The sequence below is a fragment of the Coregonus clupeaformis genome, chromosome 36 (assembly GCF_020615455.1).
Source record: "Coregonus clupeaformis isolate EN_2021a chromosome 36, ASM2061545v1, whole genome shotgun sequence".
Classification (NCBI taxonomy): Eukaryota; Metazoa; Chordata; class Actinopteri; order Salmoniformes; family Salmonidae; genus Coregonus; species Coregonus clupeaformis.
In genome coordinates, this window is record NC_059227.1 from 29,126,196 (window position 1) to 29,414,553 (window position 288,358).

Sequence of the window (288,358 nt, forward strand, 5' to 3'; positions counted from 1 at the left end):
TTTGAAATTATATGAGAAAAAAATATTCAATTTTATTTGGAACGGCAAGCCAGACAAAATTAAAAGGGCATATTTATATAATGAATATGAATTCGGAGGACAGAAATTATTAAATATTAAAGCATTAGACCTATCACTAAAAGCTTCAGTCATACAAAAGTTATACTTCAATCCGAACTGGTTCTCAAGCAAATTAGTAAGATTGTCTCACCCAATGTTCAAGAAAGGCCTTTTTCCCTTTATTCAGATTACAACCTCTCACTTTCAGTTATTTGAAAAGGAAATAATCTCCCAAATATCACTATTTCTAAAACAAGCCATAGAAAGTTGGTTGCAATTTCAATTTAATCCTCCAGAAACGACAGAACAAATAATGCAACGAATATTGTGGTTAAATTCAAATATACTAATTGACAAAAAAAACTTTATTTTTTGACAGAATGTTTAAAAAAGGTATAATCTTCGTAAATGATATCATCGGTAGGACTGGTGGAGTTATGTCGCACATGCAGCTAACAAAAACATATGGAAATGTCTGCTCTACCCAAAATTACAACCAAATAATTGCAGCCTTACCGCAAAAGTGGAAGAGGAAAGTGGAAGGGGGAGAAAGTAAGGAACTTGTCTGTCGGCCTTGCATTAAAGAACATAATTGGTTAAGGAAAACTGTGATAAATAAAAAAGTATATCCGTTTCACTTAAGGACCAAAGGATGGACAGCCGTCCCATATAGATTGCAAAATAGTTGGGAAGAGATCTTTGACGTACCGATCCCATGGCATAGTGTTTATGAACTGACACGCAAAACGACACCGGATTCAAAAATTAGAATCTTTCCATTTAAATTATTATATACAGTGGGGAAAAAAAGTATTTAGTCAGCCACCAATTGTGCAAGTTCTCCCACTTAAAAAGATGAGAGAGGCCTGTAATTTTCATCATAGGTACACGTCAACTATGACAGACAAATTGAGAAAAGAAATTCCAGAAAATCACATTGTAGGATTTTTAATGAATTTATTTGCAAATTATGGTGGAAAATAAGTATTTGGTCACCTACAAACAAGCAAGATTTCTGGCTCTCACAGACCTGTAACTTCTTCTTTAAGAGGCTCCTCTGTCCTCCACTCGTTACCTGTATTAATGGCACCTGTTTGAACTTGTTATCCGTATAAAAGACACCTGTCCACAACCTCAAACAGTCACACTCCAAACTTCACTATGGCCAAGACCAAAGAGCTGTCAAAGGACACCAGAAACAAAATTGTAGACCTGCACCAGGCTGGGAAGACTGAATCTGCAATAGGTAAGCAGCTTGGTTTGAAGAAATCAACTGTGGGAGCAATTATTAGGAAATGGAAGACATACAAGACCACTGATAATCTCCCTCGATCTGGGGCTCCACGCAAGAGCTCACCCCGTGGGGTCAAAATGATCACAAGAACGGTGAGCAAAAATCCCAGAACCACATGGGGGGACCTAGTGAATGACCTGCAGAGAGCTGGGACCAAAGTAACAAAGCCTACCATCAGTAACACACTACGCCGCCAGGGACTCAAATCCTGCAGTCCCCCTGCTTAAGCCAGTACATGTCCAGGCCCATCTGAAGTTTGCTAGAGTGCCTTTGGATGATCCAGAAGAGGATTGGGAGAATGTCATATGGTCAGATGAAACCAAAATAGAACCTTTTGGTAAAAACTCAACTCGTCGTGTTTGGAGGACAAAGAATGCTGAGTTGCATCCAAAGAACACCATACCTACTGTGAAGCATGGGGGTGGAAACATCATGCTTTGGGGCTGTTTTTTCTGCAAAGGGACCAGGACGACTGATCCGTGTAAAGGAAAGAATGAATGGGGCCATGTATCGTGAGATTTTGAGTGAAAACCTCCTTCCATCAGCAAGGGCATTGAAGATGAAACGTGGCTGGGTCTTTCAGCATGACAATGATCCCAAACACACCGCCCGGGCAACGAAGGAGTGGCTTCGTAAGAAGCATTTCAAGGTCCTGGAGTGGCCTAGCCAGTCTCCAGATCTCAACCCCATAGAAAATCTTTGGAGGGAGTTGAAAGTCTGTGTTGCCCAGCGACAGCCCCAAAACATCACTGCTCTAGAGGAGATCTGCATGGAGGAATGGGCCAAAATACCAGCAACAGTGTGTGAAAACCTTGTGAAGACTTACAGAAAACGTTTGACCTGTGTCATTGCCAACAAAGGGTATACAACAAAGTATTGAGAAACTTTTGTTATTGACCAAATACTTATTTTCCACCATAATTTGCAAATAAATTCATTAAAAATCCTACAATGTAATTTTCTGGATTTTTTTTCCTCATTTTGTCTGTCATAGTTGACGTGTACCTATGATGAAAATTACAGGCCTCTCTCATCTTTTTAAGTGGGAGAACTTGCACAATTGGTGGCTGACTAAATACTTTTTTTCCCCACTGTAAAATTCTTGCTACCAATAGAATGTTATTTATAAGGGGGATACAATCTTCCCAGCTCTGCAGATTTTGCTGTGAAGAGACAGAATCATTAGATCATTTGTTTTGGTTCTGTCCATTTGTAGCTTGTTTTTGGACACAGGTCCAGGAATGGAGCTAACCTTGCAGATAGCATTACTGGGTGATCTGAAAAGTCATAGTCAATCGATCAATAATATAATAATACTTTTAGCAAAAATGTTTATTTTTAATTCACAATCTGTAGAAGCAATGAGAATAGAAAGGTTCAGAACTTTTGTAAAACATCACAGTACGGTTGAAATATATATGGCAAATAGAAATCCTATATGGATGGTGTTAAGAGATAAGTGGGAGGTATTGAATATAGTTGAAGGATGGGACTTATAACAAATAACAACAAATAATAACAAAGATAGCTAATAATGTAAGCATACTGTGTCCATAATAAGTATATAGGTTGTATGTTGGGAGCTTTTGGGAAAGAGCACAGTTAGAAAGATATGGCATATAGAAGCAAACCGGATGGACATCATGAAAATGATCGGAGAGGTTGAGAGTAGAAGAAGTTCAGGAGCAAAAAAAATAAAAATAATAATATATATATATATATATATATATATATAATAGAATTATTGTAAAATTAACTCTGTCCATAAGGTGTAGATAGTAAGTATAGACCGGAAGTAGAGGCCTGGGCATTGTTGTTCACTAATTTACTCCAAGTAGGGAAAGGATGGTGGGGTTGAAAAGTAATAAAGGGGAGTATATATATATAAAAAAACATGGGGGATTGGAAGTGATGCAGACAATTACATTGATAGAAGATCCAATCTATCTGCAATATTAAGCTGATCCATTCCCCCCCCCAAAAAAACAAAAAACAAAAACAATAACACACAAAATACCAAATGAGAGACAGGGGTAAATATAGGGAATACAATCAAACATAATGGGGAACAGGTGTAAACAATAAAGACTAAACAAGACAAACACCGAAACATCGATCGGCAGCAGCTAGTACTCCGGGGACGACGAACGCCGAAGCCTGCCCGAGCAAGGAGGAGGAGCAGCCTCGGCTGAATCCGTGACACTGACATATGGAATTATTTTAAGATGGTCATACTATTGATCATTTAGCTATTTGATTTAGAATTTTAGGACCCCTTTAGGTATAAAAAATATATATACCAAAATGATTTGATAAAATATTGATTTTGGCCTTTACTACTAAAGCCCATAGAAACCCATTGAATAACAGATTAATAAATGGCAAAAAGGTAGGCACAAAACTACCTTCATACTTCCATTCGTTTTTTAAACCGGTACCGGTTACCTTCAGACTAGTCCCGTGACACTGGTGGGGGTCGTAAGGCAAAACGGAGAACACCATTGTGTTCGCGAGCATCTCCCCTTTCCACAGTGGGTCCCATTTGTTTGTAGCCCAAACAGTTTGGACGCTACCAAACAGAAGTTGGCACATAATAGTTTGTAGGTGGTCCTCTGTAGCTCAATTGGTAGAGCATGGCGCTTGTAACGCCAGGGTAGTGGGTTCGATCCCCGGGACCACCCATACGTAAAAATGTATGCACACATGACTGTAAGTCGCTTTGGATAAAAGCGTCTGCTAAATGGCATATTATTATTATTATTATTATTAGGTCAAACCGTTCGGACGCTACAGGCGTTTATGTGAGAAGACCGATTTTCGGGATGTCTCATGGTCTGACAAACAGCGCTCTAGCTCTGCCACCTTTCACTGCAGACGGAAGTGAGACACTGGCGGATGCAGTGGATTGAGAGGCATCCAATGCAAAAATATATAGCTTAAATTGACGGATTTTGATGGGGATTCTTTTGTTATGTAACTTAGATTGACACACCGTTCATCTTGTAGGTTCTCTCTCCAATCCCAGTTGTAACTAACCTGATTCAGCTTATCAACCAGCTAATTATTAGAATCAGGTGCGCTAGATTAGGGTTGGAGTGAACCTACAGGATGGTAGCTCTCAGCATGCCAATTGGACGCTCCATCTGTGGTATTGTGTTGTGTGACAAAACAGCACATTTTAGAGTGGCCTTTTATTGTCCCCAGCAGAAGGTGCACCTGTGTAATGATCATGCTGTTTAATCAGCTTCTTGATATGCCACACCTGTCAGGTGGATGGATTATCTTGGCAAAGGAGAAATACTCACTAACAGGGATGTAAACAAATTTGTGCACACAATTTGAGAGGAATAAGCTTTTTGTGCGTATGGAACATTTCTGGGATCTTTCATTTCAGCTCATGAAACATGGGACCAATACTTTACATGCTGCGTTTATATTTTTGTTCTGTGTAGTTTTTCTTCAGTGTATTTTTAACAAAGCTGAGATTGACTTTGAAGTGCAAAGTGTAGGAATAGGCCTACAGGTGAAATCACTCATTGATACAGACATGGTGGCGTAGCAGGAAGATCGGAATGAGTTCAATTCCCAGGTGAGGACATGTTAAATAATAATTACTGTATGCATAAACATACACAATGTAATCATGCATGTCCAATATGTAAGTTGAAAACACTGTATGTTAAAAGAACTGTTTGTGTGGGTGTCCCTAGCATTGCCAAAAGACAAAGAGCTGTGACTGGATCAGTGGTTCACCAATCAGGGCCTTGATGGGCTTGGCAACAGTAACAAGGGGGATGTGTAATGAAATTAGGGTGCGCGTGTCCTGTGCCCTGTGGGGGGGACGTTTATTTGCGACAATCAGGTGATCCCCGGGAACTACACAAAAACCTCCATGGGACCATGACACAACATCCCAAGACGTCCTAAAAATGTTCTTGGGGACGTCCCCAGGACCACCCGGGATCTACACAAAATCTTCAGGGGACCATGACACAATGTCCTGACGACTTTAGGTTTGCAGGGTCTATAATGGGCCTCAACTCATAGGCCTAGCGACAGCATGTCACACACCTGGTGAATCACATTAATTCAGGCAACTATTACGTCTTGTCTTTATCTCGTGCCCTCTTTTCCCATTCATATTCAATCAGCTCGACTTCTTCATCGCAGTACAGCGATTTTAATCTCAATACCAAACTACCTGCTTCTTCCTATTCCACAGCATATGCTCGCAGCCTTCAGACAAGGCGTTTTCCCTCTGCACTGACATTTTCGCAAGGTTGTCTTCTCACTGGTTTTCCATGGTTTCCTTCTAATGTTCACATCTCCTTTTCTAAACCATGTCCCTAGGGTACTATCATAATAGCTCGCACTTACACTCAATCCTATCTTATGCTTTATGCTAATATATATTCACAGTCGACCCCGCTCTGCTCCTCATCATTCTCTTCATCACTCCTCTTCAACCCTTGTCCAAATTCTGTTTCACCTTTCTCCTTTCTCAAGTAATATAAAGGTGTTATCTTTCACCTCAATGCCTGCAGCCTCACACAGGGCTACCTGCCATCACATCACAAGGATCTTCCCTTGGAGATGAAGCCATTCCCCAAACTATTTAATAAAATATCATATTATATTCCGTCTTTGTTTTTGTAGTGATGTCTGATAGATATCTCCGTAGCTGATTGGTTATGCGTGTCATCGTCATAACCGGATATGACTAACCTAGCAATGAGGACTAGCAGTTAGTAGCTCGGTGGACTGCATGTTAATTGTCTGATTTAAGAGTTATTAAACATAACTAAACCCGATAATTCACTGCCTGGTCTCCATCATGACATGGTGGCAGAAATAAAGAACTCACACGCTGAAAATTAGTGAGGAAAATGTCAAAATTCAACCCACCAGAACCGTTCGATTTCTCGCAGCTGTCGGCATGGCCGATCTGGAGACAATGTTTTTCCCATTTTCGATTGGCAGCGAAACTGGATAAGGAGACCGGTGTGGTGCAGGTGAATTCACTACTTTATGCAATGGGGAAAGAAGCAGAGATTGTCTACAATGCATTCTCCTTTGATGACTTTAATGATGTGGTAATTGAAAAACTGAATGAACATTGTGCCACAGCGCAACGTGATGTTTCCATAAATGGATTCAAAAAGGGGGGAGAGACAGTGGAATATTTTGTGAGGAATCTGTATGAGCTAGCTGAACACTGTGAGTTAGGAAATACAAAGGATGAACAAATAAGGGACAGGATTGTGATTGGCATTATGGACAGTGATGTTTCACAAAAGCTACAGCTCGAGCCAGACTTGACACTGGAGAAGGTGATCCAAATCGCGCGCCAGTCAGAGCAGATAAAGAAGCAGCACGCAGACATGCGTGCAGTAGCTGAGAACTACGTTGATGAGGTGAGAAGCAAACCACAGCGTTACAACAAACATTCTAAGCAGACTACAGGCGACCAGAACAAACAGTTTAAGCAAAGAAACAGTCAGTCAAAACAGGGAAATTGCTCACGTTGTAACCACAGCCATGATGACAGTGAAAATTGTCCAGCACGCAAGAAAAGAGGCAGGAAGTGTAGCAAAATGGGGCATTTTGAGATTGCATGCAAAACAAAAATGGTCAAAGAAGTTACAGCTGAGGATGAAGAGGAAGTGCAAGGGGCATTCTTTTTAGGATGAGTTACTAAGCAGTCTGATTCTGAAGATCAGTGGCATGTTGGGCTCCCAATGAATGGCACAAGTGTAAAGTTCAAGATTGACACTGGTGCTGATTTTACAGTGATCTCAGAGCACTTACCAGAGCTTGCCACAGCGCACCCTGCTGGTTAACATTGAAACTGATGTTCGCAGACCAGGTGGCAGGGTTGATTGAATGGGGAAATTCCTAGCCATAAGTGAAAGAAAGGAGAAAAGTACAAATTCTGGATCTTTGTGATTCGAGGACCATATGCTAATAACCTACTTAGCAGAACTGTTGCATGCAAGATGGGTTTGGTCCTCAGAGCAGATGAGATCAGCACAGATGTGTTTGGAGAGAACTGTGAACCGGTCAAGATTGAGCATAGGCCCGCGGCAGTCCCCTATTCTCTGACTTCACCACGCAGAATTCCTTTTTCACTCCTTCCAAAAGTGGAGGAAGAACTGGACAGAATGGAAAGAAATGGCATCATCGAGGGAGTAACCAAGCCTACAGACTGGTGTGCTCCCATGGTACTGGTGATGAAGAAAAATGGCAAAGTGAGAACATACATAGACTTAAAACGACTCAAACGGAAGAGGTTCATCTTACCCACCTTGGAGGATATAGCACCAAAGCTATCCGGGGCGAGAGTCTTCTCCACACTCGATGCATCTAGCGGTTTTTGGCAGATACCACTTGAACCCAGCTGCAGAAAACTGACAACTTTCGTCACTCCTGTGGGGAGATTCTGCTTCAAGCGCATTCCTTTTGGAATAACCAGTGCACCAGAGATCTTTCAGAGGGAGATGAGCAAGCTCCTGAGAGGACACAAGGGCACAGCCGTCGTGATGGATGACATACTGGTCTACGGTGCAAACAAGGAAGAACACGACACGAATCTGAGCAAAGTGCTATAGACCATCAAAGAGTCAGGACTGAACAAAGACAAGTGCCACTTTGCAAATTCGGAGATCCAGTACGTCGGTCATGTGATCGGAGCAGATGGGATAAAGCCGGATGACAGCAAAGTGAAAGCCGTCTCCGAGGTGCCCAGTTCAACAAACATCACTGAGATTCGCCAAATGCTGGGACTGGTGAACTACTTGGGCAAATTCTTGCCGGGCCTGTCATCAGTGCTACACCCCATCACTGAGCTGTTGAAAAAAGAGACAGTGTGGATGTGGGGAGACCCACAGGAGCAGGTCTTCCACAAGGTCAAGGCTATGTTAGTGTCAACACAGGTATTGGCATACTACGACGCCGGCAAACCAACTGTGCTCAGTGCGGACGCAAGCAGCTATGGCCTCTGAGCTACTCTCCTACAGGAACAAGAGGGTGGCGAGCTCCATCCTGTTGCATTTAGTTCATTCACACTAACAGAGACTGAGAGAAGGTACGCGCAACTCGAAAAAGAGTGCCTGGCAGGTGTATGGGCATGTGAACAATTTGCCCGCTACCTACAGGGCATGGGCAGATTTTTTTACAGACAGACCATAAGCCACTCGTTCCATTGGTCAACACGTACGACCTGGACAAAGCACCACTCAGGTGCTCATGCGCCTCATGCGTTTCAATGTGAAAGCAGTGCACATTCCTGGGAAGCAGTTAGTGGTGGCTGACACACTGACAATAAAACACATCGGACACAGAAGAAGAAGTCAAAGCATATGTGAAAGCTGTGGGGGAGAGCAGACCAGTGTCTGCACACAGGCTGGATGACATCAAAGAGGCGACACATTTACATTACATTTTAGTCATTTAGCAGACGCTCTTATCCAGAGCGATTTACAGGAGCAATTAGGGTTAAGTGCCTTGCTCAAGGGCACAGACAGATTTTTGACCTAGTCGGCTCAGGGATTAGAACCAGCAACCTTTCGGTTACTGGCACAACACTCTTAACCACTAAGCTACCTGCCGCAATGATGCAGACCTCCAAATGGTCATGGGCTACATCCAAAAAAGTCTGGCCTCAGAAAATGGCGCAGCTACCCTACTCGCTACAGGGATACCACACATCTATCGGAGCGGGATGGACTTGTGCTATATCAAGACAGGATTGTCATCCCAGCTTCACAGAGAGAAGAAGTTCTACAACAGATACACAAAGGTCACATGGGGCTGACAAAGTGCAGAGAAAGAGTCAAGATGTTGGTGTGGTGGCCGGGCATCAGCGCCCACATCGCGAGAAAGTTGATGTCATGCAGGTTCTGTACAGAGAACAAACCAACTCAAAAGATTACAACCACTTGTCATGACACCATTACCTAAGGGTCCGTGGCAGAAGATCGCAGCCGACCTGTGTGAGCTAGAGGGCAAGAAATACCTCATAGTGGTGGACTACTATTCTAGGGACATAGAAATAGCTTGCCTGCCCACAACCACTAGCCAGCAGGTCATCACCCGCCTCAAAGGTAAGTTTGTAAGATGGGGGATACCTACCGAGCTCATTAGCGACAACGCTACTCAGTTTGTTTGCACTGAGTTCAAGGAGTTCATGTCACGCCCTGGCTCTAGGGACTCTTTTAAGTTGAGCCAGGGTGTGTAGAGTTTATGTTTTGTGCTCGTTGTGTCTAGTCTAGTTTTTGTTTATCTATGTTGGCCAGAGTGGTTCTCAATCAGAGGCAACGAGTATCAGCTGTTGCTGGTTGTCTCTGATTGGGAACCATATTTAGTCAGGTGGTTTTCCCACAGTGTTTGTGGGATCTTGTTCCGTGTTGTTCCGTGTTTTGCACCTGTGGACGTCACGTATCGATTTGTTGTTTTGTTCGTGTATCATTTAATAAATAAGTATGTTCACCTTCCACGCTGCGCCATGGTCCTCCTCTGTATACGACGATCGTGACTGAAGATCCCACCAATACAGGACCAAGCAGCGTGCCCAGGCAGGAGAGGAGAAGCGGCGCCAACCGGGCAGTTGTCGGACAGGCGAGGGGCACCCCCAAGAAATTTTTAGGGGGGGGGGCACATGGCAGGGACGACGGGGCCACTGGAGGCAGATAAGGGGCGAGTTGGTGGACGAGGAGAGAAGGCCACCGGGTTACGGGAGCCATTGGTGTATAGAGGGAGGGAAAATGTAGAGGCACGGCGAGAGGTACTGAAGTGTGTTGCCAGTCCGGTCCGGCCCGTTCCTGATCCCCGTGTAAGGCCAGTGGTGTGTGTTCCCAGTACGGTCCGGCCTGTTCCTGTCCATCGCGCCAAGCCTATGGTGCGCGTCGCCAGCCCGGCCCGGCCTGTTCCTGCCCCTCGCACCAAGCCTATGGTGCGCGTCGCCAGCCCGGCCCGGCCTGTTCCTGCTCCCCGCACCAAGCCAATGGTGCGCATCGCCAGCCCGGCCCGGCCTGTTCCTGCTCCCCGCACCAAGCTAGTGGTGCGCGTCGCCAGCCCGGTCCGGCCTGTTCCTGCTCCCCGCACCAAGCCAATGGTGCGCGTCGCCAGCCTGGTCCGGCCTGTTCCTGCTCCCCGCACCAAACCTGTGGTGCGCATCGCCAGCCCGTGCCCGTTTCACCGGTGCCTGGTCAAGTACCGGTCAGCTGCTCCACACCGGAGCCTGAGCAATCCGCTCCACCGAAGTCCAGTCCAGCTCCAGCCAGTGGGGCTAGACCAGACCAGGGGCACTACGGGGGGGTTAGTAGAGGGTGGTGGTCAAGCCCGGAGCCGGAACCGCCTCCGAGGAGGAATGCCCACCCAGCCCTCCCCTGTTCGGTGATGTTTAGGCGCGGTCGCAGTCTGCGCCTTTAGGGGGGGGTACTGTCACGCCCTGGCTCTAGGGACTCTTTTAAGTTGAGCCAGGGTGTGTAGAGTTTATGTTTTGTGCTCGTTGTGTCTAGTCTAGTTTTTGTTTATCTATGTTGGCCAGAGTGGTTCTCAATCAGAGGCAACGAGTATCAGCTGTTGCTGGTTGTCTCTGATTGGGAACCATATTTAGTCAGGTGGTTTTCCCACAGTGTTTGTGGGATCTTGTTCCGTGTTTTGCACCTGTGGACGTCACGTATTGATTTGTTGTTTTGTTCGTGTATCATTTAATAAATAAGTATGTTCACCTTCCACGCTGCGCCTTGGTCCTCCTCTGTATACGACGATCGTGACAGTTCAGAAATAAGTATGGTACCACCTCCAGTCCCCATTACCCGCAGGCAAATGGAGCTGTGGAGAGAGTTGTACATACAGCTAAGCTAATTCTTAAACAACCAGACCCACACATGGCTCTGATGTGCTACCAAGCAACGCCCCAAAACGCAACAGGAGCAAGCTCAGCACAACTCATGACTGGATGTTAGGTCCGGACGACGGTCCCCGTGCTGGATGGGACCGTCCGAGATCCTACGTTGTGGAAACTGAACACGGCACCATTGCTCTGAGAAACAGGCGACACCTTCAGGCTTTTCCAGAGTCACCTACACCAGAGAGACAGCAGCAGAACAACAAAAGAGTCACCCAGTCTACCAGTGAGGACAGGCACCGCCTGTGAGCCAGCCAACTCCCATCCCCTCACTCAGCCCACCACCTCAGCCAGCCTCACCACAACTGGTGAGAATGACCTCCAGAGGTCGAGAGGTAAAACTACCACTGAGGTTCAGAGACACTTGAGAACAAAAAAAGAAAGAAAGAGGTATAGGAACAGCAACTGTTTCGGTTCAGAATAATCCTTATGTTGCTGTGGACAAAGGGCTGTCTACCCCGATGTCCTAGTTGACACAGTTATGTGTATTGTCCATGTTAAAGAAAAACAAAACTTATGTTACTAGAAAAATATGTTATTGAAAAACAAATAGTTTGTATTGAAACGGTCCACAGGATGAATATTTGTATTAGGTAGAGATGATGTTATAGTTTTGATTTCTCTCAGAAATGGGGAGATGTAGTGATGTCTGATAGATATCTCTGTACTTGATTGGTTATGCGTGTCATCGTCATAACCGGATATGACTAACCTAGCAATGAGGACTAGCAGATAGTAGCTCGGTGGACTGCATGTTAATTGTCTGATTTAAGAGTTATTAAACATAACTAAACCGATAATTCACCGCCTGGTCTCCATCATGACAGTTTTTCATTCAGTTAAGCCTGTACTCGATTGAAATGTAGGTTACGTAAATTCAATCAGGAAGGCTGATCTGAATGATTGTTTATCTTCACCCAGTAAGCATAACAGAATTCACTTTGTTTCCTATTCTACAGGGTTAGTGGGAATGAAGACAAACGTCTTGTTGATTCTCCTCTTTCCTGTTAGCCATGTGCGGAATGTCATTCACCTATTTACCTTATAGCCTATAAGCGCGGCACAATAATGCACATTCCTCATGCTTGCTGTTTAACCTATGGGCTCACTCTTGAAATGATCATCTTCCTCTCTCTCAACCAATGGGCATACATCTTGGGATGTATTTATATGTTAACTTGCCCCTCGTTCTCTCACTTGCTGTTTTTCAGAAAAGTTTTCGACAACCATCCACCTCCCCATCACCACCAGCTATAATAACCTTAAGGCTCATCATTGGAACTCCTTTCCCCCAGTGGGGAGGTTTGGATGTCAGCAGCCCTGCATAGGGCTACCTGCCATCACATCATCTGGCTCAGAGCATCTTCCCTCAGAGACAAGTCCATTCCCCAAACGATTTAATAAAATGTCATATTGCATTCCACCTTTGTTCATTCAGTTAAGCCTGTACTCAATTGAAGTGGGTCTAGGGTGTCGGGCAAGGTGGCGGTGATATGGTCCTTGACTAGCCTCTCAAAGCACTTCATGATGACAGAGGTGAGTGCTACGGGGCGATAGTCTTTTAGTTCAGTTACCTTGCGTACAGGAAGAATGGTGGACATCTTGAAGCAAGTGGGGACAACAGACTGGAATAGGGAGATGTCGAATATGTCTCCTAAAACTCCAGCCAGCTGGTCTGCACATGCACTGAGGACACGGCTTGGGTTGCCGTCCAGGGCCAGCAGCCTTGAGAGGGTTAACACGCTTAAAAGTTCTACTCACGTCAGCAACAGAGACCGGGAGCAGCGGGGGCCCAGACGGAGGCTCTGTGCTATTTTACTCGAAGCGGGGAAAGGTGTTAAGTCTGTTTAGGAGTGAAGCATTGATGCTTGCGTCATGACTGGTTTTCCCTTTATAGTCCATGATTGTTTGAAGTCCCTGCCACGTGTCTCGTGTCTGAGCTATGTTGGTTTATTCATGTGCATAAGCATTCATAATCTCGTAAGTCTGTGAGCTTATTATCTTAAATAAGTGGAAAAATAGATGCCAGCTTCAGCCTGACATTTCCAAAAGATGCCAACATCTGAAATGCTCTGGCTGCAGAGGTATTGGAGACAAGTGACTCACTGTTTTTCTATAGCTAGCTGCCTTTTTTAGGGTAATATTAAATATTCCCCTTAGCTAGTCATCTGAACCCAATCAGGAACCACATCTGTTGTAATGCGTATTCATATTTCCCGATGCTGTTGAAAACATCTTTATGCTTTGCAGTAAATAATACATTTTCCATCTGCAATCTTGTGTGAGACAAAACACATCAAAGACGATGATCCCCTAACAAAGATTTCATCTTAGATTTGTACTTTGAGGTGATTTAGAAGAATGGAACAGAGACACAATGATCAAACAACAGTTGATGATTTGTTAATGTAATAACAAATACTAGAAAATAAAAGATTGTGTTGAACCATGCAAAAAATTATAGTCTTTACTTTCACTGCATGAAAATAGAACAAGCAAATTATGTTTCCATTCTTAAGCTGATAAATCTGTCAAGTGATGTGAAAATTATTTGAAATTTGTCAAATGAATAAAATATGCATAATATTCTGGTGCTGAACACTTCAACAAATCCAAAGTGGGTTTAGTGTACACTGGAAGTACAACTTGAGACAGAGGTAACACCTGGGATACAATTAGACAAGGTGGCCTTAGTGTACTTCTCATTGAATTTATTTGTGAATCAATACAGGTGGAATAAAGGCTTCATCATTATTAAGCTGCAAAAATGGCAGGCTCTTTTCCCATTTACATTGCATTGCATAATTCTGTACACAGCTGTCTCACCGACTGGTGTGATAAGAAAGAAAAAGCATATTTAAATAAATAAAAGCAAAACATAAACCGAAATGTTGTTCTCTTTAGGCTTCGGTAAAGCACATTGAAAATAGAAATGGCATATTACAGTCAACTTTATTTTAAGGGCACGAAGTATGCTCTTTTAGATGACCAGCAATGTATCCATTCAATTATATTTAGCGATTGCTTTAAATGTACGTTCTCAGTAAATTGCAGTACATACAGTGCATTCGGAAAGTATTCAGACCCCTTGACTTTTTCCACATTTTGTTACGTTACGGCCTTATTCTAAAATTGATTAGATTGTTTTTTACCCCCTTATCAGTCTACACACAATACCCCATAATGACAAAGCAAAAACAGGTTTTTAGAAATGTTTGCTAATGTATCAAAAAAAATAGTGAAATATTACATTTACATAAGTATTCAGACCCTTTACTCAGTACTTTGTTAAAGCACCTTTGGCAGCGATTACAGCCTTGAGTCTTATTGGGTATGACGCTACAAGACTGGCACACCTGTATTTGGGGAGTTTCTCCCATTCCTCTCTGCAGATCCTCTCAAGCGCTGTCAGGTTGGATGGGGAGCGTCACTGCACAGCTATTTTCAGGTCTTTCCGGAGATTTTCGATCGGTTCAAGTCTGGGCTCTAGCTGAGCCACTCAAGGACATTCAGAGACTTGTCCCGAAGCCACTCCTGCGTTATCTTGGCTGTGTGCTTAGAGTCGTTGTCCTGTTGGAAGGTGAACCTTTGCCCCAATCTGAGGTCCTGATCGCTTTGGAGCAGGTTTTCATCAAGGATCTCTCTATACTTTTCTCCGTTAATCTTTCCCTTGATCCTGACTAGTCTCCCAGTGCCTGCCGCTGAAAAACATCCCCACAGTATGATGCTGCCACCACCATGTTTCACCGTAGGGATGGTGCCAGGTTTCCTCCAGATGTGACGCTTGGGATTCAGGCCAAAGAGTTCAATCTTGGTTTCATCAGACCAGAGAATCTTTTGGCAAACTCCAAGCAGGCTGTCATTTGCCTTTTACTGCGGAGTGGCTTCCGTCTGGCCACTCTACCATAAAGGCCTGATTGGTGGAGTGCTGCAGAGATGGTTGTCCTTCTGGAATGTTCTCCCATCTCCACAGAGGAACTCTGGAGCTCTGTCAAAGTGACCATCGGGTTCGTGGTCACCTCCCTGACCAAGGCACTTCTCCCCCGATTCTCTAGGAAGAGTCTTGGTGGTTCCAAACTTCTTCCATTTAAGAATGATGGAGACCACTGTGTTGTTGGGGACCTTCAATGCTGCATAAATGTTTTGGTAACCTTCCCCAGATCTGTGCCTCGACACAATCCTGTCTTGGAGCTCTACAGGCAATTTCTTCGACCTCATGGCTTGGTTTTTGCTCTGACATGCACTGTCAACTGTGGGACCTTATATAGACAGGTGTGTGCCTTTCCAAATCATGTCCAATCAATTGAATTTACCACAGGTGGACTCCAATCAAGTTGTAGAAACATCTCAAGGATGATCAATGGAAACAGGATGCACCTGAGCTCAATTTCGAGTCTCATAGCAAAGGGTCTGAATACTTACGTAAATAAGGTATTTCTGTTTTTTGTTTTTTATAAATTAGCAAAAAAATTAAGAAAACTGTTTTCACTTCGTCATTATGGGGTGTTGTGTGTAGATTGACGAGGAAAAACATTTATTTAATCAATTTTAGAATAAGGCTGTAATGTACCATAATGTGGAAAAAGTCAAGGGGTCTGAATACTACCTGAATGCACTGTAAATAGACAATAGTGAACAATAGTCCACGTAAAGAAATACCATTGTCCATATACATGTAGATGGACTTTTAGATTTGATTGATTCAACCAAACCCCTTCCCTGGGTTTAGTACCTTAAAGTAAACAGACACTTATCACTGCTTCATAGGGCCTGAACAGTACTGATGAGGAGATGACTGTACAGTACACAGGAGAGATGACCCACGTTGGTCTTTATACAGGTACTGTATATGGCTATCCATAAAGCATAATAGGTGGGTGCATTTACCAAGGGGAAATTAAATGCAGGGCCTGATGGCTTGTTTTACAGTATGGTGCCCATTGGTTTGGTGAATTTAAAAAAATCCCTCTCTCCAGGGATTTCTCTCAGTTGAAATATACAGCCTTGTCCTCCAGCACCACCACCCCAGCAGCCAGACCGAAGTGACAAGGATAAAAAAGCATGAGCACTTTCTCATTAATGTATTCCCAAGGTGCCACTCACCTGGGGAATCACTGAGCCTCCATTCTCAGTCAGAATCTCTCTGACCTGTATGACATCAGCATCCAAGAGGGGATTTTTACATGATGAAAATGTCAGAGTTGCTGATTGTGAAGCACAAAAGGAAATCTGAAGCATTTCCTCTACATTTCCAGTTTTAAGGTAGATCAAACAGCCTCGTGGCACCACCCCAACACTAATATAAAAAGAGCCTATACTGTACATTAATATTACACATAATATAGAGCTGATGATTGAAAATGACGTTTCTCCAATCACGAGTCAATCACATTGGAGATTTGCAGTATGCAATATGGCTGTCTTAAAAAAAAATACTTGTACAATTCACATGTGCATTCAGTTTGCATGAGATACATCCTCTGGGAAGAAGGATGGTTCTTTGTGCTTCACATCCTTATCTGTAGACCTCCTCCTCCTGGCTCTGCTCTTGGTAAAAATAGTGGCCTCCCGCCTTTGTTAAAGCTCATTACATGCCGATTCCTCCGCCGTCTTGAACATCAAGATGGAGTTGTAGATCTTGATGGCTGGACCCAGCTTGATGCTCATGATCCTCACTAGGTCAACCTGAGTCAACAGCAGGAATGCTTCGCCATCTATTTGCTGAACAAAAGCATATGAGGGAGGGAAGAGTTAGAGAAGTCTCATGTTTTAAAATGTCCACCATCAAAGCACTTTCCTAATGAACATTTTTGCCCAAGGAATATGTTTCACTTTCAACCTCCAATAACAGGCAACTTAGACATAGCAGTGCATAAAGAACTAACTTCAAAGCCAATAATTTTTAAGGATTCTCCACCATGAGGGTTATACAAATGACCATGGCTCATTAGAGGGGGTGTTATTCAGATTTTGAGTCATATTCTACCTTTAACAAACTGTCGTAATATCACCCGCTATTACCGCTGACAGAATGGCACAACGTGAACATCATTCTATGAGAACTGCCATTTCCTGTGTTTAATTACTTGGATAACCTGTAGAGAATACCTAAATAGGCCTAATTGAGTGGGCGATCAAAGCACACTTTTTTTGCTTTTAAAGGGGCAAACAGTAGTTGCTACATCCATCTTTTGACTTATACATTGAAGAATATAACTTATAAATGCCTCATGAGCTTAGTTTAAATGTTAATGAGCTTAGTTTAAATGTTATACCTCAGCAGAAGCCAAAATATAAGCTTGTTTTAGTCTAATATTTGTAAACAAAGTAAATGTAAACAAACACTGTATAGCCTCAAAACATGGTTCAAATTATAATTTTGAGGACCTCCCGAGTGGCGCAGCGGTCTAAGGCACTCGGGTTCGATCCCGGGCTGTATCACAACCGGCCGTGATCGGGAGTCCCATAGGGTGACGTACAATTGGCCAGACGTCGTCTGGGTTAGGGGAGGGTTTGGCCGGGGGCCTTGCTCTAGCAACTCCTTGTGGTGGGCCGGGCGCCTGCAGGCTGACCTCGGTCGTCAGTTGAACGGTGTTTCCTCCAACACATTGGTGTGGCTGGCTTCCGGGTTAACCGGGCGGGTGTTAAGAAGCGCGGTTAGGCGGGTCATGTTTCAGAGGACGCATGACTCGACCTTCGCCTCCCGAGCCCGTTGGGGAGTTGCAGCGATGAGACAAGATTGAAAAAAGGGGTAAAAAATATATATATAATTTTGATATCATGAATGGTCAGTCCTTGCATCCATAGCTCTGTCTATGAATTTGAGAGTGATTACATTTCTCCAGCCCCATTCCTCATCTTTTTACCGAAAAAGTGGTGGGGAAAACGCTTTGTTATTGTTTCAACTGCTGATTGGCCCTTTAAGACATTATCTGAAGAGGAATACAATACACCAATTTATAGTAAAGATGACTAAAGACTACCGATTCCCAACCCAAATCTTTGTTTCTGAAGTTGAATCACTGTGGTACAAAGGGAGAGGATGAAATGATGCGGGAAATATGAAGTATGGAAGAGTATTAGGGCCAAGTGAAGAGAAATGAAAAATGGTGAGTGGTGGTGGTACTTGGATTTTTGTTTTGCATGATAGTACTTTAAAAAAGTGGCAATATTTCGAGAATAAAATCGAAATATTTTTGGGGGAATAAAGTGGCACTATTTCGAGAATAAAGTGGCAATATTTCACTCACACACACATGGTATCCCCAAAGCAATACCATTCTAACGGCCATGGTGCGTTTTCAGACTATGAATAGACATGGAGTTGCGTGCAGACATGGTGCCCTTCGAATTCACTACAATGTTATCCTCAATCCCCTGCGTATGCCAACACCGTGCATAGTATATTTGAGAGTGTAACAGCTAGGCCAGCAGCCCATATGTCGAAACAAAAGGTTAACTTACAAATTTGTGCATAATGGCATGCTGTTTTATGTAGGCTACACTTCCAATGAAGTAGCCTCATTGGCCTATGCTTATTATCTTGTGAATGTAGGTTGCAAATTGCGTGGAGAAGGATTGTGCGTCCTGTCAGGCTCAAGGCCTGCCCCCAAACCCCTGTCATGGACCTTACCATGGAGCAGGGGGGCAGGGGTTTGGGTAAAGCCCCATCTGAGACAGTAATTTAACGTTCCATTGTTATAGCCTAAAAGCCACTAGCCTCTACAAGGTGAACAAGTGGTAGCCTAAGTTAGCGTTATAACTGAGACAAATAGCCTATAACGGAGACGATGCCCTTGTTTTGGGATAACCTATGCATCCTTCATTCCTCCCACCCTTACAGGGAGACCGATAGATGGATAGTGAAAGGAGATATTACGCTAGGCTACCAACCAAGTCATGTCAGATATTTATTTATAGCCTATATAGCCTATCATCATGTATCTAAGGTTGCAAAAGAAGCTCCTTAAACTTGACCCCAAAAAACATCTGGGTCAGATGGTTTAGGTCCTTTCTTCTTTAAGGTTGCAGCCCCTGTCATCGCCAAGCCAATCTCTGACCTTTTTAACCTGTCTCTCCTCTCTGGGGAGGTTCCCATTCCTTGGAAGGCAGCCACGGTGCGTCCTTTATTTAAAGGGAGAGATCAAGCTGATCCTAACTGTTATAGGCCAATTTCTATTTTGCACTGTTTATCAAAAGTGTTGGAAAAACTTGTCAATAATCAACTGACTGGCTTTCTTGATGTCTATAGTATACTCTCTGGCATGCAATCTGGTTTCCGCTCAGGTTATGGATTTGTCACTGCAACCTTAAAGGTCCTAAATGATGTCACCATTGCCCTTGATTCTAAGCAATGTTGTGCTGCTATTTTTATTGACTTGGCCAAAGCTTTTGATACGGTAGACCTTTCTATTATTGTGGGCCGGCTAAGGAGTATTGGTGTCTCTGAGGGGTCTTTGGCCTGGTTTGCTAACTACCTCTCTCAAAGAGTGCAGTGTATAAAGTCAGAACATCTGCTGTCTCAGCCACTGCCTGTCACCAAGGGAGTACCCCAAGGCTCGATCCTAGGCCCCACGCTCTTCTCAATTTACATCAACAACACAGCTCAGGCAGTAGGAAGCTCTCTCATCCATTTATATGCAGATGGTACAGTCTTATATACTCAGCTGGCCCCTCCCCGGATTTTGTGTTAAACGCTCTACAACAAAGCTTTCTTAGGGTCCAACAAGCTTTCTCTGCCCTTAACCTTGTTCTGAACACCTCCAAAACAAAGTGTGGTTTGGTAAGAAGAATGCCACTGGTGTGATTACTACCTCTGAGGGTTTAGAGCTTGAGGTAGTCACCTCATACAAGTACCTGGGAGTATGGCTAGATGGTACACTGTCCTTCTCTCAGCACATATCAAAGCTGCAGGTTAAGGTTAAATCTGGACTTTGCTTCCTCTATCATAATCGCTCCTCATTCACCCTAGCTGCCAAACTAACCCTGATTCAGATGACCATCCTACCCATGCTAGTTTACGGAGATGTAATTTATATATTGGCAGGTAAGGGTGCTCTCAAGCAGCTAGATGTTCTTTACCATTCGGCCATCAGATTTGCCACCAATGCTCCTAATAGGACACATCACTGCACTCTATACTCCTCTGTTAACTGGTCATCTCTGTATACCCGTCGCAAGACCCACTGGTTGATGCTTATTTATAAAACCCTCTTAGGCCTCACTCCCCCCTATCTGAGATAGCTACTGCAGCCCTCATCCTCCACATACAACACCCGTTCTGCCAGTCACATTCTGTTAAAGGTCCCCAAAGCACACACATCCCTGGGTCACTCCTCTTTTCAGTTCGTTGCAGCTAGCGACGAACAAGCTGCAAAAAACACTCAAACTGGACAGGTTTATCTCCATCTCTTCATTCAAAGACTCAATCATGGACACTTTTACTGGCACTTGTGGCTGCTTCGCGTGATGTATTGTTGTCTCTACCTTCTTGCCCTTTGTGCTGTTGTCTGTGCCAAATAATGTTTGTACCATGTTTTGTGCTGCTACCATGTTGTGCTGCTGCCATGTTGTGTTGCTACCGTGTTGTTGTCATGTGTTGCTACCATGCTGTGTTGTCAGATGGTAGCAACATGGGTTCTCAGTTCATCGCGCAGACAGGAATAAATATCTCTCCGGGAAGCAGAAGGGCGGAGGTGTGTGTTTCATGATTAACGACTCATGGTGTAATTGTAGTAACATACAGGAACTCGAGTCCTTCTGTTCACCCGACCTAGAATATCTCACAATCAAATGCCGACCATATTATCTCCCAAGATAATTTTCTTCGGTTATAGTCACGGCCGTGTATATCCCCCCTCAAGCCGATACCACGACGGCCCTCAAAGAACTTCACTGGACCTTATGCAAACTGGAAACTACATATCCTGAGGCTGCATTTATTGTAGCCGGGGATTTTAACAAAGCAAATTTGAGGACTAGGCTGCCGAAGTTCTATCAACATATCGACTGCTGTACTCGCGCTGCTAAAATCCTCGACCATTGCTATTCGAACTTCCGGGATGGTTATAAAGCCCTCCCCCGTCCTCCTTTCAGCAAATCTGACCATGACTCCATTTTGCTTCTGCCTTCCTATAGGCAGAAACTCAAACATGAAGTACCCGTGCTAAGGACTATTCAACGCTGGTCTGACCAATCGGAATCCACGCTTCAAGATTGTTTTGATCACATGGACTGGGATATGTTCCGGGTAGCTTTCGAAAATAATTTAGACGTATACACTGAAACGGTGACTGAGTTTATCAGGAAGTGTATAGGTGATGTTGTGCCCACTGTAAATATTAAAACCTAACTTAACCAGAAACCGTGGATAGATGGCAGCATTCGCGCAAATCTGAAAGCGCGAACCACCGCATTCAACCATGGCAAGGTGACTGGGAATATGGCAGAATACAAACAGTGTAGCTACTCACTCCGCAAGGCAATTAAACTGGCAAAACATCAGTATAGAGACAAAGTGGAGTCGCAATTCAACAGCTCAGACACATTTACATTTAAGTAATTTAGCAGACACTCTTATCCAGAACGACTTACAAACTAGTGCATTCAACTTAGGATAGCCAGTGGGACAACCACCACTGGGGGAGGGGGGGTGTAGAAGGATTACTGTTGGACTATTCCAGGTATTCATTAAAGAGGTAGGGTTTCAAGTGTCTCTGGAAGGTGGTCAGTGACTCCGCTGTCCTGGCGTCGTGGGGGGAGCTTGTTCCAGCATTGGGGTGCCAGAGCAGCGAATAGCTTTGACTGGGCTGAGCGGGAACTGTGCTTCCGTAGAGGTAGGGGGGCTAGCAGGTTTGGGTGTAGGGTCTGATCAGAGCCTGAAGGTAAGGAGGTGCCGTTCCCCTCACAGCTCCGTAGGCAAGCACCATGGATTTGTAGTAGATGCGAGCTTCAAGTGGAAGCCAGTGGAGTGTGCGGAGGAGCGGGGTGACATGAGAAAACTTGGGAAGGTTGAACACCAGACGGGCTGCAGCGTTCTGGATAAGTTGTAGGGGTTTAATGGCACAGGCAGGGAGCCCAGCCAACAGCGAGTTGCAGTAATCCAGACGGGAGATGACAAGTGCCTGGATTAGGACCTGTGCCGCTTTCTGTGTAAGGTAGGGTCGTACTCTGCGAATGTTGTAGAGCATGAACCTGCAGGATCGGGTCACCGCTTTGATGTTAGCGGAAAACGACAGGGTGTTGTCCAGGGTCACGCCAAGGTTCTTTGCACTCTGGGAGGAGGACACAATGGAGTTGTCAACCGTGATGGCGAGATCATGGAGTGGGCAGTCCTTCCCCGGGAGGAAGAGTAGCTCCGTCTTGCCGAGGTTCAGCTTGAGGTGGTGATCCGACATCCACACTGATATGTCTGCCAGACATGCAGAGATGCGATTTGCCACCTGGTTATTAGAAGGGGGAAAGGAGAACATTAATTGTGTGTCGTCTGCGTAGCAATGATAGGAGAGACCATGTGAGGATATGACAGAGCCAAGTGACTTGGTGTATAGAGAGAATAGGAGAAGGCCTAGAACTGAGCCCTGGGGGACACCAGTGGTGAGAGCACGTGGTGTGGAGACAGATTCTCGCCACACCACCTGGTAGGAGCGACCTGTCAGGTAGGACACAATCCAAGAGTGAGCATCGCCGGAGATGCCCAACTCGGAGAGGGTGGAGAGGAGGATCTGATGGTTCACAGTATCAAAGGCAGCAGATAGGTCTAGAAGGATAAGAGCAGAGGAGAGAGAGTTAGCTTTAGCAGTGCGGAGAGCCTCCGTGACACAGAAAAGAGCTCTCAGTTGAATGACCAGTCTTGAAACCTGACTAGTTTGGATCAAGAAGGTCATTCTGAGAGAGATAGCATGAGAGTTGGCTAGAGACGGCACCCTCAAGAGTTTTGGAGAGAAAAGAAAGAAGGGATACTGGTCTGTAGTTGTTGACATCGAAGGGATCGAGTGTAGGTTTTTTGAGGAGGGGTGCAACTCTCACTCTCTTGAAGACGGAAGGGATATAGCCAGCGGTCAAGGATGAGTTGATGAGCGAGGCGAGGTAAGGGAGAGGGTCTCCGGAAATGGTCTGGAGAAGAGAGGATGGGATAGGTTCAAGCGGGCAGGTTGATGGGCGGTCGGCCGTCACAAGTTGCAAGATTTAATCTGGAGAGAGAGGGGAGAAAGAAGTCAAAGCATAGGGTAGGGCAGTGTGAGCAGGACCAGCGGTGTCATTTGACTTAATAAATGGTTGACGAAGTCATCCACAGAGAGGGAGGAGGGAGGGGGAGGAGGACAAGGATTCAGCAGGGAGGAGAAGGTGGCAAAGAGCTTCCTAGGGTTAGAGGCAGAGGCTTGAAATTTAGAGTGGTAGAAAGTGGCTTTAGCAGCAGAAACAGAGGAAGAAAATGTAGAGAGGGAGTGAAAATATGTCTACAGACAATCATGGACTACAAAAGGAAAACCAGCCACGTCGCCGACACCGATATCTCACTTCCAGACAAGCTAAACACCTTCTTTGCCCGCTTTGAGGATAACACAGTGCCACTGACGAGGCCCACTACCAAGGACTGTGGCCTCTCCTTCTCCATGGCTGACGTGATTAAGACATTTAAGCATGTTAACCCCCGCAAGCCGTGTCCTCAGAGCATGCGCAGACCAGCTGGCTGGTGTGTTTATGGACATATTCAATCACTCCCTTTCCCAGTCTGCTGTTCCCACATGCTTCAAGATGGCCACCATTGTTCCTGTACCCAAGAAAGCAAAGGTAACTGAACTAAATGACTATCGCCCTGTAGCACTCAACTCTGTCATCATGAAGTGCTTTGAGATACTAGTCAAGGATCATATCACCTCTACCTTACCTCTCACCCTAGACCCACTTCAATTTGCTTACCGCCCCAATAGATCCACAGACGATGCAATCGCCATTACACTGCACACTGCCCTATCCCATCTGGACAATAGGAATAACTATGTAAGAATGCTGTTCATTGACTATAGCTCAGCATTCAACACCATAGTACCCTCAAAGCTCATCATTAAGCTCGAGGCCCTGGGTCTGAATCCCGCCCTGTGCAACTGGGTCCTGGACTTCCTGACGGGCCACCCCCAGGTGGTGAAGGTAGGAAAAAACATCTCCACTTCGCTGATCCTCAACACTGGGGCCCCACAAGGGTGCATGTTCAGCCCCCTCCTGTACTCCCTGTTCACCCATGACTGTGTGGCCAAGCACGCCTCCAACTCAATCATCAAGTTTGCAGATGACACAACAGTAGTAGACTTGATTACCAACAATGACGAGACCGCCTACAGGGAGGAGGTGAGGGCTGTATCACCGCCTGGTACGGCAACTGCACCGGCCACAACCGCAGGGCTCTCCAGAGGGTGGTGTGGTCTGCCGAATGCATTACCGGAGGAAAACTACCCACCCTCCAAGGCACATACAACACCCGATGTCACAGGAAGGCCAAAAAGATCATCAAGGACATCAACCACCCGAGCCACTGCCTGTTCACCCCAGAAGGTGAGTTCAGTACAGGTGCATCAAAGACGGGACCGAGAGAATGAAAAACAGCTTCTATCTCAAGGCCATCAGGCTGTTAAATAGCCATCACTAGCACATTAGAGGCTGCTGCTGCCTATTGAAATCACTGGCCACTTTAAGAAATGGAACACTAGTCACTTTTTAATAATGTTTACATATCTTGCACTACTCATCTCATATGTACAGTGAGGGAAAAAAGTATTTGATCCCCTGCTGATTTGGTACGTTTGCCCACTGACAAAGAAATGATCAGTCTATAATTTTAATGGTAGGTTTATTTGAACAGTGAGAGACAGAATAACAACAAAGAAATCCAGAAAAATGCATGTCAAAAATGTTATAAATTGATTTGCATTTTAATGAGGGAAATAAGTATTTGACCCCCTCTCAATCAGAAAGATTTCTGGCTCCCAGGTGTCTTTTATACAGGTAACGAGCTGAGATTAGGAGCACACTCTTAAAGGGAGTGCTCCTAATCTCAGCTTGTTACCTGTATAAAAGACACCTGTCCACAGAAGCAATCAATCAGATTCCAAACTCTCCACCATGGCCAAGACTAAAGAGCTCTCCAAGGATGTCAGGGACAAGATTGTAGACCTGCACAAGGCTGGAATGGGCTACAAGGCCATCGCCAAGCAGCTTGGTGAGAAGGTGACAACAGTTGGTGCGATTATTCGCAAATGGAAGAAACACAAAAGAACTGTCAATCTCCCTCGGCCTGGGGCTCCATGCAAGATCTCACCTCGTGTAGATGCAATGATCATGAGAACGGTGAGGAATCAGCCCAGAACTACACTTGTCAATGATCTCAAGGCAGCTGGGATCATAGTCACCAAGAAAACAATTGGTAACACACTACGTCGTGAAGGAGTGAAATCCTGCAGCGCCCGCAAGGTCCCCCTGCTCATGAAAGCACATATACAGGCCCGTCTGAAGTTTACCAATGAACATCTGAATGATTCAGAGGAGAACTGAGTAAAGTGTTGTGTTCAGATGAGACCAAAATGGAGCTCTTTGGCATCAACTCAACTCGCCGTGTTTGGAGGAGGAGGAATGCTGCCTATGACCCAAGAACACCATCCCCACCATCGAACATGGAGGTGGAAACATTATGCTTTGGGGGTGTTTTTCTGCTAAGGGGACAGGACAACTTCACCACATCAAAGGGATGATGGACGGGGCCATGTACCGTCAAATCTTGGGTGAGAACCTCCTTCCCTCAGCCAGGGCATTGAAAATGGGTCATGGATGGGTATTCCAGCATGACAATGACCCAAAACACACAGCCAAGGCAACAAAGGAGTGGCTCAAGAAGAGGCACATTAAGGTCCTGGAGTGGCCTAGCCAGTCTCCAGACCTTAATCCCATAGAACATATATGGGAGCTGAAGGTTCGAGTTGCCAAACGTCAGCCTCGAAACCTTAATGACTTGGAGAAGATCTGCAAAGAGGAGTGGGACAAAATCCCTCCTGAGATGTGTGCAAACCTGGTGGCCAACTACAAGAAATGTCTGACCTCTGTGATTGCCAACAAGGGTTTTGCCACCAAGTACTAAGTCATGTTTTGCAGAGGGGTGAAATACTTATTTCCCTCGTTAAAATGCAAATCAATTTATAACATTTCTGACATGCGTTTTTCTGGATTTTTGTTGTTGTTATTCTGTCTCTCATTGTTCAAAAAAAACCTACCATTAAAATTATAGACTGATCATTTCTTTGTCAGTGGGCAAACATACAAAATCAGCAGGGGATCAAATACTTTTTTCCCTCACTGTATATACGGCATTCTATTCTATAATATTCTACTGTATCTTAATCCATGCCACTCTGTTGTCCATATATGTATACATTCTTGTGTGTATTGGGTATATGTTGTGAAATTGTTATATATTCCTTGTTAGATATTACTGCACTGTCGGAGCTAGAAGCACAAGCATTTCGCTACATCCGCTATAACATCTGCTAAACACGTGTATGTGACAAATAAAATTTGATTTGATTTGTGTTGCTGCCATGCTATGTTGTAGTCTTAGGTCTCTCTTTATGTAGTGTTGTGGTGTCTCTCTTATCGTGATGTGTATTTTGTCCTATATTTTTAATCCCAGCCACCGTCCCAGCAGGAGGCCTTTTGCCTTTTGGTAGGCCGTCATTGTAAATAAGAATTTGTTCTTAACTGACTAGCCTAGTTAAATAAAGGTTCAATAAAAATTAATAAAAAAAAACATCTAATAGGCCTATATTTAGATCAATTATTATTTCAAGAAAAGGACAATGCATCTGTTATAGTGTGGACACTATATAAATAATTACATTGAATATGTATTGTACTTACCAGCAGTACAGTCTGATTACTATTCATATGTGCATGGTTATTATTGGCATTGTTTTTGACCTTCCCCCTTTGATGATGTCATCACCCAGAGTCGGATCTGTACAATGCGACTCTACCACATGTTGAGTGGGCTGTATCGTTTTGCTGTATTTGTACCGTTTGTACATGGCTGTACACCTTTTATTTCTTAGGTTGAAAGTAAAGGAAAGTAATATTGAAATGAGTGTGGGCATTCCTTGTCAAGTTACCAAATTTTTTTGGCGACGAGGATAAAACTTGATCAGCATGTACAGGGCGATGTGCTAGCTAGCTAAGAAACAGTGGAGGTAGTCAGTTAGCTAGCTAGCTTAATGAGCGATGGAGAGCAGCCACCGCTGGAGGGAAACGCTGACGGTGACAATCAGCAGCAAGTGAAAATCGCTAACGAGGATCAAGGACAAGTTGGCATTATAATGGCAATGTTTGGGACTATAACTGAGTTTGTGGAAGAGAACGAGGACTGGACGGAATACGTGGAAAGGTTGGGACACTTTTTCTTGGCAAATGGAATTACAAATGAGGCTAAACAGCGCTCTATTCTATTGAGTGTGTGTGGGGCTAAAACCTACAAGCTAATGAGGAATTTGGCTACACCACGGAGAACGGGAGAAATTCCTTTTGTGGATCTAGTTGCTCTCGTTCAGACTCACCACAATCCAAAGCCTTCAGTGATTGTCCAGAGGTTCAAGTTTAACTGCCATTTTCAGAAAACAGGTCAGTCTGTTGCTAACTTTGTTGCTGAATTACGTGAACTCTCTGAACATTGTGAGTTTGGGGCTATGTTAGAGGACATGCCCCGTGACAGATTAGTCTGTGGTACTAATGAGGACACCATACAGCACCGTTTGCTGGGGGAAGCCACACTGACTTTCAAGAAATCATTGGAACTATCTCAAGGGACGGAGATGGCCGCTAGTAAGGCTACAAATATTCAAAAGGCCAACAGTGGAAGTTGTGCAGTGCATCAGGTGACAAAAGAGGCATCAGGAAAAATGGGAAAAGCAGTGGAATGTTTCAGATGTGGGGGGAACTGTAAGTTCAAGGATACTCTGTCACAATTGGGCAGACTGGGCAGGGCAAGTTCACAGCAACGAAGCCGCAGTCAGCAGCGCACCACTTAGAACAAACAAATGTGGGGCTCAAAACAGGCTTCCGCCTACACACCGGCAGGGATCAGACCGCGTACGTACACCGGGGAGACCATACCATTGCTGGGAGTTCTAGAGGTGGACATTACATACAACAGCCAGGAGGCGAGAGCACGGCTCCTGGTGGTGAAAGAGAATGGGCCTAGTTTACTAGGGTGTGACTGGCTCACCAAAATACAACTGAACTGGGGTGAGATAAAACACACACGAGTGACTGAGGATGTCATTCAAAAGTACCCTGAGATTTTCAAAGATGAACTGGGCACACTGCAGGGCACTGCAGTTAAGCTGTTCGTGGATCCTCAGGCCGAGCCTCGCTTTTTCAAGCCCAGGACTGTGCCTTACACCATGAAAAAGAAAGTGGAGGATGAGTTGGAGCGGCTGCAGGAAACAAACATCATTACTCCCATTCAGTTCTCCCACTGGGCAGCTCCAAATGCACTTCCGTGTTGTCGTGCTGATGTGCTGTTTGTTGCAAACTTGTTCCAAATTTCTTTTTTTTTTACTTTTAATAACCGTTTAATCAAAACTCTGCATTTAACACATTTAGCAACATCTTAGTTTTCTCCTCACTCTACTTTTTTCATTCGACTTTTTCACCCCAGATGCTTTAGTACCTGGATACCAACAACCGAGCCAGGCTACGAAGATCTCAACTCATACAACGCTCTCTATAAAACTACTAAAGGAAAGTGCTAATTTCCAGCATACGAGTGTGACTGCTGTAATTGTATGTTTTGTATCCCCCACGACTACAGACACTGGGGACATGCCTGACACAGCTCTGAGAGGCTACACTGAACACAAACACGCCACAAACACGCAGCCGGGCCGGTGTGTAGAAAGGAACAGCCGGCTAACTGCCACTGATAACTGACCCAGACATCAACTGCCCCCCTGCGCTTCTCTCTCACTCTCACATTCAACGAGAGACAGACACCAACACAGTTGTGCAGGGGGCTGGTAGGGGCGTCCGAGGCCATGGAGGGAGCATCTAATGTTTGTTCCCTTGGACTGTCGGCGTGCAGCAGTGAAAACCCATTTAAAGTCTGCGGGGGACTCGCAAGATATTAAATGTATGATATGTGACATGTTCGCTGTTGTCACGGGAAAAGGCCCGATGGATACCTTCATTTGTGAAAAATGTATTGAACTTGATGCAGCTAAAGAAAGGATTATTACTCTTCATGAAGAAATAAAAAATTTGACCAAGCGCCTTGAACTGAATAAGGATTCTATGAGACTATCGGCATCTTTAAATGCTTCCTATCAAAACATCCAAGAGGCTCATAATGGGACCTTCCTGCACTATGATTAATTTCCGCCACTGCTCCCCTCTACTAGCTTGAAGCTTGAAAAATGGCTGCTCAATGTTCGACTCCAGGTGAGCGTAAATGGATGCGTGTCAGAACCAGAAAGAAGGAGAAGAATCGATCTCGGTGCGCCTGCCTTCTTCCCCCGCGTCCGGACTTAAGACTTTCAAATCGCTTTGAGCCCCTGTACCAGCTGTCCTCTGCCGGGGGCTTGGGTGTTCCCTCCATGGCTGTGGATGACCCTCCAGCTACCTCTCCCTGTCCTAGTCAATCAACTGCCTGGGCACAGCCTGGACCACCGCAGCCCCCCTCCGCTGGGCCGTGCTCTCTGGATCAGAGCTCTGTCCCTTTGGCGGTTGTGGCCTGCACGCAGCCGGCGTCTCAGCAGCCCTCTTCTCAGGTGAGTTATGTGGCTCTGGCCTCGCAATCTGCTTCGAGACACGGCAGAAGCCGGGTCATTCCAGCGATTGTGATAGGGAGTTCGATGGTGAGGCATATATCTGTACATGGGGCAAAGACTGTGTTTTCCTGGGGCAAAAGTTCTGGATATCAACAGGTTGATTCCCGAGGCTGTGAGTCAGTCAACAGAGGCTGATACTGTCATGGTTCATATGGGGTCAAATTACATTATTAAGGGCAGCTCAGAACAGCTGAAGATGGATTTTAAAGAACTGATATCTGCCCTCACTAAATCGTGGCATTGAACGGTTCAGCAGAATTTTAGCCCTCCATAACTGGCTACGAGACTATTGCAGCTCTGTGGGTGTAACATTTTTTGAGGATTTTGATACCTTCTGGAAACAAAGCTCGTATTATAAGGAGGATGGGATCCACCCAAATAATACGTGAACAAACGATACGTGAAGTCCTAGGTTAATACAAAACAAACCTTACGGAACAAGATCCCACACCGACTAGTGCAAAACAGGCTGCCTAAGTATGGTCCCCAATCAGAGACAACGAGCTACAGCTGCCTCTGATTGGGAACCACCCTGGCCAACATAGATCTAAACGATCTAGAACAAAACATAGAAAACTATAACATAGAAAATCCACACCCTGGCTCAACATTTAAGAGTCCCCAGAGCCAGGGCGTGACAATGACCCAAGTCCAGATAATTTAATCCCTACCAATTGTGTCACTGAGTTGTCATAATGATTCAGCAAATGTACACTACCAGTCAAAAGTTTTAGAACGCCTACTCATTCAAGGGTTTTTCTTTATTTTTACTATTTTCTACATTGTAGAATAATAGTGAAGACATCAAAACAATAAAATAACATATATGGAATCATGTAGTAACCAAAAAAGTGTTAAACAAATCAAAATATATTTGAGAAAATGGAAATTGTATTTTACAGTAAACAAATTGACAACAGACTTTCAGCACGCTTATAGGGAAGGACATTCAACAAGCACAGCACTGACACAAATGACTGATGATTGGCTGAGAGAAATTGATGATAACAAGATTGTGGGGGCTGTTTTGTTAGACTTCAGTGTGGCTTTTGACATTATCGATCATAGCCTGTTGCTGGAAAAACGTATGTGTTATGGATTTACACTCCCTGCTATATTGTGGATAAAGAGTTACCTGTCTAACAGAACACAGAGGAGAGGGTGCTCTATAATGGAAGCGGTCTCCAACAAAATCCAGGTAGAATCAGGAATTCCCCATGGCAGCTGTCTAGGCCCCTTATTTTTTTCAATCTTTACTAACGACATGCCACTGGCTTTGAGTAGGCAGTGTGTCTATGTATGCAGATGACTCAACACTATACACGTCAGCTACCACAGCGACTGAAATGACAGCAACACTTAACAAAGAGTTGCAGTTAGTTTCAGAATGGGTGGCAAGGAATAAGTTGGTCCTAAATATTCCAAAAACTAAAAGCATTGTATTTGGGATAAATCATTTACTAGACCCTAAACCTCAACTAAATCTTGTAATGAATAATGTGGAAATTGAGCAAGTTCAGGAGACTTGCTTGGAGTAACCCTGGATTGTAAACTGTCATGGTCAAAAACATATTGATACAACAGTAGCTAGGATGGGGAGAAGTCTGTCTATAATAAATCGCTGCTCTGCATTCTTTACAGCACTATCAACAAGGCAGGTCCTACAGTCCCTAGTTTTGTCGCACTTGGACTACTGTTCAGTCTGTTCAATTCAGAGCAATTGGCTCAGAACAGGGCAGCACGGCTAGCCCTTGGATGTACACAGAGAGCTAACATTAATAATATGCATGTCAATCTCTCCTGGCTCAAAGTGGAGGAGAGATTGACTTCATCACTACTTGTATTTGTGAGAGGTATTGACATGTTGAATGTACCAAGCTGTCTGTTTGAACTACTGGCACACAGTTTGGACACCCATGCATACCCCACAAGACATGCCACCGGAGGTCTCTTCACAGTCCCCAAGTCTAGAACAGACTATGGGAGGTGCACAGTACCACATAGAGCCATGACTACATGGAACTTATGCCAGCAGTAAAATTAGATTGAAAAAACAGATAAAAATACACCTTATGGATAAGCGTGAGACTGTGAAGCAACACAAACATAGACACATGCATACAAACACACGATAACATATGCACTATACACACATGTACACGTGGATTATGTGTTATAGATATGGGGTTGTATAGTAGAGGCCTAAGGGCACACACTTAATATGTTGTGAAATCTGTTATGAATGTTTTGTAATGTTTTTTAAATGGATACAGTGAGGGAAAAAAGTATTTGATCCCCTGCTGATTTTGTACGTTTGCCCACTGACAAAGACATGATCAGTCTATAATTTTAATGGTAGGTTTATTTGAACAGTGAGAGACAGAATAACAACAAAAAAATCCAGATAAACGCATGTCAAAAATGTTATAAATTGATTTGCATTTTAATGAGGGAAATAAGTATTTGAACCCTCTACAAAACATGACTTAGTACTTGGTGGCAAAACCCTTGTTGGCAATCACAGAGGTCAGACATTTCTTGTAGTTGGCCACCAGGTTTGCACACATCTCAGGAGGGATTTTGTCCCACTCCTCTTTGCAGATCTTCTCTAAGTCATTAAGGTTTCGAGGCTGACATTTGGCAACTCGAACCCTTAGCTCCCTCCACATATTCTCTATGGGATTAAGGTCTGGAGACTGGCTAGGCCACTCCAGGACCTTAATGTGCTTCTTCTTGAGCCACTCCTTTGTTGCCTTGGCCGTGTGTTTTGGGTCATTGTCATGCTGGAATACCCATCCACGACCCATTTTCAATGCCTTGGCTGAGGGAAGGAGGTTCTCACCCAAGATTTGACGGTACATGGCCCCGTCCATCATCCCTTTGATGCGGTGAAGTTGTCCTGTCCCCTTAGCAGAAAAACACCCCGAAAGCATAATGTTTCCACCTCCATGTTTGACGGTGGGGATGGTGTTCTTGGGGTCATAGGCAGCATTCCTCCTCCTCCAAACACGGTGAGTTGAGTTGATGCCAAAGAGCTCGATTTTGGTCTCATCTGACCACAACACTTTCACCCAGTTCTCCTCTGAATCATTCAGATGTTCATTGGCAAACTTCAGACGGGCCTGTATATGTGCTTTCTTGAGCAGGGGGACCTTGCGGGCGCTGCAGGATTTCAGTCCTTCACGGCGTAGTGTGTTACCAATTGCTTCCTTGGTGACTATGGTCCCAGCTGCCTTGAGATCATTGACAAGATCCTCCCGTGTAGTTCTGGGCTGATTCCTCACCGTTCTCATGATCATTGCAACTCCATGAGGTGAGATCTTGCATGGAGCCCCAGGCCGAGGGAGATTGACAGTTATTTTGTGTTTCTTCCAACTGTCGTCACCTTCTCACCAAGCTGCTTGGCGATGGTCTTGTAGGCCATTCCAGCCTTGTGTAGGTCTACAATCTTGTACCTGACATCCTTGGAGAGCTCTTTGGTCTTGGCCATGGTGGAGAGTTTGGAATCTCATTGATTGATTACTTCGTGTGCTCCTAATCTCAGCTCGTTACCTTTATAAAAAACACCTGGGAGCCAGAAATCTTTCTGATTGAGAGGGGGTCAAATACTTATTTCCCTCATTAAAATGCAAATCAATTTATAACATTTTTGGCATACGTTTTTCTGGATTTTGTTGTTGTTATTCTGTCTCTCATTGTTCAAATAAACCTACCATTAAAATTATAGACTGATCATTTCTTTGTCAGTGGGCAAACGTACAAAATCAGCAGGGGATCAAATACTTTTTTCCCTCACTGTAACTGCCTTAATTTTGCTGGAGCTAATGGGGATCCATAACAAATACAAATACAATTGTTCCCTTTCTGAAAAGTGATGGCACGGTGCGTATATATGGGGACTACAAACTCACCATCAACAGGGCCTCTAAGCTGGACGCTTACCCACTGCCGCGGGTGGAGGACCTGTTCCCGATGCTTGCAGGAGGCAAGACATTCTCAAAGCTTGACATGAGTCACGCCTACCAACAGCTCCTCCTGGACGAGGACTCAAAAGAGTATGTCACAGTCAACACGCACAAAGGCTTGTTCAGGTACAACCGCTTGGTTTTCGGAGTGGCGTCCAGTCCAGCCATTTTACAGAGGACAATGGACAATCTGCTGCAGGGGATCCCTCATGTAGCAGTGTACCTGGACGACATCCTGGTTACAGGGGAGACGGAGGAGGAGCACCTCCACCACCTGGATCAGGTGTTAAAGAGATTCTCAGAGGCAGGGCTGCGCCTGAAACATAGCAAGTGCACATTCCAAGCACAGAGTGTGACATACCTAGATCACAGCGCAGGGTCTGTGTCCTGTGGAGGACAAAGTCTGGGCAATCAAGGATGCTCCAAACCTCAAGAACGTGTCCAAGCTCAGGTCATTCCTGGGCATGGTGAACTACTATGGTAAGTTCCTCCCTGAGCTGTCAACAGTGTTGGCTACACTTTATTAGCTGCTCCAAAGACTGTAAATATAAGTGGGGGCCAGCACAAGAGAAAGCTTTCAAGGAAGTGAAAGCACTACTACAATCAGCACAACTGCTGGTTCATTTTGACCAAGACAAAGAGATCATCCTGTCATGTGACGCCTCGCCCTATGGCGTCGGGGTAGTATTCTCTCATCAGATGGAGTATGGGTCAGAGAAACCCATTGGATTGGCATCACGCACGCTGACGAGTGCTGAGAAGGGTTATTCACAGTTAGACAAGGAAGGTCTGGCCATAGTCTTTGCTGTGAAACGCTTTCATCTGTACCTATACGGTCGTCATTTCACCATATGCACTGACCACAAACCACTGATGAGCCTTTTCAGTGAATCAAGATGCATTCCTCCCATGGCTTCAGCAAGGACACAGCGCTGGGCCCTCACACTGTCAGCTTACCAGTACACTATAGTGTATAGAGCGGGGAAGAACAATGCAAACGCAGACGCGTTCAGTCGTCTCCCGCAACCAGAGATGCCCGCCACAACTGTGGTGCCTCCAGAGACAATTTTCCTAATGGAGAGATTGTCAAACTCACCTCTGAATGCCAAACAGATCAAACAGTGGACAGACCGGGATCCAGTCCTGGCCCAAGTGAAAAGATTCCTTATGTAGGGTTGACCTCCTGTCATAGAGGATGATGGACTGAGACCTTGTGCAAAACTGAGCTGATGGCTGCATCCTCTGGGGGTCCAGAGTGGTTGTTCCGCCCCCTGGCCGTGCACAAGTCATGGATGAGGTCCATGAGGCTCAGCCGGGTCAAAAACAGGGCAGGCTCCAGCTGAGATGTTGATGGGCAGAAAGCCAAAAGCTCACCTGGATCTACTGCGTCCGGACATTAAAGCACGAGTGGAACGGAAGCAGGAAAAACAAAAAGAGCGACATGACCACCACGCGAGGGAGAGTTAAAACCCAATGACACTGTCTACATCTGCAAATTCACAAGCAGCCAACGCTGGTTGCCAGGTATCTTTCTGAGTCAGAGTGGTCCAATCTCCTTTGTGGTCAAACTGACTGATGGTGGAGTCATGCGCAGACAACAGGATCACATCCGCCTGCACTATGACAAAGAAAATACCATGTTTTCAGACGGAACAACTGCGGGTGGTAGTATACAAGTTGAAACCCCACAGGAAACGGTATCTGAGAAACAGGGGCATTCAGTGGTTCCAGCAGATGGTGATGGACTTTCTCTCACAAACACCCAACACGCTCCTGTGCCCTCAGACCCAGCTCCACTGGGACACGCCTTACCGGTGTCTCGTGGCACACCAGGAGTACTGCGCAGATCACAGCGTAGTCACAAGCCTCCTGAAAGACTAACTCTGTAGTTGAGACAGAGACTCGTGGTGTTAGTGTTTGTTTGGAACAGCAGACCTAGTCGAAAATAAATAAGGACTGTAATTTTTTGTTTGTTTACATTTACAGTAACACTAGCAGAAGTTCTAAAGTGTTGTGAAGAAAATAAAATAAAACACTGATGTGGTTTACTTGTTAACCTTATGTTTTCCTTACAGGGTGTCACGGATGCCGCCGAGGCTGCTCCTCCTCCTTGCTCGGGCAGGCTTCGGCGTTCGTTGTCCCCGGAGTATTAGCTACTACCGCTTGATGTTTTCGATGTTTGTTTTGTCATGTCTAGTTGGTACACCTGTTTCGTATTCTGTATTGATTATGTCACGTATAAGTTCACCTGTTTTATGTTTTGCCTTTGTATGTTATTGTCCGCGTGTCTTGGATGTATGTGTCGGTATTTTGCTCATCGTGTCTATTACGCATATGGGGTTTTTCCCTCCAGTGTTGGAGACGTTTATTTGTGCGTATTTAGTTTGTTAGTAAAGTCGTCTTTACTTATCCTCTGTGTCCTGCGCCTGACTTCACCACCGCATACACATCAGCTTTTGACACAGGGGGGATGAAATTAAGGGGGAAGTGTTATAGTGTGGACACTTTATAAATAATTACATTGAATATGTATTGTACTTACCGGCAGTATAGTATGATTACTATTCATGTGTGCATGGTTATTATTGGCATTGACATTGACCGTGACCTTTCCCCTTTGATGATGTCATCACCCAGAGTAGGATCTGTACAATGCGACTCTACCACATGTTGAGTGGGCTGTATCGTTTTGCTGTATTTGTACCCTTTGGACATGGCTGTACACCTTTTATTTCTTAGGTTGAAAGTAAAGGAAAGTAATATTGAAATGCGTGTGGGCATTCCTTGTCAAGTTACCACAGCGTCCATTAATATATTCAAACAGTGCCTCAGCTGGTTTGCGCATGCAGGAGTGGTCCTTGTTTTGCCTCTACTCCCACAGACACTTGTGTAAAACCCCTGCTTCATTGTTCCTCCTGCAGCCGTTGGATAGGCATATAATTGACTTTCACTTGACCACTGTAACATACGATTAGCCTAGGGTACTTAATCTAGTGGGCCGCTATAGTTTTATAATGGGCTGCAAAATAGCGGTTTTGTAGCGAATTTGGAGAGCAGCTTGACATGGGACATACACATGCATAGCCCCCGGTCTCCAGGATCCTAAGATAATTTGTTTTATTGGGTATGCTCACGTAGCCTACTAGCCTATAGTCGTTAGAAGGATAGTTGCCATAAGGGGGAAATACTACTGTTAGTAAAGCACCATGGATAAGGTTGTTAATAGTTGCCATTATGCAAACATTTTGTGCAAGGTGTTCGCCTAGGGTACGCAGCAGAACGTTGTTGCGAATTCGGAGATCAGACTGACTCAACCAAGAAAGTTTTTTGTTTGTGATCATAACGCACCATAGTCGTTAGAAGAGTGTATGCCTATAGTCTGAAATTGAAAGGGGGAAACTTGGTGTGTGTGTGCGTGCTATTATATCATTAGATTGATAAGCGTGAGAGCGCAGTGACGCCTGTTTGATTGAGTGTATTAGATCATTAGATTGATAAGCGTGAGAGCGCAGTGACGCCTGTTTGATTGAGTGTATTAGATCATTAGATTGATAAGCGTGAGAGCGCAGTGACGCCGGTTTGAATGAGTGTATTAGATCATTAGATTGACGGCCATATGTTTGTTTTCCCCCTACTTTTTACCGCCCACACACACACACACACACACCTGCATACACATCTGCATACACACACAACCCGGCCGTCTCTGTATGTAATCCCGGTTCCTCCTTCTGAAAAGAATCTGTGGCACAACCATTTTCAGGTCCTAATACTTATAATAATATGGTTATTATGTGCTAAAAGAGAAAGGATTTCCTTCTTCCTAAATCCAATTCTAAAGTATAGTTTCACCAGGTCATCTAACTAAGGCATTTCAATTGTGGCGCGCACAGCATCAGGGAGCCAGGGAGACATGCACTTAATCAAATCCCCTACGTTAATCTTGAAATATAACTGAGACTTTATTCTAAACATGTTGACTTTATTCTCGAAATATTGGCACTTTGTTCACAAAATTTAATTTGGACTTCATTCTCAAAATATTGCCACTTTATTCTCGAAACATTGTCACTTTTTTAAAGCACTAGCATGCAAAAATAATAATCCAAGTACCACCACCGCCGCTGTTTATTACATTTTTTCTCTTCACTTGGCCCTAATACTCTTCCGAATATAAAGTATAATATTGGGATGCAAACTCCAAATTGAATATATTTCAACTCTATATTTGACATGGTACAGGTGTCTTCTTTTATTAAACCCATGACCATGTGTGTGAGGTGTATACTTTTGTTTCAAAGTAGATTTGTTTAAGACTACCAAGAATCACTCTGTGTGACGTTGATTTAGCCCACTGCAGTAAAAGGTTAAGCTCTGAGGCAGACACAGATGTGGAGACCACAGAGGGATAATGTGGAGGTAATGCATCCGATAAAACCAAAATGGGATCTTTATAATCCCACAAGCAGACAGTAAATGGGAAAACCTTTTCCCAGAAGTCTGTGTGTGTGTGTGTATCAGTGGTCAGTGAGTTAATAGCTCCATGTACTGTACTGAAACTGTACCTCATCTCTGAATGTGTGCACGTGTTCCTTACAGCCTGGAAGACCTTGGATGAACTCAATCACCTGTAACACATTGGACATCATGGTTAGTACAGTTATCCAAATTACCCGCACAGTTATCTAGACTGAAAGGAACACTGTAATGACAATGTAAGTTATCCAGTACCTCCTCCACTGTCCACACAGCCACTTTGCTTGAAGTGATGCCAGCCACGGTGGGTAGCAGCTTGCTGTGCTGGTCCCAGCAGAAAGGAGTGCTGCTAGGGGATGGCGAGGTGCATGGCATGAACACTGACTGGTGAAGGGCTTCCTGTAGTGTCAGCTCTACTGTATGGAAGAGAAGAAAATAAACATACTAAACCATGAATGAATTAACTTCATTTTAAACAGCAAGGGATCTGTTGCTGTGGCTACCTGTGCTTCTACACCTGCATTACTAGCTGTTTGGGGTTTTAGGCTGGGTTTCTGTACAGCACTTCGAGATATTAGCTGATGTACGAAGGGCTATATAAAATAAAATTGATAAAATTGATGAGCAGCTTGATATTAAATCAGCAAAAGTGATCTGATGGAAGTATCTAGAAAGGCTAGAAGAAACAGAACGCAGATGCTTGATGCTCACTCCTCCTAACCATATTAGGAACCAGGGGGAATCAGTCTAATCAGATAGTGAGTTAATGCTGTCTTTTACTTTGCTCCAGGCATAAACACAGCTTTGAGCATCTTCCAACGTTTATTTCCTAAAATTGATAATTGGTAGTGACAATTAAAGTGAAGCAAAATATTTCAGCCAATAGCAAAGGTCACAGTCACAAACTGATGGGTCATAATTCTTTGGTATAGATTTAATGACAGTTGTGACACAGCAACTTCATGTAACTTTACTTTGGTTGACAGAGAAACGAACAACAAAGCACCCCGAGGACATTATTATTCATGTTTCAGGGAAATGGGGAGTATTTTGTGGAAGTGTCTTCACTCGCCATTCTGCTGAGTAAATACCTGTGGGGCACTGGGTGTTATATATGAATATGCATGTTAGAGAATGACCACTACTCATTATATCTATAATATACAGTGGGGTCTGAAATGATTTACTCCCTTGATAAAGATAAGCAAAAATGCCTGTAAAAATAAATTATACAAATACTAAGGTGTATTGTATGCTCCAAAAAATTGGGAAATTATTTTATTTTATATTAATACAATTGCTCAGAGAAAGAGATTCTGTATAATAAGTAACACTTTAGTCTCAAAAGGTAGGGGTCAAAATTATTGACACCCGTTTTCAATACCTTGCGAGGATAACGGCACAGCCTTTTTCTCAAAATGTTTTATGAGTTGGAGAACATATTGGAAGGGATCTTATCAGTGGTGGCTCGCCCATTAGGGCGTTAGGGACGGCACCCCACTTGTGATAACATTTTAAAAACAGTTTACATATATTTTTGTAAACAAATATATTATATAATTCATGGATTATGTTTTAAATGCTCATAAAAGTGTAGTAAATGTTTACATTTTCCTGTTTAAAAAATATATTGTTTAAAACAAACTGTTCAGTTACTTACTACTCTGCCCCTCAGTAGTGCTGAGCGATTAGTGCTTTTTGAGGTCAGTTAGGTTTCAGTTCGATTATTCAAAAATAATCACAGTTTTTGATTTCGGTTGTGATTTTTAAAAAATAGATTAATGCATTATGAAATAGAGCTTGTTAATAGAAATTCCAAAGCCAAAAATAGTGAGAATTCAATTGCCAAAATATAGAAAATATTGCATTGTCTCTGTCAGGTGCACATTGGGTAGACATAAATAGAAAAATAGGAAATTACTATGAAATACTAAAATATTTCAGTTGTGTATATTACTTAGTTTTTTATTTCATTACTTTATCATTTTTCATTCCTTAAAGTCATCATCTCTGCTCAGGCCGTAGCAGTCTGCCAGCCAAACCTAACGTTATCTATATGCTCCCCATACTGTACTGTCTTTAGTCATCCTATTTAGCTAGCCTGCCTAAGTACTGTAGCCTACAGTATACTGCAGAGCTGTCTCATGAAATAATTTCACTAGTTCTTCAAAGTAGATAAGGCATACTTTCACGAACTGTCTCTGTCCCTCTCGTCGTTGTGTTGAGTACATTCCTCTCTCATGCGGTCTGTGTGGATATCTAACCTAACGTAGCAGGCGTAACAGTGTATCCATCCAGAGATCTATATATAATGACGAGATGCTCATGTCTCCGCCCTATCAATGGGAGTCGTTGTCCCAAAGGCGGGAAGGCAGGCGACAAGCTTAGGTCCAAAATAAACCCATAGAAACACATTTTTTTGGACAGATTTTGGCGAGAGTGAAACCTCTCTGATCCATCTCCGTACGAGACGGAAAAGAATGGCGCAATGGATTATGGGATTGTAGTTAATTACCACATTTCTGAGCTGAACTAGGTTGAATATTTGTGACCGACCGCCTTGATTCGGTCTTATGTAGCAAAATTTGAAATTTTGTTTTTTTACATCGGATAAAAGCAGACACACAGAGCTACAAAATTGTATATCATACACTGCATTTGAAGAACAATGGGAAAGTAATTCTGCTTTGAAAGTTGATCAACTTGTAATCTCACTTTTGAGAAAATGGCCTTTGAATGTTTTGGTACATACTGGAGAGCTCTTCTTTGTCTATACCCATTCAGCATTGTTCACACCCCCTTAAGCTTTAGCCCCAACCCATCTCGTTTCGCTCTCGGAGCGTTCAGAGCGCACACTGGATGCTCTGGCCGATGAGTAGGGTTGATCCGAGCGTTCTGACCTCACAACGGCAGTCAAGCACCCAAGCTAACTGGCTAACGTTGGTGACTCTAACCGTGCTGCTGGCAACAATTTAATTATGCTTTTTTGCCGACACCGGCCATATTCAAAGGGTGTTGAGCGTTCGTAAATTCATCAGTTATTCTATGCTCTGGCATACTCAGACTGAATTTACAAACGCACCCGAAATGGTTACTAGCTAGCTAGGTAAACAATTAACCATAATCCCAACTCATGACGTTACTACCCTGCATGAATCTGCAGGTAGCTAACCAACCAGGTTCAATGTTAGCTAGCTAACGTTAGGCTATAAGTAGCAAAGCAAATGGCTCTGATATACGAATAATAAGATCATACCCGTAACGTTAGCTAGAGAGCCAGCCAGCTAACGTTAGCTAGCTAGCTAACAGTACACTTTAACTTGAAATGAAAACGACTTTGTCAAAATTAGTAACGTGTAATAATTGAAAATGTAGATAGCTAGACTATTTTACCCGTGCTCTGAAATCGGAGTAGATAGCCAGAGCGAATTTACCAGCTAGTACGTCTTTCAACAGTTGTCGCAGTGACATTCTATTGAAATGGATACATGCATAGTGGAGTCTTTTGTTAAGACATGTAGCTAGCTAGCTAGCTAAACAATGAACCATACTGTCAAGCCCTGACCTGGAGAGACTGTTATTCTCTAGGTAGTTTGGTCAGGGTGTGAAACTCTATGTATTATATTTCTATGTTTGGCCGGGTGTGGTTCCCAATCAGAGGCAGCTGTCGCTCGTTGTCTCTGATTGGGGATCATACTTAGGCAGCCAGTTTTCCTGCCTGGGTTGTGGGATCTTGTTTGTGTTTCGGTGTGTTTGGCTTGTTTGTGTATAGCCTTCCGACATCATGTTTCGTTGCCTTTTGTTGTTTTGTTCAGTGTTTATTGTTTTAATAAACATGTATGCATTCCACGCTGCGCCTTGGTCTAATCCGTCTCTCAACGATCGTGACACCAACCAGGTTCAATGTTAGCTATTTTCTGTGGCTAATCCAACTAGGCTCGTAATTTAACAATTGTATTCATATTTACAGATGGCATACAAGTTTGTTATTGTGGTGTCGAGACAACGATGCTGATATGCTGTGATGACAAGAAATCCGCTGACACTGTCCTTGATTATAATGGTTTATTACATCAAAGATTACAGTATCAATTTACAGACTCCTGCAGAAGTCCGGAGAACAACTGACCCAATCTCTAATATGTTATTCTCTCCGTCCTTTGTTCAAAACATGGTATTTATATCCTATGTAACATAAGATGGGTGGTTTTTGATAGACCAATCCCTGGCCTCCCCATATCTCCAAATGTCCTCTATTCCAAGAAGCCTATGTAGTAATGCTTTCCAGATGTTTCAGCAAAGCAGAGTAAAGTTCATCTATCACACCATTTGCAAACGTCAGCAAAATCATAGACTTTCAGATACTACAGTTATTAAGGCACATGAAAGTTCACATGTTCCAGAAGGCATTTCTGCCAAAAAAACGTTAAAATGGCTCTCCTGTGAAGTAGTGACCCGCGACATACGCCTAGTTTCCTGAAACAAGTCACATTTGCTTAATGAAAACTACAACTCCCTTCAGCCCAGCATTCCATATAATTCTTGACTTGATTTCTGTTGTGAATGATTTGATTTCTCTAGAGAAACGCCGCATTGGGCTCACAAAAACCTCTGAACTAAATGGAATTCAAGAAATTGAACCGACGTCGGTCAATTAAGTTGTTTAAAACCGGAAAAAAAATAAATGTCGGTTAATCGCTCAGCACTACCCCTCAGTGACTCTGCCAGCAGCAGCAGCTATGCGGGCGCATATGCTGTGCGAACATCGCTTGGATTGTTTTGCCAGCTATTTGCTATGAGGGGGAACTGCCCCAATGAAATCACAGGATTTCATAGCATAAATTATAACAGCACAAAGTAAATGGACCGTCCTGGAGCACTCAAATGTGGACTCAGTCAGAACTTCTGGGTCTGCTCTAGTCTCCCTCGCAATGAGTCTCTCGCGCCAGATGGCTTGAGATTAGATATGCTCTATCAGGTACAGATGGCGCTAAAGCAAAACGAGAATTGTAATTCAATAAATAGTCATAACAGTCATCGGAGTGGGATACACTAGCTAGAACCTTCTCATCGCGGATCTGGTCGGACAAAAAAGCACGACAGTGGCTGGCCAATTCCCCCCATGTTGTTCATCAGGTTCTACTGTAGGTGACAGGGCGACATGTTTTGTGGACTAAAACAGCATAAAACTGGGTGTATCACAAAGCATGATCAAATTAATTAGCCAGCTACAGTACATTTTTGAAACATTGAGAAATAGTTTCAATAACCAGTTATCTACCTTTGATAAGCAGCTAGCTAGCTTTAGCTAGCTTGCTAGCTAGTTAGCTCTCATTCCAAATTCAAGTCTTTCTAAACTAATATCTGACTAACTCAGAAATATTAAGTTATTTCAGAATGAAAGTTAACTGTCTAGCGCAACATGTTAGCTAGCTATCCCCAGTTAGATAATGTGTTGTCACTTATTGCATCTGCATGCTTGTTGAGTTCTCCTTGGTGAACGTCGGAGGGGATGGCAGCCATTTTATGGACTCTTAACCAACCATGCTATTTTGTGTGTTGTTTTCGCATTGTTTGTAACTTATTTTGCACATAATGTTGCTGCTACCGTCTCTTATGACCGAAAAGAGCTTCTGGACATCAGAACAGCGATTACTCACCTTGAACTGGATAAATAATTTTTCTTTAATGAGTCGGACGAGAGGGATTTGCTCCAGACACCCGACAGGGCCCTCATCCCCGTCATTCGCAGTAGAAAGAAAAGGAGATATCGTGGAAGGAGATCGGGGTGCCTGGTAAGGAGCCGGCGACGAGTGGCTAATCTGCCTTTGCCATCGATACTATTGGCCAACATACAATCGCTTGATAATAAAGTGGACAAACTACAGGCACGTATATCCTACCAACGGGACATTAGAAACTATAATATCTTATGTTTCACCGAGTCGTGGCTGAACGAAGACATGAATAACATACAGCTGGCTGGTTATACACTGTATCGGCAGGATAGAACAGCAGCCTCTGGTAAGGCCAGGGGTGGCGGTTTATGTATATTTGTAAACAACAGCTGGTGCACGATATCTAAGGAGGTCTAGAGATTTTGCATCTCATGATAAGCTGTAGACCACACTATCTACCAACAGAGTTTTCATCTACTGTATATTCTTCGTAGCTGTCTATTTATCACCACAAACCGATGCTGGCACTAAGACCGCACTCAATGAACTGTATACGGCCATAAGCAAACAGGAAAACGCTCATCCAGAGGCGGCGCTCCTAGTGGCCACAGTGACTGTACGTACATACCCCAACCAGAAGCCATGGATTACAGGCAACATCCACACTGAGCTAAAGGGTAGAGCTGCCGCTTTCAAGGAGCGGGACTCTAACCCGGAAGCTTATAAGAAATCTCGCTATGCCCTCCGACGAACCATCAAACAGGCAAAGCGTCAATACAGGACTAAGATCGAATCGTACTACACCGGCTCTGACGCTCGTCGGATATGGCAGGGCTTGCAAACTATTACAGACTACAAAGGGAAGCACAGCCGCGAGCTGCCCAGTGACACGAGCCTACCAGACGAGCTAAATTACTTCTATGCTCGCTTCGAGGCAAGTAACACTGAAACATGCATGAGAGCATCAGCTGTTCCGGACGACTGTGTAATCACGCTCTCCGTAGCCGATGTGAGTAAGACCTTTAAACAGGTCAACATTCACAAGGCCGCAGGGCCAGACAGATTACCAGGACGTGTACTCCGAGCATGCGCTGACCAACTGGCAAGTGTCTTCACTTACATTTTCAAACTCTCCCTGTCAGAGTCTGTAATACCAACATGTTTCAATCAGACCACCATAGACCAAGAACACTAAGGTAACCTGCCTAAATGACTACCGACCCGTACCACTTACGTCTGTAGCCATGAAGTGCTTTGAAAGGCTAGTCATGGCTCACATCAACACCATTATGAGCTCCCGAGTGGCGCAGCTGTCTAAGGCACTGCATCTCAGTGCTTGAGGCGTCACTACAGACCCCCTGGTTCGATTCCAGGCTGTATCACAACCGGCCGTGATTGGGAGTCCCATAGGGCGGCGCACAATTGGCCCAGCGTCGTCCGGGTTTGGCCGGTGTAGGCCGTCATTGTAAATAAGAATTTGTTCTTAACTGACTTGCCTAGTTAAATAAAGGTAAAATAAATAAAATAAAATAAAATAATCCCAGAAACCCTAGACCCACTCCAATTTGCATACCGCCCCAACAGATCCACAGATGATGCAATCTCTATTGCACTGCACACTGCCCTTTCACACATGGACAAAAGGAACACCTATGTGAGAATGCTATTCATTGACTACAGCTCAGCGTTCAACACCATAGTGCCCTCAAAGCTCATCACTAAGCTAAGGACCCTGGGACTAAACACCTCCCTCTGCAACTGGATCTTGGACTTCCTGACGGGCCGCCCCCAGGTGGTATGGGTAGGTAACAACACATCCGCCACGCTGATCCTCAAAACGGGGGTCCCCTCCTGTACTCCCTGTTCACTCATGACTGCATGGCAAGGCACGACTCCAACACCATCATTAAGTTTGCAGATAACACAACAGTGGTAGGCCCGAGACAGCCTATTGGGAGGAGGTCAGAGACCTGTCCGTGTGGTGCCAGGACAACAACCTCTCCCTAAACGTGATCAAGACAAAGGAGATGATTGTGGACTACAGGAAAAAGAAGAGGACCAAGCACGCCCCCATTCTCATCGACAGGGCTGTAGTGGAGCAGGTTGAGAGCTTCAAGTTCCTTGGTGTCCACATCACCAACAAACTAACATGGTCCAAGGACACCAAGACAGTCGTGAAGAGGGCACGACAAAACCTATTCCCACTAAGGAGACTGAAAAGATTTGGCATGGGTCCTCAGATCCTCAAAAGGTTCTACAGCTGCACCATCGAGAGCATCCTGACTGGTTGCATCACTGCCTGGTATGGCAACTGCTCGGCCTCCGACCGCAAGGCACTACAGAGGGTAGTGCGTATGGCCCAGTACATCACTGGGGCCAAGCTTCCTGCCATCCAGGACCTCTATACCAGGCGGTGTCAGAGGAAGGCCCTAAAAATTGTCAAAGACTCCAGCCACACTAGTCATAGACTGTTCTCTCTGCTACCGCACGGCAAGCGGTACCGGAGCGCCAAGTCTAGGTCCAAGAGGCTTCTAAACAGCTTCTACCCCCAAGCCATAAGACTCCTGAACATCTAATACGCTGCTGCTACTCTCTCTATGCATAGTCACTTTAATAACTCTACCTACATATACATATTACCTCAATTACCTTGACTAACCGGTGCCCCCGCACATTGACTATTTTTACTGCTGCTCTTTAATTATTTTTTACTTTTATTTCGTATTATTTCATATTGTATTTTTTTGTGTGATTTTTCTTTCTTAAAACTGCATTGTTGGTTAAGGGCTTGTAAGTAAGCATTTCACTGTATTCGGCGCATGTGACAAATACAATTTGATTTGATTTGATAAAGTACCTTTGGTTTCTATTATGCATGGCACCTCACTCTTCATGTCCTCCGCCTCCACCAGCTCCTCTATCTTCCTCTGCTTGCAAGGCCGCCCAACCCTGGAAGAGAGGAGAAGGGGGTCAATAGTGACAGACAAACAGGGCAGTACTGCAGGAACTGGGATCAAACAATTTGGAACAACATTTTTCATGACATACTGAGTCACTACTTAATTCATTATCACAGTACATTCCAAGATGTTCTAATACTAGCCTTCACTACTCCTGGGGTCAAAATGTAATGTAGCTTGTAATCACTCCCAAATCCCAAGAATTGTTCCGTCATACTCAATCAACATACTGCTCTGATGAGTCTTGATAATTCATAAATAACAGCGTAATGACTGGAGTTTCTCTCTAAATTAAACTTAGTGAACGCCTTCGGTTCCCTCTCTTTTCCATGTCTTCAGAAATTGTTTTGTGCATTGGACTGAAAGGAGGTTCCAACTCCTGAATACAACACAGAGATAAAACTTAGTGCCAGTCCCTGGACAACCAATTTCTCTATACAAATAACATTACTCAATATTTTAAGAATAAAGTGAAGTTTTTGGTGAGTTTCATGTTAGCCTATACAAATCAAGCTGACCACATATTCCATCAGTTCTCTGAAATGTCAACATCTCTGGGGCCATGCTTGTGGAGTAGAAATACTGTACATTTATAGTGAAATGGGATTGAATGCATATTAGTGTAAATACCTGCTGGTAATGACATTAAAGTGTTTTTACAAGAGAAACACAGCATTATGTCTTCAATTATACATTACTTTAAACCTGATGAAAACAGTGCATTATGGATTTGGTAGTGTATGTTGAGGAGTAATTTCTACTACTAGGCCTTACATAAACACAATGAAAGTAGGACAACTGTAGGGCAGGCATTAGTCAGATGACAGTTTGACAAAGGTTGGGGAAGCTGATGTAGAGAGGCTTGGTAATTAGAGCAATCTTGAATTATACTACTGTGACTCTGCGGCTCTCTGTGTGGCTCTCTGTGTGGAATTAAATGGTTGCTGAACTTAGCCCATGAGCATTGAACGCTCAAGTCCAGAAAAAAGCACTTAAAGAAATAACCTTAATTGCGTATCGGTCACTTGAAGGAGGATGTATACACTCATCAGCCAGTTTATTAGGTATACCACCCCGTTCATGAAAATGGATCGCTCCTACAAACAGTGAGTCACGTGGCTGTAGCTTGCTATATAAAGCAGGCAGACAGGCATCGAGTCATTCAGTTACTGTTCGATTGAACATTATAATGGGCAAAACGAGAGACCTAAACGACTTTGAGTGTGGTATGATCGTCCAGTATCTCAGAAAGGGCTTTTCAAGCACAACAGTGTCTAGGGCTGTCCCCGAAAAAAAATAAAGAGTTATCTGTTCGATTGGTCGTAATTTTAAAACATGTATTTGTGTAACTGGTGTGAAATGGCTAGCTAGTTAGTGGTGCGCGCTAGTATAAGCACTGAACTTGTCTGATACTTTAAGCGCACTGTTTGATGAAATAATGAAGACACACAAATTACTTGAGGGAGCCTGATGGCCACGCGGTGTATTTTTTTTTTACTGCCATTTAGTTTCTTATTTGTTTCTCTGACTGAAAAGTTATGTTCCCGAAATCTCTCATTTGTTTAGGAAAGACATTCCCTATTCGCTCATCCCTTGCTCTCTTTATGTGAAACATGTATGCATCGCATGCACATGACCAATAGGGCCTGACCTACTGAATAGACTATCATAATCACATCAATAAATTGGTTATAACAAACTCTGAACACCGTAACACATGTGACAGCAAAATTGATGCAGAGGACGTGAAAAAGGAATGGGGGAATGTTTACTGGTTGCTCAGGAGGGAATGGGGAAGTCAGATGTATGGAAGACATTTGACTTAGTTGTGGAAAATACTGGAGATCATGCAAGCGCGCTGCGTCAGTATTATGTGTGCCAAACAGGTGCTGTTAGATTACAATATTATATATTTTTCTGACCATTTAGAACAGTGTAAACAACACTAAATAGTGTACCAGAGTGTCTGCTCTAACAAAAAATAAATAAATGTATAAAGCCTATGTTACAGCAAAGCCTAAAAACAGTTGCATGCATTTGGGAATTGCGGTTTATTTATTGTTTAGGCTAATTATTCAGCTCCCTTATTTTAAAAATAAAATGCTTGATTGCATTTCAAAGCATGAATGACTCGTATGCTATGTGATGACATGAACGAATGATTGATTGATTGATCCATTAGCCCAGCGGTTCCCAAACTAAGGGTTGCGACACAATGTGGGTTCGCCTGATTTAAAATGGGGCCGCGGAATAAAAAAATTAATATACAAAAAATACAATGTATTATAATATCGTCTTTGTATCTCAAAATCATTGTAATGTCGTTAACCTTAAAAATCCAAATGAAAATTACTCAAACCTAAAAGATCAAATTCAACCAGAGTGCCCGTTGATCCTCACTTGACCGTTGCACTTGAATCAGCTCAGTTGGTAGAGCATGGCGCTTGCAACGCCAGGGTTGTGGGTTCGATTCCCACGGGGGGCCAGTATGAAAAATGTATGCACTCACTAACTGGATAAGAGCGTCTGCTAAATGACAAAAACATTTATATATATATTTATATATATCATTCCCATGGTGAATGCCTAGGCCCGCTACGCTATGAAACCACACACTATTGCAGAGCATTTGATATTACCGGCCGCAATTGATATGGTGAAAACAATGTCTGGGGAGACAGAGGCACACAAACTCACATCAATACCTTTGTCAGATAACACTGTTAAACAAAGAATTTAGCAATCAAGATGAAACTCTGACTGAACGACTCAAAAACTCCCCAGCATTTGCTCTCCAAATGGATGTTAGCTGTGAGGGCCGAGATGCCCATGCATTGACTTTTGTTCGCTACACATGTCGGAGGATGCTATTCTTGAGGACATATTGTTCTGTCTCACGATTCCCGAGCATGAAACGGCACAGGGGATGTTCAGTGTGATGCGTAGCTATATTGATGAAAAACAGATGAATCATGTGACCGAATGCATTCACGGGTCACTACGGAGGAGTTTTGGTTCCTGACTCAAAGGGAATACCCTGCTGTCTCCCTCTGAGCATTAATGCCGCGTTCAAAACAACTGGGAACTTGGAAATCTTCAACTTCCAACTTCAGCGCGTTCAAAACAACTGGGAATGGTCATCCAACTCGGAATTCCAACTCGGGAACTAGGGCCTCTTTCTAGAGCCCTGACTTTCCGACCTGAAGATCACTGACATCATGATTTCACCTAGTATTTTTCCCAGTTGTCTTGAAAGCACCATAAAACTCACAGTACCCTTTGCCAGCTCATATCTGTGTGAAGCTGGATTTAGTGCTCTCGTCTGCATTAAAACCAAATATCGATCCAGGTTGGATGTGACAGCAGAGATGAGGTGTTCACTGTCGACCACGCCCCCTAACTTTGAGAAGCTCAAGCACTGTCACGAATTCAGCCGAGGCTGCCCCTCCTCCTTGCTCGGGCAGATTTCGGCGTTCGTCGTCACCGGCTTACTAGCCACTATCGCTCCATTTATCATCACTCCATTTGTCTTGTCTTGTCTTGTCTTGTCAAACACACACACCTGGTACTCATTCCCTCATTAGTCTGTGTATAAGTGTTCCCTCTGCCCCCTTGTCCTTTGCGAGTGATTGTTCATTGTGAGAGTGAGTAGCTCGGTTGAGCTACTCTTTCCATGTATGTAGCCATGGTGGATTTTTCCCTTGTGCTAGTTTCGTTTTGGACGCTTGCTGCGCTTTATTCATGTAAACTGAATAAACTCTGGATTTCGGTGTTTTACCTCCTGCGCCTGACTCCGTCATTCACACCTCATCACAAGCACACCCATCTCATTAGTGGTGGTGAGATAAGATACATTATGTCAGACTAATTTGCAATTTGCTGTCATATCCCCACATTAAAAGTATGTGATGGTGAGTTGAAAGGACAATCAGAAATACTGTTAGAATGTTGACTGGCATATCCTCAAATAAAAAAGTAAACATTGGCTGTTAATTATACAAAAAAATTCACATGGTTGGGGTTGCAAGAATTTTCAGATATCAAAATGGGGTTGTGGGCCAAAAAAGTTTGGGAGCCCCTGCAGTGGCCTATACATTGAAATATAGGCCTAAGAAGGTTACGGTATTTAGACTAAACAGGAAGTGCTCTTAGGCCTACAGCTTGATGGTGGTTATGCAAGGCTACTACTATATGAATGATAATGACCTTACTTATTATTATAATGATGATCATAATAATACTAGTAATAATAACAATAAGAAGGAGATCTAGAAAAAGGAGGGTGTATGAGCGAGAGCTGCGTGCATATTATGTGTGACAAACAGGTGCTGTTAGATTACAATGTTATTTTTCTGCCTGTTCGGAACAGTGTAAACAACACTAAATTAATTATAAGTAATACCAGTCTGTTCTAACGGGGGAAAAAAAGCCTTTATTACAGCAGAGCAAAGACTAAAAACAGCTGAATTTGTGAAATAGCTTTATCCAGCGGTTGCGTGAGGCTTGGTGTTCTCAACACCAATATGCTGGTTAACTTCGCTATTATGCACATAGCAACATATAGGGAAGGGCGCCAATTCAATGACAAACTGAAGATTATGTTTCAGAACCGCGGACAGTGACCGCTATCCAACGCGGAATAAAGCGCATTTGTTATAAAATATTATTATACAGTGCCTTCGGAAAGCCTTATTCTAAAATGGATTAAATATAATTTTTTTCTCAGCAATCTACACACAATACCCCATAATGACGAAGCGAAAACAGGTTTTTTGAAATGTTTGCAAATTTATAAAAAATAACAAACAGAAACACCTTATTTACATAAGTATTCATAAGTATATTTGCTATGAGACTCAACATTGAGCTCAGGTGCATCCTGTTTCCATTTATCATCCTTGAGATGTTTCTACAACTTGATTGGAGTCCACCTGTGGTAAATTCAATTGATTGGACATTATTTGGAAAGGCACACACCTGTCTATATAAGGTCCCACAGTTCACAGTGCCTGTCAGAGCAAAAACCAAGCCATGAGGTTGAAGGAATTGTCTGTAGCACTCCGAGACAGGATTGTGTCGAGGCACAGATCTGGGGAAGGGTACGAAAACATTTCTGCAACATTGAAGGTCCCCAAGAATACAGTGGCCGCCATCATTCTTAAATGGAAGAAGTTTGGAACCGCCAAGACTCTTCCTAGAGCTGGCCACCCGACCAAACTGAGCAATCGGGGGAGAAGGGCCTTGGTCAGGGAGGTGACCAAGAACCCGGTGGTCACTCTGACAGAGCTCTGGAGTTCCTCTGTGGAGATGGGAGAACCTTCCAGAAGGACAACCATCTCTGCAGCTCTCCACCAATCAGGACTTTTTGGTAGAGTGGCCAGACGGAAGCCACTCCTCAGTAATAGGCACATGACAGCCCACTTAGAGTTTGCCAAAAGGCACCTAAAGACTCTCGGACCATGAGAAACAAGATTCTCTGGTCTGATGAAACCTAGATTGAACTCTTTGGCGTGAATGCCAAGCGTCACGTCTGGAGGAAACCTGGCACCATCCCTACGGTGAAGCATGGTGGTGGCAGCATCATGCTGTGGGGATGTTTTTCAGCGGCAGGGACTGGGAGACTAGTCAGGATCGAGGCAAAGATGAACGGAGCAAAGTACAGAGAGATCCTTGATGAAAACCTGCTCCAGAGCACTCAGGACCTGGGGCAAAGGTTCACCTTCCAACAGGACAACGACTCTAAGCACACAGCCAAGACAACGCAGGAGTGGCTTCGGGACAAGTCTCTGAATGTCCTTGAGTGGCCCAGCCAGAGCCCGGACATGAACCCGAACGAACATCTCTGGAGAGACCTGAAAATAGCTGTGCAGCAACATTCCCCGTCCAACCTGACAGAGCTTGAGAGGATCTGCAGAGAGGAATGGGAGAAACTCCCCAAATACAGGTGTGCCAAGCTTGTAGCGTCATACCCAAGAAGACTTGAGGCTGTAATCGCTGCCAAAGGTGCTTCAACAAAGTACTGAGTAAAGGGTCTGAATACTTATGCAAATGTAATATTTCAGTTTTAAAACAAATAAAACATTTGCAAACATTTCTAAAAACCAGTTTTTGCTTTGTCATTATGGGGAATTGTGTGTAGATTGATGAGGGAAAAAACAATTTAATCAATTTTAGAATAATTTGTAACGTAACAAAATGTGGAAAAAGTCAAGGGGTCTGAATACTTTCCGAATGCACTGTATTTATTAGTGTTGCACCATTATTTTTACATAATATAACCATATACAATTTCAGTAGCACATGTCTTTGAGTGATGGACTGTGCCATCCCTGTAGCTTCCGCAATGGATTAGTCCACTGAGACATGCGCCAATCAGACGGGTGTCTTGTACACCATAAAAAATATATATATTTGCGATTGCGCGACTAAAGAAATCTCAGTCGACCAACAGCCTATCGACCAAACAATCGAGCAGTCGACTAAATGGGGTCAGCCCTACTAAGGTTAACCGAGAATGGTGTGACAAACAAAAAACATCCAGTCAGTGGCAGTCCTGTGGGCAAAAACATCTCGTTGATGAGAGAGGTTGAAAGAGAATGGCAAGAATCGTGCAAGTTAACAGGCGGGCCACAAACAGACAAATAACAGCACAGTACAACAGTGGTGTGCAGAACGGCATCTCGGAACGCACAACTCATCGGTCCTTGTCACAGATGGGCTATTGCAGCAGACGACCACAACGGGTTCCACTCCTATCAGCTAAAAACAAAAAGAAGCGTCTCCAGTGGGCACACGATCACCAACACTGGACAATTGAGGAGCGGAAAAACATCCCCTGGAACATGGCAGCAAGTTCAGTTTACTTGAGTGGCCTGTGCAGTCCCCAGACCTCAACCCAATAGAGCATCTTTGGGATGAAATGGAACGGGGTGTTCTCAGCATGAATGTACCGCCATCCAATCTGCAGCAACTGTGTGATGCCATCGTGTCAGCATGGCCCAGCATCCCTGTGGAACGTTTCCGGCAGATGGGGGACTTAATAAACTGTCCGTGAAGGGTCAGAGCAAGGTTACCAAAAAGTCAATACCTAATGCCAAAGTCAGACGAAGGCAGCAGATTTCACACAAAGATCAGAAATTCACAAGCTATTCACAAACTGTTACGTGACTAGCACATCAGGTCCTCACAGTCCTATCAGAGTCCAACACTGGGCCAGCAGGCAGGCAGGCAGTAATAACACAGTACAGTCACACCATCAGATTTAATGCTGGGTCTGGCAGCCATTCCGGAGAGTAGGGCTACTCACATGCATTGTAAGGGCCACTCACCTCCTCTTGGGCTCTGTGCCGGCGGGTTTCACCATGCCGCTGCCAGCCTTCTCTCCCCTGCCAGGCTTTTCCAGGTGATTTGTGTTGGCGCTTAAGTGCTTGCTAAGAAATTGTCAGAGAGAGAAATTGCTTTTAACTTGTGCAGAAAGAACATATTAAGAGCGCCATGGCTGGCAGGGAACTGTTAAGAATGTGAGTCACTTCAGACAGAAATAGATGAGGGCTGTTCACACTTTTATGGGTGTTAAGCCGCTAAAATGCTTGAAGGAATTTTGAAAGTAAGTTATATTGCAAAATATTAAGCTACACAATCATAGTTTCAGCCAAATGTCATCTGTCTCAGTCTGTCTGGGAATGTCTGAGAATGTTGATTAGTTAAGAGCTGATTGGTCCTTACTCTGCACTGAGAGCTGGTGAGTGGTTCTCTGGGTTGGGTTCTGCCCGTCGGGGTCGGCCCAGTCCTCCTGACCCTGGCATCTCACCACTCAGACGGTCTGGCAGCACTGAGTCCTTGTTGATGTTGATATCAGAGTATGGGCATCCCACCGCACTGCAAATCAGAACATGGACATTATTACAAATGACTGATTTAAGAAAAAGGACTTTGTGTAATAACAACTTCACAATAGGACTTAATTATAACTTAATAAGGTATTAATAACATATGTCACCGTCAGACAAGATATGATTTCACACATCAATGTTCTTGGGGACAGAATCAATAAAAGCAATTCAAAATCATGAGAATAAGGAAGCTGTCTCACACTGAGAGCGTGTCACAGACTCTCTTTCCTGTCTAATCAGGCAAACGTTGATGTTGTCGTAAAACACATGAGTTTACACAGTTCCTAGTACTTCTCAGTAGTCACTGCAGTAAACCAAATAATTTTGAGATTCTGGGGTTGACGTAATTAATTCCAGGGTGATGAATCTCAATTTGGAAACATTGAATTTGCTGCAGACACTGGCAGTGTGCAGACTGTGACAACTTCCTTACACTGCATTATCACCCCCCAACCTGTGTAATGTACTACTTTTCATTACCTTAGGGGGAAACAGACTTTAACTCCACTAAAATGGAAATATATAAACAACATATTTGCATATAAATGGGGGTATGGATGGTTGAGTAACTGCGACCACTTTGACTGACGAGAGGAGAGAGAAGAGAGATTGAATCGTTTCTCTCATTCTCCTCTAATCCCTCTCTCATTCCTCCCTCTTTCCCATTATTTCTGTCCATAGCTAGCTGTGGCGCTACCTGTTTAATATACCAGGTTTGCCAACAAACACTGATAAAGCACCCTTCATTCCATAAATACATTTTAATAAACTACATTATGTACTCAGACTCCAAGGTTAATCAGCTTACATTACAGATACTGAACCATGGTACAGTGTCCCCATTAAAAAGTGACTCTACAGCAGTATCTATGACCTCAGGTAACTATATCATATAAGACAGCAACGTCGAAGTTATTATGCCAGCTGATGCTAATGCATCATTGTGGGTGTATGGAGAGTGGAGATGTGGTTTCTTAGGAGAAAAGGGAAAGAATGGTGATGAATACTGATGGTAGGGAGTGACACTAATGCGCTTACACGGCTGTGCTTCTAGCTCCACACAGCCAATTTTACAGCCTCTATACAGCTTCACCTCAGGGCATACAGGTACGTGTGGATCATGTACAATACCGATACTGTTGACATCCAGACCTAACACAGCTGCTGTAGGCATATATTGGGTGTCTTTTGCATCACAGATCTCTATGCTACAGTATCCGCTAATTAATGTAACCGGTGGATCAATGAGCAATAAGCCCCAGTTTGACCGGCAACAAGTGACCATTCACCGGCCTGTAGTGATATGAAGCCTGTTGGTGTTATGTGTGAGTTTCCAGTGGATGGTCATTTTAATACTGGCCAGCCAGATTGAGTGATGTACTGTGAGAGAGAGTACCTGTGGTGTCCAGAGTAGCGGGCTCCTTTGATGTGGCCCACACCTTTACACCCTGGGGTGGGACATCCGCCCTGCCCTGACGACTCAAACAGCTCCTGTGGACCTGGGGATGAGGAGAGGGGGAGATATTACATTTTGATCTACCTAGTGAGACATTATTCACTACATGACTTCAGGCAAACCATCCTAGAATAATGTTACAAAATCTATTGGATTCATGTAATGCTAATGTAAGTACAGTGTCCATATTAGGATAGCCTCAGTCAAAGTGTCCATATTAGGATAGCCTCAGAGTCACAAGGAGTAGGTGTCAACCTCACAAGGAGTTGGTACTAATGAGAGCCATACGGGTAGAGAGAAAGCAGATCTTTCCCTGGATCTGTCCCCATGACACAAGTGAGCTGCCATGTGGAGCAGTAGCTCTCTCTCTGAGAACCCAGCTCTGTACTCTGAAACCTGACGGCAGCATTGACTTCTCCACTCCACGTTTCCATGGACACCATTACACAGGGAGAAATGATCAGGAAGGGGAAGAGGAGGCAGAGGGAAGTTCATTGTTCCCCTCCCAGCATCCTCTTGGTAAAACACAGGATATTGACCACAGAGAGAGCCAGGACACAGGAGCCATCAAACATCTTGAGTAATTTTGAGCAATTCTTTTCACAAACAAGGCTTCAACTACCCCTTAAATATAATGACGGCAGATCAGGGAAAGCATATTATGCCATTTATGATGGAATGGGATGAGAAATAGCAGCATCAATGGAGGTCTGCCTCTAAGTGTGTCTGCTAGGAACTGTATGTCTGGAACTGAGGGAGGGAGCTGGACATGAATAGATTAGGATGAGTCATAAAGCCACTCACTGATCGGGGGCTGGAGGGGGTGGCCAGTCTTAGCACACCAGCCCGCAGGGTGGATGTCCGGACTGTCTGTGTCCACCCAGTAGTCATAATCATCCGCCCAGCCATCAAAATGGATCTAGAGGAACACACAAACCAAGGACAAATAATAACAGTAAAATAGCTAAATATAGAAATGTGGGGAAAAGAGATTGTCAAAACCATGGTAGACATGATAAGAACATGTCTTGGAGGTAAGACGCTTAACTGCTAATTGCGCCAGTCTACCTGACAAGCATTGTCTCAGACTGAAGCCCCTGGCACTGCCTCTTACAGCTGGCTTGCCCTGCTGTCTGTGTGAGGAAGACACACAGCCTACTTGATCACTATCTCTCCCTCAGTTCTGATTCACACTCCTGACAATGAGAGTGTGCTTCACAGTGTGGGGCAAACAAGAGACAGGAGCACACCAGGGAGTTGTGGGAAGGCAGACCTTCCTAGTCTACAGCCTGCTTCCCTCCCTGGCTGAACACACCTATTATTATGTTACAGTTGAAGACACAACATGAAATATGAAGCAAGTGATGGTTTACAGAGGAACTGGAGACGGGGAAGCAGTAAGATAATGCATGTGATGGTTGAAGGGACAATGAGAGAACGAAATGCATGTAGTGTTGGTTTGTGTGTGAGTGGTGAGAGTGTTGGTGGTGGTGGTGGTGAGGATGGAAGGAGCTTTAGAGAACACTGCCTTGGAATGGAGTGGTGGGATGGAAGGAGCTTTAGAGAACACTGCCTTGGAATGGTGGTGGTGAGGATGGAAGGAGCTTTAGAGAACACTGCCTTGGAATGGTAGTGGTGGGATGGAAGGAGCTTTAGAGAACACTGCCTTGGAATGGAGTGGTGGGATGGAAGGAGCTTTAGAGAACACTGCCTTGGAATGGTGGTGGTGGGATGGAAGGAGCTTTAGAGAACACTGCCTTGGAATGGAGTGGTGGGATGGAAGGAGCTTTAGAGAACACTGCCTTGGAATGGAGTGGTGGGATGGAAGGAGCTTTAGAGAACACTGCCTTGGAATGGTGGTGGTGGGATGGAAGGAGCTTTAGAGAACACTGCCTTGGAATGGAGTGGTGGGATGGAAGGAGCTTTAGAGAACACTGCCTTGGAATGGTGGTGGGATGGAAGGAGCTTTAGAGAACACTGCCTTGGAATGGTGGTGGTGGGGGATGGAAGATAAAGGTTAGGACAGAGGTCCAGTTCACATCTAAAGGCTTGTATATAATTGGAGGAGTGAAAGTAGAGTACAGTTTAGGGGTTTGGATTTATTTCATATATTTGTTTTGTTTAGTTTTTTTTGTGTGTGGGGGGACGTAGATCAGCTTTAATGTTGTTGATAGGTTTTGGGTTCTATCAATTTAATTGTTTGCATCATTTCTAATTCCCCTTATTTATATATTTTCCCCAACCCTACCACACCTCTGCTGATTGGAGTAAACTAACTGACAACAATACTTCTACTGCTACTTACAGCTATTTTCATTCACATGTATGGTACATGTAGTTAAATAATTATACATATATTCCTAATTTTCCACCATTCATTCTGATCTTAACTCCAACCCTCCGATGTCCACAGATGAACCCATCTTTCCCAGTATAATGTCATTTTGTTATTTCCTTTTGCAACACATCCCTCCATTTTACTGTGATGTCTTGCGAGAGTCCTGAACCTCCCTATTTGTAACATTTCTACTGATATTGCCCTAAAAATAAATACTTTACAGAAGAGTGTAATGATATTTCACATTGACTGATCGTGTTTTTTTCAGATCCCCTAACAATACAGTTCGCAGGCCCATCTGAACCTTGATATTATGACATAACAACCATTCCTGGACCTGACTACAAAAGCGAGCCACCAATGGACACTACCAGAAAATATGTTCTATTGATTCTGTTTCCTCAAGGCAGTCTGCACAATGCTGACTGTTCAATGCCCCATATCTTGAGCATTCTTTTTGTAGCAAGGATTTTATATAATAGCTTAAATTGAAATGAACGGATTGATGTGTCAATTGTTATTTTATACACTGAGTATACAAAACATTATGAACACCTGGTCTTTACATGACATAGACTGACCAGGTGAATCCAGGGGAAAGCTATGACCTCTTATTGATGTCACTTGTTAAATCCACTTCATTCAGCATAGATGAAGGGGAGGAGACAGGTTAAATAAGGATTTTTAAGCCTTGAGACAATTGAGACATGGATTGTGTATGTGTGCCATTCAGAGGGTGAATGGGCAAGACAAAAGACTGAAGTGTCTTTGAATGGCTTATGGTAGTAGGTGCCAGGCGCACTGGTTTGTGTCAAGAACTGCAACACTGTTGGGTTTTTCACACTCAACAGTTTCCTGTGTGTATTAAGAATGGTCCACCACCCAAAGGACATCCAGCCAACTTGCATTAGAGTCAACATGGGCCAGCATCCCTGTGGAACGCTTTCGACACCTTGTAGTGTCCATGGCCCAACAAATTGAGGCTGTTCTGATGGTAAAAGCTAACTCTTTAAGTATCCTCCCTTTTAAATGAAGCCATAAACAGGGATCCATTGTCAATCTACCAAAAATGTATGGGTTTAATCTGCAAAAAGCCAAAGAGCCCACTCTTAAACATAGGATGGGCCTCTCTTATCAAATCAAATCAAATTGTATTGGCCACATGCGCCGAATACAACAGGTGCAGACATTACAGTGAAATGCTTACTTACAGCCCTTAACCAACAGTGCATTTATTTTTAATAAAAAAGTAAAATAAAACAACAACAAAAAAGTGTTGAGAAAAAAAGAGCAGAAGTAAAATAAAATAACAGTAGGGAGGCTATATATACAGGGGGGTACCGGTGCAGAGTCAATGTGCGGGGGCACCGGCTAGTTGAGGTAGTTGAAGTAATATGTAAATGTGGGTAGAGTTAAAGTGACTATGCATAAATAATTAACAGAGTAGCAGCAGTGTAAAAAGATGGGGTGGGGGGGCAGTGCAAATAGTCTGGGTAGCCATGATTAGCTGTTCAGGAGTCTTATGGCTTGGGGGTAGAAGCTGTTGAGAAGTCTTTTGGACCTAGACTTGGCACTCCGGTACCGCTTGCCGTGCGGTAGCAGAGAGAACAGTCTATGACTAGGGTGGCTGGAGTCTTTGACAATTTTGAGGGCCTTCCTCTGACACCGCCTGGTATAGAGGTCCTGGATGGCAGGAAGCTTGGCCCCAGTGATGTACTGGGCCGTACGCACTACCCTCTGTAGTGCCTTGCGGTCGGAGGCCAAGCAGTTGCCATACCAGGCGGTGATGCAACCAGTCAGGATGCTCTCGATGGTGCAGCTGTAGAATTTCTTGAGGATCTGAGGACCCATGCCGAATCTTTTCAGTCTCCTGAGGGGGAATAGGCTTTGTCGTGCCCTCTTCACGACTGTCTTGGTGTGTTTGGACCATGATAGTTCGTTGGTGATGTGGACACCAAGGAACTTGAAGCTCTCAACCTGTTCCACTACAGCCCCGTCGATGAGAATGGGGGCGTGCTCAGTCCTCTTTTTTTCCTGTAGTCCACAATCATCTCCTTTGTCTTGGTCACGTTGAGGGAGAGGTTGTTATCCTGGCACCATACGGCCAGGTAACCATTTTGGATTTAGATATAATTTTTGAATAATGGAGGCTTTAAGAGAGAGGTTTAATGCCTTAATATTTAATTGTTTTAAACCTCCAAACTCATGTTCGTTATATAAATATGTCTGTTTAACTTTATCTGGTTTGCCATTCCAAATAAAATGAAATATTTTTGTCTCGCATGATTTGAAAAAGGATTCTCCTGGAAGTCGGTAGAGCCATGCATAAATATGTAAACTGAGAATTAATCAGAAAATGAATCAGGGTAATCTTCCAGTAGGTGGACAGGTAGAGGTTAGGACTTGAGGGACTGTATAGAGTGGAGATATGCTATGAAGGGCTATTTTTGCTCCATGGACAGAAGGGTTTAGACTGAGATGACTGAACAGTATCGACATAAGTAAGGCTGAGGGAAAGACATTGACATACTGTAGGGCCAGACAGCAGGAGAAAGTAAGACTGCTCTATGGCCCATCAGCAGGAGCAGCAGGACACATGATAACAGCAGGTTATAGAAGAGGAGGAGAGGGATGACAGAAGAGGGGGAGACACTACTGCCCTCTGGGGATAGATACCTGTCCTGCATTAACGTCCCAGCATAATGCAATCCCCTCATGACTCCCTCCAGGCAGCCGGCTGGCCACTGACACTGACCTACTGTTCACTTCATAGTTCATGGAACATGAAGCTTATAGTTCTCCTCAAAATGATCTCAGGGAGAAAGTCAGGCAGATGTTAATTTGATGTACTGGGACAATGGGATGTGACAATGCTGAGGTCTTGAATAATTGTTATATTAATTCCCTGTGCAGTACATTAGTGCCTTTCCCTTATTTGTCATATACAGGACACTTTCATAAAGAGTACATTTCCCTCCAAGTTTCTATGTGGAGTTTTATTACATCAGTCAGAAATTTGGAAATATACAGTGGGGAAAAAAAGTATTTAGTCAGCCACCAATTGTGCAAGTTCTCCCACTTAAAAATATGAGAGAGGCCTGTAATTTTCATCATAGGTACACGTCAACTATGACAGACAAAATGAGAAAAAGAAATCCTGAAAATCACATTGTAGGATTTTTAATGAATTTATTTGCAAATTATGGTGGAAAATAAGTATTTGGTCAATAACAAAAGTTTCTCAATACTTTGTTATATACCCTTTGTTGGCAATGACACTGGTCAAACGTTTTCTGTAAGTCTTCACAAGGTTTTCACACACTGTTGCTGGTATTTTGGCCCATTCCTCCATGCAGATCTCCTCTAGAGCAGTGATGTTTTGGGGCTGTCGCTGGGCAACACAGACTTTCAACTCCCTCCAAAGATTTTCTATGGGGTTGAGATCTGGAGACTGGCTAGGCCACTCCAGGACCTTGAAATGCTTCTTACGAAGCCACTCCTTCGTTGCCCGGGCGGTGTGTTTGGGATCATTGTCATGCTGAAAGACCCAGCCACGTTTCATCTTCAATGCCCTTGCTGATGGAAGGAGGTTTTCACTCAAAATCTCACGATACATGGCCCCATTCATTCTTTCCTTTACACGGATCAGTCGTTCTGGTCCCTTTGCAGAAAAACAGCCCCAAAGCATGATGTTTCCACCCCCATGCTTCACAGTAGGTATGGTGTTCTTTGGATGCAACTCAGCATTCTTTGTCCTCCAAACACGACGAGTTGAGTTTTTACCAAAAAGTTATATTTTGGTTTCATCTGACCATATGACATTCTCCCAATCCTCTTCTGGATCATCCAAATGCACTCTAGCAAACTTCAGATGGGCCTGGACATGTACTGGCTTAAGCAGGGGGGACATGTCTGGCACTGCAGGATTTGAGTCCTTGGCGGCGTAGTGTGTTACTGATGGTAGGCTTTGTTACTTTGGTCCCAGCTCTCTGCAGGTCATTCACTAGGTCCCCCCGTGTGGTTCTGGGATTTTTGCTCACCGTTCTTGTGATCATTTTGACCCCACGGGGTGAGATCTTGCGTGGAGCCCCAGATCGAGGGAGATTATCAGTGGTCTTGTATGTCTTCCATTTCCTAATAATTGCTCCCACAGTTGATTTCTTCAAACCAAGCTGCTTACCTATTGCAGATTCATTCTTCCCAGCCTGGTGCAGGTCTACAATTTTGTTCCTGGTATCCTTTGACAGCTCTTTGGTCTTGGCCATAGTGGAGTTTGGAGTGTGACTGTTTGAGGTTGTGGACAGGTGTCTTTTATACTGATAACAAGTTCAAACAGGTGCCATTAATTAAGGTAACGAGTGGAGGACAGAGGAGCCTCTTAAAGAAGAAGTTACAGGTCTGTGAGAGCCAGAAATCTTGCTTGTTTGTAGGTAACCAAATACTTATTTTCCACCATAATTTGCAAATAAATTCATAAAAAATCCTACAATGTGATTTTCTGGAAAAAAATTCTCAATTTGTCTGTCATAGTTGACGTGTACCTATGATGAAAATTACAGGCCTCTCTCATCTTTTTAAGTGGGAGAACTTGCACAATTGGTGGCTGACTAAATACTTTTTTTCCCCCACTGTAGGCGCTATACAGGGCTCGGATTAGGCATATAATTCTGTAATCTAGGATTATACTCTTTCAGATTAAAAAAGTTACATACTGTAGTTCACAGTACAGATAAGTGATGTAATGGCTAATCCTACTGTACAGCTGAACTGAACCACACACAACACCTGGTAAAACTCATCTCCAGGTCTGAGCTACAAACTAGTGATAGGAGGAAGGGCGCATTCGTAGTTATTGACACAGATAGAAGTGTTGCTACAGCTGAGTGACACTGCCATGTTGAATGAATCCAGTGTGGAGTGCAGATACTGTAGATACCGGTAGACACAGGGGTCAGATAGACACAGATAGATAATGATAGACACAGTGACAGGGGTCAGATAGATCAGTTTCTCAAACCTCTCCTCGAGGACCCCAGACGTTTCAATATTTTGTTTTAGCCCTGAACTAGCTCTCCTGATTCACCTACTCATTGGCTTGATGATTAGTTAACAAGTCGAATCAGGTGTGCTAGCTCTGGAATAGATAAAAGACATGGAACGGCTGGGGGTCCCCGAGGAGAGGTTTAAAGTAGACAGAGAGTGATAGATATGTTCTCACTTTGATCCTGTGGTCGTCAGTGTCTACCACGGTGGCCACTCTGACAAGCATGGGGTTCCTCTTGTCCACCGTCTCCAGCTTCATGAGTGGCAGGAAGCTGTGGGGGGGTTTCTGTAGAGGGAGAGGGGGGTGTGAGGCAGCATGTCATTCTGCAGCAGGCAGACAGCCAGCTAGGCTACTCTAGTAAATGGTGTTGAGATGTGGATGTGGGGCTGCCACATCGTCTTACGGGCCGAGGACAGAGAGACAGCCTCACCCCTTTGAAAGCCCTGGCAGGGGCCGGTGATGAGTTGGTCTCCTCCAGATACTTTCCCCAGGAGAAATCCTTGACACTGGGGTAAACTAGAGGGAAGAGCAATGAAAAAGATTGATCCAGATTGAGCATGTTTTTACTATATGCTTTATGATGTAGTGTGTGTGTGGGCGGGTAAAGTCCCTTGTGCTTTCTGTCACTCGAAACCATCTGTCTACTCCACAGTGGAATAACATAATTTATAGATCAGATCATCTGTTTGGAAACTTTCCATGTGTTGTTTTACTCTAATAACTGTATGGTCAATCATCATTACACACTATATCCTGGTATCTACAGGACAAATAGTGACAATAATGATTGACAGGAGTTAGTATGTCACCTGGAGGGGTCGTGAGAATCCTGTTGTTGTCTTGACACCAGCCCACTGGGTGGATGTAGGGACTGGTTGCATCACACCTACAGAAGAGCAGGAGAAGGACAGTAGTAAAAATGCCATCTGCTCACCAATGTAACATTTCCCCATTTCATATTCCCTTGGTGGCAGGTTGCCTAGCCGTTAAGAGGGAAAGGGAATATCTAGTCAGTTGCACAACTGAATGCACTCAACCGAAATGTGTCTTCCACATTCAACCCAACCCGAGTGGGCTCCCGAGTGGCGCAGCGGTCTAAGGCACTGCATCTCAGTGCTCAATGCTTGAGTGCTTGAGGTGTCACTACAGACCCCCTGGTTCGATTCCAGGCTGTATCACAACCGGCCGTGATTGGGAGTCCCATAGGGCGGCGCACAATTGGCCCAGCGTCGTCCGGGTTTGGCCGGTGTAGGCCGTCATTGTAAATAAGAATTTGTTCTTAACTGACTTGCCTAGTTAAATAAAGGTAAAATAAAAAATATATAAAATAAACTCTGAATCAGAGAGCTGCAGGGGGCTGTGGCATCAGCCACCTTATTTCTGAGTGATTACCCGTACATTTAGCCATGATGGCATGTTATGCAACATACACTTTGATGTGTCGGGACAGTCAGGGCGAGAAAAGGACGCTTCTCTCACAGCTTCCCACAAATACCTCTCTGCACGACAAACATCAGTAGGACAACATTCATCTATCACTGAATGATGGAGGGCACATCATTGACCTGATGAGTAGCATTGTTTAGGTACAACTACAGGTATTAATACTGTTATGATGCCGTCATTGCATCGGCAATGCTGGATAAATTGCAAGGGGCTTGCTTCTCTGGTCAGTATATTGCAACTCTCCTTACTTGTCCAATAGGCTGTTACTGAAATATCTTTGGAGAGTAAAACTGTTTATTATTTCAGCATGTACTCAACATACTGTAAAACCAATCCCTATTGTGGTGTGCCAGTGTGGATAATCTCATTTGAGGGTTGTCATTGTTTCCACCTCAGTGGTCAGTGTTGTTACAGTAAGCTTGTTTAAAGGTGCAATGCAGACGTTTTTATCTCAATATCAAATCATTTCTGGGTAACAATTAAGTACCTTACTGCGACTGTTTTCAATTAAAATGGTAAAAAATAAACTAAAATAGCTTCTTAACAAGAGCAATTTCTCAAGCAAGAATTTTGCTAGGACTGTCTGAAAGTGGTCTGAGTGGGGAGGGGAAAACTGAAAAGTAGCTGTTATTGGCCAAAACTCCCTCTCACCAAAACAGGCAGAAATTTCAGGCGGTCTTTGCAACAGCTCTTACACTAAAATGGCATTATCATCATTTTCCCAGTATTATTCCAACCTCATAGTGTGGAAATACACTGAATGTACAAAACATTAGGAACACTTGCTCTTTCCATGACATAGACTTACCAGGTGAATCCAGGTGAAAGCTATGATCCCTTATTGATGTCACTTGCTAAATCCACTTCAATCAGTGTAGACAAAGTTAAAGAAAGATTTTTAAGCCTTGAGACATTTGAGACATGGATTGTGTATGTGTGACATTCAGAGGATGAATAGGCAAGACCAAAGATTTAAGAGCCCTTGAACGAGGTATGGTAGTCGGTGCCAGGCGTACCAGTTTGTATCAAGAACTGCAACGCTGCTGGGTTTTTCACACTCAACAGTTTCCCGTGTGTATCAAGAATGGTCCACCACCCAAAGGACATCCAGCCAACTTGACACAACTGTGGGAAGCATTGGAGTCAACATGGCCCACGAATTGAGGCTCTTCTGAGGGCAAAAGGGGGAGGGTGCAACTCAATATTAGGAAGGTGTCCTTAATGTTTTGTACACTCAATGTATATATAAAACACAGGAAAATCATGTTTTCGACTGCACTGGGCCTTTAAAGGAGTAGTTCACTATTTTACAACTTGATATTAGATGGTTCCTCACCCGGAAAGTAGTCTATGGGCCAAGAGAAACTGTAATCCAGGGTTCCGTTTTCTTTAAACAGCTACTAGGTGCTACAGAGGGTGGTGAGTACGGCCCAGTACATCACTGGGGCAGAGTTCCCTGCCATCTAGGACCTCTATACCAGGCGGTGTCAGAGGAAGGCTAAAAAAATCATCAAAGGCTCCAGCCACCCAAGCCACAGACTGTTCTCTCTGCTACTGCATGACAAGCGGTACCAGTGCACCAAGTCTGGAACCAACAGGACCCTGAACAGCTTCTACCCCCAAGCCATAAGACTGCTAAACAAGACTACTAAATAGCTAATAAAATGGCTACCAGCTGCTGCTACTGTCTATTATCTATCCTGTTGCCTAGTCACTTTAACCCTACCTACAGTATATGTAAGTAGCTACCTCAATTACCTCGTACACCTGCACATCGACTCGATACTGGTACTCCCTGTATATAGTCATGTTATTTTTACTCGTCATATATCAAGCATCTTTATATTACTTTATAATTGATCAGATTAAGTGTTTAGTACAGGTAATTATCAGACTCAAGTTACAAATGCTGGTAAACATTCAAATAAAAATACATTTTGTTAAACTTTATTCACAAAAGTAGTGCACTGGGCCTTTACTAATCCTGTATTAGCAGACCGATATATAGATGTCTTCAGCACAGGCAAAAAAACAAAATGTATATAAGAAGATTGGATTTGATGGGGGCATGTGAGCATGTTTTAAAAAATTATGTCCAAACCATCTGAAATCATTTCAAATCAACTCCATATTTTGTTTGATGTTACTTAAAGGTGATTTGGCCACACAAAAATTAACACGCTCTCATGCCCCTATCAATTCCATTGATTGCTTGTGGTGGCTAAAGTTATCTGAAGTGTGTAGTGGCTGTTTAAAGAGAACTGAACCATGGATTACAGTCTCTCCTGGCCCATAGACTATTTTCAGGGTGAGGAACCATCTAACATCAAATTGTAAAATAGTGAACTACTCCTTTAAGGGATGACAAAGTCCTAGTGTCCTACTCTCTGGCCAGGCCAGGGTGGAACAGAGCAGAGTGGAGTGGTTTAGCTGCTCTCTGGCCCGAGCTGTGATGTTGGAGAGGCCTGTGACTGGCTGTGACTGGCTGAGACTGGCTGTGACTGGCTGATGTGATACGTAATGACACCACGTGTGAGAGAGTCATCTCCCTCTGTGAGTCTGCTCCTATTTTAACCGCTCCGGGCTCTACTCTTTCCCTCTCCTCTCCTCCTTGACATTTATTGGTGATCATCCATAATTCAGCCAATACAAGCTCTTGTATCATGCAGATCAGGACTTCCTCCTGGCTGGCAGTCTAAATCCACAGCTGGGAGAGGTCAGAGTGGGCATGAAACCACAGTAACGACTGTAACCACACACGCAATTCTCAGTCAGAAAAAGCCAAACAATGGTGACAATCAACAAGGGTTGGAGTGATGAAAATTGATGGGGGAAACGGAGGCCTAAAGAATTGTGAGAAAAGAGAACTCTCACAACTCTCAATGTCTCAACAGACAGAGCCAAAGAAATGCAATAAGAAACAAATTAAATGGGAAAAACTTAAGACTAAATAATTGTGAGAAAAGTGATGTGCGTGCGAGTGTCAAAATAATAATTCATGGTACAGACATTTTTGTCTTCCAAATCTAAAAGCAATTATGCAGATTAAAGTGATGTAGCTTGTTTGCTTGTGTAAAATATGAATAACAAACACTTTTGTAAGAGGCAATGTTTTTTTCCTCCCAGACACAAACCTTCTGTTGTAATAATCTACCACCATCTAGTGCCCAATTCTGCAACACCAACACAAATTCCAAATATGACTATGATCTGGCATCAGTTAACACAAATCACTGCTGATGATGATACAGTGATTTGATTTTGAGTACTGAAGGAAATGTAATCACAAAGTTAGACATTACCAGAAGTCGTAGCTCTCATCCCAGTTATCAAAGTGCACCAGGAATCGACTGTCCACCATGTCTGTTACTGTGGCAACACAGATGAAGGAGGGGTTTTTCTTGTCAATGGCCTCCAGCTTCATCCCAATTCTAAATCCTAAAGGGGTGACAGTCTGGAAAATATAAATAGGACAGTTAATCAGAGACAAAAGTTACTTCATCCATAACCCTACTTTAAACCCTTTAAACTGCTCATGCATCTGCGTAATATCTATGTTGAATGTGCTGATGTCAAGTACTGTACTTCAATGAAGGATGTGTAAACCTGGGCGGAAAATCTAACTAAACTGAACAGTTCCACCTAGTGGTGGTAAAACACTAGTATCAAAGCAATATGAAAGTGGGGTGACAGTCTGGAAAATAAAAATAGGACAGTTACTCAGAGACAAAAGCTCACATTTGGTTCATCCATAACACTACAGATATAGGATCTTAATTTGATCACCCTGTTGCAGGTGAACTTTCCTGCAATGCAGGACATTTTAAACTTGTAGTGTATTTGAGGTTTAAAAGGCTTCTGAAGTTTGGAATTTTCCACTTAGAAATGTCAGACTTGATTTCCCCTTATGAAAAATGTATTTTAAAAAAGTCCATTAATTATAATCCACATAATAATTCACATTTCCTGTTGCTGCAGGATTATTTTCCTGCTGTAGCAAACTGGCTCAAATTAAGATCCTGCAACTGTACTTTAAACCCTTTAAACTGCTCATGCATCTGCATCATATCTATGTTGTATGGGCTGATGTCAAGTACTGTACTTCAGTGAAGGATGTGTAGTCTAACTAAACTAAACAGTTCCACCTAGTGGTGGTAAAACACTACTATTAAAGCAATATGAAAGTGGACACATTGGGATTTTGTGTCTGAGAATTTCAGATGGAGCCAATGCTTTTTGAATGGGAGTCATCTGTTGCCGGATGAATGGCAACGGAGATGACTGACAAAAAATTGATGCAACTCGTCCGAACTCGTCCAGAAATAGTTGACTTGAGTTGTACTTTTGACGGTCAAAAATGGACAATGATGTATGTCGATTTCATTTGTGTTCATGCATCGGAGTGTGTCCCCGGTCTAATCTAGGTCTGTAGGCTTCTCTTACCGTGTTCTGATTCTCAAACAGGGCCTTGGGAGCTGCCTGGGCTTTGCTCTGTTTGATGTACGACGACCAGCTGAACTCCTCATCCTTCATACCTGTCCATCCATAGAGAAATGACAAGGATTATTTCACGTTTCCATCAAGAACTGGGGGGGAATTATTTTACTCCTTATTAAATATCGCTGGTTCAATTTCAAGTATGTCGTATAAATAAAATATTTGTGTTCTTTGTGTTTTCAAAATAGTTGAGTACTGTTTTCCAGTTTTCCTGTTGCCATGGGTAACCTGCTTACACACCTGCTTGTCAAATTCATGCCCAAGTATGCCCACTGTAACCATCCCTACATGACTAGTCTCACATACAGATGTAGGATCTTAATTTGATCACCCTGTTGCAGGAGAACTTTCCTGCAATGCAGGACATTTAAATGTGTAGTGTATTTGAGGTAAAAAAAAAGAAAAGGCTTCTGAAGTTTGTAATATATACTTTGAAATGTCAGACTTGATTTTCCCTTATGAAAAATGTATCAACCCCTACAAAAATGGCCATTAATGATAATTATCAACATAATAATTCAAATTTCCTGTTGAAGCAAACTGGCTCAAATTAAGATCCTACATCTGTAGGAAAGAAAAATGGTGCGCAATAAAACAAATACAGCAGTAAGGAAATACAAATGAGCAGAAGATGAGGGAGTGCTACAGTAACAGTTTGAAAATATCCCATCCAAAATGTCAAGCAATACATATGTTATTATCTTTTCCAGGTGGTATCTGTCGAAGGTAGCATGTCTCTTACCTTTGGGGGGGTGAAGCTTGTGTCCCGTTTTCTCACACCATCCCACAGGGTGGATGTCTGCAGAGTTGGAATTCACCCAGAAGTCATAGCAGTCCGAGTTCTTGTCAAAGTGAAGCCGTATTCGGTGTCCTGAAACCTAAACATGGAAGAAGCATTAAGCATCTTCATACCTAACATGTTCATCCTGTGTTTGCTACACAGAGATTAAGTAGAGAGAAGTGGACATAATTCAAACCAAACAAGCATTTATGGTCTTATAAATACTGTCATTTACTAAATGCCATTGCATAGCAACACATACAGTACATGTTAGTGATCACAACTATTGCTATGCACTGGAACAAGAACAATGACAATGCAGACGTTGCTTCAGATCTTCCCAAAGCTGAAGATATCAATGACATGAGTTTAGACTCCTCTGAGAGGGCAGCGATGATGAGTCGAGGTGAGAGGTTACCTCAGCTACTGTGAGCACACAGTACATGGAGGGGTGCTCTGGGTCCACACCCTCCAGCCTCATACCCAACCGGAATCCATTCTTACTCAGGGGGAAGGCCTGGTGCTGAAAGGAAAACGTGACATAATTCCTTTAAAATACATATTCCCAGACTTATGGAGAATAAATAATGAACTTAACAGTGTTGCTGTAGGCAAAGAATAATATGGTTAATGAGTTGAATAAATGAACTCTAAACATGCAGGACACAATGTAGGCCTTGATGTGAAATTGCATCTTAACCCTGAATGACAAGCTGTAAAGGAGAAATAGAAGAAAGATTAGAATGACTCGAAGGAAACAGAGAATGATAATAGGTTAGACCTCAGTTAATAACCAATTCTAGACAGGCCTGAGGGGTATGATAGCTCACCTCTTTGAACAGTTTAGTGGGGGCAGCAATGGCTTTGTCCTGTTCCAGATAGGAGGCCCAACACCAAGACTTCTTCTTCCCTCCATATGGAACAGCTGCCATAAATAATGATTGGATTGTAACAAGCAATAAATTACATTACATACAGTTTGTGTGTGTGCAATGTCAGTGATTATATCAATTTAGTGATTGGGAAATAGTGAGAAGATTCTGTCCTAAGAGACAGTCCCAAATGGCACCCTATTCCCTATATAGTGCACTACCTTTGATAAGGCCCCATAGCGCACTACATAGGGAATAGGGTGCCATTTGGGACACAAACACCCCTCACAGGTGTCCCTTCCACTGCCTGTTTCTACTTACTGTGTCTCAGCAGGGCTGCATCCCCCCTCCGTTTCCTCCTGCCTCGCGGAGCTCCACGCGTCGTCTTCCTGCTGTCTTTCTCCTCCTGTTTGATTTACACAATAGAACACTAGAAAATTCAGGAACATTCTAATAAGACTAAGAATACTCACAAATACAGTATAGACTAGAGCAATGTGATATTTTGGTGCAGGCAATCAGGACAGTGTTTATGAGGTAGTATGGAAATCATTCTGAATTTGTGTATTAATTTACATGTTTCCATTTTGAAACATTAATGATAAATCAGAGACTATCAGAGAGTTTTCAGCACCAATCAGGTCACAGCATTTTGTGAGTCATTAATTTAGTATGAGTTATGACACCTCAGCAGTAAAAGGCATGCAAGGCTAATGTATCATCCCTCACAATCTTTTGCAATCTGGAGTGATGCAAAAAATGTACAGACAGAGCTCTGGAACTATTTGTCTATAACGTCTTTAAATCACATAAGCAATATCTACAAAATGTGATGAAATATCAAGAAATATCAGTACATTTCTTTAAATGTTGGGAGTGATTTAGTAGGTACACAATGTCTGTAAAAGTGTGTGGGGGGGAAAGCATAGATAAGAATTCCAGATAACAACATTATCTTCCTTGGAGTATAAAGTAATACTGACATAGTCCTCATCATGGTCCTCAGGCAGGACCTCTGTGGTATCCATCTTGTCTGCTAGGCTCTTCTTGTCCTGCTGCAGAGGCCTCTTACGGCTGACCCCCACCACCTCCCCATTGCTCTTAGACACCTCTTTCTTCAGCTTCAGCTCACTGCAGTGGAAAGAATATAGAGTACCAGCGATTTAGAAACTAGTAGTAAAAGGTTATGCAAAAAGTATTATAATTCTTAGAAACTATAGTTTCAGAAATATCTGAACTGGCAAATGTTTCTGCAAATTATCTAAAGTATGACCAGCACAAAACAGTGTTCATTCACTGCATATTCTTGTTATAAAAATGCACTAATGAGATGCAGGGCAGAAAATAATTGAATGAGACAGATTGTGTTACTACTGGTAGACTGAGTTAATACATGCATTTTCAAGTCGTAAATGTACAGGGGGACCACATGTATTTCATATTCATAACGCATTGCGCCTACATTGACTTATTCATGGGACCGGCTGCCTATGTATAATCGTATCATCATCATCAGCTATTAATGGTCTAAATCAAACTTTTGTTTTTTATTGTAATCTAACTCAAAATGTTTCTAATTAAGTGTAATTAATTGTTTATTATAGGATGTATAGGCAGTTTTTTCCCTTCTCTGTTGCCATGGCAGTAGTAAATCCACAGAGGGAATACCACTTTAAGATGTAACGTTCTGTTGGCAGCTTCTCCTCCTATAAGACAATGGATACATGGGGCCCACGGCAATGCAGCACTGGCTCTCACTCTCTCCAGCTCAGAGCATGCATTAGCATCACCGCCAATCTTTACATTAACTAACTGATCAATTATTCCTGACTTCCAATCTGCATAGGATGGCTGGCCCAAAGAAATTATAGGAGGGAGACTCATTGATTTTCTTAAGCATATGAAGGATGTTTATAGTTGTTCATATAAGCACATTGAGAAATAGAAAATACGATACCAGTAAAAAATGTTTTTATATATATTTGTGTTTCAAAATAGTTTGAACATGATCATTTGACATCAGTGTATGATATCAACATTGACTATGTGAGTCTGTCACTTCTATTATTTCAGTGCACTGTACATAAGGGAAAGTTATTACAAAAGGAATAACCTCATAAGCACAATAAACACAAGTTCAACTACCAGAAAGTAGCATCATATTTTCCCACTGCATCAGGCAGAAACTGAAGTTAGGACCAGACCAGACCCTCTGCACCCTAATCAATCTCTAGTCCTCCCCAGCCCACTCACTCCTGCTGGTCCTGCTGCAGACAGCGCTCGCTGCAGTGAAGGCAGTCAGACAGGAAGTCCACGGGGGAGCCCGTCCTCTGGCAGCGCACACACACACGGCCTCTCTGGACCCACTGCCCCTCCTGCCTCTCCTCTTTCACTGCCACAGACAAACTGTCTGAGAGGGCTGGGGAGGGAGTGAGAGAGAGAGAGAAAGGGAAGGAGAGAGAGAGAGAAAGGGAAGGAGAGAGAGGGAGAAAGGGAAGGAGAGAGAGAGAGAAAGGGAAGGAGAGAGAGAGAGAAAGGGAAGGAGAGAGAGAGAGAGAGAGAGAGAGAGAGAGAGAGAGAGAGAGAGAGAGAGAGAGAGAGAGAGTCGCAAAGTCATCCTCACCCATCTCCTGTGTGGCTAATGAAAAGTTTCTAAGCTCAGGGTCAATAAGAACAGAGTAATGGAATAATGTCAAAGGATCCCATGCATACTCTGTTTGATATTTTTTAACAACAATATAGCCACGAGCTAAACTAAGACATACATTGAAGGCCTAATCAGAAATGTTCAAATAGATAGCTGACAGCTGACCACTTTTAAAGATAATGATTCATCACTTTCTTAGCTTTGAGCTCAATTTGACTGATTCTCATACCTGATTCTGTACATTTGCCCACTGACAAAGAAATGATCAGTCTATAATTTTAATGGTAGGTTTATTTGAACAGTGAGAGACAGAATAACAACAACAAAACCCAGAAAAATGCATGTCAAAAATGTTATAAATTGATTTGCATTTTAATGAGGGAAATAAGTATTTGACCCCCTCTCAATCAGGAAGATTTCTGGCTCCCAGGTGTCTTTTACACAGGTAACGAGCTGAGATTAGGAGCACACTCTTAAAGGGAGTGCTCCTAATCTCAGCTTGTTACCTGTATAAAAGACACCTGTCCACAGAAGCAATCAATCAATCAGATTCCAAACACTCCACCATGGCCAAGACCAAAGAGCTCTCCAAGGATGTCAGGAACAACATTGTTGACCTACACAAGGCTGGAATGGGCTACAAGACCATCGCCAAGCAGCTTGGTGAGAAGGTGACAACAGTTGGTGCGATTATTCGCAAATGGAAGAAACACAAAATAACTGTCAATCTCCCTCGGCCAGGGGCTCCATGCAAGATCTCACCTCGTGGAGTTGCAATGATCATGAGAACGGTGAGGAATCAGCCCAGAACTACACGGGAGGATCTTGTCAATGATCTCAAGGCAGCTAGGACCATAGTCACCAATAAAAACAATTGGTAACACACTACGCCGTGAAGGACTGAAATCCTGTAGCGCCCGCAAGGTCCCCCTGCTCAAGAAAGCACATAACCAGGGCTGTCTGAAGTTTGCCAATGAACATCTGAATGATTCAGAGGAGAACTGGGTGAAAGTGTTGTGGTCAGATGAGACCAAAATCGAGCTCTTTGGCATCAACTCAACTCGCCGTGTTTGGAGGAGGAGGAATGCTGCCTATGACCCCAAGAACACCATCCCCACCGATGGACGGGGCCATGTACCGTCAAATCTTGCGTGAGAACCTCCTTCCCTCAGCCAGGGCATTGAAAATGGGTCGTGGATGGGTATTCCAGCATGACACTGACCCAAAACACACAGCCAAGGCAACAAAGGAGTGGCTCAAGAAGAAGCACATTAAGGTCCTGGAGTGGCCTAGCCAGTCTCCAGACCTTAATCCCATAGAAAATCTGTGGAGGGAGCTGAAGGTTCGAGTTGCCAAACGTCAGCCTCGAAATCTTAATGACTTGGAGAAGATCTGCAAAGAGGAGTGGAACAAAATCCCTCCTGAGATGTGTGCACACCTGGTGGCCAACTACAAGAAACGTCTGATGATTGCCAACAAGGGTTTTGCCACCAAGTACTAAGTCATGTTTTGCGGAGGGGTCAAATACTTATTTCCCTCATTAAAATGCAAATCAATTTATAACATTTTTGACATGCGTTTTTCTGGATTTATTTTTGTTTTGTTTTTGTTGTTGTTGTTATTCTGTCTCTCACTGTTCAAATAAACCTACCATTAAAATTATAGACTGATCATGTCTTTGTCAGTGGGCAAACGTACAAAATCAGCAGGGGATCAAATACTTTTTTCCCCTCACTGTATATCAGAGGTATCCTAAACTAAAAGATGAAAACATATTTCAGACAGCACAGTTACCTGATGTAATTATCTGGTGTTGTGACTAGTCATAAAAACAAAGCCACCACTACTGATGTCCAGTAGTTTCTTGAAGACTGCATGCATGGTATATGATAAGGTAGTGAAAACTGTCAGTTAAACATGCCTACTTGAAAGAGAAACATGAAAGAGAAAATATATGCACATCCCAGCAGGTCAGGTGCTAGAGAGACAGGTGCATATTATGTAAGATCCCAATGGGGATACAAACATTGTACATGTGTAGGCTTACATCTCACAAATATATCCCTGTTGGGAGCATATCAAAGTTGTATACACTGAACCATGCCATCTTACCCTCCTGAGCAGTGGGCACTATCCATGTAGTGGTGGCTTGAGCCTTCTTTACCCTCTCATCATCACCCTCCTCTGATAGGACCTCCAAGACTCCAAACTCATTCACCTTAAACTGATGAACATAACACACACACACGTGAGGAGTAATGGCATATTATATTTAGATGAATACTGTGATTAGGGCCATGAGACCTGGTCAGGAAAAACTAAAACTAATTACGATTTTTACAATTTATGATGTATACAATTATATATAACATTGCATTTGTCATTACAAAAATGGCTCATTCAATTTCATTATAATGTTTCCTTTTTCTGCTAGGTATAACACATGTAAAAAAAGATGTATATATATATATGACAACATTGAATCTTTTTGGCTATTGTGGTGATCTGTACCTTTAGCTCACTCCCAGGTAAGGTTCCAACACCATCATTCCAGTCCATGGCACCATACACATCAAAATCAGGGGCTACTGCATTTGTGGTGTCTGTAGACTCATCCATGTTAAAAAAGGGGATATCTGAAATAGACAATGATCGATGAAGCCAAGCCAGAAAATAAATAATGCACTGCAGAATAAATATGTCATAGGCCTACTAAATCGACATAAATTGACTTTAAAAAGGTTTTTTAAAACATTAGCTAACTAAATTCCAACTCAAATGAAAAGAAGAGAGACAAAGTAACGTTTCACAGAGCCACTTGGCAACAATGTTTCAATAACATTTCACAGAGCTGCTTCGCAACAATGTTTCACTACTGTCGAAATGTAACAGCGGAAGCCATGTGATTTTAACTCGATGACGTGCATCAACCACTAGAGGTCATTGCTGACAAGCTTTAGACGACTGCGTTTGAAACTTTCAGTCCCTATTCAACAATGAAATCACTGAACAAAACATGGAGACGAAAATGTCTAATGTATTTAACAGAAAATAAGAATTATTGGTAGTTTATGCAATATGATGCGTCAATATTGCTGTCTTTCAAATATAATTCCTGATATTGGGGTAGGGTTTAGGCTATAATTTATGGTTTATGTATGCGCCTATAAACTATAGGCATTCAGGCAGTTACAGTAGCCTATGTCAACAGCAAATCGTTGACATTCATTTATGAAATTGCAATATGAAAGTAACTTCAAATTGACGAGAACATATAATTTCATTTACAACCCAAACTATTTGAAGGATTACTCCTCTCTGCTAAATGTCAAAATTGCATCGTATGCGGGAATACTTTTTTGAAGGATAAAAAAATATTATTACAAAGGAAAATTCCGCGTGTTGACTGTGCACATATTATTCTCCATGTGTGTTAGATTTTATCATCAGATGCTCATTGTCGGTTATGAGCGGTATTCATATTTATTTCGAGCTCTTTGAGTCAAATAGTTTTTATTAAGAGTGGGATTAAATTATTCGGTTGGGCGCAACCAGTTCGCATTTCCTTTATATTCCAACTAGGAGTGTTACAGGTACGTAGTGATGTCCCGTAGCAAGACGCCCAACATGCATTGTATCAGATCTAAACACTTTTCTTTGCTCTGATAATATTAAATGTGTTTTAAAGGCAGTTCCCCAAAATGGCGGAGCTGGAATATACTCTATATAATTCTCACCGGCAGGCCTGCAGACTCGTTGCACTACAACAAAAAATATATTTAACTGCCTTGACAGCTTTTTGTAAGGAAATGGTGATATAAATATTTTAGTCCAGCTCGCTTGTCAAGCGCACGGTTCCTCCTTTCCACATCCATAAACGGGAATTACACAGAAGCGCATTATTCTTGAAAGAGTACACTATACCATTATTATATACGTCTCCAAGAGACAAGAAATGTAGCGCAACATATTTTCTATCGATTGCAGTAATTTTCGACGCAACTTTTGTTACAATTTTAGAACGCAATAGATTAACGCTCTACATTGAACCTCTTCCTGGCTGATATTATTGATGACACGTCCAGTCGTTTTGTACTTTATTGTTAAGTTTTGGTCAAATTCCGTCTCAATTAACCTCTAATGAAAGTATTAGACTACACAATAGATCACTAATTACTATAAGACATAATTTTCTGCATTAACTGTTTTATCCTAAAGTACATTTGTTTTAATTTGTCTGTTTCTTACCCAAAATTCTCCCACGAGTACTGACAAATTGCCCAGGCAGCCGTCAATGCGCATGAGCGTGGCTCTGAGCGAGTGCTTGCAGTGGGTGCTCCAGCTAGACTGTAGAACACATGATGGCAATATCGAAAGTTTTAGCTGGTTGAGTAACAAAATATTTATAGATTAAGCCATTATTTGTCGCATAACCTTGCCATCGAAATAAAACCATCAGCAAATGATTATTGATGCGTTGTGGATATTTGGAGACTGAAATAGGCGATGATTGGAATACAAGAGCACGAATACCATGTTACTAAAAATAAAACCTAGTTTGCTTGTCGACAGTGAAACCGGGTGACTTGCGAAATAGCACAAAGAACGTCCGAAAACGTTTCAATACCGACATTGTGTTGTATCCTAGTACGTAGTGCGCCATCAACCCATTTTTTCAATTTTGTGCTTAGGTTTACGCAGCAAGCTTGTTTGCGTTGCAGTTGATATAATACAATGAAGCTGTGCTTGTGAGTCCTGTGCAAGAAACTATGCAAATAAAATCAGATTGATGTACAACGTTTATTTATGCCATGTTATAGTTCCATTACTATAAACACATTGGCTCAACTTGATTTAATGACATCAAAATGTAAAACAGTAATAGGCTGTAGCCATGGCCTACTGTTTAATTCCACAACTCAAATACCTTTATTGGACTTCTAGTTAGCTTATCTAGAGTTGTCCAGTAAAAGTAATAGTACAGAATAGAATATAATATATTACGTTAGAGTAGAATACATAAAGTATGACTTTCATCAGTAATGGCTGTCTAGAGACAGACACAAATGTACAGTAACTATATGTGCAGATTTGTAGTCAATCAGCTTATTGTTACCAATGCCTGCAGTTATAAAACAAATGGTTATGATCATGAGTATGACTACTTTTTTTCTGTAAAATCTTTCATGCTTTGTCATCAGATTATTATGGGCTGCTCTGTGAGAGCATGTCTGGCTAACGCATACTGCATGGGGTGTTACTGCTGTTGCAGATCACCATACTGTACATTTCATTTGATACTTATGGAGATCAATTTCAATTCATGGAATGTGCATAGTGGAATGGCATGCGGGCAAAGATTTGATTGGGAGCACTTTCTTGCATAAGACTGAGCATTTAGCTGAAGACATGCTTTTTGTTGGTGATCTGTCTCTTCTCTAATGCATGATTGGCGTCACGGTACAATCCACTCACTGTATAGAACATTAGTGATTAGTGTCACTAATTCACTAAAAAGTAAAGAAGCTCAATCAGGGCATGGAGGGTGATTGTCAAAAGACATACTGAAGACTGGATTTATGACTGGGATAATGATTTAAGTGCTTAGGACTTGTTTGCTTTTCCTCAAAGTTCTGTCATGATTTTAACAACCGTGTAGCAGGAGCCTGTTCAATGTCTCAACTCTAAACATTCAAGAATATGTCCAGTTTCACAGAGAACATATGTAGTAGCACACACACACAGCAAAGTCTTCAGTGTTAAATCAACACTGTAGAGTGTTAAATTTAACACGGTTCCAGTGTCTATACGGTCCACACTTTACAGTGTTAAATTAACACTTTGCTTAGTGTAAAGTCTTATTTGCATATTTCCCAGTGTGCCTTGCCTTTTGAGTGAATTGTAGAGATACAACCCATGACTGTATTTGTTAGTGACAGTGACATGGTTGTTGCATTCATTCATTTTCAGTCCTGTGGACTTCACCAAGTGAGATCCTAAGCGAATATGTTATCATTAAAATGTAATTGTTTAAGACAATACAATATGTATTTCATAACGCCTTATTTTGAGGGCCTAGTTTTAACCTAATACAGTGACCTCAAACTCATGCTGGCTTGCAAAGTGATCTGTAATTCCTATTGGAATCCAGCCAGAGTGGGGATATCTAACATTTGGAATTTGTATTCACCTGCAACCTGTATTCAGAATGACTGCCTGGATTGGGGAGACTAAAATATGAAACTACCTAAAGCATCTGAACTGGAACAACCATTTCAGTAACCGGTGTAATAAGTCCAAGTAACAGATTGGATTAGTTTAGGAAAATGTTGTTTATACTTGAGTAGCATAAGATTAATAAATAAATCAATGTACATGAAAAAGCATAGATATTGAATCAAACTATTCTAAAAACCAACCTGCAATAGAGCATGCTGGGAAATATGATAATGATGGGCATGATTTTGGTTCAACTCTGGTTATTAATGCCAACACTCGGGTTCTTTTACACCAATGAGTGTTAAATTAACACTTACAGAGTTAACTTAACTCCTGAATCAACTTTAGAAAAGTTAGACTGAAAAATCTACTAGGTAACACTGGCCAATTTGCTGTGCAGTATACTGTAGATCAACTGTCCAGGGAAGCAGAGAATTCCACAGTTCTAAAGAAGTGTGTGACCTATTTACATTTAATTTACTCAGAGTCATGTCTGGCTGGCCTCCTGGTTCTCCAGCAGCTGTTACAGTATATACACCCCAACAGGCCAACACCACATTAATAGCTTAAAAAACAATACGGCTCAGTGAATATGTATGCAGTGACATCACAGGGATGTGAAGACAGGTTGGTTGTCACCCCACTCAGGTGTATTTCTAGCCACTGTGTGTGGGTGATGCTGTAGAAGTGGTCCGGGCCTTGGGGCGGGCTTTATCCAGCCTGGATTGAGACAGGAAGCTTTTTGCATGTGTGTAATCCCATTAACCATTAAGACCAGCCCTCATCCCCTGGTGTGTTTGCTCTACTGTAGGCTACCTTCTAGTGTCTCCACTGATAAAAGAAAAGGCGGCCATTCATGTTGTTGGACTACTGTTGCAGGTGTTGTGGGTATTGTGGGTCTACTCTGAAGCGCTATGGACCAACACCAGTCAAGATCAAGACCAACGTCAGTGAAACATGGGTAAAGACCTTGGACTTCAGTTTTGGATACAACAGGAAATGTAGTAGTAGAGAACGACAGTAGGTGTACATGTTTACCAGTGTCTACTTAATGTGGCACTGTGTACATAGGTCATGTGCTGCTGTAGTTGCTCACTATTCAATTTAGAGCATTTGGTATAGAATTCTAATACCTTCCATTGAAATGACTGAACCTATCTGAGTTCAGTTTATGCAAGCATTCAGTCTGAAAATGGCCAAAAAAACTTTTATGTAGTTTTGTGGAAACAGCAATGGTCGAAGGAATCCATATTATTGTGGATCATATTTTAGGTTTTATTAAGAATGAGTGACTTACATTTTAAGGGTCTTGTGTGATGGAGTCTTATGTGATGTTAACATGTATTACAGATTGTTCTCCAGAACTTGCTGATGTGCATGATATCCTTCTATGCTGTTTACTACATAGTGGTCAGTCTCTGCATTGGTATTCTGAGGTGAGTCTAAAATAATATATATTTTCCACAATATTCAAATGAAGTATATCCTGTCTTTCATATAGTTTCATTGTCATATGTTGTGGTACATGATTGACGTGTACTTCCTGTCTCGTGAACACAGAAACGACCCACTAAAGAATGCACAGTGTCTGCATGGAACCCTCATTTTGGTTTCTGTCAGAAAGCATCACAATATGTCTCCAGTGCTACCTCACACTGTAACTACAGTTAACGGCAAATGAACCATTTCTGACCCAAGTTTCTCATTATTCATAATCTCTGCAGGGTACATGAGGTTGACAGCCTTTTAGCACCCTTTGACTACACAACACAACCATCATGGCAAAGTCCAAAATACCTAGGTGAGTTGATCCAATACTTTATTCTTGTTATTCAGTAGTTAGCAACCTCACCCTTTTTTAGATAGACTACCTCTAATTCTGTGTGTTCATGTTGGTAAGCATGTTAGCTGAGGTGTGTAGTTTGTATTTCCTGCATAGTGACAGTGATCTCTATGGAGGTGACCTATCTTTTGGGAGGCCTGATATTTGCGTGGATTGTCGAGGAGTGGGTGTGGGACTACGCCATTACAGTCACACTAATACACATCGGTCTGACGGTAGCAGGTAAGCAGCAAGAGAGGGAGGCAAGGGGACAAGAATCTCATTGTCCAAGGTTTCATAAATGTACGCTTTTCTGAACAAACCTGACATCACTCAAACCATCAATGACTTGTATTTGGCATATTTACTCTTTAGGTAAATCGACAGATTAATACAATTATGTACATATGGTCTAATCACTGCCTGGTGTATATGCAGCTGTCCACTTTGTATTTACATCTGTGTCAAGCGCCTCTTTCTATTGGTTAACATCAATTAATGTCGCTACTGTATAGCAAGCAGCCCTATAGTGTGATGGCGTCTGGCTGTCTGGTGCTGCCAGTGCTCTACAATAAAGCCAGGTTTGATAATAGCAAACACATCAATGACTCCATATGAGTCTACTTCCCATCTGAGACACACTTTTCAGTGGATGTTTTAGTATCAGTTTCAGTATCTGCTAATGAATTGGATTAGAAGAACAAACGATGTCAATGTTAATCCTATCATTGAATTGATGGGATTTCAATCTACAGTAGGTTATGTTATGCAAGGTTGTAAGGCTGCTTTAGTATAAACAGGCTTGTCAGAAGAACATCATGATCATACAGTTTCACAAGCTGACAGAAAGCTTGATTTTATGTATTAGTTTATTTGTTATGGTTGAATATGTGTCATATTCAATTACTATCCTGTCTGTTTCTTTCATCCAGTTATGTCTGATTTCCCATCAACAGAACATTATTGGATTGCTCTTGGTAAGGAATCATACTTGATTTCAGACAATTTGGAGCCAATAAAAATATTATTTGTTGTTATGTACAGCGTATTTTGATCATTGCATGAATTAGTCGTTCTACATTTATTTAGCAAGTGATTCAATACCTGATGCATTCAAATAGGTCTATCCTTTAAATCCACTTGTTCACTCATCTTATCCATTCTGTGTGTCATAGGTTCTGGATTGGTGATGATGATTTTCGGAGGCCAACTTCTAGCATACAAGCTTTTCAGGAATAATTTTGTGTATCCGGATGAGCTCCAAAATTTCTAACAAAAACATTGAGCTTTTCTTCTATAAAATGATGTAGGGTCAATAATATGTTTTTATACTCTGTTTTTTTGTACTACACAACTTTGGTACTCTGTAAATCCACATATCATATTTTGCAATTCTAGGTTGTTTGGAAGGAATTGTTGAGAATATTAAACACTTCTTGCCAACAATGTTCTTGTTTTTGTGTATCTTGTTCATATCCTCCTCCATGCCATTGGAAATAATAAGGAATCACTTGCTCTTTTTAGAGGTGAAATAAACACAAGTGTTATTACTGTGTTATTACTGTAACAAAGTGTTATTACTGTGTTATTACTGTAACAAAGTGTTATTACTGTGTTATTACTGTAACAAAGAGTTATTACATTGACATTTTAGTAATTTAGCAGTCACTCTTATCCAGAGCGACTTACAGGAGCAATTAGGGTTAAAACAAAGTGGTATTAGTGTCTTATAACACATTACCTAATTAAAACACTGAGGAACTTTAGGGATCGCATAGTGGTGATTGTTATTAAGCCTGAGCATCTGTTGTCTGTTAAAGCCCTTTGGATTAAAAATGCTTAGAATTACTGAGGCAGTAGCGAGCAGTCAGTCCCTAGTCACAGTTGTAATCCAGTGACCCCACATTTACACAGACACACCCCAGACAGTGAAGTAAGTCAAAGACTGGAAGTCAACTAAAAGGTCAACTAAAAGGATTGAAAAGCTACAACAGGAAATATATCTACCCATAATATGGTTGATCTGCTAAATATTAGTGATTTAGCAAACACTCTTATTCAGAGAGACTTAGAGGAGAAATTAGGGTTAAATGCCTTGCTCAAGGGCACAGACCTTTCACCTAGTCAGCTTGGGGATTTGAACCAGCATCCCTTTGATTACTGGCCCAACGCTCTTAACCCCCAGGCTACCTGCCGCACCAACTTTCAGACCTACAGTTTGATTCTATCACCACCCCCTTCCATTCACTTTGACAACAACTATAGCAGCATGCTCTTTGTAGTGGATTTGTAGTAGGAATGAGAGCACTAACTAAGAAGGGCCTTAACTATTTGATAAGATTAGGCAAAGATGCAGAAGTGTGTATGGGAGGGGACGCAAGGGGAGCTCTTCAGGGGCTGATTGCGTACAGCATGTGTGCTCTGTGTGAGTGTGTACGTGTGTGTGTGTGTGACTGTGTGTGTGACTGTGTGTGTGTCAACACCACTCTGCAGCACATGGCGAGGTGAGCCACGGAGTCAGAGAGGTCCTCCCCTCCTCCCCACCCCAGGTTTTTAGAGCTTGTTTTACTGAACATGTCTCATACTGTATCTATTATGGGATGTGGGATTTTGTTGATGTAACTTGGACATGAGTGAATTATGTGTGTTGACTGTGTTACAAGATCACTGAAAACATTTACTACCCTTATTTTTTCTTTTTCTGATGAGGTTCTGTGTGTTGAGATAGGGCAGCTTGGTGATAGTCCTTTATCCAAGAGGGATATTTAAAGTTGGCAGAGCCGCAGAGGACAAAGCTGGCAGAAAAAAATAATAATAAACCTTTCAGGAATAACAAAATAGTATACCATGGATGATAAAATCATATGAAGGCTATTGTTCCGACAAAATAAATAGCCGAAACCTTGTCACCACAGAATATGACAAATATCATGTTGACATTCCTAACCTTGTGTAAGAAGCCAAGCAACACCACATCTGTCATGTGCAGATTCAGTTTCACTCCATTCTTGTACCTGATGGTGTAGATTTCACCTTGGTAAGAGCTTTGCTCAGATCATAGTGTCCACACCTTTCCAGAAGGATTAAGATAGGGCTTTATTCATCGAATATCAAATACATATATGGGTTAAAGTGTTAAGTAACATGCCAAGAATATAAATGTTTCTGTTTAGTGAATTGACACAAGGTTTTGTTATAGGCCTACTTGTATTTCAAACACTTGATCAGAGTAGTAGTAGTATTAGTAGTATTTATTAGGATCCCCAGTTAGCTGCTGCTGAGGCAGCGGCTACTCTTCCTGGGGTCCAAACAGGAATAAAAAAATAACAAATTAAATACATAATAAAACATAATACACAGTACATAGCACTACATATGCCAGGAGAGATTGACATGCATGTTATTGACATTCGCCCTCTGTGTACATCTGAGTGCAATGCGTGCTGCTCTGTCCTGGAACAACTGCAATTTGCCTATGTCCTTCATTGCCACACCTGACCACATAACTGGGCAGTAGTCCAGACGCGACAAAACTCAGGCCTGTAGGACCTGTCTGGTTGACTTAGATGTCAAGAAAGCAGAGTAACGCATTATAATGGACAGACCTCTGTGACAGCAGTAGATTTAGCAGTAGATTTACCAGCAGATCCATTTTCTAATCTGACTATGACTATGATGCCATGATAAGCACTAAATACATGGCATAATTCATAATTCGAAAGGTCAACTGCCTGACCAGTCCTAGCCAAACAGTCCATACATGATGACTGGTACCAGAGGTATACACAGAGGGAATTACCATGTAAAATTCAATACCAACAGTAACACTTCATTTAACCTACTGGGATATTATTTAAGTTTATTGCAGCTTAGTGGCTATTAAGTATTCAATTGTGATTAATACTGCCCACTTGTTGTTCTATTCACGCCCACTGATAGGCGTTATCGCAGCAATGAACCCAGATCCTTTTTGAGCATCATTACCAGTGATTCAAAAACAAAGGGATTTCCTCTGCTGCACCCAACAGACACAGAACATGTTGTAACTGAGCACCAGATGGCAGTATAGGGGTAGTCCACTAACTTACTGTAGTATGGGAGGCCTTTATTGTAATGGCCAATGCTGGTCAGAAGTCAAACCTATGAGGCGTGTTGGAGCTGGTCTGATAACTTTTCACACCAGGAGAAAGGTCTTCCCATTCAGCCTGCCAATTTACTAATTGATTGGAACAGAATGTAACAGTTTGTAAGTGTAACATAATGTTTTTTTCTTCTGGCATGCACAAGAGCCCCACATAGTTCCTCAACATATTCTAATTGGGGATATGGACATTTACATAAATCACACAAAATACACAAATTAAATAACTGTTGTACTGCAGTTATCACAGTTTTACTACACAGCTATAAGAGCAAGTTAATGCAGGCTTAAATGCCATGAATCCATAACACTAGGCAATAGTCACAGAGGACCTCAGATCAATATCGGGATCAGAATGGTGAATTATAATTCACAAAGTACAGGTGGAATGAAAGGGAATACTTCATTATATTGCATTATAATGCGTCATGCATCATGATTAATATCAATATAGGCCAAGGATGAGCTATAACATATCGTAACTTGGAATATTAGAGCAGTAAAACATGATTGTGCTGTTTTCAGGTCAGTGCCTTGAGATAGGATATTAGTAGTGCTGGGGCCAATGGCTGGGGGACCATATAAGTAAGTAGATAAGATAGATGGCTGGGACAAGAAAAAAAGTGATCTTTCATAGTCTTCTAGGAGTGACTCAGCCCAAATTACACGGCTCAACGGCATTCTGGGCGGTGCTTTCAGGCAGCTGTTGATTATCCATGTTAGGGGAGGCAGTGAGTGAGATCATTGAGAGACAGCCCCACTCGCACACACAGCTCTACTACTCCTAGAGCTGTGTACATTAAGTTACTTGCGAACTTCAACAATAATGCAGCATGAGTCGCGCAACATGAGTCGCCAGCAGGACGCCAAGAGAGTCATATTGACCGGGTATTTTAGCAATAGTGAAGTTTTACCGCCCGCCTCGCGTGTCGATAGTGCCGAAGAGATCGAGTCTTCATCGTTGAGGTGAGCGGATAGTCTGTTATTGAACATAGCGTACTGTATGTAACATTCTAACATTGCCGCCTCAATAGTGACGAGAGGTACAAAGGTCTTCCAGTTGCCTAGCATCTTCTCTTTTTAGACAGATATGGCTACCAGTTGCCCCGTTTGTAATCTAACCTCTAACAGAACACTCAGTAGCCTTCAAGCCACCGCTGACTTTTCCATGTGTTGATACATTGTTTCCTATGATGGATATTTGAAATCGAATGAGTTCATAGACTAAACAAGCAGTGACAATACACCCGTGCGTACGACAAGGCAAGCACTATAAATACCAGTTGTAGGCTAAACTAGGCTCTTTTTATTAGGCTACAGAAAACTTGAGCGCAAGCCCTTACAGAATATATACTGAACAAAAATATAAACGCAACAATTTCAACAATTGTACTGAGTTACAGTTCATATAGGGAAATCAGTCAATTGAAATAAATAAATTAGGCCCTAATCTATGGATTTCACATTACTGGGTAGGGGCACAGCCATGGGTGGGACTGAAGGGCATAGGCCCACCCACTTGGGAGCAAGGCCCACCCACTGGGGAGCCAGGCCCAGCCAATCAGAATGAGTTTTTCCTCACTAAAGGGCTTTATTACAGACATAAATACTCCGGGTGGCTGGTCTCAGATGATCCCGCAGGTGAAGAAGCCAGATGTGGAGGTCCTGGGCTGGCGTGGTTACACGTGGTCTGCGGTTGTGAGGTCAGTTGGACGTACTGCCAAATTCTCTAAAACGATGTTGGAGGCAGTTTATGGTAGAGAAATGAACATTACATTCTCTGGCAACAGCTCTGGTGGACATTTCTGCAGTCAGCATGCCAATTCCAAGCTCCCTCAGTGGCATTGTGTTGTGTGACAAAACTGCACATTTTAGAGTGGCCTTTTATTGTCCCCAGCACAAGGTTCACCTGTGTAATGATCATGCTGTTTAATCAGCTTCTTGTTATGCCACATCTGTCAGGTGGATGAATTATCTGGCAGACATATCAGTGTGGATGTCGGATCACCACCTCAAGCTGAACCTCGGCAAGACGGAGCTGCTCTTCCTCCCGGGGAAGGACTGCCCGCTCCATGATCTCGCCATCACGGTTGACAACTCCATTGTGTCCTCCTCCCAGAGTGCAAAGAACCTTGGCGTGACCCTGGACAACACCCTGTCATTCTCCGCTAACATCAAAGCGGTGACCTGATCCTGCAGGTTCATGCTCTACAACATTCGCAGAGTACGACCCTACCTTACACAGAAAGTGGCACAGGTCCTAATCTAGGCACTTGTCATCACCCGTCTGGATTACTGAAACTCACTGTTGGCTGGGCTCCCTGCCTGTGCCATTAAACCCCTACAACTTATCCAGAACGCTGCAGCCCGTCTGGTGTTCAACCTTCCCAAGTTCTCTCATGTCACCCAGCTCCTCCGCACACTCCACTGGCTTCCAGTTGAGGCTTGCATCTACTACAAGACCATGGTGCTTGCCTACAGAGCTGTGAGGGGAACGGCACCTCCTTACCTTCAGGCTCTGATCAGACCCTACACCCAAACGAGGGCACTACGTTGATCCACCTCTGGCCTGCTAGCTCCCCTACCTCTACGGAAGCACAGTTCCCGCTCAGCCCAGTCAAAGCTATTCGCTGCTCTGGCACCCCAATGGTGGAACAAGCTCCCCCACGACGCCAGGACAGCGGAATCACTGACCACCTTCTGGAGACACTTGAAACCCTACCTCTTTAAGGAATACCTGGAATAGTATAAAGTAATCCTTCTTTCAGCTCATGAAACATCGGACCAACACTTTACATGTTGCGTTTATATTTTTGTTCAGTATATATCATTTTTTGTTACACAAACATTGTTTGTTCTGCAAATGTATAAATAACAATAAACTCCACGCATAGACTACAGGGTGAGGACACACACCTAAACCTAACCCCCAAACCTAACCATAATTCTAACCCTAAACCTAACCCCAAAGCTTAAAATAGCCTCTGTCCTCGTGGGGACGTGGGAAATGTCCCCACAAGGGATAATTTTCCTTGTTTTACTATCCTTGTGGGGACTATTTTTCCCTCCCCATTCAAATGGCCATCTGTAAAAGCAGAGTTACTGTTATAGGCTGGAGCTGCGGTTCAAGTTCACGTTTTTTATTAGTCATATGTACAGGACGCACATGGTATACACCATCCAATGAAATGCATACTTGCAGGTTCCTTCTTGACAATGCAACAACAATAAGAAATAATAAAAGATAAGAATATGAACTTAAAGTAAATGGCTCAGTAGAATAGAATAACAATTTTAGCATAAGAATAATACAGGAAAGCGCAATTTATGGAACAATATTTACACATGTATCAGAAATGTGATTTCCTGGGTTTTATATATATTTCCACACTAAGAGGTTGGAATAATACTGTGAGATTATAAAAATGATGACAATGCGCTTTTAGTGTAAGAGCTGTTTGAAAAGACCGGCTGACATTTCTGCCTGTTTTGCTGGGATTGAGTTTTAGCCTGCCTGGTGACATCACCAATAAAAAAGAGTTTCAAACCTCTCTGCCTATAACAGCTAGTTTTCAGTTTCCTCTCCCCACTTACACCACTCCCAGACAGTCCTAGCAAAGTTATTGCTTGATAAATGTCTCTTTGCTATATATATTATTCTTTTTTTTATTTTTTATTATTATTATTATTATTATTATAAAAAAATCACAGTAAGGTACTTAATTGTTACCCATAAATGATTTGATATTGAGATAAAAAACAGCTGCATTGGACCTTTTAAATTGTGCTGTATTAGCAATAGTAAATAAGATTCTGGTAGCAGCAATTGTGACGTGAGTGTCTATGTGTGCTAAGGTGTGGAGAGTCAGTGCAGGGGGTCAGTCCAGTTCAAGTGTTCAGCAGTCTAATGGCTTGTTGATAGAAACGGTGTCTGAACCAGTTGGTATCAGACCTCAGTCAGTGTCTACCCAACGGTAAGTGTCTGCCCCACGGCAAGGGAGTGAACAGCTCATGGCTGGGGTGTGTGGGGTCCTTGATGATTCTGTGGGACTTCCTCAGGCACAGTTTCAAGTAGATGCTCTGGATGGGTGGCAACACGGCCCCAGTGATGTACTGGGCAGTCTTCACCACCCGCTGGAGGGCCTTGCGGTCGTGGACGGAGCAATTCCCGTACCAGTCCATGATGAAACCGGGCAGGACGCTCTCAATGGTGCAGCGGTAGTATTTTGAGAGGACCCGGGTTGGCATGCCTAATTTCTTCAGCCGCCTTAGGAAGTAGAGACACTGTTGCGCCCTCTTGACAAGAGTGGTGATGTAGTTGGTGCATGTCAAGTCCTCAGTGATGACAACGAGGAACTGAAAACTGCTCTCTACTGCAGTCCCATTGATGTGGATCGGCGTGTGTTCCCTCCTCTGCTTCCTGAAGTTATTTTGCTGACGTTGAGGGGGAGGTTGTTGTCCTGGCACCACAATGCCAGTTCACTTACCTCCTCCCTATAGGCTGACTCGTCATTGTTGGTTATCAGGCCTACAACCGTGATGTCATCAGCAAACTTCATTGAGTTGGTGTCGTGCAAAGCCATGCAGTAATGGGTGAACAGGGAGTACAGCAGAGGGCTGAGGACACACCCCTGGGGGGACCCATGTGTTAAGAGTCAGTATGGAGCCTCACAGCCTGTGGTCTGCCCGTCAGGAAGTCCAGGATCCAGTTGCAGAGGGTAGTGTCGTCCAGTAGTGATGCGCGGGTTGAATAAAGAGAAAACAATACGTTAAAAAATACATAAATTTATAATTCAATTTTATATCTATAGGCTACATTGAGGTTTTTCTTTCATTATTTTAGGCTATCTGGCATAGTGCGTAAGCCTTAGGGCCTAACTGTATGCGTGCCAAATAGCCTGCACGCCAATCGCCAAATACTTTTGGCAGTGGGCAGAAAATGGTCACGTCAATCTAAGCGACAATGTCGGAGTTTAATTCAATAAGAGAAAAGCTGCGAAATGGAAAGTTGAAAATAAAGAGAAGGGAGGGGCAGAGAAGTAATGTTTGGGAAAGATTTGGTGTTATTGCATTTTCTCCTCGGTCCCTAAACATCTTTGCGGCACGAAAGAAGCAGAGATGACAGAGAGAACTTTACAGATGTCAACTAGATTGAAGAATTCATTCTATCGATTTATGACATTATTCTGGTGAACAAGGGTTTATTTAGTCTTCTGGGGCAACATATAATGACAGAATAGAAGCTGCATATATCTAATTATAGAAAGGTTGACTAACAAATAGCCTACCAAAACGTCAAATTATAAGCAGAAACATATCTAAATCAGGCAAAAAGAATCACACACCTTCTATCAAAAAAATCTTTCAGCTGTCTCTGACTGTAGCCTACAGTGCATTTTCTAGATTAGCGGGTTAGGGTCAGGTTCGGGCCTCAGATTTTCACTTCATCACATATAGTTGGCCAGTTGCAGATTAGTTATTTGCAATTGCGGGTGGGTGCAGGTGAACAAACCGCTTTGATGTGGGTCATGACCAGCCTCTCCAAGCACTTCATGATGACAGGGGTGAGTACGATGGGGCCAGTGGTGGAAAAAGTACCCAATTGTCATTCTTGAGTAAAAGTAAAGATACCTTTAAAAGAAAATGACTCAAGTAAAAGTAAAAGCCACCCAGTAAAATACTACTTGAGTAGAAGTCTAAAAGTATTTGGTTTTAAAAATACTTAAGTATCAAAAGTAAAAGTATAAATCATTGCAAATTGCATATATTAAGCAAACCAGACGGCACACTTTTCTTTTTTTTAACTTACGGATAGCCAGGGGCACACTCCAACACTCAGACATAATTTACAAACAAAGCATTTCTGTTTCGTGAGTCCGCCAGATCAGAGGCAGTAGGGTAGACCAGGGATGGTCTCTTGACAAGTGCGTGAATTGGACCATTTTCCTGTCCTGCTAAGCATTCAAAATGTAACAAGTACTTTTGGGTGTCAGGGAAAATGTATGGAGTAAAATGTACATTATTTTCTTTAGGAATGTGTAGTAAAGTAAAAGTAGTCCAAAATATAAATAGTAAAGCAAAGTACAGATACCCCAAAAAACTACTTAAGTAGTACTTGAAAGTATTTTTACTTAAGTACTTTACACCACTGGATGGGCGATTAGTCATTTGGGCATGTCACCTTGGTTTTCTTGGGTACTGGGACGATGGTGGTCTTCTTGAACCAAGTGGGGACTACAGCCTGGGGACAGGTTGAAGATGTCAGAGCAGACACCCACCAGCTGGTCACCGCACACTCTGAGGATGTGGCCAGGGATGCCACCTGGGCCGGTGGCTTTGTGAGTATTCACTCTTTTGAGAGTTTTCCTCACGTCCGCCTCAAAGGGCGAAAGCACCTGGTCGTCCGGAGCAGTGAGAGCCTTTCTGGATGGCTCGGTATTATCTGCCTGGAAGCGAGCATAAAATGTGTTAAGCTCGTCTGGGAGGGATGCTTTGGTGGGCAGCACACAGCTGGATTTGCCTTTGTAGTCCGTAATAGCATGTAGTCCTCGCCACATGCGTTGTGAGTCTGAGTTGTCGAACATCGATTCAAGTTTGAGTTTGTATTGTCTTTTTGCATCCATAATAGTTTTTAGCCGAGCTTGTACCTGCTTGCCTTGTACGTGTCGCACGCCACCAAGTATTTAGGGTTCGTTCTGCTGACATTAAATGCCATAGTACGGGCTCTCAGGAATGTACGGATTTCTCTGTTTATCCAAGGTCTTTGGTTGGGGTACAGTATGTCCTAATTGTTATCAACACATTTCCTTATGAAGCCTGTGACTGACAGTGTACTGTATATTGTAGAGTCCTGGGTGGATGAATCTTTGAACATATTCCTATAATTATTCTCAAAACAGTCCTGCAGCATTGAGTCTGCTCTCTGTTCAGCACCTCACTATTCTCTGTGTTGGTGGCTCCCCATTGAGTTGCTGCTTGTAGGCAGGGAGTAGAAACAGAGATACAATGGGGAAAAAAAGTATTTAGTCAGCCACCAATTGTGCAAGTTCTCTCACTTAAAAAGATGAGAGAGGCCTGTAGTTTTCATCATAGGTACACGTCAACTATGACAGACAAATTGAGAAAAAGAAATCCAGAAAATCACATTGTAGGATTTTTAAGGAATTTATTTGCAAATTATGGTGGAAAATAAGTATTTGGTCACCTACAAACAAGCAAGATTTCTGGCTCTCACAGACCTGTAACTTCTTCTTTAAGAGGCTCCTCTGTCCTCCACTTGTTACCTGTATTAATGGCACCTGTTTGAACTTGTTATCAGTATAAAAGACACCTGTCCACAACCTCAAACAGTCACACTCCAAACTCCACTATGGCCAAGACCAAAGAGCTGTCAAAGGACACCAGAAACACAATTGTAGACCTGCACCAGGCTGGGAAGACTGAATCTGCAATAGGTAAGCAGCTTGGGATGAAGAAATCAACTGTGGGAGCAATTATTAGGAAATGGAAGACATACAAGACCACTGATAATCACCCTCGATCTGGGGCTCCACGCAAGATCTCACCCCGTGGGGTCAAAATGATCACAAGAACGGTGAGCAAAAATCCCAGAACCACACGGGGGGACCTAGTGAATGACCTGCAGAGAGCTGGGACCAAAGTAACAAAGCCTACCATCAGTAACACACTACGCCGCCAGGGACTCAAATCCTGCAGTGCCAGACGTGTCCCCCTGCTTAAGCCAGTACATGTCCAGGCCCGTCTGAAGTTTGCTAGAGTGCATTTGGATGATCCAGAAGAGGATTGGGAGAATGTCATATGGTCAGATGAAACCGAAATATAACTTTTTGGTACAAACTCAACTCGTCGTGTTTGGAGGACAAAGAATGCTGAGTTGCATCCAAAGAACACCATGCCTACTGTGAAGCATAGGGGGTGGACACATCATGCTTTGGGGCTGTTTTTCTACAAAGGGACCAGGACGACTGATCCGTGTAAAGGAAAGAATGAATGGGGCCATGTATCGTGAGATTTTGAGTGAAAACCTTCTTCCATCAGCAAGGGCATTGAAGATGAAACGTGGCTGGGTCTTTCAGCATGACAATGATCCCAAACACACTGCCCGGGCAACGAAGGAGTGGCTTCGTAAGAAGCATTTCAAGGTCCTGGAGTGGCCTAGCCAGTCTCCAGATCTCAACCCCATAGAAAATCTTTGGAGGGAGTTGAAAGTCCGTGTTGCCCAGCGACAGCCCCAAAACATCACTGCTCTAGAGGAGATCTGCATGGAGGAATGGGCCAAAATACCAGCAACAGTGTGTGAAAACCTTGTGAAGACTTACAGAAAACGTTTGACCTGTGTCATTGCCAACAAAGTGTATATAACAAAGTATTGAGAAACTTTTGTTGTTGACCAAATACCTATTTTCCACCATAATTTGCAAATACATTCATTAAAAATCCTACAATGTGTTTTCTGGATTTTTTTCCCTCATTTTGTCTGTCATAGTTGACGTGTACCTATGATGAAAATTACAGGCCTCTCTCATCTTTTTAAGTGGGAGAACTTGCACAATTGGTGGCTGACTAAATACTTTTTTCCCCCACTGTACATGATCTGATTGGCCAAAGTGGGGGCAGGGGATGGCTTTGTACACGTCACAGATGTTTGTGTACACATGGTCGAGCAAGTTTATCCCTCTCGTGGGGCAGGATACATGTTGGTGATGCTTTGGAAGAATTTGCTTTAAACTTGCTTGGTTAAAATCTCCCGCAACAAAAAAGACTGCTTCCGGGTGAGAGGATTCTTGCTGGCTAATGTTCTTATACAGTTCGCTGAGTGCCGCCTTGATGTTTGCTTGTGGCGGTATGTACACAGCTGTTAGTGAAGGTAGCGTTTGTACCTTCAAACACCCATGCAATAACACCAGTCCCACCCATATACAACCATCTGAATCACCTCCAGCTGGCAGCCAGACAGACCCCAACAGACAACGGAGGCCCTTGTCGCCCCATGCGACAGCCCTCCTCTAAGGGGCAGCGCCCCTCATGACAACAGCGCCACTCGCCGTAACGTGCAGCCACCTGTGGGTAGCTGTTAAGACATGTTTCTATAGATTACCACAGTATGACTCACACCCATAAATACCATAAATACCCATAAAACCTAGCGGTCAAACAGGGAAATGGTTCCAATAGTTTTTCCACCATTCATTTTTCCCATAGTTTATTTTGTGAAAAACGTACAATAAGGGCTGTGTTTCGTATAGGCTTACTCTGGCATGACGTTTTGATAACCGTGTAAATCTCTCTAGGACAAGGTGACTTTTATCAATATATTTACCTGTATTTACCCCCAAAAAAAAAAAAAAAAATGAAATGCTGTTACGAGAATTTCTATCTCTAATTCAACCTAAGCTTGAATCATTACCAGAGGTTGTAAGGCTCTGGTTTTAATCATAAATGATTCAAGGTCCACAACCAGCAAGAATGATCTGTATTTTTATTCATGGAGAGCTCTGGCGCCAAAACCCATACACTCCTGTTTTATACCCCTTGACACACAAAGGCACTTTGCTCCGCCCACCTTTAGGAGGCTTTCTTAAACAGTTTCCACCTTTCTCCTTCACCCTGGAATGTTTAGTCCCGCCCCCCTCTGTTAGTGGGTTGACACTACATTATAATTCTAACACAGTTTACACATTTATACTGTATTTGGGGTGAAATCCTTTAGTCATTATTCTTAAAATACAAATTAATCTAACAAATGCTAATTAGTTGCTAATGTGGCTATCATAAAGAACTACAAATGCCATGATGATCTGGACGAGACTGCTGAATCAAGGCAAAGGTAAGAATCTCTGGATTAACTCTCTAATGTTAGCTAAATGTAGTAATTAACAAATTGGCTTCATTTTTTAAATGGACAATTCAAATTTAAATTCAATTAGCATTTTCGAATCTGAGAGTAAATAGAGCCGAATATGTTGAAAAAAGTCAACTTGTCCGAGAGAGATTTACATGGTTATCAAAACGTCATGCCAGGGTAAGCCTACACGAATCACAGCCCTTATTGTAAGTGTTTCTAAAATCCCCAATGGGAAAAATGAATGGTGGAAAAACGATTGGAACCATTTCCCTGTTTGACCACTAGGTTTTATGGGTATTAGGACACCTCCACTGTGGGGCTCAATAGAGAATACCAGAACCCTGTGCTTTCCTGGAGTGAAGATCCATAACATTCTAGTGATGCTTCCCACAATCCAGAAGCAGCTACCTGAGGCTAACTCTCTGGTAATACATGTGGACCTGATAGGAGCTGCAAAGTATTTAGGCAGGCGGCTACTTATCTCAGGTCTGCTACCCTCAATAGGCCGTGGGTTTAACCACTTCAGCAGACTCCTCCAAATGCACAACTGGCTGAAAACATACTGTGCCACAGTGAAAGTGGCTTTCATTGACAATTTCGACCGGTTTTGGAAGTGAGTGGATTGTTTCAATGAAGACAGAATACACCCAAACGGCCACGGAGCACAACGGCTCTCATTGAACATAGCACAGTCGCTGACAGCCCAAGCCCCCAGGTAATTCCCGTTATTACTACTCAGTCCCTTGCATGTTCAGCTAGAAATTCTCTCAATTCAAGGGGTGCAAAAAATCAGTAATCTAAATCGTGTTGAGCTACTTTCCCTGATTAGTACTGTTTGCTCCACCAGTCTTCCCCCTCCTTAGACTGTGCACTCTCCGGCAGACTTTAAAACAAGGCTCGGGCTTGGGCTAATGCACATGAATGTGCAAAGTATTATCTCCAAGATGGACATGTTGGACATTTGGGTCCGGGATACAAATCGCAACATTTTAGTGTGCTCTGAAACATGGTTAAAAGCTCTGTTGATCCATTGCACATTATAATGTTTACAGATGTGATAGGCCAAAGAAGGGTGGCAGTGTAGCAATTAGGGGAAAAACAACATTAAGGCAACCCAATCTCTCAATGTCTCGCTTCCGAAGCAAATTTGAGCTACTATGTACATGTAGTTATAAATGTTGTTATTTGCCAGAATGTTAATTTCTATGTTGCAGGGATCCATGGCCCTCCCTCTGCCACAGCGGGAGCAATCAAAACTGTCGCTGAGCTACTAGCCCCATACATAGCCTCTGAAATAGTGATATTGGGGGATCTGAATCTCGATTGGCTTACTCCCTCGTCTGATTGTCTTAAATCAGCATGTATTGATCTGAACTTAGTCCAACTGATTTCAGAGCCCACTCATTTGAATATAAAAAATCCTGCTAAATCAACTCTGATTGATCTCATACTTACAAATAACCCTCATAAATAGTCAACTAGTGGTATTTTGCTATGGACCTCAGTGATCTCTGTCCCATAGTCTAGTCTATGTCAGAAACACAAAGTTGCCTAGAACTAAACCACGCCTTGTCACTAAAATAAACTTTAAACACTTCCATGAGCAAGGGTTCTTACATGACCTTTACCATTCAGGCTTACTTAGTGTTAATTACACTCCGAACGTGGAACTTGCCCTTTAACAATTCTCTAGTATGTTTATCTCTGTATCTGATAAACATGCTCCTATGAAGAGATTAAGAATTAAAGATAGAGCCAACCCATGGTCAACACCTGAACTTGCTGAGTTAATTCAGCTAAGAAAGAAAGCTTGGTCTGAAACCAAACACACTGGTAGCTCTGCTAACTGGCTCACCTTCAGACAACTTAGAAACAAATGTACGGCTTCCATAAAAAGGGCTAAATCAAACTATTTCATTAATTCCATTCTTGATTCTCGTGGCAATTTTAGTTTAGGAAGGTTTAGGAAGGCTATTAAATTGCTAAAAAGAAGCAGCCACACCTTTCTGCCCAATGAGGTTCTATTTAACTCCAATACTATAACAGACAAAACTGAAATAACTGACGTGGGTAACCAACATTTTATTGCAGCAGGCCATTTGTTTGAAAGGGGAAATGGCAGCAACAAGGACAACTCTGAAAAGACTGTTCATGATACAAGCTCATCTCTGATGCACCCCTGTTTAATCACAGACTTGCCTGCTACTGTAAATGGTAACCCACTGTTCTCTATTCGTCAGGTCACGACTAGGGTAGTTCTGGATGCTCTCTTAGTTATTGATGTAAAAAAATCCTCTGGGGCAGACATGCTTGACCCGTGTCTTCTACGGCTTGCTGCATCTCTGATTGTGGAGCCTTTGACACATTTTTTATCTATCCATTCTCTTGGATATTATTCCTAAGGTGTGGAAGGCGGCCCTTGTTTTCTCACTCCACAAAGGTGCTGGGCACTGTGATCTTAATAATTATCGCCAAATTTCAAAACGTTCATGTCAAGCGGAAATATTAGAACTCATGATACATTCTCAGCTGCAGTCCTTTTTAGATAGAAAATGTATTCTGAACGCTCACCAGTCAGGCTTTAGGCCAGGACATCAATGTCATAGTTATTCATAAATTACATAGTTAACACACTAGACAGGAAACAGCACTGTCGAAAGCATTCAATACAGTTGATCATGCACTCCTGCACGACAGAAGTCAATGTACAGTAAACTGCTGATGGCGTTCTCTTAAAGGTCCTGAACAGTCATTCTGATTACCATGTAAAATAGCATTTTGAGTGACTAAAATATCTCCCATAAGATTTTCTGGGGATAGAAATGCAAAAAGAATAATTTTTTTCTCATGGCTAACTACCAGGAAGTCTGAAAAGACTGGCTGAGTGGCCGGGGAGCTTATTCTTTTTATTTACTCTTTATTTAACTAGGCAAGTCAGTTAAGAACAAATTATTATTTACAATGACGGCCTACACCGGCCAAACCCGGACGACGCTGGGCCAATTGTGCACCGCCCTATGGGACTACCAATCACGGCCGGTTGTGATACAGCCTGGAATCGAACCAGGGGGTCTGTAGTGACGCCTCAAGCACTGAGATGCAGTGCCTTTAGACCGCTGCGTCACTCTTATATTCATTAGCTCGACTTGACTGACTACTCTTTGAAACGGCTATGTCAAAAACTTGGATGCAGTGTTGCAGTAAAATCCTTTCAAACAAATTTGGTAATACACAAAGCAACACAAACATTGAAATTGCATCAATTCTGGGTTTTTATACATCTCCCATTTGGCATGTCTCTTGTGATGCGGTTCACAGCAGCACTGACGGATGTGTTGGCTTGACAACTGCGTTAGAGTTTTGAACAACCCTTCCTCCACTTTTGTTCCATGCTGGCTGAAGACCTAGCTTTATACCCTGATGAAGACAGCTTGGCTGTCGAAACGTTGATATTCAATTATTTCATCTGAGCTCCTAGAGTGTGCGGCTCTCCTTTTCTTTTTCAAGTGTTCTACTCCGCTAGCCAGCACCTCGCCTAACCAGGTGTGTGTTTCTTCCACCTCATGAAGACCTAGCCAACCAGTAACTAGCTAACACCAGACACAGATGAAAATGGGAAACATATAAGTATCTTAGCCATAGATGAATAGGGTAAACTTTTAATTATATTTGCTGACACACTACAGTCAAATGTTGGCACCAGTAGAGTAGCCATCTAGCTATATAAACCACACCCTCCGCAAACACGCTTAATTAAATTAGGCAAGAGAATATCATGGTACCATTGGTGTATTAAAATGAGAGTTAGGGTGATGTCACACTATCCCCTTAATAATTAATCCAAGTGTTTGACATGGGGGAGGGGACCAATAACGTTATGATCAAACTTTATCAATGTAGACGCAACAGTCATTTTTCATACTTTGGTCATCATGTTTTGATTTGGTTTCATCCAAATATCATAACATTTCATAAAAAACATGATTTTGACTGTTTATGACCTTGAACATAACCAAAGGAGTCCCACAAGGCTCAATACTAGGTCCTTTACTGTCCACTATTTACATTAATAATGTTGGTCTCTTCCTGAATAATAATAACTGGGGCTTACAGTTCTCTACGGATGATACAGTTATTGATTCCCGTGCCCCCTCAGTGCAGCAGGCCATTCACAACCTTCAGCTTGGCTTTGATTCAGTTCAAGAATCGCTCACCGATCTTAAATTAGTGCTAAATGTTGATACAAGTTTATGTTTTTCTCCAGGTCTCGTAAAATGTATCCTAAAGACCTCTGTATCTGTACCTTGAGAGGAGCCCAAATTGAGCTAGTCCCCGATTATAAGTATCTAGGTATTTGGATTGATGATAAGCTGTCCTTTAAAACACATATTTATAAACTGACTAAAAAGTTGCGAGTAAAGATTGGTTTCCTGTATAGAAATAAATTCTGTCTCACTTTTGAAAATAGGAGGAAGATTGTTCAAGCAACACTCCTCCCAGTAATTGACTATGGCGACTCAATCTACATTACATGCACGTGGCAGCCTCTGTGTTAAAACCTCCAGATTCATCATTGTCTCTTATATAGTTTAGTTGGCTGGGAGTCTCTGACTACCAGAAGGTCCCAACACTGACTATTATTCGCATATAAAGCACTTCTCCAGAAACTCCCATACAACCTCACCTCACTTCTAAATTGGAAATCTAGTAACTATAAGACTCAAGACTGTTGGTACTAGAGGTTCCACGGGTCTCCTCTGAGTTAGGGAAGACTGCTTTCAGTTACTATGCCCCTCAGTCCTGGAATATCCGACAGGTCATTCTAAAACCTGATTCTTTGTTTCCAAAAGGTGAACTTTTATTTAACTTTTAAATCATCTTAAACAGGTGGAGGAGCCTTTGTGTGACTACAGGTGGATGAGGCATTAATTAATAATTGATCAAGTCTTTTGGAATTCTTTACATAATGTGGTGGGTCAGGTTATTATACCAAATCAAAACCAGTATTATGTTAGCTGTTAACTCCAATTGGAGTTTCTAATGTTCAAAACAGCAGGGTTAGCGGGTTCAAGTCAAGTGCCAATGAACAGCCTGTGTTATGATTATTTCCATCGAATCAGGTGAGCATCTGAGTTTATTGTGAGTGAGATATAATATTGACTGAGGGACCACCTATCTTAAAATACCTCCAGCAATGTAAACATGAGTAAGTGCACAGAATCAACATGGGTTATCATCATAGAGTTATTGCCGCTGTTTGTGGTTTTATAGTTTTTCCATTGACACAGCAGCACTCTCTTTACATTTCCTGTTGTTCCCTGGTGTTGGAGATTAGTAGAGATTATTCTTACATGTGTAAAGGGAAATCTGCAAAGCAATTGCTTTGATAAAAAATGTTTTTGCCACTCTAGACGGCCCTTTAAGTGCAACCACCAGAGATTATAAGGGGAGGGGAGGTTAGCTGCTCTCTGATGCCCATCAGGAGGCCTCTTCAGTGTTTCCCCAAGGATTTTTTCAGCAGCTGTGGCAAAGTAAGCATGAGAGGGGGTGCTAGTGGGCGTGGCCAATGGCGCGGTCTCCGACCAAACATCCGTCCTCTAGGCCGCAGAGCCAAAACATTTTCAGTTTTAAAACTAGTTGCCTACAATTATACACATTTTACCATGGGCTGAGAGTAAAGCTAATTTCCTGCAATTCTACACATTTTGCCATGGTTTATGTGGTGTTCTTATGCTATATGAGTGACTCAATCATTCTAACAAAACCAGCGTTCATCGTGTGGTCATTTGGAAAACGCCTGGGAGTTAAGAGGAATGGTTTTAGTATTAATGATTGTTAGTTTTCAAAGATGATCTTATTTTTTTAAATATATAGCTCCATTATCTTTTTGCATACTTTATCTGTTTTTAGTCGTTTAATTTTACAGTGAAAACATTTCCCCTATATGCATTTTTTAAAATCATATCTTTTGGCCCACCACCGCTAAATAGATATAGGGGAAACACTGCCTCTTCCTCTGAGTTTACTCCATAGAAATAGAATGAAGTTCATTCTATTTTTATGGTTTACTCACTCTCGGCATCTGGAGTCCTGGAGCAAGCTAAGCCTTCACCAAGCCCACACAAACAATCATGCAGTATCCTTAAAGATGGAATCCGCAGTAGTGCGAAACAGCGCCACTGTCTGCCCCACGGCTGTTGTTATTTAAAAAACTAAATAAACAAACAAAAACTACATACAGTATGCTGCTGTTTTGTTGCGTGTGCTATTTTTTTAAAACGGTGTTTGTTTGCAGTAACTTTGTTGTTTTAATATCGCAAACGGACGTGGCTGTTTCACCATTAAGGATTTCAGCTTTAAACTACTGACTTGGCATTCTGTATTAAGTTAATAAAGGGTCTGGTCCTGGGCCAGCTAACAGCAGCTAACAGCAGGGGTGCACAGAACTACGTGCTTCTAGTGTGACTCGGTCAGAGGAAAGCAGTTCTGCATTGAATGACTGAAATTAGTTAACCCTTCACGTTCATGCTAAACCAACTTCTATGTGGAAAATACAACCATATGTAACAACACAGCATTCATAGAGTTGCAATTCAAAAATATTTAACGTACAACCAGTTGGTTTTCTCATTAGAGTTCAGATTGGAAATTCAACACATTGTTGTATGGTATGGCTTGTAGTATTTAGAACTCACTTGAACCCTAATAAAATTCACACTGAGCTAGTCCTCATACTTTGTCCCTCTTTCTTCCCCAGTCGCAGGACAGGCCACTACAGTGTCCAGAGCCAGCCCAAAAATGCCTCAGGAAAGCCCCAATACCACCACTTTAACTCCCAGGACTCGCTGGACGAGCTGTTCATGGACGAATACTGGACAGAGGTGGAGAACATCAGCCTTAGCGGGGAGGGAAAGGAGGATGCAGAGCCACAGGAGGACGTGCAGCTGAAGGTGCCTGATGGTATGGAGCTCTACACTATAGCAGGAGTGTCAACTGAAGTAGAGATGAGATGAGGTTGTTCTAGTGGAAGGACCATATGTCCTGCTACTTCAGTGTAACATTTTAGACCAACCTGCTGAAACAAGACCGAATGAGAGTGATGAGCTGAGCAGGGGGTTCTCGAGCTGAGAAATAAATACAAAATATTTGTTCATTATGCCCAGCTCACGAGGCCACTTGACGTGAGGCCTGAGGCAATTGCCTCTTCTGCCTAATGGTAAGTCCGCCAGTGAGTATGCACTATGCACATTAGAAATAGAATGAATTCATTATATTTCTATGGTACAGTATATGACTTGTTGCTTACCTAGATCGCTATCTGAAAGGATTATTTTAGTAGAGCACATACAGTACATACTGGTCTGTTGTCCAGCACATTGTTTTGCAATACCACCACATAATGATAACTCATTTCTTTAATACACAAAATACAATAGCCTGGCTTGATCCTACAGGATCAGGAAATGCCTATAAAAAGCACTGCAGAAGTTTGTTTATAAAGTCGAAATGCATTGTTTTGTCTGAACACTAAATGTAGGAACTTCCTTCTGTTCTTTTCTATATCAAGAATGTTGGTGTATGACCGGTTAAGGCAGCGGTTCCCAAACTGGGGGTCACCTGATATGAAAATTGGGTCACGGGAGAATTCACAAAATCCTGAAAAAATACAACAACAATACGTGTATATATATATTATAATATCTTCTTTATCTCAAAATCATTGTAACGTGGTTAACCTTAAAAATCGAAATTAAAATGATAAAATTCAACCAGAGAGCTCCCTTAGATCAAGGGAAAAGGCCGCACTTGACCGTTGCACTTGATTCATTCCCATGGTGAATGGCTTGGCCCGCTACGCTATGAAACCACACACTATTGCAGAGACATTGATATTACCTCACGCAATTGATACGGTGAAAACAATGTGTGGGGAGGCAAAGGCAGAGAAACTCACATCAACACCTTAGTCAGATAACACTGGTAAAATAAGAATTGATGCTATTGCTAGCAATCAAGAGGAAACTGACTGAACGACTCAAAAACTCCCCAGTTTATGCTCGCCAAATGGACGTTAGCTGTGAGGGCCGAGATGCCCATGCCTTGACTTTTGTTCGCTATATATGTCGGGGGATTTTTTCATTGAGAGAGGACCTGTTGTCATTCACAATGGATGTAAAACAAATTTTAACAAAAAATAGAGACTGTCGACTTTCTGTGTAATGAAAATAAAATGACTCCTTGCCTATGTAACAGACATACAGTATTTGGGAAACTGAACGAACTGAACGCAAGCATGCAGGGGAAATACAAAAACATTCTACAGATGAGTGACCGAATCAGTGGATTCAGAGGAAATAATTATTATTGGAGAGAGCCTTTCAAAAGCGAATCATGCCCCCTTCCCTCGGCTGTGCATGTTTCTAACAAAAAACAGCATCAGTAAGTGTCCCATACGAGTGATGACTGCTCACCTCCAACGCTTGGAAAAGCACTTTGTGACTTACTTCCCAATCCGTTTGAATGGCTCAGTTGACATGCCGTTAAGTGAAATCGAACAGCTGATCGAGCTGTCATGTGACCGAATGCTGCAGACAACACATTCACGGTTCACTACGGAGGAGTTTTGGTTCCTGACTCAAAGGGAATACCCTGCTGTAACCCTTTTTAGCATTAAAAATCATGGTACCATTCGCCAGCTCATATCTGTGTGAAGCTGGATTCAGTGTTCTCGTCTGCGTTAAAACCAAATGTCGATCCAGGTTGGATGTGACCGCAGAGATGAGGTGCGTACTGTCGACCACGCCCCCTGACTTTGACAAGCTCCGACACAACAGGCATCAAGCACAACTATCTCATTAGTGGTCGTGAGATAAGAGACATTATGTCAGACTAATTTGCAATTGACTGTCATAGCCCCACATTAAAAGTATGTGATGGTGAGTTGAAGACAATCAGAAATACTGTTAGAATGCTTTTCAATTGACTGCCATAGCCCCAAATAAAAAAGTAAACATTGGCTGTTAATTACAGATTTTCTTTCACATGGGTTGCGAGAATTTTCTGATCAAAATGGGGTTGTGGGCCAAAAAAGTTTGGGAACCCCTGGGTTAAGGGGCTAAGGAGTGAGACAGCCTTCCCTGTTTCATGTCCTTGTTTGTTTCTATTCCCACACCTCGGTAGAGAGAAATTGCCTAATTATAATAGTTGAAAAATATGGGTTGTTTATGAATTCGAGGGACCAATAAAAAGGGATACAAAACGTAGGTGCTGGATTTTAGGCCGGTAGCAACCACCACAGGGTGTCCGTTCAGAACACGAGGAAGCAGTAGTTCCAGTTCAAGGTTTAATGAAGATCCACACACACATACAACACCACTCTCTCTGATACTAATTGTGGTTATTTAGCTGTACACACAATAAACATCAGAAAGAAAAGCAATTTCTTCTAAGGAGGTAGAATAAGCAGGAGAATAAGCAGGTTGGTCATCAGAATGGAAACTACAGACTGCCTGAGGCTAATAAAATTATGATGATTGGCGTGACCTTATTCCAATAGGAAAACCAAAAGAAAGTTGGGGTCTTGGAAAGGAGATGATCTGGCCATTTTGACATTAGTAATTACACAGTAATAATCTATGACTTACTTGTTTGTTTCTTTATTATTCATTGTTTAGACCTACACACTTTTCCATTAACATACTACAGCTCTTTTGGTGTATCATCAACTCATAAGACTCAACCTAACTCAACTACTGTCTGTCTGTAGAGGGGGAACAGGAGGAGGCATGGCTGAAGGAGGCAGGGCTGGCCACTCTGTTTGACGAGTCGGCGTCGGACCCCGAGGACATGATGGGGCTGTTGTTCACGCTAACGCGCACACAGGCCGCCGCCGTAGAGAAACGTTTTGAAACCATCAGGAAGAGGAACAAGCAGCACCACGTACCTGACGTCAGAGACATCTTCAAACTCCCGGGCACACCGGAGTCGAAGGTCAGCCTACCACAGGTCCCGTTAACACGCACAAACCTGGTTTTAGAACTCAGTCATGCCTGAGATGCTTCACTGCAGAAATAACCCATTGACTTGTTTACCACAGTCAGTTAACATCATTACTAATCACATGGAGATTGTCTGTTAATGAACACCAGAATGTGAGGTAATAGGTAACTGGATATCTTATCCTAATGAGAGTCTTGTCTTTAGTCTGTTCACAATTGGTAATAGAAACATATAGTCTTTCTACAATATCAGCTGTTAGATCATCTTGTTTGATTCATTAATTGTGCAAAATAAGCTATATTACATTCTGATGAGAGCCTGTTTTTGTTCTGTATTATGTTGCAGGATGATGAAGCAAAGTCACCAGAGAGAAGTGAAAACAGAAAAATGAATATTATGACAGATGGTATGTACCACAAGTTCTAGGAGGCACAAATGTCAATTTCATCATGAAAAACTGGCGCACTGGCATTTTCCACCCCTTATGCTAGGTTTGGCAATTTACCTGTCTAACATCAGCTCGCTTGCGCTGAGGTTGCAGGGGTGGCAATATTTGAGGTGTATCCTTAAAAACAATCGCAAAAGTGAACATTTCATGCAGCGCTAAAGGGAAGTTTTAAGAACCACAAAAAGCAGGTCTTAACGGTAATGCAGTTGATAATGGCATCGATTTTGAGAGCGGCAGCGCAGCCTATCCAGCCGTGACGCACAGTGCCCATGGAAAGAGAGGTGTGCCTTTTGTGCTGGTGAATCTCGTATTTTCGAGAAAAAAAAAAATGGTTCCCCCCATTTCGATTATGAGGCAATAAGGCCCTTTATCTACTTCCCCAGAGTCAGATGAACTCATGGATACAATTTATAGGTAGTTTCGCAAACCAATGCTAACTAGCGTTAGTGCAATGACTGGAAGTCTACCCATAGACTTCCAGTCATCTATGATTTCATCTGACTCTGGGGAAGTAGATAAAGGGCCTCATTGCCAAAATCCTAAAGTATCACTTTAATCAAGGCTGGTTTCGTATAGGTGCATATTTTTATCCTGTTTTATTGTCACATATACCGGATAGGTGCAGTGAACTGTGTTGTTTTACAGTATCAGCCATAGTAGTTTGGTGCCCCTGGAGCAAATAAGGTTAAATGCCTTGCTCAAGGAGACAGACAGATTTCTCACCTTGTTGGCTCCAGGTATTCGAACCAGCGACCTTTCTGTTACTGGCCCAACGGTCTAACTAGGCTACCTGCCGCCCCATTAGCTTAGTGCCTTGAAATATTTTGGAGGTTTTTGCCCTCATGCTTTTTCATGATTCACAATTCACATACCTGCATACATCATTTTGCTTGTTCAAGTAGGCTATCCATCCCCATTTTCAAAGAGCACCCCTCGTCCAATTACCAAAGTCGTGCTCCTCCAAACTATTCAGTCCTATAATGCCATATCAATGGCAGATTCTTTTGAGAATGTGCCTCACACATAGGAATACCTGGAATAGTATAACAGTAATCCTTCTTCCCCTTTTTATCATAATTTTAGCCAGCTCTCGTTATTAATTTGAATCTGCGCAAAAGCCTCCATAGTCTACCTTAATATTACAGTTGAAGTCGGAAGTTTACATACACCTTAGCAAAATACATTTAAACTCAGTTTTTCTTGAGATGTTGCTTCAATATATCCACATAATTTTCCTTCCTCATGATGCCATCTATTTTGTGAAGTGCACCAGTCCCTCCTGCAGCAAAGCACCCCCACAGCATGATGCTGCCACCCCCGTGCTTCACGGTTGGGATGGTGTTCTTCGGCTTGCAAGCCCCCCCTTTTCCTCCAAACATAACGATGGTCATTATGGGCAAACAGTTCTATTTTTGTTTCATCAGACCAGAGGACATTTATCCAAAAAGTATGGTCTTTGTCCCCATGTGCAGTTGCAAACCGTAGTCTGGCTTTTTTATGGCGGTTTTGGAGCAGTTTCTTCTTCCTTGCTGAGCGGCCTTTCAGGTTATGTTGATATAGGACTCGTTTTACTGTGGATATAGATACTTTTGTACCTGTTTCCTCCAGCATCTTCACAAGGTCCTTTCCTGTTGTTCTGGGATTGATTTGCACTTTTTGCACCAAAGTACGTTCATCTCTAGGAGACAGAACACGTCTCCTTCCTGAGTGGTATGACGGCTGCGTGGTCCCATGGTGTTTATACTTGCGTACTATTGTTTGTACACATTTTTCACATTTTAGTCATTTAGCAGACGCTCTTATCCAGAGCGACTTACATGAGCAATTAGAGTTAAGTGCCTTGCTTAAGGGCACATCGACAGATTTTTCACCTAGTCAGCTCAAGGATTAGAACCAGCGACCTTTCGGTTACTGGCACAACGCTCTTACCCACTACGCTACCTGCCGCCGCAGATGAACGTGGTACCTTCAGGCGTTTGGAAATTGCTCCCAATGATGAACCAGACTTGTGGAGGTCTACAATTTTTTTTCTGAGGTCTTGGCTGATTTCTTTTGATTTTCCCATGATGTCAAGTAAAGTGGCACTGAGTTTGAAGGTAGGCCTTGAAATACATCCACAGGTACACCTCCAATTGACTCAAATTATGTCAATTAGCCTATCAGAAGCTTCTAAAGCCATGACATCATTTTCTGGAATTTTCCAAGCTGTTTAAAGGCACAGTCAACTTAGTATATGTAAACTTCTGACCCACTGGAATTGTGATACAGTGAATAATAAGTGAAATAATCTGTCTGTAAACAATTGTTGGAAAAATTACTTGTGTCATGCACAAAGTAGATGTCCTAACCGACTTGCCAAAACTATAGTTTGTTAACAATACATTTGTGGAGTGGCTGAATAACTAGTTTTAATGACTCAAACCTAAGTGTATGTAAACTTCCGACTTCAACTGTATATGCCCACGGGGAGCAATTATGGTGCCTGTAATGGCCGATATTAAAACAAGTCGTTTAATTTTGATTAGAATTTGATTAGAATTATTCACTCTCTTTTTTAAGTCTTATCAATAGTGAATTCAATCTTGCTTATTGACAATGTTTGGCATATCCATGGCTCAGATTCACACTGGTGTGTGTGTGTGTGTGTGTGTGTGTGTGTACAGATCAGGTGGTGGGGCAGGGGAATGAGGCTGGCCCTGCTGAGCAGAGTGTGTCTGAACCTGAGACAGACATCAACCTAGAGCTGTCCTTCTCTGATCAGGCCCTCGGCTATAAGGAGGGCTCAAAGGCCAGCAGTGAGGCTCTGACAGACACAGACGATAAGCTACCTGTGAGTAAACATTAACACCACCACACAGATTGACTGAGCCTCTCAGCTGGAGCAAAGTTTACATGTTGTGATGGACGTTTTTAATGTTTGTGCTTGTCTAAAAACTAATTTCTGTGTTCTATTCATGTGCTTTTCTAATAATTGTTTTCTGTGCTCATGCAAGTGACTGACTGAACAAATCCTCACTATCAGTAGCTGCAATTTGGCAGTAGGCCCAGACCTTTGTTTTGAGAACGAAAGATATCTCAGTTTCAAGGTCTCAGCTTAGAGAGAAGAAGCCTCGTGAGGTATTGGTCTGTCACAGGTTATGAACCAGTATTGGTCGGTCACATGAATGAAACAAAATGCTAATGATGAATTAATTATGCAAAATCATGCAAATATAACTTGTCTGTATATAGCCGTATATAAGACAACTGCTGGGACTGCCCCAGCAGAGCTCCTGATTGACATGTGTACTATGGTGCATTGAGTTGGTTGGAACCTCTCCAGCTCGCTGATAATAAAGGATGATTCATTTAAGATTGACTTCGAGTGTCCCTGGTGGAAATTTCCACAACATGGTGGTGAATTTCCACGACAATATCAAAACGGGAAGTGTCACTCGTCAACATTGCGGGCTCCCATAGCCTGGTTGGGGACAAAGGATTTCAAATATTTATATGTTTTTTGTCAGCAGCAGGAACTGTGTTTACTTAGCCACCCGTGCGTCAATCTATACTGAACAAAAATATAAATACAACATGTAAAGTGTTGGTCCCATGTTTCATGAGTTGAAATATAAGATCCCAGAAATGTTCCATATGCACAAAAAGCGTATTTCTTGCATTTTTTTTGCACACATTTGTTTACATCCGTGTTAGTGAACATTTATCTTTTGCCAAGATAATCCATCCACCTGACAGGTGTGGCATATCAAGAAGCTGATTAAACAGCATGATCATTACACAGGTGCACCTTGTGGCATCGTGTGGGCGAGCGGTTTGTTGATGTCAACGTTGTGAACAGAGAGCCCCATGGTTGCAGTGGGGTTATGGTATGGGCATGCATAAGCTACGGACAATGAACACAATTACATTTTATCGAGTGGCAATTTGAATGTACAAAAATACTGTGACGAGTTCCTGAGGCCCATTATGTGGCCCATTTTTTTGAAGGTATCTGTGACCAACAGATGCATATCTGTATTCCGACTCATGTGAAATCCATAGATTACGGCCTAATTCATTAATTTCAATTTACTGATTTCCTCATATGAACTGTAACTCAGTAAAATCTTAGAAATTGTTGCATGTTGCGTTTATGTTTTTGTTCAGGATAATTAACATAATAAAACAATTCCCATTGAAATCTGTCTGTTTAAGCTAGAGATATCCGTTGTTTTGTATGGGCTGCGTCTCAATCACCGCATTTGGCTACAGTGCCATGAGAAAGTATTCATACCCCTTCACTTATTTCACATTTTGTTGTATTACAGCCTGAATTCAAAATTGATTAAATAGATTTTTTCTCAACCATCTACAAACAACACCCAATAATCACAAAGTGAAAACAAGTTTGTATACATTTTTTGACATTTATTGAAAATGAAATACATAAATATCTTATTTACAAAAGGATTCACACCCCTGAGTCAATACTTTGTAGAAACACCTTTGGCAGTGATTACAGCTGGGTCTTTCTGGGTAAGTCTCTAAGAGCTTTCCTCACCTGGATTGTGCAACATTTGCCCATTATTATTTTCAGAACTCTTCCAGCTCTGTCAAATTGGTTGTTGATCATTGCTAGACAACCACTTTCAGGTCTTGCCATAGATCTTTAAGTAGATTTAAGTAAAAACTCGGCCACTCAGGAACATTCTTAGTAAACAATTCGTGTAGATTTGGCCTTGTGTTTTAGGTTATTGTCCTGCTGAAAGATGAATTCATCTCCCAGTGTCTGGTGGAAAGCAGACTGAACCAGGTTTTCCTCTAGGATTTTGCCTGTGCTTAGCTCCATTCCGTTTCTTTTTTTATCCTGAAACTCCCCAGTCCTTAATGATTACAAGCATACCCATAACAGGATGCAGTCACTACTATGCTTGAAGATATGGAGAGTGGTACCCCATTAATGTGTTTTATTGGATTTTCCCCAAACATAACACTTGGATTTTCCCCAAACATAACACTTGGATTGATACACCAGCCAAAGTGTAATTAATAACTTCACCATGCTCAAAGGAATATTCAATGTCTGTTTTCTTTATCTACCAATAGGTTCCCTTCTTTGCGAGGCATTGGAAAACCTCCCTGGTCTTTGTGGTTGGATCTGTGTTTGAAATTCACTGCTCGACTGCGGGACCTTACAGATAATTGTATGTGTGGGGGACAGAGATGAGGTAGTCATTAAAAAACCATGTTAAACACTATTATTGCACACAGAGTAAGTATATTTAACGTATTATGTGACTTGTTAAGTGAAATTTTACTCCTGAACTTATTTAGGCTTGCCATAACAAAAGGGATGCATGTGTATTGAATCAAGACATTTATTTTAATTTTTTATTAATTTGTAAACATTTCTAAAATCATAATTCCACTTTGACATTATGGGATATTGTCTGTAGGCCAGTGATAAAAAAAATCTCTATTTAATCCATTTTAAATTCAGGCTTTAGCACAACAAAATGTGGAAAAAGTAAACCCTTCCGCATCTGCGGTAGAAAGTGGCAGAGCTACAGCACTGTTTGTCAGACCAGCAGACATCCCGAAAATCGGTCCTCTTATGAAAATGTCTGTAGCGTCCAAACTAGTATGACCACTGTATGGAAAGACGAGACTCTCACGAACACGATGGTGTTCTCCGTTTTGCTCTATGACTCCCACAAGCCCCACAGGACTCATCGGAAGTCGGTACCGCCGATGTGCCAACTTCTGTCTGTACCGTCTGAACTGTTTGGGCTACAAACGAATGAACTCTCAGGAACATGATGGTGTTCTCCGTTTGTTCTACTACCCTCACATGTGTCACAGGAATCGTCTGAACATAACCCGGTATTGGTTTTAAAAAATGAATGGAAGTATGAAAATAGTTTTTTTGCCCAGAGAAATATGTCAACAACAAAAAAATGAAAATCCTGAGCTTTCTTATATCTACATCAGAAATGATTGACAAAAATGTTTTTTATATAGGCCTATACATCATTTACACTGTAATATGTAGGACTACTGCTTGTGTACTAGTGTAAGTGTTATATGACATTGAATGCTGCCGTTTGCACAGATTATCAATCAAAACCTTTTTGTCTAATACGTTTCACAGTCCAAACTGTTCTAGCCTACTTGTGCATTTGAATCTCTGGCTCTAGGGACACCTGGTGGTGACATTAAGGTATAACCACAGATACTCAAAATGTCGGGTTTGCTAACTTGCCTATGTTAACCTCTGCTTCTCTCTTCTCTGTGTGACAGAACTTCAAGCTAAGCAGAGACAAGACAGGGCTGACCAAGATGGGGGACCTGTCCCCTCAGGATATGAAGAAGGTGCACCGTCTGGTACTGATAGAGATGACCGCTCTGTTTGACACGGCAGGCATCGACCTCAAGGCCCACAAAGCAGTCAAACCCAAGGTCAAAGGTGAGCCAGTATGCTACATCTGTTAGCATGGAACACTACTATATAACAGTATATCTAAGTGCCCTTATAACTATCCCATTGACTTAGGGCGTTTGAACACATAGTTTTGAGCTATAGTTCGAATCAGAGTTAGATTTATTTGTTACATTGTATTTTTTTCATTTGGTCCTGTTGGTTTCACGTTGTCAAATGTAAAACAACCTAAAATTCCTAAACAGAACCATGTGTTCATGCAGGTAATTTGTTTATTGGAGAAAAATGCTCACGTTAAATCCATCTATGATTATCAAGAGGCATATCTTGTATGTCCCAAACTTCACAGGCCTAGTACTTTTGCTTTGGTATTCCAACAACATGTGGGAGGAAACAGCACAATAGCCATTCTAACTGCAACGTGAATAGCCTATATCCCCTGTATAGCCCCCGTCTCCCCTAATCTGCATCAGATGTGCTCATAAATGCGCTGCTACTCACATAATGTTTCAGATATATTAAGTTATTTCATCAAATGCTCGCAGTCAAGCAACCAATAATACCTCTGGTTCTTTCTCTGTGGTCCGGACTGTGTTCTCACCTGCACCATGGTATGAATTGAATCGGACCGAGACCACCCTTTTTGAGCATTGGTGCATTGTTTAGTGCGCTCCCGAGTGCAGATAGTGTTCACACCAGTCCAAACGAACCGAACTAAGGGCGAAAACGCACCAGACTTTGGAAAAAACGCTCCAAACCAATTTGGTGTGAAAGCCCCCTTAGTCTCAGGAAGCTCTGATGAAATTATGTTGTTTGTGTTCTAGAGTCTGGCCTGTTTGGAGTTCCTCTGGCCACCCTATTGGAGCAGGACCAGAGGAGACAGGCAGGGACCAAGGTGCCAATCATACTGCAGAGGGTGAGCAGCACAACCTCTCATTAACACAGTCAGGGATCCTGGTTCCCTTTAATCTGATCCCGGTTCACTTTAATCATACAGTATGTCTAAATTTGTGGTCTGCAGTAGAAATCTCTGCAGTTTGCTGTAGTGGTGAATGGTATTCTCATATCTGCTGTTGATTTGATGGTTAAAGCTTATAAGAGTGTTCTATTGTTTCCAGCTAATCTCTCACATAGAGGAGGAGGGTCTGGACACAGAGGGGCTTCTACGGATACCCGGAGCAGCCACAAGAGTCAAGGTCATTGTTCATCATTTTTGATAGATGTACTCATGGTTTATCCGATGCCTATACAGTGTCTGGGCAAGGATTTGCATGCTGTAACAACAACATAATGTAGCTATAGGGAAATTAACATTTAGCTAATGGAAGGGCTAGTGTGGTGACAGAATATGTGGAATGTATGATGAGTGTTATACTGTAGGCCTATGTGATGAAGCCTACAATGTGTGTATGTGTGTATATTAACATATGTGTCCTGCTGGCAGGCGGTGCATGTGGAGCTGGAGGGGAAGTTCTATGAGGGCCTGTTCTCCTGGGAGAGTCTGAAGCAGCACGATGCAGCCAGCCTGCTCAAGCTCTTCATCAGGGAGCTTCCCCACCCGCTGCTCACTGTGGAGTACCTCAGTGCTTTCATGGCAGTGCTCAGTCAGTCCCATTATATACTGCACGACATTATGCATCAGACTTTCCTCATGCTACACACTTTCTCTCACAATGGTGCACTGTATGTATACTCCAAAGGAGGCTGCTGAGGGTCATAATAATGGCCGGAACGGCGCAAATAGAATGGCATCAAACACCTGCATGTTGGATGTATTTGATACCATTCCACTGATTCCGCTCCAGTCATTAGCACGAGCCCGTTCTCCCCAATTAAGCTGCCACCAACCTCCTGTGGTATACTCATTCAGAAATGTAGCTTGATTCTATTCTTGATTTGTCTCATGTTGACTTATGGGTTAGTAAACAATCCATTGTGGTTGTGATTCTTTTGCTTGCCTTACAGAACTACCCACTAAGAAGCAACAGCTGCAGGCTCTCAACTTGCTGGTTCTGCTACTTCCAGAGTCCAGCCGTGATGCCCTGAAGGTAGATATAACTGCTTTCTCTGTGTTAGTTCTCTAGCCAATACAGTATAGTCTCATGTTTTCTGTTGGACACATTGTAATGTATCTTATGGTGGTTTCAGGCGCTGATGGAGTTCTTTCAGAGGATCATAGACCACAAAGAGCAGAACAAGATGACCTTGAACAACATTGCCATGGTGATGGCTCCAAACATCTTCATGTTTAAAGGCTTCCGCAACAAGATCAGTAAGCAGCAGGAATTCTCCATGGCCACAGAGACCGCCATCATCGTCAGACTGCTCATCCGATACCAAAACCTGCTCTGGACGGTACACTCTAATCTATCTTTTTCACATAGTTACTTTATAGGCCTACTGTAGTTGAAATTGCACTTTGGTACCATATTTGTAATGTTATTATAGTTTTTCTACTTCAGATTCCTAAATTCATAATGAACCAAGTCAGGAAACAAAACACGGAGAACCAGAAGAAAATTAGCAAAGACCATGCCATGAGGAAACTCTTAAAGAAGATTGCCTATGACCGAGAGAAACCTGAAAAACAGGAGAAACCCCCCTCAGAGGTGAGAGCAGCAGCAGACAAAGGAGGACGTCTGTCTAGCACCTGTGTATGGTAACTGAAAAGCAGTTATGGCTGAGGGAACACCCATGCTCCTGAGTGAATCAAGAGGAGAATATGTGAATGACCCAACTCAAATGCCTTCTGGGCTTCCTGGTTCAACTGAGGCAAAAGGGAATGGCTCCCCCTGACACCTAGTGGATATATGTAGAACTGCAACTATGTTTTTAACGTTTGAAAAAATTACTTCATAATGAAGGAACTGCATAATGGGTAATATGGATTTATGACGAAATTGAATAATATAACATAGATTTTGAATACCTCCAAAGAATATTGTTATTGAAGTGCAGTTTTCGAGAAATGCTTGATATGTTGTATAATAATATAGCTTCTGTACAATTTTTATTGGTGTAGTATGGAATACAGTAGCGACACTATAGTGTGTACACTATTATGATGGTTAGATGAGACATGTCTGTTGTCTATCCCTAGGCGGACAGTAGTTCTCAGGGCTTCATCAGGGTCCAGGCCCCTCAGTTCTCTAAGGTCTCCATGGCTGTCCAGTTGACTGAAGAGCTGCAGGCGTCTGATGTCCTCAGCCGCTTCCTCAGCCAGAAGAGGTGAGACCAACACCCCTCCCTCTCCCTCTTCTGTCCCCCATCCTCCCTGGGGAACTACTGTCACCCCCGTCATACACTAAAGGCTTGCATTCTGAGTGCAGTTAAATTACAGTACAGAGACATTTACACAATGTGTGTGGTATAACTGAGCATCCTATGGAAATTGCGATTTCTGCTCCAACTCAGCTGAGTGACACTGCATGGCATGGCTCAGATTTCCCCACATCTGTTACATAAAACTCAAATGTCACTCAAATTGGAATGTCACTGTATATTTGTAACATGGGTTTTTGTTTATCCCTCACTATGTTGTCTGTGTGTTCTAGCTCTGTGTCTGTGAAGAGAGAAGATCTGTGCCTATATGAAATAGGAGGCAATATCAGTAAGTGTGCAAAGTCATTCAACACACAAACCATCTCATATACGCTGAGTGTACAGACTGACCAGGTGTAAGCTAGGATCCCTTATTGATGTCACTTGTTAAATCCACTTCAATCAGTGTAGATGAATGGGGAGGAGACAGGGTAAAGAAGGATGTTTAAGCCTTGAGACAATTGAGACATGGATTGGGTATGTGTGCCATTCAGAGGGTGAATGGGCAAGACAAAATATTTAAGTGCCTTTGAATGGGGTATGGTAGTAGGTGCCAGGCACACAGGTTTGTGTCAAGAACTGCAACGCTGCTGGATTTTTCACGCTCAACAGTTTCCCTTGTGTATCAAGAATGGTCCACCATCCAAAGGACATCCAGCCAATTTGACAGAACTGTGGGAAGCATTGGAGTCAACATGGGCCAGCATCCCTGTGGAACGATTAACACCTTGTAGAGTCCATGCCCCGACGAGTTGAGGCTGTTCTGAGTGCAAAAGGGGGTGCAACTCAATATTAGGAAGTCGTCCCTAATGCTTTGTACACTCAGTGTATTCTGTGGCATTTATATTTTTCTCAAGAACAATGTTTCTATTACATAGTATTATCTGTCAAAAATGGAGAAATGTCAACATCCTACAGTATACTTGATTCAGACCATATTCTGCTGTAAATTCAAAGTATTTCATTTGTTTTAAGGACATGGTTCAAATCCCAGCAGAGCATCACCTTCCCAATATGTCACAGTACCTGATTAGTTCTTTGCTGTGTGTTGTTCCTGAACAGAGGAGCGCTGTCTGGATGAGGAGACCTATATGAAAGACCTGTTGGAGCTGAATCCCAGTGCAGAGTGGGTCATCAAGTGGGTCATCCAGAGATAGGATATCTGACTGCTCACACCCTGCCAGCCATGTCGTAAAGGTCCAATGCAGCCGTTTTTATCTCAATATCAAATCATTTCTGGGTAACAATTAAAGTACCTTACTGTGATTGGTTTCCATTAAAAATGGTCAAAAAGAAACAAAAATAGCTTCTTAGCAAAGGGCAATTTCTCAAGCATGAATTTTGATAGGACTGTCAGGTCTGAGTGATGGGCCTGATTGCACGAGCGTAATGGGAGAGATATGTAACCTGAAAATTAGCTGTTATTGGCAGAGAGGTTTGAAACTGTCTTTGTTATTGGTTTATTAACTTATACCGCCTGGTGATGTCGCCAGGCAGGCCAAGACTCCATCCCACCAAAACATTTCAGACGGTCTTTTCAGGCGGTCTTTTCAAACAGCTCTTACACTAAATGGGCATAATCATAATTTTTATGATTTCACAGAATTATTCCAACCTCATAGTGTGGAAATATACATTCAGTGTCCAGTTTATTAGGTGCACCGATCTAGTACAGGGTCGGACCCCTTTGCCTCCAGAACAGCCTGAATTCTTCGGGCATGGTTTCTACAAGGTGTGGCGTTCAAACGTTGACCTAACATGTGCCAGGAAAACATTCCCTACACCTTTACACCACTGCCACCATCCTGTACCATTGACACCAGGCAGGATGGGGCCATGGACTCATGATGCTTATGCCAAATCTTGACTCTGCCATCACCATGATGCAACAGGAACCGGGATTCATCAGAGCAGGCAATGTTTTTCCACTCAATTGTCCAGTGTTGGTGATCGCGTACCCATTGGAGCCGCTTCATGTTTTTAGCTGATAGGAGTGGAACCCGCTGTGGTCGTCTGCAGCAATAGGTCATCCGTGACAAGGACCGACTAGTTGTGCTTTCCAAGATGCAGTTCTGCACACCACTGTTGTACTGCGCCGTTATTTGTCTGTTTGTGGCCCGCCTGCTTGCACGATTCTTGCCATTCTCCTTCGACCTCTCTCATCAACGAGCTGTTTTCACCTACAGGACTGCAGCTGACTGGATGTTTTTTGTTTGCCGCACCATTCTCGGTAAACCCTAGACACTGTCGTGTGTGAAAAGCCCAGGAGGCCAGCCATTTCTGGAATACTGGTGCAGCCTGTGATTCCCACCTCCAGTCTGTGCCACTCTGTTATGATGATTTGTGATACAAGATTAATTAATGTGTGTAAACTCCTAAACTGCATGAGTGACAAAGGACAAGGACACACCATTTGTTAGGGGTATCACAAGTGAGTAATAGAAGGTCAGTGTGCCAAGATAGATTGGGGGCCACTGGTGCTAATCTTAGGATGGGTACGTGATGGAATGGCCTGGCTAGGGTGCCACACGACACCAAGGAGGCACATGATATGGTGGTGGAGGAGTGACAATCAGTAATGGTTAGCAACTGTGTATGATAAAAGTAGATTGGAAGGGCATTATATAAGCTGAAAGATTTGGTAAGGAAGTCAGTCATATGATAAGAACGTTCGTCTAGTTATAGTGGGGGGAAAAAGTATTTAGTCAGCCACCAATTGTGCAAGTTCTCCCACTTAAAAAGATGAGAGAGGCCTGTAATTTTCATCATAGGTACACGTCAACTATGACAGACAAATTGAGAATTTTTTTCTCCAGAAAATCACATTGTAGGATTTTTAATGAATTTATTTGCAAATTATAGTGGAAAATAAGTATTTGGTCACCTACAAACAAGCAACTTCTTCTTTAAGAGGCTCCTCTGTCCTCCACTCGTTACCTGTATTAATGGCACCTGTTTGAACTTGTTATCAGTATAAAAGACACCTGTCCACAACCTCAAATAGTCACACTCCAAACTCCACTATGGCCAAGACCAAAGAGCTGTCAAAGGACACCAGAAACAAAATTGTAGACCTGCACCAGGCTGGGAAGACTGAATCTGCAATAGGTAAGCAGCTTGGTTTGAAGAAATCAACTGTGGGAGCAATTATTAGGAAATGGAAGACATACAAGACCACTGATAATCTCCCTCGATCTGGGGCTCCACGCAAGATCTCACCCCGTGGGGTCAAAATGATCACAAGAACGGTGAGCAAAAATCCCAGAACCACACGGGGGGCCTAGTGAATGACCTGCAGAGAGCTGGGACCAAAGTAACAAAGCCTACCATCAGTAACACACTACGCCGCCAGGGACTCAAATCCTGCAGTGCCAGACGTGTCCCCCTGCTTAAGCCAGTACATGTCCAGGCCCGTCTGAAGTTTGCTAGAGTGCATTTGGATGATCCAGAAGAGGATTGGGAGAATGTCATATGGTCAGATGAAACCAAAATATAACTTTTTGGTAAAAACTAAACTCGTCGTGTTTGGAGGACAAAGAATGCTGAGTTGCATCCAAAGAACACCATACCTACTGTGAAGCATGGGGGTGGACACATCATGCTTTGGGGCTGTTTTTCTGCAAAGGGACCAGGACGACTGATCCGTGTAAAGGAAAGAATGAATGGGGCCATGTATCGTGAGATTTTGAGTGAAAACCTCCTTCCATCAGCAAGGGCATTGAAGATGAAACATGGCTGGGTCTTTCAGCATGACAATGATCCCAAACACACCGCCCGGGCAACGAAGGAGTGGCTTCGTAAGAAGCATTTCAAGGTCCTGGAGTGGCCTAGCCAGTCTCCAGATCTCAACCCCATAGAAAATCTTTGGAGGGAGTTGAAAGTCTGTGTTGCCCAGCGACAGCCCCAAAACATCACTGCTCTAGAGGAGATCTGCATGGAGGAATGGGCCAAAATACCAGCAACAGTGTGTGAAAACCCTGTGACGACTTACAGAAAACGTTTGACCTGTGTCATTGCCAACAAAGGGTATATAACAAAGTATTGAGAAACTTTTGTTATTGACCAAATACTTATTTTCCACCATAATTTGCAAATAAATTCATCAAAAATCCTACAATGTGATTTTCTGGAGAAAAAAAATCTAATTTTGTCTGTCATAGTTGACGTGTACCTATGATGAAAATTACAGGCCTCTCTCATCTTTTTAAGTGGGAGAACTTGCACAATTGGTGGCTGACTAAATACTTTTTTTCCCCACTGTATATGATCCAGTACTTAAATAAATGTAAATCAAACTTCCAGCTGAGTGTTGACTGCTCTCTCTTACATCCTGAACTTCTCAATACCAGAAACTCATCATAACACACTCTGATGTTACTGACCCTGATGACACTCTCATGCTGAACCTGTCACATTATTCCAGATTTAGGTCTGCCACTTTGTCTGGGACATGGTGTTTTGTCATTGTTGTCTGCACCATCTTGTGAGGGATATACCACCTCAGTCACCGGCTTCATCAATAAGTGCATTGACGACGTCGTCCCCACAGTGACCGTACGTACATATCCCAACCAGAAGCCATGGATTACAAGCAAGATCTGCACCGAGCTAAAGGCTAGAGCTGCCGCTTTCAAGGAGCAGGACACTAATCCGGATGCTTTATAGAAATCCCGCTATGCCCACTGACGAACCATCAAACAGGCAAAGCGTCAATACAGAACAAAGATTGAATCCTACTACACCGGCTCTGACGCTCGTCGATTGCGGCAGGGCTTGCAAACTATTACAGACTACAAAGGGAAACCCAGCCGCGAGCTGCCCAGTGACACGAGCCTACCAGACGAACACAAATGCTTTTTATGCTCGCTTCGAGGCAAGCAACACTGAAGCATGCATGAGAGCACCAGCTGTTCCGGACGACTGTGTGTTCACGCTCTCCGTAGCCGATGTGAGTAAGACCTTTAAACAGGTTAACATTCACAAGGCCACAGGGCCAGAAGGATTACCAGGATGTGTACTCAGAGCATGCGCGGACCAACTGGCTAGTATCTTCACTGATATTTTCAACCTCTCCCTGACCGAGTCTGTAATAACTACATGTTTCAAGCAGACCACCATAGTCCCTGTGCCCTTAGAAAGCGAAGGTAACCTGCCTAAATGACTACTGCCCCGTTGCACTCACATCAGTAGCCATGAAGTGCTTTGAAAGGCTGGTCCTGGCTCACATCAACAACATCATCCCGGAAACCCTCATTTTTGTGAACGGTGTACCTAAACTGGCCACTGAGTGAATATACAACACAGGAAAATCATGTTTTTGAGTGCACTGGGCCTTTAAAGGAGAACGGACGGGGGTAACGTTAAGGCTGACCATTGGACCCAGGGGAACAGGTAGTGTTAATGTTGTTGTCCTTTGTGGTGCTGTAGTTTAGAATACAGTTTAAGTAGATGAGGGCTCTTCCTCTGAAATGAATGCCATGTGGTGTGTTAGGTCCACATGTGTACTGGGTACTTACTGTATGGGGTAAAGCACTCCCCTGATTGACATGTATGCTACTGGAAGTCCAACTGTCAACGCTTGAGGAGTTGGACAGTTGCGACTGAGGAGAGCCACTGAACAATAATCTGTGGTGGTAATGATCAATACAGTAAATGCCCCACACCAAGAAAACAACAGTTGAGAAAACAGTAGATTGTAATGGATTGCTCTAAAAATGACAACGACAATGTTTTTACATTAAATGATAGACATGTAAGACATAATTGAAACACTAATAGGATTTGCTTTACTCTGCAGTTTATTCTCCATTGTAAGATAATTCAAATGTAGCATGCGTACCTCCACAAACTACCAGGGTTGGGTCAATTCTATTTCAATTTCAGTCAATTCAGGAAGTACACTGAAATTCCAATTATTTTCTATGCTTTTCAATTGGGATGAATTTGAATTTGCTTTACTTTCTGAATTGACTGAAATTGAAATGGAATTGACCCCAACCCTGCTAGCTACAATTGTGTTGTGCTGTAGATATTTGTAATGGTTATATTCCATGACTCATTCCTAATTTTGTGATAATTCACAGTATTTCAAAAAAAGTATTCTTTAGATTAATTGCCAAATCATGAACTAGGCTGAGCTGAAGGGGTTGGCGGGTATATAACGCTCCTTAGTTCTCAGAGAGGGTACATTTATCCCAAGTTTGCTTTAATAATTTATCTGCGGGGTCCCTCTACAATCCCTCTCCACTGTGACTTCTGTCTGTTTCATGTTGATCATATATTGACAGAATATGACCAGTGTAAGAGACGGCCAACGAAAATCAAAGAGATGACATTAAGGACATTATTTAAACGTGTTTGGTAGAACCGGTTCTCAAGCTGTGGTCCTAATCTAGCATTCCAGGTCACTTCCTAATAACATTAAAATGTGTAGTTCTCAAAAGGTACTTTCAATAGAGGGAATAGTTTTAAATAATGCAATGTATATATACAAACATTTCAATTTAGAAAACATGAATAACATTATTTCAGATATGTACTGTATGAACTGTTAAACTGTGATTTTTATGCAATAGCTGCCCTTATGTTGTTCTTGATACTGTGAATATGACTTGAAAGATGTCCCATCTGATATTGTATACTGTATGTTCTACTGCTTCTGAAATGACCACTAAACTTTTTGTAAATAAATGTGTAATTGCTCCTATTTGGTGTGTAATGTGCTCGTTTATGCACAATAAAATACATGAAAAACAACAATACTAGAAAATCAAAAGGAACATATTTTTCCCAAAGGAGAATACTGTGTTCTGTTTTGCTTGCGCCTACATGAGTAGTACATGTTTCCTTTGATGAGCCTGTACTGTGGCATGGAGGGCTTGGCTGTATAGGTGGAAGGGGACTTGGACAAACTGAGGTGGCTGGAGCTGACCAGACTTCACTAGGGGACACACAGACAGACATGAAACCACATGGTCATATTTTGAAAGTCAAAAGAAAGTGTGTGCTTACCTTGACTGTTGTTTCTTTTCCACTGTGTCATCCAGAATATTTGTAATGTGTTCCTCGACTAACCTGTACCCCTGCACATTGACTCGGTACCGGTACCCCCTGTATATAGCTTCGTTATTGTTATTCTATTGTGTGTTTTTTTAAATTATAATTTTTTACTTTAGTTTATTTAGTTAATATTTTCTTAACTATTTCTTGAACTGCATTGTTGGTTGAGGGCTTGTAAGTAAGCGTTTCACGGTATACGAATACAATTTGATTTGATGTTTTAAAAATAAGAGATTTCTGTTCGAGAGCCAAAGAAAACAGAAATGTCAAGGATATACTGTAAGCAAGGTTACATATAGTAGGCTACAATTTACAGGGCAATTTGAGAATCATTTGAGATTATGTTGAACATGAAAACAAATGGGAACTCTGCCTGGGGGATGATGCACAAAAATCTGAGGGGACACAAAGTATATTGGAGAATTTTGAAATCAAACACCTGAAACACATTTTTCCTGCAATCTAGAGCCATAATAATAATTCAAAATTCTATGTCAAAAATGTTTATTTTTCTGCATATCTAAGCATACCTCTTGAGCTGGCTGTATCCTCCTGACTGCCTCTGTCCTCCATGTACCTTTTAAACAGAACCCCACCTACGGCCCAGTACATCACTGGAGCCAAGCTTCCTACCATCCAGGACCTCTATACCAGGCGGTATCAGAGGAAGGCCCTAAAAATGGTCAAAGACTCCAGCCACCCTAATCATAGACTGTTCTCTCTGCTACCGCACGGCAAGCGGTACCGGAGTGCCAAGTCTAGGTCCAAAAGGCATCTTAACAGCTTCTACCCCCAAGCCATAAGACTCCTGAACAGCTAATCAAATGGCTACCCAGACTATTTGCATTGTCGTCACCCCCCACCCCTCTTTCACGCTGCTGCTACTCTGTTTATTATCAATGCATAGTCACTTTAACTATACCTACATGTACATATTACTTCAATTGCCTCGACTAACCGGTGCCCCCGCACATTGACTCTGTACCGGTACCCCCTGTATATAGCCTCGCTTATGTTATTTTTACTGTTATTTTACTGCTTTTATTGTTTACTTATCTATTGTTTACTTAACACTTATTTTTCTTAGAATTGCACTGTTGGTTAAGGGCTTGTAAGTAAGCATTTCACTGTAAGGTCTACACCTGTTGTATTCGGCGCATGTGACAAATAACATTTGATTTGATTTAATAGACTGTGAGGCTGAATAATTTTCCCAATTTGTCTCTTCTCTGTTTTAGTGGTGCGCCTCAAAATAGTTAATGATTGTGAAACAGCTTGTAAAAATCGGAAAGTCTGATTGAATTAATACATCTCTTGATGCTCCCGGACACATCATCAGTGATGTAACCTGGGGTCATAGGGTGTTTCAGGTCTTACAATATCAGACACCCTCACCCAGGCGACCCAGCCGAGATTGATCAGACCCCGACTTGTGTCCAGGTGGCATTACGCTGCTCCCCATGGATCTCCTCTTCTCCTCTCTTGATTGCTGATGGCTTTCCTCCTCTTCGCTCCATTGATGCCGAGTGTGCTATAAACTCTGTAGTGGGATTGCCCAGCAAAACCCCTGCAGCCTACCTCAATAGGCATGCACCTAGTCTTCCAAACCCTGCTTCCAACAGTCAATGACCAGTCCCTCGTACTTTGGATTTTGGTTTGGATTTTGAGCCTGGCTGCTCTCCAGCTCGAACTAAAGTGATCTTCTGACAGTTGGGCCGAGCTCGCTTACACTTGCCGATTCCTGTGCAGATTGCTTTTGCGATGGTGTTGAGAACCTGGTCATGGCGCCAGCGATAACAGCCCCCTCCCAGAGCTTTAGGACAGCAGCTTAGGATGTGCTCCAGTGTCCCACTCTTGGAGAATAGTGGGCATGCAGGAGTTTCCACTTTGCGCCAGCAGAACAGGTTTGATGGGATGGGTAGGACATCACACACTGCCTGGATCAGGAACTTAATCCGGTGTGGTTCCGCCTGCCAGAGGTCAGTCCATGAGACATTCCTGTCCACCGCCTGCACCCACCTCGTCCAGGCTCCTTGCTGTCTCATTCCCACTGCTCTGCTGGACCTCTCCTCTTCCACAGCTGCTCTCACCACCTCCTGAACCAGCCTGCATCTCTCCTTCCCCTTGGCAGTGTCGTACGGGGGGTGGGGGGGTTAAGAAGGTTCCCAGACCAGCTTTTCCCCGGGTCACAGCTCGCACCAGGCCACTGTGGCGCAGCCAAGACTCAGCCTGCAGCACGGCCTCCTCTGCTCTCGATTTCCTCCCGGTCTTGACCACTATCCCCACTTGGGCCACTTTTGGGTCGCTTGACTCCCTGGATTGCATCACTTCCCTCGCCCAAGTGACCTTGAACTCCTCTTCCAGGGACTTCAGGGGCAACCCCAGCCACCTTCGGAGATGGCTGCTGACCTTCCTCTCCAAGTTCTCGACAGTGGAGATGTGGACTTCGTAGATGAGCAAAGGCCAGAGTATCCTTGGGAGGATGCCATGCTGATACATCCACGCCTTGAACTTGCCGGGCAGTCCTGACCGGTCAACCGCTCTCAGTCAGCTCTCCAGCTCCTGACAGGTGGCCTGGATTGATGCTGTGTCCTTCAGGCTGGTGTTAAACACCTTGCCAAGGCTCTTCACTGGCTTTTCCGAAGCCTGTGGGGATTGGTGTTCCTGCGATGATGAAGCAGAATCTGTCTACGACCTTGCCCTTCTTCAAAACCATGGCTTGAAGCTCATTCTCGCCCATCCAATCAGCTTCTCCAACCCCTGCAGAATTCACCTGCTTCCTGGCACTGACTCTGTGGTGACTCTCAGGTCGTCTATAAAGGCTCTGATTGGTGGTTGTCGCACACCAGATTTGGTTTGGGGGCCCCAACAATCAGCTTCAGTAGACTTCACGATCATGTTCATCGCCAAGGCAAACAGGATCACGAAGATGGTGCAGCCTGTGATGATTCCCACCTCCAGTCTCTACCACTCTGATGTTACTGACCCTGATGAGACTCTCATGCTGAACCTGTCACATTAGTCCAGGATGAGGTCTGGGACATGGTGTTTTGTCATTGTAGTCTGCACCAGCTTGTGAGGTAAATACCACCTCAGTCACCGGCTTCATCAATAAGTGCATCGACGACGTTGTCGTCCCCACAGTGACCATACGTACATATCCCAACCAGAAGCTATGGATTACAGGCAACATCTGCACCGAGCTACAGGCTAGAGCTGCCGCTTTCAAGGAGCAGGACACTAATCCGGACGCTTAATAGAAATCCAGCTATGCCCTCTGACGAACCATCAAACAGGCAAAGCGTCAAAACAGGACTAAGATTGAATCCTACTACACCGGCTCTGACGCTTGTCGATTGTGGCAGGGCTTGCAAACTATTACAGACTACAAAGGGAAACCCAGCCGCGAGCTGCCCAGTGACACGAGCCTACCAGATGAACACAAATGCTTTTTATGCTCACTTCGAGGCAAGCAACACTGAAGCATGCATGAGAGCACCAGCTGTTCCGGACTACTGTGTGATCACGCTCCCCATAGCCGATGTGAGTAAGACCTTTAAACAGGTTAACATTCAGAAGGATTACCAGGACGTGTACTCAGAGCATGCGTGGATCAACTGGCAAGTGTCTTCACTGATATTTTCAACCTCTCCTTGACCGAGTCTGTAATAACTACATGTTTCAAGCAGACCACCATATTCCCTGAGCCCAAGAAAGCGATGGTAACCTGCCTAAATGACTACTGCCCCGTTGTCTGTAGCCATGAAGTGCTTTGAAAGGCTGGTCATGGCTCACATCAACAACATCATCCCAGAAACCCTAGACCCACTCCAATTCGCATACCGCCCCAACAGATCCACAGATGACGCAATCTCACTCCACACTGCTCTTTCCCACCTGGACAAAAGGAACACCTATGTGAGAATGCTGTTCATTGACTACAGATCAGCGTTCAACACCATACTGCCCGCAAAGATCATCACTAAGCTAAGGACCCTGGGACTAAACACCTCCCTCTGCAACTGGATCCTGGACATCCTGATGGGCCGCCCCCAGGTGGTAAGGGTAGGCAACAACATATCTGCCACGCTGATCCTCAACACGGGGGCCCCTCAGGGGTGCATACTTTGTCCCCTACTGTACTCGCTGTTCACCCGACTGCGTGCACAACTCCAACACTATCATTAAGTTTGCTGACGACACAACAGTGGTAGGCCTGACAACGATGAGACAGCCTATAGGGAGGAGGTCAGAGACCTGGCAGTGAGGTGACAGGACAACAACCTCTCCCTCAACGTGAGCAAGACAAAGGAGATGATCGTGGACTACAGGAAAAGGAGGGCGAACATGCCCCCATTCACATCGACGGGGCTGTCGTGGAGTGGGTCGAGAATTTCAAGTTCCTTGGTGTCCACATCACCAACAAACTATCATGGTCCAAACACACCAAGACAGTTGTGAAGAGGGCACGACAACACCTTTTCCCCCTCAGGAGACTGAAAAGATTTGGCATGGGTCCCCAGATCCTCAAAAAGTTCTACAGCTGCCTGGTATAGCAACTGCTCGGCATCCGAACGTAAGGCGCTACAGAGGGTAGTGCATACGGCCCAGTACATCACTGTGGCCAAGCTTCCTGCCATCCAGGACCTACAGTTGAAGTCGGAAGTTTACATACACCTTAGCCAAATACATTTAAACTCTGTTTTTCACAATTCCTGACATTTAATCCAAGTAAAAATTCCCTGTCTTAGGTCAGTTAGGATCACCACTTTAAGAATGTGAAATGTCAGAATGATTTATTTCAGCTTTTATTTATTTCATCATATTCCCAGTGGGTCGGTCAGAAGTTTACATACACTCAATTAGTATTTGGTAGCATTGCCTTTAAATTGTTTAACTTGGGTCAAACGTTTCAGGTAGCCTTCCACAAGCTTCCCACAATAAGTTGGATTAATTTTAACTGAGTCAGGTTTGTAGACCTCTTTGCTCGCACACGCTTTTTCAGTTCTGCCTACAAATTGTTTATAGGATTGAGGTCAGGGCTTTGTGATGGCCACTCCAATACCTTGACTTTGTTGTCCTTAAGCCATTTTGCCACAACTTTGGAAGTATGCTTGGGGTCATTGTCCATCTGGAAGACCCATTTGCGACCAAGGTTTAACTTCCTGACTGATGTCTTGAGATATGTTGCTTCAATATATCCACAAAATGTTCCTTCCTCATGATACCATCTATTTTGTGAAGTGCACCAGTCCCTCTTGCAGCAAAGCACCCCCACAGCATGATGCTGCCACCCCCGTGCTTCACAGTTGGGATGGTGTTCTTTGGCTTGCAAGCAACCCCCTTTTTCCTCCAAACATAACGATGGTCATTATGGCCAAAGTTCTATTTCTGTTTCATCAGACCAGAGGACATTTCTACAAAAAGTATGATCTTTGTCCCCATGTGCAGTTGCAAACTGTAGTCTGGCTTTTTTATGGCGGTTTTGGAGCAGTGGCTTCTTCCTTGCTAAGCGGCCTTTCAGGTTATGTCAATATAGGACTTGTTTTACTGTGGATATAGATACTTTTTGTACCTGTTTCCTCCAGCATCTTCACAAGGTCCTTTGCTGTTGTTCTGGGATTGATTTGCACTTTTCGCACCAAAGTACGTTCATCTCTAGGAGACAGAACACGTCTCCTTCCTGAGCGGTATGACGGCTGCGTGGTCCCATACTTGCGTACTATTGTTTGTACAGATGAACGTTGTACCTTCAGGCGTTTGGAAATTGCTCCCAAGGATGAACCAGGCTTGTGGAGGTCTACAATTTCTTTTCTGAGGTCTTGGCTGATTTCTTTTGATTTTCCCATGATGTCAAGCAAAGAGGCACTGAGTTTAATGTCAATTAGCCTATCAGAAGCTTCTAAAGCCATGACATCATTTTCTGGAATTTTCCAAGCTGTTTAAAGGCACAATCAACTTAGTGTATGTAAACTTCTGACCCACTGGAATTGTGATCAAATAAAAATAAATAAATACATTTTGGCCAATAAAATAATATTTTATTGGCCACATGCGCCGAATACAACAGGTGCAGACATTACAGTGAAATGCTTACTTAAAGCCCTTAACCAACAGTGCATTTATTTTTAATAAAAAAGTAAAATAAAACAACAACAAAAAAGTGTTGAGAAAAAAGAGCAGAAGTAAAATAAAATAACGGAAGGGAGGCTATATATATATATATATATATATATATATATATATATATATATATATATATATATATATATATTATTGGGGGGTACCGTGCAGAGTCAATGTGCGGGGGCACCGGCTAGTTGAAGTAATATGTACATGTGGGTAGAGTTAACGTGACTATGCATAAATATTTTACAGAGTAGCAGCAGAGTAAAAAGATGGGGTGGGGGGTGGGGGTGGGGGGGCAGTGCAAATAGTCCAGGTAGCCATGATTAGCTGTTCAGGAGTCTTATGGCTTCGGGGTAGAAGCTGTTGAGAAGTCTTTTGGACCTAGACTTGGCACTCCGGTACCGCTTGCCGTGCGGTAGCAGAGAGAACAGTCTATGACTAAGGTGGCTGGAGTCTTTGACAATTTTGAGGGCCTTCCTCTGATACAGTGAATTATAAGTGAAATAATATGTCTGTAAACAATTGTTGGAAAAATTACTCGTGTCATGCACAATGTAGATGTCCTAACTGACTTGCCAAAACTGTAGTTTGTTAACAAGACATTTGTGGAGTGGTTGAAAAACGAGTTTTAATGACTCCAACCTAAGTGTATGTAAACTTCCGACTTCAACTGTATATACTAGGCGGTGTCAGAGGAAGGCCCCCAAAAAATGTCAAATACTCTAGTCTCCCAAGTCATAGACTGTTCTCTCGGCTACCGCACGGCAAGCGGTACCGGAGCGCCAAGTCTAGGTCCAAAATGCTCCTTAACAGCTTCTACCACCAAGCCATAAGACTGCTGAAAAGCTAATCAAATGGCCACCCGGACTATTTACATTGACCCCCCCCCCCCCCTTTGATTTTCCACTGCTGCTACTCGCTGTTCATTATCTATGCATAGTCACTTTACCCCTACCTACATGTACAAATTACCTCGACTAACCTGTACATTGACTCGGTGCCGGTACCCCCTGTGTATAGCCTCGGTATTGTTATTTTATTGTGTTACTTACATTTTTATTTGTATTTTATTTAGTAAATATTTTCTTAACTCTATTTCTTGAACTCTATTGTTGGTTAAGGGCTTGTAAGTAAGCATTTCACGGTAAGGTCTACACCTGTTGTGTTCAGCACATTTGACAAATCAAATTTGATTTGATCGATCCGTAGGCGTTGGCAAGGTCAAGCCAGAGCACTGCCAAGTCACCCTTGTTCTCTCTCGCTTCTCTGATGAGCTGGGTCACCACACCTGTGTGCTCCAGACACCCAGGTACATTTGGGATGCTTCCCTTTTGGACCGATGTATTGATGTAGCCATTCTTAGAGAGGAAGTCTGCCAGCCGCCTGGCTACAATGCTGATGATAATCTTCCCTTCGACACTTAGCAAGGAGATTATCCTGAATTGGTCGATTCTCTCTGAATCTTCTTCCTTCGGGATCCAAACTCCTTCGGATAATCTCCACTGCTGTGCAACTTTACCTCTCCTCCAGATGACCTTAAGGATCTTCCAGAGACGCTTGAGTAACAGAGGGCAGTACTTGTAGACCTTGTATGGGATTCCGCTTGGTTCAGGAGCTGAGCTAGACCTTGCTCTCTTCACAACATACTTCTTTCAGGAGTAGCTCCCTGTTGTCGAACTCTGTGACCGGTGCTGGTGGGTGTATCAAGATGTTACACTGCCACAACTCCTGCTCCTTGTTGGGGTCACTATATGTGCTCTGGATGTGCTGGTCAATCTCCTCTTTGAAACAAACCAGGTTCCCACTGCGCTTATGTCCTAGTAGTCTCTAGTTCATGGTGTACGGCAGGGTTCTTCAATTCCGGTCCTGGAGGGCCGAAACACTTCTGTTTTTTATTTCTACCTGGTAGTTAATTGCACTCACCTGGTGTCCCAGGTCTGAATTAGCCCCTGATTAGAAGGAGAGGATGAAAAACAGAGGTGTTAAGGCCCTCCAGGACCGGAATTGAAGAACCCTGGTGTACGGTGTTCTCGCAGGCCTCTGCTTCACTGCGCCAAACCTTTCCGCTGCTAGGCTGTCTAAGATTGTTGTTATAGTTTGTAGCCTCCTGTCTGAGTCTCCCTTTGCTGTTGCTTCCAGCACCTTGTCTGTATCCTCGTCAAACTGTTGCCACACTTGTCTTGCAGGCTTGCGGCCACTTGATGCAAACCTTCTCCGATGATCTTTCAGGAGGGACTTGTTGCAACGCTTGGAGGCTCTGGGCTCTGTGGGGTAACTCTGGGCCTGGCTCCTCCTGCATCTCATCAGGTTCGCTACCTGTGCATTGTGTAAGTCGCTCTGGATAAGAGCGTCTGCTAAATGACGTAAATGTAAATGTAAATGTGTTGCTACTTTCCCCTCCAAAAATGTAATCCGGAATTAATTAATCTTAAGGCCTCGGGTATTCTTGCAGACCTCTCCACACACACATTCCATGCTTGTAGTCGGTTCTCAGTTTCCATGCGTCGTTAGCCTTTGGTCCGTCAGATTGAGGACCTTACACCCCCCTCTCGGGCTCCCTGGGGGCATGTTTCCCAATACAGCTCATAAGAATTAAATGAATTAGAAAAGGTAGTTGTTATAGCACTGAAGACATTTGTAGAGCTGAATTAAGCATTCATACATCATGGTATTATTACAAGATTAAAATGCACTTCTCAATAAAATTACAAACAAATCTGTTGCTTAGCATTTTATTTTCTTCCCATATCAGTCCAGTTCACTGTTTACTGCATAGATATTAGACATAGCCTACTGTAGAATAGACATAAAATAAAGTGTGTGTACCAGTTTGACAGTAAGAGTGTTTCTGTGTTTCAGAAGGTTAGGAAGAGCAGCAAACTAAGGCACTTCCTTGTTGGAGGAAATGTTGCAAGATGAATCTATTGGATATGAAGCAGATGGCAATCCTCAAGATCCCGAGTGTAAGTTAAAGGTCACGGTTTGACATTGTAATTATTTGATTGCCTTCAAAGCATGTATTTCAAAATTCTGTTTGTTGTTACACAGTACAAATTCCAACCACAACATGCATACGGTATGCTAAATCACATGTAATTATGACGTTGTAAACAAAAGCACATTATAAGACATACACATGTCTTATATGGGCAGAAAGCTTAAATTATTGTTAATCTAACTGCAGTGTCCAATTTACAGTAAATATTCCAGCGAAAAAATACCATGCTATTGTTTGAAGATAGTGCACAACAACAAAACACTTTTATCAAGGCAACTGGTTTGATACATTCATCTCTGAAGATAAATAATGTACTTACATTCAGTAATCTTGCTCTGATTTGTCATCCTGAGGGTCCCAGAGAGAAAACGTAGCATTGTTTTGTTTGATAAAATCCATTTTTATATCCTAACATGGTCCATGTTTTATACAGCGTTTCGCCTGAATTCCGACTAGTTGAAATTGTAACAAAACATTTCAACATAATATAAACGCTACACCTTGTTTCACCCAGTCAAGATACTCTAGAAGGTGACCGAACTTGTTTCATGATTCTGCATGACGCATTGGCTAAACAAAAGGTATATTAGCCCACCAAGGATTGACATGATTACGCACCAATGAGACGGGCGGTGTTCACTTGATTGACTGTATCTTAGTCCAATGTCCACCTGTCGTTTTGAAACATAGCTAGCTAGATAGCCAATGAGCTGGGCTTTACAGGAGTATGTGATGGTCCTTTGTGTGAGTAAAACCCATTGTGCTGAGCTCGTGCGCAACAACATACATTGGGCAGATAAAATCGAGAGAACAAAGAGGGATTAAGCACGCACGCTTGATTAGTTCTACCAAGTTTGTTGCTATTTTAGAACGTAGAACATGGCTAATAAAACAGGAAAAGCTCAATCGAAGACCAAGTATACAGATCGAAATCGATCGGGAAAGTGGCATAGAAATTGATGAGGACTCAGTTAGTGATTACACTGTAGACTCACGCTGATTTCTTTTGGATGGGAAAGACGTAACTTTAGACTGGTAAGTAAAATACTTTCTTTCTTCTCATGCAGTTATTTAAATGGTTGCATATTATTCATTTGAGATATTTTTATTTGATTGCTATATACAGTGGGGAGAACAAGTATTTGATACACTGCCGATTTTGCAGGTTTTCCTACTTACAAAGCATGTAGAGGTCTGTAATTTTTATCATAGGTACACTTCAACTGTGAGAGACGGAATCTAAAACAAAAACCCAGAAAATCACATTGTATGATTTTTAAGTAATTCATTTGCATTTTATTGCATGACATAAGTATTTGATACATCAGAAAAACATAACTTAATATTTGGTACATAAACCTTTGTTTGCAATTACAGAGATCATACATTTCCTGTAGGTCTTGACCAGGTTTGCACACACTGCAGCAGGGATTTTGGCCCACTCCTCCATACAGACCTTCTCCAGATCCTTCAGGTTTCGGGGCTGTCGCTGGGCAATACAGACTTTCAGCACCCTCCAAAGATTTTCTATTGGGTTCAGGTCTGGAGACTGGCTAGCTCACTCCAGGACCTTGAGATGCTTCTTACGGAGCCACTCCTTAGTTGCCCCGGCTGTGTGTTTCAGGTCGTTGTCATGATGGAAGACCTAGCCACGACCCATCTTCAATGCTCTTACTGAGGGAAGGAGGTTGTTGGCCAAGATCTTGCGATACATGGCCCCATCCATCCTCCCCTCAATACGGTGCAGGTGTCCTGTCCCCTTTGCAGAAAAGCATCCCCAAAGAATGATGTTTCCACCTCCATGCTTCACGGTTGGGATGGTGTTCTTGGGGTTGTATTCATCCTTCTTCTTCCTCCAAACACGGCGAGTGGAGTTTAGACCAAAAAGCTCTATTTTTGTCTCATCAGACCAGGGGTGTCAAATGTACGGCCCGCGGGCCGGATCAGGCCCGCAAACGGGTTTAATCCGGCCCGCGAGATGATTTAAAAAAAATTTTTTTATTTTTTTTTGTAAAGTATAAAAATGCGCTGCAATTTTTCTATAAAATAAACTGCTGTTCCAATTGCGTCAACTGGATGGCGCAATAGCAATTGTGTTAAGCAAGCAAACTGTTTATACCGGGGCAGAGCAAGTAGGTCAAGCACGTGCAGCCAATGAGCTACTTTGTTTTGCCCGCGATATTTATTACGGCTTCTACTTTTAACATTATGTGCTTTGGCACCCTCAGTGCCCCAATATGTCTCTGTCAAAAAAGAGAAAAGTGGACGCAGAGTGCAGAGTGTTCCAAGAAAAATGGTCATCCTATTTAATCACGGAATTGAATGGGAAAGCTGTATGTTTGGTGTGTTCAGAGCATGTTGTAGTGCTGAAAGAATATAACCTTCGTCGCCACTATGTGAGTCTTCATGCCGACAAATATGACAACTTTCAAGGACAGCGGAGATGAGAGAAGGTGAATGAACTGTTGGCGGGTCTGAAGAAACAGCAGTCTGTGTTTACTCACAGCCGAGACATCAGTGACGCTGCAGTGAAAGCTAGCTACCTCATTGCTAATGAAATCGCAGTGGCTTCAAAACCATTTAGTGAGGGTGAATTTGTAAAAACATGCATGATGAAGGCAGCGGAGATTGTGTGCCCTGAAAAGCGGCAGGCTTTTGCAAATATCAGCCTGACAAGAAACACAGTTGCAGACAGGATTTCCGACCTTTCAGTGGATTTGGACAGCCAGTTGAAGCAAAAAGTAAAGTCATTTATTGTGTTTTCGGTTGCAATTGATGAAAGCACGGACATTACAGATGTTGCACAACTGGCCATTTTCATCCGCGGAGTTGATGACACATTGACCGTCACCGAGGAGTTCGTGGAGTTGGGGCCGATGACAGATACAACGACAGCAGCTGATATTTTTACCGCACTCGTCGGCGCGCTGGACAGGGTCGGAGTGGACTGGTCCTGCGCTGTCAGCCTGGCTACAGATGGTGCGCCCTCAATGGTATGGAAAAAAGCAGGCGTTGTGACAAAGTTCAGAGAGAAAGTGCAATCTGCAAAAGGAGGACGTGATTTTTTGACTTTTCACTGTATTTTGCACCAGGAGGCTTTGTGTTGCAAGTCATTAAAGATGGATAACGTCATGAAGGTGGTCATCCAAACTGTTAATTTCATCCGATCCAGAAGCCTGAATCACCGTCAGTTTGACAGCCTTCTCAGAGAGAAAGACCACATCTATGGCCTGCCATACCACACTGAGGTAAGATGGTTAAGCCGAGGTGCTGTGCTGAGGCGTTTCTTTGATTTACGAGAAGAAATTGAACAGTTCATGGAAGAAAAGGGCAAACCAGTGTTAGAATTTCATTCCGCAGAATGGATGCAGGACCTTGCATTTATGGTGGATGTTACAGAGCACCTGAATAACTTGAACAAACAGCTGCAAGGGCGCAACAAAGTTGTCACGCAGTATTATGACAGCATACGTTCTTTCAAGTTGAAGCTGTCATTGTGGGAGACGCAACTTGCCGGTGGTGATGAAGCTCACTTCCCCTGTCTGAAAAATGTGTGCGCGACCCAACATGTGGCAGACATGAAGCGGTTCAAAGATAAAATAACGGGACTGTTACGGGAGTTTGAGCAACGCTTTCAGATTTATGTTTATATGTTTTTATGTTGATGTGCTATTGTTTTTAATTGATTTTATTTTATTTGTATATTTAACCTATTCTTGACTCTGTGGTTCTTGCACTTGTTTGGGGAACAGGATTTCATAATTTTTATCTACATTTCTGCCTGAGAAATGACACCCTGATATAGTTCTGTGATCTGTGATATACTTCTGTGAATCACTGAGGCATTGTGTGTTTGTGTGTTCTTTGTCCTCAGAACTTTCAAATAACTTGAGGTGTTTTATGATTAATAGTGATGTTGTGCTTTTGGACACTGTCCTCAGGCTCCAGCTTTATGTTTATATGTTTTTATGTTGATGTGCTATTGTTTTTAATTGATTTTATTTTATTTGTATATTTAACCTATTCTTGACTCTGTGGTTCTTGCACTTGTTTGGGGAACAGGATTTCATTATTTTTATCTACATTTCTGCCTGAGAAATGACACCCTGATATAGTTCTGTGATCTGTGAAACAGTTCTGTTAATCACTGAGGCATTGTGTGTTTGTGTGTTCTTTTTCTTTAGAATTTTCAAATAAACTTGACGTGTTTTATGATTAATAGTGATGTTGTGCTTGTACTATTTTGGACACACTGTCCTCAGGCTCCAGCTTTATGTTGTATGTTGATCGTATTAAAACAAAGAAAACAATCTGAAGTTGTTGTTTTTAAGTTATATATACCATGATTTTTCCGGTCCGGCCCACTTGGGAATAGATTTTCCTCCATGTGGCCCCTGAGCTAAAATGAGTTTGACACCCCTGCATCAGACCACATGACCTTCCACCATTCCTCCTCTGGATCATCCAGATGGTCATTGGCAAACTTCAGATTGTCCTGGACATGCGCTGGCTTGAGCAGGGGGACCTTGCGTGCGCTGCAGGATTTTAATCCATGAAGGTGTAGTGTGTTACTAATGGTTTTCTTTGAGACTGTGGTCCCAGCTCTCTTCAGGTCATTGACCAGGTCCTGCCGTGTAGTTCTGGGCTGATCCCTCACCTTCCTCATGATCATTGATGCCTCACAAGGTGAGATCTTGCATGGAGCCCCAGACAGAGGGTGATTGACCGTCATCTTGAACTTCTTCCATTTTCTAATAATTGCGCCAACAGTTGTTGCCTTCTCACCAAGCTGCTTGCCTATTGTCCTGTAGCCCATCCCAGCCTTGTGCAGGTCTACAATTTTATCCCTGATGTCCTTACACAGCTCTCTGGTCTTGGCCATTGTGGAGAGGTTGGAGTCTGTTTGATTGAGTGTGTGGACAGGTGTCTTTTATACAGGTAACGAGTTCAAACAGGTGCAGTTAATACAGGTAATGAGTGGAGAACAGGAAGGCTTCTTAAAGAAAAACTAACAGGTCTGTGAGAGCCAGAATTCTTACTGGTTGGTAGGTGATCAAATACTTATGTCATGCAATAAAATGCAAATTAATTACTTAAAAATCATACAATGTGATTTTCTGGATTTTGTCTCTCACAGTTGAAGTGTACCTATGATAAAAGTTACAGACCTCTACATGCTTTGTAAGTAGGAAAACCTGCAAAATCGGCAGTGTATCAAATACTTGTTCTCCCCACTGTATATAATCACTATAATGAAATATGTTTACCAATAGTAAATAGGGCACTCGAAAACCACAGGCACAGCATGTGATAGTCAACATAAAATACACATTGGCTAGGGCTCACCCCTTGCTAAAATAATTGATGCAGGCTCACCCCCTGCTAAAATAAAGGTTCAATAAAATAAGTAATAGTAAACTTGAGTTCTTACAGATTTTTTTACAGACTCAGTCAACATAAAATACACAATGGCTATGCTAATACATTTTAGGTCTGTATAAATACATTGTAGGTCTGCCCTATTTACTATTGGTAAACATATTTCATCATAGTGATTGTGTTCCCCAAACTCTATATAATAAATGTTTATAGATATGTGTTGTTTATTTGATGTATTGATGCAGGGCTCATCCGCAAAGGTAATGATGCAGGGCTCACCCCTGCTAATATAAACGTTCAATAAAATAAGTAACAGTAAACTTGAGTTCTTACAGAATTTTTTACATCTTCTATAGTGCTAGAGACTCTGACTCAGATTACCTCTGGGAGCCAACACCAAAGAGACCACATTCAAGTCCTCCAGTAGAAACTGGTTCATTCAGTTGGACCCCTGCTGCTGTCTCTGGCTTCACACTCACCCCGTCCGGCCATCTAGATGTGTGAAGGTTAGTGTCTTATGTAGGGAAGCTAATGATCCATCATGTATGACATTCCTGGGAGTGTAAGCTTGTATTTTGTATTACCATAGCATTTGAGTATGTTCTCTATAGTTATGTACTTGAAAATGTATCAATTTACCAATTTGGCCACTTGGAGGCCACTTGGGTACATTTGGGCAAACTCGTGAGGGACACCTGGGTGACTTCATACTAAATGTTATGTAGCTCGTTCGTTCTTGAATGTATCAGTCTGAAACTTTGTACATACACTGTTGACCTCTTGTGGACAACATCTAAATTATCTCCAGCTTCCTATCTGAATCTATGGCTTTTATCTTTCATGTCAAAGATTATGCAACAAAAATACAAATAGAAAACATGTTTTTTTGTTTGTTTTTATCTTTTACCAGATCTATTATGTAATGTTCTCCTACATTAATTTCACATTTCCACAAACTTCAAAGTGTTTCCTTTCAACTAGTATCAAGAATATGCATATCCTTACTTCAGGTCCTGAGCTACAGGCAGTTAGATTTGGATATGTCATTTTAGGCGGGAAATTGAAAAGAAGGGTGTGATCCTTGAGAGGTTAAATGAACCATGATTTTATACTATGTCTTCCTAAAGGTTCCACTCACTTGTATTGTATTGTATACTTCACACTCTAAAAAGCTATCCAAACCCTGTGTATAAAGCTGGTTGGCCCGCTGATCCAGCGGTTTTGTTTCCATGTGTTTTGGTGCTGCTGCTGTGCCTCTAGCAGTGACAGGTTTTGGTAGTCTGTGTTTAGGCTGCATTGGCTGGGCAGGTGAGGGGTTGAACTCCCTTGAACTCCAGGCCCTTGTTGAATTGAACCTCCAACACTTTGGATGCCTTGGTTATCTTCAGGTTGCGCATGCAGCCCTTGAATGAAGTGCTGGTAGTCAGGCCAAACTGCTTGAGCCCCTCTGGAAAATACATAAAAGACAGCGGTTGATTTATGACTGTAATCCTCTGCCCCATTAAGCAAATTCATGATTCTGTTTCATAAATTAGGAAGCCGATGACTGCTGGAGGTTATAACTTTGATTATCTCCTGAGGTTTAGATAGGAAGTAAATCACAAACATCTTCAACATTGTAGTGAAGCATGGTTTGGCACACAACTTGAATGTCCCACACAGTATCCAGGGTCATGTTCAGGAGTTGGTATGTAACCTGATTCCAGAGGTATGTCTGTTCTACATGATACAGTTCTAAGTGAATGTTCAATGTTCCACAACGGTGCCTCTACTGAACATGTCCCAGGTGTGATATGCTTGGTGAGTGCTGTCGTATCATGTACCTGGGTATCCACCAACGTAGATGGGGTCGTTGGTGTCAGCGGTGTTGGACCTGGCGTTGGGGCTCTCTGCTTCCTCCTTCCTGCCGTCTACAATGATCTCCAGCCTATGGCGGAGCTTGTGGGCAGTGACTGAGTGCCACTGACCGTCACAGAGGCCTGCCTCTGCTTCAGGCTGGTACTCGGCTGTGATCCGGCCCACCCCGTTGTCCACGTGGAACAGCAGCTAGGGAGGGGAGAAGACATACTCAGAATACACCTAACTTGTCCAATAGGCAGTTTGTCACAAAACATGACTGTTATTTATGAACAACCATGATTCTCTTGAACCCCATTATTGAATTTATACAGTACAATAGCATTGCACACTCATGGTTGTTGTTAGGCTTACAGAAGAGAGTGTAGAGTCTGGTTAGAATTAAATGTATGTGGGACAACAAAGCTGTATTGTATTGCATTGTATTGTATTGCATTGTATTGCATGCTTGTGTGTACCTTTCTGCCGTGCAGTTCGATGCCCAGGCCCTCCATCTTGGTGTCCACCTGGCTGCTGACCGCTAGCAGAACCCCGTTGCTCTGGGACGTACGGAACTCCAGCTCCAGAGACACGTCCAGACCCACCCTGTAGGAACCCACTGGACCACAAAGGAGAGGAGATACAGGGAACAGTAAGAACTGATACAACAACTCTCATGAGATTGAATAATAAGTTCTCTATTTTTATTTAACCTTTATTTTGACAGGGAGTCATTATACTTTCATAAAAACGAGATCTGTGAAACTTTGGTGTACGAGGAGTTATTATATTATGTCATTGATGGGATGTATTGCATTATGGGGTCAGGAGTTTTTCCTGACCATGTGGCCTGACCAGGAAAACCCCAGGACCTTATAGTTATGTTACTACGGCCTGGAGTTTTTCTTATAGTTACATTTACATTACATTTTAGTCATTTAGCAGACGCTCTTATCCAGAGCGACTTACAGGAGCAATTAGGGTTAAGTGCCTTGCTCAAGGGCACATTAACGTCATTTAGCAGACGCTCTTAGCCAGAGCGACTCACAAATTGGTGCGTTCACCCTATAGCCAGTGGGATAACCACTTTACAATTTGGGGGGGGGGGGGTTAGAAGGAATACTTTATCCGTTCTATATAGTTCTAAGTTTTGAATGTCAGAATGTACCTGCTTTAACATATCCAGTGCCATCGAAGTAGGTTCCCTTCTCAGTGCTGATGAAACAGCTGCCCACTTGGTGGCTGGAGGTGGGCGTGTCCATGTCCAACACATTACCCAGCATCTTACATTTCCTGATGCAGCCATTGATACTATACAAGACCTAGAAGAACACAACACACCTTTAACTATGCTATTACATATGACTTTACACAGAGTAGTTTAATTTACTGTTGAATCTATCCCATAAATAGTAAATAATTACTTCTAATATCAACCCAAATGTAAATACATACAATTACAGTAATACAGTGTATAAGGCTTTGTGTTTTACTTCCTACAAATGAAATGCACCATCAAACCAAATGTGAGGAAGCGTGTATGAACGTACTGGTCCGATCCTCTTGGTGGTGTAGTTGACAGGTAGGCCACCTATGTACAGCATACCAACCACATCCAGGATGTCAGCCTTCTTGGGGCTGGTGGTGTGCTTGGAGTAGCGGTTGTCTATCACCAGTACACCTCTCTGTTTCTCTCTCATCACCTGGATCTGAGACAGCAGAAGGGGAAATATTCAGGGGTAAACAAGGACAATAACAATACATATCTTTAATACATGATGAAAATAAAGAATTGTAGTTCCTGATTACTTTGCTTGCTACCTGTGTTGGTCAATGAACTAGTCAAATAGAAAATGATGTGGTTTTGTAGTTGTGTCATTGTGACACAGTATTTAGCTGTCTGCTCTCACTATCTAAACTCACTCAGACAGTGAAGTAGAACTGATCGTAACTGCCAACAGACTTTGTACACCATGCTAGGGGTCATAAATTGTTATTATGATTGTTTTCCCGGCTGGCTCGAGAGGTACATCACGTAATCCCAGACCTTGTGCCAGTGTCCGTCGTTGATGATGCGTGGCACGCTGACGGAGGTGTTGCCGTGGCCCAGGTCGTAGCTGAGGTGGGCCACGCCCTCCTTCACCTGGATGGTGGCAAAGTCAGCGTGGTTGATCCTTGCCATATAGAACACCAGGCCTGACTCTGCTGTGGTCCGCAGCTCAAACTCTATGATTAGCCTGCAAGCAAACAGATTCACAACAGTCAGTCCAATATGATATTTGCAGATATTACCTATGTTTTTAAATTACATTAGAACCGACTAGTATGTATGATCTAGATAAGAAAGGTCTCATTTGGACTTTTCAAAGCAATTGAAACGCTACATACCTGTTCTTAACCTTTGTGTCATGAAATTCAAATGCAACATGGCTGTTTTTGGAGAGCCCAAACTGTTTGGCTTTCTCTAAGACCACTGGAGATGCCTCGGCAGCACAGGAAACCTGTGTGTGTGTGTGTGTGTGTGTGGGGGGGGTAGTAGCAGTCGTCTTAAAATGATAATATTAGCTAACATGATCTCATTCAAAGAGTGCATTAAAAACACAATGCAAACATTCATTTTAATATGAATATAGTTTACCTGCTTTCTGTTTCTATCTGAAGTGCTATTCTAACATGTGCCAGTAGATGGTGCTATTGAAAAAGACATGGATTTGCTATTGAGACAATCGGAAAATGTACATTTGTTTTTGCAAGGCCACCTTGCAAGGCCAACATCTGAATCACTTCTTTGGTTCTGTTCAGAACATGAAGACATCCCTATTCCTCTGACCTTGCATTATATCTTTTTTTCTATATTCTTGTTAAGCCACAAAGGCTCCAATTGCTTAAAAGGGCATTTATTTTACACTGCATACACTTATTTCACACTGCAAATGGTACAGCATATATCCTATATAGCCTGTTTATAAATCAGAACTACTACAACCATATTGATTTACTTAGAAATAAATGATCTTCTAAGAAAATCCCTATTGAAAGTCAAATGTCTTCTGGCAATACTACGAATATGGACATGGAAAGTTTGTGCATATATATTTCACATGAGCAACAAATCTTCACACAGGGGGCTTGGTGTTGAAGGTCTATGGCTGAAATCCATTAAGATGAAGGTTCCGCAGACACACATGCTAAGAAGGCTCAGGAGGGTAAGAATGTGGACACGCAGGGACAAGTGAGTGAGTAAAGTGGAGTGGTACCGGTGGGACTGTGACAGCGGTGTGGTCGGGTTCCTCTGTGGCGGGGCTGAGCTCTGGAGGTACGACAGAGGGCGCGTCCTAGAGCAGCAGCAGGGCAAGGGGGGAGTGAAAGGGTTAAGCTGGGTTACACACAGCCAATCGGATTTGCTACAGCATTCATGACACATGCGGCCCAACAATCAGGCTGGGGCACTGATGTCACGAATGGCGAAAAGTCAGCACAGCAGGTAGCTAGAGGAACAGTGCTAAAAAAAAGATTACAGTATGATTACCGAAATACACATAATTTCTACAAGAAAAGAGAGGTACTACCAGTGGCAATACTGTAGCAATCTATTAATTTGCCTACGATGATACATACCATGGAGATATATCAAGAGAATATATGAGGAAAATACAGGTGGTGTTGGCCAATGCAAGGCACCTTGGTTAGCAGAGAATGAATGAGTTTGGAAGGATGGATGAGAGAGAGAGAGAGAGAGGGGAGGACAGAGAGAGGAGAGAGGAGGACAGAGAGAGAGAGGGGAGGACAGAGAGAGAGGGGAGGACAGAGAGAGGAGAGAGGAGGACAGAGAGACACACAGAGAGAGGAGAGACAGAGAGAGAGAGAGCTGCTACAGTACCTCAGCTGTCAGCAAAAGAGGATATATGGAGCAGTGGAGCTATGAGAAAGAGCCCTGTCAACACTGCAGCTTTACCTATAAAGCAGACCTAATGGATTGGAAAACAGCCCATTCTTTATTCCAGCCACATCAACCTCTCTGATGGTGTATTTAGACTCGGGGCCAACTGGTCTGTCTGGCTGAGCTGTGCTGGGGATGGATGTCAGCTCTTTATGGGGATAATATATCACTCCATCATAGGGTGGGAACTTAGTCCTTTAATGTGACTTTATTGTATTTTACTCAGTTGGTAGAGCATGGCGCTTGCAACGCCAGGGTTGTGGGTTCATTGTGGGGCCAGTGTGAAATAAATTAATAATATGCTATCACTAACTGTAAGTCGCTCTGGATAAGAGCGTCTGCTAAATGACTCAAATGTAAATGTAAAATTATACCCATAGGAGGGGGACCTACAGTGGGAGGTGGAGGGGTCTGTCTGGGTGTCGGGGTGGGTGGTGGAGCCTTAGGTTGGACCGGCTGGGACACGTCTTCTCCCTTGGCCTTCTCCTCTTCCTCATCAGGCTCCTCCTCTGGGAGGGGCAGAGGGGGAGGGGGAGGGGCCAGGTTGGAACAATGGCCGATCTCTGCATTCTCAAAGGCCACAGACTGGGAGAAGTCTGTGAGGCTGTAGGGTATAAACGGGCATACAAACACACACATGGACGTGCGCACAGAAATACACACACACGAACACACAGAGAGAGGGAGAGAAATAAAGTGTGTTAATGGGTGATGATGTGTAATCAGTTGAATTATGAACATGGTTATCACAGAGGACAGCCCCATTAAAGCCAACTAAATATGGGTGAACTGTGTTTAGTCCACTGGGAAGAGCGAGAGAGCACTGAGCCTAATGATAGGAATTTATTATCATCCATAGAGAAAAACTGTCAAAACAGGTCAAGGAGTCAAATGACTGCATTTACAACCTGTTTAACTTGGAGAAACCAACGCACCATGAAACAGCTCACAACTACTTCACATGTACAACACGTCCCACATAGCCTTCCATTAATAATATCTACTAATAATGATCCAATATCTACGATCAGGATAATGAATAGTTATATGGAGATAATAGGAGACGTGAGCGACGTACATGGTATTGATCATGAGGTTCCAGATGCAGCCTTCGAAAGGGACGTTGGGTCTCTGGGAGCTGAGCTCTACGTCAGCGTGGATACCCCCGATGAACAGTCTCTTGATGCCCATTGGCTGGTTGTTGGGAAGGGTCAGCTCCCTCTTCAGCTCCTCATCCACCTGGACTGCAAATGACCTGGACAGAGACACACACAGGACAGTGATACACTTTGAGCCAGCTCTTTGTAGAGACAGCTAAAAATGAATGGCTTGAAACTAGTTCATTAAGACACAAGTTATTGTGCTATGTGAGGCTGTTCAGTGTATAGCAATGTGTGTGTGTGTGATCCTTACCTGACGCCCAGTCTCTCAATGCGCAGGGTGTGTTCTCTCCCATCGTGCAGGATGCCGTGGTCAGGCTTGCAGACCATCTTGCGTGGGCTGTGGCTACCTGTAAACACCAGCACCTCCAGGGCCCCCTTGTTCAGCAACACAGCCAGGAAGGGCTGCAGGGGGCAGGGGAGAAGAAAGGGGGCGTGAGGGGGGAGAACCATGGAGGCACAACACCACCCAATCTAAATGACCAACACCACCTCAGGACAGACTCAGGGACACAGGGTTATACAGAAAATCAATATTGCACATACACACACAGTGCATAAAGCCTTTGTTTAGTAGACACAATCTGGAGCAAGTCAGAACAGGCTTCATACAATATGGAGCCTTGAATGTTCAAAGATAATAAGAACATTATGCCATTGGCCAGAAACATTAAGACAATTCTGTTCAATAATGATGAAACCTCAGATACTTTGAGAAAGGAAGTCAACTTTACATAATTGCATACTGATATGCTTTTCAACCCTGAGGGCCTGTAAGGTTTATGTAAGTCCTCCGTTTCTCTACACGCCTTGATTGGATTCTGTTTGGACAGAGCTTCAAAGAAAGCGCAGCCCTCTCTGAAACATACTAGACGATAAGTAGATAGATTTAAGTGCCCCTTGTTATGATTAAATCCTCTGTAATCAGTCCAGCGAGATGGTGAGCACATCCCTCCACGGCGTTGGAATTGCAGACTAGCATGCACAGAGGGAGTTTGCCTGGGGAGAGTGAGGCAGAGTGAGGGGAAGTTAAGGAGTGCTACTGCTACAGTACCTCTGGTCTGATTCAGCACGCGTTCCTCCTGTCCCCTGCGCAAATTGATAGAATGAATGACGAGGACACAGAGACAGACGAGGCCAACTTGTACTCATTCGAAATGACATCCACTTAATTTACTAGGTCTAATGATTTTTAAAGGTGACGGTCTGGACCTTTACCAAGGGTTATCGCTAAATTGGACGTGATCCATCAGAGGGCTGTTGTATAATCTATTTATTACTAACGACACTTGCAGGGAGAATGTTAGAGGTTAAACCCACTATCATTTCCTGCAGCCACAGGCACTAATTGATGTGGTGGTCTGCAGATGAAGAGATGGGGAGATGAGAGAGAGATGAAGGGTGCCCTAACAGAGACGTAGAAAGTCATATTTTAATCAAAACTGTCATCTCAAATCTCCCAGCCTTTAGCACTCTGTGAAAGATGATCGATTTTTGTTTGCTGTCAGGTGAAAGTATAATCATTAAAGCTCACAGGCAATCCATCTCTTTTATAGTTCATTTAATAAGGAGCCTCGTACATAGCAGGAGTTGATTATCAATGTGCTGTTCGTTTTTCAAAGCAACTCAGCCAGACAGCACAGCACTCCTTATTCAATTACAGGAACATAGAAACACCTCCAACAGCCATTCCAGTTCTACTGGGTAATAGGATCCAATGACTTATAAAGAACAAGGAGGTGACATTATAGAGGACTAGGTGCTGGGTTAGAATGCTTTGATAGCTGTGTGTGTGTGTGTGTATGTATGTATGTATGTGTATGCGTGTGTGTGTGTGTGTGTGTGTATACGTGTGTGTTTCATCCTCCTCCTCTTACCTCCCCAGACTGCCTGCGTCTCCTCTTGGGGAGTTGGAACTGGGAGCTGGCCCCATTCGTTCCCCCACTGCCAAACAGGATGATGCCCTTGTCACTCTTGGTTGCGAAGGACAGGCTGATCTCTGTCTTAGCGTCAAAGGACATGGACTTCAGTTCCATGTGACCTGGCTTAGAGAAGCTCACTGTGTGGAGGTTCTGTTGGCGAGAGAGAGACCAGTCATGATGTTCATTCACAGCACAATCAATTGAGAGTCATCAGTAATTGGCAGTTATTTTTATAATCTGAATACTGTATAATAGTACAATATAGTACAACACACTGTGTTGTTTTGTTTATAATGTCCATATCAATTTCAGAGTTATATCGAACATAATAATAAACCTTGTTAATTAGAGTACCACTGGAGGCATTTTCAGATGCATCATCAGGCATTGACACAGGGTCCACAGCAAATGGAAGTAGGCGTACTGAAGTGAGTGTGAAATCTTGCAAACATCTTACAAACACAACTGAGACGTACAAACCAGCCGTTGCTAAATTAAAAATGACTTCTCCCACTCAATTCTTTGCTACACTCTTTTTACATTCTGTGTCTGTGGTGTGAATGTGTGTATAAATATTAAAATGTTTTTCCCATAACTAAAATAACTATTTCATAAGCAGCGATTTCTCTGTTATTTATATGCCTCACTCGTTTTGATTTCCTTATGTTTTTTCAAGGGATTATAGGCAAAATGTTTGGCCATATTTCATGAGCAGGCCTGTATCTATGAATAATTAAAGGGAGTGGTGAAAAGTAGATGAGGATGAAGGAGGAAGAGCGCTAATCAAACCTGTGGAGGATAAACTGACCTCTACAGAGCAGCCTTTGGTCAGACCGGTGTAGTCGGATCTGCTCAGCAGGTTATAGGGGGTTCTGGAAACCTCAATGTCTCTCATACAGCCAGCATACCTCTTCTTGGTAACCTCTGACCTGTAAAGAGAAGAGAGAGTTGTCTCAATTGCCATTCGGACTTCCATTCTGTTCATTGTGCAAGCGCTGTCCTAGTTTCAGGAGCCAATGACTATGTGAGATGAAGACCACATTGAGACTTCTGTTTTGAAGCTGTTTTAAGAACATTTATTTTGTATACCTTTAATTTGGGGTTTATTCAAAAGCTATGAACCTTTATCTGAACAATCAGACACCAGCTGCTGCGAAGCATATACAAAGCTTCAAATAGAGCCTCATCGTTAAATGTTCATTTGAAAATGTGCAGCAATTTGCCAGCTAATTCCACAGCATGTAAGAGAAGTGGTGGGGTGACAATACAGCAGTAGCTACTGACTGAAAAGGAGTGGAAGCTGTAGCCTATTGGTCCTCAGAATATGGTGCTAGAGTTCATTTGGACAAATATCTAAAACCTTCATTGAGAAATGGAGGGGTGTTTACTGACTCAATTCTGATAACCAGCTTATGTTGTATTAAAGCATCTACAATTTAAGCATACTTTTCTGAACTAAATGCATGGTAACTTGCATGGTAAAGCCAAGTTACCAGAGAGGCTTTAGAGAGTAATGGGCTATGCCAAGTACATGCAAAAGGTGATACAGTAAACTTTAACAGTACATATTTTACCTTGCTTTAATACTGTAGGAGCAAAATATATAAGTATATGCATATTAGGACAAGTATGACACACATGGGCTTTCGAGTGGCGCAGCGGTCTAAGGCACTGCATCTCAGTGCTTGAGGCGTCACTACAGATCCCCTGGTTCGATTCCAGGCTGTATCACAACCGGCTGTGATTGGGAGTCCCATAGGGCGGCACACAATTGGCCCAGCGTCGTCCGGGTTTGGCCGGTGTAGGCCGTCATTGTAAATAAGAATTTGTTCTTAACTGACTTGCCTAGTTAAATAAAGGTTTAAAAAAAATAAAAAAATAACATAGACAGAATATGTCACAATAAGAAGTTTAAAAAGTATATTCAGTTCTCCGTGTGTGTTGAAAGGGTTACCACTTCTATAAGGCCTATAGAATATACCTCTCATACTGCCGGAGACTGTGAAGGTCAGATCTACATAACCTATTGTTACTGTTTATGTGACAGTTCTATAAGAGTTAACACCAGAGAGGCCAGCGACAACGTGACACTGACTCAAGGTCCGGCAGCAGATAGAGGTGTTCTAATGGAAACTCAAGTCTTTGTCTGTCTGTCTGGCTACCTATATGCCTTGTCAACCCTCAACTTTCATGGCCAAACGTGACAATATGAGAAGAACAGGAACAAAGAGTAACTGTACAGTACTGAGTGTCTGAGCAAAGAACGGAGCAGACGTGAAAAGCTATCCGAGGTGTAGTTTAGTTGAAGAAAAGTTCAGAATGACCATACAGGGATTCCTTACAGACCTTTACACATGTTAACCGAAGTGAGATTGATGATCAAAGGTAGTGTTCAGTATGCAGACCCAGAGTGAAGTGTGTGTGTGTGCATAAAAACTGAAATAGTAGTATTAGGCCCTACTGTGGAGGTGATTGACCTCCTACAGAATACAGTACATACCTGTAGTTTCCAATGGTTGGCAAACCACCAAAGTAGATCCTCTCATCCTCCTTGAGGTTGAGCCCAGTGGCAGAGCCTTGAGATGACACCACCAGCTTCTCCTCTTCATTGGAGTCTATGTCCACGATGGCCACCGTAGCTGAGGTGGGAGGAAACCAACAAGGGTAAAGGTATTACTTGCCTGTTCAACAATATGCTCTGATGAAGCTACAAAGGCTCTAGAAACATAAACTTGAGGGAAATGTTCTTTAAACTACACAGGCTCTAGAAACATCAAGATGAGTGAAATGTTTTACTGTATGTATTATGATGAGTGTGAGTGTCACCTTGTTTCTTCATGCGGGCCACAGTGAAAGACTTCCACCTGCCGTCGTTGTGTCTCTTGATGCTGGAGACCGAGCCGGTGCCTGAGCCCAGGTCAAAACGAACCTTCACATGACCATCACTCAACTCAGCACTCATAAAGTCCTTCTGTCTCAGAGAGCGGGAGAGAGAGGGGGAGAGAAAGTGAGAGAGAGAGAGAGCGAGAGTATATTGAGTAATATTGATAAATGCTTTATATCTAACGCATATTTAATAGTTCAACAATTTGCCAGTCCTCGTTAAGATACAGGTATGTGTATGAGTGAGGTTACCATATCCTTGGTGGCAAAGTACATGAGCAGGGAGTCGGTGGAGAAGGAGCGGAACTTGAACATGACGGTGGAGACGTTGGGGTTCCATCTGGTGGGCCGGCTCACTGCAGCGTAGCCCTCCCCATCAAACTGTACTGTCCCCACTGTGTCTGACGGCTGGGGGCTGGAGCACACACACCCAAACACTCAGCAAGAAGCAAAATCAAATCAAACTTTATTTGTCACATGAGCTGAATACAACAGGTGTAGACTTTACCGTGAAATGCTTACTTACAAGCCCTTAACCAACAATGCAGTTCAAGAAATAGAGTTAAGAAAATATTTACTAAATAAACTAAAGTAAAAAATAAAATAAAAAGTAACACAATAAAATGACAATAACGAGGCTATATACAGGGGGTACCGGTACCGAGTCAATGTGCGGGGGTACAGGTTAGTCGAGGAAGTGAACTTTTAGTACATCAAAGATTGTATAGTGAACTTCAGAGTAAAAGGTTTATGAAAGTATATGAGATCTTCTTTTTAAAAGTTAGTCAAGTCCATACACTATAAGAGACATTCATACCAAGTATTCAATGTGATATGATCATGCAGACCAGACCTACCTAACCACACATACTTTGCAGTCTCCTTCTCTCTCTCTGTAGTTCCACAGGCCAATACGTTTGTTGTCCAGGTATGTCTCTCCCATACACCCGGAGAAAGTAGTGGTTTTGACCGCCTCCGCTTTCTACAGGACAAACAACGAAACACATAGTGAATACCAATGCATCTACCAAAATAGAAACGGGTACAAATGACAAAATGGCTCTGGGATAAATTACTGTCTGACAAAGTGATATCAGCTACCTTCACACTGCCCAATATGCCACCGACAAACAGGTAGGCATTCTGGTCCACATCCAGGATAGTATAGCCCTCAGGGGAGGTGCCACTCTTAGAGGTGGGCATGATGCCAGCTCTGGGACCCTCCAGTGCATGAACAGAAATGGTGCCATTGATGCCATTCCTGGGACCAAAACAGAAATGATCAGATGATAAGTTAATTAACTTTTGAATAAGAAGCCTACCTGGCACAATCAATGTTAAAATATTAATGAATTAATCAACTGATAGACAAATCTCTATATCTCTGTATAATCTTTGCTCTGAAAAATATATTGTATAGAATATGAATAACAATGGTATTCTACCGTGAGGCCTCAATGCGATGCCAGTTGCCGTCATTTATAGTCATGTCAGGGTACTCCACCTTACCCACTCCGGAGCCCACGTCCCACAGGAAGTTGACCTTTCCCTTACGCATCTCAATTGCCAGGAAGTCAATCTAGAGGCAGACAGATGATGAGCCAAGAAGATGCTGCGCTGCAATCTCCTATCTGATAACATTACAGGTCCATTACTATTCTTTCTCTCTCTATGGGTCTTGGTTGCTGCAGTGTAGTGTATGTAACACAGTGTAGAAGAACAGAGCAGGACACATTAGAATAAGATACTGAGGAAGAGTCACAGGCAAATCAAGAGATGAACAACAGGAGTGTGATTTCCCCAGGGAAATCAGTGATGAAGCCAGATTAAATAGTCCGGTTTGAACTGGCGGCTAATTGCTGTGGTTGCTGTTGCTGTACATAGAGGCAATATCACCCACTCTCTCCTGGGGATCACACAGGGAAACAAATAACCTTTTATTATTTTCTCTCCGACTTTAAGATAATTGGTATTTATCTAGCATGTTGAGAAGTAACCACTGGTGGAATGATTTCAAATTAATTGGCCAACAACACATTACACATCCCAGAATAGAGATGAGCCTAATCTAAACACTGATAAATGGCCCTAATATGTTACGTTTCACACACATTATTTGTTGCCCTGAGGTTTCCCTTATTATGGTTCAGTGATTTACTGGCGGATTGTATCCACACACACACACACACACACACACACACACACACACGGGTGACTAACATCCCAGTGTGGTGCTATGTCCTCCGACTCACGTATTTGGTACTGCCCAGGTAGAACAGTAGGTTATCAGGGGAGGTGGTTTTCACATTCACAATGATGGCGTTGTTGCGACCCTTCTTGATTTTTGGTCCATATGCGCGGATACAGTCTCCCTCGGAGGACACAGACACTTTAATCTGTGGAGAAAGACAGAGATCACCAGACAGAGAGCACTTAAAAAGCCCAAGGAACGCTCAAGGATCTTCCATTGGATGTGTCTATTTCCACTGAATCCGTGGATGCCCGCCATTAGTCTGTGAGGTGGACAGAAGCTGAGCTACAGCAGTGTTTGTAAAACAAGGGAGGATACTGGTTTTAAATTATTATATATTTTTCAAAAATGTCTGTAAAGCAATGATTGTACTGTATGCTGTAAAGTCTGAATGATTTGAGCTACAAACTATTATGACCCCATTCTGAAAAGGTTAGACTCTCAGGAAAGCCCAAGTGTTTTGCTCTACGATGCTCACAAGCTAAGAGCAATGAAAAAGCCCAAGGAACACTCAGGAAAACACAATTGTGTTGTAACAGAAGTGAAGTACAAGGTCCTTTAGAGGCAAGAGCAGCAATGTTATTTTAGTCTTTTGTCTAATTTTTTATTTTATTTTATTTTTAAAAAGCCTTGAGATTGAATTTTTCTTTTTTAAACCGAGCCTTCACTCAAACTGTGCCAATGCATGTGCACCACAGGGTAAAGCAGGGTGGAGGGATTCAGAGGGAGGTGACTAAATGTTCATCACTTTAGAAAGAACCAACTGTGTGAGACTGAACTCTCCTAGAACGAGTTGTGAATCGTGATGTCTGTGATGATGGCACAATTAGCAGAATGGCCATCTTAGAAGCCACTGATTAAAGCTGTGAAAACAGGGGGAGTTGAGAACGAGAGAGAGGGATGGAGAGGAGGAGTGTGACTCACAGAGTTGGCCTGCTTGCGCGCCAGGTTGATCAACTCTTTCATCTGGGAGATATTTTTCTTCAGGTTGTCCTGTAGCTCCTGGATGGGCTTCAGTTTCTCCAGCAGTCTGTCTGCCTCGTCTTCCAGGTCCTTCACCTTGGCCCTCGCTACATGGACTGATAGACACACACAGGCACATACACACAAACACACACACACACACACCACTCATGCATAAGCAGACACACACACAGGCAAGCACACACCCACACAGGCAGACAGAGACACACACACAGGCACAAAGAAACACACGCGCGCATGGACGCACACAGACACACAGACACGCACACACACACACACACACACACACACACACACACACACACACACACACACACACACACACACACACACACACACACACACACACACACACACACACACACACACACACACACACACACACACACACACACACACACACACACACACACACACACACAGGGGAGAGACATCAGTCTAAAAACATCAGTCTTCCTTATTAACTACTGTAGAACGTTCACAGCCACTGCTTTCTATTAGTCAGAGATCAGCGGAGAGATGGCGGCATCTTAATCACTTATTTAGAAGCATTAAAGGTAAAGAGCTGAAAGCTGTTATGAGAACAAAGGAGATGACATAGTAAATGGCTTGCTATGTATTCATAATTAGCCAATGGTAATCTTTCTAAGGCATACATACATTAGGATAACAGGCTTAGTGAAGCTCTAGAATACACGTTTTAATCCTGTTGGTGTGAAACAAAGAGATTGGATGCTGAGGAAGACAGAATGAAAGAAAGGAGGATTTTTATTGCTATTATTCTTCCTGCAGCTATGGTATAGCGTACAGCCCATGCAGCACTGATGTGTCATCATCTCTCTGTCATCATGCAGGAGCTTTGTTGCTCAGGAGGCTTTGAACGTTGCCAGAATAGAGATCAGGTAATATAAAAGGTATATATACTTATAGCTGTTGGGGTTCAAAAGAAAAATGGGACAGAAAATAAAAAATATGTGAGATACAGAATTATACAATGTCATTGTGTGAGACAAATGTGCCAGAGTAACAAAAGTTTGAACCCAAAAAAAGAGTGCATTTTGAGTCAATCAGCTCATGACATGGCACAGACAATCATTTCATATACAGTAGATACTGTAGCTAAGGCTTGACTACCCTTAAGAACTACAACACCCAGAAGATCTCTTACTGTTTTTCTCAGGGTCCTTGATTATGTTGTTGACCTTGTTGACGTCGTCCTCCAGCTTGCTGTTGTTCCTCTGCAGGCCCATCAGGTTCAGGTTCATGTCTCTCAGTCGGGCCAGCACGTCGTTGGCTGTGTCGTTGGCATCTCCTGCCTTGGACTTGGTAACCTGGAGTTTGGCTGCTGTATCTGGACAACACAGTTGGTATACAGTATGCAATAATCAAAGTCTTCCTGTAAATTGAAAAGAGAATGGTAATCCAACATGGTACGGACTATTGGAGGTAGTCAGTCATACATGACTTACAGAAACCTTTATGTGAACTCTGCTGCTCCCCTGTCAGATGTTTCTACTGCACCCTGTCTGTCAGTTTCCTCAGTGACTGATACCTTCCCATATTTAACCTGAACTGTGCTGCATTGACGTCTGTCATGTTGGATCTACAAGAGGATGTCCTCTAACCTCATAGCTACACCACTACACTACAATCCATCCATTCTGTTCCCACATCCTGGGCTCAGCCTGATAAATTGCTCCAGCAGCGACACACATCAATGAGAAGTGTTTCACTTGTTGTTCCTTTTAAACAAAAGTCATTTTATAGTGTTGTTTGTGTGCTTACCATTGGGGATTGCATTCAGCTTCCCTAATGTATTGTCGAGATCCTTCAGCAAGCCCTTGTTCTTCAAGCCACCAGCTTTCACCAGGGCCTGGAGACTGCCCACACTCTCACCGTTCTCTGAAACACAAAGACCGCACCCTCTGCTTGGTTCGCAAACACATATCCATGCCAACACTCCTCAGAAAACACAGCTCTTTGAAATATTTCTGCCGTTTATCATCACAGTTGGTGGGTGTTGTATGGGGGGGAGACTGGGTTTACCGTTCACATCGCTCCCTAATTTCTTGGCTTCGTTCCACAGTTGAACGCTCTTCTGAACAGAGTTCTTGGCGTTATCCTTCAAAGAGCCTTTGGGTCCTGAGGCCTGCATGTGTGTGTGCACCAATAATTTAAGTTTGAATATCAGAACAATGCATTCTACAGTGACGGAACAACGTAGTAGAACAACTATGTACATACAAACATACAGTGGTACTAGGTACTCCTAGGAACTGCACAATGTACGAACAGTACAAATGCTGATTAATATAAGTCTTAGAACACATTTTCCTCATAGAGAGAACCCCAGGTAAATACAGCTCTGTTTCTCAGAGTATTCATCATAACTGAATATATTAAAGTACATAAATTAATACAAAAATACCAACACAGTTTTGAAAACGACCGTAGTCTTTTTCAACATTGTATTAATAATGTGTGGAGAGAAAAAAGCAGTGTTTTTGAACAGAGGACACACGGGCTGAGGAGATTTTCCACAGAGGAGACCAATGTTCCCACTCAGCCTTCTGAGCCTCTCCCTCTCTCCTTTAGAGAGAAGAACAGAAGAAGAAAGAGAGGGGGAATAGGTTTCTCTTCACCTCCGCTGGCTCCTGCTGCAGGAGGGAGAGTCATGATAATAAGGACGACAGCGCTGAGACTTTGATCTCTCCAGCGTGACAAATGGAAACGAATAAGGAAATGCAAAAACTTTTGAATGCCAAATCTCTGCTGCTCAGCACATTAGAGAGATAGGTCCTCTTTGAGTCCTTACACGCATGCACGCACACACACACACAGGGTAAAGGGGTGATATGTGTGTAGGTGTGTGTGTGTGCGTACTCTCACCAGCTGAAGGGCCTCTGTCCCGTGTGCCCTGGCCTGCTTTGCCTCTTTGTCAGCCTCCTCGATGAAGTCCTTGATGTTTCTGTATGCGTTGAACGCTGCCGTGGCGTTAAAGGACAGATTCTTGGCTTCCGCCAGGATGCTGTGAGGAAGCAGCAAGAGACTTGGTTAGGACACCAGCCAATACATGAACAAAACATTCAATAACAACAATTACATTCAATCCACCATATCATTATAGCAGAGGTAGAGCAAACAAAACTACTACCAGTCTGATGTATGTGTGTCTGTTTGTCTGTCTGTCTGTCTGTCCCGTACCTGTCCAGGATGCCCGAGGACTTGAGCTGGGCAGCATGGTTCTTAGCATCCTGCAGCAGGTCAGTCAGGGTGTTGTCACTCAGGCTCTTGGTCAGACGGCTCACCTTGTAGTCCAGGTGCTCATGGAGAGGACCCAGCTCACGCTCCATCTCCTACACAGAAGAGAGAGAGAGAGAGTAAGAGAGAGAGACAGACAGAAAGCCAGATAGAGCAGGAGAGCAACACAGACAGACAAAAAAACAAACAGAAAGAGAGAGAAAGAGATGAAGCTGAACCTCTGGCTTGATGCAGGTGGGACATATGTAGAAATAAAAGCCTAGGCAGGAAAAGGTCAAGTCCAATAGTGCTCCAGGCAACATCTGTCTGACATCACAAAATCATTCCAACAGAGTAAAGGTGTTTGTCTTCCTCTCCCAATGATGGGGGCTTGACAGGCCTGACTGGAGTTTAAGATGTGTGTATGTGTGTGTGTGTGTGTGTTTGTGTGTGTGGTGTTTAGAGACAGAGCCTACCTCAATCTCCTTATTGATGTTGTCTGAGAGCCCGTTGGCTTCAGCCAGAATGCGCTCTCCGTCTTCCAGCACCTCTTCAGTTGCTTTCTTCACTGAGCTCAAAGCATCCCTCTTTCTCTGCAAGCAGACCAGACAACACAATCAGCCCAACTAACTTTACAGAAACTACAACACAGAACTGTGTATATACTGTAACTGTGAATAGACACCGCTACCCATTATCAAAAGGGCGAAATGGGAGGTGTATGGTTTTGTGTGTGTGTGAGTGTGTGTGTGTTTGTGTGTACAGGCTGCTGACCTCCAGGGCAGTGAGGTTGCGCTGGTTCTGTCCGGACAGGGCCCCAGCCTCCCTGCTCTTCCCCTGGGCGTCCTTCAACAGGGCCTGGGCGTCGTCCAGCTTGGCCCGGTGGTCACCCATCTTCTCTGTCACCTCGGCCTTCAGGTCCTCCGTGGCCTTGTGTGGGTCCCCAAAGAGACGCTTCACCTTCTGGTACAGGGCCTCTGCCAGTCTGGAGAGCGAGAGAGAGGGGGTGGAAGGAGAAGGAGGGGAGAGAGGGAGAGAGAGGGAAGAAGAGAGGGAAAGAGAAGGAGGTGGAGAAAAAGAGAGAGATAAAGAAAGAGAGCGATGGGGAAAGAGAAAGGCAGAGGGGAAGATCAGAGTACTGTATGGTGTGAGGAGGAGAGAAGATGTTCTTTCTCTCTAATTTCTTTCTTCTTCTCCTCCATCTGTGGATCAGACCAGCCACTAGATGTCCCTCTTTCTTTTTGCATGACTCATCCAGGCCTCAGTCAGAAGGAAACATGAGTAAACTGGTTTGATTAGAAGGAATATTATTCCTCTCACCCACCTCAGGCAACTTTTAATTAGTTCATTAAGATTTCACAAAAGAAAAGTAAACTTCCTTCATTCAGCTGAGATTTGCTTGGCCACAAAATTACTTGTAGAATATTTAAAAAAACAGTGAAACAATAAATATGCAAATGAAAATTCCTACAGTATACCAACATGTTTTTAAATGGATCACCTCTTTGTTTACTATATGAAAGCATTCATTTAGCTGCGATTATAGTGACCCAGGCATTCCTAAAAATATGAGTCATGTGGTGTGACCTGTGTGCTGCAGTGGAGGCTGCTGAGGGGAGGACGGCTCATAATAATGGCTGGAACGGAGCGAATGGAATGGCATCAAACACAGGGAAACCATGTTCGATACCATTACACTAATTCTGCTCAAGCCAATACCACGAGCCCGTTCTCCCCAATGAAGGTGCCACCAACCTCCTGTGGTGTGCTGCTATGCTTGGATACACTGTCCCATCCCTGTGTGAACCATAATAGACTGACATTATAGTTTGTGATCTGATGTTGACTAAAGGTTGGTATCTGGGGTTGACCAGTCAGGCCTTACCCCAGCTCCTCCTCTGAGATGTGTTTCTTGCCTCCCAGCTGGCGTTTACGGAGCTTGGCTAGCATGGTCTCAATCTCCTGGTGCATCTCATTCAGGCTCTTCTCTGGAGCTCCGTTCCTGATGCCCGGAGTCTCATTCAGCTCTTTAGCCTTGACTTTCAGAGCTTGAGGATAGAGGACATGGGGAAGTCATTGTAATTTTTACACGAAAGCATGAACACGCACACACACTGCCATAAAGCAGTATTCTCCATCTCCTGACACTCTGTCCTATACTGTCACCTCTAGCTGAAAGGCTGAGAACAGAATGTGTTATAAATCAAACAGTGTTTGTTACATGTCTCCTCTCATCAAAACACAGGGTTTTATCCTGCTGCTGCCATGATGACCATTAGAGAGAGAGAGAGAGCGAAAGAGAGAGAGCGAGAGGGAGGGGGGAGGGGGGGGTGAGAGGGCTGTGCGTCTGTTAGCTAGGCTGCTAACGTCAAAAAAACATGCCGAATCCACACTGGCCTCTAAACCGCCCAAGGGCCTGTTAGTACAGGAAGTGCGTACTACTACACTACACTAGACGCCACCATCAGCAAAGAACTCATCTTCGTGTGCATGTTATTTGCGTATAGCCAAGCCTTTGTGTGTGTGTTCGTAGAGTACAGAGGGACGAGCTACCGAAGCTAGCGCCCAGATTAGATGAGTTGCTCAAAGGCAAGGCAGAACAAAGTGCATCACAACAAAAGCACTTTTTTAGAGGCTTCTTTTAAGTTGATTCAAAGACATTCAAATTCTGCTTGACAGACCAATGTACTGTAATCAAATGAATGTGGTCTTTGAAATCTAAACCAAATCAGTTCAAAAGAAACCGAGAGATAAGTTGCTCCAATTGGGTTCTAATTTGAATATAAATCATCAAATTGAAAATGAGGCTTAATCGGATGTATTCCCTACATTCCTGAACAGTTCAAACGTAAACACTTAATGTGATTACAAAGACAAAATATATACCTATTAAAGGACTCCGGCGCGGAATAATTACATACCATGTTTCAAAGGCAATTAAACACTTAAATGTTTGGTGGATTGCATAATCCGAAATGTCTCCTTTCCGAATACATCAGCATGAAAAAATTGTCCAATCTCCTCCTGAATGCTTTTACAAGCTGCTCTATGTGATCATGAATATCTGTGAGGAAGTTAAGAGAGACATGCTCTGTGCATCCTACTTTGAGTGAGTTCTTTTTTGGAAATCTGTCAGAAAATACAATTTTTATGTAAATAAGGATGGCATCACTGAAGTGTGTCATTGCTCTCAGTAAATAGCCCATTTGAACCAATCCAATCCAATCCTCAAATGGGTTAGAGAAAGTTTGTGTGTGTGTGTGTGTGTGCATTCCTTTGAAAGTGTGTGTATGTGTGTCTGTGTATCTATGCATGCACGTGTCTGTGCCATATGGTTCTGGCAGTGCAAATCCCACCTGCTGTAGCATTTAGCAGGGCTGGTCCATGCTGGTGAGGCAAGGCGAGGCTGGGGGAGAAAGGTTCCCTGCTGACACTAATCATGTCGCCCATGGTGAAGAGCCACAACGTGCCAGCCCACTGATTATACCGCCTTCTCCAGACCCCATCCTCCATCCCTATTAATTAGGCCTTTACATGGCTACACTGCTCCAGCGCTCTACACCAACCAGGCCCTTTATTAACTGAATCATCTTCCAATTTCAATCCGGTAGAAAATGTTACAAAACAGTTGCGTCTAATCACCGAGCAGAGGACACAGCACTGAGCCCAGACACTGATTTCCACAACATCCTGAACCTCTGGCCTTTACGACACTGAATCAATGCTCTGCAGCATTATAGCAGGAATGTCATTTAGATGTAATAGTTTATGGGAGAATCTTATACGAATGTAGACAAATGTACTGTACCTTCTGCAGCCAGTAGGGTGTTCTTGACGAATAGTTCCAGTTCTTTGGCTCTTTCGTGGATTCTCTCAGCATCGTTGTCTGTTTGCTCGCCGTCTGCCGATACTTTGGTCACCTGGGAGAGAACACACACACTCAATCAGCTAGACCGACAAACCAATCCAGGATGGACCAATGTTCACCAATGCACCCTTCCCACTGGGCACACGCTGGTTGTTTCCATGTCATTGAACCAATGTGGAATAGACGTAAAATTGACGTCTGTGCCCAGTGGGTTAACTGCACGTTTCCAATCCAGAATCCTGTGGCCCCCAATCTTCTAAGGGACAGCCTCAGAGTGACTGGTCAAACAAATCCATTTCATAACCATCAGTCAGAGTTGATTTAGACCATTCAGAAATGCTCTATCGATGAAAACATTATGATTGAGAGAGTTTAAGCAGCTGAGCACAACAAGGTCAATCGCTAAGTACTGTTCCTGACTGTGTGTTTGAATCAAAAGAGACAACCCAGGACTTACACAAAGAACCAATGTCTCTGAAAATATATGGATTCCTTACAATAACCAAGGCCTAAAAATAAAATATAAATCTTTATTTTGCAACAAGGAACAAAACAACAAGGTCAGGACTATAGAATGAGTGAATCACAGAATGGACTAGCTGTGTTTACGTAACAGACTAGGACTACATTAAACAACATAACGGAGTGGTCTTCATGTCTATGGAATGCCAGTTGAGTTATGTGGACAAGAAAATGTCAATGTCAGAATGTGTTTTCCTGTCAGAGAAACGAGAAGTACAGATGTCTTATAGACTGTGGGTTGTGTTTTGGTAACAGAGGTCTATCCAAGGATCTTTCTGCAACAGAACATTCTATGTTCACAGACACAAAAGACAACCTTGCTAGAACCGATATCGCAAAGTTACAAACAAAAGCTTTCATCTGTTTCTACAGATGTAGGATCATAATTTGAGCCAGTTTGTTACAGTAGGAACATAATCCTGCAGTAACAGGAAATGTGAATTATTATGTGGATTATAATTTTTCATTAGGGCAAATCAAATCTGACATTTTAAAGTGTAAATTACTAACTTTAAAAGCTTTTTTAAACCTCGAATACACTACAAGTTTGCATTTCTTGCAGTGCAGGAAAATTCTCAGCAAAAAAATAGTGATCAAATGAAGATGGGGGAGCCAGGACAGCCATGTGGTGTCAACAGGGACAGTAGTGCCAGTCCCTGTGCCTCAGTAGTGGACAGTAGCAGCCTGGCCTAGCCTGGCCTGGGGCATGAGGAGTGTCCTACCTACCCGACTCAGCAGATCGTCCATCTCTGTCACCAGGCTGCGCAGGTTACTGTCGGCCAGCTGCAGGTGCCTCTCCAGCGAATTCTGTGGCGAGAAGATGTGCTGTGGGGGAGACACAAACACATACAGTGGGGAAAAAAAGTATTTAGTCAGCCACCAATTGTGCAAGTTCTCCCACTTAAAAAGATGAGAGAGGCCAGTAATTTTCATCATAGGTACACGTCAACTGTGACAGACAAATTGAGAAGAAAAAAATTCCAGAAAATCACATTGTAGGATTTTTAATGAATTTATTTGCAAATTATGGTGGAAAATAAGTATTTGGTCACCTACAAACAAGCAACATTTCTGGCTCTCACAGACCTGTAACTTCTTCTTTAAGAGGCTCCTCTGTCCTCCACTCGTTGCCTGTATTAATGGCACCTGTTTGAACTTGTTATCAGTATAAAAGACACCTGTCCACAACCTCAAACAGTCACACTCCAAACTCCACTATGGCCAAGACCAAAGAGCTGTCAAAGGACACCAGAAACAAAATTGTAGACCTGCACCAGGCTGGGAAGACTGAATCTGCAATAGGTAAGCAGCTTGGTTTGAAGAAATCAACTGTGGGAGCAATTATTAGGAAATGGAAGACATACAAGACCACTGATAATCACCCTCGATCTGGGGCTCCACGCAAGATCTCACCCCGTGGGGTCAAAATGATCACAAGAACGGTGAGCAAAAATCCCAGAACCACACGGGGGGACCTAGTGAATGACCTGCAGAGAGCTGGGACCAAAGTAACAAAGCCTACCATCAGTAACACACTACGCCGCCAGGGACTCAAATCCTGCAGTGCCAGACGTGTTTAAGCCAGTACATGTCCAGGCCCGTCTGAAGTTTGCTAGAGTGCATTTGGATGATCCAGAAGAGGATTGGGAGAATGTCATATGGTCAGATGAAACCGAAATATAACTTTTTGGTAAAAACTCAACTCGTCGTGTTTGGAGGACAAAGAATGCTGAGTTGCATCCAAAGAACACCATACCTACTGTGAAGCATGGGGGTGGAAACATCATGCTTCGGGGCTGTTTTTCTGCAAAGGGACCAGGACGACTGATCCGTGTAAAGGAAAGAATGAATGGGGCCATGTATCGTGAGATTTTGAGTGAAAACCTCCTTCCATCAGCAAGGGCATTGAAGATGAAACGTGGCTGGGTCTTTCAGCATGACAATGATCCCAAACACACCGCCCGGGCAACGAAGGAGTGGCTTCGTAAGAAGCATTTCAAGGTCCTGGAGTGGCCTAGCCAGTCTCCAGATCTCAACACCATAGAAAATCTTTGGAGGGAGTTGAAAGTCTGTGTTGCCCAGCGACAGCCCCAAAACATCACTGCTCTAGAGGAGATCTGCATGGAGGAATGGGCCAAAATACCAGCAACAGTGTGTGAAAACCTTGTGAAGACTTACTCATTGCCAACAAAGGGTATATAACAAAGTATTGAGAAACTTTTGTTATTGACCAAATACTTATTTTCCACCATAATTTGCAAATAAATTCATTAAAAATCCTACAATGTGATTTTCTGGGAAAAAAAATCTCATTTTGTCTGTCATAGTTGACGTGTACCTATGATGAAAATTACAGGCCTCTCTCATCTTTTTAAGTGGGAGAACATGCACAATTGGTGGCTGACTAAATACTTTTTTCCCCACTGTACACATGCAGAGGGGAGAGAGTCAGAGTGGGGCACTGTGCCGAAAGGTCATCTACCATTTAAATCACCACAGGTCTGGGGGGCGAGGTGTGTGTCTACTCTGTGTGTGTGAGCAGAGCCTCGATTCCCTGTATTTAACTCTGCACCCCAGCCCAATTCATCAGTGTTATGCCAGTAGGGCCCCTGCCATATATCTCCTCACAGACCTACAAGCAGCAGAGCACCAGCGGCTGCAAAAGGGCATCTAGCTCAGTGGACTCTAAAATCCCAGCCTGAGCCAATGATCTGGCTTTCCACATGAGGGGAGCAATAAAGTGATGTCTTCATTGGCCCCCCTCATGATGCCCTTTAGTAATAATCTGCATCTTTGTTGTGCCTTATTTCTCCAGCTCCATCTCCTCTGCTTTCCTAGGATTTATCAAACCACTTGTTATCAATACTTTTGAATGCTGCTGTGTGTGTAACATATCACTGCTACAGATTGTGGTGATTGTGTCTTTGTTCTTGTGTGAGAGGGAGAGGTGGCTAAACGGAGTGGAGTTATGGTATCGTCTGGAGGGGATTTGAGAAGTGTTTGAAGCCGCGGTTTGTGACGGGCTCTACGTTTCCCCCAGAGACACTAACAGCTGAGAGATATTTACACAGCACCTTTTCCAGATGGGCAACTTAATCACGACTGATTCTGTTCATCTTAGCAAAATCCAAGGCAATTTTTAAAATATCGCCTTACAGAGATCTTTAAACATCTTTAGAATCTAATAATCATAGATTTGTCTAATACAGAAATAATGTAGTACTCTCTTTGGAGAGAACACTAAGGGAAGTGTTTGGGTGCCTTTTATTCACCTTGAGTTCCTCTGTCATGTTCTCAAACCGGTAGAGGACTTTGTGTGGCAGTGGTAGAGGGGTGGTGAGGTTGATACTAGTGATGATACGATGTAATCTGTCCATATCACTGATGAGGAGCCCAGCACAGTCGTCATCGCAGGCTGTAACACACACACACACACACAACATGGCAGTTAGAAACCTCTAATGATGAGGGCTCTCTAATGACACCAATTAAAACCATTAGAGAGTGTTCAGTCTCATCCAGTGAAGTGAATGGTAATCCCAGCTAATGTGTGTGGTCAGGGTGACTCTGAGCTCTGGGCCTGTGTGTGTGTGTGACAGTGGGACAGTCTCTCATTGGGATGTCACCCTCCTGGGGGGAGGACACCACACCCCCAAGGGGCATGGGGGTGCTAATGGTAGCTTGTTGCCTGGCAACATCTCTACCAGGGGGGCATTACTGTATTTACAAGGGCGACTGTGTTGCCACCCGAGGAGGGGGCACAGCCTGAGAGAAGTGCTTTTCAATGTGAGGGACATGGGGGAACGGGTTGAGCCCCAGCTTCCTCCTCCTTCACCTCGTTTAGTTTAGTTTCATACCATTCCCCCCCACACACCAGAGCGCCCTCAAAAGACACAATCGCTCTTTGAAAACACTTCAAGATAGCCGTTCTTGGTCCTCTACTCTTTAGGCTTTGGCGAATCCTGGAGTTTCTTTGCTGGTTTGAGATTAAACAGGAGCGGCACTGGGTGAAGGGATCTCGAGCGTGAAATTTAACATAGAGTGTAAAACGGCTTTTGGCAGCCCATTATGAGTGTTCGACATGCCACAAGCAATAGGAAAGCAAAACACACACTTGCAGGCACAGTACACACACACACACACACACACACACACACACAACAAACCATGTGTAGACTTGTCATGTCCTTCCAGTTTCTCCTGAAGAAATTAATTTTTTTATGGACCCGCTGTTACAAAGGAAGGTCTGACAATCCACACAGTAAGAGGGCACACATATTGCGAGTGTGAGAGTTTGTGATAAAACACTCAAATGCACACGTTGCATGAAATACATGCACAACATCACATACAAGTCCAATTCCTGTTACCATCCTCAAAGGCAGGACAACGTGCAGCCAATCAATTTCACTTGAATCATCTGGCATACATCTGGCAACCACCATTGCTTCAAGTAACCTTCTAGGCAAGCCACCACTGGGAACAGTTAGACATAATTTCAGATATTAAAACAGCTTGCCATAGTAGGCTACAGAACTTTACCTAAGCATACTATCCATTATCTGAATTTTGAGAAAATGTAATCTCAAACAAATTACAGTAATTAAATAGCAAACCATGTTTCATGAAACAACACTGCTACTTCTTTCTTAGAAATGAAGCTTTGACAATGTTCATTACTTATTTTTATATTTTTTATATAGAGTGGCCGCCATCTTTGTTTACTTTGTGGATTGGAGCTTCTTCGCATGCACTTGGGCTATAATGTTTTGTCTGCCATGTTTTGGCCTTCTCCAGTGGCAAATGATCAGGGTAATTGCAAGGGCTTTCCACAGATGAAAGGAGGAGTTGGTTAAAAGTATATTTCGTATGGGGGGCGCTAGTGAGCAAGCAATGGAGTAGGTGATGTCATCCTGAAATTGCATTTATTTAATACTTTCTTTGCGCTTTGACCCAAACAGAACTAGGAAACACAGCCTTTGAATGATGTGCTTTACTTTGTTCAACTTTTTTTGTTTTAATGCTTAAATGGCGCATAACCAGCAAAAGTTTAAGTTCAGTGGAGTCACTGACAAAAGAGAAAACACTGGGCAAAAGACGAGGAGCTCGAGTTCTTCAACAAGTGGGAGCAGCGGCTCCTCCCCTCTGCGAAAAAATGAACACAGAGAATTGAAGGCCGAGATTCTTGCTGCCCTCAGAGCGGACATTTAATTCAAGTCGGAACTCAAGGAGGCGCTCAGAGGACTTACATTTTATTAAGTCGGAGTTACAAGCAGTCAAGAATGAACTCGCAAAACATACTGTAATGGTTCGTACTGAACTGGATACAGTTAAGAAAACAGTCTCCGACATGGAATAAGGCTTGTCAACATGCTCGGACGACACGACTACGCTGCAAACCACAGTTTAGAATCTCGAAACTGATGTGGCTAGCCTTAAGGAACAATGCATACATTTACAAGGTCGTATGCGAAGATTCAATATCAGGATCATGGGGGTGGCTGAGGACCCGGGCTCAAGTTCTACTTCATCGGTCTCAAAGTTATTGAAGGAAGCCCTCAAAATGGATAAAGATGTCCTTGTAGACCGCTCACGTTGGGGCTCTCAAACAAAAAAGCCTGCCGGAAAACCTTGCGTCATTGTGGCTAAACTACACTAACGTTACTATCAGGATTGTGTTGATGTTCTTCGGCATGCCAGAGAATTTGGCCCACTTCGATGCAATGGAGCACCCATCTCTATCTTCCCAGACTATGCCCCCAGCGTTGCTCATGACCGTGCCACTTTCAACGTTGTCAAGAGTCTGCTCCGTGGACGGATCGACGTTCGCTATGGTGTGGCTTTTCCTGCCCGGCTCTGTATAACATACAACGGCACCGAGACGGAGTTCCAAGACCCCCATAAGGTGATGGCCTTCGTAAAGGCGAACATTCTACCGAGGTCTGAAGAAGCAAATGGCTGAATGTTCACCTTTTTGGCGATTAGGGTAATGAAGACTGTGTCTACCACTGCAGACTCAGTCTCTCTTTTGTAGATACTGTATAGCATTGCCAGTGGCATCAGTTGATATTGTTATTATTAGGTGACATTAGTGAACGTTGCTGGTACCATCGGTTGATGTTGTTATTATTAGGTAACGTTAGTGCCTCCGTTCTGGTGAGTCAATTCTCCTTTTGTTTTAGGTTTAATTTTACTACCATGAAGCTGCTCATTTCTATTTCTCGATGGTACCTGTATCCAGGGTAGATAAAGCACAGTTCTATTATTAGGCTATGTCATTTCTTTAAAGACTTTACTGCTAGTGGTATTGCTGTAAGATGTGATTTATAAAATGTTTTATACTTTATTTTAAAACAGCCTAGTTTTGGGTTGTAAATAAGTATTTCTTATTTATTGATTATGCGCAACTTGTTTTAAATCCATCACTATTTCAGCAGGGCTCTCTACTCATTAGGTTTAGTGTTCCCCACTACAGCACATTATGTGTGGATATCTTTCAGCAGGGCTCTCTACTCATTAGGTTTAGTGTTCCCCACTACAGCACATTATGTGTGGATATCTTTCAGCAGGGCTCTCTACTCATTAGGTTTAGTGTTCCCCACTACAGCACATTATGTGTGGATATCTTTCAGCAGGGCTCTCTACTCATTAGGTTTAGTGTTCCCCACTACAGCACATTATGTGTGGATATCTTTCAGCAGGGCTCTCTACTCATTAGGTTTAGTGTTCCCCACTACAGCACATTATGTGTGGATATCTTTCAGCAGGGCTCTCTACTCATTAGGTTTAGTGTTCCCCACTACAGCACATTATGTGTGGATATCTTTCAGCAGGGCTCTCTACTCATTAGGTTTAGTGTTCCCCACTACAGCACATTATGTGTGGATATCTTTCAGCAGGGCTCTCTACTCATTAGGTTTAGTGTTCCCCACTACAAGCACATTATGTGTGGATATCTTTCAGCAGGGCTCTCTACTCATTAGGTTTAGTGTTCCCCACTACAGCACATTATGTGTGGATATCTTTCAGCAGGGCTCTCTACTCTTTAGGTTTAGTGTTCCCCACTACAGCACATTATGTGTGGATATCTTTCAGCAGGGCTCTCTACTCATTAGGTTTAGTGTTCCCCACTACAAGCACATTATGTGTGGATATCTTTCAGCAGGGCTCTCTACTCATTAGGTTTAGTGTTCCCCACTACAGCACATTATGTGTGGATATCTTTCAGCAGGGCTCTCTACTCTTTAGGTTTAGTGTTCCCCACTACAGCACATTATGTGTGGATATCTTTCAGCAGGGCTCTCTACTCATTAGGTTTAGTGTTCCCCCACTACAGCACATTATGTGTGGATATCTTTCAGCAGGGCTCTCTACTCATTAGGTTTAGTGTTCCCCACTACAGCACATTATGTGTGGATATCTTTCAGCAGGGCTCTCTACTCATTAGGTTTAGTGTTCCCCACTACAGCACATTATGTGTGGATATCTTTCAGCAGGGCTCTCTACTCATTAGGTTTAGTGTTCCCCACTACAGCACATTATGTGTGGATATTGTGATGTCACGAGAGGCTGTGTCCTGGAGGGACGTTACATCCCCCTGAGGTGGCTGCAAACCCAGACAGCTATGGCTCCATCTGCTGGTATGGTCGGGAACTCCACCCCTCTATGGCCAATCTTCCCACGCAGCTGAAACAAATGAGGAGCTGATGAGCTGAAGGTTTGGGAAGGGAAGAGACACAGTCTCCAACCTGGGCTCTCTGGAGGACAAGAGTGCTGCACGTCCACTTCCATGAGGAATATAAGGATTTGGAGATACTTACCTTTGGGAAATACTCACCTTTGAAAAGTTATCTGAGCGAGTGAGAATTATGATTTTGGATGTGGAAGAGACATCCCTGAACTGTTAACCCTTAAAGAGCCACAAGAGAACAGAATTTTGTTATATTTTCGTTAATTTCCCAAGACCTATAATAAAATCCTTGTTTGTTTGAACCTTGTCTCCTTGCACTACTTGAGCAATCCCGCTGAAAGCTGTGTAGCCTCTCGTGACGTCACAGATGGTGGAGAATACGGGCACGCTCAAGCGTTAATAGTGCATGTCAGAGGAGGATACCGAAGGTTTGATCACCCAGTTTTCCAAGTTGGCCGTAGGCTCCCCGCCGACTGAAATGGAGGACATATTGAAAGCCCTTGTTGCTGGCCAGCAAGCCCAGATGCAAGCAAACGTGGCTCTCTTGGAGGAGCAAAAGAAAGCCAACCTTCTGAAGGCAGAGGAATTGCAGTTGCAGAGACAGAGGGTTGTCCAAAATACCCGCCCAATAAAGGCAAGTGACTTTATATCTAAGATGGGAGCTACCGATGACATTGAGGCATACCTGCATGCATTTGAGGCCACGGCCACTAGGGAAGCCTGGCCCAAGCAACAGTGGGTTGGTCTGTTAGCCCCCTTTCTAACCGGGGAATCGCTGAATGCTGTCCGGGACCTGGGCCCTGACCAGGTTACTGACTATGATGCCCTGAAGTCTGAGATCCTCAGCAGATATGGACTCACAAAGTGTGGTATGGCCCAGCGCTTTCACGGCTGGACCTTCCAACCAGACCAACCTCCTCGGGCGCAGATGCATGAACTTGTCCGAATCGCAAGGGAAATGGCTGGATCCGCAGAGGAATACAGCAGCGGCGGTGGTGGAGGCCGTTGTGGTGGATCGTTACCTACGCGCCCTGCCTTATGAGGCAAAAACGGTTCATCAGTCAACAGGCCTTGACCACGGCTGATCTGACCGTGGAAGCTGTGGAAAAGTACCAGGCCACAGCGGAGATGCTGAATGCTTCCCGAAAAGACCCCAGGAGTGCGGCCCCACCACAAATGGGAAGAACCCGTCCAAAGGACCCCAAGGTCTCGAACCCAGCCACGTCAGGACTTATCCCGGCTCCAGGGGGAGCCAGAAACCAGGCGGGTCCAAGAAGAGTACACCAGGAGGGGGAAACTCGACAGTGTTACCGGTGTGGGGAGATGGGACATATCTCCTGGCAGTGTGGGAAACCAGCCGATGAACCTATGCCCACTGCGGAGTCCTCCAGCTCAGCACCCACACACCGTTTTGCCTCGCTCTTGGGAGTCGTAGATGGCGGCCCAGATCGACCCCCCACCTGCCCGGTAACTGTGAATCACCATGATGTGGAGGCCTTACTGGATTCTGGTAGCCGGGCCACCCTGGTGCGTAAGGATTTGGTGGGCCCAACGTGTCTGACCCCGGGGAAAGTCCTCCCAGTTTCCTGTGTCCATGGGGACACCAGAGAATACCCCATTACTGAACTTACAATGACCAGCACACGGGGAACCATACACACGACGGCGGGGGTGGTTGATTCCCTCCCCGTCCCTGTCCTAATTGGACGAGACTGCCCAGCCTTTTACCCACTCTGGAGAGAGTCTCAGGAGAGGATAACCCGAGTACCTCGGAAACGGAGAGGCAAGACTCATCCTGGGAAGGCTCCGGTGCAATCCTCCGAATTACTCACTCCCGCCCGGGCTCTGATAGGGATGGCAGGTGCCCAGACCGACACAGAGACGGAGCTACAGAATCTGGACAAAGAACTGTCTGGTCTGAAGGGGACCGCTGAGAGGTATCGTTTGTTAAAGCAACAGTTAGACATGAAGACAGAAGAGTTAGATATCCTCCAGGCTAAACTCCAACAGAGCTCCTTCCATAAGCAACAGGAGGAGCTGGAGAGGCTGCGCAGGACCATCGAGGAGTGTGAGGAGACCCTGCGCAGTAGTAAGGAGGTCCAGAAGAAGGCAGAGGAGAAGTACAAGGTGTTGGAGAACAAGATGAAGAATGCGGAGGCAGAGAGAGAGAAGGAACTGAAAGCTGCTCAACAGAAGCTAAACTCTGCTAAAACCAAGGCTGATGCGTTCAGTAAGAAACTCAAGGAGAGACAACAGGAGGCTGAGTCCCTGGTCCTAGAGGTGGAGGAGTTGAAGAGAGAGCAGGCTGGCAAGCACCACGGCAATGCGGACGCCCTCTCCCGGCGTGATGCCTTCTTCGCTGCCTTTACCCCGACGAGGACGTCGGTCCCGAGGAGGGGGATGTGTGATGTCACGAGAGGCTGTGTCCTGGAGGGACGTTACATCCCCCTGAGGTGGCTGCAAACCCAGACAGCTATGGCTCCATCTGCTGGTATGGTCGGGAACTCCACCCCTCTATGGCCAATCTTCCCACGCAGCTGAAACAAATGAGGAGCTGATGAGCTGAAGGTTTGGGAAGGGAAGAGACACAGTCTCCAACCTGGGCTCTCTGGAGGACAAGAGTGCTGCACGTCCACTTCCATGAGGAATATAAGGATTTGGAGATACTTACCTTTGGGAAATACTCACCTTTGAAAAGTTATCTGAGCGAGTGAGAATTATGATTTTGGATGTGGAAGAGACATCCCTGAACTGTTAACCCTTAAAGAGCCACAAGAGAACAGAATTTTGTTATATTTTCGTTAATTTCCCAAGACCTATAATAAAATCCTTGTTTGTTTGAACCTTGTCTCCTTGCACTACTTGAGCAATCCCGCTGAAAGCTGTGTAGCCTCTCGTGACGTCACAATATCTTTCAGCAGGGCTCTCTACTCATTAGGTTTAGTGTTCCCCACTACAGCACATTATGTGTGGATATCTTTCAGCAGGGCTCTCTACTCATTAGGTTTAGTGTTCCCCACTACAAGCACATTATGTGTGGATATCTTTCAGCAGGGCTCTCTACTCATTAGGTTTAGTGTTCCCCACTACAGCACATTATGTGTGGATATCTTTCAGCAGGGCTCTCTACTCTTTAGGTTTAGTATTCCCCACTACAGCACATTATGTGTGGATATCTTTCAGCAGGGCTCTCTACTCATTAGGTTTAGTGTTCCCCACTACAAGCACATTATGTGTGGATATCTTTCAGCAGGGCTCTCTACTCATTAGGTTTAGTGTTCCCCACTACAGCACATTATGTGTGGATATCTTTCAGCAGGGCTCTCTACTCTTTAGGTTTAGTGTTCCCCACTACAGCACATTATGTGTGGATATCTTTCAGCAGGGCTCTCTACTCATTAGGTTTAGTGTTCCCCACTACAGCACATTATGTGTGGATATCTTTCAGCAGGGCTCTCTACTCATTAGGTTTAGTGTTCCCCACTACAGCACATTATGTGTGGATATCTTTCAGCAGGGCTCTCTACTCATTAGGTTTAGTGTTCCCCACTACAGCACATTATGTGTGGATATCTTTCAGCAGGGCTCTCTACTCATTAGGTTTAGTGTTCCCCACTACAGCACATTATGTGTGGATATCTTTCAGCAGGGCTCTCTACTCTTTAGGTTTAGTGTTCCCCACTACAGCACATTATGTGTGGATATCTTTCAGCAGGGCTCTCTACTCGATAGGTTTAGTGTTCCCCACTACAGCACATTATGTGTGGATATCTTTCAGCAGGGCTCTCTACTCATTAGGTTTAGTGTTCCCCACTACAGCACATTATGTGTGGATATCTTTCAGCAGGGCTCTCTACTCATTAGGTTTAGTGTTCCCCACTACAGCACATTATGTGTGGATATCTTTCAGCAGGGCTCTCTACTCATTAGGTTTAGTGTTCCCCACTACAGCACATTATGTGTGGATATCTTTCAGCAGGGCTCTCTACTCATTAGGTTTAGTGTTCCCCACTACAGCACATTATGTGTGGATATCGCTGCGTGGGGATTAGCGGTTACTTTGTTCTATTAGGTGACCAGGGTGGGTTTTCTTTTTCATACCAGACTTCAGAGTATTGTTCGTTTATGTTTTTTATTCTTCTTCAACTTTTTGTTTTTTTACTTGCTATTTTTTGAAAAATGTTTAATGGATCAGTTCTTATTGTAAGCTGGCATCTATCCTTTTCCCACCTGACTTTACATGGCTAGGCCTAATATCATGAGAGGGGCAGGTGGTTTCTCGGTCACTTTTACTAGCTGGAATGTTAAATCTTTAAATCACCCAGTGATAGGGTTATTTCTCATTTAAATCACCTTAAAGTAGAGATCGCCTTTCTTCTGGAGACACATCTCCGCACTTTCGACCACTCTCGTTTATAAAGAGGGTGGATCGGTCAATCATATAATTCCAATTTTCATTCTAAAACTAGAGGAGCAGCCATTTTAATTAGTAAAAACATACCGTTCGCAATGTCAAGTGTAGAGGCAGACTCAGCAGGCCGTTTCATTATTGAGTAGGAAGACTGTATCTTAGCTAACATTTATGCACCAATAACAGTTAATTCTTCACAAATGTATTTTCTCGATTACCAAATATGGACACACACCACCTAATACTAGGTGGTGATATGAATTGTGTACTGTCGCCCAATCTGGATTGTAGCTCTCCTAAGATATCATCTTCATCAAAGACAGTGTCCGCAATTCAGCTATTTCTTAAGGCATATGGCATATCTGATGTGTGGTGTTTCCGTAATCCCACAGCTAGGGAGTATTATTTTTTCTTGCCAGTTCATAAGACCTTCTCACGTATAGACTACTTTTTCCAAGACAATAGATTTCTGCAACTTATCATGGAGTGTGATTACCAAGCTATAGTCATTTCGGATCATTCTCCTCTTACTATGAAACTACTTATACTAAATACACAGCCTAATTATTGCTCTTGGCAGCTTAACTCACTACTGCTATCAGAAGAAACCTTTGTTGCTTTTATATAATCTCAAATTGAGCTATTTCTCGAGCTTAATCAAACCCCTGGAATGTCTCCTACAACAGTATGGGAATCAATGAAGGCTTATCTAAGGGGCCAAATTATTTGACACTTCAGACTGAGTTTGATCTCCTTTCAACTCGACAAGCTGAAAATCAAATTAGTAAATCTCGATACAAAAATTATGAACATGGAGAGAAATCAGGGAAAATGCTAGCACACCAGCTTCGTCAGAGAACCGCAAATCAAACCATACCTGAGATAACTGACGAGCTGGGTAACAAATGTATTGATCATTTAGAGGTCAATTCATGCTTTCATAACTTTTACTCACAATTATACACTTCGGAATCCGCTGGTCATGCTACCTTACTCGACACCTTCTTTGAGAACATAGATATTCTTACAGTTGAACCTGAGATAGCTGCTGAATTAGAATAACAGTTCTCTGTAGAAGAGATTGCGTTGGCAATTAAATCTATGCAGTGTGGTAAATCCCCTGGACCCGGCGGATTTCCGAGCGAATTCTTAAAAAAAATCTCAGATCAGCTCTCTCCTCTCTTGCTTCCGTATTTGAGGAATCACTCTCCTCAATCCCTTCACCCTCAACAATGAGACAAGCATCTATTTCACTTATTCTGAAAAAGAAAAAAATACTTGAGTGTGGTTCATATAGGCCAATTTCTTTACTGAATTGTTAATTAAAGATACTTTCTAAGATGATTGCCTGCCGTTTTGAGTCACTCCTCCCGTCCATTATCTTATACAGATAAAACTGGTTTCATAAAAAATCTTTATAATATACTTCATAATCCCTCTTCATCTGACACTCCAGAGATATTGTTATCACTTGACGCTGAGAAGGCGTTTGATCGGGTGGAGTGGGATTATCTATTTTATACTCTCAAACAATTTGCATTCGGTCCTAATTTTTTGTCCTGGATCAAAGTCCTTTACTCCTCCCCTATGGCTGCAGTGTGCACAAATAATAACCTTTCATCCTATTTCCAACTTCAACATGGGACAAGACAGGGTTGTCCCCTATCCCCTCACCTGTTTTCCATCGCAATCGAGCCTTATGCCATAGCAATACGTAATAACACCACTATCAAAGGTATTTGAAGAGGGGGCTTAAGCATAAAGTCTTACTCTATGCAGATGACATGCTATTATATATGTCTGACCCTTTAACTGGTCTTCCAGAGATTCAGGTTCTACTAAAGACATTTGGTAAAATATCCGGGTATAAGGTTAATCTACAAAAAAGTGAACTGATGCCTATTAATCCTACTGCCATGCAAAATTATTTTAGTCATGTGCCCTTCAGAGTGACTACACAGAAATAAAAATATTTGGGTCACACACAATTTCAAAGATCTCTATAAAGCCAATTTCCCTCCCTTGATACTCCGCCTGAAACAGGATCTTGAACGCTGGGATTTACTTTCTCTTTCTTTGGGCGGAAGAATGAACACTGTTAAAATGAATGTGTTACCTAAGTTTTTATACTTATTTCAATGTATTCCTATCTTTCTGACAAAATCTTTTTTTATCTCCATAGATAAACTGATCTCTGCTTTTATCTGGAACAAGAAAAACCCTTGTAATACGTAAGAACGTATTGCAGAGCTCTCGCTCCCAGGGTGGTCTAGCACTTCCGAACTTTCAATATTATTACTGGGCAGCTAATATAAGAATAATTTTATATTGGATGACAGAAATCCCTGATGTTACAGGCCCGAATTGGTTGACCTTGGACATGTCATCCTGTGGCCCCACCTCCTTAACTGCCTTACTCTGCTCAAAACTTGCATTAGCTGAGCCTGTTTCCAAATACACTAAAATTCCTATTGTTAAACATTCTAAAAAAATCTGGAAACAGTTCAGGCGATCATTTGGTCTCAGTGAATTTTCAACCTCTGTCCCGTTATTAAAGAACTATACATTCTCCCCATCATTATTAGACCGGCAGTTTCATATCTTATCTGGAAAAGGGATCTCCTCACTGAACGACTTGTACATTGATATGGATTTTGCATCTTTTGATCAGTTAGTACAAAAGTTCAATATTCCTAGATCCCTTTTTTTTTTTGATACAAAACTACGCAATTGTAGGTATCTTAATACTCTAGTCACTTCCCATCACACCCACCTACCTCCCTTCTAGATTCAATTTTTTTAAGTGAACCCTTATATCAAAGGGGGCATAAGCTTGATCTATACGTTATTAAACTTGCACAATCTGGATTCCCTAAACTCTCTTAAGAACCAATGGGAAGAGGATTTAGATGAACAACTTTCAGACGAAACTTGGCAGCGTATGCTTCAGAGAATACATTCTTTATCTATATGTTGTAATTCAATTTAAAATAGTTAATCAGCTGCAATGGTCAAAGGCAGAATTATACAAGATTAGACCAAAAATAGATCCCACTTGTGACCGACGTAAGCAGGCTCCTGCTACTTTAATGCACATGTTTTGGACATGCCATTAATTGACAGATTTATGGATATCAAGATACTGGAGAGACCTATAGCACCTTCTGCCTTTATTGCATTATTCAGAGTGACACCACAGGAGGCCCCTCTAAACAGTTCTATGAGCAACATGCTGGCATTTACTGCTCTTTCAAAGATTTTACTGAATAAATTCATTAGGCCCTAATCTATGGATTTCACATGACTGGGAATACAAATATGCATCTGTTGGTCACAGATACCTTTAAAAAAAAATTGACCTCACAATGGGCCTCAGGATCTCGTCAAGGTATCTCTGTGCATTCAAATTGCCATCGATAAAATGCAATTGTGTACGCCCACACAACGCCATATACGTGGTCTGCGGTTGTGAGGCCGGTTGGACGTACTGCCAAATTCTCTAGCAACAGCTCTGGTGGACATTCCTGCAGTCAGCATGCCAATTGCACTCTCCCTCAAAACTTGAGACATCTGTGGCATTATGTTGTGTGACAAAACTGCACATTTTAGTGGCCGTTTATTGTCCCATTTACATTTACATTTTAGTCATTTAGCAGACGCTCTTATCCAGAGCGACTTACAGGAGCAATTAGGGTTAAGTGCCTTGCTCAAGGGCACATTTACGTCATTTAGCAGACGCTCTTATCCAGAGCGACTTACAAATTGGTGCATTCACCCTATAGCCAGTGGGATAACCACTTTCCACTTTTTTTTGGGGGGGTAGAAGGATTACTTTATCCTATCCCAGGTATTCTTTAAAGAGGTGGGGTTTCAAATGTCTCCGGAAGGTGGTGAGTGACTCCGCTGTCCTGGCGTCGTGAGGGAGCTTGTTCCACCATTGGGGTGCCAGAGCAGCGAACAGTTTTGACTGGGCTGAGCGGGAACTATGCTTCCGCAGAGGAAGGGAGCCAGCAGGCCAGAGGTGGATGAACGCAATGCCCTCGTTTGGGTGTAGGGACTGATCAGAGCCCGAAGGTACGGAGGTGCCGTTCCCCTCACTGCTCCATAGGCAAGCACCATGGTCTTGTAACGGATGCGAGCTTCAACTGGAAGCCAGTGGAGTGTGCGGAGGAGGGGGGTGACGTGAGAGAACTTGGGAAGGTTGAACACCAGACGGGCTGCGGCATTCTGGATGAGTTGTAGGGGTTTAATGGCACAGGCAGGGAGGCCAGCCAACAGCGAGTTGCAGTAATCCAGACGGGAGATGACAAGTGCCTGGATTAGGACCTGTGCCGCTTCCTGTGTAAGGCAGGGTCGTACTCTCCGAATGTTGTAGAGCATGAACCTGCAGGATCGGGTCACCGCCTTGATGTTAGCGGAGAACGACAGGGTGTTGTCCAGGGTCACGCCAAGGCTCTTCGCACTCTGGGAGGAGGACACAACGGAGTTGTCAACCGTGATGGCGAGATCATGGAATGGGCAGTCCTTCCCCGGGAGGAAGAGCAGCTCCGTCTTGCCAGGGTTCAGCTTGAGGTGGTGATCCGTCATCCATACTGATATGTCTGCCAGACATGCAGAGATGCGATTCGCCACCTGGTTATCAGAAGGGGGAAAGGAGAAGATTAGTTGTGTATCGTCAGCGTAGCAATGATAGGAGAGGCCATGTGAGGATATGACAGAGCCAAGTGACTTGGTGTATAGGGAGAATAGGAGAGGGCCTAGAACTGAGCCCTGGGGGACACCAGTGGTGAGAGCACATGGTGCGGAGACAGCTTCTCGCCACGCCACTTGGTAGGAGCGACCGGTCAGGTAGGACGCAATCCAGGAGTGAGCCGCGCCGGAGATGCCCAGCTCGGAGAGGGTGGAGAGGAGGATCTGATGGTTCACAGTATCAAAGGCAGCACAAGGTGCACCTGTGTAATGATCATGGTGTTTAATCAGCTTCTTGATATGCCACACCTGTCAGGTGGATGGATTATCTTGGCAAAGGAGACAATTGCTCACTAACAGAGATGTAAACACATTTGTGCACAACATTTGAGAGAAATAAGCTTTTTGTGAGTATAGAACATTTCTGGGAGCTTTTATTTCAACTCATGAAACATAGAACCAACACTTTACATGTTGCGTTTATATTTTTGTTCAGTGTGTATTTGCCTCTTGCACTTCGTGGACAAGAAATATATAGAGGAGCACCTGATTCCCGAAAGGTGGCTTGACTATGATGTAAAGAAAAGAAGGCGAACACTGGACATCAATAAAAACAGGTGTGTAACATGCTAGGTAGCTAGGCAAGTGGGGTATGGCGCTAACATGTCAACACCGAGCTAGCTAGCTAGCTAGCAGTCAAGTGAGATATGTAGGCTTATGAATATATAATACAGCATATAGTACCTTGTCTCCAATAGTAACCATGAAATCACTACAAAGTTGTTTGAATTCAATAAACCAAAATTCCCTCTAATGAACATGTCAAGAGCAAGGAAAGGGCAATTATGTTATTCCTCAAGTAGCTAGGCAGTTTTACAACTGTCCCCAAAGCAAATTTCTACCACTTAAGACTCATAAAAAAGGTGATCGAGGTCTAAAATCTAAAATAGGCTTAGTCTACAATATTGAACAAACATAAAAAACAACAAAGAAAGCTCTACTCAGAAACCTTGCTGATTTTCAAGTGATTTTGAAGTAGTTTTGTGTGTGTATTGAAAACAGTGCGTTAGTAAGTTATATTAGTGTACGTACACGATCCCAGAGGGTCCACACACATGCCTCTCCATGCACTGGCTGCAGGTGTGACCAGTGGCCCCGGGGTGGCAGCGGCACTGGCCCGAGCGGGGGTCACACGGTTGGGGCCACGCCCCGTACGGGTCACACTTACACTCCTCACACTTCCCGCCGGGGGCACGGGGGTCGCCGTGATAACCTGTGGCACATCTAGAGGAGCGAAAACCATGTTTAGAGTAGATAACTAACTGGAAGTGATGTTCTGTTAGCAATGTGGGATAGCAAAGTCACTGATGAGGTGAGTTCAGTTACAGTTCGATTCACAAAGACCCTTGTGGGTTTTATATGTTGAGTAGAGAGTTGTTACCTCTCACAGTACTTTCCCTCATAGCCCTCAGGGCAGGCAGTACAGTGGTAGTTATTTAATCCCTCTGTCACACAGGAAGGGCTGAAACTAAGAGAAAGAGAGTTACATATGAGAACAGCTTTTATTGTACAGTAGTAGAGCCATTCACCTATCTCTGTGACTTACTTGTTCTCATGGTTGGTGAGGGGGCAGGCACAGGACTTGCAGTCGCCGGGTCTGCCCCTCACTACACCATAGTATCCTGGGGCACAGCGTTCACACCTGTCCCCCTCTGTGTTGTGCTGGCAGTTCTGTAGAGAAGACACCCGTCCCATCACTAATGTCATATCCACATTCATAACCATTCAGTTCAAATACACCTTCAGAATCAAACTAAACTAAACCCAGTGGTTGTCGGGTGGAGGGTGGATGTGTGTTAGCTGTTGTTTTGAAGTGAGGGCCCTTCCAGAGCCTGAGCTTGGGGCCATCCCTGTCAGCCCAGGGCTGTTTTCCTTTCCTCTCCTCTCTCCACCGCTCTGCTCTGAGAAAAAGTGCCAAACTGCCAATTCAGAGCAGCAACACTAATCAGTCAGCAGAAGTTGCGGCCTACTGAGCCGGGGTATTCAAAAGACTTTCATTAACTTCCTGTGAACCTCAATTACCCAAATTACGCTGTACAATCCCATTTAACATTTTCAATTTGCTTGCTCCATAAAATGCAAATGTGTTGTTATTAGCACAAATGTAAATGAAAGCTGGGATTGCTATGACAACGTAGAGTTCCAGTTCCAGCCTAAAACATGAGGCAGGGCAGGCTTCTACAGTTGAAGTCGGAAGTTTACATACACCTTAGCCAAATACATTTCAACTCAGTTTTTCACCATTCCTGACATTTAATCCTAGTACAAATTCCCTGTCTTTGATCAGTTAGGATCACCACATTATTTTAAGAATGTGAAATGTCAGAGTAATAGCAGAGAGAATGATTAATTTCAGCTTTTATTTCTTTCATCACATTCCCAGTGGGTCAGAAGTTTACATACACTCAATTAGTATTTGGATTGTATTGCCTTTAAATTGTTTAACTTGGGTCAAACGTTTCGGGTAGCCTTCCACAAGCTTCCTACAATAAGTTGGGGGAATTTTGGCCCATTCCTCCTGACAGAGCTGGTGTAACTGAGTCAGGTTTGTAGGCCTCCTTGCTCGTACACGCTTTTTCAGTTCTGCCCACAAATTTTCTATAGAATTGAGGTCATGGCTTTGTGATGGCCACTCCAATACCTTGACTTTGTTGTCCTTAAGACATTTTGCCACAACTTTGGAAGTATGCTTGGGGTCATTGTCCATCAGGAAGACCCATTTGCGACCAAGCTTGAACTTCCTGACTGATGTCTTGAGATGTTGCTTCAATTCATCCACATAATTTTCCTTCCTCATGATGCCATCTATTTTGTGAAGTGCACCAGTCCCTCCTGCAGCAAAGCACCCCCACAGCATGATGCTGCCACCCCCGTGCTTCACGGTTGGGATGGTGTTCTTCGGCTTGCAAGCCATCCCCCATTTTCCTCCAAACATAATGATGGTCATTATGGCCAAACAGTTCTATTTTTGTTTCATCAGACCAGAGGACATTTCTCCAAAAAGTACGATCTTTGTCCCCATGTGCAGTTACAAACCATAGTCTGGCTTTTTTATGGCGGTTTTGGAGCAGTGGCTTCTTCCTTGCTGAGCGGCCTTTCAGGTTATGTCGACATAGGACTCGTTTTACTGTGGATATAGATACTTTTGTACCTGTTTCCTCCAGCATCTTCACAAGGTCCTTTGCTGTTGTTCTGGGATTGATTTGCACTTTTCGCACAAAAGTACGTTCATCTCTAGGAGACAGAACGCGTCTCGTTCCTGAGCGGTATGACGGTTGCGTGGTCCCATGGTGTTTATACTTGTGTACTATTGTTTGTACAGATGAACGTGGTACCTTCAGGCATTTGGAAATTGCTCCCAAGGATGAACCAGACTGGAGGTCTACAGTTTTTTTTCTGAGGTCTTGGCTGATTTCTTTAGATTTTCCCATGATGTCAAGCAAAGAGGCACTGAGTTTGAAGGTAGGCCTTGAAATACATCCACAGGTACACCTCCAATTGACTCAAATGATGTCAATTAGCCTATCAGAAGCTTCTATAGCCATGACATCATTTTCTGGAATTTTTCAAGCTGTTTAAAGGCAAAGTCAACTTCTGACCCACTGGAATTGTGATACAGTGAATTATAAGTGAAATCATCTGTCTGTAAACAATTGTTGGAAAAATGACTTGTGTCATGCACAAAGTAGATGTCCTAACCGACTTGCCAAAACTATAGTTTGTTAACATGAAATTTGTGGAGTGGTTGAAAAACGAGTTTTAATGACTCCAACCTAAGTGTATGTAAACTTCCGACTTCAAATGTATGTGCTCTAGGGGATAATTTGGGAAGCAGAGAATAAGAGCTCTGTTGGTTATTATCTTGACCAAAGGACCATAGGGGTCTGAGTTTTATATCTGAATGGCTCATTATGTTCTGTATTAAACGACATGGACTGCTCTCTACCGTTACATCCTTGTTAGTATGGAGGCTGAAGAAATTTGGCTTGGCACATAAAACCCTCAGAAACTTTTACAGATGCACAATTGAGAGCATCCTGTCGGGCTGTATCACCGCCTGGTACGGCAACTGCACCACCCGAAACCGCAAGGCTCTCCAGAGGGTGGTGCGGTCTGCCGAACGCATTACTGGGGGCAAACTACCCGCCCTCCAAGACACCTACAGCACCCGATGTCACAGGAAGGCCAAAAAGATAATCAAGGACATCAACCACCCGAGCCACTGCCTGTTCACCCCGCTATCATCCAGAAGGCGAGGTCAGTACAGGTGCATCAAAAGCTTGGACCGAGAGAATGAAAAACAGCTTCTATCTCAAGGCCATCAAACTGTTAAATAGCCATCACTAGCACATTAGAGGCTGCTGCTGCCTATTGAAATCACTGGCCACATTTTGTTATTGACCAAATACTTATTTTCCTCCATAATTTGAAAATAAATTCATAAAAAATCCTACAATGTGATTTTCTGGAGAAAAAAAAATCTCAATTTGTCTGTCATAGTTGACGTGTACCTATGATGAAAATTACAGGCCTCTCTCATCTTTTTAAGTGGGAGAACTTGCACAATTGGTGGCTGACTAAATACTTTTTTTCCCCACTGTATATACTGTATTCTATTCTATAATATTCTGCTGTATCTTAGTCCATGCCGCTCTGTTATTGCTTGTCCATATATGTATATATGATTATATTACTAGATTTGTGTGTATAGGGTATATGTTGTGAAATTGTTAGATATTACTTGTTAGATATTACTGCACTGTCGGAGCTAGAAGCACAAGCATTTCGCTACACCCGCAATAACATCTGCTAAACAAGTGTATGTGACAAATAACATTAGATTGGATTGGATTTGATTTGAGTTTTTACCAGTCAAATCTATTCCAGACACTTCTACTTCCTGGTGCCACTGGACCATGTAGCCTATCAACTGGCTTCTGAACAAATGTGCTGATCCTCTACACTTAAAGACAGCGTAACTTTTCAGACTCCCAGGTGAGCAGAGAACATAGAGATGAAAGGCAGAGCATTTTTTTATTTGCTAGATAAAGGTCTGGGCTGATGTAAACTGTGAAACGGTGCTATAAAGTAAAGGGCTAATTAGCCATCTATGGTAGAGAGAGAGTAGAGTAGAGCGGGCAGGTAAGGGTGCAGTCACAGGGCAGTCTGCCAACCATTGCCAATGGCACCGTCCTCATCAGGTCACAGGGACGTTGTAAAGAGCTTACCTGGCAGATGGATGTCTCCGGGTCACAGGCCTCACTGTGCCCGTTGCACTGGCACTGCACACAGCTTCCGATGCCCACTCTGGAGGCCGCGCCACCGCTGCGGGCAGACAGGCGGTAAAACCCGGCCCCACATTCCTGCCGATGGGCGAAATACAGACAGACGGTTACCGGTTAGGCTGTTACATCCCCCCACCCCACCCCAGCCCTCCCCGAGATGCTCATGGGAGTCCCGGGCTCCTATGGAGCTCCAACGAGACATACTCACTGAGAATTAATCGGGTCAATTTGAGGCGCCATCTGTTCCCGGCAAACACATTAAACGCCTGTTTAAAAATACTTTATTAACTATGTGGCAGCTTCAAATAATTGCCATCTGTCTGGTTTTCTTACAGCCACCTTTATGAGGAATCCAGTAGGAGACACATCAGTAACACTCAGGTCTGGATGGAGGTTGTCGTAGTAACACAACAAGAGTTAATTAGGAGTGGAGTAGAGACGCACTAAAGAGTGGGGGAGCATTCGAGGTGTCTGGGTGGATGTGTGAGAAAGAGGGAGTGAGCTAGCAGTTTTGATGAGAAGGATGTGAACTGTTTCTAACAGGTGTTTCAGCCTGACTCCACGGCTGTGGCTCTGATTGGACTGTGACTGACTCACAGGCACGCACACACCTGTCGCCATGGCTGATGGTCTGATGGGAGACACACACACACAGCCCTCTCTGATGGATTACGCTGTCGCCATGGCTGACGGTCTGATGGAAGACACAGAGACACAGCTGGTGGTGTGGCTAGCTAGCCTACCTCGCAGGACAGGCCGGAGTAGCCCAGCGGGCAGTTACACTTCTCTATCTGGTGAGCCCGCTCACTCTCCACGGACGGCCTTCCCTCCTCTGCCACCTCCATTGAAATCTCAGAGATCCTGGATTTAGTGGAGAGAGAGGGAGAGAGAAAGGGAGAGAGAGCGACAGCCATGTGAGCCAATGGCAACAATAAAACACTTTTCCATGGACATTCTGCGTTCTCTTCTCTATGCTTGAAATATGCTATTATGCTATTGCCCCTCGTTCATTAAATGGATTGAACAGGTCACTGTTAAATGCAGAGGGTGATCCATGTTAACATGACATGATTAAGCTGACAGTGATACTGAAATGAAGAGTGCAGAGTAAACAGTCAATGCATTAGCTCTCTAACAGCGGATATCTCAGTTTAGCCCATTGTGTGTTCAGACAGAGACAGAGAGGAGAGCTCACCTGCTGTGTCTCATCATGTTCCCATGGGAACCCTTAATGAGGACGTAGTCAACATAAAACAGCAGGTCCATGAAGTCCTTGCGTGTCATGGCCTTCTTGTCTTCGTACTTCCACTCGTGCTGAAAAACAAAACATGTTCATAACATCACTTCAAATTATAATTTCTGCATCTTTAGAGGTTAGAATCTAGCTTTGAAGAGCTATTGGGAAAAAGACAAGAGATGCATTGGCATGGCATCCATCACAAAGGCCCATAATGTGTTTTAACAACACAAGCGAGTTTCAGTGTCATATGGATAATAACTGCATTTTCAGAGGTTAGGAAACAGTAATGACAACGAGATCCACCATGTAAGCCCATGTCCTTACCTCTGTCATGTCGATCTCATGGCGGGTGAGTTGTCCAATCTGCAGTCCCTGCATGTGGTGGACCATCACCTTGTTTCTGTTGGCCCCTCCATTTATGATGACCTGTGGTTCGTAGGAGGTGCGGCATGTCTCGTCATGCCCCTCAAAGTAGATGGTGTACTTCAGCTTGCCGCCGTAGGCTGTGATCTAAAGAGGAGAAACCATCCTAGTAACTTGTTAGTACAATACCCATCTCCAGAGGTGTGGACTCGAGTCATGTGACTTGGACTCGAGTCAGACTCGAGTCATGAATTTGATGACTTCAGACTCGACTCGACAAAATGTACAAAGACTTGCAACTCGACTTGGACTTTAACATCAATGACTCGTGACTTGACTTGGACTTGCGCCTTATGACTCGAGAAGACTTGCTACGAGGACTTGTAATGACTTGCAAAGGCTTGCTAAGAGGACTTGAAATGACTCGAAACTAAAATGTAGGACTTTGGACTCGACTTGAGACTTGATGGCTTTGACTTTTGACTCGACTTGGGACTTGCCTCATCTTTGACTCGACTTGACTCGGGACTCGAGGGCAAAGACTTGAGACTTACTTGTGACTTGCATAACAATGACTTTGTCCCACCTCTGCCCATCTCTGAACAGAATATAGTCAACTCCTGATAAGTCCAAGTTGAATAGTGTTTTAAAGCAGCAATGTTCACCAGTTCTCAATTCAAATACATACATTTTCACCCCAGATACCTGCTTGTTTGGGTTTAATGCACACACAGGTTATACGTAAAGCAGTCTCAAGCAATTATACAGTATATGTCAGCGGTCGATTGTACACTTCTTATCAACTTGTTAAATAACTTTGAGATGAGGGTGCCCTCACCATGGACGCCTGGAACTGCTCAGGCAGTCTCCAGTAGTAGGGTTCGGTCAGCTTCTGGGTGACCAGGTCAGCGTTAACGATGATCTCTGGGTGCTGGAAGGTCACTCCATGTGTGGTCTCCTGCTGGTTGGCTTCGTCCACTACGGGCAGCTTGGTCTGCTCTGGCTTCAGGGACAACTGCAGCAGTACAGAGACAACAAACAAACAGCATCATTTATAAATGTCACACAAAATACACAGATAATGGGTTGTATTTGAGAAGGTATTTTCCAAGAGTTTGAAGTGCTTATGTTGCAAGTGGATTATGCAAGGGTATTTCAAAAGAAAAGCAGCCTTTGTGACATTGGACAACTCTATTCTCCAATTCCACACCAGGACTCAGCCTCTCATATAGTTGTAGATTAAAATGCATTTCACATCCTGAGGCCAGGCCAGAGACGTGTTTCATTGGGCAAATAGAACATGAATATCTTTAAGAAGCCACTCCTGTACAGTAGGCTATGCCTCTGAGGCCCCTGTTTTAAAGACGTCCTCCAGCGATTTGTGAACTTTTACTGTTGAAAAGCAATATCCCAAGTATAATTACAGTAAAGTACACACACAGAAGGGTAAAACATTTTCTGGGAGCAAAACAGTTTTTTTTTAGACACTCCTCTCCACTCCCATCTAAATATCCAGCGTAGGGCTCACTAAAGGCTTCAGGGGGGCCGGGCTGTGCCCCTCACCTCACCATGCAATCTCACGACTCACTGACTTAGAGAAAATCTCCTGCCTTCCAATAAATGAGGGAGAGGATTCTCAACTGGCCCCCTTTTTCCTCTTCGTCTTATAGCAAACAAACTTAGATTAACTTTGGGACGGCAACCTTTATTTCATTTGTTTGTCGTTTCCATTTATATGAAAGAAGGGTCCCTCTGCCAATGTCCTCAGCCACAGTCTCCATGGATACAGCGGGCGGAGGGTTATCAGGTCTGTGGCGCTCTGGGAGGAAATCCTTATTAAAACAAACATGGAAGCTGCAGCTCCCAGACTGCCTGCTTTCAAGCCCCCTATACCCCCCTTGTACCAGGCTAGCCTCCTGTTTGTGCCTGGTCCCCCTGGTTCTCTATGCGTCCCTTAAATTACAGCAAAATAAGATGGGGAATAAATACCTGGTCGGGAATGAAGCAATGGAGGAGAACCACTCACATGTTATAAATATCTTCTCCGTTGCCCATGAAATCATATAGCTGTGTTGTGGCATTTCCCTCTATGCTTTTTCAGTACTTTGGGTGCACATAAGTTTATATCCAACTAATTAATGTTGGTTAACTGTTGCTTGAAAACAAATGTTGTCATTACAATATCATTACATTTTAGTCATTTAGCAGACGCTCTTATCCAGAACGACTTACAGTAGTGAGTGCATAATAAACAATAAAACATGTTTTTATCAAACAGGCCCCCCGTGGGAATCAAACCCACAACCCTAGCGTTGCAAATGCCATGCTCTACCAACTGAGCCACACAGGACACATATTTCAAGATAGCATAGAACATTATTCATATTAGTGTTTGTCTGTGTGTGCGTGCATGTTGCGTGATGTATTTGAGTGCACACACAGTAACTGTATGTTTGTGTACGAATACCGTACCTCAGTCTGTTCCTGTGAGTGGGTGGACTTGCATGTGATAGGTGATGCATGTGCCCACACTGTACATGTGTGCGTATTTCTGTCACATTTCTTCATGACTTGACTTACCCACATGCGGATGAGGCCCTGTGCCTCAGTGCAGGTGCTGGACATACCGAAGCAGTAACACTGACTGCAGCCCAGTGGGTTCCTGGTGCTCAGGCCAAACGTCCCCAACTTACACTGGTCACACTTTAGACCCTGTATATTCGCCTAGGGACACAACACACAGACACTCAGCAATAACACTGCTATTTGCAGTCCAAAATGGCTGGTCAATATTGTAAAATTCATAGCAGGTACAGTATTATTGCAGTTTTCAGTAGAGTATACATACGACCTGAATACAAAACACATCTGAATAGTTTAGCAAATATATTACAGGCCTAGCGATATATCTGATTTGAGATAGAGCCAAGCTATAAATAACCATGACAGTAATCTCTTGTTCTCTTCACCTTACTCTGCTCTGTATTGATCAAAGAAGATGATATTCAGAAGAATCCCAAGGCAGCCATGTGAATAGGTACAGTAGGTGCATTTCAAAGGGGCAGACATGTCACTGAGGAGGAATGATAAAGGGCATACCCCCACACACAGCAGACATACACAGTGATAGCCCTGATAAGGGTGTATCACACAAAAAACACTATTTTATATGGAACGTTTCCCTTCGATCTTATCTGATGCTTTCCCCTAGTTAATATACTCCCAAAGCAGGGATAACTGAGAAGCCACATTCATAACAGACATTGGTTGTGCCATGAATTAGGGAGAACTGAGAAGCCACATTCATAACAGACATTGTTTGTGCCATGAACGTTTTGTTTACACACCAGTCTGTAAAGAGGATGCTAAGGCAGTTGTGTAGAAATCCGTTGATGGCAGGGCACTCAAATCATCATTAAATGTTTGTTTTTACACTGCTGCTACTCACTGTTTATTATCTATGCATAGTGACTTTACCCCTACCTACATGTACAGATTTCCTCGACTAACCTGTACCCACGCACATTGACTCAGTACCGGTACCCCCTGTATACAGCCTCATTACTGTCATTTTATTGTGTTATTTTATTTAATTTTTTACTTTAGTTTATTTAGTAAATATTTTTTAAACTCTATTTTCTTAAAACTGCATTGTTGGTTAAGGGCTTGTAAGTAAGCATTTCACAGTAAGGTCTACACTTGTGGTATTCGGCGCATATAATAAATACAATTTGATTTGATTTAAATCATCATAAAAGCATAGCCTACCCTATACCCTACTGTAATCGATCGCACACAACAAACCATCTAACATGTGATTTCGCATTACAGACCAAATAGTCTTGTAGGCCTACGTAAATCCATGACTCTTTAACATGCGACTCACATAAACCTATAATAATAATAATAATATAATTAATAGACTATGAGACTAGACCATAATGCCCTGATTAAACATTAATGATCACAATAGACAGCCATAGCCGATATAGACTATAACAGTGGTCACCAACCTTTTCTTAGTCGAGATCACTTTGAGTCAAAATGCAAGCCGAGTGCAATTCTCTGCTGGGCGCGGGAGATCAAGTCTGTCTACAATGTATTGTGATATCAATTAAATGATCAATAGCATATAGGGCAAAGTTATATTTCCAATTAAATTACATTCCTAAAAATGATAGGCTATTTACATTGACTGGAAATAAATATTGTTTCATGCATTTGCCTATAACTTAGCACATTTTCCAACATCCTCTTCTATACACAAAGAAAATAGTATATTCAAATAATTGAACATTGAGCTTTGTTTGGCCATTGTATTTGTTTTCGCTAGCCAAGTAGGCTAGTGAGTCTTAGCTAGCTAGCTAACGATGAGTAGCCTACATAGTGTAGCCTAGCCTACACAGCGATAGCTACTGTTTATTGCACATGGTATCAGTGCAAAGTGACATGTGCCAGAACCAGCCCATTATTTTGATATTGATAAGCTGTTTTTGTGTGTGTTTTTTTTTTTGGGGGGGGGGTTAATAATCAAGCATAATTCAAATTCATTACATAGGCCTAAATGAAATAGATTTTAAGAACAGCACTAGATTGTATGTATGATGTCCTTAAGTGTACTGAAAGGCATCTGCCAAATAAAATGTATTATTATTATTATTATTATTATTATCATTATCATCATCACTGAGTGTACAAAACATTAACATGTGTACAAAACATGAGTTGCACCCCCCCAGCTCAAATAAGCAAAGAGAAACAACAGTACATCATTACTTTAAGACATGATGGTCAGTCAATACGGAAAATTCCAAGAACTTTTAAAGTTTCTTCAAGCGCAGTCGCAGAAACCATCAAGCGTGTCATGGGGTGCTGAAGGTGGGTGTGGTGCAGGAATCAAGCGCAGGACGCAGAAGCTAAGTCCAAAAGACTTTAGTGAGTTATTCACGTAGTACACGAGAACAATAAGCCCGGAGGCGAAATAACGGCGCACACAGGCGTCAAACAAACGGCGCACTAAAAAAAAAAACCTCTCCAAACACGGAGGGAAGAATACGTAGCTCCGAACACCAAACAGAGGAGCAATCACACACAACACCATACACACACAACGAGAACTAAATAGGACACTAACGAGGACTAACTAGACACAGGTGTACAACATCCAGACAAAACCAAACGAACATGAAACATAGATCGGTGGCAGCTAGTACTCCGGGGGACGACGACCGCCGAAACCTGCCCGAACAAGGAGGAGGAGCAGCCTCGGCCGAAACCGTGACAGTACCCCCCCTTGACGCGCGGCTCCAGCCGTGCGCCGACCCGGCCTCGGGGACGACCAGGAGGGCGCGGAGCAGGGCGCGCGGGATGGTCCCGGTGGAACTCCGACAGGAGAGATGGGTCTAGGATGTCCCTCCGCGGCACCCAGCACCGCTCCTCCGGGCCGTACCCCTCCCACTCCACGAGATACTGGAGACCCCCCATCCGGCGTCTTGAGTCCAAGATGGACCGAACGGTGTACGCCGGAGCTCCCTCGATGTCCAATGGGGGCGGAGGAGTCTCTCCTATCTCACCTTCCTGGAGTGGACCAGCTACCACCGGCCTGAGAAGAGACACATGGAACGAGGGGTTAATATTCTTATATTCAACAGGCAGATGTAACCTATAACACACCTCGTTCAATCTTCTCAGGACTTTAAAAGGCCCCACAAACCGCCGACCCAGCTTCCGGCAGGGCAGGCGGAGGGGTAGGTTTCTGGTAGAGAGCCAGACTCGATCTCCGGGTGCGTACACCGGCCTCACTGCGGTGGAGATTGGCGCTCGCCTTGTGACGACGGATGGCCCGCTGCAGGTGGACGTGTGCACCGTTCCACGTCTCCTCCGAGCGCCTCATCCAATCATCCACCGCAGGGGCCTCGATCTGGCTCTGCTGCCAAGGTGCCAGAACCGGCTGGTAACCTAACACACATTGGAAGGGGGTTAGGTTGGTAGAGGAGTGGCGGAGAGAGTTCTGGGCCATCTCGGCCCAGTGAATGTACCGAGCCCACTCCTCAGGCCGGTCCTGGCAATACAACCTCAGAAACCTACCCACATCCTGGTTGACTCGTTCTACCTGCCCGTTACTCTCCGGGTGGTACCCTGAGGTAAGGCTCACTGAGACCTCCAAACGTTCCATGAACGCTCTCCATACTCGGGAGGTAAACTGGGGGCCTCGATCAGACACTATATCCTCGGGTACCCCGTAATGCCGGAAGACGTGGGTAAATAGGGCCTCTGCGGTTTGTAGGGCAGTAGGAAGACCCGACATAGGGAGAAGACGACAGGCCTTAGAGAACCGGTCCACAACGACCAGGATGGTAGTATTCCCCTGAGAGAGGGGAAGGTCTGTCACAAAATCCACCGAGAGGTGGGACCATGGTCGTTGTGGAACGGGCAGGGGTTGTAACTTACCCCTGGGCAGGTGTCTGGGCGCCTTACACTGGGCGCACACCGAGCAGGAGGAGACATAAACCCTCACATCCCTGGCTAACGTGGGCCACCAGTATTTAGTGCTAAGACAATGCACTGTCCGGCCAATACCCGGATGTCCAGAGGAGGGTGACGTGTGAGCCCAGTAAATGAGTCGATCCCGAATCTCGAGCGGAACGTACTTCCGACCCTCAGGACACTCTGGAGGGCTGGGGTCGGTGCACAACGCTTCGCTCGATTTCGGCATCGACCTCCCACACCACCGGTGCCACAAGACAAGACTCCGGTAGTATGGGAGTAGGCTCAACGGACCTCTCCTCCGTGTCATACCGCCGGGACAGCGCATCTGCCTTACCATTCTGGGACCCAGGGATGTACGTGATTTTAAATACGAACCTGGCGAGAAACATACTCCATCGAGCCTGGAGAGGGTTCAGTCTCCTCGCTGCCCGGATGTACTCCAGGTTCCGATGGTCAGTCAAAATGAGGAAAGGGTGTTGAGCCCCCTCAAGCCAATGCCTCCACACCTTAAGGGCCTGAACTACAGCTAACAGCTCCCTGTCCCCGACGTCATAATTTCGCTCCGCCGGGCTGAGCTTTTTTGAGTAAAAAGCACAGGGGCGGAGTTTAGGTGGCGTGCTGGACCGTTGAGAGAGCACGGCCCCTATACCGGCTTCAGACGCGTCCACCTCTACCTGAAAGGGTAATGCGGGGTCCGGATGCGCCAGCACCGGAGCCGACGTAAACAGGTCCTTCAGTCTCTTAAAGGCCCTGTCCGCATCAGCTGACCACTGCAGGCGCACCGGACCCCCTTTCAGAAGGGACGTGATGGGAGCTGCCACCTGTCCAAAACCCAGGATAAACCTCCGGTAGTAATTCGCAAAGCCCAAGAACTGCTGCACCTCTTTGACAGTGGTTGGGGTTTGCCAATTACGCACAGCTGACACACGATCCACCTCCATTCTCACCCCTGACGCGGACAACCGATAACCCAAAAAGGAGACCGACTCCTGGAAAAACAGACATCTCTCTGCCTTGACATATAGGTCGTGCTCCAACAGCCCCCTCAATACACGACGCACCAGGGCTATATGCTCGGCTCGGGTAGACGAGTACACTAGAATGTCATCAATGGACTCGACCACCCCTTGCCCCTGCATATCCCGGAAAATGTCATCTACGAAGGATTGGAAGACTGATGGAGCATTCATCAACCCATTTGGCATGACAAGATACTCGAAATGACCTGACGTGGTACTAAACGCTGTTTTCCATTCGTCGCCCTCACTAATGCGCACCAAGTTATACGCGCTCCTGAGATCCAGTTTTGTGAAAAACCGCGCTCCATGCAATGACTCCGTCATGGTCGAAATCAGAGGGAGTGGATAACTGTATTTCACAGTAATCTGATTGAGACCACGGTAATCGATGCACGGGCGCAACCCTCCATCTTTTTTCTTCACAAAAAAGAAGCTCGAGGAGGCGGGAGAAGTGGAGGGCCGTATGTATCCTTGTCTCAAAGATTCGTCTATGTAAGTTTCCATAGCTTTTCTCTCCTCTTGAGACAAAGGATACACGTGGCTCCGTGGGAGCTCTGCTCCTGCCTGGAGATCAATCGCACAATCCCCCTGTCTATGAGGAGGCAACTGCGTCGCCCTAGCTTTACTAAACACGAGAGCTAAATATCCATATTCAGGCGGAATGTGCAGTGCGGGCACTTGGTTTGGACTTTCCACCGAAGTCGCCCCTACGGAAACACCCAGACATCGCCCCTCACACTGAGCAGACCACCCATCGAGAGCCCTCTGTTGCCACGAAATAGCAGGGTTATGGGTGCTTAACCAGGGAATTCCCAGCACCACCGGGTACGCAGGAGAGTCGATCAGATACAACTGTATAGTCTCCTCATGACCCCCCTGCGCACACATCCTAAGTGGCGCTGTGACTTCCCCTAATCAACCCCGACCCCAACGGGCGGCTATCTAAAGCATGAACGGGAAAAAGGCTTGTCAACAGGTAGGAGAGGGATCCCTAAATCTAAACAAAACTTCCGATCAACAAAATTCCCAGCTGCGCCTGAATCTACTAGCGCCTTATGCTGGGAATGAGGTGCAACCTGTGGAAAACAAACAGGTATACAAAAGTGCGCAACAGAGAGCTCTGGGTAAGTGGGGCGTCTACTCACCTGGGAAGCCTCCCCAGTGCGTGGCCTGTTGTCTCCTCCCTCGGGGAACCCTCCCCCAGCACCTGGCCGCAGTGTGCCCTCCACGACCGCACTTGGTGCAGGGGACAGGCCCCCTCGGGCTCCTCCTCCTCCTTCCTCTAGCGCCAGCACCCCCGAGCTCCATAGGGCTCGGCTTGGAGGTGCCGGAGGGTGGAATGGACGGACCCCACTCGGGACGTCCACGGGTGGCCAGCAGGGTGTCCAGACGGATGGACATATCGACCAACTGGTCGAAGGTGAAATTGGTGTCACTGCAGGCCAACTCACGTTGAACGTCCTCCCGTAGGCTACATCGAAAATGGTCGATGAGGGCCCGTTCATTCCACCCTGCGTAGGAGATGGTGGTGGCGTCCATCCTCCTCCACTCGGCGTTGGCCCATTCCAACGCCTTGCACGTGAGACAGGAGATGAGGGCGGAAACGCTCTCGTGTCCCGAGGGCACCGGGTGTACAGTGGCCAGGTAGAGCTCCACCTGCAGGAGGAACCCCTGACACCCGGCAGCTGTTCCGTCATACGCCCTCGGGAGCGAGAGCCGAATCCCACTGGGTTCCGGACCTGGGACTGGTGGACCGGCCGATGGGGTTGGTAGGGTAGGTGGAGGTGTGGGTACCCCTCTGGACTCCCATCGGTGCAGGGTGTTGATGACGTCCTGAAGAGCGGTCCCCAGTTGTCGTATCTGGTCATCCTGGCCGCGGACATGCTCCTCCAGCGACTCAGGCGTGACGGTTGCTCCTGCTGATTCCATTCAAGTGGTGTGTGATTCTGTCATGGGGTGCTGAAGGTGGGTGTGGTGCAGGAATCAAGCGCAGGACGCAGAAGCTAAGTCCAAAAGACTTTAATGAGTTATTCACGTAGTACACGAGAACAATAAGCCCGGAGGCGAAATAACGGCGCACACAGGCGTCAAACAAACGGCGCACTAACATGTGCGAAAACCTCTCCAAACACGAAGGGAAGAATACGTAGCTCCGAACACCAAACAGAGGAGCAATCACACACAACACCATACACACACAACGAGAACTAAATAGGACACTAACGAGGACTAACTAGACACAGGTGTACAACATCCAGACAAAACCAAACGAACATGAAACATAGATCGGTGGCAGCTAGTACTCCGGGGACGACGACCGCCGAAACCTGCCCGAACAAGGAGGAGGAGCAGCCTCGGCCGAAACCGTGACAAAGCGCTATGATGAAACTGGCTCTCATGAGGACCGCCACAGGAAAGGAAGACCCAGAGTTACCTCTGCTGCAGAGGATAAGTTCATTAGAGTTAACTGCACCTCCGATTGCAGCCCAAATAAATGCTTCACAGAGTTCAAGTAACTGACACATCTCAACATCAACTGTTCAGAGGAGACTGCGTGAATCAGGCCTTCATGGTCGAATTGCTGCAAAGAAACCACTACTAAAGGACACCAATAAGAAGAATAGATTTGCTTGGGCCAAGAAACACGAGCAATGGACATTAGACCGGTGGAAATCTGTCCTTTGGTCTGATGAGTCCAAATTTGAGATTTTTGGTTTCTACCGCCGTGTCTTTGTGAGACGCAGAGTAGGTGAACGGATGATCTCCGCATGTGTGGTCCCCACCGTGAAGTATGGAGGAGGAGGTGTAATGGTGTAGGGGTGCTTTGCTGGTGATACTGTCAGTGATTTATTTAGAATGTAATGATGTACTGTTGTTTCTCTTGCTTATTTGAGCTGTTCTTGCCATAATATGGACTTAGTCTTTTACCAAATAGAGCTATCTTCTGTATACCAACCCTACCTTGTCACAACACAACTGATTGGCTCAAACGCATTAAGAAGGAAAGACATTCCACACATTAACTTTTAACAAGGCACACCTGTTAGTTGAAATGCATTCCAGGTGACTACCTCATTAAGCTGGTTGAGAGAATGCCAAGAGTGTGTAAAGCTGTCATCAAGGCAGAGGGTGGCAATTTTGATTTGTTTAACACTTTTTGGGTTACTACATGATTCCATATGTGTTATTTCATAGTTTTGATGTCTTCACTATTATTCTACAATGTAGAAAATAGTAAAAATAAAGAAAAATCCTTGAATGGGTAGGTGTGTCCAAACTTTTGACTGGTACTGTATATATATATATATATATATATTATCTTTTTTGGCCTAAATCTGATTGGGTGGGCCTGGCTCCCCAGTGGGTGGGCCTGCGCCCACCCAGGCCCAACCGTGCCTATGCCCCTGTGCTAAAGATGCCAGCAATTCTATTGCTATGGCTTCATGTAACACACAGAGCCATGACACCCCTCCGGCCACAGTTGTCCGTCTATCCGTCCATCACAGTGACCTTCACTAACGTCCCCAGACCCCATCAACCTCTTCCCTCTATCCCTCCATCCCAGTAGTCTAAAATAAACAGTCAGCAAGGAAAGACATTACATTTACATTTTAGTCATTTAGCAGACGCTCTTATCCAGAGCGACTTACAGTTAGTGAATATTTTTTTTTTTTTTTATACTGGCCCCCCGTGGGAATCGAACCCACAACCCTGGCATTGCAAACACCATGCTCTATCAACTGAGCTACATCCCTGCCGGCCATTCCCTCCCCTACCCTGGGCCAATTGTGCGCCGCCCATGAGTCTCCCGGTCGCGGCCGGCTGCGACAGAGCCTGGATTCGAACCAGGATCTCTAGTGGCACAATTAGCACTGGTGCCTTAGACCACTGCGCCACTCAGGAGTACACACTGAGAGAAGTGACACACACACACTAAACAGCACAACAAGAGACCCAACAACACACATTCTCTTCAAATGTCACTTTTACTTCAGATTTGAAAGTATCTTTTTAATCTCTCTCTCTGTCTCTCTCTCTGTCTGTCTCTCCCTCTGTTAATGAGGGTCATCACCTCCCATCGCTGGCACTGTGTGACAGCCTGTCACTGCACTGTCACCCTGAGGCAGGGAGCTGGGGGTGGCAACGCCTGCCTGCCTGGCGCTAGCTGATCTGAATGTCTTCCCCCCCACGTCAGGTCTATTTCCATCTCACGCTCCCTCCCACACACAGACGCTACGCTGCCTGCCAAAAGCTGGCGACAGGCCCCGTGCTGAGCCCAGATAGGAAAGGTACTAGGTAGGTGCAGAGAGCTAGAGTGCTGCTGTTGAGATACAGGCTGTATGGAGCAATCTGCCGTAGTCACGCTAATGGGACATTAACAGGTAATTGCAGTTAGAGGCTTAAAAATACAGGCCTAGTGATGTTATATAACTCCAACTTCAAAAACTGATCATATTATTTCAGTGCTGGATATACATCAGGGAGATGCCAGGAGAGCTGGCTTTGGTTTCTTTTGGGAGAATTTCATTGTAGGTTCTTGCTGTTATTTTGAGAACTCTGATGCAATCACCTGGCACAGCATCCTGTGATTAATATTCTAAGTGATAGATAGATAGAGAGCTAGATAGATAGGGCGATAGAGAGATATATAATAGAGTAGACTACAATCAACTGATGGTTGTGGGTTACCTTGCAGCTGCATTGTCCAGTGCTGTCTGCACATGTGCACACATCCTGGTGTGCATCACAGGTCTGGCTGTCCGAACCAGCCACGTTGCAGTTGCAGGAAATGCATTGTGGGAAGTTCCGGTAGCCCAGCCTACACTCGCTGCACTTCTCTCCGTGAAACTGTTCCCGGCACATGCAGCAGCCTGTGTTGGGGTTACACTGCTGGGTCATTGAACCCACCTGGTTACAGCCACAGGCCTGTGGAGGAGAGTGTGAGGTATTCATAATCAAAATACCATTAGATGAATCAATACCCAGTCACAAAGGGTTAATCCATCAGCTTCATATGTTAAACATTCCACAAACTTTCCACAAAGCCAGACAAAACCAGCGTGGAGGCGGGCAGGTGAGATAAGGTGAGGTAAGTTTAGGGCTGTGGCGGTCATGACATTTTGTCAGCCGGTTATTGTCATGCAAAAGGCTGCCGGTCTCACGGTAATTTACCGTTAATTAACATAAACACGTTTAGCATCTCCAGGCCTCCACGCATACAAGCCGCTGATGCAAGCCTTTGGAACATCTACATTTCTAATACATTTCAGAAGAACAGAATATGAGTTGGCTGACAAGATATGCTTATAAGTCCTGTGCCATTATTTTATTTTATAGGATTTTATAGTAAGAAGAAAAGGATAGTTTTCCCATTACGGAGAGTGCTCATATGAACTGGCTATGTTGAGAGTAAAAGTGATCATTTGAAACAGGTCCTATATGCTAGATATAAAGTTATTTGGCAGCTTTAGCTGTGAATGATACAAACCTTCGAATGTCTTAGAAATCAAAACATATATGGGCTGCATGATGCGACTATAGGCTATTGATGATTTGAGAAAATAGCAAAGAAAGCTTGCGCTCTGTTCCTTGCCTCCGGCTGCATAGCTGTTCTCTCTTCAAGTGATCATATTTTCACTCATCAGACTATTCTCAATTTAATCTAGTCTTTACTAATATGTAAAATTAGTTTAGATTTATAATGGCCCATTAATCAAATGGGTAGGGGCAGGGGAAAAAATAAATGTCATCTGTATGCACTCGAATAGCAAATGGAGGCCCCACGCTTTCCCACCGGTCGGTTTTGTAGGCTATTTCGGTTTTATAGCGGAGCATGTGCTTAATATTAGAAGCTGAGAAATAAATATAAGAACACTTATTTCACTTCATGCATCAACCACTGTTTGAGAAGCAGGCTCTCGCTTCTTTTAAGGTGATATTCCACCCAAACTCTGTATGTCATCGGCTCTCCAACCTTGTTCCTGCAGCTACCCAGTGCTTAGTTTGGGAAAACAAGTGAAATCTGTTCGGGAACATCAATAGTAACATGTTTTCATTAACTGATGACAGCCCCTCTCTGTGCGCTCCAGAAAGGAATAAAGGAGCGAGAGGAGGAGATGGAAACACATGGTGATGAGATATTCTGTATAGCTAAAGGTAACAGGTCACCCAATTAATTATAAAAAAATATATATATATATATTACTAGGCTATTCAAAATCAAATACAAATTCACTAATTGTAGGCTGAGTTTAAGCCGCCCTGCACAATCAATGAACCAACAGCATCGCCAAGGGCTATATGTTTTCTCCAAGACTCAGGGATAGACATTTTGGAGCATAGCATAAGGTAACCAGTCCATCCAGTATGCATAATAATGCAGTCCACACTCAAAGGCGATTACTCAAATTTGTTAAATTTTGGAGTATAGGCTAGACCAATTATGTACCAAAGACCTCTTAAATCAGTTTTGTTTTGTGTTTTTCTGCCATGCCTAATATGCGGTAGGCTGTGTATTGCAGAGGTGTGGACTCGAGTCATGTGACTTGGACTCGAGTCAGACTCGAGTCATGAATTTGATGACTTCAGACTCGACTCGACAAAATGTACAAAGACTTGCAACTCGACTTGGACTTTAACATCAATGACTCGTGACTTGACTTGGACTTGCGCCTTATGACTCGAGAAGACTTGCTACGAGGACTTGTAATGACTTGCAAAGGCTTGCTAAGAGGACTTGAAATGACTCGAAACTAAAATGTAGGACTTTGGACTCGACTTGAGACTTGATGGCTTTGACTTTTGACTCGACTTGGGACTTGCCTCATCTTTGACTCGACTTGACTCGGGACTCGAGGGCAAAGACTTGAGACTTACTTGTGACTTGCATAACAATGACTTTGTCCCACCTCTGGTGTATTGTGTAGGCACAATCATCATTTTTATGATAGGCTCATAAGCCTATGCATATGCATAAGCTCTAATATGCGAATGGGTTGATTTGAATGAAAGCGCTGTCCATTTCGTTGTTAGGCTTTGAAACAAAATCCACAACAACCATGTTTTACACAGTTTCAACCCGCTGTTAAACTTCTTTCTTGAAATTGATCATCACAGTGAGGTGAGTTTTAAAAGTACTATAGGCCTACTGTTTTGAAGATATATGTTTGATGGGATTTGCATTGATGTCAGTGGTTAGAGGGACAATAGAGCCCTGAGTACCAGGTCATTAGGACCTGATGTTCGTTAGCAAGTTTGGTACTACCAAAGCATGTCCAGAGTGCATAAAAGGAGATTACCATGACTCACGGTCACGTAGAATTTTACTGCGGTCATGACTCATGACTGCCAATGTGGCAGGAATATGGTCACCGCAACAGCCCTAGGGAAGGTGTACCTTGCAGCCTGCCATGATGTCATGACCCCAGTGGTTGGGGGCACATTTGTTACAGCTCTCCCCCACAGTGTTTGGAGGGCAGATGCACTGTCCCGTGTTGCCATCGCAATTATTTCCCACATGGGCGCACTGGCATGCTGGGAAGGGGGCAGGAAAAACAGACTCCGCTCAAAACAGAAAAGGCTCAGCAGCACTACTGAAAAAAACGTTGTACAAAATGTTCCATTTAAACTGTACAAGAGAATACCCTTTTTGGTCTGAACTCATCCAGCATTTACCATCAAGGAAAGCAGTAATCAAACCCAAAGAAGATGTATTACTGTATTGTATTGGCTGTACTGTCTTTACTCTATGAGACAATTCTGAGAAGAAAGTTATTCACAGACATCAATCAGTTAGATGGCAGTCATTTCTTACGTGTGCAGCCACCCTCCTGGAAGTTGAAGTGTCCTGGAGCGCATCGGTCACACTTGGGCCCAGTGACACCAGGCTGGCACCGGCACTGGCCCGACTCGTCACAGTCAAAGGACTTGGACCCAAAGGAGTTACAGTGGCAGGGGACACAGCCTCCACAGGACTGAATGCCATAGGTCTGGGGCTGGGGACAGCACAGAGATACAGAGGTCATTCAGGGACTCCATAGAGCTGTCATAGACAAACATACAGATGTAGGATCTTAATTTGTCCCACAGAAACAGGAAATGTGAATTATGTGGATTATAATTAATGGACATTTTTGTAGGGGTTGATACATTTTTCATAAGGGAAAATCATTTCAAAGTGAAAATTACAAAATTCAGAAGCCTTTTCAAACCTCAAATACACTACAAGTTTTAAATTTCCTGCAATGATCCTTCATCTGTAGGGTGTTATTACCACAGCAAACAAGTACAGCGCACAGTGACACACCGCAAACACTGCAAAACAAATGTAATTAAAATATAAAAGTACAAAACATAATCTAATATAAACCCATTTTGCCGTGCAATGGGCAGAGGAAATGTCCATGTCTCACCATCAATGCAGCAACATGTGGTGAATAAGCATTTTAGCTATGCAGCCTTGTACAGCTAATGAGGAGCCAACAGCTCATAATTCTCTCTTCAACAGGAAAGAGTGGGGACAGTGGTAGGTAGCACACATCCCTGGACCCCTTCGGGGGGAGTCACATGGGAGCTCTCTCTGGGGGTGCTGGGAGTCCTGGCGGGATGTGTCCACCGCCCATGTGGATACAGGTCGTCTCAGAGACGGGAACGGACATGGACGGCTGACTGATTGACAGAGAGCGGTTAGCCCCTGAGCAGCAACCAGGCATTGTGTTGGGATGACCGATATGTGTGTCTGTGTGTGAGAAGTGTCTGCTTACTCTTGTCAGCGCAGCTAAATAATAGCCCTACTGTGTGTGTAGCGTGGTTGTGTGTAGTGTGGTTCCAGCAAGGTGTGTTAGCGTTGCACACAATCTCACCAATGTCACTCAACATGCAGGGATTATTTAAAACAGAGCCGCATCCATTGTAGCTTTTTACACCACCTCTAGATCAAAGAAGTTCAAAGTGATCTGTCATTGACTTTAATGGCATCTGTTTGAAAGCCCTTTCTCCACATGGCTAAAGCCGGAAGGTGATGCTCAAAAGGCATGGATGGCTTGTTACCAGCCATAGATATATTACATAGTATACATATTACCATCCGAATGCCCACAGGTTAAGATAAAAGCATATTTATTCAATCTCTTAATCACATTATAGTCTTAACTCCATGGAATAACACGCTGGATGAATATCTGAGAGACATAGACCTGCAATACCAGTCAAAAGTTTGGACACACCTACTCATTCAAGGGATTTTCTGTATTTTTACTATTATTTACATTGTAGAATAATAGTGAAGACATCAAAACTATGAAATAACACATATGGAATCATGTAGTAACCAAAAAAGTGTTAAACAAATCAAAATATATTTTATATTTGAGATTCTTCAAATAGCCACCCTTTGCCTTGATGACAGCTTTGCACACTCTTGGCATTCTCTCAACCAGCTTCATGAGGTGTGCCTTCTTAAAAGATAATTTGTGGAATTTATTTCCTTCTTAATGCGTTTGTGTCAAAGGCGACGTGTATGCGGTGAGCGAAGTCAAGCGCAGGACACAGAGCTACTGGCAGACGTACTTTACTAACCAGTAAAAGAACATACAAAACAAAACCTCCTAACAGGGAGGAAACAATGACACGCATACGACACAGCAATGCCGACCTTACGGGAAACAAAACAATAACACACAATTGACCAAACGAGAGACAGGGGTAAATATAGGGACTACAATCAAACATAATAGCGAACAGGTGTAAACACTCAAGACTGAACAAGACAAACACCGAAACACAGATCGGCAGCAGCTAGTACTCCGGGGACGATGAACGCCGAAGCCTTCCCGAGCAAGGAGGAGGAGCAGCCTCGGCAGAATCCGTGACAGTTTGAGCCAATTGGTTGTGTTGTGACAAGGTAGGGGTGGTATACAGAAGATAAAAGACCAAGTCCATATTATGACAAGAACAGCTCAAATAAGCAAAGACAAACGACAGTCCATCATTACTTTAAGACATGAAGGTCAGTCAATACGGAACATTTCAAGAACTTTAAAAGTTTATTCAAGTGCAGTCGCAAAAGACATCAAGCGCTATGATGAAACTGGCTCTCATGAAGACTGCCACAGGAATGGAAGACCCAGAGTTACCTCTGCTGCAGAGGATAAGTTCATTAGAGTTACCAGCCTCAGAAATTGCAGCCCAAATAAATGCTTCACAGAGTTCAAGTCCCAGACACATCTCAACATCAACTGTTCAGAGGGGACTGTGTGAATCAGGCCTTCATGGTCGAATTGCTGCAAAGAAACCACTACTAAAGGACACCAATAATAAGAAGAGACCTGTTTGGGCCAAGAAACACAAGCATTGGACTTTAGACCGGTGGAAATTTGTCCTTTGGTCTGGAGTCCAAATTTGAGATTTTTGGTTCCAACCGCCGTGTCTTTGTGAGACGCGGTGTGGGTGAACTGATGATCTCTGCATGTGTAGTTCCCACCCTAAAGCATGGAGGAGGAGGTGTTATGGTGTGGGGGTGCTTTGCTGTTGACACTGTCAGTGTTTTATTTAGAATAAAACACTGACACTTAACCAGCATGGCTACCGGATGACTATGTGATCACGCTCTCCGTAGCCGATGTGAGTAAGACTTTTAAGCAGGTCAACATTCACAAGGCCGCAGGGCCAGACGGATTACCAGGACGTGTACTCCGAGCATGTGCTGACCAACTGGCAAGTGTCTTCACTGACATTTTCAACATGTCCCTGACTGAGTCTGTAATACCAACATGTTTCAAGCAGGCCACCATAGTCCCCGTGCCCAAGGACTCTAAGATAACCTGCCTAAATGACTACCGACCCGTAGCACTGACGTCTGTAGCCATGAAGTGCTTTGAAAGGCTGGTCATGGCTCACATCAACAGCATTATCCCAGAAACCCTAGACCCACTCCAATTTGCATACCGCCCCAACAGATCCACAGATGATGCAATCTCTATCGCACTCCACACTGCCCTTTCCCACCTGGACAAGAGGAACACCTACGTGAGAATGCTATTCATTGACTACAGCTCAGCATTCAACACCATAGTGCCCTCTAAGCTCATCACTAAGCTAAGGATCCTGGGACTAAACACCTCCCTCTGCAACTGGATCCTGGACTTCCTGACGGGCCGCCCCCAGGTGGTAAGGGTAGGTAACAACACATCTGCCACACTGATCCTCAACACGGGGGCCCCTCAGGGGTGCGTGCTCAGTCCCCTCCTGTACTCTCTGTTCACCCATGACTGCATGGCCAGGCACGACTCCAACACCATCATTAAGTTTGCCGACGACACAACAGTGGTAGGCCTGATCACAGACAACGATGAGACAGCCTAAAGGGAGGAGGTCAGAGACCTGGCCGTGTGGTGCCAGGACAACAACCTCTCCCTCAACATGACCAAGACAAAGGAGATGATTGTGGACTACAGGAAAAAAAAGAGGACTGAGCACGCCCCCATTCTCATCGACGGGGCTGTAGTGGAACAGGTTGAGAGCTTCAAGTTCCTTGGTGTCCACATCACCAACGAACTATCATGGTCCAAACACACCAAGACAGTCGTGAAGAGGGCACGACAAAGCCTATTCCCCCTCAGGAGACTGAAAAGATTTGGCATGGGTCCTCAGATCCTCAAAAAATTCTACAGCTGCACCATCGAGAGCATCCTGAATGGTTGCATCACCGCCTGGTATGGCAACTGCTTGGCCTCCGACCGCAAGGCACTACAGAGGGTAGTGCATACGGCCCAGTACATCACTGGGGCCAAGCTTCCTGCCATCCAGGACCTCTATACCAGGCGGTGTCAGAGGAAGGCCCTCAAAATTGTAAAAGACTCCAGCCACTCTAGTCATAGACTGTTCTCTCTGCTACCGCACGGCAAGCGGTACCGGTGTGCCAAGTCTAGGTCCAAAAGACTTCTCAACAGCTTCTACCCCCAAGCCATAAGACTCCTGAACAGCTAATCATGGCTACCCGGACTATTTGCACTGCCCCCCCACCCCATCCTTTTTTACGCTGCTGCTACTCTGTTAATTATTTATGCATAGTCACTTTAACTCTACCCACATGTACATATTACCTCAACTAGCCGGGTGCCCCGTACATTGACTCTGCAACGGTACCCCCCCTGTATATATAGCCTCCCTACTGTTATTTTATTTTACTTCTGCTCTTTTTTTCTCAACACTTTTTTTTGTTGTTGTTTTATTTTTACTTTTTTGTTAAAAATAAATGCACTGTTGGTTAAGGGCTGTAAGTAAGCATTTCACTGTGATGTCTGCACCTGTTGTATTCGGCGCATGTGACCAATAAAATTTGATTTGATTTGATTTGATTTGATACCACAGCATTCTGCAGCGATATGCCATCACATCTGGTTTGGGCTTAGTGGGACTATCATTCGTTTTTCAACAGGACAATGACCCAACACACCTCCAGGCTGTGTAAGGGCTATTTTACCAAGAAGGAGAGGGATGGAGTGCTGCATCAAATCAAATCAAATGTTATTTGTCACATGAGTCGAATACAACAGGTGTAGACCTTACAGTGAAATGCTTACTTACAAGCCCTTAACCAACATTGCAGTTTTAAGAAAAATACCACAAAAAAATCAACAACCAAAAAATACAATATAAAATAATATGAAATAAAAGAGCAGCCGTAAAAATAACAATAGTGAGGCTATACACAGGGGGTAACGGTACCGAGTCAATGTGCGGGGGCCGGTTTGTCGAGGTAATTGAGGTAATATGTACATGTAGGTAGAGTTATTAAAGTGACTATGCATAGATAATAAACAGAGAGTAGCAGCAGTGTAAAAAAGAGGGGGGGCAATGCAAATAGTCTGGGTAGCCATTTGATTAGATGTTCAGGAGTGTTATGGCTTGGGGGTAGAAGCTGTTTAGAAGCCTCTTGGACCTAGACCTAGCAGAGAGAACAGTCTATGACTAGGCTGGCTGGAGTCTTTGACAATTTTTAGGGCCTTCCTCTGACACTGCCTGGTATAGAGGTCCTGGATGGCAGGAAGGTTAGCCCCAGTGATGTACTGGGCCGTGCGCACTACCCTCTTTAGTGCCTTGCGGTCGGAGGCCGAGCAGTTGCCATACTAGGCATTGATGCAACCAGTCAGGATGCTCTCGATGGTGCAGCTGTAGAACCTTTTGAGGATCTGAGGACCCCATGCCAAATATTTTCAGTCTCCTTAGTAGGTTTTGTTGTGCCGTCTTCACACCTGTCTTGGTGTGCTGGACCATGTTAGTTTGTTGGTGATGTGGACACCAAGGAACTTAAAGCTCTCAACCTGCTTCACTACAGCCCCATCAATGAGAATGGGGGCATGATCAGTCCTATTCTTTTTCCTGTAGTCCACAATTATCTCCTTTGTCTTGATCACGTTGTGGGAGAGGTTGTTGTCCTGGCACCACACGGCCAGGTCTCTGACCTCCTCCCTATAGGCTGTTTCGTCGTTGTCGGTGATCAGGCCTACCACTGTTGTGTCATCTGCAAACTTAATGATGGTGTTGGAGTCGTGCCTGGCCATGCAGTCATGAGTGAACAGGGAGTACAGGAGGAGACTGAGCACGCACCCCTGAGGGGCCCCCGTGTTGAGGATCAGATGACCTGACCTCCACAATCCCCCGACCTCAACCCAATTGAGATGGTTTGTGATGAGTCAGACGGCAGAGTGAAGGAAAAGCAGCCAACAAGTGCTCAGCATATGTGGGAACTCCTTCAAGACTGTTGGAAAAGCATTCCAGGTGAAGCTGGTTGAGAGAATGCCAAGGGTGTGCAAAGCTGTTATATATATATATATATATATATATATATATATATATATATATATATAGTCACGGATTCTGCCGAGGCTGCTCCTCCTCCTTGCTCGGGCAGGCTTCGGCGTTACGTCGTCCCCGAGTACTAGCTACTGCCGTTCGATGTTATCGGTGTTTGTTTAGTTTTGTCTGTATTGTTTACACCTGTTCGTCATTATGTTAATTGTTTCCCTTATAATTACCCCTGTCTCTCATCTGTACTTTGTGTGTGATTGTTTTCCCCTTCACGGTTGTCTATTTTGTGAGCGGGTTATTTCCTCCCTGCGTGGAGTTATTTTCTGTGTCCTTTTGGATCCTTTTCGTATTAAAAGTACGTATCCGAGAGTTCTGTGTCCTGTGTCTGACTTCGTTTACCGCATCTCACAGACAGTCGTGACAATATATCATGAGCATTCAACAGTACTTCAATTTACAGAGCTTTTTTAAAACACATTTTCACCTTGTAGGAAAGTTGTGCTATGTAGGTACATATGGACCACAGATTCAGGAACCAGACAGTTGAACCATGTCATTTATATGCAACACATATGGACAACAGATTCAGGAACCAGACAGTTGAACCATGTCATTTGTATGTGGCAGAAAGTGATTCAGAAGAATCAGAATCTAAAAGTGATTCAGCACCAGAGTGGTCATGGTTACAGGTGGTTTTTTATTTTCATTATTTATTCATTTTATTTGTCATTTAGCAGACGCTCTTATCCAGAGTGACTTACAGTTAGTGAGTGCATACATTTTCATTCTGCCCCCCCGTGGGAATCAAACCCACAACCCTGGCGTTGCAAGCGCAATGCTCTACCAACTGAGCTACACAGGACATTAAAAGGCAAAGGGTGGCTATTTGAATAATCTCAAATCTGAAATATATTTTGATTTGTTTAACACTTTTTTGGTTACTACATGATTCCATATGTGTTATGTCATATTTTTAATATCTTCACTATTATTCTACAATGTAGAAAATAGTAAAAATAAAGAAAAACCCTTGAATGAGTGTCCAAACTTTTGACTGGTACTGTACTTCATAACAGCGACCACAGACCATGGTGAAATAACTGAACTTTTAAAGAAAGAGTTCAATTAAGATGAAGGCCGTAACGTAGGCTGGATTATTAATTATCACAGCGTAAAGGGCAAGCCTTGATTAGAGGGCAATTAAACAATTGTTTTCATATGAAGAGCCAAATGCAATGCTAAGGTCTTATTTGTTGATTTCTCCTCAGGTTTTATTAATACAATCCAGGCCTCCACCTTGGCTCAGAGACTGATATACAATTTCTCATTAGATGAAGGCCTGGTGCTGTGGATCCTTGATTTCCTTAGCAATAGGACACAGCAGGTCAAAATGGGACAGTGGATGTCGGACAAGCGCACCACTATCGTGGGATCTACTCAAGCCTGTGTACTTTCTCCGCTGTTGTACATCTTGTACACTAATGACTGCAAAAGCTCCTACCCTGGTAAACACCTGCTAAAGTTTGCAGATGGCACAGCACTGGTCAGTCTCCAGGGTGACTAAGATGAGTACGGGCCAGTCTTCGAGGACTTTTTGACGTGGTGTGACAACTCTCACTTACAGTTGAAGTCGGAAGTTTACATACACTTAGGTTGGAGTCATTAAAACTCGATTTTCAACCACTCCACAAATTTCTTGTTAACAAACTATAGTTTTGGCAAGTCGGTTAGGACATCTACTATGTGCATGACACAAGTAATTTTTCCAACAATTGTTTACAGACATTATTTCACTTATAATTCACCGTATCACAATTCCAGTGGGTCAGAAGTTTACATACACTAAGTTGACTGTGCATTTAAACAGTCTGGAAAATTCCAGAAAATTATGTCATGGCTTTAGAAGCTTCTGATAGGCTAATTGACATAATTTCTGTCAATTGGAGGTGTACCTGTGGATGTATTTCAAGGCCTTCCTTCAAACTCAGTGCCTCTTTGCTTGACATCATGGGAAAATCAAAAGAAATCAGCCAAGACCTCAGAAAAATAATTGTAGACCTCCACAAGTCTGGTTCATCCTTGGGAGCAATTTCCAAATGCCTGAAGGTACCACGTTCATCTGTACAAAAAATTGTACGCAAGTTTAAACACCATGGGACCACGCAGCCATCATACCGCTCAGGAAGGAGACGTACTTTGGTGCGAAAAGTGCAAATCAATCCCAGAACAACAGCAAAGGACCTTGTGAAGATGCTGGAGGAAACAGGTACAAAAGTATCTATATCCACAGTAAAACGAGTCCTATATTGACATAACCTGAAAGGCTGCTCAGCAAGGAAGAAACCACTGCTCCAAAACCGCCATAAAAAAGCCAGACTTTTTGGAGAAATGTCCTCTGGTCTGATAAAACAAAAATATAACTGTTTGGCCATAATGACCATCTTTATATTTGGAGGAAAAAGGGGGGTCTTGCAAGCCGAAGAACGCCATCCCAACTGTGAAGCACGGGGGTGGCAGCATCATGCTGTGGGGGTACTTTGTTGCACTTCACAAAATAGATGGCATCATGAGGAAGGAAAATTATGTGGATATATTGAAGCAACATCTCAAGACATCAGTCAGGAAGTTAAAGCTTGGTCGCAAATGGGTCTTCCAAATGGACAATGACCCCAAGCATACTTCCAAAGTTGTGGCAAAATGGCTTAAGGACAACAAAGTCAAGGTATTGGAGTGGCCATCACAAAGCCCTGACCTCAATCCTATAGAATATTTGTGGGCAGAACAGTAAAAGCGTGTGTGAGCAAGGAGGCCTACAAACCTGACTCAGTTACACCAGCTCTGTCAGGAGGAATGGGCTAAAATTCACCCAACTTATTGTGGGAAGCTTGTGGAAGCCTGCCCAAAACGTTTGACCCAAGTTAAACAATTTAAAGGCAATGCTACCAAACACTAATTGAGTGTATGTAAACTTCTGACCCACTGGGAATGTGATGAAAGAAATAAAAACTGTTATAAATCATTCTCTCTACTATTATTCTGACATTTCACATTCTTAAAATAAAGTGGTGATCCTAACTGACCTAAGACAGGGAACGTTTACTAGGATTAAATGTCAGGAATTGTGAAAAACTGAGTTTAAATGTATTTGGCTAAGGTGTATGTAAACTTCCGACTTCATCTGTATATTGAAAGCAGCTGCTTTCACACAGGTGTGGTTCCTGAGTTAATTAAGCAATTAGCATCCCATCATGCTTAGAGTCATGTATAAAAATGCTGGGCAGGCCATTGTTTTGGCTAACATGGCTATGCCCCATAGGATGACAATGCCCCCATCCACAGGGCACGAGTGCTAACGCAGTGTTTTGATTAGCATGAAAATTATGTAACCCACATGCCATGGCCGTCTCAGTCACCAGATCTCAACCCAATTGATCTCTTATAGAAGATTCTGGAGCGGCACCTGAAACAGGTTTTTCCACCACCATCAATAAAACAACAAATTATGCTTCAGGGTTTTGGTAATGAAGCCCTTTATATACTTCCCCAGAGTCGGATTAACTTGTGGATACCATTTTTATGTCTCTGCGTGCAGTTTGAAGGAAGTTGCTAACTAGCGCAATTGCTAACTAGCGTTACCCATAGACTTCCAGTCATTGTGCTAATGCTAGTTAGCATTGGCTCACAAAACTACCTCTAACTTCCTTCATGCTGTACACAGAGACATAAAATGGTATCCACAAATGAATCTGACACTGGGGAAGAAGTTAAAGGGCCTCATTGCCAAAATCCGAAAGTATCCCCTTAAGAGCTTTGGGCCAGTAACCAAAAGGTTGCTGGTTCGAATCCCCAAGCCAACTAGGTGAAAAATCTGTCGATGTGACCTTGAGCAAAGTACTTAACCCTAACTGCTCCTGTAAGTCTGCTAAATTATGTAAATGTAAAATGTCGCTTCTTGAGTGGCGCCTGAGACAGCATTTTCCATCAACAAAACACCAAAAGATGGAATTTCTTGTTGAAGAATGGTGTTGCATCCCTCCAATAGAGTTCCAGACACTTGTAGAATCTATTCCAAGGTGCATTGAAGCTGTTCTGGCGGCTCGCAGTGGCCCAACGTCCTATTAAGACACTTTATGTTGGTGTTTCCTTTATTTTGGCAGTTACCTGTACATACTGTACATAATAGTTAATATACATTCATACAGTAGCCTTACAGCTAGCTCATTTATGTATATAGGACTAGCTCATTTCAAATATCTGTTATTATGTACAGTCTATCACATATGGCTATTCAGTAACAGGTGCAGGTAAAACCTAGTCTTGCTAACACCGGCCTCTCTACGTCCTTGACTTGAGACACAGCTCTTTGTAAAATCAGGCTAGGCAAAATCGGGGCAGAAAGCAGAGTCTAAGTCTATGGATATCTGCTAGCACTATCCCCAGCTGCTTCAAGATGTCCAGTATCATCATCCCAGGGCCCAAGAAAGGGAAAGTAATTGAACTGAATGACTACCGAGCCGTAGCACTCACCTCCGTCATCATGAAGTGCTTCGAGAGGCTTGTCAAAGATCACATCACCTCTCCCTCCCCGACACACTCGACCCTCTCCAATTCGCCTACCGCCCTGACAAATCCACTGATGACACAATTGCCATTGCAATGCACACTGCCCTCACCCATCTGGACAAAAGGAATGCATATGTGAGGATGCTGTTCATCGACTACAGCTCAGCCTTCAGTACCATAGTGCCCTCTAAGCTCACCACAAAGCTCACGGCCCTGGGTCTGAACTCCTCCCTATGCAATTGGGTCCTGGACTTCCTGTGCAAGGCCGACATGGGTCCCATTATGCCTGTCGAAAACCAAACACTGCATTCAACAGTAAGAACCTTAAACCAACGGTCAAGCATGGTGGTGGTAGTGTGATGGTTTGGGGATGCTTTGCTGCCTCGGGACCTGGACAACTTACCTTAATGGAAGGAACCATGAATTCTGCTTTGTATCAGAGAATTCTACAGGAGAATGTCAGGCCATCCATCTGTGAGCTGAAGCTGAAGCGCAGCTGGGTCATGCAGCAAGACAATGATCCAAAACACACAATCAAGTCCACATGAAAATGGTTAAAAAGCAACACATTTGAAGTTTTAGAATGGCCTAGTCAAAGTCCAGACCTAATCCTAATCCCAATTGAGATGTTGTGGCAAGACTTGAAAGAGCAGTTCATGCTTGAAAACCCACAAATGTCACTGAGTTAAAGCAGTTATGCATGCAAGAGTGTGCCAAAATTCCTCCACAACAACTTGAGAGACTGATCAACAACTACGCAAGCATTTTATTGCAGTCATTGCAGCTAAAGGTGTAAAGGTGGCACAACCAGTTATTGAGTGTAAGGGGGCAATTACTTTTCACACAGGGGAATTAGGTGTTGCATAACTTTGTTAATTAAATAAATACATTGTTATTTGTAAATGCAGGTTCCTTTTATCTAATATTAGGTTTTGGTTGAAGATCTGATAACATTCAGTATCAAAAACATGCAAAAATAGAGAAAATCAGAAAGGGGGCAAATACTTTTTCACAGCACTATATATGTGTACGGTCTCTATTAGATATTGGGGGCATCCTGGGATGTGCTTTGTATGTTATTGCTGTAAGAGTGAATTAGCTAGCATGCTTGAGATGTAATGGTCACATTAGCCCCCACATTAGCTAATTCACAGTTATTTCCATGCATCACGAATCTACAGCCATCAACATACTGTTGTCCTGCACATCTAATGTGCTTCCTTGTGTCTATCATCAGAATAAACACCAATCAACTGGGACTGCTGGTTGGGCATTCCTTTCTTTAAAAACACAACGCAAAAGAGTTACAAAGTACGATCATATCTGTTACACTGGTGCCGAGACCAGTCTTCTTGTCTTTGCTGGACATCTGTTACACAGGCTTGGGACACACTAAAACACTCCGTGCTGCGGATCATTACTGTCTTTACCGCTGAGGGGCGGTAGGCTCCCCGGGGACAGCGCCCAGAGTGGGACAAGCCCCAGCGTTGGATCTGCTGCAGTGGGACCCTCTCTACTGGCCTGCGCGTCTCCCGGCGCTCGTAACCCTGACTGCTCAGGTCACAGCGGTGGCCCACGAAGCCGGGCTTACAGATACAACGTCCCTCCAGGTCACAGCGCTGGGACATGGCCCCTGCATGGCTGCAGGAGCACAGCTTACACACCTGTTCTTCCGCGTCCCACCAACAGTTGGGCTTCATTCACCAGGAGCAGTGAAGGGCAGGAAGTTAGTTATCTGTGAATGTCTGAGATACTGAGTAGTATAAATGTAGTAGTCATCCTGAAACTTTGGGAGATATTTAGATGACAATATATCTGTGAAGCCAAACACTGGAAAGTGAAAAATGGGTTAAACATCAGACAACATTACTAATCAACAGTATCTGGCACAGTAACTGATTTGAAATGATTGATTGTCCACCTTTTTAGATAATTAATTGTCCACCATAGATTGTCCACCTTTTTATGGGTATTCCAATGATAGAATGTGACTGAATAAACATGACAGCTGATACTCTGGTGACCTACCATGCACTCGTCACACTGCCGTCCCACCACATGCTGCTTGCATTGACACTGCCCATTCTGCTTGTGGCACACATCCGACACGGAGCCATTGTTGTGACACTGGCACGCTGCACACAGATGAGAGGGGGAGGGGAGCAATGGAGGAGGGGCGGAATGGAGGAGATGGGTTGAATATTATCAGATCTAAAATGAAAAAGGATCAGTCTAAGTTCAGCCCCAGCCAGGCCCTCTCAGAGAAGGGTATGTGCAGTACAGTACAACCATGTCCTCTTCAGTCCTATTCCTGTGTTGTTCTACTGTCTACTATCATCAACATACAGAGCACGCAAATCCAACAGCTTGCAGATTGCTAGACACAAGAACACATTTGCATTGTATAACTGGCTCATTATTTACTTTAAAAAGTCCTAGTGATCTGCAGAGAAAACACAGGCACAGATGGTTTCCTATAGGACTGGTTGGCGGGGACATCACAGATGGTTTCCTATAGGACTGGTTGGAGGGGACATCTGCTTTCTTTCCCGTCTTTGTACTGCACTCAGTCGCCCTAGCCCACGAAAGGTTTAAAAATGCCTGCATTTATTCAATGTTTAACAGGTTGGAATTAGTATGAGTTGTACGATTCCCTTCTCCTCATTCTGACAGCATGGAGTCCAGATGGGATTTAGGATGGGTAATGTTTTTAATTTTGGCTGTCAGAGAGAGCGAGAGAGAACAGGTCAGGTTGATGGTTTCATCACACACTGAAATCAGCATCAAGATCACACTGTGCGTCAGCCACATTATGTCACAGCAATCTGTGACAATGATCATCAACTTGTTTTTAATGAAACACTACGAGCAGTTTCCCTGCCACCATTATAGTGTGGGCAATTTCCATCAACAGCGGCCCTGTTTCTGCATTCCTAATGTTGATTACTCCATCTCCGCCCCCATGCCCCACCACCCCCACTTTAATCAGTTAGGACTGCCAGACTATTTCAGAGAAAATGGACTTATTGTCACCAACCTCGATAGATTTTATTCAAATGGAAGTAGTGTGTCTTGCTGCAGAGCTTTTAACCATGCAGATGATGGCAGCCATTCCATTCTCTTGTAGAATTCCTTCAGGCATTAGGCCTAATTGCATGTTCAGCTATTGGGCTCTACCTAGTCTCTAGTTTTCATGTACTATCAATAACTCTATATTTTCTATATATGAATCATCTTATTGTATTGCATGTATATATATCAAGAGTTATAAATCAATAATCCATTTGGCTATCAGCTGTAATGTATTTTTTATTAACATTTTTTTTTACATTTCAGTCATTTACAGTGGGGAAAAAAAGTATTTAGTCAGCCACCAATTGTGCAAGTTCTCCCACTTAAAAAGATGAGAGAGGCCTGTAATTTTCATCATAGGTACACGTCAACTATGACAGACAAATTTAGAAAAAAAGTTCCAGAAAATCACATTGTAGGATTTTTTATGAATTTATTTGCAAATTATGGTGGAAAATAAGTATTTGGTCACCTACAAACAAGCAAGATTTCTGGCTCTCACAGACCTGTAACTTCTTCTTTAAGAGGCTCCTCTATCCTCCACTCGTTACCTGTATTAATGGCACCTGTTTGAACTTGTTATCAGTATAAAAGACACCTGTCCACAACCTCAAACAGTCACACTCCAAACTCCACTATGGCCAAGACCAAAGAGCTGTCAAAGGACACCAGAAACAAAATTGTAGACCTGCACCAGGCTGGGAAGACTGAATCTGCAATAGGTAAGCAGCTTGGTTTGAAGAAATCAACTGTGGGAGCAATTATTAGGAAATGGAAGACATACAAGACCACTGATAATCTCCCTCGATCTGGGGCTCCACGCAAGATCTCACGCCGTGGGGTCAAAATGATCACAAGAACGGTGAGCAAAAATCCCAGAACCACACGGGGGGACATAGTGAATGACCTGCAGAGAGCTGGGACCAAAGTAACAAAGCCTACCATCAGTAACACACTACGCCGCCAGGGACTCAAATCCTGCAGTGCCAGACGTGTCCCCCTGCTTAAGCCAGTACATGTCCAGGCCCGTCTGAAGTTTGCTAGAGTGCATTTGGATGATCCAGAAGAGGATTGGGAGAATGTCATATGGTCAGATGAAACCAAAATATAACTTTTTGGTAAAAACTCAATTCGTCGTGTTTGGAGGACAAAGAATGCTGAGTTGCATCCAAAGAACACCATACCTACTGTGAAGCATGGGGGTGGAAACATCATGCTTTGGGGCTGTTTTTCTGTAAAGGGACCAGGACGACTGATCCGTGTAAAGGAAAGAATGAATGGGGCCATGTATCGTGAGATTTTGAGTGAAAACCTCCTTCCATCAGCAAGGGCATTGAAGATGAAACGTGGCTGGGTCTTTCAGCATGACAATGATCCCAAACACACCGCCCGGGCAACGAAGGAGTGGCTTCTTAAGAAGCATTTCAAGGTCCTGGAGTGGCCTAGCCAGTCTCCAGATCTCAATCCCATAGAAAATCTTTGGAGGGAGTTGAAAGTCCGTGTTGCCCAGCGACAGCCCCAAAACATCACTGCTCTAGAGGAGATCTGCATGGAGGAATGGGCCAAAATACCAGCAACAGTGTGTGAAAACCTTGTGAAGACTTACAGAAAACGTTTGACCTGTGTCATTGCCAACAAAGGGTATATAACAAAGTATTGAGAAACTTTTGTTATTGACCAAATACTTATTTTCCACCATAATTTGCAAATAAATTCATAAAAAATCCTACAATGTGATTTTCTGGATTTTTTTTTCTCATTTTGTCTGTCATAGTTGACGTGTACCTATGATGAAAATTACAGGCCTCTCTCATCTTTTTAAGTGGGAGAACTTGCACAATTGGTGGCTGACTAAATACTTTTTTTCCCCACTGTAGCAGACGCTCTTATCCAGAGCGATTTACAGTTAGTGAGTGCATACATTTTTCATACTGGCCCCCCGTGGGAATCAAACCCACAACCCTGGCGTTGCAAGCGCCATGCTCTACCAACTGAGCTACACGGGACCTTAACTTGGCATTATCGTCAAATGGGTTGTTTTGGTAAACGGAGACTAATTAGTTATCTTCAGAAATCATCTACAGAGCAGACTACACTGCTGAGAACAGAGAGGCAGATGAATGATAAACTATTATGGGCCAGGCATTGAAGTTTGTGAGTCAACACAGGTTGTTTATGTGGATTTACACAGACTGTCACCACCTGCACATCTCAGTCTTCTCTCTCTCTCGCTCCATCATAATTTATCTTCTCAAAGCCAAACATTCTCAAATACACTGCTACATCTGGCATACAGGCAGCGTTCGCATACCATTAAAGCAACACCCCACTCTTCAAAGGAGACTCAGACAGTCAGACAGGGATAGGGGCTTAACGTACTGCAGGTTCTGATGCTCATGTACTGCATATACTCACGTTGGCAGTTTTTGGCCTCGATGGCGTCCCCGTAGCACCCCTCGGTGCAGGTGTCGCAGGTGGTTCCCCCGTAGCCATCCCTACACCTCAGACAGGAGCCGGTGATGGGGTCGCAGCTCCGTGGTGAGGCCAGGTCCAGGTTACCGTTACACTGGCAGGGTTGGCACAAGCCCCCCTTAACCCCCGGCTGACCAAAGTAGCCATTGGTGCATCTACAGTGACCAGAGAGGGAGCGGGAAATCAAGACTGGTGGCTAGGGCCCTGAGTGTTTCCTTACCATACTGTATGACATGACCAGGAGAAACTCTGGGCCCTAGTTCTAGGTAAGTTATTTTTTCCTGACCTTGTGTCCTGAAATGGAATAACCGCAGACCGTAGTTATAGTATAGCCTCATCATGAAGGAGTGACTGTACTGTACAGCAGTGGACTGAATGATCACTGCTCAGCTATGGGGAGAATGTGTTTCCCATGAGTAGAGCTACAGTATAATGACGGAAATCAACATATGACCACCATGCCTCTGCTCCTTTTCAAGTCTGTAGAAGGCTAAACATCTCAGTGAAACAACCACACCAAGCATGCACAGCTTTATATGTCTGCCGCTCAGTGTTTCACTTAGATGTCTAAAATTATGAAACAGTAGGCAGTTTCATTGGCAGCCAAAACACAGAGAAACAATCTGAAAAAGCAAACATGTGAAGCCACAGACAATATCAATATTCCCCCTACCAACTCTTATCGGCACTGTCCTGCTTTTCCCGCCATATAACTCCTCAGAAGCGAGTCGTGTTCTGCACTGATAAAGATATACATTCCATCTAGTGCCTTCTTGTTAAATGGTTTCTACAACTCTTATCTCCAAACCGCCATTCTATCTGCATGATACCAAATTGGAAAAGTAATCATTCCGTATCATGCAGAGCGGATTCCTTTAGTCGCCGAAGACTGAATATGTTATTGCTTCTGACTCTCTTACGTGAGAAGGAGCCATTAGCGTGGAACGGTGAGTACTTGTCTGTAATTTCATTTGAACCATCAAGCGGGTATCTTGGGGAGTAGACAGCACTAATGCAGATATCATGGCCAAACATGGTTCCGGATTAAATGGGATATCAGGCACTTTTAGTGTCCTGCTAACTGGGCAATGGACTGCTGTAAACTATACAGCACTACCTGTTGAATATGAAGAATACCTAGGTCAAAGCTGGGATAACTCTGTTCTCTGTATGGGGAAGCATACACTTAAAAGGAAACCTGTCCTCATACAGAGTGAGTCCTGATCAACATATTTCATGCATGCTAGTCTGGGTGCCGAGATTCTATGTATGCAAAATGTACACCACACATATTTTTACATTTACATTTTAGTCATTTAGCAGACGCTCTTATCCAGAGCAACTTACAGTTAGTGGATGCTGTGATGTCACGAGAGGCTGTGTCCTGGAGGGACGTTACATCCCCCTGAGGTGGCTGCAAACCCAGACAGCTATGGCTCCATCTGCTGGTATGGTCGGGAACTCCACCCCTCTATGGCCAATCTTCCCACGCAGCTGAAACAAATGAGGAGCTGATGAGCTGAAGGTTTGGGAAGGGAAGAGACACAGTCTCCAACCTGGGCTCTCTGGAGGACAAGAGTGCTGCACGTCCACTTCCATGAGGAATATAAGGATTTGGAGATACTTACCTTTGGGAAATACTCACCTTTGGATATATGCACCGGTGGAAATACGTGAGAGACATTTGGAAGGACTTTTTGCTGGGTTGGCCACTAGCTGCAACGTGGACTACAGTAAGGCTGGGGAAAAGTTATCTGAGCGAGTGAGAATTATGATTTTGGATGTGGAAGAGACATCCCTGAACTGTTAACCCTTAAAGAGCCACAAGAGAACAGAATTTTGTTATATTTTCGTTAATTTCCCAAGACCTATAATAAAATCCTTGTTTTGTTGGAACCTTGTCTCCTTGCCCTACTTGAGCAATCCCGCTGAAAGCTGTGTAGCCTCTCGTGACGTCACAGATGGTGGAGAATACGGGCACGCTCAGCGTTAATAGTGCATGTCAGAGGAGGATACCGAAGGTTTGATCACCCAGTTTTCCAAGTTGGCCGTAGGCTCCCCGCCGACTGAAATGGAGGACATATTGAAAGCCCTTGTTGCTGGCCAGCAAGCCCAGATGCAAGCAAACATGGCTCTCTTGGAGGAGCAAAAGAAAGCCAACCTTCTGAAGGCAGAGGAATTGCAGTTGCAGAGACAGAGGGTGGTCCAAAATACCCGCCCAATAAAGGCAAGTGACTTTATATCTAAGATGGGAGCTACCGATGACATTGAGGCATACCTGCATGCATTTGAGGCCACGGCCACTAGGGAAGCCTGGCCCAAGCAACAGTGGGTTGGTCTGTTAGCCCCCCTTTCTAACCGGGAATCGCTGAATGCTGTCCGGGACCTGGGCCCTGACCAGGTTACTGACTATGATGCCCTGAAGTCTGAGATCCTCAGCAGATATGGACTCACAAAGTTTGGTATGGCCCAGCGCTTTCACAGCTGGACCTTCCAACCAGACCAACCTCCTCGGCGCAGATGCATGAACTTGTCCGAATCGCAAGGAAATGGCTGGATCCGCAGAGGAATACAGCAGCGGCGGTGGTGGAGGCCGTTGTGGTGGATCGTTACCCTACGCGCCCTGCCTTATGAGGCAAAACGGTTCATCAGTCAACAGGCCTTGACCACGGCTGATCTGACCGTGGAAGCTGTGGAAAAGTACCAGGCCACAGCGGAGATGCTGAATGCTTCCCGAAAAGACCCCCAGGAGTGCGGCCCCACCACAAATGGGAAGAACCCGTCCAAAGGACCCCAAGGTCTCGAACCCAGCCACGTCAGGACTTATCCCGGCTCCAGGGGAGCCAGAAACCAGGCGGGTCCAAGAAGAGTACACCAGGAGGAAACTCGACAGTGTTACCGGTGTGGGGAGATGGGACATATCTCCTGGCAGTGTGGGAAACCAGCCGAGGAACCTATGCCCACTGCGGAGTCCTCCAGCTCAGCACCCACACACCGTTTTGCCTCGCTCTTGGGAGTCGTAGATGGCGGCCCAGATCGACCCCCCCACCTGGCCGGTAACTGTGAATCACCATGATGTGGAGGCCTTACTGGATTCTGGTAGCCGGGCCACCCTGGTGCGTAAGGATTTGGTGGGCCCAACGTGTCTGACCCCGGGGGAAAGTCCTCCCAGTTTCCTGTGTCCATGGGGACACCAGAGAATACCCCATTACTGAACTTACAATGACCAGCACACGGGGAACCATACACACGACGGTGGGGGTGGTTGATTCCCTCCCCGTCCCTGTCCTAATTGGGCGAGACTGCCCAGCCTTTTACCCACTCTGGAGAGAGTCTCAGGAGAGGATAACCCGAGTACCTCGGAAACGGAGAGGCAAGACTCATCCTGGGAAGGCTCCGGTGCAATCCTCCGAATTACTCACTCCCGCCCGGGCTCTGATAGGGATGGCAGGTGCCCAGACCGACACAGAGACGGGAGCTACAGAATCTGGACAAAGAACTGTCTGGTCTGAAGGGGACCGCTGAGAGGTATCGTTTGTTAAAGCAACAGTTAGACATGAAGACAGAAGAGTTAGATATCCTCCAGGCTAAACTCCAACAGAGCTCCTTCCCTAAGCAACAGGAGGAGCTGGAGAGGCTGCGCAGGACCATCGAGGAGTGTGAGGAGACCCTGCGCAGTAGTAAGGAGGTCCAGAAGAAGGCAGAGGAGAAGTACAAGGTGTTGGAGAACAAGATGAAGAATGCGGAGGCAGAGAGAGAGAAGGAACTGAAAGCTGCTCAACAGAAGCTAAACTCTGCTAAAACCAAGGCTGATGCGTTCAGTAAGAAACTCAAGGAGAGACAACAGGAGGCTGAGTCCCTGGTCCTAGAGTTGGAGGAGTTGAAGAGAGAGCAGTCTGGCAAGCACCACGGCAATGCGGACGCCCTCTCCCGGCGTGATGCCTTCTTCGCTGCCGTTACCCCGACGAGGACGTCGGTCCCGAGGAGGGGGATGTGTGATGTCACGAGAGGCTGTGTCCTGGAGGGACGTTACATCCCCCTGAGGTGGCTGCAAACCCAGACAGCTATGGCTCCATCTGCTGGTATGGTCGGGAACTCCACCCCTCTATGGCCAATCTTCCCACGCAGCTGAAACAAATGAGGAGCTGATGAGCTGAAGGTTTGGGAAGGAAGAGACACAGTCTCCAACCTGGGCTCTCTGGAGGACAAGAGTGCTGCACGTCCACTTCCATGAGGAATATAAGGATTTGGAGATACTTACCTTTGGGAAATACTCACCTTTGGATATATGCACCGGTGGAAATACGTGAGAGACATTTGGAAGGACTTTTTGCTGGGTTGGCCACTAGCTGCAACGTGGACTACAGTAAGGCTGGGGAAAAGTTATCTGAGCGAGTGAGAATTATGATTTTGGATGTGGAAGAGACATCCCTGAACTGTTAACCCTTAAAGAGCCACAAGAGAACAGAATTTTGTTATATTTTCGTTAATTTCCCAAGACCTATAATAAAATCCTTGTTTTGTTGGAACCTTGTCTCCTTGCCCTACTTGAGCAATCCCGCTGAAAGCTGTGTAGCCTCTCGTGACGTCACAATGCATACATGTATTTTTTATTGAAAATGTTTTCATACTGGCCCCCCGGGGGAAACAAACCCACATCCCTGCCGGCCAAACCCTCCCCTACCTTGGACAACGCTGGACCAATTGTGCACCGCCCATGGGTCTCCCGGTCGCGGCCAGCTGTGACAGAGCCTGGATTCAAACCAGGATCTCTAGTGGCACAGCTAGCACTGCGATGCAGTGCCTTAGACCACTGCGCCACTCGGGAGTGATCATACATCCCTGCATGCTTATAACGTCAGGCAAACATGGACCACGATGGCTGGGACGCTACACCACAGCCATATGTTATGGCTTGATAGGTACTTTGGATTGAGGAATGGCCTGTTTAGTTTCTGAGCAGTGAGTTATGGAGCCTTCTTGTTTATCGAAAGCTATGGAAATAAGAGTATAGGATCGAGGGTGAGGGGGCTATTCTTAACCACATGGCACCGTCTGACACACATTAACTCTCCCTGGCAGCCTGGCAGCCTTGCTCTCTCCGACAAACAAGAAGGGTCCGGCTTAAACACTGATGTCTCCCATCAGGTGTCTGCCTTCCCCATCTATAAATACCTCCTCAGCTCTTCCTCTTGGCCCTAAGCAGCCGCCTTTAAAACAGGAAACATTCTCACCCCAACCTGGCAACACACACCGCTCTATCTGACAGACCCTGGTGGATTAGGTGTCCATGCCCACCCGCAGACAAACTATACATAAACTCTACTACGTCTCAGAGAACTCAGAGACTCAGACAGAGAAGAGGCACAGGTTTGGAGGTCTGTGTCTATGTATCGAAAGCAGTGTCTATATATCTTTCCGACTGCCAAGATACTGTTGTGTATTCTCATCGACAGCTTTCCTGTGTTCTCCTGCCCACTAAGATCAGCTTCCCAAAAATTTGAAGTGAAACCTCTTTCCCTGCTCTCTGGATAGACTTTTCCTCCCAAATCAATAACCTTATTACTGGCAACTCTGCACTTGACTGGGAGAATGTACTGCTGGCCCCTGCAGTATGGCTTCCCAGGGAGGGAGAGACCTCTTCACACGGCTCTTTTAGCTCCGACTGCCAATTTGTTTTCAGGGATTGCAGTAGTTTGACAGCGCTGAGGTGAAAGCTATTATTACCAACTAACCCTCCTTGGTCCTGCAGCAGAGTGTCCCTTGTTTTCAGGCAGACAGTGCTCCACTTCCAGGGTTCAGTTCACTCTCACTATACTAGAGAAAGGTACTGTAGGTCCAGGTGTAGAGAGGGACATTATGAGAGCACGCCTCTGTAACGTCCTTCACTTCACCGTCTCTCTCAGAGAGCTTCTGGGAGAGAAGCCGGGCCCCAGGCCCCCTGTTTTAGGCAGCCATGATAGATGAGGCCCCATCCTGTCTGTCTGTAGCCTAAATGGGCTTGTGTCCCCACGTATGGCCCGCAGAACCCAAATCCCTCCTTGCCCCACCTAGACTCTCTCACTTTATAGATCAAGAGCAGAGCAGTGCGGTCATCTGCCAGGCAGCGCAGCACAGGGATGGCACGCATGCCCACAGCAGCCTGTCTCCATCTGTCAGAGAGCATGGGTCATAGAGAGGGGTGCCGCCTCACCCCCATCCCCTTGGCAGTTTTCTAACTCTACAGCAGCAAACCCACGCCCACCACACAGCAATTAGAAATACTGTACCAACCATCCATCCCTCTGTCCCCACAGAGCATGAGACAGAGGGAGAGAGAGGAAATGAGAGATAAAGAGAGAAAGAGAGACAGAAAAATTGATGTATTTATGATGCAAATGAAATTAAGGGACCTCAGAACAGATATGTGGGCAGCGACTGCAAAGTGATCAATCTTCCCGCTGCTCCAGAGAGGCTGGTCCTTTGTCTACTGACGCCTCTGGGAAAGATTCCAGTGCTCTGAAACATCAACTGAACCACTCTGTAGTCTCCACGCTTTTATGAGTGGCTTTCATAGCCACACAGTACCATATGGCAACTGAAATCAACAGACAAACCAGAAAAGACCACAGTGGCATATGGGTCTGCTATTGACATGCATGTGTAATGAATAACTATAAAATCCACTAGCCACCAGTGTGAGACCAATACATAATCTAAAACTGCCGATAGTCATGAGCATAATCAACTCAGATGTGATCCATTTATAATTACATTAAATACAAGAATAATTTAGGTCTATCTATAACCTATTGACACGGCTTCCTGTTTGGTTTTGATTTTGCAGAGCATCAAATAGGCCTACATACAGGTAACTGCCAAAATGAAGGAAACACTAACATAAAGCGTCTTAATAAGACATTGGGCCACCACGAGCCAGAACAGCTTTAATGCACCTTGGCATATACAGTGGGGAAAAAAAGTATTTAGTCAGCCACCAATTGTGCAAGTTCTCCCACTTAAAAAGATTTCAGAAGCCTGTAATTTTCATCATAGGTACACGTCAACTATGACAGACAAATTGAGATTTTTTTTCCTCCAGAAAATAAAATTGTAGATTTTTTATGAATTTATTTGCAAATTATGGTGGAAAATAAGTATTTGGTCAACTACAAACAAGCAAGATTTCTGGCTCTCACAGACCTGTAACTTCTTCTTTAAGAGGCTCCTCTGTCCTCCACTCGTTACCTGTATTAATGGCACCTGTTTGAACTTGTTATCAGTATAAAAGACACCTGTCCACAACCTCAAACAGTCACACTCCAAACTCCACTATGGCCAAGACCAAAGAGCTGTCAAAGGACACCAGAAACAAAATTGTAGACCTGCACCAGGCTGGGAAGACTGAATCTGCAATAGGTAAGCAGCTTGGTTTGAAGAAATCAACTGTGGGAGCAATTATTAGGAAATGGAAGACATACAAGACCACTGATAATCTACCTCGATCTGGGGCTCCACACAAGATCTCACCCCGTGGGGTCAAAATGATCACAAGAACGGTGAGCAAAAATCCCAGAACCACACGGGGGGACCTAGTGAATGACCTGCAGAGAGCTGGGACCAAAGTAACAAAGCCTACCATCAGTAACACACTACACCGCCAGGGACTCAAATCTTGCAGTGCCAGACGTGTCCCCCTGCTTAAGCCAGGCCCGTCTGAAGTTTGCTAGAGTGCATTTGGATGATCCAGAAGAGGATTGGGAGAATGTCATATGGTCAGATGAAACCAAAATATAACTTTTTGGTAAAAAATTAACTTGTCGTGTTTGGAGGACAAAGAATGCTGAGTTGCATCCAAAGAACACCATACCTACTGTGAAGCATGGGGGTGGAAACATCATGCTTCGGGGCTGTTTTTCTGCAAAGGGACCAGGACGACTGATCCGTGTAAAGGAAAGAATGAATGGGCCATGTAGCGTGAGATTATGAGTGAAAACCTCCGTCCATCAGCAAGGGCATTGAAGATGAAACGTGGCTGGGTCTTTCAGCATGACAATGATCCCAAACACACCGCCCGGGCAACGAAGGAGTGGCTTCTTAAGAAGCATTTCAAGGTCCTGGAGTGGCCTAGCCAGTCTCCAGATCTCAACCCCATAGAAAATCTTTGGAGGGAGTTGAAAGTCCGTGTTGCCCAGCGACAGCCCCAAAACATCACTGCTCTAGAGGAGATCTGCATGGAGGAATGGGCCAAAATACCAGCAACAGTGTGTGAAAACCTTGTGAAGACTTACAGAAAACGTTTGACCTGTGGCATTGCCAAAAAAGGGTATATAACAAATTATTGAGAAACTTTTGTTATTGACCAAATACTTATTTTCCACCATAATTTGCAAATAAATTCATAAAAAATCCTACAATGTGATTTTCTGGAAAAAAAATTCTCATTTTGTCTGTCATAGTTGACGTGTACATATGATGAAAATTACAGGCCTCTCTCATCTTTTTAAGTGGGAGAACTTGCACAATTGGTGGCTGACTAAATACTTTTTTTCCCCACTGTATTCTACAAGTGTCTGGAACTCTATTGGAGGGATGCGACACCATTCTTCTACGATAAATAAATTCCATCATTTGGTGTTTTGTAGATGGTATTGGAAAACGTGGCCTCAGGCACCGTTCCAGAATCTCCCATAAGTGATCAATTGGGTTGAGATGTGGTGACTGAGACGGCCATGACATATGGTTTACATCGTTTTCATGCTCATCAAACCATTCAGTGACCACTCGTGCCCTGTGGATGGGGGCTTTGTCATCCTATGGGGGCATAGCAATGGTAGCCAAAATAATGGCTTGCCCAGCATTTTTACACAGTACATGACCCTAAGCATGATGGGATGTTAATTGACTCAGGAACTTAATTAACTGAGGAACCAAACCTGTGTGGAAGCACATGCTTTAAATATACTTTGTATCCCTCATTTACTTGAGTGTTTCCTTTATTTTGGCAGTTACCTTTACATAGCCTATATACAAACATACATAAAGATGCTTAGACATTCCCATTTAAATTGTAAGCGAGAAACGGTTACAACCCATTGGAGAAGCAGGTTATCTACCAATACCAAACAGCAGCACAGAGGTAACAAAAGGACAAGTCAACTGGATTGAGGCTGTGTTATAACTGTGTCTACAAGGGTTAACTCCTCTTCCCTTTGTCTGTGGGTACAGAGGCCTAGGCCACTCACCTGTCACAGCGCGCTCCCGTGTACCCCGGCTGGCATCGGTCACATATTAGCTCCCCTCGCGGGTCCACATAGCAGGTGGGGCTAAAACTACAATGTTTTTCAGCAATAGAAACAGGAATTAGAAGAAAAATAAAAGAGGCTCGTATCAACAACCCCATGCTTCCATCCCCACAAACACAACAACATCACTGAGTTGAAAAAGAGGGAGAGTCCTGCTCCTGTCCCCCTCCTGATCCCAAAGATAGAGAGACAAGTTAACCTGGCTGGGCTGGCTGGCTGTTGGGTCAGGTTCCAGGTTCCTCACCGAGGTCTGATTGAATGACTGGCCGGTCTATTTCAGGACCAGGAACGGTGGGGTAGCACTGCCCTTTGAGAATGTCGGGGAGGAAGAAGCTTTCTTCAGCTGCTAGTTCTACCGCTATGGCCTAGTGTAGAGGAATGCTGAGCTGCTCCAGTCCTGGACCCGGGGCGTGCCGCCCCACTTTGACCACCAGGGGATTACCATCCATCACCAGTGCATGACTACAGCGATTGTTTCTGGCCCCGTTCGAAAGTCAGCGACCTCAACATTGTGGTAACAGAACAGAGCTAGGCGACAGCACCACCAGCCACAGTGGTGGATCCCCAAATAAAACATTAAAGTGACTAAGGATTAGAGTAGTGATGAGAAAATAGAAGCTATTATAAGACGATAATGGATTATAGATAGAGGTCAGTGTGGCTCGATGAGGGTTCTGATTAAGTGCCGTATTAACTTATTCCATATGACAAGTGATGACATACTTGTTGGATGGGATGTTGAGGGGGCAGTGGAATCCAGTGGTGTGGTCAGTACAGCCCTGGGAATATACAGTAGGTTAATTTAGGTTCATAGAGTTAACATACAGCAATTGAATGAAAACATTATTTAAAAGGGGCAATCCGCAGTTGCTACATTCATTTTGGGACTTTTAAATTAATGATACAGTGCATTCGGAAAGTATTTAGAACCCTTTACTTTTTCCACATTTTGTTACGTTAAGGCCTTATTCTGAAATTGATTAAATATATTTTTTCCCTCATATATCTACACACAATACCCCATAATGACAAAGCAAAAACAGGTTTTTGGAAATGTTTGCAAATGTATTAAAAATAAAAAACAGAAATACCTTATTTACATAAGTATTCAGACCCTTTGCTATGAGACTCGAAATTGAGATCAGGTGCATCCTATTTCCATTGATCATCTTTGAGATGTTTCCACAACTTGATTGGAGTCCACCTGGGGTAAATTCAATTAATTGGACATGATTTGGAAAGGCACATACCTTACTATATAAAGTCCCATAGTTGACAGTGCATGTCAGAGCAAAAACCAAGCCATGAGGTCGAAGGAATTGTCTGTAGAGCTCCGAGACAGGATTGTGTCGAGGCACAGATCTGGGGAAGGGTACCATTTTTTTCTGCCAGCATTGAAGGTTCCCAAGAACACAGTGGCCTCCATCATTCTTAAATGGAAGAAGTTTGGAACCACCAAGACTCTTCCTAGAGCTGGCCTCCCGGCCAAACTGAGCAATCGGGGGAGAAGGGCCTTGGGTCAGGGAGGTGACCAAGAACCTGATTGTCACTGATTTCCTCTGTGGAGATGGGAGACCTTTCCAGAAGTATATCCATCTCTGCAGCACTCCACCAATCAGGCCTTTATGGTAGAGTGGCCAGACAGAAGCCATTCCTCAGTAAAAGGCACATGACAGCCCGCTTGGAGTTTGCCAAAAGGCACCTAAAGACTCTCAGACCATGAGAAACAAGATTCTCTGGTCTGATGAAACCAAGATTGAACTCCTTGGCCTGAATGCCAAGCGTCACGTCTGGTGGAAACCTGGCATCATTCCTATGGTGAAGCATGGTGGTGGCAGCATCATGCTGTGGGGATGTTTTTCAGTGGGAGGGACTGGGAGACTAGTCAGGATTGAGGGAAAGATTAACGGAGCAAAGTACAGAGAGATCCTTGATGAAAACCTGTTCCAGAGCACCCAGGACCTCAGACTGGGGCGAAGGTTGACCTTCCAACAGGACAATGACCATAAGCACACAGCCAAGACAACGCAGGAGTGGATTCGGGACAAGTCTCTGAATGTCCTTGAGTGGCCCAGCCAGAGCCCGGACTTGAACCGATCGAAAATTTCTGGAGAGACCTGAAAATAGCTGTGCAGCGACGCTCCCCATCCAACCTGACAGTGCTTGAGAGGATCTGCAGAGAAGAATGGGAGAAACTCCCCAAATACAGGTGTGCCAGGCTTGTAGCATCATACCCAAGAAGACTCAAGGCTGTAATTGCTGCCAAAGGTGCTTCAAAGTACTGAGTAAAGGGTCTGAATACTTACGCAAATGTAATATTTAATTTTTTTTGTAAATGTGCAAACATTTCTAAAAACCTGTTTTTGCTTTGTCATTATGGGGTATCGTGTGCAGATTTATGATATATATATTTTTTTAATAAGGCTGTAGCATAACAAAATTTGGAAAAAGTCAAGGGGTCTGAATACTTTCCAAATGCACTGTATATACCCATTGGTTCTTGAGGTATTTATATTCTTCATGAGCTTAGTTCAACTGTTGTACCCCATCAGAACCCGAAATATAAACTTGTTTTATCCAATGTTTGTAAACAACATAAATGTGTGACAAACACTATATAGCCTCAAAAAAATAATTGTGATATCATGGATGGTCAGTCCTTGTTTCCATAGATCTGGGTAGGAATTGGAGAGTGGTTACATTTCTCCAACCCCATCACTCAGCTTTTTACCAAAACAGTGGTGGGGTACCCGCTTTGTTATTGTTTCAACTGTGGATTGGCCCTTTAATTCTAGAACAATACCAATACATAAATACATCCACTGTAAACTAGCTTTTCCAAGTACAAATCTGGTGTATTGTCATAATTACTTTGAGTAGCAGCTGTACTTGATTGGCAATGCAGCGAACCACGAGTCAGCGTGGATGAACACATTACAAAATGTAGAGTAAAATCTACAAAGAAACCCAACGTTTTGGCTGTGTCACGAACATTGAGAGACGCGTCGGACCAAGGTGCAGCGTGAAAAGCGTACATGTTTATTAACTAAATAAACATTCAACAAAACAAGAAACAACGTAACGTGAAGTCCAAAGGGCTATACACATACCAGCCTAACAGGAACAAGATCCCACAATACACAGTAGGCAATGGGCTACCTAAGTATGATCCCCAATCAGAGACAACGAGCGACAGCTGCCTCTGATTGGGAATCATACCCGGTCAGACATAGAAATAGAAAACTAGAACGTAAACATAGAATATCTAACATAGATTTCCACACCCTGACTCAACAAACTAGAGTTCTATAGGTCAGGGCATGACAGTACCCCCCCCCCCCAAAGGTGCGGACTCCGGCCGCACAAACCTGACATGACAGGGGAGGGTCCGGGTGGGCTTCCCGCTTCGGTGGTGGCTCCGGCTCCGGGCGTGATGACCTCTCCCTCTCTGCCTCCCCGTTGCGCCCCTGGTCTGGTCTGGACCTTGGCGCGATGCTTCCCCTCTCCTTCCTCCCACGATGCACCAAGCCCTGTCTGGACCCTGGTGTGGAAGACCCAGAACCTGGAGAGGGGCTGATGTCTGGGCCTGGATCGGCAATCCTCCCGCGATGCACCAAGCCCTGTCTGGACCCTGGTGTGGGAGGCCCCGACCCTGGAGAGGGGCTGACTTCTGGGTCTGAAGTGGAGCCGCTGACCGGAGCTGGACTTGGCACCGGTGGAGCGGACTGCTCTGGCTCCAGAGTGGAACCGCTGACCGGAGCTGGACTGGGCACCGGTGGAGCGGACTGCTCTGGCTCCGGAGTGGAGCCGCTGACCGGAGCTGGACTCCTCGCACCACTGGTCTGGTGCGAGGAGCAGGCACGGGCTGTGCCGGACTGGATACACGCACCACTGGTCTGGTGCGGGGTGCAGGTACGGGCCGTACTGGACTGGATACACACACCACAGGTCTGGTGCGAGGAGCAGGAACGGGCCGGACTGGAGACACACACCACAGGTCTGGTGCGAGGAGCAGGAACGGACCTTACCGGTCTGGGAGCACGCACCACTGGCTTGGTGCGAGAAGCAGGTACGGGCCGTACCGGACTGGGAACACGCACCACTGGCTTGGTGCGGGGAGCAGGTACGGGGCGTACCGGGCTAGCGACACGCACCACTGGTTTGGTGCGGGGAGCAGGTACGGGCCGTACCGGACTGGAAACACGCACCACAGGTTTGGTCTGAGGAGCAGGCACGGACCTTACCGGACTGGGAGCATGCATCACTGGCTTGGTGCGAGAAGCAGGCACGGACCTTATCGGACTGGGAACCGGTGCTGGAGGTCTACGACTGTACCAGTCCTTTACTCTCTGCGCCCAATCCTCCTCCAGTGAGGACTCCTCCGGAAGGGGCAGAGGGGTCAAATACTTATTTCCCTCATTAAAATGCAAATACATTTATAACATTTTTTACATGCATTTTTCTGGATTTTTTTGTTGTTATTCTGTCTCTCACTGTTCAAATAAACCTACCACTAAAATTATAGACTGATCATGTCTTTGTCAGTGGGCAAACGTACAAAATCAGCAGGGGATCAAACACTTTTTTCCTTCACTGTAAGTATGATCCCCAATCAGAGACAACGAGCGACAGCTGCCTCTGATTGGGAATCATACCCGGTCAGACATAGAAATAGAAAACTAGAACGTAAACATAGAATATCTAACATAGATTTCCACACCCTGACTCAACATACTAGAGTTCTATAGGTCAGGGCGTGATAGGCTGTCTCCTCTCCTCTCCATAGCGTCTGTCTGACAGGGATGGTCCGGTAAATAATTGGGAGAGACTTTGTGAGTCTGATGCCAAATTAAACGTAATGCTTTTCCCCAGAGATTGGCATTAACCCAAACTCCGGTAATGCACAGCTAATAAAATAACAGCTGTTTTTTAGCTCCACGCCTCGTCATCCCCAATAAAGACTAAACGCTCTTGAGTCAATTGCAGATGTCTACTCAGCATAATCACAAGCATAGAGAAGAATTCTTGATTACGGGTTTCGCCCATGTGTGTGTGTGTTTTAGTGTGTATATGTGTGAGTTTGTGTATTGGGTCTACCTATAAATCTCAGACTGGCTCTGTGCCACTGGCTTGGCCTCTATTTGCTTTTCAAATAATTTCCTATCTCCGTTAAAACGTCCATTCCCTTGTGGGATAAATCCTGACACTCTACCTAGCAGGAGGAGGGCACACTCTACCTAGCAGGAGGAGGGCACACTCTACCTAGCAGGAGGAGGGCACTATCTACCTAGCAGGAGGAGGGCACACTCTACCTAGCAGGAGGAGGGCACACTCTACCTAGCAGGAGGAGGGCACACTCTACCTAGCAGGAGGAGGGCACTATCTACCTAGCAGGAGGAGGGCACACTCTACCTAGCAGGAGGAGGGCACACTCTCCCTAGCAGGAGGAGGGCACACTCTGCCTAGCAGGAGGAGGGCACACTCTACCTAGCAGGAGGAGGGCACTCTACCTAGCAGGAGGAGGGCACACTCTTCCTAGCAGGAGGAGGGCACACTCTACCTAGCAGGAGGAGGGCACACTCTCCCTAGCAGGAGGAGGGCACACTCTACCTAGCAGGAGGAGGGCACACTCTACCTAGCAGGAGGAGGGCACACTCTACCTAGCAGGAGGAGGGCACACTCTACCTAGCAGGAGGAGGGCACACTCTACCTAGCAGGAGGAGGGCACACTCTACCTAGCAGGAGGAGGGCACACTCTACCTAGCAGGAGGAGGGCACACTCTACCTAGCAGGAGGAGGGCACACTCTACCTAGCAGGAGGAGGGCACACTCTACCTAGCAGGAGGAGGGCACACTCTACCTAGCAGGAGGAGGGCACTCTCTACCTAGCAGGAGGAGGGCACACTCTACCTAGCAGGAGGAGGGCACTCTCTACCTAGCAGGAGGAGGGCACACTCAACCAGGGTTTAACTCAACATCATGGCATCATTCACAAGCACTAACCTGCCTTGGAGGAGACAGCGCTAGGTCTCAGGGGAGTAGCCTATCGTAGACACCACACCAAAATACCTTACGCTGTCACAGGAATGGCCAACTCTTGAAATTCCTTTTGTCCCTACCGATGTAGGTAAAACAGCCTTTAGTTTTTATGCGCCGCATACTTGTAGTATATTTCTGAATATCCTACGCTTGGACGCACTAGTGCCTTTCGGGTATTTTAGGGTATTGGTGAATCTTCTCAGGCGAATGTGTTTTTTTTATCATTAGTATTTTTGTACTGTTGTATTTCTCATGTTCCTGCTTGTATTTGTGTAATTTGTATCACTGCTTCCTCATTATTTATTTATTTTGTATTTGCTGCATTTTTGTGAAAAACAGATTTTGGTCTCAATGGGATTTCCCTGCTTAAATAAAGGTTGAAATAAATAAATGCAAATAAATAAACATCCCATCAACATCTCCCTTCCAACTGCTCATAGCCCATATATAATAAAACATCCCATCACTGTTCTAGCAGTGTTGTCTGATGTCTGAAGGTAGCGGCCAGGCAGTGTGTCTGCCAGGGGAAGATGAGAGAGGTGAGGGTGTACAGAGGTCAGAGAGCGCTAGCTAGCTGTCAGGATGTGGACAGACAGACAGCTGAGGCTGGCCTCCGGCCCCGGGGACACAGCCCTCCACACAGCTCAAGTCTATCTGAACACAGAGTCATGACAAAACTCCACAGGCTACAGGCTGAGATCTGTCTCTAACTCTAAAGCCTTATCACAACACAGGCTGAGATCTGTCTCTACCTCTAAAACCCTGATCACAACACAGGCTGAGATCTGTCTCTACCTCTAAAACCCTGATCACAACACAAGCTGAGATCTGTCTCTACCTCTAAAACCCTGATCACAACACAGGCTGAGATCTGTCTCTACCTCTAAAACCCTGATCACAACACAGGCTGAGATCTGTCTCTACCTCTAAAACCCTGATCACAACACAGGCTGAGATCTGTCTCTACCTCTAAAACCCTGATCACAACACAGGCTGAGGATGAAAAGAGGGAGTAGAAAGTCAATACGATAGCAAAGTTGATCCTGGTTAGGGTACAACCAGCAAGTCTTTTCAGGTGGGGCTTAATCCTCACAAAAATCTCTGCTATTAGAATTTAACAGTGATCATAGTATATTTACCAAGGGTGGGATTAACAACACCTGGAGCATTACACGAAAGCAAATAACATAATCATTATACGTTGCCAAGTGGTGATGTCAGGAATAGTCCTATATGAACTATCAAACATGTCAATCCAACTTATTGTCGCGGTCATCTGGCAAAGTTTCAAGCTCACAAGGAACTATTTTTATTATCTCCTGTTAGAAAGTCAATGTAATATCAGAAAAAAACGTGTGCGTTATAATTATTCTAGCCAATTGAAATGTGAAAATACAGTGTAGAAGGTCAGATTTGGAACGCTTTAATGAGAAATGTGTTCATGTGAACTCTCAACATCTTTCCTCATTTCCTTTTCCAATACAACCCCTCCCATCTCCAACTTACCAAGCATTGTCCAGTGATGTCATCATATTGTGTGGCATGGCCGTGGCAGTCACAGGGTTCACATACTCCTTTGAACATGGTGCTATTAACCCTGCAATGCCCAGATGAACAAATCTGCAACACAAACAGTCACCAAGGCATATCATTATTAGACAATGAAAATAAGAGTACAGAATCTTGACAGTTTAAAGACACCGATTTGTAGATCAATAAAAAGCTAACGATGTAAAAACAAATTAACTGTCTCTCGACTGCTACAGGGGAAAAACAAAATAAATTAATGAAGATTTTTAGTCAGTGAAATTTGGAGTTTAATTGTCTCGCCTCATAAGTTGTTTACGGTTTGTAATTAGTCTTACAACAACGTAATTAATGCATCAATGTTGCTGAACTAAGTGCTTTGATTTCTGCAGTTGGAAAGAAAATTGTAACATCATTCTGTCAGTTTAGAAATGCATCAGGAATAGTAAGACAAAATTTGAATTTGAAATAATACATCTTCAGTACATTTTTTTATTAATAGCATTAATTGGGGTAAGCAACTTGAGGTAAAACAATGACTGTTTTTATCTGAGTAGGTACACACACTAATCCAAAAGCAAAACATGAGTTTGAATTTCAAGTAGGAGAATGAAGAGTAGAGAAATTTCTTTAGAAACACAAGCTTCACAATAGCATTGAAAATAAATGTGTTTCTTTAGAAACACAAGCTTTATCAGTCATTTTGTCAACTCTCCGTAGATACTGTGTTGTTCAATGCTCTCGTGGACACAGATCGGACACAACACACTGTCAGGCCTCGCTCCAAAAATGCTCTCATAAGGCTAAAAACAACAAGACAGAGAATGACAACAATAACAAACATGCCCTGTCTTGCTCTGCACTTTCCCTCTATACTGACTTTGTTGCTACCCTGTCATACCTCTGCAGAGAGGAAGGAAGGAAGGAAGGAAGGAAGGAAGGAAGGAAGGAAGGAAGGAAGGAAGGAAGGAAGGAAGGAAGGAAGGGCCAATGTAGGAAAAAGGCAAAAACAACACTCACAGTAAATAACAAATGACTTGTTTAGTTAAAGCAATGCCTAAATACATTTACATTACATTTTAGTCATTTAGCAGACGCTCTTACCCAGAGCGACTTACAGTTAGTGAGTGCATACATTTTATTTATTTTTTATTTATTTTTATACTGGCCCCCCGTGGGAATCAAACCCACAACCCTGGCATTGCAAACGCCATGCTCTACCAACTGAGCTACATCCCTGCCGGCCATTCCCTCCCCTACCCTGGACGACCCTGGGCCAATTGTGCGCCGCCCCATGGGTCTCCCGGTTGCGGCCGGCTACGACATACAGGAAGACTTGTTTAGTTAAAGCAATGCCTACATACAGGAAGACTTGTTTAGTTAAAGCAATGCCTACATACAGGAAGACTTGTTTAGTTAAAGCAATGCCTACATACAGGAAGAGCACAATGGTAAGCATAGAACAGCGAGGATGTTTTCCTCAAAGGATAAGGACAGAGACAAAGCACAAGAGAAAAGCATGAAGGACCTAAAAACCAACACATACTATACTGTATAAATAGATAGATATTAGACCCCTGGGCATTGGGTGAAGAGAGTGTAAAACAATCACCAATACACATACTATGAGGATTTACCTCCGCTTTTCCCTTTCTAGAAAGGTTATGCTGTTGGATTTGGGGATATGAAACCTCAGGCAGCATTTTTCTCAGTTCTCTGGGCGTTTAATGGTTTTGCTGAGGGAGAAAGGATTAGTACTGAGCCGGGAGCCCTGCACACTTCACAGAATGCCACCGCTGTTATTCATTGAGGTCACATCTAGCGCTCCCTCCCTCTCCTTCGCCTATAAAGACCTGATGATAACCGTACATTCTATTTCATTCCTCCCCCCCCCCCCCCACACACACACACTTGCTTGAGTCAGCACAAAATGCCACATGCAGAAATCAATACCCAACGCTTTTTTAAATAGAAAATACAGTTTTTAACCAAGAGTACAGATTGCTGCAATAGCAAAAACTTTTTTGTATTTGTACCTGTACGTCAGCTTCTCTTTACACAAGTCACCTACGCACACACTCGCGTAAGCATGCACACACACACACACACACACAAACCTACAAACCACACACACTTTACAATGAATGAATACTATTTTTTCTTTTTTACTGCCCTGAGGATAACATCAACCACAGAAAACCCCCAGCTGATTTTGCGAAAGAGCAGATGTAGGGTCAGATCAGTGTGGATCAGGACAGAGGAGGTTGCAGTGTGTGTGGTTACCTGTAGATGGCGACCCGCTCATTGCTGTGTGAGGCTTTGATGAGGAGGCTGGTCACATTAATTAGAGCCATCATGAAGTCCTTCATGCTGACAGGCAGGCCTGTCTCCTGATTCTCAAAGTGCTCAGGGTACAGCAGAGTTCTCTTTGTGCTCTCCGTGAAAGGGTACACTGGCAGACCGAACCGACTGTCAATCATTTTTATCCCGCTGCCCTGCAAGAGATGAAAATGTCAGTCTTCTTGCTCAAATATTTTTTATTGAACACACACAAAAATGGTGTATAGGTACCTGGTAGAAAAGACGAGTATGCAATTATTTTTATAAACATAAAAGAGCAGACCGATACAAAAAGACCCAGAGTTATAGGTACAAAATAAATAATACATGTCAGAGTCTTCTCTCTTTTTCCCCCCTCGTTTGAAAGACAGCATCCATGTTGGTGCATGTATTTATTCGCCACATGACAGAATGCAAAGTCTTGGCTCTGGCTGTCAATATTGGCCATAAACGGAGCAGGGCGCCACATATGAATAATACTCTATTCTGAGAAACCATGAATAGCTCAATTGTATAAAGAGTGACATTTCCTAATGTGAAACTTGTCTTTGTCCAGATTGTCCATCGACTCAATAAGTGTGTGAGTTATTATCAATGTATGCATAGTAATTTATGTGTAGGTGTGAGCTGGAAGGAAATAGAGAAATCTGTGTGAAAGCGTGTGAGAGTGTGTGTGTGAGTGAGTGAGTGAGTGAGTGAGTGAGTGAGTGAGTGAGTGAGTGAGTGAGTGAGTGAGTGAGTGAGTGAGATGGAAGCATTGCCAGGTAAACTTTAAGGGTAAGGTCGCTGGTGGGAATCATCAGAGAGGATTATCAGATGTTATTCATCCCGCTTGCTTATTTACTGTTCCAGTGGCTGTTGGGAAATTACAATTTATGGGTGCCGGCAACTTTATTTGCACTGAATTAATGGAGTCTACATGCAAAGCAGGGTTTAACTATCAATAAAGACCTGTCATACATCTCGGCTCCTCCCCCATCTCACATAGGACAAGTGCTCTCCTCTCTGCAATATATGAATAAAACCCAGTGACTGAGCTTAGGTGGCTGTCATCTGACACTAATGTGGCTGGCTCCCTCAAACTCATAATTCAAACAGTCATGTACGAACACCAGTATAACAAATACACACTGAAGCTGAAGAGGGATCTCTCTGACCAACCTCCACGGATATCATCCAACAATCAGTAAAAACAGCATATTTTGGATTGAAAAGGGTTGAAATTGTGTTGTTAGAAGAGCATTTGATCATTGATTGAACTAGAGAGCAGGCTCTCTTGCTGGTTGAGAGATAAACTCAAAGGATGTAATCATGATCTGAGTTCTCCAGCTTTTGTAAAGAGGCCAAGAGGACATACATATCAATGTCACATCGCATTTGCGTGACTGTGTCCGTGACTGTGTGTGTGTGTGTGTGTGTGTGTGTGTGTGTGTCAGTGACTGTGTGTGTGTGTCCATGAATGTGTGTGTGTCTGGGCATGCATGTGTGTGTGCGTGTGTATGAATCCCTTCATTCAGAGCACAGTGTTGAGGGAGAAAACCTCAACACATTCCTCATGGATCACACACACACAAATAAAAGACAGCAAATGAATCCTCTCATGGCACTCGGCTGACTGAAGATGAAAATGATGACAGATGAACCGCTGGTCCACGATAGAGAGTTAATAAAAGGACACCTTGCTAGCGTAATAGCCCAAGACGACGGCGAGAACGGACGATAGAGAAAAAGTGTGTGTTGCGCATCACTCCCAAGGTCACCGCCGGTCATCTACTCCATGTTAGGAATGATTAAACAACTCTATAATAAATCCTTTAATTGATTCGCACACCGCTTCGGCAAAGTTGTGTGAGCGACAATAGAACAATAGAACAGCTGACTTCAAAGCGGGGCCTTTTATTGACCGTTTCACGACTGAGGAGTAGATAATGAAGCAGGCCTTTATTCAGAGCAGCGTGCGATTGGGACCCCATACCTATATTAATCAAACGAAACAAATCATTTTTACGTGACAATCGGATAGGCCTCAGAGAGCCTTTGCTGTGAGATATACTATATATACCCAAAAGTATGTGGACAACCCTTCAAATTAGTGGATTCTGCTATTTCAGCCACACCCGTTGCTGACAGGTGTATAAAATTGAGCGCACAGCCATGCAATCTCCATAGACAAACATTGGCAGTAGAATGGCCTTACTGAAGAGCTCAGTGACTTTCAACGTGACACCGTCATAGGATGCTACCTTTCCAACAAGTCAGTTCATCAAATTTCTGGCCTGCTAGAGCTGCCCCGGTCAACTGTTAGTGCTGTTATTGTGAAGTGGAAACGTCTAGGAGCAACAACGACTTAGCCGTGAAGTGGTAGGCCATACAAGCACACAGAACGGGACCGCCGAGCGCTGACGCGCGTAGTGCGTAAAAATCGTCTGTAACACTCACTACCGAGTTCCAAACTGCACAATAACTGTTCGTCGGGAGCTTCATTTAATGGGTTTCCATGGCCGAACAGCCGCACACAAGCCTAAGATCACCATGTGCAATGCCAAGCGTTGGCTGGAGTGGTGTAAAGCTCGCCGCCATTGGACTCTGGAGCAGTGGAAACACATTCTCTGTAGTGATGAATCACGCTTCACCATCTGGCAGTCCGACGAACAAATCTGGGTTTGGCGGATGCTACCTGCCCCAATGCATAGTGCCAACTGTAAAGTTTGGGGGAGGAGGAATAATGGTCCCTTAGTTCCAGTGAAAGGAAATCTTAACGCAACAGCATACAATGACATTCTAGACGATTCTGTGCTTCCAACTTTGTGGAAACAGTTTAGGGAAGGCCCTTTCCTGTTTCAGCATGACAATGCACCCATGCACAAAGCGAGGTCCATATAGAAATGGTTTCTTGAGATCGGTGTAGAAGAACTTGACTGCCCTGCACAGAGCCCTGACCTCAACCCCATCGAACACCTTTGGGATGAATTGGAACGCCGACTGCAAGCCAAGCCTAATCGCCCAACATCAGTGCCCGACCTCACTAATGCTCGTGGCTGAATGGAAGCAAGTCCCAGCAGCAACGTTCCAATATCTAGTGGAAAGCCTTCCCAGAAGAGTGGAGGCTGTTATAGCAGCAAAGGGTGGAACAACCCCCTATTAATGCCCATGATTTTGGAACGAGATGTACTTTTGGTAATGTAGTGTATCTTCTGAGTGCTGCACAAACTAATGCAGAGGCATGGTTTAGTATAGAGTTAGACCAACTGAATAGATACAAACTTCTCTGGGGACTACTCTATGTTCATGTTAATGAACAGTGTTTGTTATATGGTTATAATATAAAAATATATACATTTCAGCCATTGCTCTCATGTTGGATGATACAGCTTTGTCAACAGAGCACTTGTAAAAAGCATTAAAGTCTACTCTGAGAAACAACCTCCATGCTTAATTTGATGAAGGATCCTCACTTCGAAGAACTCATTCTTGTCTTATTCGCAAGCTTGTATCGATTTCGGTAGACAACTCTGTAGATATCCAAACATGAATTTTGTCTCGCATTATTCCACACTAGCCTTCTTCTCTGAGTAACCTCTTCATTGAAGTTACCCTGTGTGAGAAAGATAGAGCACTGCCATGGGGACCAGCAGGAATTTGTAAGAAAACTGCATATGGGACACAAAAGACTGCAGCACTACTAAGCTGAGCTCATTTTTGGAGGATCAGCTAATGACAGCCAGATGCTGTCTAATACCTAGGAGCACACACAGACACAGAGATGTGCACACACACACCAACACGCATGCACACGCGGGCACGCGCACACACACACAACACATAGTTTTGCACCAAACCTTTTTTTAAATGAAAACAGACATATCATTCAGACATGTCTGGCGTGAAATTCAACAAAAGATAAAAGGATCTTTAGAACTGCAGAGGGACATGTCACATGATCAGTCTGGGCCAATCAGGTTGAACATGACTTTGACCAACATTCTCTATGTTAGCACTTGCTCTATGAATGAGTTCTTGTTGGCACCTAACCTAAAGTACACTGAACAAAAATATAAACGCAACATGTAAAGTGTTGGTCCAATGTTTCATGTGCTGAAATAAAATATCTCAGAAATGTTCCATACGCACAAAAAGCTTATTTCTCTCAAATGTTGTGCACAAATTTGTTTACATCCCTGTTAGTAAGCATATCTCCTTTGCCAAGACAATCCATCCACCTGACAGGAGTGGCATATCAAGAAGCTGATTAAACAGCATGATCATTACACAGGTGAACCTTGTGCTGGGGACAATAAAAAAAATTAAAGGCCACTCTAAATGAACAGTTTTGTCACACAACACAATGCCCCAGATGTCTCAAGCAATTGGCAAGCTGACTGCAGGAATGTCCACCAGTGATGTTGCCAGAGAATGTAATGATCATTTCTCTACCATAAGCAGCCTCCAACGTCGTTTTAGAGAATATGGCAGTACGTCCAACCGGCCTCACAACCGCAGACCACGTGTAACCATGCCAGCCCAGGACCTCCACATCCGGCATCTTCACCTGTGGGATCGTCTGAGACCAGCCACCCGGACAGCTGATGAAACTGTGGGTTTGCACAACCAAGAATTTCTGCACAAACTGTCAGAAACCATCTCAGGGAAGTTCATCTACGTGAATCCCGGTTTCAACTGTACCGGGCAGATGGCAGACAGCGTGTATGGTGTCGTATGGGTGAGCGGTTTGCTGATGTCAAAGTTGTGAACAGAGTGCCCCATGGTGGCGGTGGGGTTATGGTATGGGCAGGCATAAGCTACTGACAATTAACACAATTGCATTTTATCGATGGCAATTTGAATGCACAGAGATACCGTGACGAGATCCTGAGGCCCATTGTTGTGCCATTCATCCACTGCCATCACCTCATGTTTCAGCATGATAATGCACGGCCCCATGGATCTGTCCTGGAAGCTGAAAATGTCCCAGTTCTTCCATGGCCTTGTCGTGACGTGACTTTTAACATTAATCTGAAGACTGTTATTTCTCAAATTAAATTAATCATGTAAAAATTTACTCATTAGGATTTGGGGCACCACGAGAGCGGTTGTTTAAAGAGTTACCATCTCCCGAATTAAACTCTAGAAGGTCTATACCTATCACATCGATAAACAGTCAACTTGTTAATCATAACCTTGTATCATTGTAACGATCCCGGCTGTCTGAGTCGGGGTCTGGTCGTAAGCTCCAGTTTCCCGAGGGTTCGGGAACGCTCCGGGGAGCGCTCTGGTTTCCGCACCTGATTCCTGTTAGCAATCTGCACACCTGGGCCTAATCAGCACCTTTCTTAGGCTCTGGCCCAACATCCAGTTCCTGCCGGATCGTTAGCCATGAACAGTAGGTGTTCGTTGTATCAGTTGAGCGTTCTAGCGTGAGTTTTGTTATTTTGTACTTTGTTGAGTTTTTGTGTCCTTACCTCCGTTTTTGTTCCACCTGCAGTCACACGTCCGGAACCTTCACCCCACCTCTGCCTGATGGTCGGCGGCTGCCGAGCCATCACTGGACCCAGACTGCACCCCCAACTACTCAACCACGCCGCCCGCTCTGTCCCTGGATTATTCTGCACCTTTTTGTTATCTGAATAAACCCTCACTTTCGTTCAACTCTCCTTGTCCTGGTCTGCTTCTGGGTTCTGGCTGAGGGAACTGTGACAGAACGATCCGGCCAATTATGAACCCAGCGGACCTGGACTCAGTTCGCCATGCCATTACCCAGCAGGAGAAGATGTTGGGCCATCATAGCACGGTACTACAGGAGATCGCGTTGTCAGTTCGGAACCTTTCTACCGGCCTGATGGAGGTCCAGAACCAACGCCAGTGTCCGGTGGAGGACCCACTACCGGTTTCACCCATCTCGCCTGCCGCTTCTGAAGTTGTGTCCCTCCGTGAGCCCAAGGTTCCGGCGCCGGATAAATATGAGGGGGAGCTGGGAGGATGCCGTTCCTTCCTTATGCAGTGTGGATTAGTGTTCGATCTACAGCCCTACTCTTATGCCACAGACAAGGCTAGGATAGCCTTTGTGATTGAGTTGCTGCGTGGTCGAGCGCTGGAGTGGGCTTCAGCCGTTTGGGAACGACAGGATCCCTGCATGGCTTCATACCAGGGGTTCACGGCCGAGATGAGGAAGCTCTTCGACCATTCCGTCCGAGGGAGGGACGCAGCTAGGCGCCTGTTTTCTCTTCACCAAGGAACTCGCAGCGTGGCCGATTTCGTGATCGAGTTCAAGACGTTGGCTGTGGAGAGTGGGTGGAACGAGGGAGTCTTTGCAAGCGGCTTTTTACCAGGGTCTGTCGGAGCAGCTCAAGGATGAGTTGATCTCCTATCCGGAGCCTAGTGACCTGGACAGCTTGGTAGCCTTGTCTATTCGGGTGGATAATCGAGTCCGAGAGCGAAGGAGGGAGAAGCAATGGGGTCCGTCCAATCGATCAGCTTCTCAGTTCCCAGTCGGGTCGGGTGGTGGACCAGAACACGTCGATCATTCTCCACCACTAAGGATTAGTGGAGAGGACCTCTCTCCCGATTCTGAACCCATGCAAGGGGGCGGCACGGGTTAACCAAGGAGGAGCGTCAACATAGACGTAAGACCAACTGCTGCCTCTACTGTGGTCGCTCGGGACATTACATCTCCACCTGTTCCCGGCGGTCGTCAAACTGCCCGGCTCGCTAAAGTTGGGAGGACTTTTAGCGAGCCAGTTTCAACCTCTCAGTACCTCTGTCAGACCCCGCTTCCCGGCTACCCTTGTGAACAGGAATCAGAGCTTAGCGCTTAACGCTTTTATCGATTCAGGTGCCGATGGAAGCTTTCTTGATGCCGAGTTGGTGGAACAGCTGGGGCTTTCCAAGGAGCAATTGCCGGAAGCCATTGAAGCGACCACTCTGAACGGCAGTAGTCTGGCACGTATCACGATGAGGACTGGACCGGTTAAGATGCGGTTGTCAGGGAATCATTCTGAGATGATTTCATTTTTCATTCTGCCGTCTTCCCATGTTCCTCTGGTCCTTGGATACCCCTGGCTGAAGGAACACAATCCCACGTTCGATTGGGTGACGGGCAAGGTAACGAGTTGGAGCCTGGATTGTCATGCTAACTGTCTCAAGACTGCCTGCCCCCATTCGGTTCCCAGTCAGGTGATTGAGGCTAAACCTCCAGATTTGTCCCTGGTTCCCGAGACATATCACGATTTGGGGAAGTTTTCAGTAAGCAGAAGGCTCTGTCACTCCCTCCCCACCGACCATATGATTGTGCCATCAACCTGGTCCCTGGAGCTGTCTACCCCAAGGGAAGGTTATACAGTATCTCCCGACCTGAACGTGAGGCGTTGGAGACCTACATCAAGGAGTCCCTAGCTGCTGGTCTCGTTCGGTCCCTCGTCATCACCCCCTGGGGGCAGGATTCTTCTTTGTGGGTAAGAAGGATGGCTCTCTTCGACCATGTATTGACTATCGGGGGTTGAATGACATCACGGTCAAGAACAAGTATCCCCTGCCCTTGATGAGTTCTGCCTTCGACTCCTTACAGGGTGCTACGGTGTTCACCAAGTTAGACCTACGCAATGCGTATCACCTGGTCCGGATCAGAGAGGGGGACGAGTGGTTGACGGGTTTCAATACACCGATGGGGCACTTCGAGTATCAGGTGATGCCGTTTGGACTGACCAATGCTCCAGCGGTATTCCAGAGTATGGTGAACGACGTCCTGAGAGATATGATCGGTCTCTTCGTGTTTGTTTACCTGGATGACATTCTGATCTTCTCGAAGGAACCTTCCGACCACGTCCAGCATGTCCGGCAGGTTCTGCAGCGATTATTGGAGAATCGCCTGTTCGTGAAGGCCGAGAAGTGCGAGTTTCACGCCCACACGACATCCTTTCTCGGGTACATCATCTCCAGGGGTGAGATTAGGATGGACCAGGAGAAGGTTAGAGCGGTTCTGGAATGGGCCCAGCCCGGTACGAGATTGCAGCTCCAGAGATTTTTGGGGTTTGCGAATTTCTACCGCAGATTCATCCGGGATTACAGCCGTGTGGCCGCTCCATTAACTGCCTTGACTTCCAGCATCAGGACCTTCAAGTGGAATCCGGAGGCGGATCGAGCGTTTCTGGATTTGAAGAGGCGATTCACCAACGCACCGATTCTCTCTCAACCGGACACGGCCCGTCAGTTCGTCGTTGAAGTGGACGCGTCTGATGTGGGAGTTGGCGCCATCCTGTCGCAGCGATGCTCCACGGACAGTAAACTCCATCCCTGCGCCTACTACTCTCGTCGCCTTTCGCCTGCGGAGAGGAATTACGATGTGGGTAACCGGGAGCTTCTCGCGGTGAAACTTGCCTTGGAGGAGTGGCGCCACTGGTTGGAGGGGCGGAGCAACCGTTTATTGTCTGGACTGACCACAAGAATCTTGCTTACGTGCAATCGGCTAAACGTCTCAACTCCCGTCAGGCCAGGTGGGCGTTGTTTTTCGGACGATTCAAGTTTGCCCTGACGTTCCGACCTGGATCTAAGAACGGCAAGGCGGACGCCTTGTCCCGGATGTTCTCCAAGACGGAGGAGAGTGGGTCCAAGACCGAGACTATTCTCCCCGGAACTGCGTCGTGGGAGCAGTGATGTGGAAGATTGAGGAGGAGGTGCTGGCGGCCCTTCGGACTCAGCCCGGTCCCGGTAACGGTCCACCCGGTCGGTTGTTTGTGCCTGAGTCGGTTCGTCCTGCTGTCCTCAAATGGTCCCACGCCAGCAAGATGGCTTGTCACCCGGGCGTGGCTCGGACGATGGCGTTTCTTCGCAGACGTTTTTGGTGGCCTGCCATGGCCGAGGATACTCGGGGTTTTGTTGCTGCCTGTCCAGTGTGTGCGCAGAATAAGAGTACCAATCGGCCCAGCTCTGGACTACTTCATCCCCTTCCTATTCCCCGGCGTCCATGGTCGCATCTGGCCCTGGACTTCGTCACGGGGTTGCCCGCTTCTGAGGGGAACACGGTCGTTCTGACTATCGTGGACAGATTCAGCAAGTTCGCCCACTTTGTGCCTATTGCCAAGCTTCCCTCTGCCTCGGAGACGTCCGAGATCCTGGTTAGGGAGGTTTTCAGGGTCCACGGTTTGCCCAGTGATATCGTTTCCGACCGTGGCCCTCAGTTTACCTCTGCTGTCTGGAAGTCCTTCTGTTTGGCCATTGGAGCTACAGTCAGTCTCACATCTGGTTTTCACCCCCAATCCAATGGTCAGGCGGAAAGAGCCAACCAGAAGATGGAATCCACGCTACGCTGTCTGGTCTCTTCCAACCCCACCTCCTGGGCCTCTCAGTTGCCTTGGGTTGAGTATGCCCACAATACTCTCCCTACATCGGCCACTGGGATGTCTCCCTTCCAGTGCCTGTATGGCTACCAACCTCCCCTGTTCCCTTCTCAGGAGAAGGAGCTCTCAGTGCCTTCTGTTCAGGCCCATATTCGGCGTTGCCACCGGACCTGGCATCGGGCCAGAAAGGCACTCCTTAGAGGTTCGGACCGGTATCAGCTCCAGGCGAATCGTCGCCGGATCCCCGCTCCCACCTATACCATCGGAGATAGGGTTTGGTTGGCCACACGGGATCTTCCGTTACGGACTGAGTCTAGGAAGTTGTTACCGAAGTTTATTGGTCCGTTTGTGGTGGAGAAGGTGATCAATCCAGTGGCAGTGCGACTCAAACTACCGAGGACGCTCAGAGTCCATCCCACTTTTCATGTCTCCTGCCTCAAGCCTGTCTTCCTCAGTCCTCTGTTGCCTCCTCCGCCTCCTCCTCCTCCTCCTCGGATGATCGGAGGTGGTCCTGCCTACACGGTGCGTCGCATTATGGATGCCAGACGGCGGGGCCGGGGTTTCCAGTATCTCGTGGACTGGGAGGGGTATGGTCCGGAGGAGAGGAGTTGGATTCCGCGGCGACAGGTCCTAGATGCGGATCTCATCAGGGACTTTTACCGCCTCCATCCTGGCGCTCCGGGAGTCCGCCCGGTGGCGTTCGTCGGAGGGGGGGTACTGTAACGATCCCGGCTGTCTGAGTCGGGGTCTGGTCGTAAGCTCCAGTTTCCCGAGGGTTCGGGAACGCTCCGGGGAGCGCTCTGGTTTCCGCACCTGATTCCTGTTAGCAATCTGCACACCTGGGCCTAATCAGCACCTTTCTTAGGCTCTGGCCCAACATCCAGTTCCTGCCGGATCGTTAGCCATGAACAGTAGGTGTTCGTTGTATCAGTTGAGCGTTCTAGCGTGAGTTTTGTTATTTTGTACTTTGTTGAGTTTTTGTGTCCTTACCTCCGTTTTTGTTCCACCTGCAGTCACACGTCCGGAACCTTCACCCCACCTCTGCCTGATGGTCGGCGGCTGCCGAGCCATCACTGGACCCAGACTGCACCCCCAACTACTCAACCACGCCGCCCGCTCTGTCCCTGGATTATTCTGCACCTTTTTGTTATCTGAATAAACCCTCACTTTCGTTCAACTCTCCTTGTCCTGGTCTGCTTCTGGGTTCTGGCTGAGGGAACTGTGACAATCATGTAATTATTCTGAACATTGTAACCTCCTTGCATCTGCAAAAACCTGAGCCTTCCTTATGATTCAGCACTACACAAATTGGTTTAATTATTTATTTATTTACTAGCTAACTAAATGGAAATGCAGGATAACATACACACTTAATACATTAAAAACAAGTCCCTAGCGGACTGACAACATCACTGCTTGTTACAAAAAACATGGAGAGGTAGAGAGACAGGGACAGAGACACTGTGATGGGTGATTTGAAGGAGTCAGATGCAGGAGGGTAAATCACAGAATAACAGGATTTATTCCGGAATACAGAGTTAAGCAGCAATGCGTCAAAACAGTCCATTGCGCAAAACAGGCGCACTGGAACAAACAAGGCACACAGGGAAAAGAACCCGGCAATATAAAATACAAGGAGCTCAACCGAGCTTCACTCTCCACACAATAAACAATCACACACAAAGACAAGGGGGCAGAGGGAACACTTAAATAGGTACTGATGAGGGGATACGAACCAGATGTGTGTAATAAACAAGACAAAACAAATGGAATGATGAGATGAGGAGCGGCAGTGGCTAGAAGGCCGGTGACGATGAATGCCGAAGCCTGCCCGAACCAGGAGAGGAGGCAGCTTCGGAGGAAGTCGTGAAAGTACCCCCCCCCCCCTCCCCCCCTTGACGTGCAGCTCCAGCAGCGCGCCTAAACCGGCCTCGGGGACGGCCAGGAGGACGCGGAGCAGGGCGAGCCGGATGGCAACGGTGGAAATCCCGCAACAGGGAGGAGGGATCGAGGATATCCCTCAACGGGACCCAGCAGCATTCCTCCGGACCGTACCCCTCCCACTCCACGAGGTACTGAAGGCCTCCCACCCGACGCCTCGAATCCAGGATGGAACGGACGGAGTACGCCGGGGCCCCCTCGATGTCCAGAGGAGGCGGAGCGACCTCCCACACCTCAGACTCCTGGAGCGGACCAGCCACCACCTGCCTGAGGAGAGACACATAGAACGAGGTGTTAATACGATAATCCGGCGGGAGTAATAACCTATAGGTAACCTCGTTTATTCTCCTCAGGACTTTGAATGGCCCCAAAAACTGCGGGCTCAGCTTCCGGCAGGGCAGGCGGAGGGGCAGATTCCTGGTCGAGAGCCAGACCTGATCACCTGGTACAAAGACCGGGGCCTCACTGCGGAGGCAGTCAGCATTGGCCTTCTGACGACACACGGCGTGTTGGAGGTGGACGTGAGCAGCATTCCACGTCTCCTCCGCGCCACCGAAACCAGTCATCCACCGCAGGAGCCTCGGTCTGGCTCTGATGCCATGGTGCCAGAACCGGTTGATAACCTAAAACACATTGGAATGACATTAGGTAGCGGAGGAGTGACGGAGAGAGTTCTGGGCATATTCAGCCCATGGCAAGAGCACTGACCACTCCCCCGGCCGGTCCTGGCAGTAGGACCGCAGGAACCTACCCACTTCCTGATTCACACGTTCCACCTGCCCATTAGACTCGGGGTGAAAACCAGAGGTCAGGCTGACCGAGACCCCCAGACATTCCATGAATGACTTCCAGACCTTGGATGTGAACTGGGGACCCCGGTCAGACACTATGTCCTCTGGTACCCCGTAGTGCCGGAAGAAGTGTGTAAACAGGGCCTACACAGTCTGCAGGGCCGTGGGGAGACCGGGCAGAGAAAAGCGGTCCACAACGACCAGGATGGTGGTGTTACCTTGAGAGAGGGGAAGATTAGGAAGGAAATCAATACTCAAGTGGGACCATTGCCGTTGTGGAACTTGTAAAGGCTGTAACTTACCCGCTGGGAGGTGCCTAGGTGCCTTACTCATGGCGCACACCGAGCAGGAGGAGACATACACCCTCACGTCCTTAGCCAAGGTAGGCCACCAGTACTTTCCGGTCAGGCAGCGCACTGTACGAGCAATACCTGGGTGACCAGAGGAGGGGGACATGTGTGCCCAATAGATCAGACGGTCACAGAGAAGAGCAGGCATGTACTGCAGCCCAGCTGGACACTGAGGTGGAGATGGCTCTGTGCGTAATGCCTGCTCCATATCCGCGTTCATCGCCCATACTACCGGCGCCACAATAAAGGAGGCCGGGAGTATGGGGGTGTTGTCTCTGGGCCTCTCCTGTGTCGTACAGCCGTGACAGTGCGTATGCCTTTACGTTCTTTGCACCCGGGATGTATGATAGTGTAAAATCAAACCGGGTGAAGAATAGGGCCCACCTGGCCTGGCGAGGATTCAGCCTCCTCGCTGCCCGGATGTACTCCAGGTTACGGTGGTCCGTCCAGATGAGGAAAGGGTGTTTCGCCCCTTCGAGCTAGTGCCTCCACACGGTCAGGGCTCGGACAACAGCCAACAGCTCCCGATCACCAATGTCGTAGTTCTGCTCTGCCGGGCTGAGATTCTTGGAGAAGAAGGCACAGGGGCGGAGCTTGGGTGACATGCCCGAGCGTTGAGATAGGACCGCGCCTATCCCTACCTCGGACGCATCCACCTCCAGTACGAATGGTAGTGATGGATTGGGGTGGGCCAGTACCGGGGCTGAGGTGAACAGACCCCTCAGGTTACTGAAGGCCCTGTCAGCCTCAGCAGACCAGCGGAGCCGGGCCGGCCCACCCTTCAACAGAGATGTGATGGGCGCTGCGACCTTGCCAATGTGACGAGTACTGAGTATACGAAGAGGCAGGACGCAGACGCAGGAATTAACAAGGTCAAGGTTTACTTAAACAATTACAAAGAGAAATAACAACACGACACGAAGCTAAACAATCACACACAACATATTACAGAACAGTCCAGGGCTAAATAGGGGTGGTGATGAGATGATGAGGTGCAGGTGCGCTGGAGGTGATTAGGGTGCATTGGGTTTCCATTCCGGTGTTGCCGAGGTGGTGCGCTCAGACCGGTGGCTCAGTAGACCGGAGAATCAGAGTGCCGGAGGGGAACAACGGGAGGAGACGTGACAGTACCCCCCCCCCTCCGGAGGCGCGGCTCCAGCTCCCGAATTAGGTTGGGGTCCAGAACGTCCCCAGCCGTAACCCAGCTCCTCTCCTCAGGACCACACCCCTCCCAGTCCATCAGGTAATGTATCCGTCCCCCACGGAACCTGGAGTCCAGCAGATCCCTCACTGCATACGCCGGACTCCCGTCAATGTCCAGGGGCGGAGGAGGCGTACCCCGGGGGACGGCATCCGCCAGAGGACCAGGAACCACCGGCCTGAGGAGAGACACATGAAAAGTGGATGAGACACGGTAGTGAGGGGGAAGGAGCAGCTGGTATGATACCTAATTTATCCGCCGGAGGACCTTAAACGGCCCCACAAAATGGGAGCTCAGTTTCTTGCAGGGCAGATGGAGAGGGAGGTTTTTGGTGGACAGCCAGACGCGATCCCCAGGCTGGAATACAGGGGCCTCACTGGGTGGCGGTCGGCTTGGTCCTTCTGCCGACGAATGGCCCTCTAGAGATGGACATGGGCTGCGTCCCAGACCTGTCCGGCCCTGTGGACCCTCTCGTCGACAGCGGGCGCATCGGTCTGGCAGGGTGTCCAAGGGTCCAGGGCCGGCTGGTACCCCAGGACGCACAGAAAGGGAGTGAGCCCCGTGGAGGAGTGAATTCTGGGCATTTTCTGCCAGGAAAGAAAACTTGCCCACTCACCTTTCCGGTCCTGACAGTGGAAATGAAGAAACCTCCCCAGCTCCTGGTTCATGCGCTCCACCTGCCCATTTGACTGAGGCCTATACCTGGAAGTGAGGCTGGCCATGGCCCCGATCTTCTCCAGGAAAGCCTTCCACACTCGGGAGGTGAATTGGGGGCCATGGTCCGAGACGATGTCCTCCGGAAGTCCATAATTCCGGAAGACCTGTTGGAACAGGACCTCAGCGACCTGGAGAGCAGAAGGAAGACCAGTTAGTGGCAAAAAACGGCATGATTTGGAGAACCGATCTACGACCACCATGACTGTGGTGAAGCCGTCAGAACGTGGAAGATCGGTGACAAAGTCTATGGACAGGTGTGACCAAGGTCGCTGAGGCACTGTGAGAGGCACTAGTTTGCCTGCCGGGGTGTTCCGAGGTGTCTTCGTTTGGGCACATACGGAACAGGAGTTGACATAGCGGGAGACATCAGAAGCCAAGGTGTGCCACCAGTATTTTGGGGCTAGAGAATGCAGGGTGCGCGTAATACCAGAGTTCCCTGCCGTAAGGGTAGTGTGCGTCCAGATCAGCAGGCGGTCACGGACACTGGTGGGTACATACATGCGCCCCGGAGGGGCGTTGGCAGGCGCTGGGTCCTCCTGAGCCGCCAGGCAGATGTCTTCGTTCACATTCCAAACGACAGGTGCAATGATGAGAGACGAGGGCAGGATAGGACCCCCCAGATCCTTCCTTTCTCCGGTATGGTGCATCCTGGAGAGTGCGTCGGCCTTCCCATTCTGGGATCCTGGTCGGTAGGACAGAATAATTTGGAAGCGAGTGAGAAAAATGGGCCCACCTGGCTTGACGAGAGTTCATCCGTTTCACTGCCCATATGTGCTCCAAATTCCTGTGGTCAGTAAGAATCCGGAATGGATGGACTGCGCCCTCCAGCCAGTGTCTCCATTCCTCCAGAGCAAGGACCAACGCCAACAGCTCCCTGTCTCCAACTCCATAGTTCCTATCTGCAGGGGTAAGCTTTTTAGAGAAAAAGGCACAGGGATACGTTTTCTCTGGCTTACCGTGCCGATGGGAGAGGACCGCACCCACGCCCTCCTCCGATGCGTCCACCTCCAGGATGAAAGGACGAGATGGATCTGGTTGTTTTAGGATGGGCGCTGTGGTGAACCTCTCCTTCAGCCTCTTGAAGGCAGCGTCAGCCTCAGGGTTCCAGGCCAGCTTCTGAGGCCCACCCTTAAGGAGAGAGCTGAGTGGGGCGTCTATGGAGCTGAAGGACCTGATGAAACGCCGGTAGAAATTAGCGAAGCCCAGGAAGCTCTGTAGGCCCTTGATGGTGGTGGGAACTGGCCATCACCTGACGGCGTCCGTCTTCACTCTTTCCATGAACACCCCCTGAGGACTGATCCGGTATTCCAGGAAGGAGATGGCCTGTTGGTGGAATTCGCATTTTTCCCCTTCACCAACAGGCTGTGTTCCCGGAGGCGGAGTAGGACAGCTCGGACGTCCCTGACGTGCTCCTCGAACGTAGCCGAGTAGATCAGGATATCGTCGATGTACACCACCACCTGTCTACTCAGCATGTCCCGGAACACATCATTGACGAAGGACTGGAACACAGAAGGAGCGTTGGCGAGGCCGTAGGGCATGACGCAGTATTCATAGTGGCCTGAGGTAGTGCTGAATGCCGTCTTCCACTCATCTCCTTCCCAGATTCGGATCAGGTTGTAGGCACTCCTCAGGTCCAACTTGGTAAAGTACCGGGCCCTTCGTAGCTGCTCGATGGCCGACGGAACCAGACGGAGGGGGTACCAGTACTTGGTGGTGACTGCGTTCAGCCCCCTGTAGTCAATGCATGGTCTCAGTCCTCCGTCCTTTTTGGCCATGAAGTAGAAGCTGGCGGAGGCAGGAGAGGTAGAGCGTCTGATGAACCCCTGTTTCAGGGTCTCCACCACATACTTCTCCATGGCCTCAGTCTCCGGCATGGAAAGGGGGTAAATGCGACTCTTCGGGGGGTGTTGTCCCTCCAGCAGGTCAATGGCGCAGTCCCAGGGCCTGTGAGGAGGGAGACACGTAGCCTTTACTGAAGAGAAGACATCGGAGAGATCTGCATACTCACGTGGAATGTTGGGCTGGAGGGCGGACTCCGGACTCTCCACTGACGTGGAACAACAAACCACCGGCAGGCAGGTCTTCCGGCATGAGGCAGACCAGGCTGTGATCCTCTTGGTGCTCCAATTGATGGTGGGGTTGTGTAGTCTGAGCCAGGGCAATCCCAAGACGATCCGGGGAAGGGGTGACGTGATGATGTGGAATGACAGCTCCTCGTGGTGCGGGAATGGTGATGGTGATGGGGAGAGTGACGTGCGGAATAGTGCCTGATCCAAGGGGTTTATTGTCCAATGTGTTGACGTGTAGCGGAGATGGCAGTGGCACGGTGGGCAACCACCATTCAGAGACCAGCTCCCTATCTACAATGTTCCCCGCTGATCCGGAATCTATCATAGCAGTATAAATGGAAGAGAAGGAATAACCAGACACCGTTATGGGGACTAAAAACAATGGTTTTGTGATAGGAGCTGACATAACACTCACGGAGCGGCGACAGGAGTCATACCGCCAAGATAGGGAGCCGCCAGGAGATCTGTGGTCCGTGGTGGTGTAGGGGGTGCTGCCTACCTCCATTGGTGAGGACTCGGAAGCAGGGCTGCTTCCATAGCTCAGATGGGGTGAGCGTCGAGGCTCTGGGATGTGTTGGGAACGCCGTCTCTCTCTCAACATGTCGTCAAGACGGATGGACGTGGTGATGAGAGTATCAAGGTCCATCTTGTCGTCCCGACATGCGAGTTCCGTCTTGATGTCCTCCCGTAAGCCTTTCCTGAAGGCCGTGCGCAGAGCACGCTCATTCCAGCCGGATGACGCTGCCACCGTGCGAAAGCTCAGAGCGTACTCAGACGCGGGCCCCTCTCTCTGTTGTAGATGGAGGAGACGCTCACCCCCGTCCTTTCCCTCCGTGGAATGATCAAACACCGCCCTGAACCGAGAGAGGAAGGTGGGGTAGGGTAGTGCCACTGCCTCCTCTCCTTCCCAGACTGCCATGGCCCAATCCAGCACCTTTCCTTTAAGTAGAGAAATCACCAGCACTATCCTGGCTTGGTCAGATGGATATGCCCCAGGCTGACGCGCCAGATAAAGTGAAACCTGTAGCAGGAAGCCGCTATATTTAATAGTTTTACCGTCATAGCACTCCGGTAGGGCGAGGGTTCCCACAGAAGTAGGTGATAGCCCGGGAATAGGTGGATTGGGGGCACTCGCCGCTCCCTGACGTGGAACCGGAGCACTGGGCAGATTATGCAGAGTTTGGAGCACTTCCTGCATGGCGGCGTTCAACTGGGCAAGCTGCTGCTGGTGCTGGTCGAGGCACTGGGAAACTCCTGCTGCATCCATTTTCATTTGGTGTGTGATTCTGTGACGAGTACTGAGTATACGAAGAGGCAGGACGCAGACGCAGGAATTAACAAGGTCAAGGTTTACTTAAACAATGACAAAGAGAAATAACAAAGATAGAGTACACGACACGAAGCTAAACAATCACACACAACATATTACAGAACAGTCCAGGGCTAAATAGAGGTGGTGATGAGATGATGAGGTGCAGGTGCGCTGGAGGTGATTAGGGTGCGTTGGGTTTCCATTCCGGTGTTGCCGAGGTGGTGCGCTCAGACTGGTGGCTCAGTAGACTGGCGAATCAGAGCGCCGGAGGGGAGCAACGGGAGGAGACCTGACAGCCAAAGCCACAGATAAACCTCCGATAGTAGTTGGCAAAGCTAATAATGTGCTGCACCTCCTTTACCGTGGTTGGAGTCGGCCAATTACGCACGGCTGAAATGCAATCTCCCTCCATCTCCACACCTGAGGTGGTAATGTGGTTTCCGAGGAAGGAGACGGACTGTTGGAAAAACAGACACTTTTCTGCCTTGGCATAAAGGTAATGTTCCAACAGTCGGGCCAGCACTTTGCGAACCAGGGACACATGCTCGGCGCGCGTAGCGGAATACACCAGAATGTCATTGATGTAGACCACTACACCGTGACCAAGCATGTCCCGAAACACCTCGTTCACAAAGGAATGGAAGACGGATGGAGCATTCATCAAACCATAAGGCACCACCAGGTATTCGTAATGCCCCGTGGTTGTGCTGAATGCTGTCTTCCACTCGTCCCCCTCTCGGACACGCACCAGGTTGTACACACTCCGGAGATCTAATTTTGTGAAGAAGCACGCCCCATACATTGACTCGATCACAGATGGAATGAGGGGTAGAGTATAACTAAATCGTATCGTCCCCTTGTTCAGTGATCGGTAATCGAAGCAAGGGCGCAGACCTCCGTCTTTCTTATTCACAAAAAAGAAACTCGAGGAGGCGGGAGAAGTGGAGGGACCTATAAACCCCAGGCGCAGGGACTCTGAGACTTATGTCTCTATTTTGTATACATCTGGCCCTTCATTGGACACTGTGTTAACAAACCTCCAAACGAGCTTTAATGCCATACAACACTCCTTCCGGGGCCTCCAACTGCTCTTAAACGCTAGTAAAACTAAATGCATGCTCTTCAATCGAACGCTGCTTACACCCGCCTGCCCGACTAGAATCACTACTCTCGGCGGGTCTGACTTAGAATATGTGGACACCTACAAATACCTAGGTGTCTGGTTAGACTGTAAACTCTCCTTCCAGACTCACATTAAGCATCTCCAATCCAAAGTTAAATCGAGAATCGGCTTCCTATTGCGCAACAAAGCCTATCTATAAATCACTTCTAGGCAAATCCCTGCCTTATCTTAGCTCATTGGTCACCATAGCAACACACACCCGTAGTATGCGTTCCAGCAGGAATATCTCACTGGTCATCCCCAAAGCCAACACCTCCTTTGGTCGCCATTCCTTCCAGTTCTCTGCTGCAAATGACTGGAACGAACTGCAAAAATCTCTGAAGCTGGAGACACTTATCTCCCTCACTAACTTTAAGCATCAGTTGTCAGAGCAGATAACCGATCACTGCACCTGTACACAGCCCATCTGTAATTAGCCCACCCAACTACCTCATCCCCATATTGTTATTTACATTGTTATTTATTTTGCTCATTTGCACCCCAGTATCTCTATTTGCACATCATCTTCTGCACATCTATCACTCCATGTAACGATCCCGGCTGTCTGAGTCGGGTCCTGTCTGGTGACTAGTTTTTCCTGTTCGTAATCTCCAGTTTCCCGAGGGTTCGGGAACGCTCCGGGGAGCGCTCTTGTTTTCCGCACCTGCATCCCATCAGCAATCTGCACACCTGGTCCTGATCATCACCCTTCTTAGGCTCTGGCCGAACATCCAGTTCCTGCCGGATCGTTAGCCATGAACAGTAGGTTTTGTCAGAGTATCAGTCCTAGAGCGTCTAGCGTTAGTTTTGTTGTTTTGTACCTTGTTGGTTTTTGGTTTACTTACCTCCGTTTTTGTCCCATCTGCAGTCACTCGTCCGGAACCTTCACCCTACCTCTGCCTGATGGTCGGCGGCTGCCGAGCCATCACTGGACCAACAACTGCACCCTCAACAACTCATCCACGCCGCCCGCTCTGTCCCTGGATTATTCTGCACCTTTTTTGAATCTATAATAAACCCTCACCTTCGTTCAACTCTCCTTGTCCTGGTCTGCTTCTGGGTTCTGTCTGAGGGAACCGTGACAGAACGATCCGGCCAGTAATGAATCCAGCGGACCTGGACTCTGTTCGCCATGCCATTACCCAGCAGGAGAAGATGTTGGGCCATCATAGCACGGTACTACAGGAGATCGCGTTGTCAGTTCGGAACCTTTCCTCCGGTCTGACGGAGGTCCAGAACCAACGCCAGTGTCCGGTGGAGGACCCACTACCGGTTTCACCCATCTCGCCTGCCGCTTCTGAAGTTGTGTCCCTCCGTGAGCCCAAGGTTCCGACGCCGGATAAATATGAGGGGGAGCTGGGAAGATGCCGTTCCTTCCTTATGCAGTGTGGATTAGTGTTCGATCTACAGCCCTACTCTTATGCCACAGACAAGGCTAGGATAGCCTTTGTGATTGAGTTGCTGCGTGGTCGAGCGCTGGAGTGGGCTTCAGCCGTTTGGGAACGACAGGATCCCTGCATGGCTTCATACCAGGGGTTCACGGCCGAGATGAGGAAGCTCTTCGACCATTCCGTCCGAGGGAGGGACGCAGCTAGGCGCCTGTTTTCTCTTCACCAAGGAACTCGCAGCGTGGCCGACTTCGTGATCGAGTTCAAGACGTTGGCTGTGGAGAGTGGGTGGAACGAGGAGTCTTTGCAAGCGGCCTTTTACCAGGGTCTGTCGGAGCAGCTCAAGGATGAGTTGATCTCTTATCCGGAGCCTAGTGACCTGGACAGCTTGGTAGCCTTGTCTATTCGGGTGGATAATCGAGTCCGAGAGCGAAGGAGGGAGAAGCAATGGGTTCCGTCCAATCGATCAGCTTCTCAGTTCCCAGTCGGGTCGGGTGGTGGACCAGAACACGTCGATCATTCTCCACCACAAAGGATTAGTGGAGAGGACCTCTCTCCCGATTCTGAACCCATGCAAGTGGGGCGGCACGGGTTAACCAAGGAGGAGCGTCAACATAGACGTAAGACCAACTGCTGCCTCTACTGTGGTCGCTCGGGACATTACATCTCCACTTGTTCCCGGCGGTCGTCAAACTGCCCGGCTCGCTAAAGTTGGGAGGACTGTTAGCGAGCCAGTTTCAACCTCTCAGTACCTCTGTCAGACCCCGTTTCCCGGCTACCCTTGTGAACAGGAATCAGAGCTTAGCGCTTAACGCTTTTATCGATTCAGGTGCCGATGGAAGCTTTCTTGATGCCGAGTTGGTGGAACAGCTGGGGCTTTCCAAGGAGCAATTGCCGGAAGCCATTGAAGCGACCACTCTGAACGGCAGTAGTCTGGCACGTATCACGATGAGGACTGAACCGGTTAAGATGCGGTTGTCGGGGAATCATTCTGAGATGATTTCATTCTTCATTCTGCCGTCTTCCCATGTTCCTCTGGTCCTTGGATACCCCTGGCTGAAGGAACACAATCCCACGTTCGATTGGGTGACGGGCAAGGTAACGAGTTGGAGCCTTGATTGTCATGCTAACTGTCTCAAGACTGCCTGCCCCCATTCGGTTCCCAGTCAGGTGATTGAGGCTAAACCCCCAGATTTGTCCCTGGTTCCCGAGACATATCACGATTTGGGGGAAGTTTTCAGTAAGCAGAAGGCTCTGTCACTTCCTCCCCACCGACCATATGATTGTGCCATCAACCTGATCCCTGGAGCTGTCTACCCCAAGGGAAGGTTATACAGTATCTCCCGACCTGAACGTGAGGCGTTGGAGACCTACATCAAGGAGTCCCTAGCTGCTGGTCTCGTTCGTCCCTCGTCATCACCCCTGGGGGCAGGATTCTTCTTTGTGGGTAAGAAGGATGGCTCTCTTCGACCGTGTATTGATTATCGGGGGTTGAATGACATCACGGTCAAGAACAAGTATCCCCTGCCCTTGATGAGTTCTGCCTTCGACTCCTTACAGGGTGCTACGGTGTTCACCAAGCTAGACCTACGCAATGCGTATCACCTGGTCCGGATCAGAGAGGGGGACGAGTGGTTGACGGGTTTCAATACACCGATGGGTCACTTCGAGTATCAGGTGATGCCGTTTGGACTGACCAATGCTCCAGCGGTATTCCAGAGTATGGTGAACGACGTCCTGAGAGATATGATCGGTCTCTTTGTGTTTGTTTACCTGGATGACATTCTGATCTTCTCGAAGGAACCTTCCGACCACGTCCAGCATGTCCGGCAGGTTCTGCAGCGATTGTTGGAGAATCGCCTGTTCGTGAAGGCCGAGAAGTGCGAGTTTCACGCCCACACGACATCCTTTCTCGGGTACATCATCTCCAGGGGAGAGATTAGGATGGACCAGGAGAAGGTTAGAGCGGTTCTGGAATGGGCCCAGCCCGGTACGAGATTGCAGCTCCAGAGATTTTTGGGGTTTGCGAATTCCTACCGCAGATTCATCCGGGATTACAGCCGTGTGGCCGCTCCATTAACTGCCTTGACTTCCAGTATCAGGACCTTCAAGTGGAATCCGGAGGCGGATCGTGCGTTTCTGGATTTGAAGAGGCGATTCACCAACGCACCGATTCTCTCTCAACCGGACACGGCCCGTCAGTTCGTCGTTGAAGTGGACGCGTCTGATGTGGGAGTTGGCGCCATCCTGTCGCAGCGATGCTCCACGGACAGTAAACTCCACCCCTGCGCCTACTACTCTCGTCGCCTTTCGCCTGCGGAGAGGAATTACGATGTGGGTAACCGGGAGCTTCTCGCGGTGAAACTTGCCTTGGAGGAGTGGCGCCACTGGTTGGAGGGGCGGAGCAACCGTTTATTGTCTGGACTGACCACAAGAATCTTGCTTACGTGCAATCGGCTAAACGTCTCAACTCCCGTCAGGCCAGGTGGGCGTTGTTTTTCGGACGATTCAAGTTTTCCCTGACGTTCCGACCTGGATCTAAGAACGGCAAGGCGGACGCCTTGTCCCGGATGTTCTCCAAGACGGAGGAGAGTGGGTCCAAGACCGAGACAATTCTCCCCCGGAACTGCGTCGTGGGAGCAGTTATGTGGAAGATTGAGGAGGAGGTGCTGGCGGCCCTTCGGACTCAGCCCGGTCCCGGTAACGGTCCACCCGGTCGGTTGTTTGTGCCTGAGTCGGTTCGTCCGGCTGTCCTCAAATGGTCCCACGCCAGCAAGATGGCTTGTCACCCTGGCGTGGCTCGGACTATGGCGTTTCTTCGCAGACGTTTTTGGTGGCCTGCCATGGCCGAGGATACTCGGGGGTTTGTTGCTGCCTGTCCAGTGTGTGCGCAGAATAAGAGTACCAATCGGCCCAGCTCTGGACTACTTCACCCCCTTCCTATTCCCCGGCGACCATGGTCGCATCTGGCCCTGGACTTCGTCACTGGGTTGCCCGCTTCTGAGGGGAACACGGTCGTTCTGACTATCGTGGACAGATTCAGCAAGTTCGCCCACTTTGTGCCAATTGCCAAGCTTCCCTCTGCCTCGGAGATGTCCGAGATCCTGGTTAGGGAGGTTTTCAGGGTCCACGGTTTGCCCAGTGATATCGTTTCCGACCGTGGCCCTCAGTTTACCTCTGCTGTCTGGAAGTCCTTCTGTTTGGCCATTGGAGCTACAGTCAGTCTCACATCTGGTTTTCACCCCCAATCCAATGGTCAGGCGGAGAGAGCCAACCAGAAGATGGAATCCACGCTACGCTGTCTGGTCTCTTCCAACCCCACCTCCTGGGTCTCTCAGTTGCCTTGGGTTGAGTATGCCCACAATACTCTTCCTACATCGGCCACTGGGATGTCTCCCTTCCAGTGCCTGTATGGCTACCAACCTCCCCTGTTTCCTTCTCAGGAGAAGGAGCTCTCAGTGCCTTCTGTTCAGGCCCATATTCGTCGTTGCCACCGGACCTGGCATCGGGCCAGAAAGGCACTCCTTAGAGTTTCGGACCGGTATCAGCTCCAGGCGAATCGTCGCCGGATCCCCGCTCCCACCTATACCATCGGAGATAGGGTTTGGTTGGCCACACGGGATCTTCCGTTACGGACTGAGTCTAGGAAGTTGTTACCGAAGTTCATTGGTCCGTTTGTGGTGGAGAAGGTGATCAATCCAGTGGCAGTTCGACTCAAACTACCGAGGACGCTCAGAGTCCATCCCACCTTTCATGTCTCCTGCCTCAAGCCTGTCTTCCTCAGTCCTCTGTTGCCTCCTCCGCCTCCTCCTCCTCCTCCTCGGATGATCGGAGGTGGTCCTGCCTACACGGTGCGTCGCATCATGGATTCCAGACGGCGGGGCCGGGGTTTCCAGTATCTCGTGGACTGGGAGGGGTATGGCCCTGAGGAGAGGAGTTGGATTCCGCGGCGACAGGTCCTAGATGCGGACCTCATCAGTGACTTCTACCGCCTCCATCCTGGCGCTCCGGGGAGTCCGCCCGGTGGCGTTCGTCGGAGGGGGGGTACTGTAACGATCCCGGCTGTCTGAGTCGGGTCCTGTCTGGTGACTAGTTTTTCCTGTTCGTAATCTCCAGTTTCCCGAGGGTTCGGGAACGCTCCGGGGAGCGCTCTTGTTTTCCGCACCTGCATCCCATCAGCAATCTGCACACCTGGTCCTGATCATCACCCTTCTTAGGCTCTGGCCGAACATCCAGTTCCTGCCGGATCGTTAGCCATGAACAGTAGGTTTTGTCAGAGTATCAGTCCTAGAGCGTCTAGCGTTAGTTTTGTTGTTTTGTACCTTGTTGGTTTTTGGTTTACTTACCTCCGTTTTTGTCCCATCTGCAGTCACTCGTCCGGAACCTTCACCCTACCTCTGCCTGATGGTCGGCGGCTGCAGAGCCATCACTGGACCAACAACTGCACCCTCAACAACTCATCCACGCCGCCCGCTCTGTCCCTGGATTATTCTGCACCTTTTTTGAATCTATAATAAACCCTCACCTTCGTTCAACTCTCCTTGTCCTGGTCTGCTTCTGGGTTCTGTCTGAGGGAACCGTGACACTCCAGTGTTAATACTAAATTATAATTGTAATTATTTTGCACTATGGCCTATTTATTGCCTTACCTCCATAACTTACTACATTTGCACACACTGTATATAGATTTTATATTGTGTTTTTGACTGTACGTTTTGTTTATTCCATATGTAACTCTGTGTTGTTGTTTTTTTTACAGCACTGCTTTGCTTTATCTTGGCCAGGTCGCAGTTGCAATTGAGAACTTGTTCTCAACTGGCTTACCTGGTTAAATAAAGGTTAAATACAAAATAAAAATAGCCTCTGTTTCAGCCTGTTACAGGGGATATACATGACTCCTGGGAGGCACAGCATCTACCCGGAGGTTTATCGCGCAATCCCCCGCCCGATGAGTTGGTCATTTAATCGCCTGCGATTTGGAAATCGCGTGCGCCAAATCAAGGTATTCGGGGGGAATGCACACGGTGGAGGTACTGTCTGGACTTTCCACCATGGTTGCACCAACGGAAAAACCTAAACACCTACCCTGACACTCTCGCGACCACCCCGTCAGAACCCTCTGCGGGCATGAAAAGGTGGGGTTGTGGAGCGCTAACCAGGGAAGACCTAACACAACAGGGAAATCAGGACACTCAATAATAATAAAAAAGTGACTTTCTCTCGATGAGTCATGTGTGTAACCATAGTGACTGGTGCTGTAACCTCCCTAAGAACCCTGACCCTAATGGTCGACTGTCAAGTGCTCTGATGGTGAGTGGAATGGATTGGGGAACCAATGTAATGCCTAGACTATGTGAAAATGACCTGTCCATAAAGTTCCCAGCTGCGCCTAAATTGACCAGCGCCTTACACTGGGGAACTACAATGTAATAAGGAAAGTGGATGGGTAGGGTACAGTGCGAAGCAGAGGGCTCTGAACGAGTGCCCTGCCTGCCGCCTCCAGACCCAAAAGAACGATGAGGGCCCGCTCGTTCCACCCGGACCCAGCTGCTAGAGTTCGAAACTCCAGGGCGAAGTCCTGCGCGGTCCTCGTCCCCTGCCTCAGGTGGACCAGCCGCTCACCCGCCTCTCTACCCTCGGGCGGGTGATCGAAGACAGCCCGACAGAGGCGAGCAAACTCACTGTAGTTGTCCAACGCAGCTCCACCTTCATTCCAGACCGCGTTGGCCCATTCCAGGGCTTTCCCCGAGAGGCAGGAGACGAGGGCGGACACCTTCTACCGCTTCGATGGGGCCGGGCTGATGCTTGAATAGTAAAGCTCCATTTGGAGGAGGAAACCCTGGCAGAGAGCAGCTATCCCGTCGAAATCCCGTGGTCGGGATATATGGCTCCCTCTGGGTGCTGGGGTGTGGGTGGCTGGATCCGGTCACCCAGCTGGTCCCGACAGACCGGGTCCTCTCCTCTCCAGGCATTGGACGACCTGGAGAACCCGATCCATTGCTTCTCCCAAGCTGGCTAGCATCATCTGATGCTCCCAGACCCGTGCCACGACTCCAGGCATGTGCTCCTCTCCTGCTGACTCCATGTGTGATTCTGTGATGGGTGATTTGAAGGAGTCAGGCGCAGGAGGGTAAATCACAGAATAACAGGATTTATTCCGGAATACAGAGTTACTCAGTAATGCGTCAAAACAGTCCATTGCGCAAAACAGGCGCACTGGAACTAACAATGCACACAGGGAAAGAACCCGGCAATACAAAATACAAGGAGCTCAACCGAGCTTCACTCTCCACACAATAACAATCACACACAAAGACAAGGGGGCAGAGGGAACACTTATACAGGTACTGATGAGGGGATATGAACCAGGTGTGTGTAATAAACAAGACAAAACAAATGGAATGATGAGATGAGGAGCGGCAGTGGCTAGGAGGCCGGTGACGACGAACGCCGAAGCCTGCCCGAACCAGGAGAGGAGGCAGCTTCGGAGGAAGTCGTGACAGACACTTAACGTTGGTACATTTAGAAACTACTCTCACTTATAGTTCTCCTATACTTTGCACACAAACCGCCGCCCGCTTGGAGTAAGAAATCATGAATGTATTTACGTGAGGTACCGCCGTGTAGCTCTTGGAACTGGGCCACCCTGGAAAGAGAGTTGGTCCTTCTTGCGGCTCGCTCGTTAGGCTCTAATTGTCCGAAAGAGCTACAACAAGTCTTATACTGTTGTTCTCCTCTGTAGTTGTCCGATGTCCTGTGACTTGTCATGTAGTCCTGAACAGAACTACAGAATGGATTTTCCTTCCACTCGTTCTGGTTTATGTTTCGATGGTTCCCCAGTGGGGTGATGACAATAGCATAGTAGGATAGCATAATAGCATAGCTTGAATAGAGTAGTAGAATGGTCCCACTTAACTTCACTTTCCAAGATATTGTACTTAGGACAGCTAATCAGCTGTACCAGTGATTATCCGGGAGGGGAGTTTTCTTCTCCACCTCGTTTTGCAATTCAGAGTTCAAACCACTTTAAACGCGCAGCTGTAGCTAGGCGTCTTTCTGGTCTAAATGTTAATGTCTTTACCAATCCTTTTATGTACTTTGGTCGAAAGGGCCGGTTCCGTCAGGCTGACACACTCTCTGACCTCACTCGGAGCGTGGCTACTTACTGTGCAAAGTTTTATGTAAAACCATTATCTGCTAAAATCACATCCCTATTTTAACAAAAATACATTTTTCATATTTCATGCACAACGCATCGGATGGAAACTTCGTACATGCAGTGGGTATACTTAATAAGTTACAGTATTTCCTTTATAACATTTTTAATGACAGCACAAAATAACCAACCAAACGACATTAGTTTTCTTTAGATCGCCTCTGACCATTCCCCACGTTCTCTGTTAGGAATATTGTTCCAGTATTCGCTTTTGAACGTGTTAAAGTTTCAGCGGGAAAAGGTCTCTGGAACAAAGCACATTCCTTTGTAAATTTGGAGAGGGAGACCCTGGATCTCCTCACCTTTGACTTACAACAGGGCGTGAAGTGTCAAAACCCCACAGTTCCCTCCTCCCCCTCTCTGTTGGTGAGAGGGCGTCTGGTTGAAGTTATTCATTGCAAACCTGATCTGACCTATTTGGATCCTTTGCATACACACCAGACATGTCACCCATTGAGCATGTTTGAGATGCTCTGGATCGACATGTACGACCGCGTGTTCCAGTTCCTGCAAATATCCAGCCACTTCGCACAGCCATTGAAGAGGAGTGGGGCAACATTCCACAGACCACAATAAACAGCCTGATCAACTCTATGCGAAGGAGATGTGTCGTGCTGCTTGAGACAAATGGTTGTCACACCAGATACTGACTGGTTTTCTGATCCACTCCCCTACCTTTTTTTGAAGGTATCTGTGACCAACAGATGCATATATTTCCGTAGATTTCCATAGATTAGGGCCTAATGAATTTATTTCAATTGACTGATTTCCTTATATGAACTGTAAGTCAGTAAAATCTTTGAAATTGTTGCATGTTGCGTTTATATTTTTGTTCAGTGTAGTTGTATGTCCATGCTAATGAGGCTATATACACTTACCCCTATGATGACATTAGGAGCAGAGTTAACCCTGATATCCTGGTCTTTTTCCCCTTCATCATATGAAACTGTATAGACCAGACTTCCTCCATAGGCGGAGAGCTGTAAACAAACACAAGTCAACAATTTAAATAACCTGCCAAATGATACATTACAATATGCTAACTTGCACTGCATAGAATAAAAACGGTTACCACCATCAAAGGCACTTTTACAATGTAATAGCATGTAAAGACAAGGACTGAGATTAGACCTACACGTATAGTGAGGGTTATAGGAGTTATTGTATTAGTAAGCCGGGATATAAAGTTGAAAATGATCAAGAGTCCCCTTTAAATCCCAGTGGAGTATGAAATGACCCAACACCACCAACAAATCTCCACACCTCTTTGGTGACATTACGAGCGGTGTGTAATGAGCGTTAAGGGACAGGTTTTATAGTGGCACACTTCCATGCCTGGGAGTAATACTGAAAAGGCTGTACTAGCCAGATGCATTACAAACAGGTTTTAAGCAAAGATCCTTAAAGATGGACACAGTTTTACAGGCACTGGGCTCTTGAAGATTAGGATGTCTAGTTTTCCACAACTAGGACTGTGTGATTGTTCGAATGATGACTGTATTCCCAAAATGTCTGTCTGGTACAGTTGAGCACACATTCTCAGATCTAGGACAGCCTATCCTCCACTGCCTCCTTTGGATTTGTCGATCTGTCTTTTTTTCTCTCTCTATGATTCCTCTGCCCTCATCCAGCTCCCCAAACAAAGCAGACGTGTGTTGTGTTTTTCCTGCTAGAAAGGGGCCCTCTCATCTTGGTGCTATTGAGCTGCTCTATCTCCTGGCCCCCTGCTGAGGCTATAACAGGGAGCTCTGGGGGTGCTGCTGTGTTGAATGAAAAGGCCCTGTTATCTGACCATGGAGAACGTTTGACTGGACCTGGAGGGCTAATCACTTCTCACTCATCACTTATCAGAGGGGCCCTGAGTTTTCACTGACCATGTGACCTGCCTGGTCTGTAACAGTTTGTCCAGGTCAGATCATGTGACCTGCCTAGTCTAACAGTTTGTCCAAGTCAGATCATGTGACCTGTCTAGTATGTAACAGTTTGTCCAGGTCAGATCATGTGACCTCCCTAGTCTGTAACAGTTTGCCCAGGTCAGATCATGTGACCTACCTAGGCTGTAACTCTGTCCGTAACAGTTTGTCCAGGTCAGATCATGTGGTCAGGGAAAACTCAGGGCCTTACCAGCGCCATCATTACCCTGGTTAGAAGACCAGCCACAGCAGTGAGCCACATACACCAGAACCAGATCTCTTTTAATGTGTGTTGTCAAACCATTTGTTTTGGCATCGTTGATGTCTATCCATTTATTATTGCGATATGACTCACGCACAGCTATGCAGACAACCAACATAGATTAATAAAAATGTTCCCGTTGTAACCAATTACGGTTCACTGGCTAAATTAATGCGGAGAAGCGTTGAAATACAGCAGTATTTGTTTGTACACAGGAAGCGAGATAAACAAGGGCTAAAGTGAGTCATGTACAGACTGCAGGTCCTAATATAATGTCATGACAACCTCTTAATTAACAGAAATCCAATTCACACTGAGAACACCTCAACCTCTGTTAAACAAAGGGGCTGGTCTATGAAGGTAAAGTGCATTGTGGGTGGGAGGAGCAGGGAAAATCTAACATTTTGTTTAGGAGCAACAACAAGTGTCAGATACACCACTAAGGAGAAAGATCTAATCCTCTTGTTAGTAGCATCAAAAACACTCATATCAGGACACTCACATCAATAAACTATCTATGATCTCTTTGTCCAGGATACAATCATATATCTCACAATCCTACTGGAGCACCATGGCTGATTCTGAACAATCATAAAAACTTGAAATTTGCTACATGAGGACACATTGAACTACAGGACAAATAAAGAGAGGCCTGTGAAGAGAGGACTCTGGAGTTAGGATCCACATTTATAGATCACAGGGGAGGCCGTGTTAGAACAGAGACAGAAAGCCAGAGCGGCTAACCATCCCACACCAAATATGCCCAGCGAGACAGAGAGAGAGAGAGAGAGTGGCAGAGAGAGCGAGGAGGGGGTGATCAGGGCCCATATTTCAGAAAATAAACAACAGACAATCAAACCATCCACTGGGTTCTTAAAACAACACCGGGAACCCAGAGTGCCTCACATCTGCTCCACCATTACGAGCCCTGGGCCCTGGCTCTGTTGACTTTAATATCCAGGAAGCATCAATGTGTGTTTTCCCACCGGCCACCCACAGGACAGCTACAAAGAGGGGGCTCTGCTCAGAGCCTCTGACTGCCTCCAATATGGAGTCCTGTTTTGTTTGTGCATAGTGGGTGATGGTGCAGGTCCAAAACTAGGGCTTGGAAACACTCACATCTGGGAAACACTTTAATTGGCCCGAATGAGACGGTCCAAAGTTAACACATTTGGGACAAAGGCTATTGCTGCCTCAAAAGCTGTAAGAATTTCCCTGCTTGTTTGTCCATCTGTAACCATGTGTTTGTGTTGCAGTGCTTTATGGAAACATTTCCGCCATGTTTTTGGGAAGTATTTGGGATAAATCAGAAGAACTAGGAAATGTACTAAAACGGTTGGAGTATCATTCAAATAATTGGCAAGAACTGTATAAGCAAACACACAGCATCTGACATTTACATTTTTGTCATTTAGCAGACGCTCTTATCCAGAGCAACTTACAGTAGTGAATGCATACATTTTTGTACTGGTCCTCCATGGGAATCAAACCTACAACCCTGGCGTTGCAAGCGCCATGCTCTACCAACTGAGCCATACAGGACTAAGTTGTTTCTAAGCAACCAATATGTTTATAATAGAGCTCTATCAAAACTACAACTGCAATATTTGTATCAACAAAATAAGATCTACTCCAGTATTCGCTGAATGAGGAGGAAACTTTGGAGGCCTCCTTGTTGCAGTTCATTGGGCATTTAAGTGGCATAGCCTGGGAATGGGGCTGTGTGTGCCCTGCAGCCTCTGCCCCTGCAGTGGGAAGGGAATAGAGGGAATAGAGACATGATCACAGTGTGTTAACCACAGCATGCAGTCTGGAGCTGCAGTCTGGGACAGGCTGGGAGTGGCTGAATATCCTCCTCTCTACTGTCAAGTGGGACAGAGGAGCACAGTGTCTACTCAGAGCTCTGATAGCATCCTATAGGTGGCGCTCTCTCAGTCTCTAGTCTATAGGTCCCCAGAAAAGACTACCTCGTACAGGGGGCCCGGCCCACCAAGGAAACCACACAAACAGTAAATAAATACATTCATGTGGGTAAAACAATCACTGGCACCCACCCATGCATATTCTCCTGGGCGCTCATTCTCTCTGCGCTGGCTGCTCTGTCGGCCTTGTCAATCTGAAGACGAGTGGTAATGGCGCCGTTCCTCACTGGGAGAAAGCGCTGAAGTGTGTACTCAGGCAAGCGCTGCGGAGATGGGTTCATTTATCATCATAATAGTCTATTACCCGTGATAGGACACAACTCAGTGAAGAGGCAGCTGCAGTAATTGGTGCTATTTCTTTCACTTTGCTTGGCCAGGGAAGGCAAGGAGGCAGCCCTCGGCACTGGGGCAATAGTCAATCAACACGTGGAGATTTCTGAAGAGAAAAGTTCATCCGAGATTTGTATGCAGGTTTATGGGTTTTACTGTCTCCTGTAAATCTGTCACCATGTCCCCTGTTAAATTGAGAAGTAGAGTGGGCGTGGTCAGGAAGTACTTAAAGAATTAGGCAACAATTAAGATGCAACTTTCTTTCAGAAAAGTATCCATACCCTTTGATTTATTCCACATTTTGTTGTGTTATGGCCTGAATTCAAAATGGAATACATATATGTTTTTCTTACCCATCTACACACTATACCTCATAATGACAAAGTATACAGAAATACAGAATTATCTAATTTACAGAAGTATTCAAACCCCTGGGTCAAAACATGTTAGAATCACCTTTGGCAGTGATTACAGCTGTGAGTGTTTCTGGGTAAGTCTTTAAGAGCTTTGCACACCTGGATTGTAGAATATTCTTCAAGCTCTGTCAAGTTGGTTGTTGATCTTTGCTAGACAGCCATTTTCAAGTCTTGCCATGGATTTTTAAGCTGACTTAAGTCAAAACAGTAACTAAGCCACTCAGGAACATTCAATGTCATCTTGGTAAGCAACTCCAGTGTATATTTGGTCATGTGTTTTAGGTTATTGTCCTGCTGAAAGGTGAATTTGTCTCCCAGTGTCAGCAGACTGAACCAGGTTTTCCTCTAGGATTTTGCCTGTGCTTAGCTCTGTTCCGTTTCTTTTATCCTAAAAAACTCCCTAGACCTTGCCGATGACAAGCATACCCATAACATGATGCAGCCACCTCCATGCTTGAAAATATGAAGAGTGGTACTCAGTGATGTGTTGTGTTGGATTTTCCCCAAACATAACGCTTTGTATGAAAATGTATGCACTCACTAACTGTATGTCGCTCTGGATAAGAGTGTCTGCTAAATGACTAAAATGTAATGTAAATGTATTCAGGACATAAAGTTAATTTCTTTGCCACATTTTTTACAGTTTTACTTTAGTGCCTTATTGCAAACAGGTTGCATGTTTTGGAATATTTTTATTCTGTACAGGCTTCCATCTTTTCACTGTCTAATTTAGGTTAGTATTGTGGAGTAACTACAATGTTGTTGATCCATCCGTTTTCTCCTTTCACAGCCATTAAACGCTGTAACTGTTTTAAAGTCACCATTGGCCTCATGGTGAAATCCCTGAGCAGTTTCCTTCCTCTTTGGCAACTGAGTTAGGTAGGACGCCTGTATCTTTGTAATGACTGGGTCTATTGATACAAAATCCAAGTAATAACTTCACCATGCTCAAAGGGATATTCAGATAATTGTATGTGTGGGGTACAGAGATGAGGTAGTCGTTCAGAAATCATGTTAAGCACTATTATTGCATACAGAGAGAGTCCATGCAACTTATTATGTGACATGTTAAGCACATTTTACTCCTGAACGTATTCAGGCTTGTTATAACAAAGGGGTTGAATACTTATTGACAAGACATTTCAGCTTTTCATTTTTAATTAATTTATAAACAAATTCGAAAAACATACAGTGAGGGAAAAAAGTATTTGATCCCCTGCTGATTTTGTATGTTTGCCCACTGACAAAGACATGATCAGTCTATAATTTTAATGGTAGGTTTATTTGAACAGTGAGAGACAGAATAACAACAAAAAAATCCAGAAAAACGCATGTCAAAAATGTTATAAATTGATTAGCATTGTAATGAGGGAAATAAGTATTTGACCGCTCTGCAAAACATGACTTAGTACTTGGTGGCAAAACCCTTGTTGGCAATCACAGAGGTCAGACGTTTCATGTAGTTGGCCACCAGGTTTGCACACATCTCAGGAGGGATTTTGTCCCACTCCTCTTTGCAGATCTTCTCCAAGTCATTAAGGTTTCGAGGCTGACGTTTGGCAACTCGAACCTTCAGCTCCCTCCACAGCTTTTCTATGGGATTAAGGTCTGGAGACTGGCTAGGCCACTCCGGGTCCTTAATGTGCTTCTTCTTGAGCCACTCCTTTGTTGCCTTGGCCGAGGGAAGGAGGTTCTCACCCAAGATTTGACGGTACATGGCCCCGTCCATCGTCCCTTTGATGCGGTGAAGTTGTCTTGTCCCCTTAGCAGAAAAACACCCCCAAAGCATAATGTTTCCACCTCCATGTTTGATCGTGGGGATGGTGTTCTTGGGGTCATAGGCAGCATTCCTCCTCCAAACACGGCGAGTTGAGTTGATGCCAAAGAGCTCGATTTTGGTCTCATCTGACCGCAACACTTTCACCCAGTTCTCCTCTGAATCGTTCAGATATTCATTGGCAAACTTCAGATGGCCCTGTATATGTGCTTTCTTGAGCAGGGGGACCTTGCGGGCGCTGCAGGATTTCAGTCCTTCACGGCGTAGTGTGTTACCAATTGTTTTTTGGGTGACTATGGTCCAAACTGCCTTGAGATCATTGACAAGATCCTCCCGTGTAGTTCTGGGCTGATTCCTCACCGTTCTCATGATCATTGCAACTCCACGAGGTGAGATCTTGCATGGAGCCCCAGGCCGAGGGAGATTGACAGTCTTTTGTATTTCTTCTATTTGCGAATAATCGCACCAACTGTTGTCACCTTCTCACCAAGCTGCTTGGCGATGGTCTTGTAGCCCATTCCAGCCTTGTGTAGGTCTACAATCTTGCCCCTGACATCATTGGAGAGCTCTTTGGTCTTGGCCATGGTGGAGAGTTTGGAATCTGATTGATTGATTGCTTCTGTGGACAGGTGTCTTTTATACAGGTAACAAACTGAGATTAGGAGCACTCCCTTTAAGAGTGTGCTCCTAATCTCAGATCGTTACCTGTATAAAAGACACCTGGGAGCCAGAAATCTTTCTGATTGAGAGGGGGTCAAATACTTATTTCCCTCATTAAAATGCAAATCATTTTATAAAAATTTTTACATGCGTTTTTCTGGATTTTTTGGTTGTTATTCTGTCTCTCACTGTTCAAATAAACCTACCATTAAAATTGTAGACTGGTCATTTCTTTGTCAGTGGGCAAACTTACAAAATCAGCAGGGGATCAAATACTTTTTTCCCTCACTGTAATTCCACTTTGACATTATGGGGTATTGTGTGACTTTCTGAAGGCGATGTAGCTGTAAGGAAAATTGAGGGGGACATTTCATTCTAATCATTGTGTGGTGGTACTCTGATCTATGTTACCTCAATCTCCAGAACTCTAACTCAACAATGACACAAACTCTATTGGGAGAGGGAAGGACATAATAAATCGCAACAAGCATCCTCCACATATATAAACCAAACATAAATCCCAAAACTGTCAGTCATCCTTTGCCATGTCATACGGACTCATGAGCAGTCATAGACGCTGGTAGGAACTGGAGCGAAATGCAACAATTTATATTTTTCATTAGAAACAAGGCTGTCACTTTTAATGCATGTCACAATGGTGATAATTCATGGGATGAAACATGGCACCACGGATGTACAGGAGTAATTGTGTTGGGCTTTGAGCGCCACGCTAGCATGAGATAATTCTCTGCTTCAGTGTCTGATCCTTTTACTGAAATCCTGCTCGACTGCCACACACACACACACACACATTAGTTCGCTACTGTGGACCCCTATATAAAGCTCATAATGATGAGCCTTTTTGACATTAGAGAAAGCAGAGTAAACCCTGATGCCTAAAGACTTTTGTTAGAGAAAAATACATTATTACAGAGTTCATGGAGCAAAGCATTGTTTTCCCCCAGAATGCACTGTGGGGAAATTGAATGAGTTAGAGACAATGGGACGGGAAGACATGCAAAGCCTATGAGGAGAAAAGAAAATAAACTAATATACAAACAATATACATTTTGTTACATTACAGCCTTATTCAAACATTTATTAAATTGACTTTTTTCGTCATCAATCTACACACAATAATCCACAATGACAAAGCAAAAACAGTAGTTTTTCTGTGTGTGCAAATGTATTAAAGCCTCGAGTCTTCTTGGGTATGACGCTACAAGCTTGGCACACCTGTATTTGGGGGGTTTCTCCTTTTTTTCTCTGCAGTTCCTCTCAAGCTCTGTCAGGTTGGATGGGGAGCGTCACTGCACAGCTATTTTCAGGTCTCTCCAGAGATGTTAGATCGGGTTCAAGTCTGGGCTCTGGCTGGGCCACTCAAGGACATTCAGAGACTTGTCCCAAAGCCACTCCTGCGTTGTCTTGGCTGTGTGCTTAGGGTCGTTGTCCTGTTGGAAGGTGAACCTTCACCCCAGTCTGAGGTCCTGAGCACACTGGAGCAGGTTTTCATCAAGGATCTCTCTGTATTTTGCTCTGTTCATCTTTCCCTTCATCCTGACTAGTCTCTGAAAAACATCCCCACAGCATGATGCTGCCACCACCATGCTTCAACGTAGTGATGGTGCCAGGTTTCCTCCAGACGTGACGCTTGGCATTCAGGCCAAAGAGCTCAATCTTAGTTTCATCAGACAAAATAATCTTGTTTCTCATGGTCTGAGTCTTTAGGTGCCGTTTGGCAAACTCCAAGTGGGCTGTCATGTGCCTTTTACTGAGGAGTGGCTTCCGTCTGGCCACTCCACCATAAAGGCCTGATTGGTGGAGTGCTGCAGAGAAGGTTGTCCTTCTGGAAGGTTCTCCCATCTCCACAGAGGAACTCTGGAGCTCTGTCAGAGTGACCATCGGGTTCTTGGTCACCTCCCTGACCAAGGCCCTTCTCCACCGATTGCTCAGTTTGGCTGGGTGGCCAGCTCTAGGAAGAGTCTTGGTGGTTCCAAACTTCTTCCATTTAAGAATGATGGCCATTGTGTTCTTGGGGAACTTCAATGCTTCAGAAATTGTTTGGTACCCTTCCCCAGTTCTGTGCCTCGACACAATCCACAGGTGGACTCCAATCAAGTTGTAGAAACATCTCAAGAATGATCAATGGAAACAAGATGCACCTGAGCTCAATTTTGAGTCTCATAGCAAAGGGTCTGAATACTTATGTAAATAAGGTATTTCTGTTATTTTCTTTAAATATAAATGTGGAAAAATGTCTAAACACCTGTTTTCAATTTGTTATTATGGGGTATTGTGTGTAGATTGATGTGGATGTTTTATTTATTTCATCCATTTTAGGGGGGTCTGAATACTTTCCGAATGCACTGTATGTTATGTCCTTGTTATGACAGTGTTATGTAGCCCTTATTCTATTTAACCTTTATTTAACCAGAAAAAGCCCATTAAGACACATAGACTGTTTTGCATGGGAGATCTGGCCTCAAGGCAGCAGCATATGATGGAGGATGAGGTGTATCATAGTATCCCTCATAAGGTTACTGGATTGTCCCTTCAAATTCTGGTTTTACAATGCAGTAGGACTGTATTGTCTACAGATTGCCATCAACTGTTCTTAAAACTATGACAATCCCAAAACACTCATTGGCCATTTTTCCCCTCCAATGAACACAGAGACAACTCTTCCTGGGTCGAGATAAATATAGAAAAACAAATTCCACATTCAGATTTTGGTTGAGATATTTTTCTGTGATTTATATTCTGCATGTGCGGGGCAGAGGGAAATACATCATGGTTTGACACCCCTCATGTTCCCTCTTCCTTAAATCACCATGAACACTCCTGTCTGGCAGCCTGCGATTTATACATCAGACGTTTCCCCTTGCCAGGCTATGATCATGTTTTTTCTCTTCCCTCTCATTTTTTTTTCTAGATCTGCCAAGTGAATATCCTAAACCGTGGAATGAAGTACCTTTGTTGCCTTGTTTTCTAGATTAACCTTGTAATTGTTTAGAAAGTAAATGATGTGGTCCTACCGATTATCTCCCTGTGTGTGTGTGTGTGTGTGTGTGTGTGCGTGTGTGTGTGCGTGTGTGTGTGTGTGTGTGTGTGTGTGTGTGTGTGTGTAGTGTGTGTAGTGTGTGTATGGCAGGTTGAAAGAGCAGTTGGCCTGAGAGGCCTGTCATTAGGATGGAGAGGTACAGGTTCATTAGGATAAAGAGGTATATGTTCATTAGGATGGAGAGGTACATGTTCATTAGGATGGAGAGGTACATGTTCATTAGGATGGAGAGGTACATGTTCATTAGGATGGAGAGGTACATGTTCATTAGGATGGAGAGATACATGTTCATTAGGATGGAGAGGTACAGGTTCATTAAGGGCCCAGCCTGATTAACTGTTCCACTGATAATGAAGATGGCTGATTCCTTTGTGTCATTACAGGTTGAAAATGGTCTTCTCCACAAACAGATTAAACTTCCCCCTTATACACACCACCTCCACCCCACATCTACACACAGTGATTAAAGAAAATGGTGGATTGAAGGGAGAACTCAAGATCAGGTTAATTGCAGAGACAGATGCCTAGCTGTCTGTCACATGCAGTATCAACACAGTAAATCAGGCCCTGTAATCCAGTGACAGGCCTGTGTTTAATGCCCTCCCCCATCTTTTGACATTTTAGTCATTTAGCAGATGTTCTTATCCAGAGCGACTTACAGGAGCAATTAGGGTTAAATGCCTTTGCTCAAAGGAACATCAACATCTTTTTTTCACCTTGTTGGCTCGGGATTCAAACCAGCAACCTTTCGGTTCCTGTCCCAACACTCTAACTGCTAGGCTACCTGCCGCCCCCTCGCCTGTCTACATTTACGTCATTATGTCTACACCCATACACCCCACCCTGTTTATCCTGCAGATCATTAACCTCTGACCCTCGCCAACCTCATCCTGTCAACGTGTCAGAGTGTGTTGTGCGGTACAAATCAGCCTGTATTTATGGATGTGTGTGTGTGTGTGTGGCTCTGCCTCGTTCATCCATCTGCACTCCACCTTGTCATCAGCCCAGCCCTCAGCACCCAGTTTTAATAAGGCAGGCCAAGAGAGGCTTAACTCAGCAGGCAGCGCAACACCAGGCAAGAGGCACTAATGAGTTGTGTTAGTGGGGGAAATGAGAGAGTGAGGCCTGGCGTAGTCTTTTACATTACTGTAGATCCACTGGGAGTCGGAGCAGTCGCTAGCCACGCCGGAACAGTAGCACTTCTCGCAGCCGCAGAGATGGTAGAAACCCAGCTTGCAGTGGTCACAGTTTTCCCCCTCCACGTTTTCCTGGAAGATGTACACACACACACACACACACACACACACACAAGGACGATGTGCTATACAGGCACTCACACACTGTGACAGCCCACACACCCCCCAGGGACAGACGTTCCCTCTCTCCAAATATCACATAGTAGACAAAAGTAATTAAAATAATAACTAATGTGAAAAACATTGAGCTGATGCCGTTAACATTCTATAAAGTCTGACCACCACACATTGAGAGAAAGTCTCCTATCAAACATTATCTGTAACAACTGGTGGTGATTGCAGCCGAAACGCGTCGGATAAAAAAAAAAATCTTGTTTCTATTGAACATGCCATACTATTAAAGGCATTTTAATTAATTATATGAACAGTGCCTTGGACCTCCTTTCTTTTTGATGACCAATTCACCCCCTTGACCAAAGAGCACCTTCTGTCTACCAACATTTACTGTTGTGTACCTTAGTAGCGCTTCCCTTCCTCCTCTTTCTACTGGTGGTGATTGTTGTTTTCTGGTTGAATCTTAGATTATTAATCACCGCATGCACAGACAGATAAACACTTGGCAAAATCAACACTTTTATATGCCATCATCCCTGAGCTTCTGCTAACAAATCGCAATGGACATTCATTTTGTATGCCCACACAGCCAAAGCCAGGATTCTGTAGTTTTGAGTGGCTAGATACTTTATCTCGCCTGGGGAAAAGAAAGAGGACATGAAAGCATTACGCATTACAGGGCCAATTCAAATCCCCTGTTGGACTGCATTTTTTTCTCCCCATGTTTGTGTATTGTAAATAGTGTCTTCATGTATCATAGTCAGTCTTTTATGCCGCACTGGTTCCCAAACTGTGGGGCCGCGAGGGGTCGGCTTTAAACTTGGACTACAGGAGACAGCAGTCCGGCTTTAAACTTACTCTTGAAAGTTGTAATAGTAGAGTGCACAATGTGCAATTTCGAAATTGGGTAGTGCATCATCAGTTCCTCTTGTCATGTGAGTTATTGCATACCTTAGAGAGCTATTTATAACTTGTCAGAAATGTCCAGATAGCTATTGTTTTTTTGTCACTCAAATATCACATGAATACATATTAGACATGGCAAAATGTATAGAATTGCAGGAAATAAGCTTTAAACCTGCAAAATTCTCTCTACCAACAAGAGGGGTGTGAACAGTATGTGTCATGAACAATGCTTGTGCTCATAGAAATAGACGTGGTGCGTGCACACGTGCGCAGGGGGGGGGCGCGGGATGTTCCCCTATGCTGGAAGGGGGGCCCCGAGTGAAAAGGTTAGGGAACATCTGTTTTATGGCATTGCATTGCAATCCTGGAATGCCACTTGCTCTTGAAATATAATTTCCTTTCATTTCCAAATATTTTATTCCATTTGGTGACTGTTTAACACTCTGATGGCCTGGGAGATAGAAGCTGTTTATCAGTCTCTCGGTCCCAGGTTTACTGTCTCCTCCTTCTAGATGGTAGCGGGGTGAACAGGCTGTAGCTTGGGTGGCTGAGGTCCTTGATTATCTTCTTGGCCTTCCTGTGACACCGGGTGCTGTAGATGTCCTGAAGGGCAGGCAGTGTGCCCCCGATGATGGGCTGACTGCACCACCTACTGGAGAACCCTGCGGTTGCGGACAGTGCAATGGCCGTACCAGGCAGTGATACTGCCCGACAGGATGCTATCAATGGTGCATCTGTAGAAGTTTCTAAGGCGCTGTTGCTTCTTCTTCACCACACTATCTGTGTGAAAGGAACAACTTTTGATCTCTCCACTGCGGCCCTGTCGATGTGGATGGGGGCGTGCTCTCTCTGCTGTCTCCTATAGTCCATGATCAGCTCCTTCGTTTTATTGACGTTGAGCGAGAGATTATTTTCCTGGAACCACTCCGCCAACGCTCTCACCTCCTCCCTGTAGGCCGTCTCGTCATTGTTGGTAATCAAGCCTTCCACTTGATGATTGAGTTGGAGACGTGCGTGGCCACATAGTCATGGGTGAACAGGGAGTACAGGAGGGGGCTGAGCAGGCACCCCTGTGGGGCCCCTGTGTTGAGGATCAGTGTGGCGGAGGTGTTGTTGCCGTCCTTCACCACTTGGGGTCGGCCCATCAGGAAGTCCAGTACCCAGCTGCACAGGGAGGGGTTCAAACCCAGGGCCCTGAGCTTAGTGATGAGGGCACTATGTTGATGAAAGCTGCGCTGTAGTCGATAAACAGCATTCTTACATAGGTATTTCTCTTGTCCAGGTGGGATAGGGCTGTGTGCAGCGCAATGGCGATTGCGTCATCAATGGATCTGTTGCGGTGGTATGCGAATTCTAGTGGGTCTAGGTTATCGGTTAAGGTGGAGGTGATATGGTCCTTAACTAGCCTCTCAAAGCACTTAATGATAACAGAAGTGAGTGCTACGGGGCAATAGTCATTTAGTTCAGTTACCTTTGCTTTCTTGGGTACAAGGACAAGGTGGACATCTTGATGCAAGTGGGGACAACAGACTGGGATATGGAGAGATTGAATATGTCCGTAAACACTCCAGCCAGCTGGTCTGCAGATCTTCTGAAGACGAGGCTTGGGATGGAGTCTTGGCAGGCGGCCTAACGAGGGTTAACACACTTAAATTACTTAATCATGTCAGCCACAGAGAACGAGAGCACACAGACCTAGTGAGTGGAGGGGGCCCGCGTTGGCGCATCTTTGGCAACGAATACAGCCTTGAGTCTTCTTGGGTATGACGCTACAAGCTTGGCACACCTGTATTTGGGGAGTTCCTCCCATTCTTCTCTGCATATCCTCTCAAGCTCTGTCAGGTTGGATGGGGAGCGTCGCTGTACAGCTATTTTCAAGTCTGTTATGACGAGTTTATGCAGACTCTGTGGCACCAAGAATTACCTATCTAACTTTGTTCCCACAACACTATGACAATACATTATAACAAGGTCTCTCCAGAAATGTTAGATCAGGTTCAAGTCCGGGCTCTGGCTGGGCCACTCAAGGACATTCAGAGACTTGTCCCAAAGCCACTCCTGCGTTGTCTTGGCTGTGTGCTTAGGGTTGTTGTCCTGTTGGAAGGTGAACCTTCGCCCCAGTCTGAGGTCCTGAGTGCTCTGGAGCAGGTTTTCATCAAGGATCTCTCTGTACTTTGCTCTGTTCATCTTTCCCTCGATCCTGATTAGTCTCCCAGTACCTGCCGATGAAAAACATCCCCACAGCATGATGCTGCCCCACCATGCTTCACTGTAGGGATGGTGCCAGGTTTCCTCCAGACGTGACTCTTGGCATTCAGGCCAAAGAGTTCAATCTTGGTTTCATCAGACCAGAAAATCTTGTTTCTCATGGTCCCAGTCCTTTAGGTGCCTTTTGGTAAACTCCAAGCGGGCTGTCATGTGCCTTTTGCTGAGGAGTGGCTCCGTCTGGCCACTCCACCATAAAGGCCTGATTGGTGGAGAGCTACAGAGATGGTTGTCCTTCTGGAAGGTTCTCCCATCTCCACAGAGGAACTCTGGAGCTCTGTCGGAGTGACCATCGGGTTCTTGGTCAACTCCCTGACCAAGGCCCTTCTCCACCGATTGCTCAGTTTGGCTGGGCGGCCAGCTCTAGGAAGAGTCTTGGTGGTTCCAAACTTCTTCCATTTAAGAATGATGGCCATTGTGTTCTTGGGGAACTTCAATGCTTCAGAAATTGTTTGGTACCCTTCCCCAGATCTGTGCCTCGACACAATCCACAGGTGGACTCCAATCAAGTTGTAGAAACATCTCAAGGATGTTCACATTTCCTTTGACCTCATGGCTTGGTTTTTGTTCTGACTTGCACTGTCAACTGTGGGACCTTTATATAGACAGGTGTGTGCCTTTCCAAATCTTGTCCAATCGATTGAATTTACCACAGGTGGACTCCAATCAAGTTGTAGAAACATCTCAAGGATGATCAATGGAAACAGGATGCACCTGAGCTCAATTCTGAGTCTCATAGCAAAGGGTCTGAATACTTATGTAAATAAGGTATTTCTGTTTTTTATTTATAATAAATTAGCAAAAATGTCTAGAAACCTGTTTTTGCTTTGTCATTATGGGGTATTGTGTGTAGATTGATGAGGGGAAAATGTATTTAATAAATTTTTGAATAAGGCTGTAACGTAACAAAATGTGGAAAAGGGGAAGGGGTCTGAATACTTTCCGAATGCACTGTAGCTCAATTCTAGTGTATTTTATTTTATTCCTCTTGTTCCTATTTTATTTTTTAACTCTGCATTGATGGGAAGGGCTCCTAAGCATGCATTTCACAGTAAAGTCTACAGCAGTTGTATTCTGTGTATGTGACAAATACATTTAGATTTGATTTGATTTAAATCCTGTGCCATTATTTTATATTATATGATTTTATAGTAAGAAGACTACGATTGAACAATTGAATAAAATAGAAAGTATATTTTTCCCCATTCCGGAGTGAGTGCGCATATGAAGTGGCTATGTTGAGCGTAAAAGTGATCATTTAAACAGGTCCTGTATGCTAGATTTTGAGTTATTTGGCAACTTTAGTTGTGAATGATACAAATCTTAGAATGTCTTAGAAATGAAAACATATTTATTTGTTTATATTTAACTAGGCAAGTCAGTTAAGAACAAATTCTTATTTACAATGACGGCCTACCCCGGCCAAACCCGGACGACGCTGGGCCAATTGCGCGCCGCCCTATCCCAATCACGGCCAGATTGTGATACAGCCTGGAATCAAACCAGGGTCTGTAGTGATGCCTCTAGCACTGAGATGCAGTGCCTTAGACTGCTGCGCCACTCAGGAGCCCATATTTGGGCTGCATGATGCAATTATAGGCTATTGATGATTTGAGAAAGCTTGCACATTGTTTCTTGCATCAGGTTGTACACCCTGTTCTCTCATCAAGTGATCATATTTTCCTTCATCAGACTATTCTCAATTTAATCATGTCTTCACTAATATGTAAAATTAGTTGTGATTTAGAATGGCCCAATATCAAATGGACAGGAACAGGGGCAGGGAAAAAAAGACATGTAATATGTATGCACTCGAATAACAAATGGAGGCTGCTTTCCGCTGGTTCATTTTTCTATCATGCCAGGAAGGCTACTCCGGTTATTTCGCTTAATGCATAAACCACAGTTTGAGGAGCATGCAGCCTCTTGCTGTGCGACAGGTGATATTCTGACCAAACTCTGTATGCCATGGGCTCTCCAACCCTGTTCCTGCAGCTATCCAGTGCTTAATTTGGGAAACCAAGTGAAATCTGTTCGGGAACATCGATAGTAACGTTTTCACAACTAAACATATTTCATTAAACTGCTGACAGCCTTCTCTGTGTGCTCGAGAAAGGAATGAAGGAGAGAGAGGAGCCGATGGAAACACACAGTGGTGAGATATTCTGTAGCTAAAAGTAATGTGTCAGCCTATTAATTATGAAAATATTCAAAATCAAATACAAATTCACTATAATTGTAGGCTAACTCGGTAAGCCACCCTGCACAATCAATGAACTAGCAGCATCGCTTAGGCCTATACATTCTCTCCCAGACTCATGGATAGAAAGTTTGGAGCGTAGCTTAAGGTAACCAGTCCATCCAGTATGCATTATAATACAATCCACACTCAAAGGCGATTACTAGTGGTTTAATTATCGAGTATAAGCTAGACCAATTATGTACCAAAGACATCTTAAATCAGTTTTTTTTTTATGTTTTTCTGCTGTTCGTAATATGCAGTAGGCTATGTATCTTACAACGGCACAATCATTATTTAATTCAGGAGGGGGTTTCGGGCTTGGGCTCATATATAGACCTTTGTGTATGCATAAGCTCTAATATTCGTATGGGTGTTTTGAATTAATCATCACCTTAGAAAGCACTGTCCATTTCGTTGTGTTAGGCTTTGAAACAACATCCATAACAACCATGTTTTCCACTCAGTGTCAACCTGTTGTTGAACTTCTTTCTTCAAATTGATCAATCACAGTGAGGTGAGTTTTAAAAGCACGATACTGTTTTGATGATAAGTGTTTGATGTGATTTTCTAATGCATTTGCATTGATGTCAGAGTGGTTAGAGGGACAATAGATCCCTGAGTACCAAGCCATTAGCGACCTGATGGTTGTTAGTGACTTGGGTGCTACCAACACATGTCCAGAGTGCATAAGAGGAGATTACCGTGACTCACGGTCACGTGTAATTTTACTGCGGTCATGACTCATGATTGCCGATGTGGCGGTAATAAGGTCACCACAACAGCCCTAGGGAGGGCCTTGTAGCCGTCCCGGAAGGGAGAGTAGCAACGATCAAGAGTTTGTGATGCACGTGTAGCACAGGAGATGTGTTGATAGAATGTCGGTATCGTTTTCCTCAGATTTCCTTTATTAAAGTCCCCAGCTACAATAAATGCGGCCGCAGGATATGTGGTTTCCAGTTTGCACATAGTCCAGTGTAGTTCCTTGAGAGCCGTTGCAGTGTCAGCTTGGGGGGGCAAATACACTTGGGGGGTAATGCAGTCGGCATTTGATGCTGAGGTATTCCAGATCGGGAGAACAAAAGGACCTGAGTTCATATACATTACCACAATCACACCATGAATTGTTAATCATGAAACAAACCCCTCCGCCTTTCTTTTTCCCTGAGAGTTCTTTCTTCCTGTCCGCGCGATGGACAGAGAACCCCACTGGCTGAATGGATGGGGACAATATATCCGGAGAGAGACATGATTCCGTAAAACAGAGTATGTTACAGTCCCTGATGTCTTTCTGGAAGGAAATCCTCACCCTGAGCTCGTCTACTTTATTGTCCAGGGACTGAACGTTAGAGCGAAAATATGCTCGGAAGCGGTGGATGGTATGCACGCCTGACTAGGGCCCCACTTCTTCTCCGGCGTTGGCGTTTTGGTGCAGCCCCTGGGATGAATAGAGCTGCCTCGGGAAGTTCAAACAAAGCTAGAATTTCTGGTGAGTGACCGCTAATCTAATGTCCAAAAGTTATTTTGGGCTGTAGGTAATAATACAAGAAACATTCTGAGCTAATCTAAGAAATAATCCCCCCAAAATTATAATACTGCAAAGTTGCCAGTATTTGTCATACTGTCATATTACTGCTTGGGCACTTTGCAGACTGTCAAATGGGGACTGGCACACCCTAAATGACATGATTTCTGAGGTAAGGATTCCCAATAACTGAATTGGAAAAAACATGTTTGTGTGTTTACAGTATATTGTATGACTTAGAAAAAAAGGTAATAAGCAATATAATACTTTTTTGCAAGATGTTACCAAGGGAAACAAGATGTGGTACTTGAGAAATGATTAGCTCCAGTAAATGTTACATTAAACCAGCATTCTCCTGAGGCGAGTTCTCTAACTGGAGAAAGTGATGAAAAAGTGGGAAAAAAGTTTCAGTAGCATCTGACTCAGCTGGAGACACAACGAAATGCAATGTTTGACTGCACATCCTCCCCACAGCTCAATAATTAGACCAATAGAGAGCAAAGTTCACCGGTGCTCCTTGACATCCCTGCGGTGAGATGGTATAATTGGCTAGTGAAACAGTGAGCTTGCCCAGGGTATGACATGTGTAAGACATGAGTGCGCACAATAGCAGTGGAGGAAGTAGCCAGCTAATTTGAACAACAAATGATGAGTCAAATTCTATACTGGAGCAATTAGTGAGAAGAATTTGAGGGGACTCGGAGCTGTTGGCCCTACGAAGGCGTAAAGCATCGCGCTGATGTGTCCACCCCTGACATTGAATGGATTGGTTCTGGTGGTGTGGGCAGATAGGAAGAAGGGAGGATAGAGGCCTTTTCTCAATTGGATTTGCTTACCTCCTGCGTCCTCACCTCTTGCGTCCATACCTCAGCGTCCTCACCTCCTGCGTCCTTTCTCGTCTCCTTTAAAAAAAGTTCAAAGGTAATCGAGGAGAGGGAACGTGGATGAAAATGCAGTTGTATGAAATGAAACTCTCCTTCTCCACTCGCGTGTCATCAGGGAAAATATGTTTACAGGGGTGGATCCCAAAATAAATGTGTAAAGTGATAAAAACAAATGTAGTTAGTTGTGCAAGACATTTTATAGATACAATTATAAGTAGCATATTGCTTTTAAACGTGTGCATGCTTTTTCCTCAGACAAAACAAAAGCTGATTCAAAGAGGGTGTGGCAGATTTCTAAACTCTTCCGCGAGGGACTCAGGTAGGATACGCATGACTATCCTCGATGAAAGGTGGCTATCGAGGAGGGGAGGACACCGTTCCCTTCGCCTACTAACAAACTGACATTTCCTCGACCACTCATCGGTTTCCGGGTAACAGAGAAGTGAAGACAGAGGAGAGAGATTGGAGGACGGACTTTTGCCCTAATGAGAAAAGGCCAGAGAGATGGGGGCGGAGGAGGAGAGAGTGGCCTACCTTGCAGACACAGGGCAGCTGGCAGGGTCCTTGTTTAGCCTTCCATCTAGACTGCAGTTACAGCGGACACAGTTGGGGTAGCCGCTGTAGCCAATGGCACACCTGTCACACTGCTGTCGCCTGTAACCCTGCGTACATTGGCAGGATCCAGCCGTGAGGACTGTGGGACGAGACAGGGGAGATACAGGCTTCAGCAGTAAACATATGGCAGCTAGATCAGCATAGAGAGGAGAACTGTGGTGGCTAAGTAGTACCATACCTCCTTCAGCCTGGGACTGGTCTGGGACACACGCTGGGGACAGAGAGCCTGGTGGGTCACAGGAGCAGGGCTGACACGGGTCTGAGTCCTCTGGACTCACCTGGAGGGAACAGGGGAGCAGGAGACTCAGGCCAGGAAAAACTCTTAACCCTAGTCACAATACAAAGCTATAGATACAAAGTGAGATTGCTATTGAGTATTCACTAATATGCGTCTCAGTCATTGCTTGGATCCTAGTCAACTGGGATCAACAGTACATACCCCAGTGGGTCTGTAGTAGCCGTCAGCACAGGTCTGGCAGTTGACCCCGGCTGTGTTCCTGGTGCACCCCACACACACCCCTCCCCCAACATAGAGTTCAGGCTCTGTTTGTTGTCTCCAACTGTCTAGTTGAAGTAACACTCCTCAGATTTCTCAAGACAGTTACACTCTGTAGACGGCATCAAATACAATCAAAGGAACGCTTCAGTAAACAAATTGAATTTTTACAGTACCTCACGGAAAATAACTGTATGAAAACATTGTTTAGCACTGTTTACCAGGTGTCTCTTGAGTTGAGTTTGATACATTTTATGAAAATAGAAAATCTATCTCACTGTATGATTACAATGTAGAGAAGTGGCCATAGAGAATGTAGGTTGACTGACATACCTTGGTCTGGTTGTTCACGGGACAGGCTTTAGCATGGCCATAGCAGATACACATCCCTCCAACTGAAATGTCTTTGATAGAGTAGTAATACTGGAAATACATATGAAAAAGAAACAAGTTGAGGAAAATGGAGATCACTGTCATTAATTTTTCTATCATACACTGGCTACTTCTACAAAGCTACAGCACAGTCTAGTTCATTCAAAGACTCATTGGTATTCAGTGTTTATTTCTGAAAGAGTGAGAGATAATTTCATCCACAATTTCATAATTGATGTCCATTTGGTATGACTAAATTGAACAGTATTTTGTAAATGAAAAATTCCTCGCTCAAAATAAGCCCTGCAATCTGTCCGGTAATTATGTGTCACACAGGAGCTCACTGGGTGACTGATTGTGTAGGCCAAAGTCAACACATGATGAGGTGGATGTTGCTCAGAAAGAAACAGATTTCTTAATTATAGACATTTTTAATTAAGACCCATCTGTCTGGTGAGCGCAATGTAATCAACATGCCACCGTGGCCATTTCACCGATGGTGGTGGGTAGAAAGAAATACAGTAGTGGCACACAGATGGAATACATAATGCTATATGAAAGTGATTGTGGTGCGTGGTCAACAGCACGTTCCTTCATTCTTACCCGCCTGGTCACGATTGGGTCGACATCGCGGGCGTCATTTAAGGCCAGGGTCATGAGGTCGGCGTTGAGGGTTCTGATTCGCTGGAACTGTCGGCGGATGTAGCATGCAGAGGTGAGTTCAGTAAGGTCGGGGAGGGGTCATCGGCACTCAGCCTTCCATTGATCAGAGAGGTGTGGATCTATGCCCCAGGTGCAAATTGAGAGAGACAAAGCACCGAATGGATTCTTAGTAAGTTATACAGGAAAAGGGAGATCTTTAGTGACCTCTATTCAAGCTTTTCCTACACATATTTAACAAAGACTGAATTCAATCTCTACTCAGCAAATCCATAAAACAGCCGCATAACAACATTCACAGCACTCCACTGCTGTGGTAAGAAGAAAATACATTATTAATGGACCTGGTAGGAAAAAACTTGCGTGTGTTAATGGGTGTGTGTATGTTTGTGTATTCTTATTTGTGTGAGGTAGGATTTCCTTCCCCAAATCCTCAATGAAAACAAATATGGAAAATGCTGGATATGGATGACGCAACAGAAAATAGAGAGCATATCTTGACTGAATTAGCACACCAGGAAATAAAATGTGCCAAGTCTGTATGCCTAACTTGTAAACATGATGTCTAATGTTAAGGCAACTGTGTTGATCACAACTGAAATCAAGAAATGTCCATTTGATTATGAGAAGCTGGTGAGTGACTTCAAAGCTGACTGATGAAATTGAACTAAACCACCAGAGCATTTAAATACTAATGTAGCTGGCAATCAAATGTTAGCAGCAAATGGCTTCCATACATGTCCATTGAAGCAAGTGAATGAATGTGCTGGTGTTCTTATTTCATGTGGGCCATGGGTGAATCTAATATATTACAGTGAAATGGAATCCAAGTTTTTACGTTGTGCATTTGATTTGAAATTGGATTGCAATTTGAAGTGTTCAACAAACATAATCATAACTACTATAAAAATGAGTCCCTGTAGCTGTTACGCCACAGCTGACAACTATGACATTTCAGTGACACTATACACTGACCCCTGACCCCTCACCTCTCCATTCTCCAGGGGTTGGATTTTGGAGTAGAAAGACGTGCAGATGACCTCGTCGTAGCGGGTGTAAGATGGCAGTCCTGAGCGAGGCAGAATGTTGAAGCTGGTGAGGCATTCTGTGTCTGTGATGGCGTAGTACTGCCAGGGTGCAAAGATCACCCTGTCCAGAGAACGCTCCAGCGCCCAGTTACCTGGCCTGGGAGAGTTGGTAGCCTTCAGGATCATAGGCTATCTGGAACACCTGGGAGGGAAGTAGAATTCAGATATAACTCAGAAGCTTACATAACTTTTATTTTATTTGTTTATTTTATTTTTGTAAATATATATACAGTACCAGTCAAAAGTTTGGACATACCTACTCATTCAAGGGTTTTCTTTATTTTTACTATTTTCTACATTTTAGAATAATAGTGAAGACATCCAAACAATGAAATAACACATATGGAATCATCTAGTAACCAAAAAAGTGTTAAACAAATCAAAATATATTTTATATTTTAGAATCTTCAAAGTAGCCATCCCTTGCCTTGATGACAGCTTTGCACACTCTTGGCATTCTCTCAACCAGCTTCATGAGGTAATCACCTGGAATGCATTTCAATTAACAGGTGTGCCTTTTTAAAAGTTCATTTGTGGAATTTCTTTCCTTCTTAATGCGTTTGAGCCAATCAGTTGTGTTGTGACAAGGTAGGGGTGGTATACAGAAGATAGCCCTATTTGGTAAAAGACCAAGTCCATATTATGACAAGAACAGCTCAAATAAGCAAAGAGAAACAACAGTCCATCATTACTTTAAGGCACGAAGGTCAGTCAATACGGAACATTTCAAGAACTTTGAAAGTTTCTTCAAGTGCAGTCGCAAAAACCATCAAGCGCTATGATGAAACTGGCTCTCATGAGGACCGCCACAGGAAAGGTGTCATCAAGGCAAAGGGTGGCTACTTTGAAGAATCTCAAATATAAAATATGTTTAGATTTGTTTAACACTTTTTTGGTTACAACATGATTCCATATGTGTTATTTCATAGTTTTGATGTCTTCACTATTATTTTACAATGTAGAAAATATTAAAAATAAAGAAAAGCTCTTGAATAAGTAGGTGTGTCCAAACCTTTGACAGGTACTGTATATATTATTTTAAATATATTTTTCTTCTTTATTATTTTATTTTGAAAGTCCTTCCTTTGTGTCCTGTGAATTGATTGACCCTGAGATTCATATAAGAATATGTGTATGTGACCAATAAAATTTGATTTGATTTTAAGTTTCATATTCAGGTTAAGAAAACACATCTGCTTGTTCAATACGACACTTTAACACGTTCATAGACAAGTGTAAGTCAGCTCGGTGATGTTTGATAGGAAAACACGAGACACTAAAATAAAGAATCCTGTCAGGGAGCATGGTCAAGATTATCGTTATGAAGTCTCCACTCCTGTACAGGATTCTCTACAATATGGATTCCTTCTTTGAGGTTTCCAATGGAACAGCTTATGTAAATACTTTATCTCTGTCCTGGTACATACAGAGACAGCTAAAGCTGATCTGCCCTCAGGTACTCCACCACTGAATAGCTTAAAAGACTGGATCATGGGAATAAAAGACTGGATCATGGGAATACGTATTATTTCCATGATCCAGTCTTTTATTCCCATGATCCAGTCTTTTAAGCTATTCAGTGGTGGAGTACCTAAGGGCAGATCAGCTTTAGCTGTCTCTGTATGTACCAGGACAGAGATAAAGTTACCTTATCTACAGTACTATACCCTCGAAGGACTCGTGAATTTCATCAAGCAGTAAATGAAAGACGGGGAGCACAGGGGCAAGGCGACATTCCACCTTATTTGACAAAACACACAACTCTTTTGTCGCTGACTTCTTCAAGTTAATAATGGCTCCCATCCTGGGAGAACGACTCAGACGAATAAACGACCATGGCACAATCAACATAAAAAATGACTCACGGTTTGCCTCTCATCTACAGTAGATAACGGTGTAGCGTTTCGGTGTTTACAATAGAGAGAGCGCCACTCAACCCAGCACTCATCCCCTGCACTGAAACCTTAATGTGATGATTAAATTGGAGCAGTGGAGTATGGGGGTAAGGAGAAATGAAGGCAGAGCGTGACCTGGTAACCACGGTCAGAACACAAGTGTTGGAGTCGCGATCTGACCGTTTGGACTCCAGGCCAGGGCTAGTTTCGAGCTACCATTCCGGTGACATCAGTGACAATAGAGTCAACGCCTGCTTTGCTGTAATATTTTTCCCCTACTGGCTAAGACCTAAGCACTAGTCACATTGACAGCCTTTGAAATAGTTGTGGGTAATTTTAAACACAGCAACAACAAACAAAAATCGCCCGATTTGGGAGACATTTGTTTGTTTGCACATATTCTTTGTTTTGATCAAAAGTTAAGTCAGAGGAGGTTTGCTGTTCCTAAAAATCTGCAGTCGCTATAAGGAATCTGAATGTAGAGCATACAGTTGAAGTTGTAAGTTTACATACACCTTAGCCAAATACAATTCCTGACATTTAATCCTAGTAAATATTCCCTGTCTTAGGTCAGTTAGGATCACCACTTTATTTTAAGAATGTGAAATGTCAGAATAATAGTAGAGAGAATGATTTATTTCAGCTTTTATTACTTTCATCACATTCCCAGTGGGTCAGAAGTTTACACACACTCAATTAGTATTTGGTAGCATTGCCTTTAAATTGTTTAACTTGGGTCAAACGTTTCGTGTAGCCTTCCACAAGCTTCCCACTATAAATTGGGTGAATTTTGGCCCTTTCCTCCTGACAGAGCTGGTGTAACTGAGTCAGGTTTGTAGGCCTCCTTGCTCGAACACGCTTTTTCAGTTCTGCCCACAAATGTTCTATAGGATTGAGGTCAGGGCTTTGTGATGGCCACTCCAATACCTTGACTTTGTTGTCCTTAAGCCATTTTGCCACAACATTGGAAGTATGCTTGGGGTCATTGTCCATTTGGAAGACCCATTTGCGACCAAGCTTTAACTTCCTGACTGATGTCTTGAGATGTTGCTTCAATATATCCACACAATTTTCCTTCCTCATGATGACATCTATTTGGTGAAGTGCACCAGTCCCTCCTGCAGCAAAGCACCCCCACAGCATGATGCTGCCACCCCCGTGCTTCACGGTTGGGATGGTGTTCTTCGGCTTGCAAGACTCACCTTTTTCCTCCAAACATAATGATAGTCACTATGGCCAAACAGTTCTATTTTTGTTTAATCAGACCAGAGGACATTTCTCCAAAAAGTACGATCTTTGTGCAGTTGCAAACCGTAGTCTGGCTTTTTTATGGCGGTTTTGGAGCAGT

At 44.6% G+C, this 288,358-nt stretch overlaps 4 protein-coding genes and 2 pseudogenes across 5 annotated transcripts; 2 read left to right on the plus strand and 4 right to left on the minus strand.

Annotated features, from left to right (window-relative positions):
• Positions 1 to 15,829: 15,829 nt before the first annotated feature.
• Positions 15,830 to 78,513, minus strand: LOC121552779 (lethal(3)malignant brain tumor-like protein 3). 2 transcript variants are annotated; one of them, XM_041865811.2, is made up of 22 exons: positions 78,428 to 78,513; positions 76,691 to 76,815; positions 76,292 to 76,403; positions 73,786 to 73,951; positions 72,516 to 72,663; positions 71,854 to 71,938; positions 71,491 to 71,585; positions 71,079 to 71,183; positions 70,622 to 70,757; positions 69,826 to 69,917; positions 68,685 to 68,836; positions 64,746 to 64,822; positions 64,367 to 64,452; positions 64,111 to 64,221; positions 57,359 to 57,473; positions 56,495 to 56,597; positions 54,932 to 55,084; positions 54,535 to 54,636; positions 47,104 to 47,195; positions 38,824 to 38,981; positions 38,658 to 38,720; positions 15,830 to 16,985 (listed from the first exon to the last, which is right to left on the minus strand). In XM_041865811.2, exons 2-22 carry the CDS (start codon positions 76,796 to 76,798, stop codon positions 16,842 to 16,844), a joined length of 2,403 nt encoding a protein of 800 aa, XP_041721745.2. In that variant the 5' UTR covers positions 76,799 to 76,815; positions 78,428 to 78,513; the 3' UTR covers positions 15,830 to 16,841. The 2 variants fall into 2 exon arrangements, with proteins under 2 accessions (XP_041721745.2, XP_041721744.2); XM_041865810.2 differs by having other exon boundaries at positions 38,824 to 38,984.
• Positions 78,514 to 81,169: 2,656 nt separating this feature from the next.
• On the plus strand, positions 81,170 to 83,641 carry tmem244 (transmembrane protein 244). The gene is made up of 6 exons (XM_041865654.2): positions 81,170 to 81,359; positions 81,749 to 81,834; positions 82,123 to 82,199; positions 82,338 to 82,463; positions 83,153 to 83,197; positions 83,396 to 83,641. Exons 1-6 carry the CDS (start codon positions 81,255 to 81,257, stop codon positions 83,491 to 83,493), a joined length of 537 nt encoding a protein of 178 aa, XP_041721588.1. The 5' UTR covers positions 81,170 to 81,254; the 3' UTR covers positions 83,494 to 83,641.
• A 3,470-nt stretch (positions 83,642 to 87,111) lies between these two features.
• Positions 87,112 to 117,664, plus strand: LOC121552479 (rho GTPase-activating protein 18-like). Its single transcript, XM_041865419.2, has 15 exons — positions 87,112 to 87,327; positions 102,984 to 103,186; positions 105,993 to 106,216; positions 106,571 to 106,631; positions 109,337 to 109,503; positions 112,953 to 113,118; positions 113,916 to 114,007; positions 114,210 to 114,287; positions 114,536 to 114,695; positions 115,057 to 115,139; positions 115,240 to 115,446; positions 115,554 to 115,700; positions 116,192 to 116,319; positions 116,646 to 116,701; positions 117,475 to 117,664. Exons 1-15 carry the CDS (start codon positions 87,188 to 87,190, stop codon positions 117,567 to 117,569), a joined length of 2,007 nt encoding a protein of 668 aa, XP_041721353.2. The 5' UTR covers positions 87,112 to 87,187; the 3' UTR covers positions 117,570 to 117,664.
• Positions 117,665 to 125,093: 7,429 nt separating this feature from the next.
• On the minus strand, positions 125,094 to 131,904 carry LOC121552155 (annotated as a pseudogene).
• Positions 131,905 to 138,957: 7,053 nt separating this feature from the next.
• Positions 138,958 to 216,680, minus strand: LOC121552157 (laminin subunit alpha-2-like). Its single transcript, XM_045211208.1, has 48 exons — positions 216,658 to 216,680; positions 215,689 to 215,900; positions 212,230 to 212,336; positions 211,632 to 211,895; positions 199,643 to 199,823; positions 199,226 to 199,362; positions 196,519 to 196,755; positions 186,902 to 187,045; positions 185,160 to 185,336; positions 184,283 to 184,468; positions 183,914 to 184,032; positions 183,462 to 183,579; positions 182,662 to 182,796; positions 178,980 to 179,104; positions 178,815 to 178,901; positions 178,602 to 178,657; positions 163,856 to 163,998; positions 161,310 to 161,408; positions 160,002 to 160,113; positions 158,079 to 158,241; positions 156,968 to 157,178; positions 156,670 to 156,786; positions 156,158 to 156,309; positions 155,843 to 155,981; positions 155,000 to 155,102; positions 154,739 to 154,855; positions 154,122 to 154,304; positions 152,894 to 153,048; positions 151,971 to 152,114; positions 151,164 to 151,297; positions 150,820 to 150,979; positions 150,576 to 150,700; positions 149,971 to 150,133; positions 149,662 to 149,806; positions 149,336 to 149,474; positions 147,644 to 147,764; positions 146,791 to 146,985; positions 145,167 to 145,318; positions 144,832 to 145,008; positions 144,147 to 144,357; positions 143,071 to 143,148; positions 142,202 to 142,314; positions 141,861 to 142,050; positions 141,364 to 141,522; positions 140,982 to 141,135; positions 140,293 to 140,432; positions 139,801 to 140,023; positions 138,958 to 139,424 (listed from the first exon to the last, which is right to left on the minus strand). Exons 1-48 carry the CDS (start codon positions 216,678 to 216,680, stop codon positions 139,264 to 139,266), a joined length of 7,086 nt encoding a protein of 2,361 aa, XP_045067143.1. The 3' UTR covers positions 138,958 to 139,263.
• Positions 216,681 to 281,847: 65,167 nt separating this feature from the next.
• LOC123482705 overlaps positions 281,848 to 288,358 on the minus strand; it is a 14,591-nt pseudogene continuing 8,080 nt past the window's right edge.

Excerpts from the sequence above, each read along its gene's own strand:
- tmem244 (XM_041865654.2), top strand. The coding sequence starts at position 81,255 with ATGTTGTTGGACTACTGTTGCAGGTGTTGTGGGTATTGTGGGTCTACT. Across the intron at positions 81,360-81,748 it reads CCAACGTCAGTGAAACATGG|ATTGTTCTCCAGAACTTGCT; the intron begins GTAAAGACCTTG and ends CATGTATTACAG. Across the intron at positions 82,200-82,337 it reads GCAAAGTCCAAAATACCTAG|TGACAGTGATCTCTATGGAG; the intron begins GTGAGTTGATCC and ends TTTCCTGCATAG.
- LOC121552157 (XM_045211208.1), bottom strand. The coding sequence starts at position 216,680 with ATGGCTCCTTCTCACGTAAGAGA. Across the intron at positions 146,986-147,643 it reads CCAAAGGCTGCTCTGTAGAG|AACCTCCACACAGTGAGCTT; the intron begins GTCAGTTTATCC and ends TCTCGCCAACAG. Across the intron at positions 145,009-145,166 it reads ATTGAGAGACTGGGCGTCAG|GTCATTTGCAGTCCAGGTGG; the intron begins GTAAGGATCACA and ends GTCTCTGTCCAG.
- LOC121552479 (XM_041865419.2), top strand. The coding sequence starts at position 87,188 with ATGCAGCATGAGTCGCGCAACATGAGTCGCCAGCAGGACGCCAAGAGA. Across the intron at positions 106,632-109,336 it reads AATGAATATTATGACAGATG|ATCAGGTGGTGGGGCAGGGG; the intron begins GTATGTACCACA and ends GTGTGTGTACAG. Across the intron at positions 113,119-113,915 it reads AGTCAAACCCAAGGTCAAAG|AGTCTGGCCTGTTTGGAGTT; the intron begins GTGAGCCAGTAT and ends TTTGTGTTCTAG.
- LOC121552779 (XM_041865810.2), bottom strand. The coding sequence starts at position 76,798 with ATGGATGAGTCTACAGACACCACAAATGCAGTAGCCCCTGATTTTGAT. Across the intron at positions 76,404-76,690 it reads TACCTGGGAGTGAGCTAAAG|TTTAAGGTGAATGAGTTTGG; the intron begins GTACAGATCACC and ends TATGTTCATCAG. Across the intron at positions 70,758-71,078 it reads GTGTGCTCACAGTAGCTGAG|GTTTCAGGACACCGAATACG; the intron begins GTAACCTCTCAC and ends TTCCATGTTTAG.